This window comes from Vipera berus, assembly GCF_964194415.1.
Source record: "Vipera berus genome assembly, chromosome: 4".
Taxonomy (NCBI): Eukaryota; Metazoa; Chordata; class Lepidosauria; order Squamata; family Viperidae; genus Vipera; species Vipera berus.
Window position 1 is genome coordinate 22,713,811 of NC_138206.1, and position 288,358 is coordinate 23,002,168.

At 39.3% G+C, this 288,358-nt stretch overlaps 1 protein-coding gene across 1 annotated transcript; it reads right to left on the reverse strand.

The window, feature by feature from the left end:
• Window positions 1-16,479: 16,479 nt before the first annotated feature.
• Window positions 16,480-220,021, reverse strand: ATP8A2 (ATPase phospholipid transporting 8A2; the record flags this gene model as incomplete). Its single annotated transcript, XM_081327717.1, has 25 exons — window positions 219,906-220,021; window positions 213,992-214,103; window positions 212,128-212,293; window positions 207,463-207,590; window positions 206,320-206,397; window positions 205,069-205,157; window positions 203,752-203,796; window positions 203,103-203,178; window positions 200,984-201,089; window positions 199,477-199,559; window positions 198,418-198,467; window positions 196,514-196,583; window positions 194,784-194,868; window positions 192,092-192,231; window positions 186,700-186,838; window positions 182,123-182,187; window positions 150,660-150,832; window positions 97,591-97,774; window positions 42,736-42,810; window positions 37,460-37,582; window positions 32,521-32,599; window positions 27,648-27,709; window positions 25,749-25,805; window positions 17,528-17,635; window positions 16,480-16,629 (listed from the first exon to the last, which is right to left on the reverse strand). The coding sequence occupies exons 1-25, from the start codon at window positions 219,989-219,991 to the stop codon at window positions 16,480-16,482; spliced, it is 2,529 nt and encodes an 842-aa protein (XP_081183843.1). The 5' UTR covers window positions 219,992-220,021.
• Between the last annotated feature and the right edge of the window lie 68,337 nt (window positions 220,022-288,358).

Here is a 288,358-nt window from a genome sequence, read left to right on the forward strand (position 1 = left end):
TTGTTGTAGTTATATCAGATTATGGAATCTTGACCTGGATTTACAGCTCTACCTCAGCTGTTGGTAAGCTTGTGTACAAGTACATTTCTCATTGTCACTTATCCCCAAATTCATCTTTTTTATATATTAGATGCTCTAGCCTACCTATTCTCGTGCCTCTTTCTTGATCTCTTGCTGCCGATCTTCCAACTAAACACTCTCTTAATGGGTGTTTGGCTCCTAGCATCTCTGCATTACTTAGCCCTGATGATGTAACCTAGTTGGGTAATGAAATGTCTGCAAGAAAATAACAAAGCTCAGAGAGCACCAAGGACCCCACAGTTCAATCCTGAGCAAAAAATATTCTCTTTTATTCAGATTCTTATGACTGATTAAAATGTGCATGAAATAATGTGCATGAAATACACATTATTTCATATTCTGCTTCAACTCCGGATGAATTTAGATAAATTCATGGAGGATAAGAGAGTTACTAGTTATGATAGCCAAACACCTTCTCTGGAATTAGATTTCCAGGTAGATGAATATATTATTTGGAAGACAATTTGTTAGCTGCGAAGTCGTGTCCGACCCATCGCGACCCTATGGACAATGTTCCTCCAGGCCTTCCTGTCCTCTACCATCTTCTGGAGTCCATTTAAGCTCACGCCTACACCTTCAGTGACTCCATCCAGCCACCTCATTCTCTGTCGTCCCCTTCTTCTATTGCCCTCGATCTTTCCCAGCATTAGGCTCTTCTCCAGTGAGTCCTTCCTTCTCATTAGGTGGCCAAAGTATTTGAGTTTTAGCTTCAGGATCTGGCCTTCTAAAGAGCAGTCAGGGTTTATCTCCTCTAGGACTGACCGGTTTGATCGCCTTGCAGTCCAAGGGACTCGCAGGAGTCTTCTCCAGCACCATAGTTCAAAGGCCTCAATTCTTTGGCGCTCAGCCTTTCTTATGGTCCAACTTTCACTGCCATACATTGCAACTGGGAAGACCATAGCCTTGACTATACACACTTTTGTTGACAGGGTGATGTCTCTGCTTTTTAGTGTGCTGTCTAGATTTGCCATGGCTTTCCTCCCCAGGAGCAAGCGTCTTTTAATTTCTTGGCTACAGTCCCCATCTGCAGTGATCTTGGAGCCCAGGAAAATAAAATCTGTCACTACCTCCATTTCTTCCCCATCTATTTGCCAGGAATTGAGAGGGCCAGATGCCATGATCTTGGTTTTCTTAATGTTAAGTTTCAACCCAAGTTTTGCACTCTCCTTCTTCACCCGCAACAAGAGGCTCTTTAGTTCTTCTTCACTTTCTGCCATTAGAGTGGTATCATCTGCGTATCTTAGGTTGTTGATATTTCTTCCGGCAATCTTAATTCCAACTTTTGATTCATCTAGCCCTGCCTTTCTCATGATGTGCTCTGCATATAAGTTAAATAGGCAGGGTGACAGTATACAGCCTTGCCGGACTCCTTTCCCAATTTTGAACCAATCAGTGGTTCCGTGTCCAGTTCTCACTGTTGCTTCTTGACCCGCATATAGGTTTCTCAAGAGACAAATAAGATGGTCTGGTACTCCCATCTCTTTAAGAACTTGCCACAGTTTGTTATGATCCACACAATCAAAGGCTTTAGCATAGTCAATGAAGCAGAAGTAGATGTTTTTCTGGAACTCCCTAGCTTTCTCCATGATCCAGCGTATGTTGGCTATTTGATCTCTAGTTCCTCTGCCTCTTCGAAATCCTGCCTGTACTTCTGGTAGTTCTCGATCCACATACTGCTGAAGTCTAGCTTGTAGGATTTTAAGCATGACTTTACTAGCATGAGAAATGAGTGCAATGGTGCGATAGTTTGAACATTCTTTGGCACTGCCTTTCTTTGGAATTGGAATGTAAACTGATCTTTTCCAATCCTGTGGCCACTGTTGAGTTTTCCAAATTTGCTGGCAAATTGAGTGTAGCACTTTTACTGCACTGTCTTTTAAGATTTTGAATAGCTCAGCTGGAATACTGTCACCTCCACTAGCTTTGTTGTTGCTCAGCTTTTCTAAGGCCCACTTCACTTCACATTCTAGGATGTCTGGCTCGAGGTCAGTGACCAACTCATTGTGATTATCTGGGACGTTAAGCTCATTCTTGTATAGTTCCTCTGTGTAATTTTGCCACCTCTTCTTAATCTCTTCTGCCTCTGTTAGGTCCCTGCCATTTTGGTCCTTTATCATGCCCATTTTTGCATTAAACGTTCCCTTCATCTCTCCAATTTTCTTGAAAAGATCTCTGGTCCTCCCTATTCTATTGTTTTCTTCTATTTCTTTGCACTGTTCATTTAAGAAGGCATTCTTATCTCTTCTAGCTATTCTCTGGAATTCTGCATTCAATTGGGCATATCTATGTTTTTCTCCCTTGCCTTTTGCTTCCCTCCTTTCCTCAGCTATTTGCAAAGCTTCCTCAGACAGCCATTTTGCTTTCTTGCATTTCTTTTTCTTTGGGATGGTTTTGGTTGCTACCTGTTGTACAATGTCGCGAACCTCTGTCCATAGTTCTTCAGGCACTCTGTCTATCAGATCTAATTCCTTAAATCTATTTGTCACCTCTACTGTATATTCAACGGGGATATGATTTAATTCATACCTGACTGGCCTAGTGCTTTTCCCTACTTTCTTCAGTTTAAGCTTAAACTTTGCAAGGAGAAGCTCATGATCTGAGCCACAGTCAGCTCCTGGTCTTGTTTTTACTGACTGTATAGAGCTTCTCCATCTTTGGCTGCAGAGCATATAGTCAATCTGATTTCTGTGTTGACCGTCTGGTGATGTCCATGTGTAGAGCCGTCTCTTGGGTTGTTGGAAAAGAGTGTTTGCTATGACCATCGTATTCTCTTGACAAAATTCTATCAGCCTGTGCCCTGCTTCATTTTGTACTCCAAGGCCAAACTTGCCTGTTATTCCAGTTATCTTTTGGCTTCCTACTTTAGCATTCCAATCCCCCATGATGATAAGGACATCATTTTTTGGTGTTAGTTCTATAAGGTGCTGTAGGGCTTCATAGAACTGGTCAATTTCATCCTCTTCAGCACTGGTGGTTGGGGCATAGACTTGGACTACTGTGATATTGAATGGTTTGCCTTGGATTCGAACTGAGATCATTCTGTCATTTTGAGGATTGTATCCCAGTATTGCTTTTCCTACTCTTTTATTGACTATGAAAGCTACTCCATTTCTTCTGAGGGATTCTTGCCCGCAGTAGTATACCTGATGGTCATCTGAATTAAATTCACCCATTCCTGTCCATTTTAGTTCGCTGATACCTAAGATGTCGATGTTCAGTCTTGTCATCTCTTGTTTGACCACGTCCAGCTTTCCTTGATTCATGGATCTTACATTCCAGGTTCCTATGGAGAAAAAATCTTTACAGCATCGGACTTTCCTTTCACCACCAGACACATCCACAGCTGAGCGTCCTTTCGGCTTTGGCCCAGTCGCTTCATTCTTTCTGGCGCTACTAGTACTAGCCCTCTGCTCTTCCCCAGTAGCATATTGGACGCCTTCCGACCTGAGGGGCTCATCTTCCAGCGTCATATCGTTTTGCCTTTTGGTACTGTCCATAGGGTTTTCATGGCAAAGATACTGGAGTGGGTTGCCATTTCCTTCTCCAGTGGATCACGTTTTGTCAGAACTCTCGGCTATGACCTGTCCGTCTTGGGTGGCCCTGCACGGCATAGCTCATAGCTTCATTGAATTACGCAAGCCCCTTCGCCACGACAAGGCAGTAATCCATGAAGGGGGGAAGACAATTATATACAGATATAGGTATTTGTATCTTATAACTGTGGAAACTAACTGAACCATTTATTCAACCATTTATTCAATTCATTGTTAGGAGTTGAAGACTGTTTAGCCATTTAATAGTGTGAATGTCAGTCATGGATGACAAAAATGTACCAAGATCACCCCAAAAAAGAAAAGAAAAGAAAAGAAAACACTAACCCTCATTCTGAAACTTCAGCCATAGACATTAAAAAATATTTTGTAATGCCAAATCCAGTTAGGGTACCAATTACCCCAACAGGTGGCTGGCCTTTCATCATTAAATATCTTTAAATGGAGACTAGAAAACCATCTGTCTGGGAGGGTTCAAACTGAAATTCTTGTATTAAGCAGAAGATTTCGACTCCAGCATTCTATGATTTATTATTGTTTCCTGAATATTTAATAATTTCTATTCTTTATGGTTAAAATTAATAACAGATTTCAAAACTCAGAGAGAAATAGTAAACCAATATGAGTTAAACACAGTTCTGATTATGCACTGCCTGCAAGAATGGGAATGCATGATCCCAAGGTCAGAAGATCACAAAAAATGGTCATATGATCTGTGGATATGATTTTCAGGAGGGAACCACTTGTACTGCAATAAGGAATCTCTATATGGTTCTGTCAGAGCCACTTGCAATGTGTAACTTAGCAATGGCCCAGTGGCGTAGCGTGGGTTGTCAGCACCCGGGGCAAGACAAGTAATTTGCACCCCCCCTCCACAGTGGGCGGCGACCCGGCGGCTTGGATCGGATTCACACAGCCAGCACTGCAGTGAGAGAAAGTGAGTGAGCCAGGCAGGGGCAGAGAGCTGTGAGTGCGAGCGCCCCCCCCAGATGTTGCGCCTGGTGCGGCCGGCCCCCCCTTCACCCCCCACGCTATGCCACTGCAATGGCCAAAGAATAACCAAACAAGTATCCCTGTAGCTGCAAAGCATTAAAATAACATTAACATTTCTGAACAGGAAACCACAAATGCTTTTCTTTTTGATTCTGAAAATTCTAATTCTGCAATGATGCCCTATTCTAACTGTTTTCAGTTGCTCTTCACACAAACCATAAAATGCTTTTGGCAAAATGCAGTATTACATCACCACAGGACGACTTAGTTCAGCACTCAGACAGATAACTATAATCTTGACCACTGTATTTTGGTAGAAGCTCCAGATTAACACATTGTAAAGTTGTTTGAGGACAAATAGAGGATGCGGGGAAAGATAGATGATTTTTTTTTAAAAAAGCAAAATATCAAAAAAAATAGTCAACAATTTTGTTAGTCATAGAATTACTGATCTGGAAGAAATCAAGTTCAATCTTTTGCTTAATGCAGGAATTTTGCATCTATATTACTTTTGACAGATGGTCAGTCTCTAAGTAGAGGGGTCCCCAACTTCTGGACCGTGGCCCAATACTGGGGCGCAGCCTGTTTGAACTGGGCGGTCAAGTGAGTGCATGCACCTCCGCTCGCACAGAACCATCCCCTCTCCCCTCCTGCTGGTCTGCAAAGCCAGAAAGGATGGGGACCACTGTCTAAGTACATCCAGTTAAGGAAAGTCTGCTATCTCTTGATGCAGATTTATCCAATACTAAAATACAAAAAGATTAACTAAGCTCTGCTTTCCTGAAATTTTTACCCACTGGATCCAGGTCTGCTACAATATGAAAAAAAAGTTTGCTCCAGATATGCTAGAGATAGATTTTGGTCCTGAAAATAGAAATTCCTGAACTCCATCAACATATTTCCTCTTCATGTGTGGGCATAGGATGTCACATTGTAGATTTTCTTGGTCTCCTGTTCCCTATATTCCCATAACTACATGACAGCCATAGCACTTAGACTTATATACCACTTCACAGTGCTTTACAGCCCTCTCTAAGCGGTTTACAGAGTCAGCATATTGCCCCCCAAAATCTGGGTCCTCATTTTATCAACCCCGGAAAGATGGAAGGCTGAGTCAAACCTGAGCCACTCAGAATCAAACTCCTGAAATGAGCAGTGAGTTAGCCTGTAGTACTGCATTCTAACCACTGCGCCACCACAGCTCTATGATAGCGGCCATATAAATTAATTTTAATAAGGGATAACTCATCACTGGTTGATCTTTTCCAAGGAAGGCTGTCTTCATAATTGGTCATATGGAAGTCCAGCATCACCTTCTATGATCAGTATTACTATCAAGATTTATCAGCTCCTATGTACAATTTTAATTTAAATCACATGGTTTAGATTTGCCATCCCTCTCTTTTATTCAGTGATTGGTTTGAACTAATTCTTTTGGACTTTGTATGAGCACATGTGAATACCCTGCCACTGATTACCTATCAGCCAATATACAACTGTATGGCTTCATTTTATTGCCAATCCACTATCTCTGCAACCCTAGCTGCATCTGCCTATCTGTGATTTCTCAGCAAGAGCCAGGTTTTTGCATCCACTGGCTTTGCATTCCTGCCAAAGCCCTGCTGAAACCAGAGCTGCTACAGCTGCCAGGGTTTATTTACACACATTCCTCACTTAAATTGAATTAATGAGCATAATTGAACTCAGGCAATGTCCTCTGTAGTTCTTATTTCTCTTTGCTCCATGTGACATTTCTTTTCTGGGACACGGAACTGCTCTTGTTGTCTTAAAGGGGGAAAAAAGTACTGGTATGTCTCGTCTAACAAGGTATAATTGTTAAAGTGCTTCCCATTCAAGCTATATAGCCTCTGACCAATCAGTTCCATCCTTTACTGCTATTGCAGCTCTATTTATGTCTTGTGGATTTCTATTGGATGTACACCTAAGTAAATTGTTGTAGAAATACAGCTTAAAAGTTTCAACAAACAAAGAAAAGGCTAAGCTGTGATTTAGTTCCTCAATTTGAGCATTTATGATTTTTAAATTTAATTTAATCAGGCTGCTGAATTTGTTATTAGTGATCTCTCCTTATTATATCAAATGGCATATTTGCTCAGAATCAAGGATCCTGTATCATTCAGGGCAAAGCAAAGTTGTAGAGTCGCTAATAGATTCCAAAAGAATTTAAGCAACTTTGGTTTTCTCCACATAGCTTTTGCAGGCTCTTAAGTTGCATGTCTTCAAAACTAAACAAAATTCCTTCAAACAGAGAATTGTATAGCACTCAGCCAATGAGTAAAGATTTTTTTTGCATCTGCTGTCAATGAGTATGTTTGAACCCATTATTGCAGGGGTGTCAAACTGCCAGCCCGTGGGCTGGATGTGTCATCCAGAAGCCACGCCCACCCCATTGCCAGCAATGGCAAAACCATCCCAATACGTTGCGCGATGTCAGGTGACGTCGCGAGTTTGACATGTCTGCATTATTGGACCACCAGAACGCCTATGTTTTATATATTTTACACAGAATAGGTCAAACATTTACAACCTGGGCACATTATGAATGTAAGTAAGATTTACTTACATGTAAGTAAGATTTACTCCTCTCCATTCAATAAAATCAAGATTGGTTTACCAAACTGGTCCAGAATCTTAAGATCAGATTGTGGTAACATCATTATTTCTGAGAAAACTACATTCTTAGTTTAGAATTCAAACATTAGTCAGTCTAAAGTAGTTCTTGTTCTTTAACTGATCAAACTCAGAAGTCTTAATGCCTTGCTAATAAATTTGTAGAGATCCATGTTCTGTATCTGGTTACCTGCATGGGCCATGGATTCTTAACCTTTGTTTATATTTTGCTTTCTTTGTGGTTCTCTGCCAAACTTCACTGACTCACTTGAAAAATGATGTATTTTCCCTGACTCAACTTACTGCAGTAAATTTCAAGAATAATTTGACTAAGTCTATTAATAACCAGCTCTGTAAGTTTGCAAGATATTTATTACTCAATTAATATCTTTCCTTTTCACCAGAGCTATATAAGGCAGTGATATTGATGAATCAGTGCTAAGTCATGGTAATAGGGCCAAAAACTCAAGATCAATCTAGATAAATCAGAGCTATTATTAATACATCTGCCCAGAAGAGTGGTGTTCAATCTCTTTTGAATGGGGTTGAAACCACTTCTAAAAGATCAGGTTCATAGCTTCTTGGGGATTTTTCAGAAACGATGTTTGACACTAAAAGCACAAAAAATCTTGGGGGCAAGTTGCAGCTTTTGCCAGCATAGATTAGTGCATCACCTGGATAGATAGTTTCACTGCAGTAATCCATGCACAGTAATTCTTCTATAAAGGTAAAGGTTCCCTGCACATGCATGCTAGTCGTTTTCAACTCTAGGGGCCGGTGCTCATCTCTGTTTCAAAGCCGAAGAGCCAGCGCTTGTCCGAGGATGTCTCTGTGGTCATGTGGCCGGCATGACTAGATGCCAAAGGCGCACGGAACGCTGTTACCTTCCCACCATAGTGGTCCCTATTTTTCTACTTGCGTTTTTACATGCTTTCGAACTGCTAGGTTGGCAGAAGCTGGGACGAGTAATAGGCACTCACTCTGTTACGCAGCACTCGGGATTCGACCCGCCAAACTGCCAACCTTCTGATCGACAAGCTCGGCGTCCTAACCCACTGAGCCACCGCGTCCCTTAATTCTTCTGTGGATTACTGCAAAATGTTATATGAAGAAATACCTTTGAACATGATTAACACAAAATGCTGAGTCAAAAAGTATTGAACTGGATGAGATGAACACAGTTCATGTGGATCACAGTGAATCATAGCCCAACACGAGGTGCTTGTTTTATTATAGAAAATCCTTCAAGTTTTAGAATTGACTTGAACTTTCTTCAAAGATTCCAGGGGCCCTCTTAGGCTAATGCAGTGTTCTTCAATCTCAGCAACTTTAAGAAGTATGGACTTCACCTGCAGAATTCCTCATCCAGGCTGGGGAATTCTAGGAGTTGAAGTCCACACTTTTTAAATAGCTGAGATTGAGAAACACTGCGCTAAGGCATGCGAAACAGCTACCCAAAAGCTAGCCTTTTCAATAGTTAATCCAAATTCTGGAATGCTCTCCCAGGGAGATGTTTATCTATGTTTTTAATATCTTTTCATACCATGAAAAATATTTTTATCTGCCCAGGACTTTTGTAATGCTGCTGCTGTGCCTGTAAATTTAACTTCTGTGGCTCCTTTTTTCCTTTGTTATTCTTTTTTATTTTATTCTCTTCTTTTTTCTCTTTTCTGCTGAACCAGGATCAGGAAACCTCGGGCTTAAGTCCATCTTCTGTAATGGAAACTCACTGGGTGATTTTGGTCCCATCATTTGCTCTGAGTTCTACAAGGTGGTGGAGGAAATGCTATTGACATGGGGGAAAGGCAGACTATAGATATTAATAAACAAATAAATACATTATAGTGTGTTAAATATACATAATTTTAGTTAGTTTTTATTGAAAACCATTTTGAGATTTTTTTAGGGACACAAACATATTTGGGGTGGGGGTATTATTGTTTTTACTCTTTGTATATTGGGTTTTTACTTTTTTGTAAGCCTCCTGGAATCTCTGAAAGTGAGTGATCAGCCATATATATTCTCTAAATTAATAGAATGGAATGGAATGGAATGGAATGGAATGGAATGGAATGGAATGGAATGGAATGGAATGGAATGGAATAGAATAGAATAGAATAGAATAGAATAGAATAGAATAGAATAGAATAGAATAGAATAGAATAGAATAGAATAGAATAGAATAGAATAGAATAGAATTCTTTATTGGCCAAATGTAGTTGGACACACAAGGAATTTGCCTCTGGTGCATAAGCTCTCAGTGTACATACAAGCAAAGTCATAAATCATAATCTTAACATAAAAATACATTCATCATAAATCATAAGATGCTTATGATTTAAAATATTAAAAAATATGTTTGCATATTTATGACAAATTGTCTCTAAATACTGGAAAGGGATAACCTCAAAGAGGACAATTGCCCCCACTTCCAGCTTATGTGATTCCCATCAGCATCTGGTTTGTCAGTATGGGAAATGGGATGCTGGATTAGATAAGCCTTAGGTCTTCTTTGAGACTATTTAATCTTCAGACAGCTATGTGGTAGGCACCTGCTTTCTCATTATGAGACACATAAGCCACATGCCTATACAGGCTGTCTGGTGAAGACTGCCTGTTTCCTCAGCTTATCTGTGGCCTGCAAACATTTTGATCAGACCACACTCAGCAGAGCTGAAATGGACAAGTTGAGGATACTGAAGGCAGGAATTCAAACAAATGGAAGTGATAACACTGATGTTAGCCAGCCCTGTTCAAGACCATTCTTTCTTCCTGCCCTTTCTCATTTTGGGTAGGATGAGAGAAAAAGGAACAGCAGTCCAGAAAATGTACATCATCTAGTAAGATGGAATAGTTTTAGTTTAGAAGCAGTGGGTATCCCTCCAACTTAAAAATCCCTGGACTGCTTCACTTTTTCCAGGAAAATGTAACTGAGGATTAATCAAACCAATCTAAGACTACAAAATGAAAAAGCCATTAATGGTTCTCCCCTGCCCACTCCTTGGATTCCTAGAAAGGGAAGCATGGCGAATATTTCTTGACTAGGCTTTTTTTGTTTTTGTTTCTGCAATTTACTGCAGTAAGGTAAAGGTAAAGGTTCCCCCGCACATGCGTGCTAGTCGTTTCCGACTCTAGGGGCCGGTGCTCATCTCCGTTTCAAAGCCGAAGAGCCAGCGCTTGTCCGAGGACGTCTCCGTGGTCATGTGGCCGGCATGACTAGACGCCAAAGGCGCACGGAACGCTGTTACCTTCCCACCGTAGCGGTCCCTATTTTTCTACTTGCATTTTTACGTGCTTTCGAACTGCTAGGTGGGCAGAAGCTGGGACGAGTAACAGGCGCTCACTCTGTTACGCGGCACTCGGGATTCGACCCGCCAAACTGCCGACCTTCTGATCGACAAGCTCAGCGTCCTAACCCACTGAGCCACCGCGTCCCTTCCTTTACTGCAGTGCATTTGCTAAAAATATCACAGCCTTAACAAGTATAAGGTTTACCACCGCCCACAATGTTAGGTTCATTTTTTTAAACTGAGATCAACCATTTATCATAACAGCAAATTTCTTAAGATAAGAAAGGATTTAAAAATAACAATGTAATTAATAAAATCATGGTCTGCAAAATTGTTTTGGAATGGGCAAAGCAGGAGTTTCTGCCTTTTTTGAATCCTTGTTCCAGACAAAGCTGCTACTACTGCTCCATTTGGTTAAGTCCAGCTCACCGCTTGAAAAAAAACCCCACTGAATTCACTTCCATATCTCTGCAAAGGCATTTACTCTTCATTATGTTATGCCTTTCATCTGACTGGAGTGCAGTCCAAGAAACATCAGAAAGGCACATCGAACAGACCAATAACCAGTAACAATGAAAGTGAAAAAATTGGCACTGGAATACTTATGTCGGTAGACAGAAATCTGATTTCTGACTTAATATGTGAATGAAGAATTTTTAGCCAACCAAAACTGTATTTTTACATTTTGATTATTGAAAGCCCCCAAGAATGAAATGAGTACAGTGTTAAATAGCGGGTTCTTTGGCGCAGGAATAAAGACACGTAACTGAGTACAGGGTAACTCATAGTTTATTTTGTGCAGAAACTGTACTGGGGAAATGGCTGCAACTAGTTGCAATATATAGTCTAGCCCCTGGGCGGCAGCCAATAGGTTTGAATCAACCATTGCCGCCTGGAGATAGCCAATTGCAGCACAGGAGACTTGTAGTCTGGGTTGCTGGAGAGCCGTTAGCTGCTCCAGCAACCCACGTGGTATTCCTCAGGAGCCCAGTACATAACATACAGGAAGTTCTCAACTTATAAGTTTAGTTATAAAGTCCTTAGTTTAGTGACCATTCATAGCTACAACAACACTAAAAAAAGTGATTTACAATTGGTCCTTGCATTTATGACTATCACAACATCCTCATAATCAAAATTTGGGCAGCTGGCAACTGGCATGTATTCATGATGGTTGCAGCAACACGGGTCATGTGACTGCCATTTGCAATCTTCCCAAGAGGCTTCCAACAGGAAAGGCAATAGGTGAAGTTGGATTTGCTTAACAACTGTGTGATTCACTTAACAACTGCAGTAATTCCCTTAACCATTTCAAAACAGGTTGTAAAATTGGGTGCAACTCACTTAACAACCGCTTTGTTTAACAACATAAATTCTGGTTCCAATGGTGGTTGTAAACGGAGGACTAGCTATAAGTAAGCAAATAAGTCAGTCAATACCGTGGTGTAAAATGTGAGAGATCAGACACAAAGAAACGACAATTGGAGCAATCAGTTTTCCATATCCAAGCATATCCAAGGAAAAAATAAAAGTATGAGGAAATAAAAAGAAAAAAGAAACAAAAGCAAAAAAAAGGTACTGAGAAAAACATCCTGGCGTAGCCTAGTGATGTGCAGAATAGTAAAACACTAAGAGTAAGGTATTAAGGCCAACAAAATGGTTTTTGATTCAGTGAAGCTTTGATCAAATTGCCCCACTGAATCAGATTAGTGAATTGAAGCAGAAACCCTCTTTGAAGCAGCAAATTGAGTCAGGGGTCTTTGAAGCTTCTCAGAATTGATGGCTTCTCTATGCTCATGGGGTAGTTACTGTATACACAGAAGTTGCCTACCTCTGGTATGATTCTCACTGCACAATCTTGTTTCTGCTCCTCTGTTAATTAATTAATTAACTAATTAATATAGCATACTGAACTGACAACAAGTCTTGGCTGAAGTAAAGGAGTCCTTTCCAGGAAGGACCAAGTTTGCTAACCCTTCTGGTAGCCATCCCAAAACAGTACTCAGAATCAGCAAATAACACAACCTAAAAGATAGTCAGTAAAGTATGTCAGTGATGATTCCTCAGTATGAAGTCTGGCACTCCAGAAAAACAATCTTCCAATGCTTTTTTTCTCTCTCCTAAGGATAGATTTCAAGGCAAATGACACCTTGAGTATTAGTATCATAAACTTGTTGGAAGAGTAGTTATTGACTATCAGTGCTCTCATTCTTTGGGTACTGTGTTCCCACAAGAGTCCCCACTGAGGCTTTAATCTTTTTATAGTACATTTAGCCACCTAACCCTTTGGAACTATGCAGTTCAGGCAATGCATGAGTTCATATTGATGGTCTTACTGATTTCTTTTAGATATATAATGTAATCCCATCATCACCACTGAAGAGAGAAGTTAAAAAATAAGGCTGAAATTTGATGCTGATGGTTTCAATAGTAGGTTCCAAGTAGGAGTAATAAAATTGTACTGTTAAATTTCCAGTTGTCTGGAAGGCATAGAGTTGTGGGAAGCCATAGCTGGAGGTCTATCTGTTCTTGCTTCTCACAAAATCCATTTTTCTCTGATCGATGACTTCAATAACTCTCCCAAAAATTCTCTAAAGTGGAATCTTGGTAAAATATATTAAAGATTAGCCACATTTCAGGTTTGATACTATAATTGTCAGTTGACTCTGGGAGAGCAGCTGAAATAATATTGGATTTTCACAGAGTTGTCTTCTGGAAAATACAACCAGGATTGTCAATTAAACATGTAGGTTGAAAGCAATGTACAGGTACTCTTTGTTGTTGTTAGCTGCGAAGTCGTGTCCGACCCATCACGACCCTATGGACAATGTTCCTCCAGGCCTTCCTGTCCTCTACCATCTTCTGGAGTCCATTTAAGCTCACGCCTACAGCTTCAGTGACTCCATCCAGCCACCTCATTCTCTGTCGTCCCCTTCTTCTCTTGCCCTCGATCTTTCCCAGCATTAGGCTCTTCTCCAGTGAGTCCTTCCTTCTCATTAGGTGGCCAAAGTATTTGAGTTTTAGCTTCAGGATCTGGCCTTCTAAAGAGCAGTCAGGGTTTATCTCCTCTAGGACTGACCGGTTTGATCGCCTTGCAGTCCAAGGGACTCGCAGGAGTCTTCTCCAGCACCATAGTTCAAAGGCCTCAATTCTTTGGCGCTCAGCCTTTCTTATGGTCCAACTTTCACTGCCATACATTGCAACTGGGAAGACCATAGCCTTGACTATACGCACTTTTGTTGACAGGGTGATGTCTCTGCTTTTTAGTGTGCTGTCTAGATTTGCCATGGCTTTCCTCCCCAGGAGCAGGTACTCTTTGACTTATAGCCATTTGTTTAGTGGCCATTGACTTATGACCAGTTTTCACACTTACAACCATAGTAGCATCCCCATGATCAGGTGATCAAAATTCAGGCACTCGACAACTGGTGTGTACTTATGACAATTGCACTGTCTCAGGGCCACATGATCACCATTGGTAACCTTTCCAGCTGGCTTTAGACAAGAAAAATTAACGGGGGAAAACAGATTCACTCAACAACTTCAGGGGTTTAATGGTGGCAAATAAGGTCTTGAAAATGGGACACAACTCACCTAATAACTGTCTTGCCTAGCAACCAAAATTTTGGGCTCCATTGTGGTCATAAGTCAAGGACTATCTTTACCAGGGGTAGGCAACCTTGACTGTTTTATGACTTGTGGACCTCAACTCCCAGAATTCCTGAGCCAGCTGGGAGTTAAAGTCCACGACTCTTAAAAGAGTCAAGGTTGCCTACCCCTGGTCTTTACTATTTAAAATAATCCAGTTTCTATATATTGAATTTGAAATATCTAACCTTATATGCCACTTTTTTTAAAAAATAAGGCACATGAACACAGATAACTTGGCTCATCACAGTCTACATGATTGGCAGCAATTCCCAAGAATTTTAAGTATTGGATTGATCTGGGAGTTCTCTGCATACAAAGTGTAGGACCCTACCATGGAATAACAGATAATTTTCTGATTTATTTTTGACAATGCATTATGATTTCTGTCTTATGAAACCATATATAGTCCATAGGACCATTTAGACACAACACTAGTAAGTACCATAAGTAAAACAAGCATATTGGTGAACTTACATGTGGTCTGAAACAACATCATCCCTAAACGCCACCCTTTGAGAACATCTAGATGAAAGGACTCATCTTTACATGTGGAAGCAGTCTAAAAATTGCTTTTGGGAAAATGTGGAAGTTTAAATCCAAGTTCTCTTCATGAGTGTGATTTTGCTTCTGCTCTTCCCTTTTCTGTCTGGAAATGTAGAGGAAACTGGATACATAACAAAAATGCTTAAAAAATAGACCTTTGGCCACTTGCTTAGTGGTGGAAAATTTGAGTGATGTATGATCAAATGAATGATCAAATAAAAATAATCCTTTCTCAGACAAGACAAAGCAACAGGTCACTTGGGGAAAAAACTCTCAAAACCATCAAATACTTCATACTGCATTCTAACCACAGCAGAATATTTGAGATGTAAGCAAGGCTCTTCTTAATGGAAACATTTTTTTAAAAAAAGGAAGATGGTGAGATTACTATGCAATACAAATCACCTTTGGGCCTTGGAAGCCAAATACAACAAAACATGAGAACCTTATACTAAGATTAACAACTCCCCCCAACCCCCTACCCCCCCCAAACGGAAAGATACCAATAATCCATTTGTTTCCTATCTCCAAATATGACCTTTACCAAAGGCTTCAAAGTTTGCCCCTCCTGTGAGAAGCATCTTGTGTTGCTGAAGGGAAAAATTTCACCAACTGGAACAGAATAGATATTGAAAGAGCAAATCCAAAATCCCACCAACATTCTAAGAGTTAACTATAAGTGACATGCGGAGCTCCTTTCTGGTTATAATCCCCAATAATTTATTTTGCAGGTATATTTCCTTTCATTTCCACAAGTCAGAGAAAAAGAACACTCAAGATACTGAGGAGACATATAATATGCCTTGCAAAAACTTTTGTTTACAAATGGTGTTTTGTAAAAGAAACCACCAACTAGGAAACTTTCTAAGGAGAGTATTAATGTACAATCAAATTTGGGTCACAAAATGCATGCCAATGACTAGGAGTGGATGATCTGTCAAGATCAATCTTGCTCAGATTTCTCTTTTTCTAGCTTTTGATTACCTCCATCCCATTACATGTCATTTGGCAGTTTGTATGTAAAATGTCAACATAAAATTTCGCATATGTTTTCATAAACGTTTCTTCTAAGGACCCAGTTCTATGCAATTATCCCCCTAACATTATTATATGCTACCTTTACCATTAAACTATTAATTTGTCTATGGGTTTTTCCCTTACGTGAGCATTCATACAGTATTCAGCTATTGTTGCTGTTTACAATTCCTATTGCAAAATGTGGGAAAGTTGGTCAAATTGTGTTCAGTGCACATGTTAAGTTCAGGATGTTTGTAAATTCACAATAAAATGCAAAACATATGTTAAACGCATGTATCCAACTAACGATGTATACGGTACACAGGAATTACGGTACTTCTCCCTTGTTCTCTCCACTGATAGAAACTGAAACTGGGTTTTTGCAGCAGAAAATATATTATAATATAAAATATGTATTATACATAATAATGTTTTTAAATGTATATAGTAAGGATTATTCATAAGCACTTTGCTTTGGGACTTGTGTTTGTTTTTGTTTTGATTTCTTTCCAATTTATTGATGATTATTAAAGCAATATTTAAAATATTTACTCAAAAAAAATCTGTGACTGGATGCATAACAATTCTCAGTACTTATTAAAACAACAAATGGGAGACACCACTGCTGGAGAAGAAGTCTCATAAACAACACATTCTGAAAGTAAGTCTTCCCACTTGGATAACCTTTTTGTTGTTGTTGTTCTACCCAAATGTAGGCAGTTTTAATTCAGTTTTAATTCAACATTCCCAGAATGGGCAATTCTGTTCCAAAGGTCCCGAAATGGTCTTTTAGCATCATTTTGGTCTGCTCTGGCATCCCAGAGTAAGTGTGACATATAAAGGTTTAAAAAGTAAGGAAACTCCCAGCTAACCTAAAAGAAAGATACAATCATGGCAAAATCCCAGCTCAATCTATTACTCACTCCCATCAACGCTAGCCTTTTCCTCAATTGTTGAATGCAACTCCCTATCCACCAAAATATTCCTCACTGCAATTAAGGAAAACTAATTTAATAATTTACATATCATGCTAAACTCATTTGCTACGAATTCCTGGTTTTCTGTGACTGATTAACATGCTTGCATAGGTTGCTCAAACACTCTCTTCTTGCTAGGTGGCAAGGTCTATTGTTTATAACTGCTTTCCAACTCTGACTTGTTACAAGAAGAACAAGCCAGAGTTCCTAGCTTCCTTAATAATCAGCGAATGAATTTCTATGATTTATTTATCCAGTTCCCTTGGAGGAAGGATTGAGTTCATTCAAATGCAGACACAATCAATGATTAATATTTGTTTGACTGAGTAAGCTTTGTGGCAACTTCAGTAAATATATTATGTGAACAGTGGCTTTCTATCACTTATTGGCTGGAGTCACAAAACACTACACCACATGAAAATGAGAAACTTAGTAGTTTGTGGTTCACAGTGTTATAGAAACCACGCCATCATGTTGAATCATAATATGTGTTTTTATTCACCACTATTAAGTTTCTTATCTGAGCCCACAGAAAAGTTACATTCCCCCAACATTTAAATGGAAATAAACTTTGATTTGGATTGAAGTCTCATTGTTTACATTTTATGCAATTATCTATTTTTTATTAAAAAATGCAACGTTTTCCACTCTTGAGAATGTTTTAAATAAAATGAAAATAAGCTTTCAGTGGATTTTCTTCTTACAATCAACCAATCCATGGGTTTACTTAAATGCCACTTAGGATAGTTTTGGGTGACCAAATCTCCTTGATCTTTGATAGCAAATGACTCACCTGTCCAAGCATGTCTGGGGCTATAGGAATGAGAGGCCAGATAGTAGAGTAGACGCCAAAGAAGACAAGCCAGAGCAGCATGCTTCCCCAGACAGCCAAGTGACTGAACTGTAGGAGAAAAGAAACACACCGTCAAGATTGCACAGATCTTCCTTCTCCCTTGCTAGCCTCACTTGGCCCCTCAGCTATTATTTTACTTGGAGCCCCTTTTTTTCTCCACCAAAGCTTTGACCAATCTCACTCAAGACTGACACTTGATTTTATGCCAGCAGCAAGTTTTGGTTGAACCTCTGAGAAAACTCCCATGTTGAAACTTTTTTTTTCCCTTGGCCAGCATGTTGCTCTCTGCTGTCACCCACTCAGACTTAAAAAAATATGCAGATTCTTAGTGTGCATTCACACGTGAAGTTCTCCATGATGTTTCAAGTGCACTAAATTGAAGGAGAAAAACATTTTGGTCCTAACAGTGCTATAATATTTGCAAAAACCGTATGGATTCCCCAGAGGTGTGAAATGTCTGGTCAGTCAGAACATAATTCTAGGAAAATGAATGTAACATTGCAGCCTTTACATGACCAACAGGTTTTCTACAAGAGGTCCACCTGAAACATCTACTCTTTTACATTAAAAGGCATATTGTTTCTATGAGCTTTGAGTTTCTAATAGCCACCTAGACTTCTCTTGCACTGCTCCTCACATTCATTTGAGCGGAGAGACAGCCAAAGTGAGTGAGGCCACTCCAAGTCCTTACACTCCCCGCCCCCTCTTGTTCTAGCATTTCCTTCTTTGCACCTTGCCTTTCACCTGGCCCAGGAAGGAAAGATTGCATTTGGCAGAAGATTGGAGAAAGGTTGTCAATTTAAACCCTGTGATAAGAAAGAAAGAAAGAAAGAAAGAAAGAAAGAAAGAAAGAAAGAAAGAAAGAAAGAAAGAAAGAAAGAAAGGGGGGAAGGAATAGCTATAAATAAACTATGTATTCTTGTTTGTTTGTTTGTTTATATATATATAATTCTAAACCATAAAGTCACTGAATGGCTTGTAAAGTCCTTGCCAGGAAGAGGATTAAAAACAATACGTTAAAACACTATAGAAATTTTTTTTAAAAAAGAAGGAAAGCAAATAAACACATAACACACTTCAAATTGGGGAGGAGTCTTGCAAACAACAGTGGAGTCCTGGCACTGAGGCAACATAAAACCCACTGCTGATTGCATATCATCATCATCATCATCATCATCATCATCATCATCACCACCACCACCACCATCATCATGTTTGCAATCCATCCTAGTGCCAATGCTATTTTATAGTTGAATAAGGAAATGTAATTTCAGCTCAGGAAATAACAATAATAAATTATCAGAAATGTCAAGGTTTCACACCAGAAAGGACAAGAACTGATTGGCTGATAATTCTGCTATGGTCCACAACCAGACAGAATTATAGTTGTGGTTCCACATAGCACTTAACATAGCGTTGCATTTTCCCCTCAAATCCATTATATAGATTGAAGGGAATAAATCTATGCAGTGAAGAAAATTGGCTTGTTCAATACAAAGACAACTGCTGAGATGCAGCAGAAAGGAAACAGGAAAATGAAAGAATATGAATATGAGAATTAAAGCTGGGGACAGACTAAATGTAAAGACTAGCAAAGACTATACTGCAGATTAGACAAACAGTGTGAAAGTTAAGAAATGATAAATATAAAAAGTTGTGGATTTATAGATAGATTAAAAAAATTACTCTAAAATAACAAATCAAAATAGAGACTCTCTTTCTGTCCCCTAAGTGATTATGGCCAAAAAAATGTTTCATGTATTATGATTGCTAATTAATTTCATAATAAATTAGCTTTAATTTATAGGGATTTTTTTTAGTAATGCTGTCTCTTATAATTCCTGTAAGCCACTAGAAAATAGCTTCTATATAGTGCCTGATGTCTTGACTACACAAAGCAAATTAATTCCTAAGAATGTTTTTGAATTTTGAACCTTTTTCTGCAATCTTCCCTTCAAACTACGTAAATCTAATAATAGAAAAATGCTAAAACATAAACAAAGCTCATCATCAAACAAATGACATTTTCATAGACAACTTTTAATTCTTCAAATTCTTACAATGTGATTCAGAGACTGACAATTTAGGGTTCTCTAGGTGTTTTAAACAACTCCAACATTCTCTGGACATGCTAATGGAAACTTTTGGGAATTTTAGTCCAGCACCTATGAACAGTTCCAGATTAGCAATTATATTTGTGAAGATCTTTTGTTTTCCAATACTGGTCACACCATATTGTAAAGTATGGCTCAATTAGCCAGGTAGATGGAATGCTGGCATGGATGCTTGTGAGTAAATTGTGAGTAGGAAGGAAGGAAGGAATGAGTAAATGAGCCAACTCCTCTCAAGTTCCTAGGAATAATCAGGAGCTGTACTAAGCTTTTAGGAAATGGAGATGAGAAGCAATTCTGCTTAGCTGCAGCTGCTTTTCCCAAGTACAGGCAGCAATCCCAGTTTCACTTCCTCACAATATGAACCAGTGGTGATGATAGGCTTCCAGGGTATTAAGCTATGGTCTAATTAATTAAGGTTTTGCCAGGAATTGTGGGAGCCATCTTCAGAGTTTAACGTGGTCTACTTTGTAGCACATTTCTGGCAACCCACAAGCAACTTAGCAGGAACTAATGAGCTTTTATGTTTATAACAGAACAAATCTCTAATTGGAACAGATCATTGGAATTCTTGAACGTAATTTCTGATTGGTTTTTCATCCAAGTAAATTTCTAATTGGTAAGATTTGGAAAAGTTCCAAAGGAGCTAATGTTTTATTGGTCTCCCTTTGAAAGATGCTGCTGATTATTATTTTTCAGGTAAGATTGCTAAAAATTCTGTAGTGTTTGTTAATTCAATTAATTAATAGTTATGGCTAATTAGCCTGGAAGCTCAAAACGACTGGGTTTACAAATATATTTTAACATTTCATTTTACATATTATCCTTATTATATTAACAATGGTATTGTTGTATATAATATATATACATTTTTTTTATATTTCTACATTTATGAATATGAAGCCAAGACAGTAGTGTGAATATCCATGTATGGAAATATTTTGGACAGAGTAGATCACTTGTTTGAAAGAGGGGTCAAAAGGGGCATCTGTGTCAAAACTGAACAGCCTCTCTCAACAGAGGGGGGGGGAAATACGACATCATCTATTTCCAGTCTACAATACAGTCCTGGATGAAGCGGATTATCTGGACCCGTACCAATCGGGTTTCAGGCCCGGGTACAGCACGTAGACGGCATTGGTCGCTCTGGTGAATGATCTCTGGAGGGCCCGGGATAGGGGATATTCCTCTGTCCTAGTCCTATTAGACCTCTCGGCGGCTTTCGATACCATCGACCATGGTATCCTGCTGTGGCGTCTCAGGGGATTGGGAGTGGGAGGCACAGTTCTTCGGTGGTTCTCCTCCTATCTCCTGGGACGTTCGCAGTCGGTGTTGGCAGGGGGGCAGAGATCGGCCCCTAGGTCTCTCGTTTGTGGAGTTCCTCAGGGTTCGGTTCTCTCGCCTCTCCTGTTCAACATCTACATGAAACCGCTGGGTGAGATCATTCGTGGTTTTGGAGTTGGGTATCATCAATATGCTGATGATACCCAACTTTTCATTTCGACCCCAAACCACCCCAGTGATGCCCTCGCTGTGATGTCCCGTTGCCTGGAGGCGGTTCGGGTCTGGATGGGGAGGAACAGACTTCAACTCAACCCTGACAAGACTGAGTGGCTGTACATTCCGGCATCCCGGGACATTCAAAATGTTCCATCACTTTCTATGGGGGGGTGAGTCTTTACCCCCCGTAGATAGGGCTCGCAACTTGGGAGTCCTCCTAGATGCACGGCTTACCTTAGAAGATCATGTAGTGGCCGTGACTAGGGGGGCTTTCGCACAGGTTCGCCTGGTGCATCAGTTGCGGCCCTATCTAGACCGGGATGCCCTGTGTACGGTCACTCATGCGCTCGTGACCTCTCGTCTTGACTATTGCAATGCTCTCTACATGGGGCTTCCCTTGAAGACCACTCGGAGGCTCCAACTGGTACAGAATGCGGCCGCGAGAGTTGTCTTGGGAGTTTCCCGGTACTCCCATGTTACACCTTTGCTCCGCGAGCTGCATTGGTTACCAGTTGTCTTCTGGGTGAGGTTCAAGGTCTTAGTGATGGTTTTTAAGTCCTTACATGGCATGGGTCCGGAATACCTCGGGGACCACCTGCTGCCGGCATCGACTCCCCTCCGCCCTGTGCGTTCCCACAGAGAGGGCCTCCTCAGGGTGCCTCCAGTCAGAGAATGTCGGCTGGTGGCCCCCAGGGGGAGGGCCTTCTCTGTGGGCGCTCCGGCTTTGTGGAATCAGCTGCCGGTTGAGCTCCGGATGGCACCGGATCTCCGCTCCTTCCGGCGCGGGTTAAAGACCCATTTATTTGAACAAGCTGGCCTGGCCTGATGGGGAGTTACTTAGGGTTTTAATATTTATATATATTTTCTATTGTTTTTACTGTGGGCAATAATTTAATTCTTTTTTAATTTTTGTATTTTTGTAGTTTTATGATATGCCCTGTTCACCGCCCTGAGTCCTTCGGGAGAAGGGCGGTATAAAAATTTAATAAACCTTAAACCTTAAACCTTTCAGCAGTTCAGCAGTTCCAAGAAGGCTCCACACCCATTTGCACTATTCACAGAAAAACCTCACCAACTTTCTAAAGGAATGCAAATGACCAGCTGTCTGCAAGGAGTATAAATCCTGCCATTCCCCACCATCACGTCAGAGCTGAAGAAGCTTCTTGGATGAGAAGCAAAGTGTCTTCAAAGAAAAAACAAAAAAGTCCAGTTGTCTCATTTAAAAGCAGCTTTGGGACATTCCTTATACATTTTAAAGAATATTAAGCTATTATAACTGTTTCCATCAAGAGATCAGTAATTTACCATGACCTTCTTTTTTGGTCTCAATACTTTCCTTTAATAAGACTCAATGAGTATTCCATATTAAATTCAAATTCCAGTTTAACTGAAGCAACTGTATAGCTCAAGTGGGGCTTATCTTGTTTATGTTTTTAAATATTCATAAATATTATTTTCCAAATTTTCTTATTTAGATTTTTTATTATTCTTTCATTATTATTCTTTTCCTTACAACTACAAATACTGGTCATGTTTTAAATGATCCCCAAACATAGCAAATTTACAAAATGTCTATAGCACAAAATTTTTCAAAATCTGGTTTCATCCCTTTTATAAAAATGTAATGATGCATGTAAATATCATTGTGAAAAATTAAACAACTTCTAACTATAATAATTAATAAAACTTAAATGTGTCCCAGTATTGCAATAAGATTTATATTCTTATTATTCAATCATCTGTAGATTTAGATGAAGACTGAAAGGTTGGGAATGATATGAAAATGAAAAAGATATGTATGCTTGCAATGAAGGATTTAAGTTTCCACATAAGTACTGAATTCAGGTCTAGTATATTAACTTGTGATCTTTTATTTTTGTTTTTGTCAGTGATCTGTTTTCCATCCATAGATAATGATGAGCATTTGCTGCTTCCCAAAGGACTCCATAGTATAATATTAAAATCAGTAGAACAATCTTTCATGGGAATAGTTTGACAAGTGAACTACAATAAAATAAAACAAGACAGTAAAACATGTCAACTTGATCCCAAGTGCAGACAAACAACAGAGAGGACTTGGACGCTAAATGCTAAAAAGAATAGTTTAAAGAACTAGGTGTATTTAGCCTAAAAAGGGGATACTAAAGAGAGACCTGACAGTGGTCTTCCAATACCTGAAGGGCTGTCACAGGGCAGAGGGTGTAGAGTTATTCTCCAGAGCACCAAAGATAGGAGAAGAACCAATGGGTGGGAGCTTAACAGAGAGAAATGCAAATTTGAAATGAATTTCTTGACCATAACAACTATCAAACAATGAAACAGCTTGCCTCTTGGAATTTTTTGTGATATCTCACTGGAAGTCTTCAAACAAGATTAGACAGCAATTTATCCTGATTGGCCTAAGGATTTCTGCCCTGGGCAGAGAGTTGGACCAAAAGATCTGCAAGGTCTCTTCCAACCCTGTGATTTTATGATTCTATAAATTATTAAAATAAGTTTTTTTAAAAAAAGAAACCTTTCATAACAATTGTTATTCTGGCATGGTTTTTCCAGTCTTCCCAGGCTCGGTGCCTCATAAGACCAACAATCCCAATCTTGTTAACTCCAGATAGTATAGCCATTGGTTATGCTAGCTGGAGTTGGTTATGCTAGTTGCAGTTGGTAAGATAAATATATCATGCTGAAGATAAGATAAATATATTATGCTGAAGATAAGATAAATATATTATGCTGAAATTCAATATAACATAATCAAAAAACAGATCTGCAAACAATTAGAACCAAACAAAGTTATAACCAGTAGCCAGCATGGGTTTGTCAAAAACAGATCATGCCAAACCAATCTTATTTCATTATTTAATAAAGTGACTAAATTAATAGACCAGCAAAATGCTGTGGACATGGTGTTCTTAAACTTCAGTAAGGCTTTTGACTAAGTAGACCACAACCTACTGCTTAGTAAGCTAGAAAAAGGTGGAATAGATACCACCATCAGATGGATCTGTAGCTGGCTGACAAACCGTATTCAGCGAGTAGTCCTCAATGGTACTACATCCACATGTAGAGAAGTAAGCAGTGGGGTACCACAAGGCTCCGTCTTAGGCTTAGTACTCTTCAGCATCTTCATTAATGACTTAGATGATGGAATAGAAGGGTAACTCATCAAATTTGCAGATGACACCAAACTGCCAAGAATAGCCAACACCCCAGAAGACAAGCTCAGGATCCAAAAAGATCTTGACAAACTTGAACAATGGCCCCTATCCAATAAAATGAGTTTTAATATGGAGAAAAGCAAAGTTTTACATTTAGGCAAGAAAAATCAAAGGTTTAAGTACAGACTAGGTGAGACTTGGCTCAAAACAAGTAATTGTGAGAGGGACCGTGGAGTCCGAGTGGACGATCACTTGACTATGAGCCAGCAGTGTGCAGCAGCAACCAAAAAAAGCTAATACAATCCTGGTTGTACAAACAGAGGCATAGAATCAAGATCACACGAAGTATTAGTACTGGTTTATAAAACCCTAGTAAGACCACACCTGGAATACTGCAACCAATTCTAGTCACCATACTTCAAAAAAGATTTTGAGACCTTGGAAAAAGTTCAGAGAAGAGCAACTAAAATGATCAAAATCCTGGAGGCTAAAACAAAAGAAGAACGGCTGCAGGACTTGAGTTTGGCTAATTTAAAGAAAAGAAGAAACAGAGGCGACATGCTAGCAGTATTCCAGTATTTGAGGGGTTGCCACAAAGAAGAGGGCGTCAAACTATTCTCCAAAGCACCAGAGGGCAAGATAGGAAACAATGGTTGGAAACTGACCAAAGAGAGAAGCAACCTGGAATTAAGGAGAAAGTTCTTGACAGTGAGAACAATCAACCAGTGGAACAGCTTGCCTTCAGAAATCGTGGGCACTCCATCACTGGATATTTTTAAGAAGAGACTAGACAGTCACTTCTCTGAAATGGTATAGATTATGCTGCTTGACAGGGGGCTGGAATAGAAGATATCCTAGGTCCCTTCCAGCTCTATTCTATTCTATTCTATTCTATTCTATTCTATTCTATTCTATTCTATTCTATTCTATTCTATTCTATTCTATTCTATTCTATTCTATTCTATTCTATTCTATTCTATTCTATTCTATTCTAATATTGTATGTGGGAAGGGGGGAAATTATTGTGCATGAGCTGGAGGCCTCTTCTTTCAGTTACTTTCCAAGGAAGATCATTTCCAGGTAGAGCAATTCATCTTGTGACTTCTGTGATCTATCTCTTTCCCATTTTAATTGTCAAATACAAAAGATGGTAATGTTTATTAATGAACATGCTGTTTTTACTGAATCATACCTCCATGAAATTCTTCAAATGTCTATGAGCCCCCAGTGACTGTCTACATCCCTACGTAAAGGCTACATCATTGTCCTCATGTTATTTTAGGTGTGAATTCTGAAAATGAATTGATGAAGTTTTTTCTGGATAAAATTGCAATTCAATTTTAGATAGAAAAATGAATTTGAAATTCATTCTATTGACTTAATAGTTATACTCACCTTTGTCCATGCTGTGGTTTCTAAGCCAGCTTTCAAACACACTGTTACCACAACATACTGCAGTAAAAAAAAGTAGAAGAGAAATTTGAATTCCAGAATGTATTTCCCATTCATAGTTGTTCTCTTGTTTTTCTTTGGGTAAAGAATATACTACATTGCGAAAGCATGGTCTAAACCAGCAATCCCCAACTTTTACGGTTTGGCGGTCCAGCGGGGGAGGGGGAGAGGGGCCCATGGAAGTGGCATACATGTGCTGGCCCACCACTCATGCAACTCAAGCTGCATGTGTGTGCGCCAGTCCACCATTCATGTGACCCAGTTCTGAACAGACAACGGCCCGGTAGTGGGCCGCAGCCCAGGGATTGGGGACCCATCTAAATAGTAGAAATTAACTGTCATTTCCTTTTGCTAAATGTAATATTTAGCACGTTTCAGAAGTACAGAAATTCAGAAATGATAGGGGGAGATACACACACACACACACACACACACACACATACACACACAGGCCTCTGTCCTGATTGCAGGATCTAGTAATTATTAGCTAGCTATTATATAGTGCAGCTACATGCTTAATGACAAGGCTAATAGAAGCAGAATAAATTAATTCTATACATTCCTGAACTTCTATAGCCACATGACAGGGCATGTAGGTAGTTTCTACTAGGATGTGTGGGAATCCCAGGACTTGGTACATTGGAACTGTGATAAGAACTAGAATAATTCAATCATGAGTCAGAAATATCTGTATATAAATTCTTATATATTTCCAATAGACCTAAACCCACATCTCTTCCTCAATAACCCCAGTACCAATTACCTTCCAGTAGGTTGCCATAACTTCCTCTGGCAAAATTCTTTGTCTTTTAATAGCTGCCCAGTTTGAGAAATTCAATAGGCACAACTTTCTATGGCATAATAATGGCACCCCTAAACACACTGTACACTGTTTATTTTACTTTACTTTACTCACTTTTCTTTTCTTTTCTTTTCTTTTCTTTTCTTTTTTTCTTTTCTTTTCTTTTCTTTTCTTTTCTTTTCTTTTCTTTTCTTTTCTTTTCTTTTCTTATTTTGTCCAACCATAGGAAAATATCAGATCTAGCCCACGGATGTCTTAGAACAATCCAACCAAAGTTCAGTTCTCTATTGCTCATGGCAAATAGACACAATCTTACTCTCACCCTAACAGATGTACCCTAGGACAAAGGTCCCCAACCTTTTTGGGCGCCAGGGACCAGTCCCGTGGAGAGAGGTTTTTCCACAGACTGGAGATTGTGTGGTTTTGTGTGCTGCCTGCATCCCACGGATGGGGCTTTGCTTATTTGTGCGGCCCAGTTGCTGGCATGCCACAGACCGGTACTGGTCCATGGACCGGGGGTTGGGGGTTGGGGACCTCTGCCCTAGGGGATTCTAGGGAGTGGCTATCCTAAATCTCTGATCCAGCTCCAGGTTTTGTCTCCGCCAATCGGGGCCGTCCGGATTTGACAGCTCGGAGCTGTCATCGGTAGCGCGTGTTGAGCTGTCAATCGCTGGCGCTTGCGCAGTTCCGCCCGGCAGCTTTTGACAGCTGTCAAAAGCTGCCGCGGTTTTACCTCAGCCCTGTTAACTTCTATTTAACTCAATGTGTGAATACATAACAATCACAATAAGTAAATACACAACAGGGGACCTCTGCCCTAGGGGATTCTAGGGAGTGGCTATCCTAAATCTCTGATCCAGCTCCAGGTTTTGCTATCTCTTGTTTCACCGCTCTTCTTGGAATCTGTTTCCTCCTTCCTAGGAAATTGCTACTTCACACCATATCCCCCTTCGTAGAGACATTCATCACAGAAATACATCCATAATCAAAGTCAATCAGATCTAAGGATATATTGCTTCACTTTTTATGGATTAGCTTACCGTATAAACAATATTTCCAACAAACAGGTAGTCAACAGCCTGGCCACTTGTAAATACTGTATCTACAATAAATAGTTAAAAAAATAGATACCCTGTTCAGTAAAGGATTTTTTTTTCTCATGTAAAGGTTATTTAAAGTAAGATTTGCAAATAAATGAAATACAATAATGCATTCAATGAAAATGCAATGAAAATACAATCAATGAAAATGCAAATACAGTATAAGCAGTTACTCAAAAGTAAATCCCACCAAATTCAATGTAAACAAGATAGTATAGAATCCCACTTAACTTAAATTCAATGCTGAAATATCTTAAACCAAACAAGAGGCCCAGCATAAAAAGCAGAGGGATGTATCATTTAATTTGTGCAACTTAAATATCATTTTTTCCTGAAAATATAAAAGGTAACCCAACTGACTAGGAGACATTTAGAAAGAGTCCATAATGCGTGCATTTCTTCGCAAGCTTTAGACAGTTATCTGTTGTGAAATTTGCACAACAGGTTTCTCAGAACTCTTTAAATAAAACACATTGAAAACAAACAGTATAACAAGTAGCTTACACTGAACCACAAGTTAAAAATAATATACACACATCTGCAATCACATATTTCTCCTTCAAGAATTGAAAAGACCAAAAAATTCTGCCAAGAACTAATAATCAAGGTAAAGGGTCAATGATAATAATAATCAAACATCAGAGATGAAAACTTCTAGTAACCACATCATCTTGGTGCCTGCCTCTGTACTACATTCAGCTATTCCTGCTCTGTTTATTTTTGTTTGATTTCCCTTGATTTAAAAAGAATTCTGCATCCAAATGATACATTCAAAACTGCCTTGTTTAACACAGACAATAGATACATTATCTTAAAGAACCGAGTGAAGTTAATGACTAAACAACTTGTCATCCAACACTGACATCCAATCCCTCAATATAATTGTAAAAAATCCTACAGTATGTCGATTAAATATATGAAAATAACAAAGTTAGCAGTGCTTCTGTCAACACCATATTTACTTCTGCTGGATAAAGGAATAAGATAGTCTGAGAAAAAGAGAACACACTGCTGCAATTGATATCCCCAAATTCATTCATTTGGGTTACAATCCAGAAAAATCACCCAACCATAAAGATTCATCAGTTTCAGTATGGCAGCCCAAGAACTATACATCAATGTAGGTGAGAGAGTTCTAAAATAGAAACATTGGCTCAGGATTCACTAATCACTTGTTGCCTGAAATTGTAAGTTACATATCCAAATGGGGGATGGCAAGAAGGGACTATATCACTAATTTAATTTGAATATTTGCTTGATTCAAATCAGTAATGACATAACATACAATTTTTAATTATATAACATACAGAAATTTAGTAGACAAAAAAACCTCTGTAAACTAGAACAGAATTTTGATTATGATCACAGATCTGAATTACCAATAGCACATTAAAAAAATAAAAATAAAGTAAAAACAGTTAAGAAATATTACACATTCACAGTGGGCTCAAAAACTGCATGAGGTTTACCCTATAAATGAAGCTGAGAACAAGAAAGCCTTTGCATAAGAAACTAACTTTAGCAAAAGATTCTATATGTCTCTCTAACAGAGACTAGGTTAGACCTTGCTGACCATTCTTTTATGGACCTGATCTCATGACATTGTCTTCATTTCATTCCTGTAATTATTCAACCACCTATTTTCATATTTAGCTAATCCAAATATTAAAATGGCATTTTCCTCTCTCCTGCACAAGCTTTGCTCTATGCATGATTTCTGGTAGTTCATGATTTCTGGTAATGTATGTATGTAATGATGTAATTGGAGGCTGGAAAGAGCCCAGCATCTCTTGATTACTTTTGGCTGCAGCCCATCCATCCTCTACTTTCTGATTATTCCACACAAACTTTTGTGGCCATTTTGGCTTGGGATGCTGACAGATATGACACTTGGCTTCTGAAGGCATAATGCCTTAGCTGGTGCTGTCCAAACTAAAATCAGATCCCACACATGCTACTCATTAAAATGTGTTATCTCTCTGGGATGCTAGAGAAAGTACTAGGCCTTCCTTTAAAAGCAAATGGTTCTCTTTAAAACAGAAAGGCAGCAGCAGCAGCAGCAATTGATAAAAATAAGTGATAAAAATCACTTTGTATGCTAATCTTCTTTGAATGAAAAAGGAACATTGGTTTTCACAGCAAACCTGCTTTTGATCTTCATAGCAATATATCAAAAAACGCACCCGAGAAGAGGGTGAAGAACAGAGTCCAGCTTGCATGGTCTCAGCGTTTCCTCCTGCTTTCCAATTCCCCTTCCCTGTGCCAATTAATCTGGGACTGACACATGTCTATTACTCTCCCAAAATAAGATTAGAATTATTTTTATCTAGTCCACTGTTGCAGAGAATCTTCACACCAACAGCTAGTCACTGGGGCAACATAATAGGTGGCATAGGACAGTTTTATCACCTTGTTTACAAGTCAGTCTTGACTCCTGGTGACTGCCTGGACAAATCCCTGCAGTTTAGAAGTGATTTACCATTGCCTTCTTCTAGGGCTGAGAGAGTTTAATTGGCCCAAAGTCAGTCTGGCTTCATATCTAAAGTGGACTCGAACTCACAATCTCTGCATTTCTAGCCTAATTCCCTAACCACTACACCAAACTGGCTGTCCTCTGCCTATTAGTATCTACAGTGGGACAAACATGTCAGTTAAAAACCAGGATCCACGAATACCGGCTGGCAGTGAAACGCCAAAATCCCAAATCCTTAATCTCTACCCATACTGAGACCAAACAGCACCAGTTCAATTGGAACAACAGAAAAATCATCAGCCATGCTACCACCTGTCCCGCTTGTGTTTTCATCGAAGCCTGGCACTCCACCAGCAATTTCATCAATAGAAAGTTCGACCTACAACCAGCCTATGAACCCTTCAGAATCCAAATCAACTGCACAGCCAACCAGAGACAGCACCAACTCTCAACCAACCCATGCAAGCCTCCCTCCCACCAGCAGTTCAGCTCCCAACGACCTTGACCTGATGTATTTTCCCCATCACAAAATCCATCACCCATGATACACCAACACCTTGAGCCCTTAAAAATAGAAGAACACTGACACGGACATCTCCTAAACTCTGCTGAAGATGTTACCTAGCCTCGTAACGAAACTCACAAGTTTGGAGAATGAACCTTCACCCTCAGTATCTACAGTATTTAGAGTAAGATTAACCAAGATTGGTGACTCTTTCCATCCCTGGCATCTCTGTATCCTTCTGCAATTACTTTTCCAGGGGATATGGATTATGTCCTTCATCCACTGCTGGACTTCCTTCCAGCGCTCACATGGTAAAGACAGCAAGTCAATACTGACAAATTGCAAGACGTCCAAATGTCTGGTTGCTCAGAACATCTGGAACAAATTTTGTGGAACATACATTTCTTCTGTTCTGTCTTGTTTGAGTGAGGAAACTGACTGCCCATCTTGCTTCTTTTCTCTTGAAAGCTGCTGAAATGTTTTACAAACTTCAGCTTGAGGACAAAGCAGAGGTCAAAAGGGTTTTAGCCCTTTGAGGTAGTCCAGAATAGAAGCATCACTGAGTAATAACACTATCTTTAGGGTAAGATTACAATAAGAACATCTTGCAAGTGTAAAAATATATTTCACCTTCCTTAATTTAATTCTCCCTAAAACTAGTATTCCTACTCTCTCCTTTGGATTCAGATTTCATTATCAGAGTGCTGTATAGATTGCAGCCCTTCTTCCGGTCTCCCAAGGTCTTTTTCAGATACCATTACAATGGGTGAGGTTTACTGAGCAGTGAGGACATATTGCATTTAGGACATACTGGAAATTTCAGAGCTTGAGAGCACATTGGGAAAGTACTGTGGAACAATCAATTATATTCTAATGCTTATATATTGATAGTTATATCAATGTCATTGCTTTGTTTATATATTTTACCCTGACATATGGTCCTGTGTCTAGTATCTCATGATTTTGCAAAGATTCCTTTTGAACCAATTCCTAACAATTGACAGAGATGATAAAGACATATTGCAAGCATGCATTTCTAAGGCTGATGAAGTCTCTATTAATTGCAGAGATGTTTAAAGGACATACCCTTATATATAGGTGAAAGACAATTTTCATTTCAACAGTTAAAAGATTTCTTCAAACACAGATAGAAATTTTCTGATCCCTTCTGCTTAAGTAACAACAGGAATTTAGCATTTTCATGTGAAAATAATTTATAAAAATCTTTAACAGTTCCAGTTTAAATCTTCTGAAGTGCTTCTGAAGATGGCATTTTAAAGTCAGTAAGTTTTGATCTAATATAAATTTAATGATCAGTATTATAAAACCTGCTTCTATCTAGCAGTTATCTGGATTTTTGCAGCCTGAATCTGACACGCCTAATGCAGCAGAACCAGCAGAACTTTTGAAAAACAAAGTTGGGCAGGATCCATCTCACAAAAATTATTCTCTTTAAATTATCAGGTCATGTAAGTAAATATTTGACCAAATTCCTGTTTTCATTAGTCTAAACCAAATGATAAGACTTACAGTAAGGGAAGCTGCATAACACCAATGTACCTGGTTCTTTTTAATGTGTAAATCAATTTTAAATAAACATAGCTTCACCAATGGACATTGTGATTTATAATGGATGTGAATTGCTATCGATTAAAGATGACATACAGAAAGGGAGGATTTGGAAGGTCATTGCTGATAAATGTTAGAAAGCTGTTGGTCTGTCTGCAATGATTAATTTCCAAGCAACATGTTTTGACCCTAATATAAAAGTCCTGGCTTAGAAAGATTGAAGATTACTTAGTTAACATATGGGAAAGAACAACACATTTATTTACCATGTTCTAGTGCTTTCAGGGGAAGCCAGAAAAGAATGACCGAGTGGATCAAGGCATTGATGCAATGACCCCAGAACACCTAAAGGAAAAACAAGCAAGAAAGTCAGGAGAGTGATTGAACTCTCCAACACTGTTAAAGTTCCATCAAACGATTCATTAAGTCCCATGAAATAAGTGAACAATTTTTAGTAGAAAGTGTTTTCTTTCATTGCAAAAGTTGGCGTGCTGCCACACACAGAGAGACAAAGGCAAATAAAAAACAAAAAAGAAAGAAAATTCAATGTTACTAAATTCCCCATGAAGACATCCCTATTCTTGTTAAGTTTTGAAAAAAATATGCAGCAAAGCCATCTAATTGTACTTTCCATGTTTTTGGTTTTTTTATAAAAATGTTTTTATATTTATCAGTCCAAACACTATGATGAAGCATGCCTTTGTGTTTCCTGGAATTGAATTTTAGGTGGAGGAAAAGCATGCCTCAAGTATCCATTTTCTATTCTTTATTGTGTTTGGTTGTTTGTTCATATAAATCAGCCAAGGAAACCATGAAAATTTGACACCGAGTAAATTTAGCTTTAAATATATGAATACAATTAATAGCGGGGTGGGTGGGTGAGTGAAGGGTTAGTTATATAATTAACACAGGGAACTCTAGGCAGTTCCCAAAATGCCTCAGAAAATCTAAATATATATCTGAGTAGCACCAGTCTAGAGTTTGGGAATCTTTTTGGACTAGAAATCATTCTTTTTAAAACAATTAACTTCTTGTGGAGTCAAAGGATGCAGAAACCTTTGCAGAGTTATTATATTATTAGAAAGAAGTAGGGTTGGATTTTCAATTTTCCCCTGACATATTCAAATATTTTACTCATTCATGAACTTTTTGTGTGAGCTGGTAATTGTAGGATGGGTATTTTTCCTTTCCCTATTCTTATTGGAGAGGGCATTTCTTAATATAATACTGTAATAATAGCAGAAAACATTTGCCCTTGTTTCATCTCCATTCTCTCTCTCTTGTGTTACATTTAATTCTTTTATTTTATCCCCACATTTTGACAATCATTTCTTCTCAGAAACTGCCATCTGCTTTATAATTCAAGCAAATGTTCCCTTGAAATCTAGTGAGAGAAACAAAGTTTTTACCTTGTTGCAGTGATGAAAATTTTATTTCCTAAATTTGCTGAGTTTTGAAAGTCATTTACCACATTCAGAAATATTTTTAATCACATTGATCACTGTCATCTAATTTTTGAATATGTACTAAAACACACGTTGCTATGTAAAAATACAGTGAGCAGGCAACTAATTCAGATGTTCAGCAAGACTCAAAACAATCCTGTTTACTCTTTATTTCTGTAATAATAGGATGACAGAAAGATACATGCAAAACAACAAAATCCAGTCCTCATAGTTTCTTATGCTATTTTTAAGTTCATTAAGAACCCACATAAAAATGCAATCTTTTGAAATCTTAAACCACCATAAGCAGCACCATCTTAGACCTTTTCTGTCTCTTAAGCTCTGAACTGCTAAATTTTTATTAGATAGAGTAGGTTAATAAAAAGTGAAAACTGAGAGTGGAGGAAATTCTGAAAAATATGAAAAGAAAATATTAAGTGTAACTTTACCTGCATATCTCCCTGAAACATCTTTTTAAACCTATAACCTGAAGGGAACAATAAAGTCATCTCAATATTTTTCCTAGAATCTCTTGAGAGGAAGTGGTGAAAAGGCAACAGGTAAAAGTGTGAGAACATTTCATTGCCAAATACCAAATCAGTTGGAACTTGTTGCAAAGAACACACAGTGATATTAATTCATATGTAAGCATAGAGGCTCTTATAAATGTATATGGCTAATATTCCAGTTTGGAACCCTATGCCTGACCTTTTCAACTTTTAGCAGGGAAGAGGGGATTTCACCCAGTGAGAGTCATCATGCTTTGGAAGGAATTAGCAAGCGTAACTCCTGCCAATTTAACATGCTAAATGAAGCAGACATTTTTGGGTACCCTGTTGCAGCTGGATGCCAAAATACTGCCAATGTTGTAGACAGTCTAGTTGCCGTGGCTCAAAAGATAATGAGAACCAGCTCTTAGAAGTTAATATTCAAAGCTTAAATTATTCTAAACGTTACCATAAATTTTGTACCTATTCCTAGGGCTGAGCTGCCTTTCAGAATAAGAAAGATATAAGCATGAATGTATAAACTGCATTTCCTCAGTACAAGGAAGCTCAACCTATTCTTAAGTATAGGTGTCTACATGGATTTGAGCATTTCTTATTTCAAGAACCCAAACACTGACAACACTGACCAGGGAGCAACATACTGGAGTTCCACATGAGTTATCTGTTAACATGGTCTTGCTCAACCTAATGCTTGATGACATCCATTATCTTTTAACATGGGCTTGTTGGTAATGTGAGATCATTTGGAATTTCCAGATAGAAATGTCAGTATATAATGTTGCAGTTGTACTGTTTCTGACATTTGATTGTCTTTCATGGCTAATGATATGAAACATGGATTGTTAACTTGTATCCATTAAGATTTTAAGCCTTTTTTCTTTTTTTGCAACTAACCCCCTCTGCAAAATATAGATATTTATGAGGAAAAGGCCTTTTTTGTGAGGTCTAGGACAACATGTCACAGCCAACTTGCTGTGGCTCACTTGCAACAACCCACTAGCCATGGCCAACTCACCGTGGGACAATTCAATGCTGTATTAATAATTTCATTCATTTACTTTTATTATTGGTGACCACATTTTCATCGCAATTATTCTAACTCTTGTATCTTCATAAATGACTTAGATGAGGGAATTGAAGGGGAACTCATCAAATTTGCAGATGACACCAAATTCACAGGAGTAGCCAACACTCCAGAAGACAAACTCAGGATCCAAAAAGAGCTAGACAAACTTGAACAATGGGCCCTATCCAACAAAATGAGTTTCAATGCGGAGAAAAGCAAAGTTTTACATTTAGGCAGGAAAAATCAAAGGTTTAAGTACAGACTGGGCGAGACTTGGCTTAAAAACATTAACTGTGAGAGGGACCTTGGAGTGCTAGTCTAGTGGATGATCACTTAACCATGAGCCATCAATGTGCAGCAGCCGCCAAAAAAGCCAAAACAATCCTGGGTTGGATAAACAGAGGCATAGAATCAAGTTTACATGAGGTATTAGTACCGCTTTATAAAACTCTAGTAAGACCACATCTGGAATACTGCAGCCATTTTTGGTCACCATATCAGAGAAAAGATGTTGAGAGTTTGGAAAAAAATCACAGAAGAGCAACTAAGATGACCAAAGGCCTGGAGACTAATAAATACAAAGAACAGCTGCAGGACTTGGGTTTCACTAGTCTAAAGAAAAGAAGAAACAGGGGAGACATGATAGCAGTATTCTGGTATTTGAGGGGCTGCCTCAAAGAAGAGGGGTTCACGTTATTCAACAAACCACCAGAGGGCAGGATGAGAAACAATGGTTGCAAACTGATCAAAGAGAGAAACAACCTGGAATTAAGAAGAAACTTTCTGACAGTGAGGACAATCAACCAGTGGAACAGCTTGCCTCCAGAAATCATGGGCTCTCCATCACTGGAGATTTTTAAGAAGAGACTAGACTGTCACTTGTCTGAGATGGTATAGGTTCTCCTGCTTGAGTAGGGGGCTGGACAGAAGACCCTTAAGGTCCCTTCCAGCTCTATTCTATTCTATTCTGAAGAAAATATTTATTTAGCATTAGCATAGGGTTTGCTTGTAAAAACAAAAATAAAATAAAGGGGCAATATTCATTTTAATAACATTAACTTTGGCCTACAAAGAGAATGGAATTTCAGTCCACCTATTTATATCCTCTTAAAACTTTTGAAACAGTTTCAGCATACCAATTTCCACATATATTTTTAAAACTATAAAGTCCCAATTATTTGGGAGTAGACAGTGACTTGTTTGAGATGGTATAGGTTCTCCTGCTTGAGCAAGGGGCTGGACTAGAAGACCTCCAGCTCCTATTCTATTCTATTCTATTCTATTCTATTCTATTCTATTCTATTCTATTCTATTCTATTCTATTCTATTCTATTCTATTCTATTCTATTCTATTCTATTCTATTCTATTCTATTATTATTACCATTCTCTATTCTATTCTATTCTATTCTATTCTATTCTATTCTATTCTATTCTATTCTATTCTATTCTATTCTATTCTATTCTATTCTATTCTATTCTATTCTATTCTATTCTATTCTTCTATTCTATTCTATTTCTGGACTGACTTCTTTATTTTATTATTATTGGCCACAGTTCCACTGAAATTAATTTAACTTTTATATTTGTTGAATTGTCCTGTGGCAAGTTGTCCTGCAGTGAATTGTGAGTTGGATATGGTGAGTTGTCCCAATCCATTTTCAGTGATGGTGTAGCATTATTCTTCCCCAAGAGGTCTTACTAACATCTCCTCAATTAATCTTTTGGGGCCAAAAACAGTTAGCTATAATGATGCCTTTTTGTCTATTTCTTAATATTTCACAACCTTTTAATTCTTACTTTTTATTAGGTATATAATTATATTAGTATTTTCTGATAGGGTTGTTTTGCATGTAATCTTCCCCCGTAGTCTGAATTCACATAAACCAAAGAGTAGTCAGCATTGCTTTTCTTTCCCCCAAGCAGACCTTCTTTTCTGTTAGGGCTATGAGGAGATCATAAATATTTACTTTCATTTTAGACAAACCACAATTGAGTGTGCCATGATTATTATTCACAGTTGGAAACTGATTTACTACCCCTACCAGACCTAGCATTTATTAAGGATGAACATTAAGGATTAATCATTTCAATCTGAAATAGCAGCTGTAAATTAAAATTTCAGCTTTAAGCTAATATAGCCCTGTTGTTTTTAATCCTTCCCTCTAGGTAAACATTGCCTCTTACCCTGCTATTGAACCCATCAGCATTTTGAGTAATTTTGTAGAGCTCGGGAAACCTAAGCATGTTGTCTTGGGAGCACGATCGTTCAAAGATTCCCAAGGTGAAGGGAGGTAATGCTGTAAAAATCTAGAAAAAACAAAGGCAGTAATTAAAAATAACAGACCATTAACTTTATAAACAAGTTGAAAAGTATACGTCATACCTGGAAAGAATCCTGACATTGTTAAAATCCACATCAACAGCTTTACTAGATTCGGTTGGATGCCTGAAGTAGGCAAGCTTTTATTATATGGTACTGGACAGCAAAGCAGAAGGCTGCAGCTGACTGAAGGAAAGTGTCCCATGACTTCCATTCAGTAAAAATAAATAAATAAATAAGAGGCCTCTGAATCAACAGCTTATAAAATGAAGGCAATTCAAGCCAGTGGTCCCCAACCTTTCTGGCACCAGGGACTAGTTTTGAGGAAGACAATTTTTCCATGGGCTGGTGGGGAGGAGGGAGGGATTGTTCTGCACACAATTTAGATCCTGTGCATGTACTGATGAAGCTTCCTCATTTGCCCACTGCTTGCGTGGCCTTGTTCCTAACAGGCCATGGAGCGGTACCAGTCCCCAGTCTGGGAGTTGGGAATCCTTACTTTAAGCTACCTTTAGCAGCCTAGATTGATTACTGCTATCGTGTATTTTGAAATAATATAAATGTTCAAGGCTAACCTATAGCAACTGAGTGAAGATTGTCTCTTCAGTTCCCTTCATGACAGGTAATCCTCATTTAATAAGAGTTGCTTAGCAACCATTTGAAGTTAAAGCAGACCTCCTCAGAGCTGTTTTCAAAGTTCTAACATTTGCCTTCCCCTTTGCACTTTGGGCTCTTGGCAACTACCTTGTGTTTATGGCCATTTGCAGCATCCCATGGTCATAAGACTGTGATTTTTGGCAGTGTTTGCTGGTTTCTGGCATTTACTTCGAGTTTCTGGCAAAAAACGCCCATTGAAGAAAATTGACTTCTTTAACAACCACTGCGTATACCTAACAACTGCTGCAATAAAGGTTGTAAAATTGGGTGCGGTCATGTGGTAACCCATTTACTGTACGTACGACCATTATTCTGGGTTCAATTACAGTCATAAATTGAGGACTACTTGGGAAATGGTTTTCTAAACCATTTAACCATTAATGTTAAATTAATTCATTTACTGCCTGCCTGTTAATTATTTCCAGACAAGTGGACAAATAGTTTTGGTCCATAGCAAGCAAAAGCAAAAAAAAAACAAACAACTAATAAAGACTAATAAAGTTTATGAGATGAATTACAAAAAAATAATATATTTTCAGAATGCCTCTGTGAGGGAGAAGAGTGATTTTGAAAATATGATAAATATACATGCATACATGTGTGCTTGAATTTTATAGTAACATTTAATCTATTAGTTAGAATGAGTGAGTGTGAGTGTTCTTGTGTTTAGTAGCAGTCTCAGCTTTAAGTTATCTTCAGATTGAATATAGAAATATTTTTATGGCTCAACAGTTATCCTGGCATTTGGAGAGATTACAGTTAGAATTAGGTTTCTTTGTAACTTATGTTAAAATTTAATATATACATTACACCCAGAGTGAGTTTTTTTATGCATAGTGTACTCTACGTTTTAAATTAGAGTTTTTCTGCTGTTATTCTAAGTAGGTTAGGCCAGGATTTGGCTTTTCCAAGATTTATGATCACTTAATAGTTGCATAGTAGTTCCCAAGATATAGTTTAACTTATCTTTGAAACCAAGGAATCTTCTTATATGATTTAGAATCAGTATAGAATGATCTTAAGATTGAATTTTTCTATTGGTATTCTGTACAAGTCAGTGTTAGGGTTCAGCTTCCTTGAGGAATATTTAATATGTGCTATTCTGATCTAGAACAGGTTTTGTTTTATAGTTAATTGTAGCCTTACAGTATATTTACATGGGATTAGGGCTGAGTTTGGAGAGAGTATTATGTTAAATATTTAAAATGGCATTTCTGAGAGGTTAGGATAAAGGTTCTGTTTCCTTGACATTAGTGGAAAAATTTAATATGTGCTTTTAGAATTGTGCATACAGGATCTTTTAGGTTGAATATTTATACTGGCACTTATCTAAGGATAGGAGTACATTAATGCTTCCTTGATGCTGATAGTAAAATCCAGTATACATATTCTGTGCATATGGTGCATCTTTGGATAAGGGATATGGAGACTAGTTACAGTGAATGAATGAATGAATCAATGAATGAATGATGATTCACTTGAAATTTTATGTTTAGTAAGAAACAAGTAAAAGGACCAGTAGACAAATCAACCCAGATTTTTCATTTGAGGTGCAAATTATGAGGTTCAAATACAGTATAATTCAGACACATTATACTGTATTGTACATTGCACCTAGGTCTCTAGAGAAGCCTATAATACTGGGAAAGAGGGAAGGAAATAGAAGAAGAGAATGACCAGAAGCAAAGTGGATAGACTCACTTACTTGCTTAGCCCCTACCTGTACTCTTTATACACTTATGATTGTGTATCATCTGACCCATCCACTGCGATAATCAAGTTCGCAGATGATACAACTGTGGTGGGTCTTATTACAGGTGGGGATGAGACAGCATATAGGGCGGAGGTACAAAAACTATCCATATGGTGTAGTAACAACAACTTGCACCTAAACATCGGCAAGACGAAAGAGATGGTGTTAGACTTCCGGAGAAAAAAGGAGGAACCTGCCCCACTTTACATCGGGGAGGACTGTGTAGAGAGAGTTTCCTCCTTTAAATTTCTGGGAGTCTACCTCTGTGAAGATCTGACCTGGAAAGTTAACACAACCCAGGTGGCTGGAAAGGCCCAACAGAGGCTTCACTTTCTTAGGATCTTGTGGAAGAACAGGGTAGAACAACAGCTAATGACCCTCTTTTACCGGTCTACCACAGAGAGCGTCCTCTCGTATGGTATTGTGGTTTGGTATGCTGGTCTGACAGCCGCGGACAGGAAAGTATTACAGAGGGTAGTGAGCACAGCACAAGACATTGTGGGCTGTTCCCTGACACCACTGGATGACATCGCCAGGGCTCGTTGCCTTGGAAGAGTGAGGAAGATTCTCAGGGATGACTCTGGACGGTATCTCTTTACTCTACTACCATCCGGTAGGAGATACAGGAATATAGCCAGCCGTACCAACAGGCTGAAAAATAGCTTTTATCCGTGGGCTGTTAGGCTTTTAAATGGGACATAATCTTATGCAGAATTGACTTGGGAGACCGGTGTGTGGTGTAGTTGGTTCACATGGTGTGGTAGGATGGAGGGTTTGTTGTCACTGTGTGTTGGGGGGAGAGAGCACGGGGGGAGGCTCAGTTAATCTCAATGTACACATGTACTTTGACAATAAAGGTTTATTTTATTTATTTATTTATTTACAGTAGTTATGAGTGCACCATTGGTGAAGATCTGAAATACTAGCTTACAGACTGATTGTCATGGAGCAAATCTATCTATGTTGACACCAACTAGATGGCACATATTCAATCAAAACAATGTTAAGTTTAAATTAAGGCTTCTATAGAGTGTTGAGTGATTCTTAGCTTAAAAATTTGTATTGTCACTTTGTAGGAGGAAGAATTAGGCTTTCTTGAACTTGGTAATAAAATTGAGAATTACATCAGATTCAGGATTAACTTTTAACATTAAAGATAACCTTATGTTTCAAGGTTTTGATTGAGGATAAAGGTAAAGGTAAAGGTTGCCCCGCACGTGCGTGCTAGTCGTTTCCAACTCTATGGGCCGGTGCTCATCTCCGTTTCAAAGCCGAAGAACCAGCACTTGTCCGAGGACATCTCTGTGGTCATGTGGCCGGCATGACTAGATGCCAAAGGTGCACGGAACGCTGTTACTTTCCCACCGTAGTGGTTCCTATTTTTCTACTTGCATTTGTTACGTGCTTTCAAACTGCTAGATTGGCAGAAGCTGGGACAAGTAACAGGCGCTCACTCTGTTACGCAGCACTCGGGATTCGACCCGCCAAACTGCCAACCTTCTGATCGACAAGCTCAGCGTCCTAACCCACCGAGCCACCGTGTCCCTTAGATTGAGGATAGGATTGAATATTTATTCTAACATATAGGTCAGTTAGAGTTACGTAGGCTTCCTTGAGGTTAATGGTAATATTTACTATTCAGACTTGACCACTTTTTTATGTTTTGTGGTAGACAAATTTATACTGAGTATAGCAGGATACCAAATATTTGGAGTGTCATTTGGGAGAGCTTAGTGTTAGTGTTAGGTTTCCTTTGTTTTAGAAAAATTGCATGAGTATCTTAGAATAATACAATATTTTTGGGAATATTGTATTTTTATTAGTGTTGAGCTGAAATATATTTATGATGGTAAATATTTATACAAAAAATTTGGTAGATTATGCTTGGGTTAGGCTTATTTGAAATTGATAATAACATTTAGTGGTTGGTTTTCCTTGTCTATTCATGAATTAATCAAGCATGACAAAATGTCGTGTCTCCAGTGTCTTCTCCACTGAGTGGGGTCATATCAACTAAATTAGATTTCCTATTAAATATTAAAATATTATTATTAAAACATTAGGATAACTATGTGATATTATGTGACAACAGCTGACTCAACTAGTAAAAATGAGCCATCAGCATGTATAGTGACATATCAGAGAAAATGACTGCATATCCTCTATTAGAATGCTCTCAAGAGCCAGTCCTCTATCTAAGAAGTAGGAAAACCTTGGTTTGCTACTTCCATTCCAAATCTTGAAATGCATCCATCTGCCCAATTAGTATTGTCAATTTCTGTGACAATTCCACTCTCTGGTGACCTCAACTGTGGCTGTTCAATGCAATCTCTGAGCCTTGGAAATGAGCCTATCCTTCTGTATCTGAACTGTTGCCTACTTTAGAGTTAACATAGAATTCTATTCAAAAGACAATTGAACCATATCCTCTTGTCCCCTGCTTGATTGTCAAGTCAGTTGAAAGTTTACGGGGCCACTTGGACTTGATTGGCCATAAATTGTGGAGGCATTTGCTAGGTTTGAAAGAATTATTTACATTTTTAAAGAATTATTTCAGATTAGGAATAAAAGCAAAAGCTTTCTATTTTTGTTCAGACTTACTGGCCAGCAAGCCTAAGTGAAATAGCCCAATAGAGAGGATCAGATGAAATACACTGCACAGACATGAACAGCCCTGGAATGCCATCCCCTGTTTGGCCTGTTATCGAATGGAGGGGGGAGAACACTTACCACATTGTAGAGTCCAATGCACCAGCGCTCAAATAAAATCTGTCCAGAGAACCCATTAACAAATGCAAACCAAAGCTGAAACAGAGAAAGGTTGCACAAAGCTTTAGATCAGTGTGACACAACATATTTCTACACATTGGAAAAGCACATGGAATGTGGACTTCTTTAGAAGCAGCTGCTGAGCAAATTCTAAAAATAAGCACTCACAGTTGTTCTTTCTTAAATAGAGAATACTACAGGAGTGGTGGAACAATCTGTAGAATTTGCATCAATACACTAAAATAACAAACTTGTAAGCATATACAATGATTCGTCAGGGCTAGCAAATTCTTAGCGAGTATTCTTTAGCACCAGAAGCTAATCTGGTTTCAGCCACATAGCATGTAAAGCCTAAACCGCATGCCAAGAAAAATAATCCTATAAATACATGATACTATTCTAGTGGCCTATGTTTTACTCAAGTTCTCTCCCACCCTTAGCATTTGAAATGGATGAAGTAGTAGAAAAGAATATTTTAAACAACTATTGAAAATAATAATAACAACAAAAATCTGCTTCCAAACAGTGGTCTGGGTGGCAAAAGCTGATGCTTCAAAGACTCCCTAGAGTTTCAATATTGCTATGGAATATGAGGAATTAGAAATTAGAAGAAATCAAGCTCTAAAGCTATATATTTGGCAATAAGCCAGTAGCACTGAGTTCTGAGATACTGAGTAGAAGGAAAATCCCTTGTGTTTGGACAATTCATTTCACAGTTCTGTAGATATGACTATAGGGTTACTTAAATACATATAAAACAAATACAATCCAATGTTGCACAAATAGAGATAAGCTTCCAGTCCAGTTCTGGAGAGTTGTAACCTTCTGGAGCAGTACTAGGTGAGGTTGGGGGGGGGACACAATTGTGGTGTAGGAGTAGGAAGAATCTCATCCAAAGATGTCTGTTCTGCTTTCAAATAGGTTTAGTTAAACATAGATAGGGACTAACAGGTAGATTAAGAACTACTTTGAAATGATATCTAACTTCAATATTATGGATTCTGAATTGTCTATTTTAAGTCTAAACTTTATATATAAAAGGTAAAGGTAAAGGTTCCCCCACACATGCGTGCTAGTCGTTTCCGACTCTAGGGGCTGGTGCTCATCTCTGTTTCAAAGCCGAAGAGCCAGCACTTGTCCGAGGACATTTCCGTGGTCATGTGGCCGGCATGACTAGACGCCAAAGGTGCACGGAACGCTGTTACCTTCCCACCGTAGCAGTCCCTATTTTTCTACTTGCATTTTTACGTGCTTTTGAACTGCTAGGTTGGCAGAAGCTGGGACGAGTAACAGGCGCTGCTCACTCTGTTATGCGGCACTCGGGACTCGACCCGCCAAACTGCCGACCTTCTGATCGACAAGCTCAGCATCCTAACCCACTGAGCCACCGCATCCCTTAAACTTTATATATATATATATATATACATATACATATATATACATAATTTTCCCAGAATGTTGGGAAAACTCCCACATGCCCAAACCAGTCATCCCTCTTCTTCTCAAGGTCTTGACTTTAGCAAGAATTGCTAAAACTATGCAGGCCAGCAACTGACCATGGTTGACTCAGACTTGGTGAGTCTATAGGAAAGCCTGCCAAGCATAGCTTTGTGTGCCAAGCCCCTGGGGGCTGCAAGCCACAGCTATGAAATTACTATGAGCAAAAGCATCCAGAGTTATTAAAAGGCTTTTCTTATCTTAGAAAAAAATCCTTCTTAAATTTTATTCTGTTCTGTTAACTATTTATTGCCTGCCGGCCAGCCTGCCTATCAAAATGGCCAACCTCATTAAATATAAAATAATTGCAGAAAAGAAAACACTGAAAATTCCTTGAAAAGACATTCAAATGCGAGTACAGTCAAATTTAAAGCTGGAAATCCTGGCTTTCATTAGTAGTACCAGGCAGGGGGAAATATGAAGAAGACAGGGACAGGCCACTCCTAGGGAAGGTGGTTCTGATTTCCATGTTCAGTCCCAAATCTGAAGCTTTAACAGCCCTGTACTGCAGCTGTTTTTTGTTTATTTATTTATTTAATATATAGATTTTATTAGTTTTTATAGGATTAGAGATAAGGTGGGGACAGGATTAGGATTGGGGTTTGGGTTAGGGTTAGAGGTTGGGGTTTTCCCAAATAACATTTTCAATATTTAGCAAGCAGCATAGTGTCTAGGTACATGTATTTAACTAACAGTAATAGATATAATTATCATAAACAATGTTAATTACTCACTCAATAGCCTTTCTTACTAATATATATATTCAAAATTACATATCACGTTCCTTTGTCTCTGACTCATTTTTCTAGCCATTGATAGAAATTATTCCATGTTCTAAAGTACATCGAGTCTTCTTTATTTATTTTTTTATTTATCACATTTATATAGCTGCCAATTTCACGAATGGTGACTCTGGGCAGTCCACAATGATAGTGTGTGGATGTGGGTATGTGTAGAAAAAAGCAGTAAATTCAAATATAAAAAAGCAGAGTAATAAATTTTCCCCAAATCTCAAAAATACAATCCAAGTGAATAATTTTTTTTAATTTATTTTTATTTATTTTAATCCCATTTATATCCCGCCCTTCTCCGAAGACTCAGGGCGGCTTACAGTCTAAGCACAAATCAATGTGCTTAGCAATAGCCTTCATTCTATGTATATGCCTGCTTATTAGGGCTTTCGCCCCCCCAAGCGGCATTATTACAAAGTCAGCTTATTGCCCCCAACAATCTGGGTCCTCATTTTACCTACCTTGGAAGGATGGAAGGCTGAGTCAACCTTGAGCCTAGTGGGATGCGAACCTGCACTAATTGCAGGCAGCTGGTGTTACTTAAGGAGGCATTAGCCCACTGCTCCACCAAGGCTCTTAATGCTCCCCTCAACAGTGGAGCCATCTAGCAAAATCTCTGGTTCCAGATCTGATCACATAACTGGGTCTTAAAACCCTTTCAGAATATCCAAAGGGATGGGTTTATGCTACTTAATGCCAGGTTGGCCTGCAATAAAGCTGTAAGTGGATTGTAACTGAGTCCATCTACCTTCTCTTTACCTTATACTTTTTCCAGCATTCTTCACATTTACAGCCTTCTTCATATAATTTGTCTAAGTAGGATAATTTCAGCCTCATCATTTGTGCTTTGAGTGAAAACTCTGGCTTGAATTGTCCCCTGGCCCATTTGCTTGTTGTTGTTGTTTATTCGTGGTATTCTCAGGAATACCACTATCAATATCATATTTCAAACACATCAATAATCTTTCTACTTCTTCAAAGTCTACCTTTCACTTTCATAGAGTGTCACAAAGAATAACATTGCCTCCACTAGTCTGATCTCCTGGCATCTGAATATCTTTTCCAAGGCCTTCCTGGTTGTTCTACTAAATGCTAGTGGGCTGCATATTTCTTGACTACTTGTGCCTTTACTATTGATGGTTTCTTTTAAAAAGCAGAAGCTATCTACTATTTTGGTATCTTCATTGTTAAAGATGGATAGATAGTTGAAAATGAATCTACCCGAACAAGATTCTGAGCAATTTCATCTTCAACTAATGGCATACACATAATTAATATGGAATATTTAAAGCTTGAAACAGTTAAGAACTAATTTATTTAAATGCTAATTTATTTAAATATGTCAAGATGTTGAGATAACAAGCCACCTTTTCTAAATACAGTCATTTATGCAAAATAGATAGCTTAACAATGGGTAGAACTATCCCTCTCCCCACTCCTGCTAAAGGATATGGGTGCTGAGACAACTGTGGTACCAACAATTACCACAGGCTGCTGTTATAGCTATAGAATATATGAAGAACATATTAAAATCTCAAAATAACAGTTCTTTCCACTGATATTCACTTAATTTGCATGACTTTTCCAAATATATTTACCTAACAAAGCAGGTTATTTTTATCTTATGGTATTCATTTATAATATATCATTTTAAAATCTTTATGATGAATACATTTCAGGAGTGTATATATAATCGTTAATATCTTTGTAATGGAAGTATAGTACCCACTTTATTCTTATCATCTGAATACAAGTAAAGGACTTCCCCCTTAACCTAACCTAATCAGAAAGATCCTATGTGGAATAGTTAAGGGATATAAATTGGCAAATACTGAGCTTTATTTGCATATCAGACCAAGTCTTACAAACTAGCAGTTCTGTTTGCGCAACGTATTAATCTTGATTAGATTTTTATGGCTTCTTAGAACATTGTGCAAACAAGACAATGCTTGGTTACTTTAACAATCCATGCAATGTCTTGTGTTAATTAATTATCAGACCAGATCCTTACAATCTAGCAGTTGTGTTTGCACAATGTATTAACCTTGATTAGGTTTATGGCTTAGCACATTAATCCACATTAATGGAATAATTCAGCAACAAATGTGTTGTGTGAATCTAGTCTGAATAGAACAAAGAACATTGCAGAATTTTATATTCATTACAGAAAGCTGCATGTAAATAAAACCAATTCTTCTTTCTCAAGAAAATATTCCATGGATTAGGTGAAATGGTCTGAGACCTACTAAAGCTTATGAGATAATATATTTGTTTGTGAATGGGGGTCTAAACTGGCAAAGGATGGGATGAGCTTTCCCAAAAGGCAATTGGACTTTCTTGCTTATGTTTTCCTTGAAAACATTCAGCTTCTCATCCAAGTAGTTTCTTCAGTTCTGAGGGAACTGAACTGGTGGGCTGAGCTATAAATAATACGAAAGGCCAAGTAGTGTTTTCAGACTCACATATTTTGTCTGAACAACAAGTGAGGAATTTTATATAAATCCATTTATGCATGTCCAAAAATACTCTGTGCCTGTTGTCAGTATAAAAAAAACTTGGCAAGTCACAATCTTTTACTTTCTTCAGCAAAATATTTTAATTTTCTATAAAAGTTTATCCAAAGCCTATATCTGGATGCCAGGACCAGTGTATCAGGAATGAATTTCCCTTATGTGATAAATAGACAAATTTGTAGCTGCTTAATCCAAGCACATTGGTTTAATATTGACTTTCAACAGAGCAGAGCTGTTTTACAACTGCTTAACTGTGTTGTTCAGTAGACTTTAAGACTCAAATAAAGAACTGGATTGCTTTCTGTGAACTGTGGGTAGTTTTTCCCCCCCTAAGAAGTCTAGGAAATGGCTGACCTCTAGAGACAGAGAGGTTTGCATCACAGTCAGACTAGCCATCAAGAGGCCCTTCTGTCTCATTGCAACTTCTAAGCAGATCTGGAGACTATCAACTGTAATGTGTCATCCACTGGAATCTGCCATCATAGATCTCCAAATTGTAAGGCTTAAGAGAATCTGAACAGAGACTTTTTAAATAATCTGCAAAAACATGAAGATGGTAAATGCATTAGGCCTCCTTCAACTTGGGTTAATTCATTAGCCTTCTCTTTCTTTCTTTCACACATTCACAAACAAATACACTTGCTTTTAGCTGATCAGCAGTTCAGGGTAACTAATATAGGCATCTAACTGATATCTACCTGCATAGCAATGCTTGATTCAACATCAATAAATACAGCACGTTCAAAACACAACTGAACAATTGAAAAGTAAAATTTTGTGCTGATTTTTACAAAAGTGGGGAAAGAGAAAAAAAAAGAGTTATTTGAATAAGTACATGTAGACCTATCGGTACAGAACGAACTAAACAGATTTGTCTGTCTCAGGTTGCTTTCTTATGATTTTAACTGGGCATGAATAGAGCCCTCCTGTATTCAAACCATATAAGATAAGATAACCTTTATTGTCATTTTTTTTTTACTGTGGGCACAACGGCACACATCAAAAATGAAATTTAGTTGCCCGCTCTCAAAGTGGAACACATACATGACACACATCTAACCATACTATACACACATATGTATAGACCCACATCCCTACATATACATAACAAATAAATATGAAATACTGTCCTTCTTGAATATATAACGGAAGGAGGACGCCTGAGAGTTCACAAGGTTAATGCTGTATGGAATGAAACTATGCCTGAATCTGGATGTTCTGCTACGGATACCACGAAGCCTCCTCCCAGAAGGTAACGAGGAAAACACGTTGTGAAGAGGATGAGTAGTGTCCCAGATAATCTTGTGGACCCTGCTCAAGCAACGCTTCTGTGCTATGTCCTGGATGGAAGGGAGGGAACTGCCAATGGTCTTTTCGGCCATCCTCACCACTCTCTGCACCGCCTTCCTTCTGAAGCAGTGATGCTTCCAAACCAGACTATGATGCTGTATGACAGGATGCTCTCAATCGTCCCTCTGTAGAAAGTGGTCAGGACAGGGGAAGGAAGATGAGCTTTTCTCATGCAACGCAGAAAATACTTTACTTCCCCAATGTTTTTCCATTGGTATTTAATACCGTATCAAGGGGTGTTTCCTTATCAGCCCAGATTGGTCAACAAATATTCTGTCCTTAATATTAAATGGTTTTAAAACTTTTTCATACTGAATTGCTTTCTTCAACTCATTTTTGTACAATACAATAACTGTGCCCCTTAGTTTATTCTTCAGACATTTAACAAGGTTGTTTCCAAATAAGAGTTTAATATCAGTTCTTTTGAAACTTGCAATAATTATAAATCATGGATTCTACACATTCCTAATTGACTAGCAACTTGCCTTAAGAGAAAGATATACTTCTAATGTGCTGTACACAATCTGTTACCTCTTTCATCAACAGTGCAGCATTTCAGTTGCTATTTAAAGCCACATGATTGATAGATGGAGATGTTTCAACTGATGTAGGAAAGGATTATAGCAAGGGCTTGCCTTTAAGAATTGGTTTTCTAAAAATCTGGATGTTTTTTACCATGTTATCTTGGTCTTATTACCCAACCGTTGAACTTTGTATCTGAAAATATTTTAGTGATTGCAGTAGATTTCACGCAGCTTCTCAAATGTAGAATAACTACAGTAGTAAGAAAGAAGAGACAACTCCAAAGCACTGAATGGGCTGGCAAAAGATAATCCTATGATTACAAACTGAATGTTTCAAGAGTCTCCAGTATAGTGCATTGGGGGAAGAGATATTAAAGCAATGATGAGCACATGTGCTATAAGCAATCTACTGGCAAGTGATCATATAATTTTCTGGTTACTATTCAAAGATGCTTTTCAGCCTCTGCAATCTAATAGGAAGCTGCTTCATACTCTGAGTCAGATTATTGATTTATATAGTTCATCACTGTCTACAGTAAGCTTCCCTCAACTTAATTTCAGAAGGGCTCTACAAACCAACCTTTGTCAAGAGATATTACTATAAGCCTTCAGTCAAAGGGTGGAGAGATAAGAGAGAATACTTCAAAGAGAGAAAAGTTAGAAAATGATCATTTGGGGCTATGTCCCTTATTTTGGCTTAAGCCACATCTACAATTAGTATGTATCTCCAAGTTATTACCAATAGGACTGAACAAGTCATAATTTCTTCTAGTCAACCAACTGATTTCCATATGCCAACAATTCAAGATCATGTATGACTGGTTTAGTCACATTTAAGTACTTTATCAGATCTCAGGGCTAATGTAAATGAAACTAAGAAGTTGTCATTTCTATTACAATCATTTCCACAGTGGTGCATATATATTGGGTGCCCTGAGGATAGATCAATCATCTTTGAGCTCTCCGGTCCAGGCTGAGAATTTTTAACTGGGGTTTTTATTTTCAGGGATAATTTAATCTTTTTAATTGTTTTTTAACTTTTGTATTTTGTATTGGTGTGATTTTAAAATACCCTGTAAACCGCCCTGAGTCCTTCGGGAAAGGGCGGTATATAAATCTAATAAAATTAAAATTAAATTAAATTAAATTGTGTGGCAGGGACTGCAGCACCTAACCAACCACAAGGGCAATACGAGGAACATGGTTAATACCGATGCCTCATTGGCAGAGGAGCTGAATATCTTCTTCACTTGCTATGAGGTGAAAAGACCAGACCCCGTAGCCTCTGCTGGCCGGCCTTCTGATTCCCAGCCACTCACCCTGTGTGAACACCAAGTGAGAGCTGTACTGAAGGCTGTGAATCCCAGCAAAGGTGCAGGCCCAGTTGGGGTGCTGGGGATAGTGGTTAAGAACTGTGCCGACCAATTAGCAGGGGTCCTGACAAGGATCTTTAACATCTCCTTGCAAACGGCATGTGTACCATCATGCTTGAAAGTAGCTACCATTGTCCCAGTCCCAAAGAAAACAGCAGTTGAGTGCCTGAATGACTACAGACCTGTCTGTAGTGATGAAATGCTTCGAAAGACTGGTTCTCCAACATCTTAGGACATGCCTCCCACCGGACTTTGATAAACATCAATTTGCCTACAGGGGGAACAGGTTGACAGACAATGCCATAGCTACTGCTCTACACTCTGTAGCAAGCCATCTAGAGAAACCTGGAAGCTATGTCAGGATGCTTTTTGTTGATTACAGCTCGGCTTTCAACACCATTTTGCCGAGCACTCTCATTGAAAAGCTGACAGACTTGAATTTTTCCCCCTCCATCTGCGATTGGACTAAAGACTTTCTCAGGGACTGGCTACAAACAGTGAGGGTCAGTTCTGTTTTATCCATCCCCCTGAAGCTTTGCACTGGCTCGCCACAGGGCTGCGTGCTTAGCCCCTACCTGTACTCATTGTACACATATGATTGTGTATCGTCCAACCCATCTACTGCGATAATTACATTTGCAAATGATACCACCGTAGTGGGTCTTATTACAGGTGGAGATGAAACAGCATACAGGGGGGAGGTACAAAAACTATCCATATGGTGTTCCAAGAACAACTTGCACCTGAACATTGGCAAGATGAAAGAGATGGTACTAGACTTCCAGAGGAAAAAAGAGGAACTTGTCCCACTTTACATCGGGGGGGGGGGCTGTGTGGAGAGAGTTTCCTCCTTTACATTTCTGGGAGTCTACCTCTGTGAAGATCTTACCTGGAAAGTTAATACAACCCAGGTGGCCAGAAAGACCCAGCAGAGACTCCACTTTTTCAGGGTCTTGCAGAAGAACAGGGTAGAACAATGGCTAATGACCCTCTTTTACCAGTCTACTATAGAGAGCATCCTCTCACACTGTATTGTGGTTTGGTATGCTGGCCTGACAGCCACGGATAGGAAAGTATTACAGAGGGTGGTGAGCACAGCACAAAACATCGTGGGCTGTCCCCTGACACCACTGGATAACATCGCCAGGGCTCGCTGCCTTGGAAGAGTGAGGAAAATTCTTAGGGACGACTCACACCCTGGTCGGTATCTCTTTACTCTCCTCCCATCAGGTAGGAGATATGGGAGTATAACCAGCCGTACCAACAGGCTGAAGAACAGCTTTTATCCATGGGCTGTTAGGCTCTTGAACGGGAAATAATTTTATAATTTTATGTGTGACTGACTTGCGAGGCTGGTGTGTTGTGCAATTAGCTCACATGGTGTAACAAGATGGAGGGTTTGTTGTCACTGTGAGTTGTGGGGGAAGGGGGCACGAAGGGAGGCTCAGCCAATGTCAATGTATACATGGTTGTACTTTGACAATAAAGGTTCATTCATATTAACCTTTCCCCTTTTAGAAGCTTTGTAGTTATGTCTTCCTTTTTTCCTGTATGCTCTCCTTAGTAGACATATTTTGTGATTTTTATTGGTCTTGTGCTTAAGATGAGTATGTCCATATAGCTTATAGATGTCATAAAATTACGACACTTAACAATCGACACTTAACAATTGCCTTGCTTAGCAATCGAATTTCTGGTCTCAAATTATAGTCGTAATTTAAGGACTACCTATATATGACAACTGAGATCAACCAGCATGACCAATAGTCAGGAGTTTTAGTTCAGCAAAATTGGAAGGGCTGCTGATACCACAGCCTCACTAAGATCTATTGATCTACCTGTACAATTCTAGATACTTCTCCCTTGGTTTCTTCACTAGTGGAAGCCAATTATATGAAAACTAACTAGATAGTTTTCTCTGTGGGAACACTTCTGCCTCTAAAATGACCTTCCTCTGAAACTCACCAGAAAACCACTGTTATTTTGGGGTGGTAGTAAAGGCATATTTCCTCAAGCGTTATGCTGGCTTGCTCTGCTGCTTTCATGTTTTTGATTTGTTTTTATTGTGATGGTGTTTTAGAATAATATTGTGTTACATTTTACTTATTTTGGACTCTGAGTCTTTGAAGCTTAACCCTTCATATTCTGAGATGAATACTATTTAGACTAAGTGTAGAAAAGGTAAATTGAATTCACTTGGCCAAATGCTAGAAAGTTTTAAAAAAAGCCATTGTTTTTAAAACATGAGTTACTTTGTGGCAAAGCAAAATTAAAAGGTCTCAGAGAATCTTTTGGATGCTACCCTGAGGGATCTGCCCAACTCCACTGAAAGAAATAATCCCATTGGCATCAAGAGGAGAATTCCTCTAATGAAGATAAAAATGTCAGAGATATAAATACAAGATGATGACACTCACCATCAGGTTCAAGTTTGCCCCTATATTATAGTAAGATATATTTCCCTTCTATGCTTTCATGAACAAGCGTTGAAGACTATCTGCATGAATATTTTTGAAAGTTATTACCTTTTCCCTCCTCTATTAAACATAAAAAATAGAATAACAGAACAACAAAGTTGGAAGGGACTTTGGAGGTCTTCTAGTCCCACTTCCTGCTCAGGCAGGAAACCCTATACTATTTCAAAGAAATGGTTGTCCAATCTTTTCATAAAAACCTCCAGTGTTGGAACACCCACAACTTCTGGAAGCAAGTAATTCCACTGATTAAATATTTTAAACCTTTTCATTGATTGAATACTATGTGAATGCCATATTCTGAGGAACTGGCAACTGGACAATTTGTATCCACAGAGTTTCCATTCAAAAACCCATTCATTTGTGGCAAGAAGTTGCATTTCTGTCTTTATCCGAACGATCAATGGGGCTTTAAGGAAAAATTCATAGTGCATGGAAGTTCCAAAAGTAGTATCTCAGCATCTTGTCCCCTCCTCCCCAATCCATTATTCTTTTCAATGTTGATATATGATTTGCATGCTTAAGGTTCCAAGTTCCAAGAGCCTTGGTGGAGCAGTGGGCTAATGCCTCCTTAAGTAACACCAGCTGCCTGCAATTAGTGCAGGTTCGCATCCCACCAGGCTCAAGGTTGACTCAGCCTTCTATCCTTCCGAGGTAGGTAAAATGAGGACCCAGATTGTTGGGGGCAATAAGCTGACTTTGTAATAACGCCGCTTGGGGTGTGTGTGAAAGCCCTAATAAGCAGGCATATACATAGAATGAAGGCTACTGCTAAGCTTGTAAGCCGCCCTGAGTCTTCGGAGAAGGGCGGGATATAAATGGGATTTTAAAAAATATTCCTGCCTAAAAAATGCTCAATAACTGTGGTTTATCAGTATAATCCTCCTCAATCTGATGTTCACCAGATGTACAGGCCACAATTCCCATAATTCCCATTCAGCCTAGCTTGGTTGGGTATTAGTGATGTTGTGGTTTAACTATACTGTAAACTATACTGAACAAAGCTGAGCAATGACTTAACTCAATATAAGATTTCTTTGGTATGTTTTGACAATTTGAAAGAGTATTGAAACAAAGAATTTCAGAGTGTAATAATATTTAATGTATTATAATCAAATCAATTTTTCATTTAATTGGTGAGTATAGAGCATTACAGCTCTTTTTTATTCGATGCAGCTGAAATATGCTAAATTGCAATTCCCCCCCCCCCAGCTTTTTTACCTTCAGGATAGAAAAACTGAGAGTCTCTTGTGAGGAGGGAAAAAAGCTCTGACAATTAATGACCAGCAGAATGCCTTAGGACTTAAGGTCATGAATATGCCCTCTGGCCTTGTGGCTTTTCACTCAATTTTGTAGAAACACATTAGCTGACATAATTATTCAGGTAGAAATTGGGAGTGACATCTGGAAACAGAATGGAAAATGGAAGCAAGGCTTGAAGTGGAAAATGGGGAGAGAGAAAAGGTAAAATTGCTGTAAGTCAGGCAAATAACTCTGAGAATAAAATAAACAGCCTGGTGCCTGCAGTTTTTCTGCATATAAATCACTCATCATTGGAAGCAGATATTTGCTTCGTAAGCCAGTACAAGATGCAAAATAAGCTCATGAATGATTGGGAGTGACCCAGAGAATATATTAATTAATCTAAGAACCCATTCATTTCTGGCAAGAAGTTGCATATCTGCCTGCTTGAGCATTACACATTGAACAGATGGCATTCTTCTTCCCAGAAGCGACTTATTTTAAGTGACAATATATAGGCAATCTTAGTTAATCTCAAGAAAGCTAAGCAATCAGACTTGGATGGGAGACGATCAGGATATTTTGGAGCTGTAGGCAAAACTGAGAATAAACCAAAAAGTATCCCAGAAGAAGTTAATCCTAAATCACTTCTGTATGTTGGCCAAGAAAGCTTCATATGTTCATATACTCACTAGGAGTCATGCTTAACTGAGGGATTCTTCACTTTTTATTATTTATATTGTGTACATTTAGGCAGGAAAAACCAAATGTACAGGTATAGGGGGTACCTTGCTCAATAGTAGTAACTGTGAGAGGGATCTCGGAGTCCTAGTAGACAATCACTTCAATATGAACCAGCAGTGTGCTGCAGCTGCCAAAAAAGCCAACACAGTACTAGGCTGCATTAACAGAGGGATAGAATCAAGATCACATGAAGTATTAGTACCACTTTACAATGCCTTGGTATACTGTATCCACTTTTGGTCACCACGATGTAAAAAAGATGTTGAGACTCTTGAAAGGGTACAGAGAAGAGCAACAAAGATGATTAGAGGTCTGGAGGCTAAAACATATAAGGAACAGCTGCTGGAATTGGGTATGTCTAGTTTAATGAAGAGAAGGATGAGGGGGGACATGATAGCAGTGTTCCAATATCTCAGGGGCTGCCACAAAGAAGAGGGAGTCAAGCTATTCTCCAAAGTGCCCGAAGGCAGGACAAGAAGCAATGGATGGAAACTAATCAAGGAGAGAAGCAACCTAGAACTAAGGAGAAACTTCCTGACAATTAGAACAATTAACCAGTGGAACAACCTGCCTCAAGAAGCTGTGAATGCTCCAACACTGGAAGTTTTTAAGAAGAGACTGGCCAGCCATTTGTCTGAAATGGTATAGGGTTTCCTGCCTGAGAAAGGGGTTGGACTAGACCTCCAAGGTCCCTTCCAACTTTACTATTATGATTATGATTACATATACATGCATATTCTGATGGTAACCATATGTTTTTCATTAACTTAAAGCAACTCTTATGTTAATTTTCTATTTTTTAAAAAGAGCCACACAAGAAGAATTTGATGCGGGTCAAACCAAAGGTTCTTCTTTCTAACATATTCTTTCCAATATTTCAGATCCTTCCAAGAAACTCAACTTTACAGCATAACAATTATTTTATGATGTTCTTTGCTTCAAAAAAACAACTATTAAGAGGGCATTTTTCAATATGGGAGAATGATATAGTTTCATCACTGTTTGGCTTCTAGGTGACCAAACAAAGAACAGGAGATTCTTCTTTACTTTTTCTAATTAGTCATAGCATAAATCTTGACAACTTTGAAAAGTGTATAATAAACTCTGTACTGTAGCTTTCTAGTATGGCTTTAAAGCAAATTTAGAGGTAAACTGCCTCTGTTATTTTCATGTGGTTTCCCTCAAGCTTCATAGTTTCCATTTCAAAATGTTTATGTTCCTATTGACAACCTTCTAAATTTAAGAGAACTGTTTTTACTATATTAAATACTCTGTTAATTAAAAAAACATTTTAAGTATAATTTTGAATTAGTCATGTCACACATGCGTCATTTCTCTGGTTTTGAAGCTAATATGTGTATTATAATTAATCTCTCAATTCGTGTTGGTCAACATGATTCTTTCTAAACAATGCTTCATATTTTGCAGAATTAAAAGAATTATAGTAGAACACATATGGAGGTTACTAGATTGGGGAATGAATTTTTGAAAGTTTGTAATTCTTATGGTTTAGTTCAGGGGTGTCAAACTGCCAGCCCGCAGGACGATTGCATCATCCAGAGGCCATGCCCACCGCACCTCTGGCAATGTGAAAAAAGTCACGATATGTTGCGACATGTCATGTGATGCGGCGAGTTTGACACCTGTGGTTTAGTTCATAAAGAACATTCAATTTATTTCTCCATGTTTGCCTTGTAACCATAGCAAGACTGCACAGATGTAACATAGCTTTAATTAGGATCATTTAAAAATAGGGAAGGTGATGTCCACAGTCCCTATTAGACATTTTAATTTTCCACTTTTACAGTATCAGGCAGCAAAGAAACGGTCTTAACTTCTGACTATAGGTACAGATATAAAACACAAAGTAGAAACTGCCATGAAGGTTAAATACCACCAAGGCATTCATTTTTTGATTTGGTCTAATAATAATATAAATTTTCAGTAAAAAAATGCCATTCCTTAAAGCTTTTTGAAGCAAGCTGTTGCTAAATATATGATTATTTGTTGATGTATCTTTTTTCAACATATACTTTTACATGTTGGAAAAAAAAATGCCAATGTCTGAAACCTATTTAAATTTCTTTGGAAAACCTTATACCACTAGCAGGGGAATTATTCATCTTCCTTCAAAATTTGATGACTCCCAAGAGCCCCTGCAGCCCCTTCTCTTGTCAATGAACATCTTTGAGCAACAGCCCTACTAACCTTTGTTTATTGCTCCTTGTCCATGCAATGGCAGCTTGCTTTGGTAAGTCATGTCACTTTGCTCCCATGGTCTGCATCCTTGGTCTGAGGAGGCCATTTGTCTATTTCTCCTTCATAAGGACCATTTATTTACTCTATATTCCAGCTGAATACAAGTAATCTTCGACTTACGACCACAACTGAGCCCAAAATTTCTGTGGCTATGTGGGACATTTGTTAAGTGAATTTTTGCCCCATTTTGCAATCTTTCTTTCCACAGTTGTTAAGTGAATCACTGTAGCTGTTAAATTAGTAACATGTTTGTTAAGTGAATCTGGCTTCCCCATTGACTTTGCTTGTCAGAAGGTGGCAAAAGGTGATCACATGATCCTGGGTTGCTGCAACTGTCATAAATATGAGTTAGTTGCCAAGTGTCTGAACTTGATCACATGAACGGGGGGGGACTACCCACATGACAATGGGGATGCTGCAATTGTAAGTGTGAAAAACAGTAATAAGCCATTTTTTTCAGTGCTCTTGTAATTTTGAACTGTTGTAAGTCAAGTACTTCCTGTATTATGTTCCCAGGCACTGATTTTTTCCAATCATCTGCTACCTGTTCTCTTTAACTGGTCTACTTGGATCACAATATATTTTCAGCTACAGCTCATCTCTACCTACACATACTTTCTCTCTCTTCTTTTCCTTCTTCCTCCAATATTTCCAATACCTTTGAACCCATTAAACATAAGTCATACATGGAAACAGTACCATAGGCAATTAAAGAAAAACTGAATATGAATATTACCAATATTATAAACAGGACTTTTCTCTCTGTGTGCAAAGCTTGGCTGAAATAATTCATATTTGTCGGGAATTTAAAACCAACAATGTGTCAATAGGAGAGAAGTTGCTGCAAGCCATTTTTAAGCAAGCGAAAAAGGGTCTTCTTAGGATTTAATGCCAGCAGCAAAAACATTATTCCTGCAATTGTCTCTCACTGCATGCATTCACCTTGCTGAAGCTACATATATTATAATCAAAGAGACTCTCTTTGGCTGCATTGCCAAAATGGAAGGCAGGGAAAGCAATATGTGTGGATGAAATGTCTTTAATTTCTCTTGAAAATGTTACAACTAAAGATCAGAGTTTTCAAAGTCTGAGTGGATTAATAACTCAACTTAGCAACTTTTGTCTTCTCCAGACAACAATAGACAAATGAATCTTTTGTTATATTTCTGACAGCATTGTGAAAAAATGTACCAATGTCTGAAACATACTATATTTAATTTCTTTGGAAAACCTTATACCACTAGTAGGGGAATTATTCATCTCCCTTCAGAATTTGATGTCCACAAGAACTCCTGCAGCCCCTCCTCCTGTCATTGAACACAATGAACATAGACCTCCCTGAGGACCAACAGAGTGCTTTAGAGGAGCCCGCAATGACCACGAATGAGAATTGTGGGATTCCTTCCATGAATTCTACTTGCACTCTGGGAGTTGGGTGGGGGAGAGCTTCCAATAAAGTGAACAGAAGATGATTTCTTCTTCCAATGCAAAAAGAACCAGGAACTGATTAAATCCCCCCTTATCCTTACACTAAGTTCTCAGACGGTACTGAGGATCCTCTGTGATGTTCTTTAAAAAACAGCCACACAGTTATAATTGATTGAATGAATGGGGTTTTGGTCTTATTTGGCCTGCTAGCTCCATTCAAAATATATCCCAAGCTGCGAAATCTAGAAATTGCCTTGCAACTGTTCTGAGGTAATATCTGATTTAAAGCAAGGTACTATATTTTTGCTTTACACAGCCCTCTTCAACTGCAGTTATTTGTGGATGATGATCCTGACTGTCTGAGACCACGGCATTTGAAAGACTGCACATTCTAAAGCAGGGGAGACTGATGCAATGTTCACGAGCACCAACATGCCTGGAAACACCTCCTCGATTTCTACAAGGTCCCCTCTTTTAATTGCCTTTTAAAAGCTATGCTTTTAATAAAAATAAAAATTAACTAGGAAGCACCATCCTCTACCTTTATATTGGTATTTACGTGTAGCAATGCCTTTGAGCCCCACAAAAATTTCAATTGGATTCTAAAATAGAAGAGCAATTTGTCTTCTGGAAATATGTATTTTGCTACTTATCATATTGTGGAATACTTTCTATTAAAACAGTCTCCCATGAAAGGACACCTTCATGGTCTTAAAATTCCAGAAAAAGTTATTATCCTGTACTCTAAAGTATTATAAGAATCCTAAACATTGTTATTGCTTTGCTGTCAATAGACCAAAAGAGCAAGGTGGAATATTTACTTATAAAATTTATTGGCCACGCATCTTACCATAGGGTAACTCTGAGTAGTTTACATCTAAGTTAAAACATAAAAAGTTAAAATCAAACATTCAGACCAAAGACACATGGGGAAAGCGGGGCGGAATGGGGTAGAGGTGGGATCTATTATTATTCAATCCATTGAGGCGTTCACTCACTAGGCCCCCAAGCCGACTGGCAAAGCCAGGTCTTTAGGCCCTTATGAAAAGATATTTGGATTGGGGCCAACCTCACATGGGGGGGGCAAGATGTTTCAAAGGGCAGGAACAACAGCAAAGAAGGCTCTCCTCCTGGGATCCTGCCAGCCGGAATAATTGGGCTGACAGGAACCACAGCATGCCTCCTCTGCTGGCACAAGTGGTATGGGCCAATCCCAGTGAGGTGAGACAATCCCTCAAGTAACCTGGACCCATGCCATGAAGGGCTTTAAGGTGATCACCAACACCCTGAACTGCACCCAGAAGCAGACTGGTAAACAATTTTCCTATTACCACTTTACTGATTTACTATATCATCCATGTCTCTGAAGTCTCTCTGGAGACTACAGATCACAATACCATCTTCATTACACAGATTTTCACTACTCATATTAGTTAGGATAACGCAGGAATAGGCCCAACGGCTAAATCTGTCAATAACTGTCCCTGTAGCCTCCTTTGCTACTTCCTATGTCAAAGCATCCTGAGGCTGTTTACAATGCAACATTAACAAGCTTTACATTATCAAATGTAAAACAATATTCAGCATAAGGGTAACAAAAAGTATGCACCCTTATCTGGAGCAAAGATGGCAAGAAATAACTTGCAACATTTATTTATTTTTATAATAATTTAAAATACATGTCCTAATAAGTGATCTTGATTTCATATAGGTCTTTCAAATTCTGTCATGTTTCTCAAGGTTCCACCTCCTTTCTTGAAATCCCTTTTTTATTTTATTTTTAAAGAGGTCTCTTGCTCTTTACGGTTTGCACAGAATGCCTTACTTAATGTTAAGAGCTGAAAGTGGGAAAGCAAAAACCAGCAGGAGGCCAAATTAGAGAAAACTTTTATGCAAGCATCCTTCAGCTGCCTCCAAAAGCCTTTGAGAAATTGGTTGAATAGCAGTTAACTCAGAACTGTGGGTGGAAAAGCCTAGAGTTTTTATTTTGGACTCTAGAGATACGTAAAATATAATTATTTTATACTGAAGTGGGCTATCAACAGTTGTGTTTCGAGATTGATTTTTGTCTACAATAAAGATTCTAAACTAGTCAAGTCATGTCTTGGAGTCTAGCCAAGAGCTAATTAAGGATTAAGCATCTGGAGATCTGTGATTTACTGCCAAGCCAGCTGTAAAGTCTCACACTTATAGTATCACAGCTTGTTGATTCCTGATGATGCACCCACATTATATAGAGTGGCCACCCCATTAAAATTAAGAGGGCTTCCATCATGGACAGCTTCTGCTACCAATTAAAAACATACTTGCTTGTTTTGAGATTTCCATAAATATCCTGTTGTCACCTAGTAACCAGTGTTACTGTCTACATGTTTGTATACATATATCTATATTCATCTTTGATATTTCTTATTAATTTATTTAATATTGTTAAATATTAATAACAATAATTAATAATATTTATTTACCATTTCTTATACATACATGCATGCATGATATAGATAAGATACCAGCATACATACAGGGAGGTTTTGTAAATATGATCATATTGAAATGTATAGGAGTTATATAATTGTTATTATTAACAGCCTCTAAAGTACTTAAGTAAAATTATAATAAATTCTATTAGACTTTTCATCTGGCTTACTATTAAATCTGTTTCTTGCCAGAATAGAACAACAAATACATAAAACAAACAATAGCAATAGACTAAATCAACATGGCAAAAAAAGCATGGGAGCCAGATATCATGTACGTCACTTCTGTTTATCTACAGCATGGGTGTCAAACTCACCACGTCATGTGATGTGTTATGATGTATCACAACTCTTTTTGCATTGCCGGCAATGGGGTGGGCAATGATGAAACTGGCCCACGGGCCAGCAGTTTGACACCCCTGATCTACAGTATCTCTCTCTCTCCCCCTCCCTCCCTTCCTCCATCCAGATGTGATTCTGGGTGGCATTCAATACCATTAGCTGTTTATGGAGCAAAACATATAAAACCATTTCTCAAATGTACAGATAGTCCTCAACTTACAACCATTCATTTAGTGACTGTTCGAAGTTACAACAGCAGTGAAAAAAGTGACTTATGACTGTTTTTCACATTTATGACTGTTGCAGCATCCCCATGGTCATGTGATCAAAATTCTGATGCTTGGCAATTGGCTCCCATTTGTGATCGTTGCAATGTCCTGGGGCCATGTGATCATCTTTTGTGACCTTCTGACAAGCAGTGGGGAAGCCAGATTCACTTAACAACTGTGTTAATAACAATTGCAATGATTCACTAAACAATTGTGGCAAGGAAGGTCATAAAATGGGGCAAAACTCACTTAACTGTCTTGCTTAGCAACAGAAATTTTGAGCTCAATTGTGGTTGTAAGTCGAGGATTACCTGTATATATTTCAAGGACATCATTTTTCTAATGCAATAACAACTTATTGTAAAAGTAATTCATTTACTTCGGGACTTTTTCTAGAGTTTCACTCCTCCTTTCCACTTCTTGTTACCTGTTGTGATTCAGGGTCAGCCTGTGGGTTCGGCAGTTGGGTCGGACGATTCAGAGGAGGAGGAGGGGGGTGTTGGAGAGCCTGCAGAGGACAGCCCTGAGGCTTCTCAGAGCCCTCAGCCAGGCCCCTCTCATCTGGTCACTACGCAGACCCAGCTGTGTGAGCCTGACAGCGTGGATGAAGATGACCCACAGCTGGCCCTGTTCAAGGACGCCCAACGCAGGAGGCAGTCAATCAGGAGTAAACAGAGGAAGGCAATGGGGCACCTCGGCAGGAGGCAGAGAGAAGCCACACCTTGAACTGTTTAAAAGGGGAATGTGTGGGAGGGCTGGTTTGCTGAAGGCAACCGTTTGAATAGCTCCTGTTTCATGGTTCGTGTTTTGGTTTTGCTCTGTTTGCTCTGTTTTGTGTCAATAAATTTGGCAGGCTTAGTTCCAGCCTCTTGCCTTTTTGTAAAGGGGTTGTCCCTGCCTTTTCTGCAGGGCCAGTAGTAGGCTGGTACAGAACATTACCTATGGGGGGGTGGTGTTTTTTTTGTCAGCAACAGACTTAGGTCTGGGTTTAGTCTTCTCTTAGAAATTTAGGAGGAACTTGCCTCAGGTTGAACAACTGCTTTCTTAGTTTTCGTTCATAATTCTATTTGGCTACGTCAGCAGAACTGGTGAAGAAGAGGCTATTTTTTCACCTCCTATTGGACAAATAGAGCCTGTTCTTACCTACAGGAATGTTTTGGAATGTCAGCTTCCCTATCTTTGGAAAAAATCTGAAATCAGATTAAAGTTATTTTCTTTCCTCTCAGATGAGCCTTCAAGAAGGACTATTTAGAACCTGTTACTTCAAGTTCTACAATAGCAGTAACTAAATTCTCCAAAGATACTACAGAATTAAGAGTATAATAATACAAACATATAGTCATGTTGCATCTAATGCAACAAGAATAATGTACAGATGGATTTTAATCTAACTTATACATAAATAAATGTATCAGAACTTTAGTCAGAAGTTCAGGGTAGCACATTCACTCTGGACTATGTACTACAATAAACGTGATGATCTGAACCATGAATGTATAGATTTTAATCTGGATTTCTTTGCTTTGAGATGTATTTATTTATTTATGTGTCAGATTTTTAATCCAGGAGTTCAAGGCAGCACATTCGTTCTGGACTATCCATGCTGAAAAACTACAACAAATGCGATGATCTGAGGCAGGAATGCCAGATGATAAAACAACATATGCTTAGATAACTGCTCATCCTTTATACAAAATATATTCATTGTAGAACCACTAAAACAGATGAACAACAGAGAAAAAGGCCGCAAATTACCCTTAGAATTAGAATTATATATTATTTGTTTTCTGAGATGCACTTATTCCCTGTAGTCATCCAGTTTAACTCAAGATGTACTTTATGGATTTATACTGGAGGATATTGCTTGTAAAAAGGCATATATTGGGAAGCATAGACAAAACATATTAGCAGAAATGTACATAAAGCACAACCAACTTGAACTTTTTTAAAAATTGCAAGCTGATGCAGAAATGTTATGGAATAAATTTAAAACTGGGAACAAGGAGAAAATGATGGTTAAACTAAGCATTAGATTATTTATATAGCAAGCAGCTGATTCTGACGATTTAAGTTACTATACAGCAGACATGTCAAACACAAGGCCCGGGGGCCGGATCCGGCCCGCGAAGTGGTTTCATGTGGCCCGCGAAGCCATCCTGGAAAGAGTGAGGGAACGGCCCCCACTGCCTTGGCCCTGGCCCAGAGACCCTCCTTCTGCCAGAGACCCTCAGATCTGTCCCACTCCTGCCCAGGCCCCCATAGGCACCCTTGATGCGAACGATGTAGAGCTGGCCATGCCCACCCAGTAGGCCATACACACTCTAGCCACGCCCACCCATTAGGCCATGCCCACCCAGGCCACACCCACCCAGACCCTTGAGGGCAACCGCAATGCTGATGCGGCCCTCAATGAAATTGAGTTTGACACCTCTGCTATACAGGAAACAAACCTGGTCCCAATCTGGATTCTTTTTAGATTTGAAGTACTGTACATTAGTCTTTGCTTAGCTTCACACTGAATTTATTTTCCATGAAAATTGAAGGAAAGATTTTAGGGGGCACGAGCCCGGACAAGCTGGTCAGAGGCATTAATGAGTCTATCCCTACTCCCTATAAAGAGGCTCAGCTGCATACTAAATAAATAAGGTGAAAAATAATTAATTCTGAAAGATGGTGAACTTGACAAATTTGCCCCCATCCATCCAAACATGTGTTGTGTTGGAAATTATGTTTTGATGCTTTAAAAATGTACTTAGAGACTGCCATTACCCCATTTCTTACTACCCAGTTTATGAGACACAAAGGGGCAGATACTAAATTACATATACATTGAAATGGCTGTCTAAGTTTAAGTTCTAATAAACCCTAATTTTTGCCACTCCGAGAATCTTCTCTGTATGAAGGTGAAAAAATATTTTAAATGTTTCAAAGTAGGATACCTACAGGAATCTCTTATACCAGTGATGGCAAACCTTTTAGAGACCGAGTTCCCACACTGCAACCCAAAACCCACTTATGTATCGTTGGGTGCTCGGTGGGCATGGCCCATTGGGTGGGTGTGCCCCATTGGGTGGGTGTGGCTGCAGTGGTAATGGCAGACTGGGTGGGACTAAAAAGTTCAATCAATCAATTCCAACTTTGCATGATTTTTTTCCCCCGCGAGAAGTTGAAATTGATTGATTGATTGAACCTTTTTTTTTGCACATGGCGGCAGAGGCCTAAAGTGAAAAGGTTTTATAAAACCCAGCTGAAGGCCTAGGACTAGGGCGACAGTGTGCGTGCCCAGAGAGAGGGGTCTGCGTGCCATCTGTGGCACACGTGCCATAGGTTTACCACCACGGTCTTATACCTTCCCACTGGAGGCAATCGGCTGAATTACTATCAGCTTTGCAAAGGCACCAGAGACACCTTTCTGACATTTCTTAAGATGCCTCACTCAAAAGGAGCGCTCACTCATTCCTTCCTAACTGAAAATATACACGTGATATACATTCCAAGTCATCCTCAAGGCATCCCCCAGCTGTCAGGGGGAGAGAGAAGCTAGTTGAAGTATCTCAGTACAGGCGCCCACATAGCAACCTAGCAAGAACACAATCTTCCCAGGCTCAACCATACTGGGATGGTGTATGTCCTCATACTTGGTATATTTTGCTGCTCAAATTTCTTTTACAGTGGTGCTTAAAAGTTTGTGACTCTTTTGAATTCTCATGTGATATTTTGCATAAATATCATCTAAATGTGATCACTTCTCCAGACACAGCCTAAAACTAGACAAAGATGATCCAGTTAAACAAATGAGCCTAAAACATATTGATTGATAAGATAGATATATAATGAGAGAGAGAGAGAGAGAGAGAGAGAGAGAGAGAGAGAGGGAGAGAGAGGGAGGGAGAGAGAGGGGGAGGGGGAGGGGGAGGGTGAGGGGGAGGGAGAGGGAGAGGGAGAGGGAGAGAGAGAGAGAGAGAGAGAGAGAGAGAGAGAGAGAGAGAGAGAGAGAGAGAGAGAGAGAGAGAGAGAGAGAGAGAATCATGTTTATTTGAATGGATGCCTGTGTGTACATTACACACTGGATGTCCATGGCGTCCTATGGCAGGGAAGGAACTTTGTGTATGTGGTGGCAGAGAAAGAAAAGGAGGGAGACAGGAGTTTTCTAAGTGTTAAGCGAAGGAAAGCATGTATAAGCATAAGCCAAGTGTTCTTGTCTCATTTCTTCTCACTAACAGCTACAGAATTACTCACTAGATAAAAGGAGTGTCAATCCTGTCTATTTATAAGGAACTGATTCTCTAGTTTGAATGCTCCAATAGCCAAAATGGCATTATTCATCAAGAAAATGGAAGTACCAACTACTACCAGCTTCCATGTGGGTTTCTTTATTTATTTCATTCTGAGGCCACATGATTTCTCAATGAACCTAGAAACTTACAATTAAAAGGAAACAATACAGAGACATAAATATAAATATAACTGACTAGAAGACCAAGTCCGTAACATTAGTACCCCTCACCACCAAAAAAATCCCACCATCCCAGCCTGGGAGAACAACCATTTTTTAAAAGGATTGCAGAAAATCAGTAAAACAGAACCTTTTTGAGACTGGGGGGTAACCATAAGCCATGGGTGTCAAACTCGCTGCGTCACGTGACGTGTCACAACATATTGCAACTTTTTTCACATTGCCGGAGCTGGGTTGGGTGCCGCATCCATATGATGCAACCAGCCTGCGGGCCAGCAGTTTGGCACCCCTGCTAAGCTATGTAAAACATAAAAATAATTTGGGGGAGGAGCGGGTAATATTGATGAAAGAACTCCAAAGAAGCCAACAAGAATTTAATAAGGTCAGGGAGCACAGAATGTTGCCTAAAAGTTTGGGATGGGGGAGGGTGGGAAATTGGACAGGGAAGAAGAGGGAGCTGAATGGAGTATCCTAAAAAACAGTTCTCTGTGAGGTTGGCTTGATCACAAGTGTCATTTTATTAGAAGTCCAATAAATAATCCCTAACAAAATTAACTTGTAATAAATAGTTTATTATTTATTAACTCATTTCTATAAAATATTTAAGAAATGTTATAGGTACTATAATATATGCCCATCCCTTAATTATAATTGACTCATATATTATTTCTTTCAAGGTTTTGATTAATTAGGAATACAAGTGTTTATCTCTATCGTAACTTGTTTGAAGAACTGAGCATAAAGTTGTGTAGAACTCTAGAGCTATAGTTCTAATCAGTCTAAATTGACTAAAAATCAGTAAGAGGCAATTCCTTGTATCGCTTGGAAAACATTATGAAAAATGATCCATCCATGGCCTACAGCATTGAAATATAAGGCAATTAACTTAATCTACATTAGCTAAGGGTCAGCAACTTGGCAATAGCCTTAAATGCTATGCAATCTCATTACAGAAAACCAAAATCTTCACGTTTTCATGCAAGAATACTAAAAGTTTAGAATTTGGCAGTTTTGTGAGACGTGGCTATACATGCAACAGCAATAGTGATACTAATTCCATCTCACTTTTCATATTAAATATTTCACAATGCCCCAATGTTTTTTAAGTCATACTAAAGCAACAGAAAAAAAATGATACGTTCTATGATTAAAAAAAACAAAAGGTGACTGAAAGAAACAAGAAATATTCCCTCCCGGCAAGCTTGGCTCCTGATGACTACTAAGTTACGTCTGTATTGTTTTCTAGGCAGCCATATGGAAGTGGCTTGACATTGGATTTACCAATAAACTATTAGTTAAAAATACTGTTATCTCCACTCCAAGCCTTCTCATGTGAGTTTTAGGTTAGACCCTTAAGAACGCTCCTGAATGTCTGGATCTTGCTTAACAATTGAAGTTCTGTCAAATGGGTTTTAGAAGACCTGCTTCAGGCATCCTCCATATCTTCTGGCACTGCTCTTTACAGATGGTTGGCAAAAAAGTATTGCCAGAATCATCAAGGCACATCATTTTGTGAGTCTGACGTTGGAACTCAAAGAAGATTAGCGTTAAAAAAAATCCACAAACCCAAAGCTTTTGCAATTCAATAATAGGAATAAGATTGCAACACTTTTATGTAGTTATTGGCAGCTTTGGTGTTATATATTGCTATCTCATTAGCTGTAAACAATGAATAAATTTATAGGCTTAAATTCAGTTTGAGGACAGTAGATAGTAAATTGTCACTGTTTTTTTCAGAATACAGTTGTTAGTGTTTCTTATCCCAGCCTCTTCCAGATATGCCAAATTGCAATTTCCATTATCCCCTCCCAGCATTATTGAGTTAGCCCGCATAGATGTGCTTCTGTTGATTTTGCAAAATTTATAGAGGCACAGGTCACCCTATAGCTGTCCAAATGTTACTAAACTCCAATACATCCATCACCACTGGCCATGCTTTGTGGGGATGGTGACAAGTGTAGGCTTGCAACATCTGAACTATCCAGTTTACTTTGTCCTGGTTTACCTTATCCACTGCCAGTGAAATGAAAACTGTACTCCAGCAGTTTGAGTCCTAGCACCACATGACGGAGTGAGTTCCCGTCACTTACCTCAGTTTCTGCCAGTCTAACAGTTTGAAAGCATGTTAAATGCCAGTAGATAAGTAGGTCCCATTCTGGTGGGAAACTAATAACATTTCATGAGGTAGCATGAAACCAACCAGTGCTGGACCTGCCTGAATGCAAGGCAAAATTGATGGAGAAAAGTCCTGGATGAGGCTGGCACTCCTGCCCAGAATGTTATTAGCTACTTTGGGTATGGAGCTAGTTCACCCCCTGCAGTGCACCCTGGATAGTGCAAGTGTAAACTAAGCAATAAGGGACACGGTGGCTCAGTGGGTTAGGACGCTGAGCTTGTCGATCAGAAGGTCGGCAGTTTGGCGGGTCGAATCCCGAGTGCCGCGTAACAGAGTGAGCGCCTGTTACTCGTCCCAGTTTCTGCCAACCTAGCAGTTCGAAAGCACGTAAAAATGCAAGTAGAAAAATAGGGACCACTATGGTGGGAAGGTAACAGCGTTCCGTGCGCCTTTGGCGTCTAGTCATGCCGGCCACATGACCACGGAGACGTCCTCGGACAAGCGCTGGCTCTTTGGCTTTGAAACGGAGATGAGCACCGGCCCCTAGAGTCGGAAACGACTAGCACACATGTGCGGGGGAACCTTTACCTTTACCTTAAACTAAGCAAACTAGCAATCTTAGGCAGCCAATCTACTCTGCAATAACATTGTAAATTTCTTGGCTCTTAATGTACAAATGCCATGTGCCAAACAAACAAACAAACAACTGCAGGAATATGATTTCTGACTTTTCTCTGGAAATAAGCTTATTATGATATAGGAATAACAAGTACAAAAATAAAGCCTACTTCAACTTGAATTCAACTCTAGTTCAACTCCAGGTGACTTAATGATCAAGTACAAGCAGGGGTGGGGTTGTTGGTTTTTTTGGGGGGCAAAGATATGGAAAGGGTTTACTATTATCTTCTTCAAAGGTATTTTTGGATACTGCAATCTAGCTTACAGCCCTGTGATGCTACTTCCAGAGTCAACTGGACAAGATGGCTGATTATCAGCAGACAGCCAGAACATGCAAAGATGAAGTCAGGAAAGCAAAGGCTCAGAATGAACGAAGACTTGCAACAGAAATCAAGGACAATAAAAAAAGTTCCTTTCAACATATTAATAACAAAAAAAGTCAAGGAAACTGTAGGTCCACTAAACAGAGAAGATGGCAGGCAATAGGGAGAAAGCAGAACTGCTTGACTCATTCTTTGCATCAGTATTCACACAAAAAGAAATTATAACCCAACATACCAAAAAAAAACTACTGCAAGAGACAAATTAGAAACAAAAATTAAAATAAGCAAGAAAATGGTAAGAGAACACCTATCTGACCTTGAGTAATATAAATCACCGGGACCTGACAGATTACATCCCGGAGTTCTGAAGGAGCTGGCAGATGTTACCTCAGAACCACTGTACCATATCTTTCAAAAATCCTGGAGCCCCGGGGAAAAGGGCTGATGTGTTTCCCATATTAAAAAGGGGGGGGGGGGAAACAGACCCAGGAAACTACAGACCAATCAGTTTAACATCAATACCTGGGAAGATCTTGGAAAAGATGATCAAAAAACAGATCTGCGAACAACTAGAAGCAAACAAAGTTATAACCAGTAGCTAGCACAGTTTTGTCAAAAACAGATCATCCCAAGCCAATCTTATTTCATTCTTTGATAAAGTGACTAAATTAGTAGACCAGCAAAACACTGTGGACATAGTATACTTAAACTTCAGTAAGGCATTTGACTAAGTAGACCACAACCTACTGCTTAGTAAGCTAGAAAAAAGTGGGATAGACAACAACATCATCAGATCGATATGTAGCTGGCTGATAAACCATACTCAACAGTACTACATCCAAATGGAGAGAAGTAAGCAGTGGGGTACCACAAGGCTCCATCTTAGGCTCAGTACTCTTTAATATCTTCATTAATGATTTAGATGAGGGAACAGAAGGGGAATTCATCAAATTTGTAGATGACACCAAACTGGCAGGAATAGCCAACACCCCAGAAGACAAGCTCGGGATTCAAAAAGATCTTGACAAACTGGAACAATGGGTCCTATCCAACAAAATGAGTTTTAATGTGGAGAAAAGCAAAGTTTTACATTTAGGCAGGAAAAATCAAAGGTTTAAGTACAGACTAGGTGAGACCTGGCTCAAAAACAGTAACTGTGAGAGGGACCTTCAAGTCCTAGTGGACGATCACTTGACTATGAGCCAGCAGTGTGCAGCAGCAACCAAAAAAGCTAATACAATCCTGGGTTGTATAAACAGAAGTATAGAATCGAGATCACGCGAAGTATTAGTACTGCTTTATAAAACCCTAGTAAGACCACACCTGGAATACTGCAACCAATCTTGGTCACCATACTACAAAAAAGATTTTGAGACCTTGGAAAAAGTTCAGAGAAGAGCAACTAAAATGATCAAAGGCCTGGAGACTAAAACATATAAACAATGGCTACAGGACTTGGGTTTCACTAGTCTAAAGAAAAGAAGAAACAGGGGTGACATAATAGCAGTATTCCAGTATTTGAGGGGCTGCCACAAAGAAGAGGGGGTCAAACTATTTTCCAAAGCACCAGAGGGCAAGACAAGAAACAATGGTTGGAAACTGATCAAAGAGAGAAGCAACCTGGAATTAAGGAGAAACTTCCTAACAGTAAGCACAATTAACCAGTGGAACAGCTTGCCTTCAGATGTTGTGAGTGCTTCATCACTGGAGGTTTTTAAGAAGAGACTGGACAGCCACTTGTCTGAAATGGTATAGGTTCTCCTGCTTGAGCAGCGGGCTGGATTAGAAGACCTCCAAGGTCCCTTCCAGCTTCTAATCTATTCTATTCTATTCTATTCTATTCTATTCTATTCTATTCTATTCTATTCTATTCTATTCTATTCTATTCTATTCTATTCTATTCTATTCTATTCTATTCTATTCTATTCTATTCTATTCTATTCTATTCTATTCTATTCTATTCTATTCTATTCTATTCTATTCTATTCTTATAGAATGGGCTCCAAATGGAGCCTACCATGTGAATAAAACTTTCTGGCTATATGATATATTTTGCAAAGTGATTTCAAATCTGTATTTTTGAAAGTCACTGCGGTAGTCCTGATATTGACATATATGATAAACATCCTGCTTTTGTAGACCTGAATAAGGTATAAATAGAAGAGGCTTGTTAAGTTCCTCTTTGGTCATCAGATATATTTCAGCTTTGTGGTTACAAAAATTGTTCAGAAAACTGACCTCCAGCATATTTGATTTAATGTCATATCATCAGCACTGTGAATTGTTACTAGAAACTAACTAGACTAACAACTAGTAATGTTATTTTCCTTTGTGTTTCTTATAACTAGTTCCAGTTATGGTGCGGCTGCAGCATTCTGGACCAGATGAACTTTCTGAACAAATTTTAAATTATATCAAAAAGTGTGATACAATGGTCCAAAACAGGATATGATCAGAGCATCTGTCATTGTGGTTAAATTTCAAGAAAGGTGCAGTAACCCTGACTGGACAACTGATTTCTGACTTGTCTAGTTACTGATACAGTTTTCAATGAGTGTGTATCATTCAACGTTCATTTTTAACTAAGCATTTTGGTTCATAACAGTAACAGAAGCAAATAAACCCTAACCATTTGTGTCTAAAAAGGGTGTCTCAAAAGGGTGTCCAAAAAACCCTAACCATTTGTGTCTATTTTAGACAAAGATTAATCCATTTTGGTACTACGATAACTGCAGCTTCTAGAAACGAGTCCAACTAAAATCTCCCAAAACCATGTAAGGAAAATAAATTGAAATCATGCTTTCATTTAGAGAGCTGCTTTTCTTTAAAACTGTGTTAAGTCACAGCACGGTCATATTATACTCTGTGGTTTTCCATCTTGCTGAAATGGCTTCAAGCTCTCTTCTCTGAATGCTCACGCATAATCATTTTTGAAACTTAACATCTCACTTCATTATTTTTAATGTGACAGGTATAGGTGGCAGGATGAAAATGTATTTATATTATGAAAGCTGTAGCAAAGCAAGTTTAGTAGAAAAGAAAAGGCCAATTAAATAAGATATTCTTATTCTTTTCCTTCACTGAATCTTAAAACACTTTTTAAAACCTATTAGACATATTAATAAATATTATATTTATTAAATGTTTTGGTTTCTTTGATGCCAAGACCTTACTTTAAATTCAGCAATCTTGGGCCTGAAATCTGAGATTATTCAATAATTTCACCTAGTATATATGTTATTGCAAGAGCTGCAGTGAGATATAATCACATCAGCTAAATTTCCCCTCTCTGGGTTTCTCTTAAATCCTTCCCATGCTATGCAGTAGCTAAGGGTGTGTGTGTGTGTGTGTGCGTGCGCGCGCGAATGTACGTGCATTTGTGCCTGTGTGCTTTAAATGTATGTTTTCAAATTGGGCTTGCATGAGGTATCTTTGGCCACAGAATTTTTAAGAAAGTGGGACATTATTTATTCTGCATTCTGTATTCACAAATTAAAAAGATCAAATGAAGTTAATCTGATGGTCTCTATATTTATTAACCATTTGATTTATTGATTTGATTAAGATGCAGCTGAATCAGAGATCTTAATCAAATCAAAAATTAAAAATTTTCCACAGATACTCCCCAATACAGTGAGATTAGCTGCAATTCCATTCCAGGGAATTCAATGGAACTGAAGTGTGCAATTGGCCATGTTTATTGAGAAGGATTAGAAATCAGCAAACCTCATTTGAGTATAGAAGATTTGTTCAATAGCAGGGTAAATAGAATAAAGATTTCACATGTTTTGTTCTTATTCTTTTGTCAAAGATACCAGTTTGAAGAAAACCTCCATTCAGTCAGTCCTTCTCTTTCATAGTTTGAGCATTCTAAGGCAGACTAATAATTGGTTATTCTTTTCAAATAATTCAAAATATTGAATACTTTATGTTGTTCTCACCTGCTGTGGCTACAGTTTCAGGATTTTTTTTTCTTAGCAATATAAATTTTTAAGTTTATTTTTCTGTAAGAAACATTTTAGCTGAACTCTATTTTCCCAAAGTAGAAAGGCTTGAGTTCAAATGCCCATAAATTTCATTGACAAAAGTCCTGCAGCTTTTGATGAAATGTATTTACAGAAGGAAAAAAATCAGAGTAGGATCTGTTAATGTTCAGTACTACCCCTCTCCACCCCCCCCCCCACAAAGCGCAGGCTATTTTTGTAATCTTGGAAGGAAAGGTTGCAGACAGAGGATTCATTCTGTGTTTTGTTTTTTTATATAAGAAGTTCAAGATAACCCATACGATCTGCACTTACAGTTTTACAACTAGGTTTCTATAGTTCTACACACTCAGCCAAAATTCACCTAACCATTGTTTACAATTTTACAATTGGGTTGTATAGCCATATTGAATGGGCACTGGAGAAAAACAAAGGTGATTTCAGAGGTTTTGCTTTGTTTTCAGACATCAACAGTTTTATTTACTGCTGCTGATGGGGAAAAATAGAGATCTAAGTGAAGATCGGGAGAAGGGCTATAGATTTTACTTTCTTGATGTCCTTCACTCTACCCTCCTGTAAAAAAAAGTCTTCCTGGATTTACTCTACTCAGTGAACTGGCAAACACAGCTATCAATGCAGATATCTTTCAAGGCAGAGAAAATAGAGCTGAAAGTGCAAATCTGCGAGGACCAGCAAAATTCATGCACATACGCATGGTAATCCAGAATAATGCATACTTGAAGAAAACATTTCCAACAGAGACCAAGTAGAAGATATTTTACTTCAGTGTACAGCAGATGGAGAGAATGCAGAGAACAGCAACAATGATGATTAGGGGACTGGAGGCTAAAACATATGAAGAATGGTTACAGGAACTGGACATGGCTAGTCTAGTGAAGAGAAAGACCAGGGGAGACATGATAGCAGTGTTCGAATATTTGAGGGGCTGTCACAGAGAAGAAGGGGGTCAACCTATTTTCCAAAATACCTTAAGACCAGACAAGGAATAATGGATGGAAACTGATCAAGGAAATATTCAACCTGGAAATAAGGAGAAATTTCCTGACAGTGAAAACAATCAACCATTGGAACAGACTGCCTTCATATGTTGTTGGTGTTTCATCACTGGAGGCTTTCAAGAAATGTTAGAAATGGTGTAGGGACTCCTGCTTGGGCAGGGGATTGAACTAGATGACCTACAAGGTCCCTTCCAACCTTGTTATTCTATTCTATTCTATTCTATTCTATTCTATTCTATTCTATTCTATTCTATTCTATTCTATTCTATTCTATTCTATTCTATTCTATTCTATTCTATTCTATTCTATTCTATTCTATTCTATTCTATGGGTCAATGGAGATATGAATCTACCAGAGACTCCTATTATCAACATCAAAGGTAAGAGACCATTTGTTAATAAGAACTTGCCAATGTAGACAGATTAGTCAGAGCAATTCTTTGACCAATGATGATGACATGGCATCTTCAAATACACAGGGATTGGAAGGAGGGGAGGGAGGAAAGAAGAAAGACAAATATACATTTCAAAAAATGTATTGGTCCCCTATGGATTCTGAAGGAGATTGAAGCAAACTGATGGTCCCATTCTTCTCACAGAAAATTTTACAAGCACAGTGAGAACAAATGCACACCAATGCCAGAAAAAATAGATGCTAGCCAATGAAAATATATGGAAAAATGCCGACACCTTTGCTCACACTTGTTTCTTTCATGTTTTATTTTAAATGTATCCTAGGCTGTTCAAACCCTTTGGGACTGAATAGAGTTCAAAGAAAAATAACTAAAAATGAAATTTTACAAAATGGGAACACCATTAACAAAACAATAAGACATCAAGAGCCTTTGTGTATGAGTCTCTCTCTCTCTCTCTCTCTCTCTCTCTCTCTCTCTCTCTCTCTCTCTCTCTCTCTCTCTCTCTGTGTGTGTGTGTGTGTGTGTGTGTGTGTGTGTGTGTATGAGTGCATTCAGATTTCTTTTCCCAGCATTCTAATAAATAACAATTATTCCTATAACAAAGAAATAATTTGAGATTTCTTCCAAATATTTCTTCAAACAATTTATCTGCCATTTAGTATTATCTCAAGTATTTTTTAAAATTTATTCTTACGTTAAGATTTGCCACAGGTGAAATGTTCTTTTGAGACCCAGCATCACACATAACTACTGCTGTCTCCCGAGAAATGAAATAGTTTTAAAAGTACTTGGAAGGTTTCTGTAAAAAGAGTTTGCTAAGAAATCTCTTTACATAATGAACACATTCATGAACATCAGTTGATATTTCTTTAGATTTTTTTAAAAAAACTTTAAAAATTAAAATCTCACATTAATCCCAGGACAATAATCTTTTTCCTCTATTCCTGTATGTTGTTACTTGGATATAAGCCAACTAACTTATTTTTTTTTTGAAAATCCAATTTTTTATATATAAGGACTCTTACAGGATTGCAAGTTTTGTTGTGTCCTATAAAACTAAAAGCTGTCTCATGATGCTCTATGTACTCTGTGCACACAGATTTATATAACATACAGTCAAATGCTATGTACTCAGAAATCATAATGGGTTCCATAAACTTTATTTCTATATGTTATGTATAGGACAGCAGTCTTATTCTAGTACCATTGAAATGAGTGTTACTGATCTGCTTGAATCCTGGCAGTTGTGGTGCATGGAAGGAGTAGTAGAATCCTAAAACTGGAATCAAACCATCTTGTGGCTAACTTAAATTTTAGTTAAGAAAGTTCTCCATCACTCTGAAACTACCACGTTCTCTTGTATCACCTGGTCTAAGCAGTGAGTCTATGTGCCATCTTGACCCTAAACAAATAGGGTTATGTTTTGCATGTGGCTTAAATAGCCATTTGCCTTTCAGAAAAATGAGGTAAAGCCTCAGGTCACCCAGTCCAGTCCCCTATGCCTTTCATCATAACCCAGAGGCATGCAAAGAAAGGGGGAAAGATCAGCCCTCCTTAAGTTAAGTCCACTAAGAAGGAACTGACTCCACAGAAGCCAGCAAGGGAAACCAAGAATGCTCAATCCACCAGGTTTGTCTGCAAACGTGGGTGAGCATCCTTGCCAAGTAACTTCTTTGACTGTATTGCATATATACCAAATCTTTCTGTATGTACTCTGTGGTTGAAAATGAATTCCTTAAGGAAACTGTTAAGCTGAATGAGGGATGTACTGAATAAACTTTCTTTGCAAGATTCCAACTGAGTTCAATGGTTATTGTTGCAAAAAATGTAGATCTGGTTATAGATCAGACAGTTTTATTTCTATATTTAGAACATTCAAGAAGTAAAATAGAACTGGTCTCAAGTTTTGCTTCTGAATGCAATCAACTGCTCATATTTCAAGACTCATACTAGTCGTGAATCTTATTTGATCTGTATAAGGTGCTTTAGAGCATGCTGCTCGTTGGAGAGTTAGCAGCAGGCTTGGTTGGATAGGAATTAAATAAAACATTGGCAGGGACCACATGGATGAAAGTTTTCTGTGGGGAAATGTCTTCTCAAAAGTAGCACTAGCCATTGTGAAAAATACACTACTAAGAAGAGTTGTATGTAGAAGCACAAGGCTCTATCTATCTATCTATCTATCTATCTATCTATCTATCTATCTATCTATCTATCATCTACCTACCTACCTACCTACCTACCTACCTAAAGCTTTCTCCTCCTATTTCTGTAACACACGAACAACTCTGTGAAAGGACGAACAGAGAGAAAGGGATTGGGTGAGAGTTTCCCAATGAACATGTGTGATTGAGGGTGGAGAAGAGGATGGAGTAGATGGTGCCAGTGCTTTGTCATCTATCCTATGTTGACTGCCATGAAAAACGGGCGTATGTATATGCCACTGACTTTCCTCTTATTAAGCAAAGAACCTAATGCCATTTGTGGAGCACAAACCATTGAACAGGCAGGTCTGGTAAGAACAGAAAATATAGATGAGTTCATGTGACAAAGAGGAGAGAAATGAGAAAGACTGAACAAAGCCATCTTGATTTTAGGGCTTTGCTCCCTTTCCTTTTATGGTTTGAAAAGTTAAGTGAAAAATCAGAGGTTGAAGACTTTTAATAGGTTTCCTCGAGGGAGGGGGGCATCTGTTATTTGTTCAGGTTCAGATCCATCTCTCTAGTTGCATTTTATCTGGGGAAAGTTATTTGACTCTTTCAGCCTCTACTGTTTTCCTTATGTAATACTTGCATTAGAACTGGATGTGCCTACTGCAGCAGTTACTTAGTAATGATGTCCAACATACTGTCCAAACTGCATATGTATCCAAATCCCTCAAAATATTAGAAGCGCACCCCCCATATGCCTACACAACATATTATAATGTTAAAAATCACTGAAAAAATTATATTCCCAGTGCATGTACAGTTACATGCATTTCTGGAAGGAGAGGAGTCCACCTCTCCTTCCAGAAACTGCTATGCTGGCATATTCTATCACAGCCAGAGTTTTATTACAAACAGAAGCCTTCCTGTGTTGGCCAGAAGACCATGATACATGGGGGCAGGAACAGGGTAGAAGAGCCAATTAAGAAAAACCAGATAGCAAAACAGCTACTATAATAAACAGAAATTTCTATAGAAACACAGTCAGTCACAGAAACTGGCTGGAAATTCAGATAACAGAAACATACGTTTTGGATTACTAGATATTATGAAAGAGAGAAGACTTAATGTGAAGCAACCTGCCCCTTGCAGCTTTCTTTCGTGAGTATTGAACAAAGGATATTCTTCTGCCACCCTAAGAGAATATATCACTTCCTCATTTTGCTCTAATTTCTAAACTTGCATTTCAAAACTGGGTTAAGATATGCTTTTATAAAATCCCAAAATAAAATAACATCTCTGGTGGTTAATTAGCAAAGTTGGATCAAGGTGCTTGATTATTAGCCAGCATTTGATTGAATTAGTTTTTCACTGTGGTACAAGGAATAAAAATAATTTTTAAAAAGAAATCTAGGTCTGCAATGTTTAGAAAAGAATAATTTGCTGATTTTTATCATGCATGTTTCATCAACTGGTCTTTTTTTTTAGTCTAGTAACAAATTGAAGACAATTGAAACTTTTATTATGGCTCCAGTTCTGATGATATTAAAAACATGCCCCAATTCCAAAGGATTTTTTTAAATGAAAAACATTATACTATCAAAAGTAGTTAAATATAAAGAATAGAGATACAAAGAAAATTATCAGCTCCTTATCATGTGTTAGTCATTTAAGTAACTCCATTAAGAGGTGTTATGTAAAGCAGTTTTGTAATTCTTGACAAAAGAGATGACAAAAGTCAGAACTGAAGAAGCTTCTTGGATGGGAAGTGAAATGTCTTTAAGGAAAAACAAAGAGAGTCCAGTTGTCTCTTGAAAAAGTACCTTTGGGACAACCATGGCCTGGATGACTGAGGATCTCCATAGACATCTTGACAATTTACTCACTGGAGATATACAGTAAATACCCAGAGCTGTTATAGGGCCAAATTTAGGCTGGCCATTGAGAAACAGTGTTCTTCTCAGATATTTCCTCCTTTTCCTGAACTTTCTGATTCCTTGGAACTAGGATAATGGCTAAGGTTTCCCAAAGGGTGATATCTGGTAGTTTTTATGTTATGATGATCAGAACTGGGATAAGCAGTAAGATAACCAGGTGTGTTGATTATATCAAGTTATGGACTGCCTATGGAAGAGCGCACTGTTCCTTGGCTAGATTGTAACAAAGCTTGTTGACTGCAAATATCTTGTTGAGAAGAAAGATCTCATTCCTAGATGAATCTTGAAGTCTCTCTGAAATAGCACAGACGCAAGCAGAAAGTAAACTGTCTTTAAGTAGTGCATGACCTATCCTTAGAATTAATGGAATCTGATGTCAGTAATTGTCATTGCAGGTATTTTTTGGTGCTAACTGAGACCAGCTGAGCTGGATAGCCAGGATGCTATTATTTCCTAGCATGTGAATTGTGAGAAAAATTGAAAAATATCAATTCCAAATGTGCAATGAGAAGTATAAAAGGAGCATGGACTTGGTGCTGCTTGTTAATGTCACACTGTATCCTGTTTTATAGCCACCAGAGATATAAATCTCTTCAGGAAGATATTTTAGGCAGAGATGACAAAAGCTAAGAAAAACAACAAGGAGAGACAGAAGCAAAGCAATTGAATAGCAGGATAGTCCAGATTCTCATCCAGGTTATGTCAGGATTCTTAGGGTAGCAGTACAAGTGAAATAGGCGGTTTAAGACAATATCTTCATAGATCATAGTTCTGGAGTTATATGGTGAAGACTCAAAATATATTGGGCAATTTCCAATTGCCCTGAACAATGAGAGTCATAGACAGCTTACTTGAAATTTGCCAAGGAAGTCACCTCCACCTAGATGTCTACCTCTACATGTTATCAGATGCTCAATGCTTCTTTGCCTCTGCAATGAGAGTTATGTTACCGCTTTAGAAGGAGGAGTTGGGGGTAGCTCTTTCCACATTTGGAGAAAACCTCATTTCCAGCTCTTCCATGAGATATGGCTGATGCTCTCCTAAGACCTGATCCAGAAAAGATACCAACATTTCCTCCTAATCAGAACTTATTTGAAGGCAATATGTTGTAGAGGGAAATCCATGTATATGAATCCAAGAGACCATTATGAGGTCACCCACTGAATTAAATATGGGAAGACATAGGACTGATTAACGGAAGTACATGCTTATTTGTTTATCTATTAGATTTTTATTAGATTTTTTTAATATGATGTATAAATTACACTATGGAGTTCCCTGCTCTCAGATTGGTGATGGACACTAATTTAGAAAATTTTTAAAGGAGGTTGGAAAAATTGTTGCTATGCTATACTGTCCACAGTTATAGTTTTGATATAGTTTATGCTTTTTAAATCACAGCACACTTAAATACCAATTGCTAGGATGCAACAATGGAAAAGGATACTTGTTTGTGAAAATGCTGAATGTAGTCTGGTTCCACAAGACAGCACAAATTGCTGGATTAGATGAATCATTTGGCTCATTTCCACAGAATCCTTCTTCTGTTTGTATGCTCTTATTGCAGAGAAAAATTAAACAGGACAAAGGACAATTCCTTTTCATAATACAATGTACTTTTGTGTATTTCTAAGAGCCTTCATCAACTAAATGGCCCTCTGGTGTTTCTGTCTACAAATCTCAACATTCTCAGCCAGAAGGGTAATGAAATTCTTATCAAAAGGTTGCTTTTTCATAATTTTGACATATAATACAATTTGAAACACTAAGACAGTTATAAATGACAGTAAAATAAGTTCCCAAGGGATAAGACTACAGTAACTTTCCGTAGTTGGCTCTGAAATTTCTGAAAATTTTAAATCTCATAAATATTCATCAACGCCCTATAAGTTTGCCAGTGAACACATTTGAGGGTCTCAGCTAGCAAATGCTGTTCCTCTCACAGACCAATACGTCTGCTTTATAAGAAGTTTGCTCTTTCAAACTGATCCATCTGTTTTCGTAGCAGTTCCATTTAATCCATCAAAATAATACTTGGCATGAAATGAATGTTATTTTTTTCCTCCTTGGTCTCAATAAAAACTGTCCAATTGACTAAACTTGTCTAAGCTTTGCTACTGAGACAGCACATTTTAAAACAAAATTGCAATGGCGAAAGCTTGTGAACTTAAATTATAGAATTACAGCCTAATTAGTCAAATATCCCAGAGAGTCGTTTTTGGATGAGTCTGTCACTTAATTCTTTTTGTCAGATTGCAAATTCATTTGTATGGTTTATATTTATATGATTTACATTCAAGGAGAAATACCTTATACCGTTATTTTACCTTATACCTTTATTTTACCTTATTTTATACCTTATACCTTTATTTTATACCTTTATTTTACCTTATTTTAAGCTGACTTTGTAATAATGCCGCTTGGGGGTGTGTGTGAAAGCCCTAACAAGCAGGCATATACATAGAATGAAGGCTACTGCTAAGCTTGTAAGCCGCCCTGAGTCTTCGGAGAAGGGCGGGATATAAATGGAATTAAAATAAATAAATAAATAAATAAATGTGGTGTTACAAGCATATCTTAACTGATATTTAAGAACTCCGAAGTCTCTGATATTAAGTTCCTGTCTTTCAAATAACACTTCATATTAGATTAATATTTTTCTGAAGGTACAATTTTATAACTCTTAAAATGAAAGTGATCTTAATCCTGGACTTAAAATCCTTCTGAATGGAATGAGCCTGTTATGGAATTCATAACAGCTGGGTGCTAGATGCCAAATATTATCAGGAAATATAAGTGTCTAAATTCCCAAGCAGGCTGTATTCTTTTTGAGGAGAATAAATAAAAGATGAACTACTCCGATCATTTATTTTACTATCATACATGGTGTGAAGATGTAGGCTTTGGTGACGTAGCATATTATATTCCTTAAAATTCACAAATTTCACTATAGCACTATAATTGAATTTTCTCTGATCTTGTTTTAATTGAAAGTGAAACTCCCAGAATAGCCAGCAGCATAGATCCTAGAGCAGGCTGGGAATTTTGGGAGTTATAGGACCTAGAACATCTGGAGTGTGTCAGATTGTGGAAGACTGCTATAATCTTTTGCTTTACTGAGATAGAGGAGCCATATGTCCAGTTTCACGGCAGCTAAGGAACAATAATCCATCTGAAAATGCTGCTTATTTGTATCAATCTGATTTTAAAATAAATAATCCTGGAAAGGGACAGCAGAAATCTTAAAATTGTCCATCAACAGACAATAGCTAGACAGATTAAGGGCCAGAATGCAAGCTGTCTGATCAGTTTCTCCAACTATAGTGAGATGTTTTTTAAATTATGCCAATGATTTCTTAAGTTATAAATATCTTTGCCTATATATTAACAGAGATAATTTTTTATTGCAATTTAGGTCAGTGATTTGGTCCATGTCTCTGTAATCACTCTGTTCTTGAGTTAAGGATATGACCAGATTTTGCAATTCATAGTATTTATTCACTAACCCCTTAAATATTTCACGTTCTGTCACATGACATATACTCTACAGAAAATATAGCCAAATAAAGCTTTTTCTTTTTTTTTTACAATTTTCAGTTTAAGAAACTTTATGGTCTCTATCCACTCTATCCAATATCCACTATGCAGAATATAATATTATAAGGCATAAAGAAACTAACAAAAATTTATCTTTGGGGCCAATTTCTTGGTAACTCTTGGGACTAATATATTAAATTAGGAATCTAAAAACAAAAAGTCAGGTATGGACTAAAGTTTTAAAAAGAGCAAACACATATGTAATTCAAACTACATATTCTTTTGCAACAAGGGATTGAGTCTATTCTTCTAGAAATAGGTTATATCTAATTGTGCACCTATACATGTATAGACTTAATCATAGTTTCAACTGGGAAACTGTGAGCATCCTAGACTCAAAAGTACAAAAACACTAGAGAATTCCTGGAAGTCTGGCATTCAGACAAACCAGCTACCAACAAGCACATAGAGATAAACAACATTTACATGCCATTCAAAACAATAAAAACAAAACAAAAAGAAAACAAAAAGATGAAACAACCAGGCTCAGAGAGCACCAGGGACCCCACAACAGCCTAATCAAGGCACTTCCAAGAAGAAACAACTCTCCCATTAACACTAACAGGGCAAGCCACTGTATATAAACAAAGAACAAATCCCACTTTTTTATAGCACAGAAGATGTTACCTAGTTGGGTAATGAAATGTATGCAAGAAAACAGCCAAGCTCAGAATGCACCAAGAACTCCATAGTACTATCCAAGCACCAATTTGTTATTTGGGGTTTTCAATCTATCATATTATCAATGTTATAATTTTTTTAAAAAAAATTCTATCAATGTACAGTTAAATAAGATTAGGATTAAATTGCACTGGGTAAAAACTAAGCAGCACTTTCCTAAAACCCAGTGATTAGGTGAGTTACTGTGCTCGCACTTCTCCTTAACATTTTTGAATTCAAGGAAAGTCTGCATATTACTAAGCATTTAAGAACAGAGTTAAAATTAATTACATGTAAATATTATAAACATGCTTGGTGAACATGAAGGAGTGCCTTATACTTTTAAAGCAGTCATTCCAAGGTACGCTTTTCCTGACCGTGTGGTGCTATCAGCAATATCCACCGTGTGTTTGGTAGTGGATTAGCTGTCTGAAAGGAAGGAAGAATGAGCAACAATAGCAGGATTCCATGCCACAGGCAATTGCAGATACCCATTAAGATTACTGGATATGGAGAGAGACAGAGTGGGAAGAAAGAAGATCCTACAGAAATAATTGGTTTGGCCACTTGCATACAAATATCCTGAGGTGGACTCAAGGATAAGGGTGTGAAGGCAGAAGGAAATCATAACACTATTGCTGAAAAAGTATACTTTTCTAAGTGTAGAAAAGTAGAAGTCCAGCAGGGGCCCCTAACAGACATCAGAGAACTCATTTTCATAGCCCCCCCAGCCTCTGACTCTCAGTGCTGCTTCCAATGTTTCGCCATGGCAACAGAGCTGTTTCAAAGGCCTCTGTCCTAGTGATGAGATGGGATGGATCTCTACCTCTTTTTGCTCCTGTCAAAGCTATGTTACCCATCCCACCAGTCTTGCCCGATGATTTAGTAGGTACTGATGCAGTCACTATCTTGACTTTTATTATTATATTCTTCAGCACCCCTGCTAGTTATTATAATGGACTGGTCTGATCTCGGCCCTTACTACTCAGCTTGTTTGATTTAGTCGTTGCATCCTGCAACCAAATCAGGATCCAATGCTGGGTAGCAAGTGTTAACATTTATTTTGTAGGGCTAGATCAAATTCTTAAAAGCTTTTGACAGTTTCCCCAAGGCTGCTTGGAACTTTCCCTTAGACTAGTTGGAGACAGAAGTGTAAAAAGCTAACTTAACTGGTAAAGTAGACTATATCCCATCTATCACAGACTATAGTTGAAGCAAGCATATGTTGAGATAAAACTACATTAAAACCAAAGCTTATTTAGATTCTTGGCTTCTTACCTTTCTGTTTTAGATATTTAGATAGATCAACCTTCACTATAAAAAAGGGTACAATTATAGTATAAAACTCACTGCATATTCAAAAAGATGTGCTGATATGCACAAAAATTCAGTTCCTGTAAATGATTTTAGGAGCTGCCATCAGTTGCCACTCTTGAGTAAACATTTACATGTTTTAATGGCTTGAGAAATAAGTTGAAATATGACCCCATTGATTTCAGAGGGCATAGATTTCTCCCCTTTCTCTCAGACATTTCTCATTGTTTATCTAACCCTGGTTTGTTCTTTTTTTAAAATCAACTTTCTATAATTTCTGGCTATCCTCAAACTTCATCAGTTAGAACAATGTCCCCTTTTATAAGAACAATCAAAAAGACATGAATCACCTTAGAATGGTATTCTTTTGTGGTTCAGTTACCCACAGCACTCATTCCAATTTATCTTGGTCAAGAAGAAGCCTCCAGCATAGTTAAGTAGAAAAACATGGCTAGCTAAGTGAGTTATTTTCATGGTGTTAGTAACCCAAAGCTAAAACTCAGTGGTAGAGACTTGCGGTTTGTGTCGTGGTGGAATGGAACACAGGAAGGCAGAGCTCTGCCTTCCGCACTCGATTTTGCCCTGCTCGGGGCCCTGAAAAGGGCCTAAAATCGCCCCAAATGGGTGATGAAGAGGAGAGGTGCCTTGTCAATCATGGAGACAGTGGTATTTCTGTTTGATCCAAGGAAAGCCCTCCAAACCAGCAGGGGAAAGACCAGCTACATTCCTGTGGCCAGCCATTAGCTTCTGACAACAGAAGGAGGGGGAAAAGGCACTACTTAAGACATCGTAATGTTTGGAACTGGGTGAGAATATTCATCCTTTCTTTACTATTTTAGAACGGAATTTCTTGGGAGAGTCTCCCAAGAAGCTAAAAACCTCCAAATGTAAACAGAAGTGGCATTTTAATTTTATGGGGGACAGAAACACACAATATTGAAGTGAAAGCAATACAAAGCTACAGTTTCCATAAATTTGAAAACTGAGATAACTGTTAAGATTTTCTCTTTGGAAAAAAAAAACATTGAGGTGAAATATAAGAAATCAATCCTTTGTTTCAAGAATGGAAAATGGACTTTGAATGAAATCTAGTGGTGGATTTGTGTATAGCCCCCATAATTTGCTTTGCTTGGTGATTGCTACCTTGGGAGAACAGCTGGCAATAAAGGAAAATATTTTGCCATACTTATCATCCTGACCTTCTTGGATTATAAATAGCTACTGAGCTTGGATTTTTAACTGCAAGAGCTAGTGGGAGAAAAAGAAAAAATTGGCCTTGGACTACACTAGGCTGGGAGAGACTTTTGAGTTGTTTTCAGAGAGGTTGAACATTTTGAACATTTCGTACATTGTGGATTACAACCTTGCCTGATTGACAATTTTTGGGATACTTGAGATAAGGGATTACTATAAAATATTGCTTTCAGAACTGAAACTATACTTTGGAAACTATTGGATTATAAAGGATACATTTAAAGACTAGAAAACTAATCTCCAAGAATGATGCCTCAATAAAAAAACAAACACCTTTCAGATAGAAATATATTCTATGCTACAACTAATTCACCAAATAATTGTTGAATGCAAAGAGGACATAAAAAGAAATCATAATGAGACTAAAAACAATTTAGACAATATAAACAAGCATATCTCCAAATTAAATCTACAAGTAGAAAGCTCCCAGATAAACAACTACAAAATATGAACAAACAATCCAGAAATCAGAAGTCGAAACAGAGGAAATGGATTTAGAGATGGAAGAGAAAGGAAGAAGGGAAATACAAACAACTATATACAAGCAAAATACTGCAAGACTTAGCTATAACAATGAAAACGCAAAATATCTTTTACCCCTCAGGTCTGCAAAATATATCTGATGGCAAGGAAAAAGATTTTTAAAAAGGAAATATAGAGCTGTTAAGGGAAATGTCACTGCTTGGGAGAGAATGGAGGGAGAAAGGGACTGGGAGTTGTTTAAGGAATATAAATGGGCGGAATTCCCCCCCCCCCCCCCCAAAAAAAAAATATCCTACCTAAATTGTTTTCCTCATGCCAAGCAATTTTTACAAAAATAGAAAGAAAATTCTTGGGCGATCTAATTGCCCTGGCTTGGAAAGCGACTTGGCAAAGAAAGAAAGCAAGAGTCAGATTTAAAAAACAGAAGACTTGACCTTTTAGAGGGGGCATTATATGTTTAAATACTTCTTTGAATAAGATTAAAAGAATAGAAAACCTTAGATATAATTAGACCTTTATAATGCAAGATATGATTTAGAATTACGATAGCATTTTTCTCTTTTTTGATATGGGAAATATGAAGATCAGAGGAGAATTGATTCAAATAAAACTTTCAGCTATATAAATGTAATTAATATTGATAAAATCATAACTGATAAAGACATTTCAAATACTGATGGGAAATCAAACTTTAACAAGAACACGAAAAACAGGATATTGATTAATGAGTTTACATTATTGATTTATGAATTGATATTATTATTTGTATGATATTAGTAAAATATGGTGAAGATGCTTATATCTAATGCTGTATACATTAACAGTACCAAAAATTATAATGGTGTAATGAAGAGAAAATGGAAAAAATATGGAGAAGAAAGGAGGATCAGGGGAAAAATACTGGATTGTGTAGTATTGAACAGATTTATACTGAAGAGGTTAATGTTAAATATCTGAACCCAGACAACATGTTGTTTACTAAGCACTAAAGTCTGTAATTTTTAAAAATTCATAAAACTTTTATAAAAAAAATAAAACTCAGTGGTATGCTAAAAACTCTCCATTCAGTCCCCTGTCATGGTGGAACAAGACACCTGCTAAGTCGCTTCACTTTAATGCTGTTTTAATGAAATCAGTAAACAGCAGCCCTAATAAGATATGGGATACCTGCATGGTAATGTCTGAACAAGCACCTGTCCTCAGCTTCCAGGTTTCCATTGTTAAATATAAATGCAGTACGGAAAAAAGGCATTTTCAATTTTCCCGTTAATTATATGGCTTGCGTAAACATATTCATGTATAAGCACATGAGTCAGCAGAAATTCTACATCTTTAAACTTCAGTCCAATGGCTGTTATGCATTTTTAGGCTCTAGTAAATCCCACCGGGGTTTAATGAGGAGGTTTGTGTGGAGGAAAGAGCACAGTAAACTGTTGTCTGTCCATCAGTCTGTTCGTTTATCCTGTCAAGCCTTATACAACTTGGTGCTCTTGACTGCAACTTGACCACAATTCCTACCATCATCAGGCAATACGACCATTAGGGGGAAGCTAACCAAGATGGATATTTTTTGCATGGATTGACAAAACCCAGTTGAAAATGTGGATGAATTTAGCTGATTTTATTTTAACTTCCATGTAGTAAGAATTAGAAATCTGGGACCAAAGCATAAGCAGGAACCTCAGAAAAGCTAAAGGTAACGTACAAGAACTAAAATCATCTGGAAAAGAACCATAACAGACCAAGTCAGCATTTCCCCTCCATAGACGTAAGAATATTTGGAAACAGCATCTTTTATCAATTCCTATGGTCATTCTAACTTGGAAACTGCATTTGGAATCATGACATGCAAGACTACACATTATTCAAAACGTATTTAGTCAAAAAGAAACCTGAAGCATAACTCTGGAAATTAGAGTTATTTTCTATATGCACATAGAAGCTACGATCAGATCATCTCCCGATACCATATCTCACCCCAATTGTACAGCAGTATATCCAGCTTTCATATTTTAGAAAATTGATTAAACATAAAAGCTTTAAGGCAAAGATTATTCCAAAACACTTCCAAACAATGGAGGTAAAGGGGACCGAAATGTATAACTGATGGTGCCATTAGAAGGCTACTCCCTTCACTGTTTTTAACTATGGAGTGGCCATGATTTAGCTGAAATTAAGAAAAATCAATCTGCAAATTTCATTAAGGTCTCATCTACCTTCCTCATCCCCCAAAGCAGATCATAAGCATAGTCACAGTTTTACTTAGTGATTACTTTGCTTAACAAACAAGCTGTCAATCCATTTGTAATCACTTGGTTAATAAATAACTGTTCTGTTCTGTTCTGTACTGTACTGTATTGTACTGTACTACACTATACTAGGGCTATCTATATTTAACAACAGGGATTTGTTTTGTCCCCACAAGGGACAAAAGCCTCTTCTGATATTTCCTTAAGCCCAGATGCCCTTTGGTCATATCTCACAGCAAAATAACTGATATGACAGAGAAGTATCCTCGCTTCAGAGCTGTGCCAAAATTATTATGGGGAAGAACAGAGCCATATTCTGCTTCAGATAACCTGAACCTCCTGAACTTACAGAGGGTCAAGAGAAACATGCATGGTGCCAATATCTCCATATTGCCAAAATCAGGTTGAACAAATTCAGAAGTACTTTGCAATTCATCATGAATGGATAGAGTTCTAGACTTTAATCTGTTTGTGGCTGAGATAGAATTTAACCTTGTTTAACATAATTGCTGATCAATATACCTTACAACAGACATGTCAAACTCGCAACGTCATGTGACATCATGTGACATATTGCGACTTTTTCCCCGTTGCCGACAATGGAGTGGGCACGGTTTCGGCATGACACATCTGGCCCACGGGTCAGGAGTTTGACATGCCTGCCTTACAACATACCTTACCCAACATGATCAACATATCTTCTTAAGAACTGCTCACATGCTACTATGTGGAATTCCACTCATGTAAGCAACCCAGCATGGAGTGTCGAATACCTGAACCAGGCTGTTGCCCAGCATTTAATATGGTACACACCGTGACCCCTTGGGCCGCCTATTTTTCTTTATATAATACAGGCAGGATATATATTGTAATACATAATATAGTATTCTACTCCTCTCATGCCCCACAGCAGAGCTCCAGCGAAGCCTCCTGTTCCTCCTCCTCCTCAGCTGATCTGTGGAACTGCCTGCCACTTTGCTGAGGGGTAGGGGGGTCAAAGGAAAATGTGGCCTGCAAGGAAAACTGCACCCCGTCCTGCCCAACCCAGCTTGTCCCCAAGGGCCTCCTCCCTCCAGGGAGGGAAGGGTATCAGCTGCTGGCACCTCCCAGCCACCCATCTCTCCAGCAGGCACCTGAGTTACTCCCTTGCCCTTCCCTTGCTACCCATTGCCTTGGTGGAGCAGTGGGCTAATGCCTCCTTAAGTAACACCAGCTGCCTGCAATTAGTGCAGGTTCGAGTCCCACCAGGCTCAAGGTTGACTCAGCCTTCCATCCTTCTGAGGTAGGTAAAATGAGGACCCAGATTGTTGGGGGCAATAAGCTGACTTTGTAATAATGCTGCTTGTGGGGGGGGAAAGCCCTAATAAGCAGGCATATACATAGAATGAAGGCTATTGCTAAGCACATTTGATTTGTGCTTAGATTGTAAGCCGCCCTGAGTCTTCGGAGAAGGGAGGGATATAAATGGGATTAAAATAAATAAATAAATAAATAAAATTGCCATCAAGACATTTCAGTTCTTGGCCTTGGTTCTAAAACAGCCAATTGCTGGTAGGTCATTGAACCTTGCCACCAGCCAATTATGTGTAGGGGGCTAAAGAGAGGCAGGAAAGAAGGTGGGGATATTTCTCTCCCATCTTCCCTTGCACCATACAACCTATGGGTTTCTAGAAAGTGTAGATGGTAATCATGATCACATGACTGCGGCAGCCACAACTTTGTAAATCAACTGTATGAAGATTCTAGAAGATTCCACAGAAATCATAGGTCCTGAATTTTGGATGCATTCTTTAATTTAGCTCATTTGAGGTACCTTCGTTCAAAAACTGTTGCCCTATAATGCAGCATTTTGCAAACAGAAAAACAGACAGGAGAATTTCAATAGTATATACATTTCCTATGGCTATAATCAATGAAGGAAGAGAAACAAACAAGGCTAATATTACCTACCTCAATAATATAAAGAACCACATTCTTATAAAAACAATACAGTATGCATTTTGTCACTCGATTGTAACTCCAGGCTCCATGGACAAGTAACAGCTTCTCCAAGTAGGAAAACTAGGGGGAAAAAAATCAATTGTGTGCCATCAAATTATTGTCAACTCTTAAATTATGTTTAAATTCTAGACCATTCATTGCTTGGTGACAATAACTTAGTATAAATTACTCTAAAGTTTTATATCTACCATAGTGGACATGCCTGAAACATTCAATATGGGGCATGCGATCGGTTTTCAATTCTGAGTGAAGCACATGTCCCCATTTAAGTAGCTACTGTAAGTAACATGATGCTATTGAATTCCTGCTTGTGGGTTTCCCATAAAGAGATGATTGGCTAATGCAGGATACTAAACTAGATGCATCTTTGTTGTGGTTCAATGTAACTTTTCTTAGGCATTTAGATATTCAGAACGTTATACCATGATCTTGTGACAAGATTTAATTCCATACCATATGTAATTGGAAAAATACATTGCAGCAGGAGATACATAATGCAACCCTGCCCTCATAAAAATTCATAAAACTAGTCTTTATCTTCTTATGTTTCTAGTTCCTCACAATGCCTCTTCTTTGTTTATACTGGCTTAAAGCTACCTTAAATTTGTGAGCTTTCTGGGAAAAGAGTCAGTCTGGTATAGTGGGGAAGGTGCTGGCCTAGAAAACAGGAGATGGTGAGTTCTAGATCTTCCTTAGGCAGGAAAACCAGTTTGGTGACTTTGGGTCACTCACTCTGCCTCAGCCACTTCACAAGATTGATTTTGAGGGGAAAATAGGAGGCAGGTGCATTAGGTGTGCTTGAGATAGAGACAGACAGACAGATAGATATGGATAGATGAACAGATAGATAGTTATTTAAAAATCGATAGTTAGAGCAGTGGCATATGGCAGTGATTAAAGATATTTAAAAGACACAGCTCTAGAGGGTTTTATGTGCTGACATGATTATCCAACAATCAATGTGTAGTGGGAAAGAACTGGATAGCATCCCTTTCAATTGAAAACAGTAGTCAGATATTAAATGCATATGTGACATGTGGGATTTATTCTCAAGTAAACATTGACAAAATCACAGGCAAATGTGTAGAATTCTGGATATTGGTTAGACTGCTTTTACAATATAATTTTTGATCTAGTAAATCACTATATTACTATTCTATATGTTTTAATTGGTATTGTAGTAGCCCCATAAGGTGGCATTTACTCCTCAGCCTTACTTGTATCTAGAAACAAGTTAAAGCAGTCTTTTGCTCAAACTGATTGTGGGGTCTATCACAGGAAACTGACTGCTTTAGTTTTAATTGGTTATGTTGAGCTTATTCTTTTTTCTACTGTTCACAGCCCGGAGTCTGACAGGGCTTGGGCGGGCTACAAATTTGGGTTGACTGATAGACAGAGGCAGATAACCAACCCTACTATGGATGTTTTAATTATCATCTTGGGACTGTAAACTTTCAGGAATTCCTTGCAGATTCAGCAATTCACACTTACTTAGGTAATATTGAAATAACAGAATTATCTGGTCTCTGTATAAATTGAAGAACAACAGTTCCCACCAATTTCAACTTAAATAGGTGATGATGATTTGTGTTCTGTAAGCTGCCCAAAGTCACTGGAGATGGACAGCATATAAATATAAAAGTGGAGAACTGAAGTACAGCAGCAGAAGAAGAATTTGGCCAGACACAAGTTCTTTCTCCTATTCCAGTCACAGGTTCAAATATAAGAGATAGAAGCAAAGAGCCAAGGCTCAAATTGGCATTGAAAAATGTATAGAACTATAATGAAAAAATAATGGACTTCTTGGGACAATCTCTAACTATCGAAATGGTCAACGTTCCTTGAGCCAGGAGGAGAAATTTGCTCTCTCAGCCCACTGGTGATATCCTTGAAGGAGTGATAATGTCCCTGATCATTCAGTCCACTTTTGTTTTGTGTAGGCATTTAAGGAGAATAACAAAAGTTCTCTGACAGTCCAACTACACCTTTTCCTATTAGAACACTCCAATTTTTATTTTATTTTATTTTTATTTTAATCCCATTTATATCCCGCCCTTCTCCGAAGACTCAGGGCGGCTTACAATTTAAGCACAAACCAATGTGCTTAGCAATAGCCTTCATTCTATGTATATGCCTGCTTATTAGGGCTTTTGGGGGCCCCCAAGCGGCATTATTACAAAGTCAGCTTATTGCCCCCAACAATCTGGGTCCTCATTTTACGTACCTCGGAAGGATGGAAGGCTGAGTCAACCTTGAGCCTGGTGGGATGCGAACCTGCACTAATTGCAGGCAGCTGGTGTTACTTAAGGAGGCATTAGCCCACTGCGCCACCAAGGCAATGACCCCTCATCCCACAAATTGCTTAAAGGTAAAGGTAAAGGTTCCCCCGCACATGCGTGCTAGTTGTTTCCAACTTTAGGGGCCGGTGCTCATCTCCGTTTCAAAGCCAAAGAGCCAGCGCTTGTCCGAGGACGTCTCCGTGGTCATGTGGCTGGCATGACTAGACGCCAAAGGCACACGGAACGCTGTTACCTTCCCACTACACCTTTTCCTATTAGAACACTCCAATGACCCCTCATTGCTTAAAGCTATGCTAAAAGTTTAGGTGGCAAAATGATGAGAGCCAGTTTGGTCTAGTGGTTAAGGCACCAACTAGAAAGCAGGAGATTGTGAGTTCAAGTCCCACCTTAGCCACGAAAACCTGCTGGCTGATTTTGAGCCACCTACTCTGTCTCAGCCTAACTCACCTCACAGGGTTGCTGTTGTGGGGAAAATAGGAGGAAGAAGGTGTGTTGGATTATGTTCACTTCCTTGAGTTATTTGTTAAAATAATAAATGCAGAAACAAACAAACAAATTTACAAATAAACAAATATAGTCCAGTTGGACATGGTTGTTGTGTTTGAACCTGTAAAATGGCATTTGTTGATCTGAAAAGTAGACCCTGTACCTGTGGGAGAAATGCTAGGTGAATAAAGAAAATTTGGTTATTTCAAAAACCAGAAAATATTCCTTGTGTTAAGAGCCATGGTGGCACAGTGGCTAGAATGCAGTATTGTAGGCTGACTCTGCTCATAGTCTGGAGTTCGATCCTGACCGGCACAAGGTTGACTTAGCCTTCCATCCTTCCAGGGTTGGTAAAATGAGGACCCAGATTGTTGGGGACAATATGCTGACATTGTAAATTGTCCAGAGAGTACTATAAAGCACTATGGGGTGGTATACAAGTCTAAGTGCTATTGCTAAAAGAGATTTTGATAGTGTTTAGAACATTTGGAAGAGTGGAAATCAGAAAATTATTCATTTATTTAATATTTATTTATTAGATTTAGATATGTCCCATTTCATTTAGAGGACATTTTAGAATTACAGAATTGAAAGGAGTGACTAAATCCATCTTCTGCTTTGTATTTATAATAGATGACTAGCTAGCTTCTTCCATCATTTGCAGGCAACTGCTTCAAACTGCTGTTCATCTTTGGAAGTTGTTTTTCCCCACACTAACATTCCTAACAATCAGTAACAATCTGCCCAAAGAAAGGAGTTTACTTCCAAAGATCCAGAGATTTCCCACTCTCCTGTCTGTTTTAGAAGAAAAATAAAATAAGAAAAGTCCTGCCCCCAATTATTCAATCTGCTGCTGAATTTCTGCAGCACAGTCCCAGGGTGCTAGTGATTGGCACAAATTGGGTCCCAGGGGTTGGGGTGATGTTATATACCCCCTATGGGATTCTATTTATTCACTCCTGCCTTGTTGGCAATAACTCAGCAAAAATAATTTTAAAAGATTACATAAAAATGACCATTCATTTAATATTTCCTACATTTTAATACCATTCAGAGGCTTGCTTTACTTCCAAGGAATCCTGGTTCATATAGAAGTGTTTTATCTCCCACCTTTTCACCTTTACTATATTCCTGCACTGAGGATTAGATTTAATGACAGTGATTTTGCTAAGACAATTCAGCAGACTTTATACTGGGCAGGAATATGAATACAGATTACCCAATACTAATTAGCTTTTAATTTCCTATATCTCAAGGCACTGTGCCTCATTCAGAAGGAAACTTTGGAACGGAAAAACACTCCCCAAAATTTCCAAGGATTATAACACACCAACTAATTTAACATCAACCAAGAGACCATGAGATTCTAGTCCCACCGCTGGCATGAAAACTCAGCTGGCTTTTTCACTCTCTCTCTCAGCCTCACCCACCTCAGAGTTATTGTTGTGAAGAAAGTAGCAGGAGAAAGGACTGTTAGGTACGTTCGCCACTTAGAGTTATTTATAACTAATAATAATAAAGGCAGGATAAAAAATTAATATTGGCAGAGCTTAAGAGGAAGTAAGATCCAAAAAGAAGAATATAATGTAAAGAAATTCCTGCATGCATTTTCTGAGAGGAAGACAAATAAATCCCATTAAAACAGTGTTTCATTTTTATATACTATTTAAATAGGTATACATCCCACATATTTCCATACAGAAATACAGATTTTTGTGGTTCTGTATCTAGAAAGGGACCAGTGAGATTCATGCTGAATCAGAAACAATGGTGCTTGACACCTTGCAGGATCATTCAACATCTGGTCAGACCGAAAAGTGGCGGTCAGCCAGGGTTTGCCTCAGGCATCCCAAAGACTGCCAACACTTATTACATCAGTGAAATGCAGGATGTGAGAAGCAGGAGAAAGCAAATAGTCTAGTCTCTTCTTCAGAAAACTAGATTGATACTCACTCATTTAGAATTTCTGCCAGCAGTTCAACAATAAAGGTGATCTTTGAACATAATTATTTCCTTCTTTTAAAAACAATAAAATCTACATTCAAGATCTGAAATGCCTCAAAAATGTCTCTATTTGGTTTTGGGAGTCTGAAAAAAAGTCATTGGGTTGCATTATAATGAAGATGAGAGATATATTCAGAAGGGGGTTGTCTCTGCATCATACACTTTAAACTTTCTTAAAAAAATAATAACTTTTAAATATTTTGTATCATAACAATAGTTCTGTATATGAGATAACATTTGTTTAAAAGAAATAAATATTCCTAAATACATTAGTATTCAGATTTGGAATCTGTCGTCCTCTTATTGGAGAACTAGGTCACAACTCATCAAAACCAGATGAGAATCCTACTATCTCCTCAAAGAAGAACAGGAGAATGGTAACATTGGCAGTCACTTTGAAGAGCCTTTGCATCTGTAGGGACAGACCAGACAATAGGACAATAGAAAAAGAGCTTCAAGATGTTGTCAAAAATGTCTGATTAGACATGTACAGTATCTGTTCTGGAGGAATAGGAAAAAGGAGGAAGTTAATCCTGACACCTAAATTCAAACAATACTGAAGAATTGAGAACTTGAGAACTCCAAGCTTAAGACCTAGCTTTTCTTGAGACAGAAGGCTAACTCCTGCACTAAAATAAGCTTTGTCTTCCACAATGAATACATTTGCTTCACACTACTGGATAAGTCTTTAAGAAAGAAATAATGTGCTCCTTTGAAGGTTATCTTGGAAATGTTTCAGTTATCATTCTAATTCAACTTTCCCCAGTTTGGTGCCCTTAAAACAACTAGGATTACAGCTCCCAAAGTTCACAGCTGGACTCTGGCTGAAATCCTGGGAAGGCTGCTCTAATTAATATTGAGGCATCTTGTTTCTTGTTTTAAAACCAAATTCCCTTCACGATGATGCATCAATCAAGAAAAAGGATATACCAAAAAGAGATTCCTATTTACCTCACTGTTGTTGGGTTTGGATACTAAAAAAATTGCATTCCATCAGTTTTAGCCGGGCCTGCTAACAGAAAGAAATTATGGGAGTGGGAGTTCCTATGAGACCACACACTGCAGCAGTATAAACTGATCTTGATTGACTTCTAACAGCCGTTCCTTCAATCCCAGAGATTTAAAAAAAGGTGACGGCGAGGTTCTTCACTGATAACCTCTGGATAAATGCCACGGGATTGATAAAAGATCCCATATAACTATATTTCCCTTATCACATTCTCCTTGTTGGAACCCTAAAATCCAGAACTATAGTAAGTATTAATAGAGACTGAATTAGGGCTTGGATAATGCCCACCACTGCTGCTTAATTGTTAAAAACAGAAGGCTGTATGTTTTGCTTCAGAAGGCAAGGATGGCACTGCCAGGGCTAATGTAATTAATTAATATTAAATAATAAACATTACAGTGAATAATGGATGTTAAACACTACAGCTCAGGGCGTTTGAACATATAGTTATTATAGTTATCCTCATTAAGGTATCTCTATAGCATAAGTTAAAAGTGCCGCTGCATCAGAAAATCTTATACACCATCGAATAATTTCAGAATCAGGAAAACTGAAAAGAAGTCAGTGATTCTTGCTCACCCTCTGAAAGCTATCACTGATCACTCCTGACCAGAAGTAGGAAGCTAAAGAATATTAAACGTCTTTCGTAGTATCGTTGAAATAAAATAGAGTGGCAGTCTCTATTGTAGAACAGGAACAGATTATCAACAACTGTCTACTGCAAGAATAAAAGTAAGAGGGAGGAGGAGGAGGAGGAGGAGGAGGAGGAGGAGGAGGAGGAGGAGGAGGAGGAACTATTATTTTGACAGCTGCAATGTCTGAGTAATCTTCCAGACTACTGGAAATATGATGGAAACACATTGATGAGTTAAAAAGAAACCGCAGCATTTAGGATGAAATGGCTCCTGGCCCAGTACAATGGAAGGTATTGCACATATTTACAAGTTCTCTTCATTAAGTCAGCATCCTCAAAGGAAAGCGGGGGAGGGGGGGGAAGGACATTTGCTTGGCTTCTAGATCAGCAGTGAAGTATTTATGCTGTCTATGCAGTCAATACCCTTTCAACAAGATATGGCAGCTGTTTCTTTGTAGGCATCTAACCTGTGCTATTGCATAATCAGAAGAGTTGGTTGCCTGCATGCCTTCATTGCCACTGATCCCCACTCCAACATGAGCCGTCTTGATCATTCCAACATCGTTGGCACCATCCCCAATGGCCAGAGTGATGGCATTCACATGTTTCTTTACCATGTCTACTATTTCTGACTTCTGCAGAGGAGACACCCTAGGAAGAAGAAAAAAAAAGTCTGTCAGTTTCCACACATGCCAAAGTATGTGTGACTTTTAAAAGGAGAGCTACAGCTGCAAAAGAAAGAAAGAAAGAAAGAAAGAAAGAAAGAAAGAAAGAAAGAAAGAAAGAAAGAAAGAAAGAAAGAAGGAAGGAAGGAAGGAAGGAAGGAAGGAAGGAAGGAAGGAAGGAAGGAAGGAAGGAAGGAAGGAAGGCAGGCAGGCAGGCAGGAAGGAAGGAAGGAAGGAAGGAAGGAAGGAAGGAAGGAAGGAAGGAAGGAAGGAAGGAAGGAAGGCTCACTGGAAAATTTCCTGCTCCAATACTTTAGATTTTAGAGCATAATGCCAAATTCCTTCAAATCTACTATGGATGTAAGATTCATCAAGAACAGTAAGCTAAAAACATTTTGAGTACTAAAAAACATTTTTCCAATTCTTATACCATATGATAGCCCTCTCCAGATGTGTTGGGCTTTCAACTTTCATAATTCCATCTTTTGCTAGCTGGCAGATTTCAGGAATTGAAGGTCAACCCAATTAGAGGGCATTAGTTTGGGGAAAGATATAAGACTATTATTGAAACTTGCTATATTGAAAGAATTTTGTCATTCACAAGCATAGTTCATACATATTCCTCTCCGCACAGCTTCTGGAACTACTGCCAACTATCATGTTGTCTGGAGGGGATGGTGCACAGATCTGTCTGAAGTAATTAGGTTTCCTGTTTTAAGCTTCTTATCTTTGTGTTTTCCGTACAATGCAACCGGACTCAAGAAGTCAGAATATAGGAAACTGTTTAAGACATTTTCATTTGCTTAGTTCAATATTGTCTACTGTATCAGTGTCTCCCCAGAGACTCTGTCAAAGGTATTTGCCATCATTTGCTATGACAGCCTCCCCAAAACAAAACAAAAACCAGAAATATCAGACTGGGGAATATAGAAAAAAACCCATACAATTGGTTTCAAAAGAAAAGGAGATACTCTTTTACCTAGTGCATAACTGTTTAACCAACACCCACAAGATTCAGTGATGTCTGCTAAGTTGAATAGCTTTTAAAAGGAATAGTTTAAACAGTAATATCAGCTTTGAGCAAATTTAGCGGGATGGTATTGCACATTTGTGTCCTGCGTGTGAGCTTCTCTTGGCAATTCACTGACCACTATGAGACTAGTGAGGGACTTTGATCAGATCCAGAATAAGAAGAAAAGATCTTATTTTTTTAAACCACTTTCAACGCATGAAATATAGGTGCTCCCACTAAGCAACAAAGTATATGTGTCAACTCAGCAGGATAGACCGGACCAAACCCATGCTATATAGGTCAGAACAACTTTTATTGTAACAACCATAGTAACAGAATAGTGCAAATCTGAATGTGCTTCCCTCTCCCTCCCTTTATCTTCATGTGAACTAGAGAGAAACTTATCTGAGATGTTTTGTCAAGTTATTTTCTTGGCCCAGGCTCAGTCCCACTTACAGTATTTGACTATCACTGTGGCAGCAGTTCATCCTCCTGTCTGCCAAGGCCATTCCTTATTTCTTTAATAATAAAAAGGTAAAGGTTCCCCCGCACACGCGTGCTAGTTGTTTCCAACTCTAGGGGCCGGTGCTCATCTCCGTTTCAAAGCCGAAGAGCCAGCGCTTGTCCGAGGACATCTCCGTGGTCATGTGGCCGGCATGACTAGACGCCAAAGGCGCACGGAATGCTGTTACCTTCCCACCGTAGTGGTCCCTATTTTTCTACTTGTATTTTTACGTGCTTTTGAACTGCTAGGTTGGCAGAAGCTGGGATGAGTAACAGGCGCTCACTCTTAATAATAGGTTCTACTAATAAGCTACATTGACCAAGCATGTGATACCTGATAATCAGAAGACAGACTACTGAAAGGAGCAGTTGAATCCTTTCTATCAACCAATACACTGGCATGCAAAAAAATTGGAGACTATAATTTGATCATTTGGATTAATAATGCAATTTAGGCCTACTTGTAATCTGCCAACTATTCAAAGCTGCTAATATTAGTCTGTAGCAGTAGTTTGCTTTATTTTTCCTCCTCCATATCCTTTTAGAACACATACCTGCAAAGATAATTATGTAGAGATAAAGAAATCAATTTATATTGCCCTGAGTTGTACAACATAAAGGGAAAATATGAATCAAATAAATGTAGACATAATAAATCTAGTTATAGATATATGCAAGGTGACAACACTGACCAACCTCTTTACAAATTAGAAGAGTTTCCTCTTATCTAGGGCACATTGCTGAATTACTCCAGAGTTTTAAATCCCCATTTGGCTGAGACCGTGTCTAAACTTTTTATTTTATGAGTTGCAATCAGGAATGAAAACAGACTATAGTTTTGGCAGTATTTTACATTATCAGAAAAACATTAGTCTTAGAATTTAACGTAGATGAAACTCAACATCACCTATGTTTCAAAGAGAATATTCACAGGTAAACAATTTATTTTAGTACTGTAGTAAAGTAAATCAATGTTGTAATCTTTCAAGTAAAAAGATTTAACAAACTACTCTATGAGAATCTTTTGTCCAACGATACTTAGACTAAATTAGTTAATTTTCTAGTTTAGTCAAACTTTCCTAATGCTTAGTCTTTTGAATAAAAGCTTTCCCAAAGATAAAAGTTAGCACATGAAGACTAATGATAGAACTTCCCAAGTAATTAAATCTACAAACAAAGCACTGTGGGAAACTATTCTTTGATAACATGAAAATTCAACAGATTTACGAGTTTAAGCCAACTTTCCCCACTGTGATGATCACAATAATTGAGAAAACATGGCCTTTCCTTATCTGGTTCTCTCCAGGGACTGGACAACTGCCATTAAGTACTGTGGAGTTTTAAAAGAACTCTGCCATTGACTTGTTCAGAAAGAAATTGAGAATTTCAAATGAAGATGGTCATGTAATGTTATGTCATCTTCCTTGGGGATAAGAATGATAATTAAGGAACTAAAATGAAGAATTAGAATATATGAATAGTTTTTTATAATGAAGGCATGAAAATAGGGTTTTCCAACTAATATTCTTGGCCCTCACATTTTTAATGTGTTGATAAAATACAGTGTCTAGAGTTCAGTGTCAGCAGGATTTATGATTTCACCAAATACCTTAGCAAGATAAAAAGGAATAAGGTTAATCAAAGAGATTCCAAAGAATTTCCCCTTATGAGAAGAAAGAGTAATTAAATATTTTATTTATTATTTTATTATTTATTTTATTTTAATTCCATTTATATCCCGCCCTTCTCCGAAGACTCAGGGAATGGTGCACCTCAGAACCCAAAGTGGTATAGGCTGCAGATGACTAATTAGGAAAAGAAACTTAGGTTATGATGTTTAAACAGGCTTAGCATGCTATGGGCAAGGAGCAGAGCAGGGGGCTCAAATTCCATGTCTAGAAGAATTTGGAAGAAATTATAACATAATTCTCTATCTCATCACTTTAAGATTTTATACATATAGACACTTCTAGAAAGCTTACAGGTAACTTCCTAGAAGTAAAAAAAAAACCAAGGGGGATTTAAGAATTGGCTTTTTAAGTTGTAGCTGGAAGCTTCAGAAATAAAGGTGGGCTTCTTGGAAATAAGGCAGAGTGCATCTATTTTGTGTGGGATATCTTAATGGAGACCAAGTGGTTAATTATTCAGGACTTTTTTATTCGAAATTCAGCAAGGACATGGTTGTTTTGCCTGTTAGCTTGCTTTTGGTAGAAAGGAGGTGGATGACATAAAAGTTAGAATTTTTATTCTATAACCTATGTGTTCATGTTGTGAGTTTTACCTTTTAGCTAATGGAAGAATTGAGCTGTTTAAGAACATGGTTATTACTGCATTTGTTCTGGTTCTTTATATTAAAAAAGGTAAAGGTTCCCCCGCACATGCGTGCTAGTCATTTCCGACTCTAGGGACCGGTGCTGGAAGGTAAAAGGGAGGTTTATAGTCACTACTGTGCTTCTTGGGAAGTGATAGATAAAAGAATACCCAGCATCCATCCGTTTGCTTGCTTGCTTTTAAGATAACATATGTGCCTCTGTCACCAAAAAGACATGTTAGGGTAAACACAATATTACATCTGGACTATGTATAAGGAGATGGGAGGGGAGCATCTTCCAGGGGAGAATAAGAGAAGAGAGGCTTGATTTCTCCTCTAACTCAAAAGGATAAGTGTTGTATTTCCAAGAACAGAAGGATACTTATCAATAAAGGAGAATATTTGTAGCTCAGGATTGAAATGAGGGTTCCTTAGTCCTTTCTGAGCTTGGTTGTTTTCTTGCACATGTTTCATTACCCAAACGAGGTCATCATCAGTGCTAGACAAGCTCAAAGAGCACCAAGGGCCCCTCAAAGGGATACTTACGCTAGAATATTCTTGACATGGTTCAACTTAACATTATCTGGCAGATATCTGAAATTCAAACAATGATTGTAAAACATCTCTTGTAAAAACGGTATTGATTGTGATAAGCCCTCCCCAACACACTTCAAACATTATTCAGACTCCATAAAAATTAGCCCTTAAGGTCTTCTCCACCTCAAGTGAAGAAAACAATTGCCTGAATCTAGTTCCTCCTGTTATTTATGTACCAGTATCTCCTTTGGTAAAAACATATTATGATGTCCTTCTCTCCTGCCCACGAGTCCATTAAATAGAAAATGGAATATATGATAGGAAATGGTGCTTTAAATAGATGCTCCTATTATATTCATTTTTATGTTGCAACAGGAATTAAAATTATATATTTAAATAACTTAATGTCTTTAGAACAAAACGTGTTAATTTGATACCTTGCTGCCTTGCAAGCTTTTGTTAAGGCACACAAAGTCCCCTGTGGGCCTTCCTTTCCTTATTTATTACAGTTTACCATTACTAATTTTTAAAGCAATATATCTATGTTAAAAAAAATAACTCCCATTCCCCCAAAGGCAAGACAAATGGTTAAATTTGTAATGTTCAGGAGAAAAGGGCAAAGAGTGATGGTATACTTTCCTGTCAAGTCAAACACTTTAATTTCAGGACCCGGTTTTTAAAAAATAATTGCACAAATTTGTCCAATGACAAGGTAGGAAAATCAAACTTTACATTTATTTCATGTCTATGGGCTGTCTTTAATGGTTGCAGAAGAATTCCATTTCTCACAAAAGCCTCAAATTGTGACACAAATGGAAGCTAGCAGAATAAATAACATAGCTGTATCTTTTTTGCATTTCTAATGACCTCAATCAACATGACAACCATATCGAGATGCTTAATTGCAGTGGCTTTCCTTTTGATCAGACCATCGTATATCATTTTTTAAATTAAATTGTATCTAATGTAAACATTTTTAAGGACAAGAATTGCCTTGCAAAATTCAGAGAGGCATGTGAAAAGAAAAGGATAATGACTTGCTGGTTCAAGTATTTGTTTGTGAAATATAAATTAGTTCAGGTCTGCTTTATTTATTATTAAATTCCAACTCATGTCTTAATACATTGCAGGTATTCAACTGCCTGAGAAAGAACATTCTCAGAAGCTAAAAATTCATTCCTTTCTGAACAACTGCAAGAGTTGGTTGTTTTGAAAAGCCATATCTCCTAGACATAATGTAATTATTAACAGAAGAAAAATATGCCAAAAATATAGAAGTCTCCTCTAAAATATAAACTACAGAATTTTGACCTTCCAATTGCACAGATCAATTATACTGTTAAGATCATAATATTTTCCAAGAACTAAACTAAATTTGACAGTGAGGAACTCACCAATTAGGATTCCTAGCAGTGCTTTAAAATAAAAGTTGATGTAGTGAAAATATATAACATTTTTTCTTCAAAAAGAGAAATACAATTTTCTCCATATCATCCCCAATTTTATCATTACATTTGGCTGAGAGAGAGTATCCGAGTGAAGATCTTAACACTGAACTTCAAAGTTGGGTGGGAATTTAAACTTGGCCTCTGATTTATAATAATAATTTTGCCCTCACAAACTAAGGTAAAAGATCAAGAGTGCAAGAAAAGCAAAAACTTTATCTAGGATAGCCCTTATATCTTATGGCAGATAACTAGATGCATCTTAGAAGGTTACAAGCATCCACAACAACAACTATCCTATTCTACTATGTTTTTCAACAACTGGCATTAGAAGAACCACCATCGATTCTGGAATAGTCAGCAGGGTTCATACTGTAACTCATGTTGACTTCATTGACCATGATTTTTTAAAAAGGCAAACTATATGTTATTACCATCTGAAATTCTAACTACATTTTATTTATTTATTTATTTATTTTATTACATTTATATACCGCCCTTTCCCGGAGGACTCAGGGCGGTTTACAGGGTAATTAAAAACCAAAAATACAAAAGTTAAAAAACCAAGTTTAAAAAAGATTAAATTTATCCCTGTATAAGTAAAACCCCAATTAAAATAAATTAATCCTCAGCCTGGGCCAGAGAGCTCGAAGAGCCAGATCTTCAGGCCCCGGCAGAATGAACGGAGGTCGGGGGCAGTCCTCAGCTCCACTGGCAGCTGGTTCCAAAGGGCAGGCGCCCCCACTGAGAAGGCCCTATCCCTGGGTGTCATCCGCCGGCAATCTCTTACCGGTGGCACCCTGAGAAGACCCTCCCTGTGGGAGCGCACTGGACGAAGGGAACTTGATGCCGGCAGCAGGTGTTCCCTCAGATATCCCGGATCCAAGCCATGTAGGGCTTTATAGGTCATCACCAGCACCTTGAATTTCACCCGGAGGGCAACCGGAAGCCAATGCAGCTCGCGGAGTAGAGGTGTTACATGGGAGTATCGGGAGACCCCCATCACAACTCGCACGGCCGCATTCTGCACCAGCTGAAGCCTCTGAGTGGTCCTCAAGGGCAGCCCCATGTAGAGAGCGTTGCAGTAGTCCAAACGGGAGGTCACGAGCGCATGAGTGACTGTGCGTAGAGCATCTCGGTCCAGATAGGGTCGCAACTGGCGCACCAGGCAAACCTGGGCAAAAGCCCCCCTGGTCACGGCTCCTATATGGTCTTCAAAATTGAGTCGTGAATCCAGGAGGACGCCCAAGTTGCGAGCCCTATCAACGGGGGGTAACACCTCACCCCCCATCGTTAGAGATGGAATAATCTGGTTGACCCGAGATGCCGATATGCACAGCCACTCAGTCTTGGCGGGATTGAGACGAAGCCTGTTTCTCCCCATCCAGACCTGGACCGCCTCCAGGCACCGGGACATCACAGCGAGGGCATCGCTGGGTTGGTTCGGGGTGGAAAGAAAAAGTTGGGTATCATCAGCGTACTGATGATACCCCACCCCGAAACCACGAATGATCTCACCCAGCGGCTTCATATAGATGTTGAACAGGAGGGGCGAGAGAACCGACCCCTGAGGAACTCCACAAATGAGAGGCCTCGGGGCGGATCTCTGCCCTCCCATCAACACCGACTGCGAGCGGCCCAGGAGATAGGAGGAGAACCACCGTAAAACGGTGCCTCCCACTCCCAACCCCCTGAGACGCCGCAGCAGGATACCATGGTCGATGGTATCAAAAGCCGCTGAGAGATCTAATAGGACCAGGACAGAGGAGCAACCCCTGTCCCTAGCCCTCCAGAGATCATTCACCAGCGCGACCAATGCCGTCTCCGTGCTGTATCCGGGCCTGAAACCCAATTGGTACGGGTCCAGATAATCAGTTTCCTCCAGGAACAGAGGAAGCTGGTGCTCCACCACACTCTCGACAACCTTCGCCAAAAAGCGAAGGTTGGAGAGTGGACGATAGTTATTTAAAACAGCCGGGTCCAAGGCAGGCTTCTTGAGGAGGGGTCTCACCACCGCCTCCTTCAAGGTGGCAGGGAAGACACCCTCCTTCAGAGAAGCAGTTATTACTGCATGGAACCAGCCTCGTGTCCCCTCCCGGGCCGCATAAGCTAGCCAGGAGGGGCACGGATCCAACAAACAGGTGGTGGTGCTCAGCCTCCCCATGATCCTGTCCACATCATCAGGGGAAACAGGGTCGAACTCAGTCCAGATAACATGCTCAAGACCGTCCGATTCCTCCACATCAGACTCTGCCCAGTCAGAGTCCAGACCGGTCCGGATCTGAGCGATTTTGTCCGCCAGATGATGACTAAACTCCTCGGCTCGTCCCCGCAAGGGATCCTCCCTCACCTCCTGATTAAGGAGGGAGCGAGTTACCCTAAACAGGGTGGCCGGGCGATTATCTGCGGACGCGATAAGGGCAGCAAAGTAGTTAGACTTCGCCGTCCTTATCGCCGCAAGATAAGACCTTATAAAGGTTCTTAACTGCAATCGGTCAGATTCGGATTGGCTGGACCTCCAACCGCTCTCTAGACCTCGTCTCCGACGCTTCATCTCCCGGAGCTCCGCAGAGAACCATGGAGCCCAACGGGATCTGCGCCGGGTCAGAGGTCGCAAGGGTACAACGCAGTCAAGTGCCCCGGCGGCCGCCCTTTCCCAGGCATCCACCAGAGCATCGACTGGGCTGTGGGTAAGGGTGATGGGTATAGGCCCAAGCGCCCTCTGGAACCGTTCCGGGTCCATTAGGCGCCTGGGGCGGAACCACCTGGTCGGTTCCACAGCCCAGCGGCGGGGGGTGGCATAACGGAAAACCAGCCGCAGGAGGTAATGATCTGACCATGACAGGGGGGCGATGGTTGGTGAACCCCCTCCGAGATCATCCAACCACTGTCCAGATAGGAACACCAGGTCGAGAGTATGATCCCCCACATGAGTTGGGCCCTCAATAACTTGGGTCAGGCCCATGGCCGTCATGGAGGCCATGAACTCCCGAGCTAACTCAGACGACCCTCCCAGTGACGGCAGGTTGAAGTCACCCAGGACTATAAGCCTGGGGAACTCCACCGCCAGCCCTGAGAGAGTGTCGAGCAGCTCGGGCAGGGCTGTTGCCACACAGCTGGGCACCAGGTATGTGAGCAACAAGCCAAACTGAGCCTGAGGACCACATCTCAAGAGGAGGGATTCACTCCCGGCCATCTGGACAATGGTGGCCTCCCGCGGGCACAGAGTCTCCCGAACAACCACTGCCACCCCACCACCCCTGCCCTGAGCCCGTGGCTGGTGTAGCACCCGGAAACCTGGAGGGCATAACTCGGTCAGAGGCACCCCTCCCTCCGAGCCTAACCAAGTCTCCGTAATGCACACCAGATCCGCACATTCCTCCTCGATCAAATCATGAATGAGGGGAGCTTTGTTAATGACGGATCTGGCGTTAAAATAGACCAGCCTGAGCTCAGGGACCTGATCACCCTCATCCCCGGGTAAGAGGGTGCTAACCGGAGGGTCGGAGCGCGCCACCGCTTGAAGATAGCGGGGGCGCGATCCCGGGTGTTGATATGGCCCTCCGTGCAACCACCTGCTGCCATTCCCTATCGTCGTGGGGATTTGAAGCCCCACCCCAACATTCACAGAACCAGCAGCCACCTCCCCCAACCCCGTCCCGTCAGGACCCCTAACAGGCCCAGACTGAGTGCCGGTTAAAGATTCCCTCCCCACCCTCCTACCCCTCCCCCTCCCTAACCTTTTAAAATAACCGGCTAAAAATTTTATCAGGGGCCTCTTAGCGCGTCTCAACTCGAGGCCCCTATCTAGGCCCAGCCACCTCTCGGAGTCCCAACATTTGGGCTCGTCATTAAGGGGAGTGTGGAAACAGGCGGTAGGTCGCGCCCAGGAGGGAGAAACCCCCCTGAGGGCATACAGATCAGCTTCGGAATAATGGAAGCAAACCATGCAGCACTAGAATGTTCACATAGGGCAGATGTTACAGATATGTCCAAAGGGTAGTTCGGTGGTATTGTTATAGATGAAAAAGTAAGTCCAGTAGGCATGTCTCTCAATCCACTAGACCATCTCAGCTCTCACCTGAGATGGCAATCAAAAGGGAAGTCTCAGCCGTCCTCTCACTCCGGCTGAGGAGTCCAATCTGGAGTGGAGAGAAAAGGGAGTCCTGGGCCAAACCCACCCCAACTGGTCTCTCACACCAGTGAGGTGGTCAATGACCAGTCCAAGACCGTCCTCCCACCATGGTCAAGACCCAGCCAAACTGGACTGTCAATGGGGAGGTCTTGATTCCAGCCGGGCATGGAGATAGCCATAATACCTGCCTGCCAGCACAGAAAGCAAGAAAGCAGGCAAGCCAGGCCTCTGCCGATCTTCGAGTCGCCGGCCAATGCCGCCAGTCTGGGGGGGGGGAGGGCAAAAACATTCTCTCCCCCAAGTGCCCGCCCGCCAATCCAAACGGTATTCCAGCGGCGGAGAAAGGCATTCCCGGCAGCTGTCTAGAGTCCGGGCATTCACCAGCACGTCCGCCGAGGCCGATGTCCAGGCCCACAATCCACTTCCACCATCTGGGAGGAGAGGGAGGCTCCGCGCCGCCGAGGACGGCGCCTGCCAGCTGATAGCCCTGATCGAATCTCCAGCCGGTGGGATCGTTGCCGCTGCCCCTCCGAACGAGCAGAGGGTATCCACGACGAACGGACAGGAAAGGAAAGGCAAGCAAGGACGCCCACAGCCTTTGCAGCATTCCAGCATTGCTCAGCAGGCCGGCGATATCCAAAGCGCCGCTATTCGGAGGGGGGGGGCTCAGCGCCGCCGAAAACAGCGCCCAGCAGCCGTTTCTGCATCCCCCAGCCCCCGGAGTTGCCCCATCATGCCGTGCCGCGGCTGGGCCTCCCTAAACTGACCCATTTAGAGCCCTTGCGGAGCGCCCGAAGCTCAAACTGCGGCCGCCGCCATCTTGGGCAGAAAAAAACAAAAAAAAACATTTTGCCTATGATATGTAACATGTACTATAGTTATAGTTATAGAACTAAATTACAGTTATAGAACTAAGGAGAAACTTCCTGACAGAACAATTAACCAGTGGAACAATCTCCCTCCAGAAGCTGTGAATGCTCCAACACTGGAAGTTTTTAAGAAGAGACTGGACAGTCATTTGTCTGAAATGGTATAGGGTTTCCTGCCTGAGCAGGGGGTTGGACTAGATGACCTCCAAGGTCCCTTCCAACTTTACTATAATGATTATGATTATGACTGCTTTATTCTTACTGATATAAAGGCATAGGAACTTGACATGGACAGCATGTCTAGGCAAGAGGATAAAGGGACTGGAACATTTTTTCTCCTTTCTGGTTTTAGAAGCAAAATACAATCCTGCAATTTTCACAGGGGAAAATATAAGTGAGAGATGCCCTACTTGCTGAATTATAACCCCAATCAGAATCCCCTGAGCTTTATGTATTTTTAGCATTAAAATGGATCTTTAATATATATATATATATATATATAGGTTTGTGGCCATTGCTATAATTTGTGGAAACAAATTGCAGAGTTTCACTATGCACTGCTGAGTGAATTTTAAGAAAAACTTTGTTTTACTGTGTTGAATTTCTTACCATATGCTCAGTCTATTATTACATGACTGAGAAAGACAAGAAAAAAATCTCCTTGGCTGAGATTCTGAGAGTTCTGACACATGTGGCAGGCACAAGATTTGGGAAGGATAATATTATTTGTGTATACTCTATACTGTATATGATGTATACAGCAGTAGACAAACATAACGGATTAAGACAATTAAAATGCAAGAAAACAAGTTTGTAGAATGTCAACAGCTCTTCTGATTCCTCCAAGCAACTTTCAAATATGAGAAATATGGTTAAAAGAAAGTAATTTAAGTCAGAAATTGGCATTAGCACCCCTCTCTTCCTTAACTTATAAATAATAGCACATCCTCAAAAATGTTGAAGCAAAGGAAGAACAACACAAAATGCTAGATGTGGAATTCCAATTGGCTGTTACCAATTCTTAGTTATTAAGTAGTCTTTCCCAACCACTAACAGTTTACTCATTTTGCTCTGACACCATGTTCTAACTCAACCTTCTCTAACTTGATTTCTGTATGTTCTGTACAGCAGCTCTCTAGAAACTGAAGGATTATGACCACAAACAACTCTAGCTATATAAATAAATGGAGCCTAGCTTGGAAATTTGGACCATATCTCTGGTGATTTTGGAAAGATGTCCTGTGTGGTCCAATAAAGAAATCAGAATTTAGAGCTAGTTAATAATATAAAGTAATGCTAGATCAAGAGCCGATTTTTATTCTTCTGAAAGGTTCTGGAACAAAGGGAAATTGTTTAGTCTAACTGTTGCTTTCTTGCTTTTTGTAATCGGATTTTGCACCAGGGAAATCTCATGCAAGCGTGGGAAAGATGGGATGTACTGAAGGAGGGAATAAGGGACTGTACAGGAATGATTGATGTCTTCCTTATGATGTAATGGCTCTCTTGTCTGATTTTCATTCGCTAACAAAGTTTATAAAGCAATGCTACTAACTTTCCAAGGTGTGGCACTTCTGAACGTAACTCTCCCAGCATTCCAGACTGTTTGCCACCCAACCATCTTATTTGATTAAATACAGAGCTGTCTAAGAAGCCTCCACTTGGGTTATCTGATTACATTGATATGGTATCTCAAGTTTAAGTAAGTAGTGGGACCTTACACTTCTGAACAGAACATTGCAAAAATGTTATGTAAAAGGGCTCAGGAATTTATCTATTTATCTCTCTCTGAATGATATTCTCCCTCCCTGCCCCCCCCCCAAAAACACAACAAAAGCAAATGTGGTGTGATGAGAACTCTCAGCCCCAAATAAGATCAGGTTCAAAAGTGGACAAGAGGTTGGGCCAGAGAGAAAAACGTTCTGGAAAAAAAAATCCATTGCAACTCTATGGAAGAATTGGGCAGTGACTCAGAATATTGACAAGGGATCCTTTCTAAGACTTACCTACCCAGCATGCCTAGGCAACAGCACATATACATAAATATACATAAAAGAACCATGATTATAGAGCAGAAACATGCACCCACACACTGCCAACATATATGCAAAGAAGGTGTATATTTACAGAGATGACTGTACCATAGCTAGTTTATATGTAGTAGATGGATACTATACGTAACCATCTAAAGACATAAATATTTGCTAGGTACATTTGCAAATCAGCAAATTAGATAAATAAACATTTATCAGAAAAATGTTAAGCCATCTGGAGTTAAAGTGTCTGAAAGTAAATATTTTACTGGCGACTACTACAGAAATGCTAAAAGGCGGAGCTCTTTCATAAGGTTTTAACTATATATCATTGCTATTTCCTATTATTAGCAATGGGTGGTTGAATTTATCATTATATTTGTTGTGTTTATATACTGATTTTATTGATATTTATGGAAGTCTTATAAGGTGCATAAGAACTTGCTAGGGGCAGTCTCAAAAACTGTAAATAAATAGCACAAGATGTACCTGCCCTATTTAAATGTTTGAAAAATCATTTATACACACAGACACCAAAGGCAACACGTGTGCACACATGATGATTGGTCCTTGAGAAAAAAATCCAGATGATTTCATTACACAGAAAAAAATATATAAATCTGATATAGCCATCAGTAGTAAGGAGGCTAGGAAAAATTCCAAAAGTCATATTCCACATGCTTTCCTTAATTTGTTATTCCCAACAGAATGTTGGAAAGAAATTATGCAAGGGAGTTAGTATCCTATTTGTCTGTCTTCAGGATCTTTACAAACAGGACAGAACTGGATCAAATCTGAAGTGAGAGGAAAGAAAAGCTGACAGAGGGAAAAGTCAACCCTGAAAATGGGCTGGATCTGAACAGTGGATGTAGAGAGAAAAAAATTGAGAACATTTTCCCCAATGCATCTCCTATGAGAAGTCAACTGGACAGTGGCACAGAATGTTGCTGACCTCTCCTAATGAAGTCTGCTGTTTTTTTCTTGCCTACCTTCCTCCTGCCACATGACCCAGAGTAGGCTTACTTATGAAAAGGCTTGGAAAAAATTTTGTGCATGATTCCCTACCTCGTTAATGGTGGCACATGGAGAAGTGGCAAATTGCCGAATCCCATGCCCTACTGTGCTACTTTCATTAGTCACAATCATTGTTTTCCAATGTTGTTTTCTTAGTCTGAGTTGACAAGACTCTGAAGCTCTTTCGACAATTTTTGTGGCAGTCCAATTAAGTCCCATTGGTGCTGTTAAAGGGGAAAGGGGATTGTCAGGATACAATTTTAAGGAATTAATCTTTTCCTGCAGGCAGAGAGGCGGACATAGCCTGGAGGACCCTGTTCTCCAATGAGAACCAGGCTTTGAAAAGTTTTGACAGCCAGCATGGTAATAAGTCAATTTCTACTGATGCATTCTCTTCAAAGATGAACTCAAGGTGGGCAGTAAGAAGGCAGCATTTCAGTACCAGTTTCTACCGAAAGGAACTGTTAGCCATTCAGTGCCAGGAAACAGTTTATATGCTACACTCATGCTTCAAAAACTAGTATTCCATGTAAACTAAAATATCATCAATGTACTTCACAAAACCAACATCTCAACCATAATAAATGACACTAATTCAAAAGAATCGAGGCCTTTGAACTATGGTGCTGGAGAAGACTCCTGCGAGTCCCTTGGACTGCAAGGCGATCAAACCGGTCAGTCCTAGAGGAGATCAACCCTGACTGCTCTTTAGAAGGCCAGATCCTGAAGCTAAAACTCAAATACTTTGGCCACCTAATGAGAAGGAAGGACTCACTGGAGAAGAGCCTAATGCTGGGAAAGGTTGAGGGCAAGAGAAGAAGGGGACGACAGAGAATGAGGTGGCTGGATGGAGTCACTGAAGCAGTAGGCGTGAGCTTAAATGGACTCCAGAAGATGGTAGAGGACAGGAAGGCCTGGAGGAACGTTGTCCATGGGGTTGCTATGGATCGGACATGACTTCGCAACTAACAACAACAATTCAAAAGAAGAACAAAAGGAAATGGAGGGAGCTCAGCCATATGAACCAGCTACTTATATACAGATAAAGGACAGTGGAAATTTCATTAACTAAATTACACCAAGCCAAAAAGAATGCTTGCAATTTGAACTTCCTTTTTTCCCTTTTTCTTTCCCACTCCAACCATGCCTGAGTCTGAATGTCTTATAGATTTCCCCAAGATATTAGACTAATAAAACTAAAGCAAAAAATTAATAGAATAAGCAAAACACCCTGTAATAAATTAACAAACATATTATCTTTATAGTTACTTTACAGTAACTGACAATTTGGCTACTGGGCTGCCTGAAAGCTCAGCGCTTACAGATTTTATTTGATTTCATTTATTCACTAGCTCACCCAACTTCACCACAATTTTGCCGAACAGCTGATTAGATTGATAAATGGTAGGGCCCAAGTGCAACTAAGCACCTACGAGGCAATGTGTGAGATTTCCAGTTTGTCAAGAGTGTTAAAATATCAATCCTAAATCTTGAAACAATTTCAAGATTGCATTCAAAGACTATTATATTCCCCCCCCAACCAGGGCATTTTACATTTATATTCCCAAGAAGTTGAAAATTGGAGACAAACTTATATTGACCTAGGATTGACCCTGAGCCTTTCAGTGCTTTATCCTATATACAATTTTACAGCTTGAGACTCAGATAACTGGATGATAATTCTATAACTTAGCTGAATTTTTACATCTCAGTAGAAGATGTAATCTCATATGCTATGAGATCAAAGTATTAATTCAAGTAGTGATGTCAGATAAAGTCTTCTCTGTGATTCTGTATTGACTTTGGAATGCCCCCCTGGTGGCTAATTTCCTTGACTTCACCACTTGTTTAAGGTCATCTGTTTACACAGGCATTTTGGAATTTGTCAGTTTGTTCACTTCAGTCTCTTCATTGGTTTTATAGCTGGCTATTTTATTATTGATATACTTACAATGGAAGGATGGGCATAAATATAAACAAACAAATACCTCAGTATATGAGCCCTGGTGGCTTAGTGGTTAGAATGCAGTTCTGCAGGCTACTTCTGCTGACTCCTGGCTGCCAGCAGTTCAAGTCTCACCAGCTCAAGGTTGACTCAACCTTCCATCCATTCCAAGATCGGTAAAATTAGGACCCAGATTGTTGGGGGCAATATGCCGACTCTGTAAATCACTTAGAGAGGGCTGTAAAGCACTATGAAGCAATACAAAAGTCTAAGTACTATGTTGGGCTGATATTTTACAGTTTTTTTATGTTGTGGATTTTAAAGTTGTAAGCCAGGGGTGTCAAACTCAATTTCATTGAGGGCCGCATCAGCATTGCGGTTGCCCTAAGGGGGCCGGGTGGGTATGGCCAGGGTGGGCGTGGCCTACTGGGTGGGTGTGGCTAGAGTGTGTATGGCCTACTGGGTGGGCGTGACCAGCTCTACATCGTTCGCATCAAGGGTGCCTATGGGGGCCTGGGCAGGAGTGGGACAGATCTGAGGGTCTCTGGCAGAAGGAGGGTCTCTGGGCCAGGGCCAAGGCAGTGGGGGCCGTTCCCTCATTTTTTCCAGGATGGCTTTGCGGGCCACATGAAACCACTTCGCGGGCCGGATCTGGCCCCCAGGCCTTGTGTTTGACATGTCTGTTGTAAGCCAACTGTGGTCAATTTCATTTTTCAAATGCTACACATCACCGTTTTTGATTTTACTAAAGAAGTTTCAGACATGCTTACTTTACACTTTCTGGTGATCTCAGTTTAGTTGGCTGGCATCATAACTCAGCTGAAGAGTGCAGGCTTTGAGTTCAGACAGCCTTGACCCTTACAGTTAATAGAAGAAAACAGCAAGTAATGGAAGGAAGTTTCCTTGAGAATCTAGAAAACATCTACCAGTCAAAAGTGATTGGAGGATGATCAAACTAGAAGACAGACAATTCAGTTTTGTGACCATGGCATAAAAATCACAGATGAACAAAATGGGAAAGTTGGCAGGGGAAAAGCATGGCAATGTGGGTGGAAAATACAAGTTTTAATAAATTAAATACATTGATACATCAATAATTCATTCTGCTGCTGGAAATAATGGGGAAAAAATCAAAAGCTTAGCACATTATCGTAAAGGGATGCCCAAATATTTTTCAGATACAGGATTTCTTGCCTTTGAGAGGCATACCTGGAGACCATGTTTCAAAAACTATTGGGTAAAGTGAACCAAAATCAAAATTTGATTTCCTTTATTTGTTAATTGTAACAAATACAATTAACAAGCTTCCATTCCTGCTATGTTTGACCATTTTCTTCTGTCACATTCCAATTTGTTAATGACGTTTGGAGCTCTGCAATGGCTACTTTCAGTTCTTCTGAGGGCTGCATGGAACTGTGGCATGTATTTCTATGTATTGGGTTATTCCTTCCCCGACACACATTAAGCAAAATCAAACCAATTTGTTATCCAGTGAGACATTTGGAAATAAGCAGTTTAGTGGCAAGTGAAAAAGGCTCTGGACTGCTAAGAACTTGTGCTAAGGAGGCACCATGGACTTGCAGGCCCTGGATAGACAAACCATCCTGGGTAGACAAACCATCAGACCCATTACCAATAAACCTCCTATGCTCCTACTGGAGATGGATCCAAGAGCATTCTGAATAAAATAAATTATATGCATTTTGCCTGGCATTGTTCTCTGGTGCCGGGGCTTTGAGAATTTACTCCAGCCCATGTTGATTAGGTAATTGGCACTGAAATTATTTCTATAGCTTGCCATTCTCTCCTTAACGTCAACTTATACTTTAGCACTTTCTCTCAGGGGAGCTTTAATCAGAATTACATTTGGCAGACGTACATAGCTATTGTGACAGGATAATTAAACATTTGTCATAGTTTCAATTTTTATCTTAACAGCTGTTTGTAAAAACAAATGTACTATTATTGTTGTAATCACTCATCTCCTGAGCCAAAAGCAACTGTGAAAAAAAAAAGAAAAGAGCAGATATACAGGCTCCCAGACATGCCTACGGGTTGGATCCTGCAACAAGTATTGCCACATTTTGTACCTGTCTCTTGAAAAGAATTGAAGAGGGACCCTCTAAGGATCAAGGCATCCATATTTCTTATATGGAGTTGTTTGCATAGGCCCTTAAACAATTACACAATCCCTGTTTTCACAACCTCCCACTGAAGAACAGTGCTCCCACCTCAATTGCAGATAAATGTTCCGTGCCAGTGATATCAGCCATCCTTACAATTAACAGGTTCCTTCCTTGCAATGTTTCTGTCAACTGAGCAATTAAATGTTTAGAAGGGAAGAGCTACAATTGAGCAGGGAAGGGAAAAATCTCAAAAACTGCTCTTTCGTTGAAACGGTTCTCATGTGTTTAAAATTGTTTAGAAAATACAACTCTTTAGCTGAGATAGATTATCAAAGAAAGAAATATGCACGTACAAAATAAAGTCTTACAATCCCCACGCCATCCCATGTCCTGCTATTCTGCCTATTTTGGTGTGATGTTCCTAGGAGGGATGAGAGAAGGATGCTGGGAGTGTATGCCAAGAGTAGGCCCACCTAAGGCATGGAGGCCATCAGACTGCCCTGCAAAACCAAGCAGGCACTAGCAATGTAGGGAGATTTTGGAGGCAGATTTCAGTGACAATGGAAAAAGAATAATTTCTTAGGATTTCTTGACTTATGGACCGTCAACTAGAAAAGGCTCAAGAATGATTAATTACAAGTAGTCCTCGGCTTACAACAGTTCATTTAGTGACCATTTGAAGCTACAATGGCACTGAAAAAAGTGATTTATGATCATTTTTCGCACTTTATGACTATTGCAGCATCCCTATCATTATGTGATTTACATTTGGATGCTTGACAACTAACAACAACTAACTCACATTTATGACGCTTGCAGTGTCCCGGAGTCATGTAATCCCCCTTTGCCATCTTCTGACAAGCAAAGTCAATGGGGACCCCAGATTCACTTTACAACTATGTTACTAATTTAAGAACTGCAGTCATTCGCTTAACAAACCTGGTGAAAAAAGTTGTAAAATGGGGCAAAACTCACTTAACAAATTTCTCACATAGCAACAGAAATTTTGAGGTGAATTGTGGTCTTACGTTGAGGACTACCTGTATATAGGGCAACTGCAGTGAGGCTATTATAGATTCAAAGATGGAAGAATACAGAAATACCTGTGTAATGGAAGAATACAATTTGAAGATAGCTTGCAGAAATGTCTTGTTTAATTAAGGAGGGAACAACAATTCCTTTTATAACAGATGGGAAACACTTTATGGATTTTTCCCCCTAAATATGGATAAAACAGAATTGGTGATTTTGGAATGTAAAAAGGTTTGTTTATGGGAAGAAGGGAAACATATGTAATTTGGGAAGGTGGAAATGGTAATTACTATGTTTGCAACTGCTGCAAAGATAGAAAATTGCTTCTTTATATACTTTTCTTCTAGTTATCATTCATTTTTTTATTCATGTTTTTTTTTACTTTTTTTTTAATCCCATTTATATCCCGCCCTTCTCCGAAGACTCAGGGCGGCTTACAATTTAAGCACAAATCAATGTGCTTAGCAATAGCCTTCATTCTATGTATATGCCTGCTTATTAGGGCTTTCGCCCCCCCCAAGCAGCATTATTACAAAGTCAGCTTATTGCCCCCAACAATCTGGGTCCTCATTTTACCTACCTCGGAAGGATGGAAGGCTGAGTCAACCTTGAGCCTGGTGGGACTCGAACCTGCACTAATTGCAGGCAGCTGGTGTTACTTAAGGAGGCATTAGCCCACTGCAGAACCTAGTAGGGACACATCTTAGGAGCCAAAATTTCATTCCTGCTGTAGAAGCATCCATCCATTTTACGGTGCATGCTCTAATCATTAAATGGTCAATCTGATGGCTGATTTGTGGTCTAAAAATGCCTTAAAGATTATTCCAAGTTTTTTCTGCAACAAGAAGCAGGACTTGTGAGCCATGAGGTGAGTTTCTCATAAGAGTGAGCCATTATCCATGGAACTATGAAACTTTGCAGCCTGAATGAATACTGTACTGGGAAGATACTGAGAAGTAGGACATAATCTTCAAACATTTCCTCAGAGAAATCACATAGGAAATTAATTTAAATTAATTCAAATAATCAACCTAGTCTTTCTTCAGGATTTTAAAAAGATAGTTTTTAATTAATTTCTATAAATGGAGAACATTTTGTTAACTTTCAGAAGGCAGTTTCAAAAGAAAGGCACTGACCATTTTTAAGCCGGTCATCCCATTAAAAATATCCAAATGACTATTCCATTCTTCAAAAGTAAATGGAGCAGAAATCCATTTTCTTTTTGATTAACTATGGCAGTAGAGGATTAATGATAATTCTTTTAAAAACTAACATCTATCTTCAGTTTAGTTTTTTTTCATGTGCTCAACATGAAAGGCTGTGGAACATTTTCTTTTACTTTTGTTTATTTCAGAGAGTAATGGCAAAAGCTTAAAATAAAAATAAGAGGAAGAGAGTTTTTATTATTATTTATTCTAATTTATTAACCACCCAATTTCAAATGGATTCTGGGCAGTTGTAGAAGTAACCTTGGGAGACTGGGCCCAGAGATCTTGCCTAGTAATGGTCAGATAAGAGCCAACATAGTCCGCAGCTGATCAGTGAATGGGGCAAGAGGCTTAGAAAGGACCGGCTATGTAGATTCTCAGTCATCCAGGTCATGGTTGTCCCAAAGGTGCTTTTTCAGGAGGCAACTGGACTTTCTTGTTTTTCTTTGAAGATATTTTGCTTCTCATCCAAGAAGCTTCTTCAGCTCTGACAGGACGGTGGGGAATGGAAGGATTTACATTCTTTTCAGCCAGCCATTTGCCATTTGCATTCTTTTAGAAAGTTGTTGAGGCCACTTGGAGGTGAGTCTGTGTACTCAGGGTCACCTGAGTAGTGCAAATGGATGTGGAGCTTCCTTGGAACTGCTGAAAGGACTGTATTGTGGAGCTGTGCTTTCTGCAGGATGTTTCCACCCTATGTCCCTTCACTGTTGAACACTGGCACAGGCTGTGGAGATGAGTCTGTGTTGTCTGCATCTCAGACTGAAGCGCAAATGGCCTGTGGTCTGCAATAATTTCATGAATTCCATTCATACTCCTGCACCATTTGAAGGGTGTTCATCCCAAAGTAAATAGCTAAATGTCTATGGAAATTCTCAGTCATCCAGGTAATGGTTGTCCCAAAGGTGATTTTTCAGGAGGCAACTGTACTTTCTTGTTTTTCTTTGAAGACATTTTGCATCTCATCCAAGAAGCTTGTTCAGCTCTTCTTCAAAGGAACTCTTCATGGTACTTTTAGACTTGCAAGATTCTGTTGATGTAGCATTACTATAAAGTAGAATCATCTAGTCATCTTGTCGTGTTTGATGTCTGGTCCACCTAGAGAGGCTGACAGTAGCCTTTCAACAAGATGACAACATTCAATAGAGGGGACCTGGAGCCAGCCCACTTTACCAGAATACACCAGGTAGACAGAAATACTTGGAGACAAGTGGTCCCTCTCTTTTCCTGTGATCAAAACTGGACAAAGTGTTAATCAAAACAAGCTCATTTCCAAGTGTAGTCTGCTAGGATGGGAGTCAAAAGTACTGACTTTCTTCAAAGCAACATCTAATTTACTTTTTTTCATTTTAAAAATATTTGACCCAGAGATGTATGCTGCTATTTATCAATAGAATTTAACAGATTAAAAAAAGAACTCGGTTTTCTACTACTTTATATTCTTTCTTTTCCTTTTCTCCTAACCTTATTATGTATTACTTTATCTTATGCTGAAAAGGTTCAATAAAAGTTACTTAAAAAACACACTTCAATAGAATTGAATGGATAAAAAAGAATTAAAACTTAAGTTTTAAATAAGCCGTTACAACACAGACAACAATGAAACTAACCTAAAGGCTAGGATGCTTTATAACTATATAACTATTCCATAAAAATTGATATTACAAGATTGAATAATTAAATGAAAACATCTTAAACAGTGTAGAAACTGAGATTTTCCCTTACATTCTCTCTCTCTCCCTCCCTCCCTCCCACTCTCTCTCTCTCTCTCTCTCTCTCTCTCTCTCTCTCTCACACACACACACACACACACACACACACACACAATGCACCAAGCAGCACACTAAGTAGCACATTTTTTAAAGTTCCAATTTAATTTAGAGGTTTTATTCCTATTTCTGTAAGTTAAATGTTATGATCGAAGTTTCAATATGACTTTTTTTTTAAAAAAAAAGTCTTAAGATCTCTTGTGATATAAACATAATTACTGGGTGTGTTTAAAAGAAAAAGTAAGTACAAAATTTACCGAGCAAACTAAAGGGAATGCACACAAGCAAAAAGCATTTGGGCACTAAGCTTTGATCCATTAAATTGAATGAGAAAATGATTACTCTGTTATTTCATATATAGGTTTCTGTTTGACCAGAGATATGCATTCCTTAGGCCATTAACTTTGGCAATATATACATTCAAAGGCTTAAAGCTTGTATATTATTAAAATAATGCTATGTAACTGGAATCACTTAGGGCTGCAATCATACTTTGTAATGGGTCAGTGAAAAAAAACAACCTGAAGACATTCTTACACCAGGATGGTGGAATCTTAAAACTGCAGGGTTCGTTGAGAATGACCTAGACTGCAAGCACGTTTACACACAGCTTACTTCCTTCTCAGCATCCTGTCAATGCCATAGGGGACTGGTCTTATTTCATTTACACAGGCCATGAAATTCTTCCCAACAGAAGAATATTGTATTACTATATACAGATTTTCCAACCAGGGCACCAGATTTTCAACACACTGGAGAATCAAGCTCTTAAGAAAAACAGATTGTGTAGGCAAGCCTAATGAAACAGGGGGACTACCCTGGTGCTGATTTCTTCTGCAGGATTCAAGCCATTTTGATCGAAAACTACCACTCCAATATTTGTATGGGAAATCAGGGCACTGAAACTCAATTAAAACTAGCTCCAACTTCTTTCTGTTTCATTCACTGAACAAGCACAATTGTGGCTAAAGTTTTCTTATGACTCATGGTCACATTATGCCCTGCTGGTGTTCGCAGCTGCATTAAGAGGTGAAAATTAATTCTGATACCCTAGCTAGCTGGTTTTGAGGCCCTTCTCAAAAGACACTGCCAATTATACCTAACCTGGCTAAATTATATGCAATGCTCTTTTGATAGGTCTCCATTCAGCTAAGATCAACAACTCTCTTTCCTTCTGATTTGTCAGGATTCAGTATATGTAAGAAACACTGAAAGAAAGCTTCTAAATATCCTGTTATCCCCACTGGAATTAATTTAAGGACAAGTAAATGATTGACCAGAACACTTTTAAGAAGCAAAATGTGTTTCCCATTCTGAATGTGTAATTCCAAAAGGAGATGTTTGGACAGCAGGTTAAGTCTCCCATATCCAGCTTTAGCCATCTCTTGGAACAAATGATTTATATAACAAGTGTCAGGAAGTTCACTATCTTAAAAAGATAAAGCAGAAGCAGCTTAAAAGTGCCTAAAGCAGTCTTTAAAAAGGTAGAGTAGGAAAGACAAAAAGGTAAAAATATAAATGAAAGGCACACAAAGGAAAAGAGGGGAAAGGCCAATAAAGATACACAAGGCAGCAATGAAGACTGAGAATATTTTCTTTCTTAAATACATGAATCAGAGTTGCATTATTCTATTATTCTCACATTTGAAATCAAGCCCCAGTGTATGTCTGCATGGGGATAGAAAGGAAGATTTGCCAGAAAAATAAACTTATTGTTCAGCAGAGATATTCATTTAGAATCAACATGTTGACTGTTGTCTCTCTCTAGTAACTATGACGTTCCTCTTTTCTGCAGCTTTGCTTTCTCTTCTATTTCATTGTCACTTTCCCCCCTCCTTAAACTCCTTTCTTTGTTTTTCTCCTCTGGATCATTCTCTCATCCACAGGAAATCTTATCGCTTTTTTTTTTTGCAAGAGCGCATACTTTGAAAATGATTTGAAAGAAAGTGCTTTTAACCTTGTCATTCAGCTAATTTTTTTTCAAGCTTCCACTCAACTTGGAAAAAGGCACTTTTCAGGGTCACAAACTTTATTATTGAATTATATTGTCTGAATCTTATGGAAGGCATTAATTAGAATTAAATAACCAAAGTTATTTAATTGCTTCTCTCTAGTGGTGGTTTAAACAGAAGGGGCCTATGTAACAAAGATCAGAAATTCTCAAAACAGGTGGACATATTATAGTGTTCAGACAAGGATTAACCTTACTGGCAATCTAGCAATAATTCTTTTAGGGGAATTTCCTTCTTATCCATCATGCCATCTAAAAATTCTATCCATAATAAGGATCACCTTCAATGATCTCCTCTTTGTCTTCACCTCCCACTTTGAAGTAAGATATATGTTGACCAGTGAGCTCTTTTTTATTTTGGAATCAATCAATGTAGAGAACTGTTTTCATCAGAATGAATATCATTTTATTTATATCTTTCTTTTCTTGTATAATAGGGCCTCAAAGCTGCACAAATGCAAATATGCTATCAAAATAGAAAGTTTTTGGCTATGACCAAAAATAGTGACATGATAATACATGTCAGTAGAGACTTAAATTTAGGTCCCCCTAGAATTGTTCCATATTATAATCACTCTCACCAATAAAAAAGCTACCAAAAGTAGGGTTTTGCCCCTTGATCTCTTAGATACAGGTCACTTTCTCACTATCTATTGTTAGTCAGAATAATCAAGAAAATGATGACTTCTTGGATTACCTAGACTGAGGGTGAAGGTTTGATCTCCAAGCTTATGGTTTGGTTTCCAAATGTTTTGTTACCAGGCTAGGTAACATCTTCAGTGGAGTCCCCTAAACTCCATTGAAGATGTTACCTAGCCTGGTAATGAAACATTTGGAAACCAACCCACAAGCTTGGGAAATGAACCTTCACCCTCATCCTACACCCAAGCTACAGATATTCGCCACAATTGCATTACCTAGAGTATTTAAACTGAGTTTAGTGAAGGCTACAGGGCTGAGACTATTTTGGACAGTCTAATCACTAGACTCTAATGGATGATCTTTCTTTGAAGACAGATATAAGGCTTGATCATATTAAATTTTTTAATTGATTGTGATTGACCGATGTCATTAACTGGAAATTGGGGAATTGGGAGGAGTGCAGTACAGTACAGTAGTTCAAGCCTTTCTCTAAAAAAAGTTCCAGATGGCATCACTCATCATCAAGGCATTCAAAGTGGGCAAAGTCAGGAAACAGGAATCACTTGGATTTCTGGAATGAACTTGATTGACAGTGGGATATTACATCAGAATCTTGAAAATGTGCCAAAGGTACTATCTACATTAACATATACCTGTCACAACTGGAATTGGAAGCCAGTTGCACAGGTCCTTGGGGTTGCCTGAGGCAAAAACTGGCCCAGTTATCTGGGAAAAGTTTCAGCTTAGTCAGTCTTAGTGAAGTGGGCAGGGTCCTCAGTACTGTGAATTCAGCTACCTCTGTTTTAGATTGCTGTCCCTCTTGGCTGATTAAGGTCTCCTGGAAGATGATAGTTGGTTGAGTGCAGGTGGTGGTGAACAAGAGAGGATGATTCCATCTGCCTTAAAGTTGACTGCCCCTTTCTTAAGAGACCCTCACTGGATACAATAGATTTTTATCCAATCTCTAACTTTCCCTTGCTGCAAAAGATTTTTGAGAAGGTGGTTGGCTTCAGCTCCAGAGGGCCCTACAAAAGTGGATTATCTGGATCTTTTAAAATCAGGATTCAAACTTTGTTATATGACTGAGATGGCATTGATCATGTTTGTGGATGACATCTGGTGGGCTGGGGATGAAGGTAGTGCAAACATCCTGGTCCTCTTTGATCATCAGTCTTTGATACCATCAATATCCTTCTGGCCAGGCTTAGGTGACTGGTAGTGCGGAGCACTGAGTTTCTACTTACAATATTCCCACCTCAGGAGATTTGCCTGCTTACAAGCATGTCTCATTATTATTTGGTGCTTGGTTTCCTCCATGGTTGTTCCACCTCTGTGGAACTCGCTTCCTAATCCAGTATGGCAACTGTCAGCCACATTGCCTTTAAAGCCACACCTATTTCAATTGGTTTAAAATACTTAACCTTCCCATCAGAATAATAACTTAACTCATTTTTATTACAATATTTTATAATGTGCATATGTATGGAAGACAAATAAAATTCATGAGTAGGTGGTGCAGGATGGGAAGGGTCTAAAAATCAATAAAAAATATTGATGCATATGAAAAATATGCCATGTACGCTTGACTTGCACTTTAGTTTGAAACCGCACATCAGTTTGGATGCTACGTTAAAAGTGAAATGGCAGTCTTATAAACAAATAACATACTGTATCTTGTGTTCTTTCATTGTCTTTTTTTAAAAGAACATGAGAATAACATTGGAAAATGTGCCTTTCTACTCCTGACAATTATAAATCCCAGGGGGCAGAATTTCTACATTTTATTCTCCCGTTGAGACAATTTCTGTCTCTTCCGCTGTCTTTACAGGACACTCTTGTTTCCTTTTCTGACACTTTACTAGAATGTCAGAAGCAGCCCTAAATGGGGATATCCTGGCGGCTGTTCATCATTTTGAGATACATCCTTTGCACTATTATCCCCACACAGCTGGTGTGCATCAATCAGCAAAGGCTGAAAGAAAGCTGTGTTCTGGCTATTATTGCTAAAGTTATCTTTGCACCCGGAAAGGATGACAAATTTTTGCTCTGTGAACACTTAGATCCAGGAGAAAGAAACTAAAGTAATCTGTTTGCCCTAATTATTTTTATTTTATTTATTTATTTTAATTCCATTTATATCCCGCCCTTCTCCGAAGACTCAGGGCGGCTTACAAGCTTAGCAGTTACACAAGACGGTCCTACCTTTGTAGAACAGAAAGCATCAGTGTCTCCAGTTGTACCGTAAATTTTTAAAATTCCTTTTTGGTTTTAAAAACATTTTTAAGTCTAGGGTTTTTTTTTCTTCTTATTGCTTGTTTCAGTAAAACAAGATAACATATTCTCTGCAATTGAAGGGGTTGTTTTTTCCCCCCATGCTTGAAGACCCTGGAAAATGGATATTTAAAGTACTTGTTCTTTATTATAATATAGACTTTGTCTATAATTTGTTTATATTATAGACAAAATCTATAATATAGACAATAATATAGATTTTGTCTATAATATAAACAAATTATTTTAAAAGAATTAATACAGTCTCAAATGCTGTATGAAAACAGAATATAGAAAACAATATTTCACATGGCATTCTAAAAGATATTATTTAATGGCTAATGTTCATGTCCTGCACTTTAGAGTGCAGACAAATAGATGCTTCTTTGTTCTCTCTGCCAGGACAATTTTGCACAATTATTCCAGCCCTGCTGAAAATCAAGGGCAAGAAAACTACTATGGAACAACATGCAGAGACGGGGCTTTTTCCCCTCTTTCATCTGGTGGTTTAAGCCTAGTGGGGACATTAAATAATTGGAGAGCATATTATGAGAGCTCACAGAAAAGAGCTTTCATAAGGTTTACAAAAAACAACAACACCCTGCCATATTTTCTAGCTCCCTAAAATTCTCCTTACTTCTTTGAGGTACACAACACTGGAGTACAGCTGTCAACCAATTTTATTTTATTTGAAATCTATGGGACCTATATGGAATCCACAAGTATCTACAACTTGGTGTTTTGCAGTATATCAGCTTGATTTTTGTTTTAGATAAAATAACATGTTAACATTTCAAAAGTAGAAGGGATAGGAAGGCTAATGATGCCAAGGAGGCATCTGCAGGAACATTGGTGTTTAAAGACGGCATGTTAGGTAGGGACCTAAGACATAAATATTAAAAGAACTAGTTAGCCAACCAATGGACACTTACACGTTGCAGGATTATAGTGGGAATATTGCAAAGAAGTATAAAATGGTGTGGATTACAAAACAGTACATTTAAAGAATGTTCTTCCTTGGCTCAATAGCTGGTTCCTATAACTCTCTTCCTGCTCTACTAACATTCATCAATAACAACAGACTGGAAGAAGCTACAGAACAGCAGAAGATACATCTGTTTATGCAAAAATATGACACCTCTATAGCTGAAATGGCTCTGTTATACAGGTACTGTAGTCCTCGACTCACAATCACAGTTGGGACCAGAATCTTCCTGGCTAAGCAAGGCAGTTGTTAAGTGACTCATGCCTGATTTTATGACCTTTTTTGCCATAGTTAAGTGCAAAAACTGATTTTCTCAATGCTTGTGTAACTTGCCAAAGGTAATGTAGCACAATCTCTACAATTCAACAATGGCCATTATAATTAGATTTGATTTCTGTGATTTCTGTAGTGATTAAAAAAAGCTTACATTTTCTTTCAACTCTCTCCTGACAGAACACAAGCTATTTTTTTTTTGTGCCTTTCTAATTCATTAGCTGTGCCAACCCAAGTGCATGATTAGGGAATAGGATGGCAATGAAACTGGATAAGATTTCTACTCTGATGTATATTTGATATATTTATTTATTTATTTTATTTAATTCCATTTATATCCTGCCCTTCTCCGAAGACTCAGGGCGGCTTACAAGCATCAGTTGTTCTTACTTTTTAAGGTATCACTTTGCCTTTAATTCACTGGTACAATCACATCTGGAACAGACTTCAACATGGAATTCAGAAACTTTCCCCCAATAGAATATAAGCTTGCTTTGTAACTAACAGAAATGCCAATTGCTAACTGGAAGATTACTGAGGCCACTGTAAGCTCTTATCTTTCTAACCAACTGAATAGTGGGATAGAATATATTTCTTCTCACATCCACCCATCTATTCTTGGGGAAAAATAAAAAAAAAACTTCTAGGCAAGATGCAAACATCATGATACGTCATGTGATGCAATGGACTAGGAGAAGAAATGATATTACCTTCTCCTGGTTACGTTCCTGTTCCATTTATGTTGGAGGTACGATTTAAAGTGCTTCCAGGTTGAAAGGATTAGCCAGGGATATCACCATAGCTAGAGGGATGACTGAGGTGTGTGTGTGTCTCCTTTCATGTTCCCGTCAAGGAGCTCACCCCAGCACACAGTAGCACTTAGGTCTCTAACATGGGTTTACTAACTCCAACCCAGCATCATAACCACAAGAGCCACTGCACTCCCCTGGCTAAGTTGATACATCTGGATACCAGATTGCCTATTCCGAAATAGGCCTGTGCAAAACATTTAAAGAGGAGCTTTATGAAGTCAGTGGCTCTAAGTGCCCTTTCTTAAAGCATTGAGGCAGCCACATCATTTGGCAGGTCCAGCACAGCTGCTTTGAAGATTTTTCTGGTTTGAGTATATAAGCATCATCTCTTCGAAGCAGCTACGCTAAGCCTTCTGGAGGATAGGCCTGCCTCAATGTTTCAAGGAAGGGTATTTTGCTCGTGCCAGCAGTGCACTTGATGAATGGGTTGTACAGTCTATTCTGAAGGCCATCTTTTGAATGTTAGCTTTATTTTCAGCAAGAGGTCACAGCCTAGGGTCTTTTAGTGCAACTGGCACCAAAGATTAGTTTCCCGTTCAGTAGGAAGTAAATTCATCGTGCTGAAGAGAAACTGAATGTTTAGCCTCCAGCCTGAATTATAAATAATCCTGATGCCTTAAAAGGACCACTGTCAATAGCTCATCTTCTTCCACCCTAGAAACTATAGCAATCACGCTTCTGACTTGTCTTCCAACCTTGGAGATTTGATATTTTATTCTTCCTTACGGGTCCAGTGAAACCTGGAGCTCCTAATGTCTACTGTAACAATTCTGTAATATCTTTTCTACAAGCTAAGACCTGATTGCCACCAATAAATTGCTTTATAAATTCCTTCACAGACTCTGACCAACTGGTCTGCATAACTTCAGTACTGTGAAACAGCAATATACACTAGACGTGGAGCTGCCTTTCCAAAGCTTGAAAACAGACCCACATATTTATTTCTTGCAAACTAGAACTACCCAATTCCAGCAAATAATAATAATAATAATAATAATAATAATAATAATAATAATAATAATAATAATAATAATAATAATAATAATAATAAGAAGAAGAAGAAGAAGAAGAAGAAGAAGAAGAAGAAGAAGAAGAAGAAGAAGAAGAAGAAGAAGAAGAAGAAGAAGTTGGAAGGGACCTTGGAGGTCATCTAGTCCAACCCCCTGCTAAGGCAGGAAACCCTATACCATTTCAGACAAATGGCTGTCCAGTCTCTTCTTAAAAACTTCCAGTGTTGGAGCATTCACCACTTCTGGAGGCAGGTTGTTCCACTGGTTAGTTGTTCTAACTGTCAGGAAGTTTCTCCTTAGTTCTAGGTTGTTCTTTAAATGTTTTAGCTTCCGGTCCCCTAATCCCCTGCCCTCTGGAACCAGCTGCCCGTGGAGTTGAGGACTGCCCCCGACCTCCGTTCATTCCACCGGGACCTGAAGACCTGGCTCTTCGAGCTCTCTGGCCCAGGCTGAGAATTTTAATTTTAATTTTAATTGGGGTTTTTATTCTCTCAGGGACTATTATAATCTTTTTAATTGTTTTTAATTTTTGTATTTCTTGTTTTAATTCCCTGTAAACCGCCCTGAGTCCTTCGGGAAAGGGTGGTATACAAATCCAATTAAATAAATAAATAAATAAATAAATAAATAAATAAATAAATAATCATCTTTGTTGCTCTTCTCTGCACTCTTTCTAAAATCTCAACATCTTTTTTACATCGTGGTAATCAAAACTGGATGCAGTATTCCAAGTGTGGTCTTACCAAGGCATTGTAAAGTGGTATTAACACTTCACGTGATCTTGATTCTATCCCTCTGTTAATGCAGCCTAGCACTGTGTTGGCTTTTTTGGCAGCTGCAGCACACTGCTGGCTCATATTTAAGTGATTGTCCACTAGGACTCCGAGATCCCTCTCACAGTTACTACTATCGAGCAAGGTACCACCTATACTGTACCTGTGCATTTGGTTTTTCTTGCCTAAATGTAGAACCTTACTTTTTTCACCAATGAAATTCATTCTGTCAGATAGCACTCAATGATCAAGTCTGTCCAGATCCTTCTGTATCTTAAGCCTATCTTCTGGAGTGTTGGTTATTCCTGCCAGCTGGGTGTTGCTTGCAAATTTGATGAGTTCCCCACCTATCCCCTCATCCAAATCACTGATGAACATATTGAAGAGGCTAAAACAGAGCTTTGGGGTACCCACTGCATACTTCCCTCCATGTAGATGCAATTCCATTGATGACTACACGTTGAGTATGGTTGGTCAGCCAGTTATGAATCCATCTGGTGGTAATGCTGTCTAACCTACTCCTTTCTATCTTATATCTTATTCTATCTGTTGAGAGAATTTCTTTCCCAAATACAATTCTCATAGAATTCTATGTAGAACAATTCATTGAGAAGATTGAAATGGATTACAGGAAGCCTAGTAACAACACTATTTTCTATTTATAACCAAACACAACCTTATATACATTAGTGTAGCAATTTCTTTAAAAAAAACCCTTCTAAGCTCTTCTATGACCCAATGGGGCAGGAGGTCCTTCATGAACATGGAGAAGCTTCCAATTGGCTGCACCAATAATGGTAGTTACCTCTTTATCATTCTGGGAACTAATTGCTATAATTTCCATGGATAAGGTTGGACTTAAATCTGGATTTTCCCCTGTCCTAGTTCAACACTTTTGTGCTGGAGCGCAAGAGAGGAAACATGAAGTCAGCCTGTCCAACAAGAAATCAATGCACATTTTATCAGGCACGATCCCAGAGAGTACAAGTGAAAAGCATCACAACCTATTAAGATATATGCTGACAGAGGTAAGAGTCAATCTGGAACAACATTGGGGGGGGGAAAAAAACCTCGTTGACAATAGCAAATTGGAAAACCAAGACTGGAGAATATACAGTAATGGAAAAAATGATTGTATATATTCATAACTGAAGTTTACCTAAATTCAGAGGGACATGTTTCTCTTATATACATCCTCTCAATAGCAAGGCAAGTTGAAACATTTAGAACATGGTTTTTGATGAACATGAGAAACTGTTTAAAATAATTGAAATGATTTAAACAGAAATGAATATAATTGTAAATGTTTCAAACGTAATATAAAGATACCTAAGCAGCATTTAGAAGGAAAGGAAGGGAAAGGGGAAAGTAAAGTAAAAAGGAAAGGGAAGCTTTAATGTTTCTTTGTATAGATATTTTTTCATTTTTTCTTAATCATATTAAATCTCAACAGAAATGGTTTTTAAAGAACAATAACAACATACCTGAGTTAGTTATTATACTAGTACTTTTGTCGTTGTTTTTAACTTAATTAATAAAAATAAAAATGTATGGAAAAAAGAAAGGCAATGCCCAGATAAACATACTGACATGTGAGTTTCATCCATAGCTGAACCAGGAACTGCTGAGTTTTCAAAAGGTAGCAAGAGAGATTTTGAAACTTTGGGCTGTTTGCTGAGCATTGGGTGCCCTTGGCAGCATAGACAAAGGAAAATAATTGGCAGGGCTCATTATCACCATAAGATGCAAAGTGAGAGAAAGGTGTAACCACAACTTTCCACCTCCAGTTTTAACATTCACAAAGCTAAAATCGAACCGCAGAAACTACCACACTGTTAAAGCACTTCGTTTCAAAAGTTCAAAAGATCTCTCTGCTTTTGCAGGTCTGAGGTAGTTTTAAATCTCATTACTCAGATCCAAGTGAATATGAATTCTCTCTTATGCGGCAAGATTGGATGTCATCCTTTTCCTTGCTTAGAGCCGTCTTAATTACAATTAATCTGTAGCAGTTGCTAGTTAAGGATTAGCAATAGGGTTTGTATGGTCATCATAAAGCATAATTCAAAACTATATCAATATTATATGCATTTCAGATATATTTCCTTCTTATTTCACAGCATTTGTTAAATAATATGTCAATAGTTGACTCTTTCTTTTCAGTTTCCCCTTAGTCTAGTAGTTGCTTTCTGAGCACTGAATTTGGCTCTGTTAAATTGGTTTTGCTGTCAATGTTCCTGCTCTCTACCAACAATTATAATATTGATTTTCACTGCACACACACACACACACACACACACACACACACACACACACACAAAAATCAATATTCTCCCAGGACAGAGTTGATTGACAACAACATAATAGAGATTAGCTTGTCAGCCTAATCTATAAAACTAGTCTGTAAAACTGGCATCCATTAAAAAAAGGTAAAAGGAAAGAAATTAAGGTATGTAAGAAAAATGCACACTGCACTATTGTAAGGATTTTACTCTGGGAAAATAATTGTAAATACAGTTAAGAGAGGAAAAAAACAAAATGGTTTTAAACAGGAATTAGGCAATTAATTTAAAATGTATGCAGTTATTTAAAATGTTAATGCCAATTTTAGTGTGTGTGTGTGTGTGTGTGTGTGTTGATTTAATTACACCAGACATGTCAACCACAAGGCCCGGGGGCCAGATCCGGCCAGTGAAGTGGTTTCATGCGGCCCGCGAAGCCATCCTGGAAACAGTGAGGGAACGGCCCCCACTGCCTTGGCCCTGGCCCAGAGACCCTCCTCCTGCCAGAGACCCTCAGATCTGTCCCACTCTTGCCCAGGCCCCCATAGGCACCCTTGATGCGAACGATGTAGAGCTGGCCACGCCCACCCAGCAGGCCATACGTGCTTTAGCCACGCCCACCCAGTAGGCCATGCCCACCCAGGCCACACCCACATGGCCCCCTGAGGGCAACCGCAATGCTGATGCGGCCCTCAATGAAATTTAATTTAATTTAATTTAATTTAATAACATTTATATACCGCCCTTCTCCCTGAGGACTCAGGGCGGTTCACAGGGCAGAATAAAATAGCGAATACAAACATTAAAATAAGATTAAACAAATTGCCCTAGTTAAAAACAATATAAATACAACACTAAAAACCCCCAGAAAAGTTAAAAAACGAAAAATAAAATAACCCCAACACTCCCCCTCAGGCTAGGCCGGCTTGTACAAACAGAAATGTCTTGAGATCGCGACGAAAGGAGCGAAGATCGGGCGCCATCCGGAGCTCAACCGGTAGCTGATTCCACAGCTCCGGAGCGCCCACAGAGAAGGATCTCCCCCTGGGGGCCACCAATCGGCATTCTCTGATCGGTGGCACCCTGAGGAGGCCCTCTCTGTGGGAACGCACAGGGCGCAGGGAGCTTGATGCCGGCAGCAGATGTTCCCTGAGGTACTCCGGCCCCATGCCATGGAGTGCTTTAAATACCGTTACCAGTACCTTGAATCTCACCCGGAAGACAACTGGCAACCAATGCAGCTCACGGAGCAGAGGCGTAACGTGGGAGTATCGGGAGGCTCCCAACACCACTCTCGCGGCTGCATTCTGTACCAGTTGGAGCTTCCGAGTAGTCCTCAAGGGCAGCCCCATGTAGAGAGCGTTGCAGTAGTCCAGACGAGAGGACACGAGCGCATGAGTGACCGTGCATAAATCGTCCCGGCTAAGATAGGGCCGCAACTGACGCACCAGGCGAACCTGTGCGAAGGCCCCCCTAGTCACGGCTCCTATATGGTCTTCCAAAGTGAGCCGTGAATCTAGGAGGACCCCCAAGTTGCGAGCCCTATCTACGGGGGGTAATAGTTCACCCCCCATAACTAGAGGTGGAATGTCCGAATAAACCCGGGACGAAGGTATGCAAAGCCACTCAGTCTTGTCGGGGTTGAGTTGGAGTCTGTTCCTCCCCATCCAGACCCGAACCGCCTCCAGGCAACGGGACATCACGTTGAGGGCATCACTGGGGTGGTTTGGGGTCGAAAAGAAAAGTTGGGTATCATCAGCGTACTGATGATACCCAACTCCAAAGCCACGAATGATCTCACCCAGCGGCTTCATGTAGATGTTGAACAGGAGAGGCGAGAGGACCGACCCCTGAGGAACTCCACAAATGAGAGACCTCGCGGTCGACCTCTGCCCCCCTGCCAACACCGACTGCGAACGTCCCAAGAGATAGGAGGAGAACCACTGTAAAACTGTGCCTCCCACTCCCAATCCCCTGAGACGCCGCAGCAAGATACCATGGTCGATGGTATCGAAAGCCGCCGAGAGGTCTAATAGGACTAGGACAGAGGAATGCCCCCTGTCCCGAGCCCTCCAGAGATCATTCACCAGCGCGACCAATGCCGTCTCCGTGCTGTACCCGGGCCTGAAACCCGATTGGTACGGGTCTAGATAATCCGCTTCATCCAGGACCAAAGGGAGCTGATGCGCCACCACACTCTCAACAACCTTCGCAAGAAAGCGAAGGTTGGAGACAGGACGAAAGTTGTTCAATACAGCCGGGTCCAGGACAGGCTTCTTGAGGAGAGGCCTCACCACCGCCACCGCCTTGAGTTTGAAACCCCTGAATTCACTGTTAATTCACTTTTTCATTTTTTGTTTTATTTGGTGCACTTTCCCACCTAATTTCAGCTTTAGGTTAGGCAAGAAATACTGTTTAATAAGCCAGTTAAGAAATAATAGTTTTTTATATTTTGACAGAAGCCATTCAAATAAATGTGCATCATTGCAGCAAAACAGATTTGCCTGAAATTATTGGGGCTGGCTGTACGTTTTTGGAATGGTTTAAACAGTTTAAAGAGCCATTTGGTGACTCTACTTTCCAGGTCTTAATTTTAACTAAAATTCAATAGAAACTTTGCCACAGCAGGGGTTCCCAAACTGGGGAACATGAATAGATCTCAATGGGACAATGTGGATAATTTTTTTTCTTATTTCTTGCTTTCCATGCACCTTGGTGTATAGTCATGCTGACCACATGACCATGCAAATGTCTTTGGACAATGCTGGCTCCATCATCTCAGAAATGGAGATGAGCACTGGAGAAATGGAAATGACTGGACAGGAGAAACCTTTACCTTTTTTGACATGCAAATAAACATGTTTGAAAATACAATACATTAAATATAGTGAAAAAGTATGTTGAATATGTTTAGCTTGTTTGTGAATATTCAGGATTGTCAAGATTCTTCTGATTTTGCCAGTGACAGATAAACAGCAGTACATGTAAACTGATTTGCAGCAGTCAAATTTATTCAAAAAAATTCTTTATTGACCAAGCTATGTATGCTATTAACTTGTTTACATTTGTATATAATTTTAAAAATTAAAATATGGCTATGATTAGGGAAAGAAAATACAATGAAATGTTTATTAAGTACAGTTTCACTGTCTGAAACCACCCGCCTATCCTCACTAAAGGTTAAATTGTTAACAATGATGCATAAGGCCCAATCATCTTGGGGGACACCTTATAACCAATAATAGACAAGCCAGAAGAATCGGCTTCAAAAATGAAAATTATAGCTTTCCATCAGACATTGTCCAAAAACATAGAAGTATCTTATGACTGATCAGTGTCAAACCCAAGAAAACTCTCAAAACAACAGAAATTCTTCTAAATTCTTGCTTGCTGCCTAATATTAATAGCCTGCAACTTTTGAAGTGAGGTGGTTTTTAAAACAAACAAACCAAGATGCCAAATAAAGGAGAATATTTGTAGCTCAAGGTTGACATGATGATGTTGTTATCTAGTCTGGGTAATGAAATATATGCAAAAAAACAAGCACGCTTGGAAAGCACCAAGGACCAAGGATGCCAAATACAAGAAGAAAAATTACTGGGTAAATTCTATGAAATGTTACACTGATCTGGTGGAAGATCTTCAATGCCAAATTATGGAAGTAGTGAAAGCTTCTTCTTTTTCACAATTCAGTGTGTTGACAATAGTGATACAGCACCCATTTGCCATATGCGCATTCATATAAGGATGACAGAACTCTGAAAGTACTACTTTTTACAAATAAATTGATGATCATCTGAAAAGCTTCAGATGTATGAACACTTTTTGGGGGAAAAAGTGATTTTTATGGAAAAAGTAAATGGTCTTTCATGAGAAAGTATGGTCTTACTGGTGGATGCACATCTGTAGTGACAAATTATTGCATCATACACAGACAAGTCCAAAGTTGCTAGGAGTTGGGTGGAATATAAATAAATAAAAGTAATTTATGTATTATTCATTCTGTTTGTATAAATGCCCATCTCAAATCAGTGACTCTGGGTGGTGAGTTATTTTTTATTAATAATATAATTATTATATAACTGCTAAAACTGCTAGCAGCATATCTGTGTCATTAGATTGCAAATTTAATGAAGAACAGCACATTAAACAGAAGACTTTTCAAGTTCTTTGCATGGTCTTGGGAACAGATCATAAAGCACATCTGTTTCATTGAAAGGATTATGGCTTTCCTAAGGGAACACAGTTTTATGATTATTTTAGCTGAAAGACAAAGTGGAATTTTCCCTCAGATTACAGAAGAAAGAACTTCTTATGGTCCGAACATTTTGACTTTCACTGGCATTGCGGTGAATATTTTTGAATTCCTCAAATCAATTTAATTTAAAACTGTAGGGAAAATCTGCAAGACTGCTATATTAGACACTGTAATGCCATAGAAATGTTTACAAGGAGGGAAAAGCTGGCTTCTCATCTTTTCTATTGTTATCACCAATGAAAAATGAAGGTTACCATGACATTTATAAAACCATGTAAAAGGAAAAATATGTGTTTAACCTGGACTGCTAAGAGTCTTCCTATTGATTTGGCAAAATACAAATGTAATAAACACAGAAAGAGTGGATTAAGATTTTATACTGGCTCCTTGTTTAGTAAACTTATATCGTCAGAAATGTTTATCTATAAAAAAGCAGAAATTGGAATTAAAATTGTTGAGAAAAACATCAACAATTGTAAACATGCTAATGATACTACTTTGTTGGCTGGGTATAAAAAGTTGTTATTGTTTATTTATTTGTAAAATTTATTAGCTGAAGATATTTCATTTTGAAGGTAAAAAAGAAAGTGCAAAATCTGGTTTGCTGCTCAATGTATTTTTAAAAAAAATAAAATAAAATTATTTCAATAGGAAATCTCTACATAATGCAACAAGGAGAATTTGTAACAGATTATCTTTGTAGGGTCAAATGTTCTTAGAGATTCTAACTGTACCTATGGAAGAGAGAGATCTGCTACTTGGGAGGAAGAGTTTTGTCAAAACTAGATAAAATACTCAACTGCAGAGGTATCACAAGTTGTAAAACATAACTATGATAGCTGGATCATCTGAATGATAAAGAAAAAATTAGGCTGGCCAAAAAACAGTTGAGAATATCTTGAACTTGTTCACAAGCTTCTTCTCTAAACCAACCCATTTTTCCCACCAAAGATTAGTTCAATACAGGTGATGACTGTATCTTCATTCCATCCCAAGAAAATGTCATCCAGTCCTTGGGAGGACCGATTAGGAAAATGGAAATTTTGTGGAACTCCCACTAGGGCAGTAACTGGAACGTGAAAATTTCTGTATTGCTTTTTGCTGATTTGGGAATATAATATTTTAACATGTGAGTCATTTGGAAAACGTCTCAAAGTGTACTTCTATAATAGGGTTACTACTAGGGTAGCCTTCAATGTCAATACTTCTATTTGAAAAAATATTTAAAAAAGAGCTATGCTGGTCTATGACTGTAATAAAGATTTGATTGAAAGAACATACAGGAGTTCATGGGCCTCCTTGCATGCCTTTATTAAGTACTAGAAAACTGGCTACTTTCTCCCTTTTTAGCAGGTATTTTTTAATAAGCAGGTACTCCAAATAATATGTGTATAAAATGGTCCAGGATGTTATGGCATTTTGCATTTGGGAGAAGGGCAGCTATATAAATATGATAAATTATATAGTAGAAAATATTGAGAAATAGAAGCTTCTCACCATGAATTCCTATTTCTTGAAAATCTTATTGGAAAACATAAAATCCAACCTGTATTTCAGTTTGACCACAAAGGGGTTGGTTAGGATCGAAGAGATTGAAGGATTCATTGAATAGGAAACTAATAAATGGAAATAGAAAATAAATAAATTAAAAAGCAATAACCGTCAGAGGGATCTAGGAGTCCTAGTGGACAATCACTTAAATATGAGCCAGTAGGATGCTGCAGTTGAAGAAAAACTACATAATCGAGGAATACAATCTAGATCACTTACAGTCTTAGTACCACCTTATAATTCCTTGGTAAGATCACATTATATAAAAAAGATGTTGAGATTCTAGAAAGAGTGCAGAGAAGAGCAACAAAGATGATTAGGTGGCTGGAGGCCAAAATGTATGAAGAATAGTTGCAGGAATTGGATATGTTTAGTCTAATAAAAAGAAGAAAATGGGGTGCCATGATAGCAGTGTTGCAATATCTAAAGGGCTGCCACAAATTAGTCTAATCTCCAAAGTACCAAAGACAGAACAAGAAGCAACAGATGAAAACTTATCATAGAGAGATCCAACCAAAACTAAGGAGAATTTTTCTGATAATGAGTACGATGTGGAACAGCTTGCTTCCAGAAGTTGTAGGTTCTCCATCACTAGAGGTTTTTAAGAAGAGACTGGACAGCCATTGGTCTGAAATGTTATAGGGTCTCCTGTGTGAGCAGGGGTTGGAGGTCCCTTCCAACTCTGTTATTCTGTTGAAGAGTTCGAGAAAAAGTTCACTGAATTCAATGTTTCAGCTTGACTCCTGTGCACACTTACATGAATATAAGATCCTTGGGGCTTACTTTGCATAAGAACAGGCCACGGTTCACAGTAAATTCATAACAAATGTTCCAAGCTACCTACAGGACTTTAGCTGGAATTAACTTGCCTGTAACATTCATTCTGGAAAGCAGACTCTTAGTGACTTCCCATTTTTGTGAAATGAAGGGATCAAAGATAGGCTGGTATTATGGGATTATGGCATCATCTTCCATGTGAAACCAGACTTGCCCCATTTTTACCACTTTATAAGTGATGACAAAGCTTTTTAGAGACCTTGCTAGGATGATGACCTGGCATTTGCATGTATGTCTTTATTTTGGTTGCTTTTGTTGTTGTTGTAAATTTTCATTCAATTTGACAATTTATTATTTATTATGTATCCACGGACTTTTAGCTGTATGTGTGGTGATAGGAGATAGTGTGGAAACAGGAGATAAGAATGAATGAATGCATGAACGAATGAATGAATGAATGAATGAATGAATGAATGAATGAATGAATGAATGAAGCATCCTGAGAAAAGTTAAGACAAGCAGAATCCTCTTTCTCAGGGAGAAAAAATGTTTTAAGAACTCACAAGCATTATTTCTACTGTTTTTCAGAGAAGACTCAAAACCAAAGAACAAAGTGTGATCTTGGTATAGAAAATGTCTGGTTTTGGACTCTTAATATCTCAAATGACTGGCAAAGGCTTTTCTACATAGAATTGTTACCCATCAGAATACCCTACACTGAGCAAATGATCTGAGTCTATTTAGCACATCCTGCGAGTCCCTTGGACTGCAAGGCGATCAAACCGGTCAGTCCTAGAGGAGATCAACCCTGACTGCTCTTTAGAAGGCCAGATCCTGAAGCTAAAACTCAAATACTTTGGCCACCTAATGAGGAGGAAGGACTCACTGGAGAAGAGCCTAATGATGGGAAAGATTGAGGGCAATAGAAGAAGGGGACGACAGAGAATGAGGTGGTTGGATGGAGTCACTGAAGCAGTAGGCGTGAGCTTAAATGGACTCCAGAAGATGGTAGAGGACAGGAAAGCCTGGAGGAACATTGTCCATAGGGTCGCGATGGGTCGGACACGACTTCGCAACTAACAACAACAACAACAACTATGTTGGGTTTTATTTATAATATGCCTTGTATGTAATTTTTATTTTAAATAGTAAGAAATTAATAAACAATAAAATTAAGACGAACGCTGATAGAAGTGCATAAAAAGAGGAGGCAAGTAACTTTCCAGACAAGTTAAAATGGAAAGAATCTCAGCCAATTCTGCCTGCTAAATGCAGTTGTTGCCAATATATAAATTTTTACTGCTTTACTATAGCTGATTTTAAAGTTAAGCTGCCTGTAGCTGAAATATAGTTCAATATCGCAGAATATATTATATTGTTCATCGCCCCAATCCTTATCTGCATCTTCCATGAAAGCATTTAGGCAATATTTGTCTGATTGTCAGGGCTCACAAAACAGAAGAGAATGCTTCTTAAGAAGGAGGGGAAAAAAGGCATGGAAATATCTCCACCAAAAATGTGGGAAAAAAAGAGAAATGCCAATAACAGAAATAATAACTGAGAGGAAACATTGATTGCAATTTTGGTGTCATTTTAATCTTACCCGCGATTAGGCTGCTCAAATACCATAGGTATTTCTAGGATTATAGGTGAAGTTACAATGATACTGTACAATTAAGTTGTACTTTTGATATAAGATAAGAGATAACTAATACTACAGAAAAGGAATTACTGCTATTCCAGCAGATAAATGCAGGATTTTAAAAGATTTGCAAAAAAGAGAAGACTTTTAGATGATTGACTTGTCTTAAATAATAAATTATAATTTCCTTTAAAAGCTATTAGCATAACTGGAGGTAATATGAACCAAAAATTTACCAGTTCACTCAGTTATATTTCTTTCCCCCCCAATAATCCTATGATAAAAATTAAACCAAAATTTGTGTGACTGATCTAGAGGAAAGAAGCCATTGTCTCTCAATCCTGCCTTATTTTATATTCTGGAGAATATAAATATAACAGCTGACAGTTGTTTTTCCTACTGATAGGTGACAATAGAGGGGAAAAGAGCCCACCTATCACTGTCCTGAAATTGAGATGCAATCTTAAATTAACTAGGTTTTACTGATTCTCATCTTCGGAGAGGGTTGATTTAATATCACTGTTTTTAAAATACGTAAAATTTTATTTCCATTGCTACCTTTGTAACTTTACCTTCTTTTAAACTACCTTGAGTCTTTTGAGTTGGATGGACAATAAAAACTGCAAAACAGACAAACAGACAGAAAAAAGGATAAATCTATAAGAGCAGCAATACAGGCCAGCCTCAGGGCTTGGGCACAGTAAAATTTGCAGTTTATAGGGGCAACACAAATTATATCAACCTTTTTTCCCCCCTTCTTCTTATTCCAGGACAGAAGCATGCGTCTTAATACTGCCATAAGGAGATATTCTGCTGTAAAATATTTTTGCTAAGCTATTTTTTTCTCCAAGTGTTCTCCTTATTGGAAATGTACTATGCCAGGGGTGTCAAACTCAATTTCATTGAGGGCCGCATCAGCATTGCGATTGCCCTCAGGGGGCCGGGTGGGTATGGCCAGGGTGGGCGTGGCCTACTGGGTGGGCGTGGCTAGAGTGCGTATGGCCTACTGGGTGGGCGTGGCCAGCTCTACATCGTTCACATCAAGGGTGCCTATGTGGGCCTGGGCAGGAGTGGGACAGATCTGAGGGTCTCTGGCAGAAGGAGGGTCTCTGGGCCAGGGCCAAGGCAATGGGGGCCATTCCCTCACTGTTTCCAGGATGGCTTCGCGGGCCACATGAAACCACTTCGTGGGCCACATCCAGCCCCCCGGCCTTGTGTTTGACATGTCTGTACTATGCAATAGCAGAACTTGAGAGTTGTGGTGTCAGATGTGGACTATACTTCTTAAACAGATGAGTCAACCCTTTTTACTAGTTTTATATAAACCAAGATACTTTTTAAGAAATAAAAATAATGTAAGACAAAGTTTGTAATCTATAGAATTTAATTTGCAAATGTAAGGGTTTTATGTATTTGTTTTTATTGCTTTGCTCTGGAAATGATTTGGTGAAGATCAGGAGATAAATTTTTTTAAGTAAAAGTAGCTCCAAAACTATGTTCAGCTGTCTTGTGTAGATGTTTCCATTACAGAAGCAATTATGTCAATTTTCCTCTCTTTTCTTACATACTTAAATGATGTTTATTTAATTTCAAGTAGAACAAAGTTCAGTAAAAGTCTTTTGTCTTCGAACAAAGACTTTGTGTTCAAAGCATTATCCCTCCCTCCATCCACCCACCTACCCACCCATCAAGCCACCCACCGTGGACAATATTTCTGCATTACCAAGAAAAATGAAAACTTTTCCATTAAGTGTAGCATCCAGAGAAGGAAAAAAATAAAACTCAATGGTCACATCTGGATATGAAGAGATAGGATTTGGCTACATTTGATGCTGAATGATTATATAATGCAAGGACTGGATATGAATTAAAAAAAATCATAACCGGTCATAGCCCTCAAATGTATGTACATTGCAGGCCTATACAATGAAACAGAATAACAGAGTTGGAAGGAACCTTGGAGATCCTCTAGTCCAACCCCCTGCTCAGGCAGGAAAGCCTATATCATTTCAGACAAATGGTTGTCCAGTCTCTTCTTAAAAACTACCAGTGTTGGAGCATTCACAACTTTGGGAGGCAGGTTGTTCCAGAAGTTCTGGGTGCTCCCACACTGGAAGTTTTTAACACTGGAAACCAGCATCAACCTGGCAGTTTTATTATCTCTGGAAGAACCGAAAGTGCAACTGATGGAGCTTTTGGAGTTATCTCATTCAAAGATGGAAAACTAATACCCTCTCTGTCCATTTTCTAACTAAGAAAAAGGAGTTACAGATGCATGTACTAAATTGTTGAATAATTCAAAAGTAAAAATAAACTCTAGAAAATTAGAAGCAGATTTGTTAATATAAGAAGCTAAATCATCCTACAATTTAGGTAGTATGTGTTATTATCCTAAGCCTATACCAATGAGGTGGAAGATGACTGCATGAATAAACTTACAATTAGAATAATAGGATGAGGTTATGAAAGGGGATCTGCACTCTAAAATCTGGGCAAAAACTACTTTTAAGTATGGTTAGTGCCCTGTAAGACAATCCCCCAAGAGAAGAAGTTGAGATATGCTTACTTCAGCTATTTTAAAATTGAACTGGCATGCAAATATCAAGAAATTAATTACATTTCCTTGAAAGGTAAGACTCTGTTTTCCCATGTTCTAATACACTGAGTGCTTATTTTATAAGTAATCTGCATTTTTTTAAAAAAAATTGACAGTTTTTTTTAAAGTGGCCTGAATATGGTCTGTCTCAGTTAATGGGTTTTACTTAAATTGCCTATTCCATGGGTAACCTATTAAAAAAAGAAATTATTGGTAGGAAACACTTTCTTTTTGGGGGTTTTCAAAGATATCTTCCTTAACCTGGATTAACTAAAATGGGGTGGAGCAATCTGAGACAGGATGACTGATTCTATTACTGTACACATTTTAAGGTGCTGGCTTCTACACAATAGATTCTAAAAGTCTTATTTACAGATAGACAGGTGACACTATATGAAACTCTAGTGTGCTGATATTAAAAACTGGCTTAAAAATGGCATAGTCAATCATAGATTAGCAAAGAGGAACAATTCTAGTTTATTCTGAAACACATATTTCTTGCTCATTTTTTTAAACTTTTCCTATATAGCAGGATAATGTAATGTACCATTTTCCTCAGTCTTGCCTTACCATGCAAAGTTGTCATGTCATTTCATGAAACAATTAGAATTAATTTCCAACAGCCCAACTACAAACTGTTATTTTAGAAGCTGTTTTTTCCCCTTTAACCTATTACAACTATTGATTACCACTGTTCCTGATCTGGACAATACTGAAAGTCCTAATTAATACAAGTCATGATGAAAACTCCTCTCAGACATGCAGGACTTAGAAAAGGAAAAGAAAATGTACAATCCTAAGAAAAGACTAGAATTAATGTGAATGCTCTAACACTGGAAGTTTTTAAGAAAATGGTATAGAGCAGACATGTCAAACACAAGGCCCGGGGGCCGGATGCGGCCCGCGAAGTGGTTTTATGCGGCCCGTGAAGCCATCCTGGAAACAGTGAGGGAATGGCCCCCACTGCCTCGGCCCTGGCCCAGAGACCCTCCTTCTGCCAGAGACCCTCAGATCTGTCCCACTCCTGCCCAGGCCCACATAGGCACTCTTGATGTGAACGATGTAGAGCTGGCCACGCCCACCCAGTAGGCCATACGCACTCTAGCCACGCCCACCCAGTAGGCCACACCCACCCTGGCCATACCCACCCGGCCCCTTGAGGGTAACCGCAATGCTGATGCGGCCCTCAATGAAATTGAGTTTGACACCCCTGCTATAGAGTTTCTTGCTGAGCAGGGGGCTGAACTAGAAGACCTCCAAGGTCCCTTCCAACTGTTATTCTGTTCTGTTCTGTTATTCACATATTAATCTATCCTGAAAAGTGATTTTAAACTGTGTACAGTTGATGTTGGTGGTTCATGATTCAACCCGCATGGCAATAGCTTAATATTTGATTTGTATCCATCGATTATTCCCTGCAAATAAAAATGTATTTATTAGAAAGCAACTGCCAGTTTGATATCACTGTCATCATGTAAAGTTCTATTATCAGATAATTGACTGGGATGACTTTTTCCCCCTCAGCAAAAAAGGGGAATAGTTTCTGATCTGTGTCCTATGAAACCACTTGCCAACCCTCCTCAATTTGCTCCTGCGTGGCAATGCTCAGTGCTACAAAAGAGGAAATTATTTAACACATGGGGACTACTCAAAGTACATATATTGAAAGATTTAGTATAAATTAGTCATATTACTTTTAATTTTACCCTTTTTATTGACTTTTGCCCTGGTTGCACAATATCTTTGCCTTGACTGTTCTTACCTGTCAAGTCACGGAATCAGGACCATTCATAAGGTTGCAGCACAGAAGATTTATTCACAAAAATCTAGTCAACTAATAGCACTAAACTGGTGCTAGATAAAGATTAAGGGAATTCAAGGGAGGCTGGACTTGGATCTCTTGTGGACTTTAATGACATGGTTAATTAGAGCCATGGTGGTGCAGTGGTTAGAATGCAATATTGCAGGCTAATTCTGCCGACTGCCAGCAGTTTGATTCTTACTAGCTCAAGGTTGACTCAGCTTTTCATCCTTCTCAGGTGAAATGAAGAGCCAGATTGTTGGGGGCAATATGCTGATCCTGTAAACCACTTGGAGAGGGCTGTAAAGCACTGCATATATAAGTCTAAGTGCTAAGTGCTATTGCTATTAATTCTGTTGTCTTTGTCTATCTGTTCTTCTTCTACATCACACATTTTGTATGGTGGCCCCTAATAAAATGCTGTTCTTAATCTGAGAAGAGTTGTCCATCTCCGCTTCAAATACATTAGCTTTCGTGTTCTGATATGCTAAAGATATCTGTTATAGTTCAGGGAGCTGATTGACAAAGATGAACAGAAACCAGGCCATCCTGTGGTAACTAACTTGGCTTTCCTGCTGATTCTGCAAAGTGTTGCAGATGACAAGGATAATAAAACTCAGAAATCGCTAACCTTAAACCTCCAAATGAAAAGTCCTATGTGATTTGAGGGGAGGGGGGAGGAGGAAGAAAGGAGAGAAATTTGCCACCTCAAAGATAGTAAATTAGGGTTGCAACATGTTTTACATGCGTCCCCAAGGAGGAACTTGTATAAGGAATCTGTGGAAAAAAAATCAATTACATTCAGTTTAAAGGGGGCACTTCTCAGTGGTCAGCAGGAAAAACTTTTGGGATGCGGCAGACCTGACTGCTTTCCCCCTATTTCCTCCACCTTCAATTGCATGCACAGATGAAAGCTGTCAGAATCATCTCTCCCTTACGGTTTTCAAAGTCAGGAGATGAGCATCGGGCTGTCATAAATTGTCAGCGGTAGCACTAGATCATAAGCATTGATAATTCAATAGCTGATACAGTAGATTGGAGCAGGGAGGGAAAGTCAAAGGACTATATATGGGAAATTAGAACACATACATAATTTTCTTTGGGACCAATTAATGTTATTCAAGTTTGCATATTCTTAATCAGAAATATGATTTAATTTAAGTTGCAGTAATTTAAGTCACAGGCCAGAAGGGGAGCATCTTTTATAATAAAAATCAACAAGTCACCATGTCGATGGTGGGGTTCTCAGCATTTACTGATCTAATTTAGAAATGAAAAGACCATCTAAATGAAATTACAATAACCAGCTTGGAGCTGGCCACTGCAGGAACGAATTAGGTCTGAGCATAAACATTTTAGGATAAAATTGCAGAGACATTTATTTATTTTGTGAGCTAGATTAGAGAAATTTCTTCTAGGTGATGGCAGGAAGAAAGAGAGAAGAAAGAATCCTTCCTCTCTTGTTTGCATTGTTACCGGTGATTTTATATATATTTGTTGTTGTTGTTAGCTGCGAAGTCGTGTCCGACCCATCGCGACCCTATGGACAACATTCCTCCAGGCCTTCTTGTCCTCTACCATCTTCTGGAGTCCATTTAAGCTCGCGCCTACTGCTTCAGTGACTCCATCCAGCCACCTCATTCTCTGTCGTCCCCTTCTTCTATTGCCCTCGATCTTTCCCAGCATTAGGCTCTTCTCCAGTGAGTCCTTCCTTCTCATTAGGTGGCCAAAGTACTTGAGTTTTAGCTTCAGAATCTGGCCTTCTAAAGAGCAGTCAGGATTGATCTCCTCTAGGACTGACCGGTTTGATCGCCTTGCAGTCCAAGGGACTCGCAGGAGTCTTCTCCAGCACCACAGTTCAAAGGCCTCAATTCTTTGGCGCTCAGCCTTTCTTATGGTCCAACTTTCACTGCCATACATTGCAACTGGGAAGACCATAGCCTTGACTATACGCACTTTTGTTGACAGGGTGATGTCTCTGCTTTTTAGTGTGCTGTCTAGATTTGCCATGGCTTTCCTCCCCAGGAGCAAGCGTCTTTTAATTTCTTGGCTACAGTCCCCGTCTGCAGTGATCTTGGAGCCCAGGAAAATAAAATCTGTCACTACCTCCATTTCTTCCCCATCTATTTGCCAGGAATTGAGAGGGCCAGATGCCATGATCTTGGTTTTCTTAATGTTAAGTTTCAACCCAAGTTTTGCACTCTCCTTCTTCACCTGCAACAAGAGGCTCTTTAGTTCTTCTTCACTTTCTGCCATTAGAGTGGTATCATCTGCGTATCTTAGGTTGTTGATATTTCTTCCGGCAATCTTAATTCCAACTTTTGATTCATCTAGCCCTGCCTTTCTCATGATGTGCTCTGCATATAAGTTAAATAGGCAGGGCGACAGTATACAGCCTTGCCGGACTCCTTTCCCAATTTTGAACCAATCAGTGGTTCCGTGTCCAGTTCTCACTGTTGCTTCTTGACCCGCATATAGGTTTCTCAAGAGACAAATAAGATGGTCTGGTATGGTCTGGTACTCCCATCTCTTTAAGAACTTGCCACAGTTTGTTGTGATCCACACAATCAAAGGCTTTAGCATAGTCAATGAAGCAGAAGTAGATGTTTTTCTGGAACTCCCTAGCTTTCTCCATGATCCAGCGTATATTGGCAATTTGATCTCTAGTTCCTCTGCCTCTTCGAAATCCTGCCTGTACTTCTGGTAGTTCTCGATCCACATACTGCTGAAGTCTAGCTTGTAGGATTTTAAGCATAACTTAAAACTTAACTCAGGGACGTTAAGCTCATTCTTGTATAGTTCTTCTGTGTAATTTTGCCACCTCTTCTTAATCTCTTCTGCCTCTGTTATGTCCCTGCCATTTTGGTCCTTTATCATGCCCATTTTTGCATTAAACGTGCCCTTCATTTCTCCAATTTTCTTGAAAAGATCTCTGGTCCTCCCTATTCTATTGTTTTCTTCTATTTCTTTGCACTGTTCATTTAAGAAGGCATTCTTATCTCTTCTAGCTATTCTCTGGAATTCTGCATTCAATTGGGCGTATCTTTCTTTTTCTCCCTTGCCTTTCGCTTCCCTCCTTTCCTCAGCTATTTGCAAAGCTTCCTCAGACAGCCATTTTGCTTTCTTGCATTTCTTTTTCTTTGGGACGGTTTTGGTTGCTACCTCTTGTACAATGTCGCGAACCTCTGTCCATAGTTCTTCAGGCACTCTGTCTATCAGATCTAATTCCTTAAATCTATTTGTCACCTCTACTGTATATTCAACAGGGATATGATTTAATTCATACCTGAGTGGCCTAGTGCTTTTCCCTACTTTCTTCAGTTTAAGCCTAAACTTTGCAAGGAGAAGCTCATGGTCTGAGCCACAGTCAGCTCCTGGTCTTGTTTTTACTGACTGTATAGAGCTTCTCCATCTTTGGCTGCAGAGCATATAGTCAATCTGATTTCTGTGTTGACCATCTGGTGATGTCCATGTGTAGAGCCGTCTCTTGGGTTGTTGGAAAAGAGTGTTTGCTATGACCATTGTATTCTCTTGACAGAATTCTATCAGCCTGTGCCCTGCTTCATTTTGCACTCCAAGGCCAAACTTGCCTGTTATTCCAGTTATCTTTTGGCTTCCTACTTTAGCATTCCAATCCCCCATGATGATAAGAACATCATTTTTTGGTGTTAGTTCTATAAGGTGCTGTAGTGCTTCATAGAACTGGTCAATTTCATCCTCTTCAGCACTGGAGGTTGGGGCATAGACTTGGACTACTGTGATATTGAATGGTTTGCCTTGGATTCGAACTGAGATCATTCTGTCATTTTGAGGATTGTATCCCAGTATTGCTTTTCCTACTCTTTTATTGACTATGAAGGCTACTCCATTTCTTCTGAAGGATTCTTGCCCACAGTAGTATACCTGATGGTCATCTGAATTAAATTCACCCATTCCTGTCCATTTTAGTTCGCTGATACCTAAGATGTCAATGTTCAGTCTTGTCATCTCTTGTTTGACCACGTCCAGCTTTCCTTGATTCATGGATCTTACATTCCAGGTTCCTATGGAGAAAAAATCTTTACAGCATTGGACTTTCCTTTCACCACCAGACACATCCACAGCTGAGCGTCCTTTCGGCTTTGGCCCAGTCGCTTCATTCTTTCTGGCGCTACTAGTACTAGCCCTCTGCTCTTCCCCAGTAGCATATTGGACGCCTTCCGACCTGAGGGGCTCATCTTCCAGCGTCATATATCATTTTGCCTTTTGGTACTGTCCATAGGGTTTTCATGGCAAAGATACTGGAGTGGGTTGCCATTTCCTTCTCCAGTGGATCACGTTTTGTCAGAACTCTCTGCTATGACCTGTCCGTCTTGGGTGGCCCTGCACGGCATAGCTCATAGCTTCATTGAATTACGCAAGCCCCTTCGCCACGACAAGGCAGTAATCCATGAAGGGGTATATATATATATATATATATATATATATATATATATATATATATATATATATATATATATATATATATATATATATATATATATATATATATATATATATATATATATATATATATATATATATATATATATATATATATATATATATATATATATATATATATATATATATATATATATATATATATATATATATATATCACAAAACAAATTATAGTTTAGTGTTCAGTTGCAATATCCCTCAAAACCACTATAGGAACGCTTGAGGCTACAAACGGCCTCAAGCAGCCTCCTCTTTTGTATGCAAGAGATCACAGATTCAACCTATGGAGTTCAGAGGCATCTGTGGGATTCATCCTTTTTATCAAAATGACAAGAGCAGCGCTGAACTCTCATACTACAAACTCTGACCTTTTCACAGATGTGATGCACATACAAAAAGGAGTAAAGCTTACACAAGACTGCTTTCCTCTTATTTCCATACAGTGGTCCCTACATACAAAACAACACCTCTGGCAAAATTACTTAAGTGCAAAATTAAGATCATTTGAAAGCAGAACAAACAACAAGAGAAAAGATTGGCTAAGGAAACAGAGATACAGTTCCCATTTCCACTGGCATTGGCAGTTTATATAAAAGTCCTTTTCACATCATGTCTGAAAGGACACATAAACTGGTAACATTCTCACAAATTCATGAAATCCTCTATCTCCAACTTTGTTCCTTGATTGCCATAATTTCCAGTCACAGGCATGCTGACTGTTTAAATAAGTATACCCCAAAACATTAATGTCTTACAGTACTTTCTTCCATATCAAATATACACGTCACCGCCATTATTGGTTCAGTGTATTTCTTGTAACATTGAAGAAGGGAAATCTTAGAAGTTCTGTGTGGCTTCTTTCTTTACATATAGTCAGTCTTTGTAAGAGCAGCCTATAGAGTCAAACTAATTCCCATCTCCAAAGTCTTAGTGTGAGTTACTTGACTGACGGCATGGCTGATTGATTATAATTCCCTTCTATTGCCAAGAATTTGCCAACATTAGTCATCCTCTTTCCATATGGTGGTGGCCAGTTTTAATTATCAGAGCGTCTTAAGATGAACATTTAAAAGTAAAAACAAGCAAAAACCCTTCAAAGGCACCCAACATCCCACAGAACAATGTTTAAAAGGGCAATAAAATATTGATACTGTAAAATGATTCAAAGGAGAAATAAAAAGACATGATGTAATTTCAGAGGTTGAAGAAGGGAAAATAAAAGAGAGTGGAGCGGAGTGGATGGGGTTTCCTCCAGGGAGAGTGAGGAATGCCTTTAACAGCCTGTATGGCTTTACAGGAATATTCCTTTCACTGGCCAGGTGCTTGTGGAGAAAAGAAAACATTTTTTATCCCACTCTGGGCTGCTTTAATCATACTCCTGCATGTCAAATAAGACACTGCACTTTAAAGCCACGGAGGAAGAAAGCTGGAACAGAATTGCCACAGGGAAGAGGAAATTTCAAATTAAATAGTGGAGCTATTCAAATTAAATAGTGGGGGAAAAGGGTAAAATTAGGGTCCATCTTTATTTCTTAACCCAATGCTACAATATTTTTTCAAATCTAGACGGACTACGATTCGCAACTGTCAATATAAAATAGCATGCATTCAAAGGATTTAATGGAGCATATATTAGGAGTTAGCTTTTCATTTCCACAGGGGAACAGTACTTCAGATGCATTTGCCATTCAACATAACTTTAAATATACTTAAGATATATGGTGTATTTATTTTTGGGGCTTTAGGCATAAAGTACTGTTGATGCTGGTTCTCAAGAGAAATCTTTAAAAATGAGAAAGCAATAAATCTGGGCTTGGTTCGCAGGAAAATGGAGGTACATCACCAGATGGGTTGACCTCCTTTCCATTGTCTGTATCAATAAGGTTAGTTAAAAATAAACAAGTAGTTGGGGTTAACAATACAGAATATAGAAGAACTCTCACCAACAATACTACGGTATTTTATATCAGCTTTAAGATCTAACCAATATTCATAACTTTTTCAAATATTTGCTAAGCTCTCGGTGCAATCATAAAGCAACCATATGTCAGGAACATTAGCTGAGCAAATAATAACTGAATGCAAATAAGCAAGACTATTACTTCAAAGGCCAATAGCATTCAGAAAATGATACACAAAACCAAACAAAAATCCAATATGTCCCATATGTGACAATCTACCTTGATATATTGGCTTGAGTTCAAGTGTTACATAGCAAAAGCATGACTGTTGTATTTTATTAAACAATCTAATATTGTCCTTAAGTTTGTAATACATCTAAATATACTTTTTACAGCACAGAAAGAAGACAGCTGCCATGTTTGAATTAAATATTGAATTTGGCCGTACTAAAAGAATCTTACAGTACCATTTATGCTAACAACTCTCAGTATATAAAAATAAGGGAGTCCCTGTGGATTTTAGTCTGCTAATCATTGCCAACCATAAGGGGTGGTGCTCATCTCTGTTTCAAGGCAATTGAGCCAGTACTATCCAAAGATATTTCCACGGTCATGTGGCCAGCATGACATAAACAGGGCACTGTTACCTTCCCACCAAAGTGGTACCTATTTATCTTGCATGTTTTAAACCTGTAGGTTGATGGGAGGTGAAGCAAGGATGGGAGCTCATCCCGTCACATGGCACTCAGGTCTCAAATCTTTCCAGCCAACAAACCCAGTGTCTTAACTGCTGAGCCTTTTATTTGAGTATCCAGTATATTCTTAAAGGTAAATCCATTGAGTGCAGTCGACTTAAGTTGTATTTCTTACCTGCAACAAATGACAGCCTTGCAGGACAATGCTAGGTCCAAGAAGGACTGCCTCACTTCAAAGGACAGGGCATACTTCAAAGTCTGGCCATCTATAATCAAAGCAATATCATTTTCTTTCCCTAGTGAGTCTCCCAGATTTTCACAGTGGTGTGTTAATGCAGCTCTTGTCGCCTAAATGAAAAAAGAGGGCAGGGGAGAAGAAAACAACATTTTATTACCATTTCTGTTAAACAGAACGGCTCAAATTGAGAAACCTGAAGAATTTATTCAAGGATGAATTCTGATAGATTCCACATTTGTTATTGCATGTATACTACAAAAAGATGAAAATGCATGAGAAAGAAAGGCAATATGACTTTCAGATTACAGAGACGATCTATTCTGATGGAAATCTTTTGAATGCCTCTAGTTACTGGATCAGTCATTAGCTGCTGCTAGGTGATATTGGTATAACTTGTGATATTTTCCTCCAGTCCAGAATGCAATGGGTGAGTTTTGTACCAATCTTCCACATAAAGACCTAACAGAATGAACATACAGCTCTTTCCCGTAAAATGCAAAAGCTGTAAAATGCAAAAGTTTATACCCTAAATTACACAAACTAAATTGGGGTGTGTATTCTATGTTAAGGGACGTGGTGGCTCAGTGGCTTAGGACACTGAGCTTGTCGATCAGAAGGTCGGCAGTTTGGTGGGTCGAATCCCAAGTGCCGCGTAACAGAGTGAGTGCCTGTTACTCGTCCCAGCTTCTGCCAACCTAGCAGTTCTAAAGCACATAAAAATGCAAGTAGAAAAATAGGGACCACTACGGTGGGAAGGTAACAGAGTTCCATGCACCTTTGGCGTCTAGTCATGCCGGCCACATGACCACAGAGACGTCCTCGGACAAGCGCTGGCTCTTTGGCTTTGAAACGGAGATGAGCACCAGCCCCTAGAGTTGGAAACGACTAGCACGCATGTGCGGGGGAACCTTTACCTTTTTATTCTATGTTAATTTCCATCACTGCAGGTTCTTAAACAGGACTTTAGTATGAGCTGCTTCTCATTAAGACCTTAATTTTTAAAAGTTTTATTTTGTTTCTGGCCTTAATCCATTCAAATTAATATAACTGGCTTCTGAAATGTTTCAATTTCTATTTTTAACATATGAAATAAAAAAATGCTAGCCCATTAGCCATATAATTCCAGACTATTTTCTTTTATTTCTAACCCCAGTGTACTGGGCACTTTCCGGGCCTTCCTCACAATGAGCATAAACAAATTTAGTGACTACCCCACCCCCTATAAAATTATAAACAATTATCTCTCCATCCCATATCCCATCTCTTATCTACAAACAAATCCATAAAACATCATCTTTTCAATCCTGGTGTCCACAAAAAGTCCATAAGGGGTTGCCAGAAGTAACAATGTATCTTGTTTTAACCTTGATCAAATAAAAGTAAAAGAAAGAAATATAAAGTTGGTTTAACAATCTTAATCTTTAGTTCATTCAAATATTGCTGTAGGATTTGATTTCTCTTCATTTTTCCTTTGTTCCTTCATACTGAATTCATCAAGGTCTTAACAAGCATTCCTTAAATAAATCCAAAGGAAAAAAAATGTCCAGGTTGTTCTTTTGAGTTATCATTTGTGTTTCCCTTTTGAATTTTAAAATATCAGCCAATTTCTTTTATAGATCCAGTGAAACATCCTTTTTCAAGTCATTCTCTTGGCTTGTTAGTTGTAAATGCACTTTTGTTACTACGTATCTTTATATTGTCAATAAAATATATTCTACATCTGTTATTTCTTCAATAACATATTATGGACATTGTCCATAGAAGCAGATATCTTTATTAACATTGTTGATATTCTGCTATTAATTTCTGATTCCATTCTTGAAAAATCTATTTCAGTATTTTCATTGCTATAATGCTTCGCCTCATTTTGCAGGCTTGTGCCTAAAATCTTTAGTTTCCTCTAGCATCCAGTTTTTAAAATCATGAAATTATTTATCTGTGTTATGTCAACCACTAATTTAAATGAAGGATGGAGAATTCTAATTAATTAAAGTCTTCCAACCTGAAATGCTTTAGAGGAGTGAACCATTGTGTTACCTTCCTATTCCACATTTATTTTTTAATTTATTTTATTTAATTGATTTGATATACCGCCCTATTCCCGAAGGACTCAGGGCGGTTTACAGGGCGAATTAAAACAATACAAATAAATACAATTAAAACAGAATTAAATTAAGACTAGCCCACAATTAAAACAAATTAAAATTTAAAATTTAAAGTTAAATTAAAACCCGCTCAGTCCAGGCCAGAAAGATCAAATAACCAAGTTTTCAGGTCACAGCGAAACGAGCGAAGGTCTGGGGCAGAGGGCCTCTTACAATAGTGTACTTTGTTTAGTGTTGGCAAATAGATAAGGACATCAGATTATGATCTTACAGATTTGAGAGGTATAAGGCTCTAGTGAAGAAAGAAAAGCATACTTCCCATAGAAGAGAAACCCAGAACATTTGTATCACCATTCTAAATATGTTCTTTTCTAATTCTGATTATCAAATAAGAAGTTCTGGGCTTCCCTTCTGTGGAAAGTATGCAAATGGGGCCAAAGATCGTTTTCTACTTAGAGCTTTAAGTTTGTGGCAGGTCTGACAAATAGATAGCTCAAAACTGACCTGGATCCAATCCAATATCTATAATTAGTATCTCTGAATTAATGCAACCTTAACTAAAGATCTTTAATTATATGCTTAATATGCATAAAGGAAATCAACCCTAACTATTCTTTAGAAGGAGAGCTACTGAAGCTGAAGCTCAAATACTTTGGCTACCAAATGAGAACAGAGGAGTCATTGGAAAAGACCCTGGTGTTGGGAAAGATTGAAAGCAAAAGGAGAAGGGGATGGCAGAGAGTGAAATGGTTAGATAGTGTCATCGATGCAATGAACATGAATTTGAACCAACTCTGGGAGACAGTGGAGGGCAGGTGGGCCTGGCATTCTATAGTCCATGGGGTCACAAAGAGTCAGACATAAGTTAGCAACTGAACAACATATCAGAGTTTAGGTTATTTCCTTTTATAATGCTCTAAATTGCAGACACAGCTGCAGAAAATAAAAGTGGGTATCACAAGTAAAATTAATATATTATGCATCACTGTAATCTTTTGCATGTTTTTTATTTAGTTTCATCCTGTGGTGAACTTATACAGGTTGGTGTTATGTATTGGGCTTAATTGTAACACCACGTGGTAAGCTGGAGCTAGCTAACAGCTCCCAGCAACTCAGACACCCCGTCTCCAGTGCTGCTATTGGCTGCCCCTAGGCGGCAATGGGTTGCTTTAAACCTATTGGCTGCCACCTAGGGGCCAGGCTATAAATTGCTGCAGGCTGCAGCTCAGTTTCTCAGTTCAGATCCTGCAAGCAAATAAACATGACCATTGCTGAACTCACTCGTCTTGTCTTTATTCCTGCGCAATGAACTCACTACACAACAGTTAACTTAAACGCTGAACATACTGTATATCATTGCTTTCCAGACCAATCTATTCATATGGATGCTGTTCTGCTGGGAAATGAAAGTTGAAAACATTCACTATTTTAAAGTAATTGGGGAAAAACCCGGGATAGAAACTTAACACATACATAAAGATTAATTTCCATCATTTTGAGAGGTAAATTTAAGAATGAATACATATAAAACTCACATAGTATTATTCTTAGCTGTAAAATTAAAATTTCCAGATTAACTATATTTTAGGAAGCATTTTTCCAAAGCATTCTGAGAAATTTAAACCAGCAGTATCTGCTGAAATGTGAATGACTTTTCCCTAAATTGTGAAAATCACCCCATCTCAAAACTACAAAAGAAAGGCAGCTTCACTCCCATCCACATTCAACACAGAGTAAACATTCTGCTGAAAGTTCAATAAAGCTTGAATGTGAATCATTTAAAGAATAGACAGAATGTTCCATCTATAGAATTAGAAATCATAATATCCAGCATGAGATTGAATAATCCTATAAATACACAAGTTTTTGAGGGGAAAAATGAGAAAGATCTAATTAGAAAGATCTAATTTAGCTTCAACAGTGCAAGAAAAACAATGAATGAATCAACATTTCTCCTATTCTTTACGAAATTAAATGTAAAAGGTATTTTCAATGTTAACTGACAATATCCTGCATAATTATTAGTGGATTTCTGACAAAGGCATATCTGCAATATATTTTCTAAAACACAAGCTATTTAATATGTTTCCAACATGTTTAACATTATTCTGCAAAGCTTCTAGGATTCAGCTGTGTTAATCACAGCGTTTTGTCCAAAGCGTTTACCTGATGCCATTGAAAATGTTTCCTTAAATAAAGGAAAAAAAGTTGAAAATGTTTTTCATTTATTTTAGGCACAACAAAACCTAAATATGTTTTTCTCAATGAACCTAATTTTCTGAGTTAACATGACACACTAAATTATATACTGAGAGACCTACCAGGTGGGCAGGCAAGGACAGCTCAGCTTTCAGACCTGTTAATGGGTCATAAGTGGCTATCTGCTGAGGAGAGCAGAAAGGTTCAGGGTGAAAAACCTCAGCTTATTTTGTTTTTCAGTTTGGGGAAAAAGAGTCGAGGAGTGGGAACTGCAGCATCTGTCTTCTATTATTTTTGAAGCAAAAAATGCACACCAAATTTTGACTACAGCTAATTCTCGATTTACAATCACAACTGGACCAGAATTTCTGCTGCTAATCAAGGCAGTTAAGTGAGTCATACCCATTTTATGACTGTGTTTGCCATGACTGTTAAGCAAATCACCAGTCATTATGCAAATCCAGCTTCCTCCATTGACTTTGCTTGGGAAGTTCATGAGCAGTGATCACATGACCACCCCCTCCCAGATTCTGCAACCCTTTTGAATGTGTGGCCAAGTTCCCAGACTGTGATCACGTGACTGAAGGATGCTGTGACAGTTGTAAATGCAAAAACCATCGTAAGACACTTTTTTCAATGCTGTTATAAATTCAGATGGTTGCTAGACAAATGGTCATAAGTTAAGGACCAACTGTATTTTGCTGTCTGATCACACACATCTTACATATTACTTATTCCTGGCTTAATGAGGTATGTGAAAAATCCATTTTTTAATCATGTAAACGTATAATTTTATTATCATAAGATACAAATCTAGCTACTTATAGCTTACTTAACAAATGCTGACAACATGTGGCTTGATTGTGATACATGAACCCAGCTTAAATAAGAGGAAAAAGCCAATGTTCATATTAAGATACAGCAACCCTCCCATACAGAATAAGCTGATGAACTACATACATTACTGATTGAAATTAAACCCACTGAAGGCTAATTTAATCAACTGGAAACATCCCATGTTATCTTTTAACCCATGCTGTGAAAATATTTAAGGATATGCATTATTATCTTCCTTTCTGCTAATGCTCAACAAAAAAGAAAATCCCTATTTAACAGCAAGGAATTAGCCACACTTTAGATACCATTTGCTGATTAATCACTAACCAAATCTCGGAGGGAACTGGCACAGTTTGTACACTGATCGTAACCCCCCAAAATGAGAATATCCAGGGAAGACTTAGTTGTTTTTCCTTTTCCCAAATTATAAACAGGCAATTGCAAAAGAATATATAGCAATTCCATAAGGTTTCTGGATGTAGCCAGAAAATTTCAGGATGGCCTCAAAGCATTCAGTGACTTCATGCCTGAAGCAGATCCAGAGGAACAGTTTGCTTCTTCAAATGATTTGCACAGGCATACAAATACACCAGTGCCAATAAGAATTAGAATTAGTTAACTAAGTCAGAAATAGGAAGATTCACACATGGAATTATATTAAAATCAGTCAAATCACATTGTGACCTAATGCCATATGACAATCCAGTCAATGTAAATTATGGGTAAGTTCACATAACATGCCTATTGTGTGGCTCAAAGTTCATGGGGATTAATGTGAAATGCATATTTGGATTTGGCCATTGACTTATTTGTCATAGCAGGTGGCATCTCCTATTGACCTTGACTGATCATAAAAAGTAAAATTGAACTGGACGTGCGTCTACAGTACCAGGAAATCCCAGGACAGTCATCTAGGTAGGGATGTGAGCGTATCTATAAATATCCTGGAAAAGGACAGTGGCAATCTACTTTTGCACTGTTGACAAAAGAGCTACATGGAACTATGTAATAACGAAAGAAAGAAAGAAAGAAAGAAAGAAAGAAAGAAAGAAAGAAAGAAAGAAAGAAAGAAAGAAAGAAAGAAAGAAAGAAAGAAAGAAGGAAGGAAGGAAGGAAGGAAGGAAGGAAGGAAGGAAGGAAGGAAGGAAGGAAGGAAGGAAGGAAGGAAGGAAGGCAGGCAGGCAAGCAAGCAAGAAAGCAAGCAAGCAAGAAAGAAAGAAAGAAAGAAAGAAAGAAAGAAAGAAAGAAAGAAAGAAAGAAAGAAAGAAAGAAAGAAAGAAAGAAAGAAAGAAAGAAAAAGCAACATCTTCTTTCCCTTTTTGGAAATCTAATCCAATTCTCTTATGATTCCTCTAACCTGGAAGTCAGGTGCCAATGAACAGACATATTATATATGTAATTAGTATATATGTAATTAGCTTCTCATCCTGAACTTCTCCTACCACATGCACAAGATACATTTGGCTATGGCAGAATCATACCTATTCAGGCACATGTTTAGCAAGATTGTTCTATAACTAGACCATATTTATACAGCACATGATGAGATTGTTAGCTTATCCATAGGTTCACACAACACAAAAATCCTTGCAAATCCCTTAGTCTTAGGTGTAGTAATGTGTGAACTCATTCCAAAACAAAACAGAGCATGGCTTCAGCTAAAACTGCAGGACTGACTTGGAGAGAAAATGAAGGAAAACGTTAATGTAAAATCCTGCTTCTTGTACCAAGAGAAACTGAAGAGGGAATGCAGCATTTTAACTGAAGATAATTAATAGTGTACCTGGGTCATGTTGCTAGCTTTAACTGCATCCTAAAAGCCTTGAAAAATTAAACACTTCGATATTTTTCATTTACATTTTAAAAAACTACCAAGCAAACTGAAAAGCGCCTGGCAGTCATTATACCTTTGTTCATGTACAATTCACACAAACTTGTGTTTACAAAAAAACAAACTTTGACTCTTCTGACCTGAATAAATTGAATTCCATTCTCCAGAGCCTTTCACGTTGATGAACAGTAGGGCACTGTTGCAAATCTTGGCAAACAGAGCATAATTTGTTGACAGGCAGGGAATTACAATAACCTAAAGCAGAGCTCATGTGTGGTCCACACTTGGGACCTCATCCTGTGGTTCGGGGGAAAAACCTTGTGATGGTTTGTTTGAATTTCCTAACTTTCTAAATCCTTTCAGAAAATATTCCATCTAATCAGTACTACTCAGCAAGTGAACAAACAAACAAAAAAATCCTGACAGGTTGACATTCCATGGGACCACATTCAAACCATTAAAGAAACTATGTGGAATTTAGCATAAAAGAGAACAAACAGCCCAATTTTTAGGATTGTGAAATAGTGACGGTGACCCTTGGATCTACAAAATTGGCCACAGCAATAAATTAAGCATAGATGCTTGTCTGGACAATCCCTAAAGCCACATCCACAAGAACTGCCCCAAAAGGCTATCAGCCATATTGATGAGTGAGCATTGTAATCAATTTAATCAGATAAGCTGAAAAAGTACAGGTCTTTTGTTCCTTGGAATTTTACTTCTCCAAACATGCAACAACAGATTTTGTCTTCCCATTGTAGCTCCCAAAGCAACTCATCAATGTACATGAAGATTACTTTTCATGAGTGAATTATGAAAGCTAGGAACTTTATTCTGTATATATAAATGCATTTTCCCCTTATATACATGGGCTTCCCTCAATCTTATCTTGGGGCTTTTAGGGGTGCATGGTTGAAAGAAAATCACATGATATAATTTATATCATTGTTCCATCTGTGTTCAGAGACTGAGCACTCTTTTAATGTCTTCCTGTCATACTTCTTAAAGACACTGGTTTTGATCTGAGTCACACAACACAGAATGTCATAATATGGTTTATTTGGGTTTCAGATACTGTATCACATTGTGCAAACTCAATACATTCAGAATTAGCTTGCCTGACAGAAATTATTAACAAGAACTTACAGAAAATGCTTATCTGCCCCCTTCAATTTTTTGTCATAAAAAAGATAAACCTACAGGTAGGTAATCTATGATTACCAGATTTTGAACTCACTAATCATATGGAGAGCTGCTTTCTTCTCATTTCTGAACTATTAGAATCATGCAGATGACTTTTTTTTGAAACTGCACCTCAGAAGGCTTGACAATGTGATAAACATGAAAGAGAAGCACAAATATTTAATTATCCAAGATTGCCACTAAGAAAAATTTGAATATGCTGTCACGGCATGTTGTCTTAGGCCCAGTACTCTTCATATCTTCATCAATGACTTAGATGAGGGAGTAGAAGGGGAAGTCATCAAAACTGCAGATGATACTAAACTGGCAGGAATAACCAACACCTCAGAAGACAAGTTCAGGATTCAGAAAGATCTTGACAAACTGGAACAATGGGTCCTATCCAACAAAATGAGTTTTAATGTAGAGAAAAGCAAAGTCTTACATTTAGGCAGGAAAAATCACAGTACTCTGAACTTTTTCCAAGGACTCAACATCTTTTTTGTAATATGGTGGCCAAAATTGGTTGCAGTATTCCAGGTGTGGTCTTACTAGGGTTTTGTAAAGCGGTACTAAGCGTGATCTTGATTCTATGCCTCTGTTTATACAACCCAGGATTGTATTAACTTTTTGGGCTGCTGCTGCACACTGCTGGCTCATAGTCAAGTGATCGTCCACTAAATCTCCAAGGTCCCTCTCACAGTTCCTGTTTTTGAGCCAGTATTTGAGAGGCTGCCACAAAGAAGAGAGAGTCAAATTATTCTCCAAAGCACCCAGAGGGAACAATGGTTGGAAACTGACCAAAGAGAGAAGCAACCTGGAATTAAGAAGAAAGTTCCTAACAATGAGGACAATTAACCAGTAGAACAGCTTGCTTTCAGAAATCGTGGGCACTGCATCACTGGAGGTTTTTAAGAAAATACTGGACTGAGATGTCTGAGATGGTATACGTTCTCCTGCTTGAGTGGGGGGCTGCACTAAGAGACCTCCAAGGTCACTTCCAGCTCTATTCCCTTCTATTCCCTTGGTCTTTCAAAGATTTATGAATCATATTTTCAAGAATGTTCTGGATAAATAGTGCTTTTGAATCATTTAATTTATCCTGAGAATCCTGCCCTTGACAATGATCAAGTTCAAGCAATTTTTCAGTGTACTCATGACTACCCTAAGCTAGAGAAATATGCCTTTGAGCCTGCTTATATTTTGTTATTTGGACAACTGCATTTTCTCAAAAGTAATTCAGATGAACCATGTAAGGTAAAATTCATTCTATCTTGAAACCCTCCCAAATTATTGAGTGTTTTTTGTCAAATTTTCATGTGACTTTTTTTAAAAAAAATTGCTGTAATTGATTCAACTTACAAAATCAAGAGCCCATTAAATAGGATTCTAAGGTTCAACAACCTACCTTCAATTTAAAGGGGCATTTCCTTTTTAACCCATTTTCAGACAGCTAAATTCCATTCATACCTCAATTGCATAGCTGTGATGCTTCATGTATGTCCGGGAAGTTGACAATTCCTTTAAGAGCTTATAAGCAGCTTTCTTCCTGATATCTCCTAAATTATACCCAGTAGGCAATTAGCAACCATGAAAATATATAGGCTTAATGTGATTTTGATACTTTGAACTGGGTTTTGGTGTCATAAAAGCCACTCTGATCATTTACTACTTTAAAGGCTAGAATATAGGGGATGAGCCAACTGTGAAGCATCCCAAAAACTGAACTGGAAGGCTTCAATTCCTAAATTAGAAGGATACATTTTAGGGACTACACTCAGTTTGGAAGTATTGTCCCTAATACTTGCCATGTTTGAGAGGACAGACTAAATGGAGAGAAAACAATATGCAGAGAAAACAGCAATGAAATGTGGAACACCTGCCATTTGTGAAAGATTTGTGGCTAATAATACAAAATTGTGTAATTTGCATGATGTGAAGAGAAAAATAACCTGATTTAATTAAGTTTAGGCATCCTAATTTTAGACAGAATGATAAGAAATGTAGCCATCCATTACTACTGCTGGCACAATTATCCTTCTTCCTTCTGCATAGTTTGAACATTTATCTACACTAAAACTGAAAATATTGGAAGGATTTATTTTGTTTCTTAGGTTGGATTTCCCTGAAGCTGCAAGCCCAGAATTGGTGTATTGCATAAAATTATTTAAACAAGTCATTCAGCCACAAGCAAGTTTCTCAGAAGGCTTTAACCACAAGGTAGGAGAAAAGAGTGCTGATAGGTTTCAGAATCAGTTTACAGAATACTATTTCAATCAAAGTTAATTCATGTACTCCAGGGCCCATTGAGGAAATCTGGCCTCAAGTAATTTGCAGTGAAGCTGGAAATAACAAAACTGCGAGTGTGTGGGTGTGTGAGGAAATATTTGTGTATGTATATCTGAGTATCTTTTTCTAAACTAGCAAGAGCAGAATGTAAGCAGTGGTGGTTTATAGCAGCAACTCCAACAGGGACAATGAAAAGAGAAAAACTTAGAGGAGACTAATCCAATTCACAGTCCTATGATTATAGTTGAAGACCTTCCATCATCTATCATTATGGAAGATTGATTTAATCAACAATAGACATATTTCAACAGACAATATTGCTCAGTAGATTTATTTCAGTGGATAAGTTAGCTTTGTGAAAGAGCAATAAAAGAAACTAGCTTTTATTTGACTTCTGGTGGGAAAAATTGTGGCTTAAGCAGCTCTTTTGGAATGGGAGTTTACACCACAGCTGATTTAGAGCTCAGGCAGGATCTCTGTAGCCCAAAAAAGTCTCTAGACCCAAGACAAATCCCAGAAATTAATCCATTTGTCCCTTTGGATATTTTCAGTACTTTGGAGACTATTATTTTTTAAAAAGGGATGAGAATAACAGGGCTTATCTATCAAGAAGACAAAGGTTTGGATTATTGTTGGTCTCTTAAGAAACAACAGATTTTTTTTCTTTTTGTACAATTAATGTTTACCTTTAGCAAGATTGACTCCCAAAATTCTTTTGTTACTTGTCACCCCAGGAAGCCTTTTTAAGAAGAGAAACTTGATTGACTTGTGCTGATTTATTGACTTTTTTGTAGAAGAACTTAAATTGAAACAAAGAGAAGAATTGGAAATGAAAGATGCTTAGTTGATAGATAGGCTTAAATTGGAGAAGAAGAAATGATTTTACAAATGACAAAATGAGGAAATGCATGTTACCATCTTTAGTGGACATGTCACAAAGCTAAGAACTATTGGGATGAGATGTGTATCTTAATCCAGGGAATTTTTAAGACAAACACACAATTGAAATCAGAGGTTGATAAACAGATTGAAAGGAAATATGGGACTTTGTTTCTATATATGATAATAGCAGTGAGACTATTGTATGCACAGAGATGGAAGGACTTACAAATTCTTACAATGGAAGAATGGATGGTTAAGCTAATGTAATTGCCTGAAATGGCAAAACTGACAGCTTTGATTAAAGAAAAGATTTTGTCTAATCTTTAGACCTTTAGATGGAAATGACTTGGACTTCTTACTAGAAACTGAAAGAAATAAAAATTTAATTTTTGGATTTGACAATTAGAATTATTTAAGATTATAAAAAAGTTGTGCATCATTGTTCATTTTAGAATACGTAGTCTTTTGTATCTGTAAATAAGAAGAAATAAGAGGTATTTTGTATCTGTGCTGAAGAAATAAGAAGTGATTCGTTTTCCCTTTTCCCTCTTTTTCTTGTCTTTTCCTCTATATTCCTTTCATATTTTGTTGAAACTTAATATTTTTTAAAAAAACACAGTTAAATTGTATAATATTGTCCAACTTGGCTGACAATGGGTCTCCAGAGTCCCAAGCAGAAAGTCCTTAAGACTATTTGCTTAGTAATCACTTTAGCTAATACAAATTGAACTTTAAAACTTCTGCTTGGAAAGTCAGCATTCTGCCACTGAATTAGAGTACCTGCCCATTTTCTCCATGGCTATATGCCTTTAGAATAAACACTTAATTCTACCAAGCACAGAATTTAACTGTGGGATGGCACAGGAGCCCATCAAGAAAGACATTTCTGAGATCAAGAACAACACTAGATGCCCCATCAGGTTATTTTAACCAATTAAATAGGTCATACTGACCAAGAAAAAAGTGTTTAACCCTCTGAGTTTCTGAATTATTCCCTCCAACACTACTATTTACTCCCCCAAGCACACCAAGCTGCTATTAGTTCTGCAGAAAGGAGCATACAATGATGAAAAACAGATATTCTAAACTAAAGCAATTCAGGTTTGAGAGAAAAACAGTAGGAGAGTTATCAAAATGGAGAGGCTTTTTAAAAATGCTTTATGATGATTTTCCCCACTTTATGGCATATATATGAATAAAATATTCTTGCCTATTCCTACATTCCATATATGACTGTAACAAAATGCAGATATAGCTTGAACTAGTTTATTTTATTCATCAAAAGTTTTTGTTAATGCCTTCAAAAGAGCATCTTCAACACTTTTTATAACTATAAAGGGTTGTTTCATAAATGTCTCTTACTCATCAACAGTATCTAAGAAAGGTAATTGCCCCAGGCAATCAATTAGGAATGGGATATTCTGTATGATTACACTAATAAATTGTATTTGAATTTGAATCTGAATATTTTACTGTTTATTCCCTCCCAATGTACCTGAACTCTATTTAACTTATTTAAAAAACACAAAATGATGTGATGAATTACTTTGATGAAATAACATAATCATAAACATTCTATATTATTATTCTTATTAAATGCTTAGTAATGCAATGTTACATATAATCTGTCAGAAATAAATATTATTAGATTCATAGAGGAGATGCCCACACATTACTGAGTAAAAAAGACAGGGAATTAATTATTATTTCTTAATTGTATGTCAGAAAATTGCATTTGAGTATCTGTAAATAAACATTTGTTTTTATAACCTCCATATAATTAGCTGTGTTGAAATCTTGAATTGTTGATATATCATGCTAAGCCGTAAAACCAAGGTCAAGAAGGCAACAGCTGGACTTGCAAGTTGAACAAGATTCCAGCTGCATTAAAATATACAACAGTCTCAGCAATCCCTTCAGTTTATGGGCACCATCATACAATTTCATGTTACATTGCTGGAGCCAAAATAATTAAAATGTAAAAAAACATGCTAATTACAGAAATAAAATAGCTCAAATCGGATCCAAGTTCATATGATAACACAACATTGTGAGTTGATGAAGATTCTCAGTCAGTTGTCTGGAAGTTGAGTCATAGCAACTGGACTTCTTTCTTGTTGGTTCAAAGCATTTCACTGCTTATCCAAGTAGCTTCTTTAGTCTGAGCAAGTTGGTTGGGGGACCTCATATATGTCCTCCCGGATGGTTTCAATTCTCACCTAATCTGGGTAGGCTTGTTAGGTGAGTAGGCAGAGAGTTATTGGGATGTAAATGTTCTTACTCCTAAATCCTTTGCCCTAGTGGATTGTTAAGTGTGAACCTGTAAAGTGTCCTTAATCTTCCTGGGGACTGAAAGAGCAGCATAAAAAATGGAGGACAGGTTGTGTCTGAGGTTGTGTATCACTTCTGTTGAGGGAAGGATTTTCCACTTTGGCACAAATAGTTTCCTTCACTTCTCTCTCAAATCATCTATCTTCCCTGCCCAAAATGTGAACATTATTGTCCTCAGAAAAGTGTCATTTTTCTTCTAGATGAAGGTATACTGCTGATTCAGGTCCTATGGTGTTGCATCTCCTATGCTGGGTTAGGGTTAGGGTTAGGCTGCTTAGTTTCTCCAGTGTAGAGCTCTGAGCAGTCCTCACTACACTGGACTGCATACACTATATTGCTCTTCTTATGTTTTGGTGTCCGATCTTTAGGGTGGACAAGCCTCTGTCTCAGTGTGTTGCTGGGTTTGAAGAACACAGGTATGTGAGGTTGTCCAAATATCCATGACTTCCATGTGGAGAAGAAAGCACTTAGCTCCTTCCAGGGGATGGCACCAACCCTCTGGTTCATTTATGTGGATGATACATAACTGTATCAAAACAGCTAATTATATGGAGGTTACAAAAATCAAGTCCAAGAAGTCCAGTCCGTCACAGACAATATAAACATTATGGACTCAAACATCACGTTCTCCAGGGATCTCCTAGAATGTGAGGTTCTAATTGGGACCTGTGGCAACCTGGAAATAGAGATCTGCAGGATCTTTGGACAGGTAAGATAGATGGCTTGAAAGAGAAGTGAAGGAATTTATTTATTCCAAAGTGGAAAGTCCTTTGTTCACTAGAGATAGAGGTCCCAGACACAACCTATCCCCCATTTTTATGCAGCTCTTTCAACAGTCCCCATGAAGATTAAGACCACTTCACAAGTTCACCCAGGAGACAACATTTAACGGCCCACCTAGGGCAAAGGATTAGGAGTTGGAACATTTACATCCCAATGTCTCTCTGCCTACTCACCTAACAAGCATATCCAGAAAACTCTCTGGAGGACATACAGTACACGGGGTCCCCCTAATCAACTTGCTCAGACTGAAGAAGCTACTTGGATAAGCAGCAAAATGTTTCAGTCCAACAAGAAAAGAAGTCCAGTTGCCATGACTCAACTTTCAGACAATATTGCAAGGTTTTGTCTTTTTTTCATAATTGCAAAAAGTATTCAGCTTTCTATATAGAACTGAACTGATTTTAGTTACATGGAAAATTGCTGGGCCTCCATATCCATCCACAAGGAGCTGACTGAGGGCTAAAAACAGTACTTCATTTCATCTCTTTCTAGCCTGTGCATTCTGCAGGAGGCTCACTGTATATAGGTCCCCATTGTGAACTTGGCAGTGAATTGTTCACATTTCAATTATTCAGGCTCTGCCTGTTCCAACTTACAAGACTGAAATGCTCCTAGTTGGGAGTTAGAGATTCATTTGTGCATTGTACATGCAAATTTATCTGTTGCAGAGAGATTTGAAAGATCAGTGTGTCTGGTGTGGGTAAGGAATAGTTCTCTTGGTCTTACATTTCATTTAAGTTATACACTCAAGAAAATTGACCGGCAGACCTTATTCCTACAGTTCCTGCATCTGTATTTTTCTGCCCCAGGCTTTCTTCAGGCCCTAATTAACCTTTGCTCATAAAGCGAGTTTGTATTCCAAAATGGCTTAATAGCAATCATGTACAAACTCACAAAGGAAAGAAGACAGAGTGAGGGCACCAATGAAAAACTTAGAAAATCTAATCTGGTGTATGGGCATATGTCTGAAACTTCATTTATTATGGAATAAAACAAAAATGAAATCTATGCTTCTAAATTCAGCCACCTTAATAGGAGATGGTATCTCAATAGGTACAGCTTCTCAAGTTATAGCAGGCACCCTTTAGCTCTATATAACATATAAGATCTTTGGAGAAATTGGCTGGACTCACTGGGATACAAGCATGGACAAATCAGTTTCTAATCCCTGTTCTGCATGTGTTCATAAATCTGTTCCAGCCTCTTCATTAATCCGCATTTTTTTCTTTTTTTAAAAAAAATCTCAATGCATTTAATATCTTTAATATTTATTTCTAAATATGTTCTTTCAAAAGGCAAACTGTTAAAACACAGTTTGTCTTTTGAAAGAACATATATTTACAAATAAATATATGTTAAAACAAGCAATTAGGAATGTAAACTATATGTAGGCTGTTGGTTCATTTTCCTATTTTCTTCTTTGTATCTGTGTTTTAACCATATTAATATATTAAAAATATTAATTGTTGTATTACAATGTTTTATATTATTTGATTTTTTAAAAAATTGTACATTGCCTAGAGTCACATATGTGAGATGGATGGCTATATAAATTGAATAAGTAAATAAATACTATATTTTCCGGCGTATAAGACGACTGGGCGTATAAGACGACCCCCCAACTTTTGAGATGATTTTCATGGGTTAAAAAGTCATCTTATATGCTGGAAAATACGGTAAATGCAGGTATGTGTAATTTCCTCAATGTGCTGAGACTTGCAATATACACAAAGGGAAATTATGCTATCCGTAATGACGGTACTAAGGGGAGAGATCGCACTGATGATGGCAAGTACTTTTATCACAACTACACTCTTAGTTAACAATAGCTCAGTTTACCTTGGCCGTGGCCTTTGTGTCTTCTACATTGAAGTAAGAGTAAGAAGTAAGAGCCTTGGTGGAGCAGTGGGCTAATGCCTCCTTAAGTAACACCAGCTGCCTGCAATTAGTGCAGGTTCGCATCCCACCAGGCTCAAGGTTGACTCAGCCTTCCATCCTTCCGAGGTAGGTAAAATGAGGACCCAGATTGTTGGGGGCAATTAAGCTGACTTTGTAATAATGCCGCTTGGGGGGGTGTGTGAAAGCCCTAATAAGCAGGCATATACATAGAATGAAGGCTACTGCTAAGCTTGTAAGCCGCCCTGAGTCTTCGGAGAAGGGCGGGATATAAATGGAATTAAAATAAATAAATAAATAACACTATCCATTTTCAATAATACTTTGCCTACACAGACGTTTGCCTTGCCCAAGTAAGCCTGTGTATTTACTTTATTTATAACATAAATATGACATTAACAAATATTAAATAACTAATTTTTTTAACATTTATTATACTATATTAGCATATTATTTATCTTATTTGTATCTCATCTTTATTATTTTTACAAATAACTCAAGGCAGTAAACATATCCTTTATTCTCCTCCTATTTTGCCCACAACAACCACCATGTGAGGTGGGCTGGCCTGAGGGAAAGTGGCCAGCCCAAAGTCATTCAGCTGGCTTTTATGGCTAAGGTGTGACTTGAACTCACAGTTTCCTGCTTTCTGGTGGCTTAACTACTAGACCAGGGATCAGCAACCTGAAACAGTGAAAAATCCACTCGGAACCGGTTCCCTCACAAAAGGAAAAACTGGGAGCCGCAAAAAATGTGTGCACATGCGCGTACATGTACGGATGCGCAGAACAGGGTTTGACTGAAGAGTGGAGCCAAGGCGAGATATGCACCTACCCTGCATATTTGAATTAATTGGTTGAAATTTTTTAGTCCCACTTTTTTTTTTGGACTGCACATGGCAGAGGACTGGGAGCCGCAGGAGACGGCTGAAAGAGCCGCATGCGGCTCTAGAGCCGCGGGTTGCAGACCTGTGTACTAGACCAAACTGGCTTTTTAATAACATATAAATTATATTATTTACATGATTATAGATAATTATGTATGGTTTTATATATTATGAAATGTTATATATTAATATTCTGTCAGAGGTATTAGCTTCACCAAAGTGCTTTGGTGAAAATGATTTATTTTTTTATTCAAACAGAATAAAAACACAATATAATTATTTAATGAAGAATAGCGACAACAATAAAGTTTTTATTTTTAGTTTATCAAATATGTATTCCTGAAATACTTTCATTAACTAAAAATAATCAATTATGGAAAAAATAATGTTAACATGGAAAAAATACAAACCAACCAAATCAAACAGAAGTCTTGAAACTTAAGAAATTCCCCTATAAGCCATAATAAATAAGATTAATATTTTCTTTTAATAGTAATATTTTTATTAATGTTAATATTGATCGATTAATATTATCAATTAACACTCCTCACTGAACCAATATATTGTATACTATAAATAGGAACAAATAGTATTATTAGCTATATTATTTCTTTATTACATTTATATCCTGCCGCAATCCAAATTATTATTAGTAACCAAGTATCACATGGAGCCATCAAAAGTTGCAAATTAAATAAGTTGCTTTCAGCTGGTGTCCTTTCCAATGAGATGACGATTTGATACGTTTGTCAGCTGTTCCCAAGTGGCACATGGGCTTCAACACTTTTTTCAAGTACACAACTCTGAAAATGAAATATTCCATCTGTCTTATACTTCCCGCTACTCCACTCCCAAGAATTTTCATACAATGTTAAATGTGTTAGATCTCCATCTTTCATAGATATGCCCACAACACTAGCTTCCCAGGCATAATAAAATTAGCCCATGCAAAAGATAGAATTAATCTAATTCAGGCTTCATGACTATCAGGTCCACATGTACTTCTGCTCAAAAAAAGATCAGTGTTTGTTTCTTATATATTATTTTTTTCACAGTAGTCTGGGCTTTTAGACGTCTACTGGAATTTACAGAATGCCATCATTTTCATGAGCGCTTTAGCCATTTGGTTCCCAGTGAATGCTGGAGCAAGGATCTCTCCTCGTTTGGTTTTATTCCCAGATTAAAAAAATCTATGGCATTGGATACAGCTAGTGGGCAAGCATTCCCCTCCAACCATTTTTGGTCTGCTATATTGTTCACTAATGTCCTATCTAAAGTAAATCAACCATAGTATGTCACTGTCTCTTTCATTTATTTAGCTAACATGAAGATATAGGTTTCAGAGGATATAATATCAGTAAAAAGCCATTATCTCATGCATGTTTTTTCTCCTTTGTTTTGCAATAAGTTGAATTTCTGTGGGACAACCAATTCTGTGGTGAGTTTTAAACTATAAGGAGCTGGCTGTCATCCTAGTTCTTATCCCCTTTATTGACATAAATTGAATCAACAGTCTGCTGGTGTTGAAGGTTATACTATTATCTCTTAATGCAGCGATGGAAGAAGAGAGTATACAAAATATATCCTTTCACTCCTAGAAAAAGTTGTCCAGCCTATCCACAGCTCAACTCAAACTTATTTTGCACGGTGAAATAAACTGAAACTCAATAATGCTCAAATTACCCAGTTCACTGTGTACTTAAACTGGAAGCTGAATTCAATCACCCTGCTTTCACTTGTAATTGCAGACAATGACTTGGAAGTATGGAAAAGAGGTGGGGGTTTTTTTCCTTTAAAAATATGGATAGCTATGTCTTTGATTTCACATTTGTATTGCTGACTCATTGCAAACATTATTGACAAACTAATTAACACTCTGTTGCTCCAAGTCAGGGAAAAGGCCTTCTCTCCATTTAACCACTTTTTTTTGTTTTATTAGATACAGTTCCTTGTGCAGTTCTTTATTAAAGCTGACATCTTTGAATCTCTGTATGATTAAGGGGGGGAAATTAAAAGCTTCAAGCAAAAAAAAATTGACAGCAAAGTTGACCCCCCAATGAATTCTCTCTCCCAATTTTCCTAATTAGCTCCTTCTGCTAAGTCCCACTACTGCTGGCAGTCGTGGATCTCCACATAGCCTGGCTGGTGATTAAGATAACTATGCTGTGCCACAGATGTTAGAAGAGCCTCTAGTGTCTCCCTCAGGATAACAACCCTTGGTTTTCAAAAATGGCAAGCCTTAAACCTCATTTTTTCCCCTTGGTATTTATTCTGCCATTTTTCAATCCACTGTCTTCGCATATTAAAATTATTGTCAGCTTACAGAGATGGGAGGAGGGAAAATCCCCTTATTTGCCTCTGCTGCTGAAAACATACGATATCTACATTAACTGTATGATTTGCAACATATGGAGCTATTAAGCTGGTAAGTAGCTCACAGCAAAAGAAAATTGGAAGAGGGGCTTGGTGAAAGAGAATCCTAGAAGGGGACTAATGTTGCAAATTTCAGAAATAAAAACAACAACAACTGGAACTCCCTCTTTCTGAAAAAATCATTCTGCAAGAAAGAGTGGCCTATACCAGGGGTAGGCAACCATGGCTCTTTTATGACTCATGGACTTCAACTCCCAGAATTCCTGAGTCAGCATAGCTGACTCAGGAATTCTGGGAGTTGAAGTCCATGAGTCATAAAAGAGCCGAGGTTGCCTACCCCTGGCCTATACGCAAGCAAATCAACATGATGGTTACAGGATGTCCAGTCTTGTAGTAGATTTTACAAATAACCTAACTGAGAAATTAAATGAGATATGAGCAATGTGCAGCCCATCTGCCCAATGTATTCAGTCAGTTCAGTCTTTTGCCAAGAGGCCTTCCTCAACAGCTTGCTCCCTGAGGGAGGAAAGAGAGAAAGAAAGGTTGCTAGAAAAGAAGGGGATGCGAGAAAATTATTGCTACCTTTGGCCAGACACTGGCATGCGACGTAGCCCCAAAAGATTACTTCAGCTGGAATACAGGCAGTAGAAGAATATTACTCACCCTGGACTAACTAAATGGACTAGCATGCTTCTTCCCATACATGTCAGTAATGTTAAAAATAAACAGATACATCCTTTCATTTTTCTCTGCATCATTCCCTTTCATTCAAATGTCTGGATTTATTTTTTTTTGCGTCTTGAAATGCTTCAAGTTTAGATGAGCTCTACTAAGCAACCAGGCCTGCTTTGTGGTTATACCGTTTACCCTTAGAAAAGAAAAGAAAAATAAGATTAAGTCCCTTATCAGTGGTTGATGAGGATGGATGGATATGCTCTTCATGGATTTGATGTGATTTTATACAGTAATATCATTTCTGTGCAAAACTGTACACAAAAAGGACAGGCCAAAACAGAAGGTCTGCATTTTGCAGCACATGAGTTTCAAGAAGAGAATGGAATCAAGTGGCCAGGGATGTGTTGATGTTTCTATCACTTAAGGTCTTCAAATAATCATCTTTGCAAGACACCCCTCCTCTGGACTTATGTTAAATAGGATGTTGACCAAAATGGCCTACGAAACTGATTCCAGTTCTACAGGATTTTCTGCGCTACTGGATAAAACCCATCTACCTGATTACCTAGGAATGACCCTTGAGCAGGACACTTGATGTATTTGTGCAAATGCATTGAAAAAAATGAAATAGTTGTGGTATAGACTTAAGGGGGTAGGATAGGACTATAAGAAACCATGAAAATGGGACAAAGAAAGTTATATACACTACTGGAGTTCTTTAGAGGGAAGAAGGCGTATACATTTAAGAAAATAAAAATATAATTTTGAATTCTACAAGACTTTAATAAATCTACCAGGATCTGGTAACCAGGGAATCATTTTAAGACACACAAGAAAATTTTAGTGGACATTAATATTGAAAATCTAGGCTGTCCAATTTTTCCTAGAATGACTTAATTCAGAAAAGACAAAGCTTGTCTAACATTAGTCTTTCCCAGATGGATTTCAGCAGGGCTTTTTTTCTCATAGAACACTCAGAACGGAGTTCTGGCACCTTTTTTGGATGGAACCTTGTAGGGTAGGCAAGGCGGGTTGTATGACATGTGTGAGTTCCGGCACCTTTTTCTTTTAGAAAAAAAGCACTGGATTTCAGCATAGACTTTCTGAGAATTTTGGGAATTTAGCTCCAACTATTTGGAGGGTCATCCAATCTATTTATGCATAGGTTAGCATAAATCAGAATATTTATGATTGAGTAGAGGATCAGTGTTGGCCCAAGAACCAAGATGACCCAAAGCAACAAAGTACCAGCATTTAATAACATTTATATCTAAATTGAAACTGGTCACAATAGATCAGACCAGTGTTTCTCAACCTTGGTAGCTTTGAGGTGGGTGGAATTCTTCAATTCCACCCATTTGAAAGCTACCATGGCTGAGAAACACTGGATCAGACTATCCCTCCTCTCATTAATAGATGCAGCTTCTTTCTTCATGAATAGATTTTGAATCCAAAGAGCAAGATGAGTTACTGTACATCACAGACCACACAAATTGGTGACATCCATGAACTGGAGGAATAAAGACACAAACACTAAAATAAAGTCAGTAAATGATACTTCATTGAAATCCTATATATATCATCCTGTTTTTATTAGCAGGGCATAACTGTGATACCAATTCTGTGGGGAAATTGGCATCTATAAATTTCTATTATTATCAGTATGGCAATAGAATATACTATGCTAATTAAATGATATTTGTGGCTTAAAAGCATTCAAATATTCGTATTTGTCTGTAAAATCAGCATCCCAAAAATATGAATCCAAAACATAGTTTCAAGGAATCAGACAAGTCTTTAAATCCTAGTTTTACTTTCAAGTACTGAATAGATTTTCTTTCCAGAGTCCATTCTCTGAATGTTGCCATTTTCAAAACACAAGTAGGTGGCTACCAGAGATAGGAGATGGGTGCTTTCTTTGTGGTGGTGCCCAAACTTTCTGCTCTTCCTTTCCTCCCTATACCAAGGGCATGCCTTGGATTCAGGCAAAGGAATATCAAGAAGCACGTTATGGTGACTTCCAGTCTTGCATCATAGTGACACGGCTGACACAGCTGGTTTTGCCCTGCCAGAGGACCCTAAATGGGTCTAAAGTCACCCCGGAGAGGTGACAAAGAAGGAGGGCTCCCCCCCCATGACCGTGGAATGATGGCGATCGATCTCCAACCCGACAGGAGAAAGGCTAGCTACACCTTCATGACTAGCCCCAGCTACTGGCAGCTGAAGTCCGAAAGCACTAATCAGAACAATGGTGAACAGCATGCTTGAAACTGGGTAAGAATATCGACCTTCTCTCTCCTATTTTGTAACTGATTTCCTGGAAAAGATCCCCAAGAAGCAAAAAATCCTCTGAAAGTGAGAAGGGAGGGGATCGCACCCCCATCCTTCCATAGATGGAAGCGGCAAATTAATCTTGATGGGGGACAGAAATATTGAAATGAAGTTAATAATACTATAGTCTGGATAAATTTGAAAATTATGCAACTTGCTAATATTTTACATCTGAAAAAGTATTGATTAAATTATAAGAAAATAATTCTTTGTTTTAAAAGTTTGAAAATGAATAGTTACTGACACCTAGTGGAAGATTAGAGCATAAAACTACAGCTGCATTGACTCAGAATTTGGCAAAATGCCCAGAAATAGAGAACAACTTGTTCCTTTGAACCTCAGTGACTTCTAGCCAAATAGAGAACAGCTGAACAAAGGAAAGAAAATACACTGGGCTATTTACTACAGAGTGAGAACTACATTTGTTTTAAAGACTGTTGATCTTCTGAGATTATAAATACTTACTGAGCTGTGATTTCTAAGCTCAAGAATTGTTTGGAGAGAAAGAAAAAACTTGACTTTTGGCTAATCTTCTAGGGGGAATTTACTGGAAAGCTCTTAGATGGTTAAACATTCTGGACTACAATTTTGGCTGGCTGATAATTGTAAGACCCCTGAACAAAAGAACTGCTACAACATACTGCTTTTAATGGTGCTTTGACAATTGGAAATGCAGTGGATTATAAAAACCATATATAAAGATAAGAACTATATAAGACTTGGTTGTTTGGATTTTAAGATTGGCTGGTTTGACAGGGCTAACCACAGAGACTATAGTGCCAATGAAAGACTATCTGGATGGGAGAGACAAAATGGATGTTGCATACTTATCTATACCAAACCACACCAAATATTCCCCTCTGAAGGCCCTAGCCTGTAACATCAGAGATCTGTAGAAGTAACACTTCAAGACAAGGCAAATATATTCCAGGGGGAAATGTGTACAATGCTGTGACAGATTCAAATGATAATTGTTTCAAATCATGATGAGATTAAAAACAACTCTGATGACATAAATGAGCACACCTTTAATCTAAACTTACAATTGAAAAACCCTCAGAAAAAACAATAAAGAATGACCAAACAAATCAGATAACAGAATACAAACCAGAGGAAAGTAACCCAAATAGGGAAGCTACAAACAAAGAGAACTACAACTTAATACAAATAAAAGAAAATCTGCAAGAGTTTGCTACAACAATGGAATTGGAAAAGATATTTTATCTCCCAGGACTTCAAAATAAACTTGAGGATAAGAGAGAAGATCTAACAAAATGGATTATAGAACTGCCAGGAGAATCATTAGAGCTTGGGACACAAAAATCACACATCATACCTAATCTGTCTTTCTTATTCCCAACAATATTTACAAAAATACAGGAAGAATCTCCTGGCAAATGGAACATACTGATTTGGAAAGTTACTTGGCTAAAGAAGAAGGGTAGAGTTAGATTCAAGGGATTTGATTCGACTTACCAGATGGAATACTATGTGATTAAACACTTGTTTGAATATGGTTAAAAGAACAGATAAATTGTGGATATAAAGGGGCTCTATTTATTTATTTATTAATTTAATTTATATACCGCCCTTCTCTCAAGAGACTCAGGGCGGTGAACAGGGCAATACATAAAAATTAGATACAAAAATTAAAATTAAATTATTAAAACATAATTAAACAATGCCCAAAGATAATACAAATTTAAAATTGAAGTCATTAATAAAAATCCCACCCCGTCCCATCAGGCCAGGCCAGCTTGTTTAAAGAGATAGGTTTTAAGGTCGCGCCGGAAGGAGCGGAGATCGGGCGCCATCCGGAGCTCAACCGGAAGATGGTTCCATAAATCCGGTGCACCCACAGAGAACGCTCTCCCCCTGGGGGCCACCAGTCGGCATTCTTTGACCGGCGGCACCCTGAGGAGGCCCTCTCTGTGGGAGCGTACTGGGCGGAGGGAAGTTGACGCCGGCTGCAGGTGCTCCCCAAGGTATTCTGGACCCATGCCATGGAGGGCTTTGTAAGTCATTACCAACACCTTGAACCTCACCCGGAAGACAACTGGTAACCAATGCAGCTCGCGGAGCAAAGGTGTAACACGGGAGTATCGGGAGACTCCCAATACAACTCTCGCGGCTGCATTCTGTACCAGTTGGAGCCTCCGAGTGGTCTTCAAGGGTAGCCCCATGTAGAGAGCGTTGCAGTAATCAAGACGAGAGGTCACGAGAGCATGAGTGACCGTGCGCAAGGCATCCCGGTCTAGATAGGGCCGCAACTGGCGCACCAGGCGAACCTGGGCGAACGCCCCCCTAGTCACAGCTACAATATGATCTTCTAAGGAGAGTTGTGAGTCTAGGAGGACTCCCAAGTTGCGAGCCCTATCTACAGGAGGTAAAGACTCACCCCCCATAATGAGGGGTGGGATATCCTGAATATCCCGAGATGCCGGTACGCACAGCCACTCCGTCTTGTCAGGGTTGAGACGAAGCCTGTTCCTCCCCATCCAGACCCGGACCGCCTCCAGGCACCGGGACATCACGTCGAGGGCATCACTGGGGTGGTTTGGGGTCGAAATGAAAAGTTGGGTATCATCAGCATACTGATGATACCCAACTCCAAAACCACGAATGATCTCACCCAGCGGTTTCATGTAGATGTTGAACAGAAGGGGCGAGAGGACCGACCCCTGAGGGACTCCACAAGAGAGAGGCCTCGCGGTCGACCTCTGCCCCCCTGCCAACACCGACTGCGAGCGTCCCAGGAGATAGGAGGAGAACCACTGAAAAACCGTGCCTCCCACTCCCAATCCCCTGAGACGCCGCAGCAAGATACCATGGTCGATGGTATCGAAAGCCGCTGAGAGGTCTAATAGGACTAGAACAGAGGAGTATCCTCTGTCCCGAGCCCTCCAGAGATCATTCACCAGCGCGACCAATGCCGTCTCCGTGCTGTACCCGGGTCTGAAGCCCGATTGGTACGGGTCTAGATAATCCACTTCATCTAGGACCAGAGGGAGCTGATGCGCCACCACACTCTCAACAACCTTCGCAAGAAAGCGAAGGTTGGAGACCGGACGAAAGTTATTCAAAACAGCCGGGTCCAAGGCAGGCTTCTTGAGGAGAGGTCTCACCACCGCCTCTTTCAAGGCGGCGGGAAAACTACCCTCACTCAAAGAAGCAGATATAACCGCCTGGAACCAGCCTCGTGTCCCCTCCCGGGCTGCATAAACCAGCCAGGAAGGGCACGGGTCCAATAAACATGTGGTGGAGCTCAGCCTCCCCATGATCCTGTCCACTTCCTCCGGAGTCACAGGATCAAACTCCTCCCAGGTGACATTGACAAGACCGCTCGTGTCCTGATCGTCCGATACTGCCCAGTCGGAGTCCAAACCGGTCCGAATCCGAGCGATTTTGTCCGACAGATGTTGACTAAATTCCTCGGCCCGCCCCTGCAAGGGTTCCCCACTAACCTCCTGATTAAGGAGGGAGCGGGTCACCCTAAACAGGGCGGCCGGGCGATTATCTGCGGACGCGATGAGGGCAGCGAAGTAGTTAGATCTCGCTACCCTCATCGCTGCGAGATAAGACCTAATATGGGTTCTTAGTCGCAATCGGTCAGATTCAGATCGGGTGGACCTCCAAACGCTCTCTAGGCCCCGTCTCCGACGCTTCATCTCCCGGAGCTCCGCGGAGAACCATGGAGCCCATTGGGATCTGCGCCGGGTCAGGGGCCGCAAGGGTACAACTCGGTCAAGTGCCTCCGTGGCCGTCCTTTCCCAGGCTTCCACTAAGGCATCTGCCGAGCTGTGAGCTGAGGAGGCAGGTGGGGACCCCAGCGCTGCCTGAAACCTCTCAGGGTCCATTAAGCGTCTGGGGCGGAACCAACTATAGTAAGAGGGATAAGATATACAAGTAGTATAGTACTTTTTATAACATATGAAATATAATAAACATTGGGATGGTGTATGTGAATGAAAAGTTTGGATATTTAAAGGTAATTAACACTGAGAAAATTATGACTGATAAGAATGGTTTGAATATGCAGGGGAAATTAAGCTTAAATAAGAATTTTGAAAACAGGACACATAGTGACTTAATAAGATGACCTTTACAAATACAATTGAAACATAAGCTGATTAGAAAAGATGATATATGTTGGTGCTATTGTTATTTGTACAAATATTAGAAAAATATTTATATTTAACCTTGTATGCATTGAAAATATTTAAAATTATATTTGTTTAATGTTGACAAAAGGAAATCAGTGGAAGAAGAGAAGATCAAAGAAATATATTATTAACTAATAGATTGATTATGGAATTATAGAAAATAATTATTACTGATTGTTTTTAAATATATGAATCCAGACAACATGCTGTTTACTAAGCACGAAAGATTGTTATTGTAAAAAATCAATAAAATATATATTTTTTAAAAAGAACCACGTTGTGGTTCAGAGTGGATTTTTATTCTCTGAGAATCAGTGAACAAAGCATGGATCTGATCTGTGGTTGTGAAGAACTAATAAAATGCAATCCTGCAAAAATTATACACTCTTCATGTAAACTTATGGAAGGGTAGTGGTGGAGGTGGATGGAGAGATTTAAAAAATTCCTAGCAAGTTGACTCTATCTACAGAACCCTGACATCCTGGAGCTAAACTGATTCAACTCCTCCCCTTGGGATGCCGCTACAGGGATTGCATGCCAAAACAACTGAACACCTGATTACCACAGTACTGTCTTTTGTATAAATATATTTACCCATGAATTATTACTATTACTATTGTTATTACTATTACTATTGTCCTTCTCATCTTTTCTATTACCTTCTCTTATGGGTATCATTATTGTAATTTTTATTACTCTGTTGTTTTGCCTGTACACTGAGAGTTTCTGCACTGGAGACAAATTCCTTGTGTGTCTAATCACACTTGGGCAAATAAAGTATCTTATCCTATCCTATCCTATCCTATCCTATCCTATCCTATCCTATCCTATCCTATCCTATCCTATCCTATCCTATCCTATCCTATCTCCACAAGGATTTTTGTTTTTAAAAAATGATGCAGTATAAATAAAGACAATAAAAAAGCACAGTCTCCTTCTGGTCAAGTTCAACTCCTGGACTACATGTCCAAATAGTTTTCTTGACAATCATATGGAAATTGTTTGCCATTACCAACTTCTGATTTGTTTTAGAGTAGAGACTTAGAATAGTCTGGTGGTTTCTCACCCCAGTATTTCAGGTATGACCAGGCTTAGTTTTTGAGATCATGAAGGTTACCTAGGTACAGCTTCTGTCACAATTCATAAGGCAACACCTGCAATTCAAATATGTGTCCAGAGGCATATTAGATTAATCTGCATGGAACCTTATTCACTTTTTATAGTCAAGGCTAATTTGATACCGGAATCTCTTTAACTGGAGCCTATCATATCAAACAAACAAACAAACAAATAAATAAATCAGCTACAAATAAAGCAACTTATCAAAACCAACTTCTTGATTATTTACAAGCAGTCTAAAACTCTAAGAGATGTTATTGCATATTAGTTGAGAATTTCAGATTTTCTCATTCTATGTTATTCTACCCCTTAAGTGGGGGGGGGGAAGAAACTCTACAGACCAATTTTAAACCTGAAGTAATTTATTTTGGGTCACATAATCTGGCTTTTGCTATTTGGCAACCTCCCCAAAACCAAATTATTCTGATTAAAGTGCATATGCTTTGGATTGCATATGTGAATTATTATGTTCAATCATTATGGCTCAAATCCAAATGAGCTGCTTAGGCACACATAAGTACTTGACAGTGTGTGCCCTTATAATTCCCCTGGACTAAATCAACAGATTTATGCATGCTTAAGCCATTGAAATCAATGGGTTTATGTATTCTTAGCTCTGTGCTCCAGTAAAGCACCTGGTTTTAATTTGCAACTGCAACTGCTTTCTTCTGGGTTCCTTTGACTTTCAGGCATAGTTTATTGGCTGGGTTGAATGCAGCATCAGGAAAGGACAGATCAGAATTCCTGTTTAAGATAGCTGTCCTCTGTATGAAACTCTGACTTCAGGTGCAGGAAGAACAGATTTTGATTTAGTTTGATTTGGGGTTATGTTTAACTATCCCACAGACAAGGCTGAGTTTCTCAACTGCAATGAAGTGGGAGAGAAAAGCAGAATTGTAACAGTTGGAAGAAATTATTTCAGCCACTGAAAATTCCACCTTAGTGTAGGGACCAAATTAAAGCATTTACAAAACCTGTCTATCCAATTTACTATCAATTGTCTGAAGATATCCAACAGACGAGAACTCACTACCTCATTCATTATTTCCCATATAGAACTGGCCTGACACTTCCCAACTAGAATTTATCTTCCATAACTTAAAGTACTGGTTATTTCACATCCTACACCACAACATTTGAAGAGAGATCATGGTTGCTTGCTGTGTGATACCATTTTTTTTAATTCCATTTATATCCCGCCCTTCTCCGAAGACTCAGGGCGGCTTACAAGCTTAGCAGTAGCCTTCATTCTATGTATATGCCTGCTTATTAGGGCTTTCACACACACCCCAAGCGGCATTATTACAAAGTCAGCTTAATTGCCCCCAACAATCTGGGTCCTCATTTTACCTACCTCGGAAGGATGGAAGGCTGAGTCAACCTTGAGCCTGGTGAGATGCGAACCTGCACTAATTGCAGGCAGCTGGTGTTACTTAAGGAGGCATTAGCCCACTGCTCCACCAAGAAGAAGAGTCCTATCATATTTCTCAAGACCAAATATCCAGACATCTCAATCATCATTGTTGCCTTCTCTGCACTGTTTCAGTTTACTTTTCTTAAGATGTTTAATTAAACGCTAAGTCCTTCTAAAAATGTATTTGAGTGCCTGTTCCCTGCAATATGAGCAGATCTTCTTGAAGATTCCTTGGATATGGTCTATATCACCTCAAAACAGGAAACATTGGGGGGGTAGAGAGAATATTTTATTTTAATTTTACAGGATCATTTTTCTATGTACTCAAACATGACCTTTTCACAGACTTTCCCCCCTCAGTTGTCAAACTCCGGGTGATCCTTTATTTCCATTTGTAGCTGCATGTAAAATTGTGTTTTTAAAAACTGCTGAAATTGTCAAGAAACCTATTTTTTTCCCCTCAGGGCTCAGGTCAAAAAGTTATTTTTAAGCTTCCAGCCAAGTACTATTACTGAGAAAGAAAAGTTTTGAATTTAAACCATCTTCAACCTGGTATTTTTCAGATGGGTTGGATTTCCATACCCATAATCTAGATCCAGTAAGATCAAAGACTATGATTATATGAGTTAAATGCCAATACATCTGATAAGAACAATGTTTGGAAAAACTGTCAAAGAACAGGAAGAGAATCAAAATGGAATTGTGTTTAGTATTTTAGATTAAGCCCAAGATGAACTACTTTATAACTAAATAAGCTTAAAAGGTGACTTTGGCCCAGACAAAGTCATAATCTCTTAATCAGGTTGGAATTCCTATTTGCTTCCTTAGGTCCTGCTCTGAAAGTGTTGGGAGTGCAACTGCCTATTTTTGAAATTATAATGAAAAGAGGACCCTAGTCCATGTGATGCCTGCTCAGGGTGCCTGCTTGAATTCCTCAACCTTGTTGCTAGCAATTTCCCCAACTATTGAGATGGGAGGAGTTGTTTTCTCCTCAACACTTGGCAGATGGTATAAGGACACTGCAAGACAACCATGGACTTGTCCCAAATAATTTCTGGCCTAATTTTCATCTCTAAGCAGTTGGCTTGTGATCTGAAAATGGAAGATTGCTTTAATGATTCTTTGCTGTAGTCAAATCACTACCTGAGCCAGATGAGGCACATCATACCCTATGACCCTAGGGAGGGATTGGGTGAGTTTTGAAAGTCTGTCTCAGACACCTTATGGATCTGAAAGAAATCCAGAGGGTCCTTGGGAATTTCCAGTAATTGGGTAGGATTTATTGCCTCAAAATAGCCTTTCATTTATCAAAAATGAGCCATTTCTATATTTGCACTGTTGATGTAATCTAAAATCTGAGAGTGGGATAAATGGTACCTAAATTTGACAAATAAATAAAATCAGGATAAATCAAAATGAATTTTGCCAACAAATTTATCATCGAACATGGTGTGTGATGATTGATTAAGCCCCCCTTTTATGTGGCATGATAGTAGGTACTGGATTTTTCAGATCGAAGTCTATCATTCTCAGTATATTAAACAACAGAATGCAAAATTTCCCTATTTTTCTTACCCAACCACATTTATTACAATGTTTGTTTATTACTCTGTTCTAAAGGTTTAAATGGAGAGAAGGTAGAAGCTTTCTACACTCAAATTATCCAGAAAAAAATGTAAGTAGAATAATGTTACTTTCTCTCTATTGGACCTTTGAGATCCTTTAGCTATTACTCAGGTTTATTTCCCATCCCAATGATCTTCATGGTTCACAGTTGCTATTAAATGGGGAAACTTGTGGCATAGTAGACTGAGGGTGAAAGAGAGGGTTCTCCCCAAATCTAGTAAAAAACTAAAAGCACCACTTCAAAGCAATTTCAGCCCCATACCCCAACCCAATTTAGTATAATCCTTTCATTTTAAGAAGTCATTTGGAGGAACGGGTATGCTCCAATAAGAGTGGGATGTGGTTTGAAGGCCCATGTGTTTCAGTTTCCTTTTGTACACATTTGTCTGGATTGATTTCTGGTTGTGTATTGGTAAGTTTAGATCAAATACTGTAATGACAATATTTAAATCAAACAGAATGGTAGAATTCCACTTACATCCAAAGAATCTTCATTCACGAGGATGAGAGTCATACTCTGGGAAACGAGTCTGCAGGAGTACCCTAGAGAAATAATCAACATTCAATGGGTGGTATCAGAAAATATAATCAAGGGGCTCATAAATAACTATCCTGCAACTTCTTCAGTCATCCTATCATCATGAATGAAAGAACAGAGTTGGGCTAGAAAGCCCAAATTCGCAATCAATTTCCTTTCCTTCACTGGCAAATTTTCCTGAGTTGGGAGGCCAGCCACTGAGCTTTCCTTTGTGCAAGTTTAATATATAACTATGAATCCTAATGAACATTTCTAAATTGTGTAGGAACTTGCAGAGAATCTGAGAACAACAGAATGTACAAGAGCTTCCCAGCATGACCCTCACGACACTTTTAATTGTGTGCAAGAAAAAACATGCCCAGTGCAATATGAAATCAAAATCTATTTAAAAAGAGCTGTGTTGAATCACATTATAGCCTTCCCTATATTAGCATCCACCAGCTAACATAAAAGTCTGGAAATTGTTCAGTCCCAAAGCACCTGAAGAGTACTGGGTTGAGGAAGCCTGGACTATGTAATACATCACTTGATTTCCACAATGGCTAGTTAGATGCTTCTATGATGGTGCCTCTGCAATAAAGTTTAAGGATGGCAAAATTAAAATATGTGGTGACATCAGCATACAAAGCATTTTTCATCATTTCCCCGGTCTTTACTGAACCTAAGGAAAATAACAAGACCTGCCTTGCCCATCAAGCTGACACAGGTTGCAAGTTATTTGCTTACTGTATTTGTGTTTGGCTTAAAGCGTTATGTAAACTAAGGCACTTTGATTGGTAAGCTACAGTTTATGGCTTAGCCTGTTAAGCAAACTCAGCCAGCTATGTTTTATTAAATAAATCATGGTTTTATTTACTTATGTAATTTAGGGGCTGTCCATCTCCTATTGTGTACTGTATTGCACTGCAATGCACTGTATTGCATTGTATTTATATAAAATTTAGTGACTCTCCATCTTCCTCACAGAGTGACTCCAGCCTCCAGATTAATTTAAAAAGTAAGAAAAATTAAGAAAAGGGAAAGAAAGAAAACAAGAGCGATTTGAAGATAAATATTGGAACAAACAAACCAACAACAACAACAAAATCCAACTGGGGCTTAAAACACCATCCTATCCCAAAGCTCAATAACCAGGTCTTTAATAGTTTCCACCATGTCATCAGGGTGAGAGCCATCTGGATAACTTGGAGATCTAATTCCAGAGGGCAGGTGCCATGACAAAGAAGACATACTTCCTTGCTTAACCATCCACTTTGTCCAATTCCAGTAGTTGGATAGAGACAGATGTAAAAAGACTTTAGTTCCCAAGGTGTAGTAAGAGCCCGGCATAAAGAGAATATAGCAATGAAGTCAAGATACTAATAAGCAATTAATTCAACTCTTTGTGGGAGAACTAGACAACTGTGACCCATTGGCTCATCGTCTCAACAGGTATTTCTTTACCTAAACAGAGAAACAGAATGGCCAAGGCAAAAATGCAATGGAAGTGTCTTCTGACTTCCTGCTGGCTTGTCTGTGCCTGACCACCCTTGTGGGATTGGTCTACCTGGCCTCCAGAGGTCTAGGCAGGACCAGTCTAATGAACCTCTGGGCAGTGTGGCAGCACTGAAACAACTATAAATTTGACAAATTTCAATCCCATGAAATGCAGGGTCCAGGAGAGTTTTAGTTGTACATAGATAGTCTATATTGCAACAGAGGAGCTCTTTGTTCTATGTGCATACTGATGTCTAAGAAAGTCCAAATCACGAGGTAATTTGTAAAACCAGTCACTATAGTTTTTAAAAGATGTGTAACTGCTTATATTGTTGGCAAATCAGGTCCCCGGGATTTGTTTGTTCATTTATTAAATATATTTGTTGATTTCTTCAACAAGAAAAAGTACAAAAAAGTATACAATACTCACAATGAAGAATAACAACATAAACAAATATAAATTATTAGATTAAATCTGAATAAAACTGAATAAAATTTGGGGGAGGATTAAAGTTTATCATCAAGAATAAAAACCAACTATAGAAAAATGCAGGGAGTTTCTATAAGGTCTCTCTAAAGACCTGTACGCTGAACAATTTCATAATGCTGGAATGAGGTCTGGCACGCCAAATTATGTTTTAAAAAATTCTTTGAGAAATAACAGCTTTAAGGATTATTCATCAAGTGAGACCTGGTTTTTCCCCTGGGAATGACTATGGACCTAAACTGTTACAAATTTGGTATAACTAATTGAAAGGGATTTTCTGGTAGTTTTTGATTGGAACAACAGCTGCAGCAGCGAACAGTAATTTCTAAGCTTCTTCTTGCTGTTTTATTTTACATCTTTTACATCATGCAAGACGCCATTTGACAAGTGGAACTGGAGAATAGCAATGCACATTCTACTGAATTCCTCAGTAATCAGCAAGAGCTCATATTAAATTATGCAAGGAGATTTGCATCAAGACTGATTTCTTACTCAAACACATACATGCACTTCCCTTGGAAATGAAAAGGGAAAAGGACCTGTGATAATATTAAACTATTTACAGGAAAAGGCAGAAATGTCTGTCTGTCTATCTGTCTATCTGTCTGTCTATCTATCTATCTATCTATCTATCTATCTATCTATCTATCTATCTATCTATCTATCTATCGGCATTAGGCAATAGTTTATATGAGAGAAAGGTACATTCACAATCAAACAGAAATCTATCTCAAGCAGACAAAATGTGATATTTCTCCTTCCCATAGTATAATTGGGCCTTAAGCCTAGGAGTAAATCCTCAGGCTTTGCCATCTTAAGAACAGCACTGAACATCTTTCTTGATTTGTTTTAGCTTCTGAATGTATTTTTATATTTTTCACTACTGTGGGAAGCAAGAAAACCCATATGATTTACTGACATTTCGTTTAAAATGTTATTTCTAAGGAGGCTATTCCAGTTTTAAGTGTAAATAATAGGACCTACAGGCTATTTAAACTCTACTTAATGCAAGTGAAGTCATAGAATACCAGGGCTTTGTCATTAAAAGCCTTCATTAAATTATACTTGAGCTCCTGGTCTTAGCATATATTGTCTTTGGGATCACAAAAGTTAAAAGCACTTGGTGCAAAAGCACCTGAAATTGAACAGAACAGTGAAAATTAAACTCCAGAAAGAGTACACAGTAATATTGTTAATAAGAAGGGGTGTTACTAAATACAGTAATAGGTTAGGGAATGGACAATTGGAGCTATGCAATTGCAGCTTAAATTAACTTTGCAATAAGCTCCCCCTGAAACTTTTGAAAGAAGTTAAGGCTACCCGTACCCTTTAATAATAAAACCCATTAGGAATAAATATCAGAGGGATTCTATGAAAGAATGAACTTAAATAAACAGGTCTGGAGATGTCCCAATCTTTTAACAAGACTTTCTTTGAATATTTTGGATAAAGCACTGATGACTGTGTTAAGGGCTCCATTTTCTGCCTGTATTACTAACTGGCCAAGTATCCTGGCTGCTATATATACTATATACTATTTATTCTGGATGTTTTTATTGTTTTAAAATGTTCTTAGTGTTTTAATTGTAATACAGTTTTTGAATTGTAAGCCACCCAGAGTCATTGACTAAGATGGGCAGCTGTAGAAATGAATCAACTAATCATTCAAATAAAGAAATAAATAGAGCCTGAGCAGAGGAGCTGCAATTGCAAAATCATAGATTGTTGATATAACACTGGAATAAAAAATATTAATTAATATGAAAATAGTAGGAAGGGGATATTAAGCACAATTTAAACATTTAGAAATTAGCTAGTATCCTGTTTGAATTTCATGTACAACTGTCATCGGGGATTATTGATTTTTAAAATTAGATTCAGGATGCCTTATAATTGTTGGGTTTTAGTTATTATTTAGTCTATATGTCAAAATGAAAGTGGCTACATTTTATTGAGGAAAAGTGATTTAACCACAGAAACTTTAAGGTTTTTAATGATTTTGTGATATTATCCTTTTGGGTTTATACACTATTTACAGAACATTGAATCATAGCCCATTTATTATTTTTATATACATGATATTGCTCACAATTGCTCCTTCCATCCTATTTTGACTGATTCTCTCTGCCCCATTTACTACAGCTCCACTAAAAGAAAAACTTTTGATTCATACAGTACATTTGGCAATTTGCATTGATGCTATTGCAATAATTATTTCATTGGTTAGATTTTTTTTCAAAAAAGCATGTTATTTATTGTTATGTATACCCTTATTATTCACTAAGTAACATAATGTAACATAATTAATACATATATATAAAAAGAAGCTAGAATCAATCAAATTGATTGCACTAATAACATTTCTTGGAATTATGGATACAATTATTTGACTTAAGTAATTCCAGGAATTGACCATCTCCTATAGAGTTCCAGTCAGTCATATAACTTGCCAAAGCGGTAATATTTCATTTGTACCATAACCGCAAGATCTACAATTTATATCTGGTGGCATTTGCAAAGGACAACTTCACTGGGAAAATTGAAGAGTTGTTACCTATATTGAGAGCAGTTTCTTGTTTGTCCCCCGTTAGTACCCAAATCTTGATCTCTGCTTTTATTAGAGTAGATATCGTTTCTGGGACCCCAGCTTGAAGGCGATCCTCAATTGCTGTTGCACCCAGAAGCAGCAATTCCTGCAGAAGAAAGAAATGGGTGATGCTCAAAAGTAAAAATAATGACAGCAAGTTGTGTCTTACTTTGTTGCTGGCAAACCAATGTGGTTGATGTACATATAGCAGTGATGGCGAACCTTTTACAGACCGAGTGTCCAAACTGCAACCCAAAACCCACTTATGTATCGTCAGTTGCCGGGGTGGTGGTGGCCCATTGGGTGGGTGTGGCCAATTGGATGGGCATGGCTGTGGTAGTACTGGCAGACTGGGTGGGACTAAGAAGTTCAATCAATCAATTCCAACTTTGTGAGATCTTTTTTTTTCCCCTGCAAGAAGTTGAAATTGATTGATTGAACCTTTTTTTTTTTGCACATGGCGGCAGAGGCCTAAAGCGAAAAGGTTTTATAAAACCCAGCTGAAGGCCTAGGACTGGGGCAACGGCTCGCGTGCCCACAGAGAGGGCTCTGCATGCCACCTGTGGCATGCGTGCCATAGGTTCGCCACCATGGACATATAGCATAAAACTAGTCATTTCAGAAATCATCAAAATAGCACATGCTTTGGCTAGAAGAAATAATAGTAATCACAACTTTTAAAAAATCGGCAGTGGAGGAAAGCCTGCAGAATTACCATGTCACGTGAGATTTAAATGAAATGGTTATCTGACACTTCCCCCCAATCTTGCCTTTAATCACTTTAATACACATACATACCACACATACCTATTCCACACAAAGACACACAGACACACATACACATACACATACATACATATAAATATTAATCACTGCCATTTTGAATACATAGTGGAAAGTGGAAACTTGAGAGTTTATGGAGGGGCTACATTAGGCATCATAACATCCTTAGGAGGATCAAGGAGGGCAAATGATATAATGAGTGTCACAGTGTCAATAGATTTAAGCCCTAGATTTAAATCCTATGCAATGCTGTACAGTTGCTATATTCTGTAGCTATATTGGTCATCATTAGGGTTTCTTATATCTGCAACAAAAGCAAGTTATCTATCCAATCATGGCCTAGTTCTTGCACTGTTAGCTCCTTTACTATTGAGTTGTAGATAGAAATTCATTCCCATCCCCTGGCTAAAATTCTGACACTGAAAGGTGTCCCAAAATCAGAAATTCATAGCCTCTGAAGGAGTCTCTTGGAGGCTGGCAAAGAAGTGGGGGGGGGGGGCTGAACTAAACTTCAGACTCCCTTCTTGACAGACATCATCTTCCTGTTTCAGAAAGGAAAATCTGACTCCATATATTTCCTGGCTCTGTTCCAAGGGCTGTAGGACTGGGGCCTAAAATGACTAGTTTTCATCCGTTTTCTAGAAGCTTGATTTTTAAAAAGGTTTAGAAGGAAGGCACTCTTTTTATAGCAAGTTCTGGTGGCTTTCTAAATCAGCACAGTAGAACTGTACTATTGATATGACCCTACAGGCAGCCACGCAGGAGTTAACGGGTTGAGCTTCTTCACTGAGTTTGCCCTTATTAAGTTAAATGTGCTCTCATGCACATATAGACATTTGTGTATTGTTAGCTTACACCCAATGAATGATATTATTTATTTATCTATTGCAATACATGTGCATTCATGAGTTACAAATGAGCTCCAATTTGAACCTTGCTCCATGTTTAGGGTGGAGGCCATAGCTGTCTATAAATATCATTTGCCAAAAGCTGTTAAAAATAGCTGAAAATTTGAAAAATAAAGAACAGAACATGATGTTTTCATAAAGAAAAAATTTATATATTCAGTCATTACACAATGTTTTCTAGAAGAGGAATGGTTAAGATACAAACCAAGCATACTAGCCAAATATTCATTTAAGAGTTGTTTGGTGCATTTTGAACGTTATGCTGTAAAAAAAAAGACTTTTAAACATACGTTCCAGGAGAACTATCTATTGATTTAATATTTTAAGGCCTAAATTAAACCAAATGTTAAGCCATAGGAATGGAAAACTTTTGAGCAGTTGATCTAAGTGTGAAAAACTGGTTAACTTTAGAAAACATGGTTTTAGAAAAAATCGTAAGGGAATCCAATTTTTTTATCCATTTGTTTATCTTATAAAAAATACACTTACCCATGTTGGTCACACCCTTTACTAGACAAATTCTAATACTATAGGAAAGGACAGAGATGGCTTACTGTCATATCACAATCACTTAAATATGAGCCAGCAGTGTGCTGCAGCTGCCAAAAAAGCCAACACAGTGCTAGGCTGCATTAACAGAGGGATAGAATCAAGATCACGTGAAGTACTAATACCACTTTACAATGCCTTGGTAAGGCCACACTTGGAATACTGCATCCAGTTTTGATTACCACGATGTAAAAAAGATGTCGAGACTCTAGAAAGAGTAGAAAGACTGGAGGCTAAAACATATAGGGAACGGTTGCTGGAATTGGGTATGTGTAGTTTAATGAAGAGAAGGGTGAGGGGTGACATGATAGCAGTGTTCCAATATCTCAGGGGCTACCACAAAGAAGAGGGAGTCAAGCTATTCTCCAAAGCACCTGAAAGCAGGACAAGAAGCAACAGATGGAAACTAGTCAAGGAGAGAAGCAACCTAGAACTAAGGAGAAACTTCCTGACAGTTAGAACAATTAAGCAGTGGAACAACCTGCCTTCAGAGGTGGTGAGTGCTCCAACACTGGAGGTTTTTAAGAAGAGACTGGACAGCCATTTTTCTGAAATGGTATAGGGTTTCCTGCCTGAGCAGGGGGTTGGACTAGATGACCTCCAAGATCCCTTCCAACTTCTTCTTCTTCTTCTTCTTCTTCTTCTTCTTCTTCTTCTTCTTCTTCTTCTTATTATTATTATTATTATTATTATTATTATTATTATTATTATTATTATTATTATTATTATTATTATTATTATTATTATTATATTTTAGTTCATTTTTAGGACACTATTGTGGACCAGATTGTCACTTTCATCCCAGTCTACAAAGTCTGAGACGAAAAGGTCCTGAATAATGAAACCTCAAAGAACATGAAATTGATCTTGTTGCTTCCCTCCAAGCTATGCTCCTTTTTCCAAAACATAGCAAGTTCCTTCCAGGATTTCTAACAGTGCAATTTTATATGGAAGCTGAAAATCATCAAAACTTCCCAAATTGTCTTATTCGAACTGACTTATTTATTTAAGAAATTTATAATTTATGACTCTTGACAGTGTGCATCAATAAAAATCCTGAATAAGCCAAGCCAAAGAAAAATGATAGAAAAGACCATTTAAAAACCACATATGTATACAAGCGCATAATCAAGGCTGAGTAACATTCACACTCCCAGCAGGAAGGCACAGTTACTATCCTGGACCAATTCATAGGAGAAAAAACAGATCTTCATAGCTCTACAAAAGAGGCTCTGCAAAAAGAAAAAAACCTAATAAAATCAGGCCTGTCTAGGAATGGGGAGGAGGGGGCCCATCCCAAAGGGTGATTACCAACTAAATGCTTTTCTCCTAGATCCAAGTAGATGATATGGGGTCAAAGAGGGGACCAGGAACATGCTTATTCTTCACAAAATAGTAGGGTAGACAATTAGTGCAGGTTCGAGTCCCACCAGGCTCAAGGTTGACTCAGCCTTCCATACCTCTGAGGTAGGTAAAATGAGGACCCAGATTGTTGGGGGCAATTAAGCTGACTTTGTAAAATGCTGCTTGGGGGGGGCGAAAGCCCTAATAAGCAGGCATATACATAGAATGAAGGCTATTGCTAAGCACATTGATTTGTGCTTCTTAGATTGTAAGCCGCCCTGAGTCTTCGGAGAAGGGCAGGATATAAATGGGATTAAAAAAAAATAACTATAGTAGAGTCTCACAATGTAAAGCTATGAATTGCACAAGGTGGTTACTAGGAATCAGTACAGCTTATGTTATATATGGGGGTACCAAAGTGCATCCTTTAAGCACTCATATTGTTGCATTCCGGATGATTGCTGATGCAATAAGAGTGCAGCAATAATCACACACTCTTTAAAAAAAATCTTTTAATCTTGCTTGGTCAGATTTTGTTCATCTTCTGTTAATGGCACGTTTGCCATTTCATCTCCCAAAACACCTCCAAAATGCAAGTGATTCTCCAGGATTCAAAGCAGCAAGATTTAAAACCTGTATGATTTAATCCAACTAATTAATTTAATCCAACCAACTAATTTCAAACAACAACTAAGATCTCAATCAAACCATACATGATAGTCCCTAGACAACCCAAGCTCCTTCTGTGTCCATTACTTGTCTGTGGTGAACCAACTTAATATGTCCTGTGATGAAGGGCAGTCCTAAAGAACTCCAACCAGGAGTAGCTGTCCATGAGAGGGAAATGATGATAACAACCCCTCCCCAATTCCAGATAGCATCACCATTGCCTGAGATTTTAAAAAAAACAAACAGCTGCAGTATGTGCTCTTCTCCCTTGTCAGTTGGACATTCAATAGCCAGCATCAGGTCCATGGTTGCCATGATAGCCTTGAACTCCTGGGTAATTTATGACTCTGCTCACACCCAGGGAGGGCAGACTAAAGCCACCCAAGACCACCATCAACCCAGCCACAGCATCTGGCAATTCATGTAGAGAAATAGCTGCTCAGCAGAAATAGCAATAGTTGATCCAAAGTCTAACTTCACAAACACTTGTATATTTTACATATGCAGAGGAGCTTCCAGATGACCAAAGGTACTCCCTCTCTCTTTTCCAAAACCTGAAGGAATCATTTCCAAGATGGGCCTCTCCTGGCCCCAGTAATATATGATTAAATCATAAATGAGGCAGATCTGAGACTAACCCAGCAATGAATAGCAGCTGGAGATTGGGGCCTCATAAAGCAGGGGTGTCAAAACTGCCGGCCCGCGGGCCAGATGCATCATCCGGAAGCCGTGCCCACCCCATTGCCGGCACAATGGCAAAACTCTCCCAATATGTTGCGTGACATCACGTGACATCGCAAGTTTGACATGTCTGTCCTAAAGCATGGCTCCTATGACACAAGCAAAGTCCAAATTCCATTCAGCTGTATGCAGTGACTAGCAACTGATTGAATAACTTGGATAATACTCAAGTAGCTCCTAGATTTAAGTAACAAACAGCATTTTGGAGATACTCTTTTTCCAAGCAAATATAATAAACTTAGCTGTGTAAAACCTGGATTGGAATAGTACCCCATTTTTAACACTTTCTCTCCCAGACACAATTGTGTAACATCTGAGTAAAGGAGGGAGTATAAATTAAAATAAGCAAAATTATGTTTATTAACCTTCTCAATGATCTCATAACACTCTTCCAACTTTTGAGTTCTGTCTTTCAAATTTGTGCTGGCTTCGTTAAATACATCCAGCCATTCCTGGTAAGAGTTTTCTGATAGATCTGCATAGGCAATGCACAAAGTCCTCAAACCTAGAAAAGGAAATACAGAAATTCAACCCAAACATCTAGAGAGGTTAGGAATTTGGCTTAAACTTGAGATAGAAAAAAAATTATTAAGTAAATGAGCAAACTCAATGTACTCCAAAAACCCAAACTTCCTTCCCACAGAGAAGCTGATTTTCAAAATTATTAGAGTAATACATTTGAGATCATAAATTATACTCTCAGATGTATGTGGTGCAAAAAACAAACAAACAAGGAATACAGGTAGTCCTTGTTTAGCAACCACAATTGGGGCTGACAACTCAGTTGTTAAGTTTCATTAAGTGAAACCACAACTGTGCTTATGATCTTACTTTGACTTTCCTTTGCTTTACAGACCTGCTAGGATTATAAAACCAAGGGCAGGTCATAAAATTGTTTTTTTCATCCCCTGTGTAACTGAATGGTCAATAATGAGGTAGTTGCTAAATAAGGACTACCTGTATGGCTTTCCTAAGGAAAGAACATACAAAGCAGATTTGGGTGCATTATAACATTTGGTACTGCACCATGAAATTTTACTTTTTGAAATGTGAATGCCACAGTTGTTAAGCAAACCCATTGTTTGGTAGGGGCTGGTTTTGGGAAATAAATGCTGGAAACTGGAAATAAATGCCAGTTTCTGGCAAAACCATTATAAATTGTGGTCATGTCACCGTGGGGCACTGCAAAAAGCCATAAATGCAGGCTAGTTGCCAAGCACTCAAAATTTGGTCACATGACTGTGGGAAGGTGGCCATTGTAACTTCAAAACTGGGTTCTAAGTAGCTGTTGGGGAATCCGTTGTAACTTCAAACAGTTGCTAAGTGAATAGTTGTACGTCAAGGACTACCTATTTTGTAAAATGAAACTGTAAGACAGAATATCCTCATGTGAGATAAAAATATAGTTTCCCAATTTCACTAACTAGTTAGCATTAACCCTCAATTTCTTTTTTTTAATCATCACTTGCTATTTGCCTTGATCTCAGAGTAAATGACTAGCCACAATAATCTGGAGAACAGCCCCTTCCTTTTGGAATATGGGCAACATGATTTTTACATGATCAATGTCTGTATTCACAAACATTGGTGTAATTATTTGTCTTCTTTTGCCCATCAGTATTAAAAATTGGGAAAGTTGCCATGTTAAACAGAAAGGCTATATTACGAGTAAGTGTTCCTAAAACAAAGAAAAAATAAAATTTTCAGGCACAAGGAGAGACAAGGCTCTTCCTGCGGTGCAGCACCATTAAACATTTACTACATAAGAGAGCACTCAGATCAATAAGAGATTGATATAAAAGATAACAGATAACAAAACTCATTGCTGTAGCCACAGAGGTTGACTCTTAAAGAAATCTACGAAAAATATGGCCTGAATTGATGTAGTTTGTTCTAAAAAAAAGCGTTTAAACATTTATAAAATGAGTATTACATGGACCATTTCTTCATTCATCAGCCTCATTATCAATTTCAGCCTTTCTGGCCCCCAAAGTTTAAGAGACTTAACATCTGCTGAGACCTAGTGGCTTGAGACGTATCATGTCTATTGCATTGCTTCCCTCCAATAATCCATTCTTTTTCACATTTTAAATGAAGTCTCAATCCAGACAAAGTCCATTTTCAACAAGGTTTATTTCACCACTGGCTTGAATAATATATGTAGGAATGAGCTAAGCTGAATTTCAAGATATATTTTGCCTAGAGACAAACACTAGATTTAAAGGGCTGCAGATGTAATGAGTGACTATAACTTTCTTCAGCATTTTGTTTCTTTTATCTCCCTATTATATTTTTGTCACACTAATTTTGCAACTTTATGAAATCTGGAATAGCAAAGACAATAGATGAGTTCAAGGCTATGGCCTTAAGGATGGAAAGAGAGCTTGTCTCTATCCATTCCTTGTTTTGTACTTTCTGGATCAATGTGCCAACTGATAGGCAATCATATTTTGATATTTACAATTGGAAGAATTTTAAAATGTACTTCTCTAGTTAAATATGGACATATCAGGGAAAGGGTTCACATCAATATATGTATTTTGTGAATATAAAATGAACATCACATTTATATAAGCCAGATTAAAATACATAAATGCGCATAATATTAGGAAAAATGCACACAAAAGTATGCATATTGAGAAAACCTGCATAGAAATGTGTATAAATTTAGGGTGTGTTTAATATGTCAAATTGATTCAAAAGCTGAATGAATGAATGAATGAATGTGAGTAAGTGAGTGAGTGAATGAATGAATGAATGAATGAATGAATGAATGAATGAATGAATGAAAGATGGAGAAAGCTAAGCTTGACAAATGTGTGCTTCTAACAAGGATGTGTCAGTTATATCATATTCAGTTTTAGAGAAGCATGACTGGACAAAATATGTTTATTCTTAACTCTGAAATTTCCCAAGCTTTCCCATTTCATATATATTGAAACAGAATTTGTTTAGCTACAGAACAACACATTTTGAGACTTAAGAAGAGCAATAATAAATCAATAAACAAATATTTAGAGCGCTACCAAGTAAATAATTAAATAAACAAGCTTTTACCTTCTGTGGCAAAATATTCAAGATGACATAGAGTTTGCTCCATGTATTGTGAGTCTTTGGATAATCTCTCAAAAATGACGTTATCCTGTCAACAAAAAAGTATATAAATAATTGCCATAATGATGCCTGCATTCCTTTTTTAGACATATGTTCTGTCCATCTATAAGGGGTAAAACCAGTGGTGGGATTCAGCCAGTCCGCACCAGTTCAGCAGCTTATTTTTTGTTGTCCAGGCCCAGAACAGACTTCCAGAAGCGGTATCCACACAGAGAACCAGTTGTTCACATATTTGAATCCCACCACTGGATAAAACTAATCAGGCACAGATCAGAATATTTAACCTAATACAATCTTTGCCTAAATATGAATTTAAATTCTCTAATTCTTAAGATCAGGAAAAGAACATCCAAGAACCTATTAATTCAAAGGGTAGGAAGAAAAAGGCCTAAGGTTGAAAACCTGAGCTGACATATTAATATAAGATTTGAGACCTCTGCTATGAAGCAGGCTATGAGGTTGTTTTTTTTTCTTATATGCAACAAAACAATTTATCTAGCCATGATGAAGCTGTGAAGCTTGTTCTGCTGGTTAATAACTAGCTGCAAAGTTGAGGTTTCTGGAGAGTCACAATTTACCACCAGGTCCAATGAAAGTCTGACATTATCCATGATAGCAAAGGTGGTTTGGATTTTTAAAATGTCAAACAATATGAAAATTATTCTTCATTGTAAAGAAGTAATTCTTTACGGATAATGATAAACTATGAATGCATTGTCCAGTCTATAGGAGTGGAGATATAATACAGGTAGTCCTTGACTTATGACCACAATTGAGCCCAAAATTTCTGTTGTTAAGTGAGACATTTGTTAAGTGAGTTTTGCCCCATTTTATGACCTTTCTTGCCACAGTTCTTAAGTGACTCACTGCAGGCGTTAAGTTAGTAACATGGTTGTTAAGTGAATCTGCTTCCCCATTGACTTTGCTTGTCGGAAGATCCCAAAAGAAGATCACATGATCCCAGGATACTGCAACTGTCATAAATATGAGTCAATTGCCAAGCGTCTGAATTTTGATCTCGTGACCATGGGGATGTGGCAACGGTTGTAAGTGTGAAAAACAGATAAGTCACTTTTTCTAGTGCCGTCATAACTTCAAACAGTCACTAGACTGGACAACCATTTGTCTGAAATGATATAGGGTTTCCTCCCTGAGCAGGGGGTTGGACTAGAAGACCTCCAAGGTCCCTTCCAACTCTATTATTGGTGTTGTTGTTGTTACAGTTGTAAGTTGAGGATTGCTTGTGCAGTGTTTTTCCAAATCATTAACTGACACTACTTAAGCCAGGGGTTCTCAACCTGTGGTCCGCGGACCGCTGGGGGCTGCGATGTTATCAGAGGGGGTCTGCAAAGCCTTCAAGAAAGGATTTATGATTTAAATCCTGAATTAAATCTTGGTGGTCCATGGTCACAAAAGGTATTTAAAGAGAGTCCGTGGTGAAGAAAAGGTCGAGAACCATTGACTTAAGCCATTTTTCCCAGTTACTTAATTCCAGATACTTTGGAATGAACATCCCAAACTTCCACACTATATGGCTACTGAAATTTTTGAAACATGAAGAACGCACAATTATCAATACTGGTACAAGTACTGTTGTCATTAATATTTACACATGCCAAAGAATATGGGTTACCATCACACTATTGTTTTGTGAATAGGCAGGAGATACTTACAGCTCCTTTACAATACAAACGTAGTTGACCTTCTGGAGTCCGAACGATCACAGACATTCTCTTTCGATTACTGAGAATAGGAAAAACATTCATTGTAATTTTTAGAAGTCGTTGCTGTTGCTGCTAATATTTATTAAAGTAGCCACTAAGCTACTTAGTGGAAGTTATTTCTAGAATAATTTTGCCTCTATTTCATAAACACAAATTGACAGTAATTTAGTTAAGTAGGTCTGAGATTTGAGTAAGGATTAGTTAATAATGTCACCAAGAAGCAGTAAAGTAGGTTAGGAATTTCCAAAGTTGTAATAGTCCCAATGTATCTAGAATATGTTGGGGAAGGTTGGCCTAGTGACTAGCTTCACATAGTGTACCAAATTATGATTTACTTTGTTTAATAATGGTTTAGGCCAGGAGTAGGCAACCTCAGCTTTTTTATGACTCATGGACTTCAACTCCCAGAATTCCTGAGTCAAAATATCTCTATTTTTATACAGTAAAAACTGTATCAAGAATCAGAAGGAAAGAAAACCCATATTTTTGAATGGTATAACAATGGGATGTTATATAATAATTGTATAACAATGGGATGTGTGAACCATGTTTAGCATCTCATGTACAACTAACCAATTATGACTGAGTAAATAACCATTTACCATATGATTAACATTTTAGTACATAAAAAGGGATTTTCATTGTTCCTATAATCTTCAAAAGATATTGTCATTTCAGCTCAGTTGTATGCCATATTTTCAGCAGCTGCCCTGTCACAGTATTTTTACAATGTTATTCCTTTTGTGGACCATTTAATTTCAAAATCATGTAGCTCAAGTTGCAATGCAGCTAGTCAGTTTTGACAGCGATGAACTATAGAGCTAAATTGCCAGTGATGCTGAAGTTTATGATTTACAGTATTGGATATTTCTGCCCTGCTTCCCAAGACTGATACAGTGAAAAGCAAAAGAGAAATGTTTTCAAGGGTTTGTGATACTGCCTCAATTACATTATCAACCCTTTTCCAGTTGTCCATCCTCCTTTTTCTTTTCCCTCTTTTGGGAAAGAAAGAAGTGGAAAGATTAGTCACAGAATTTCCAACGTGAAATGTAGATCAATATTTAGTTTTACCCAACTGGCATGAGGAACAGAACAAGATTTTTGCCTTGTATGGAACATCTGTCTCCAATTCCTGTAAAAATCAGAATTACTAAAAAAAAACACATCAGGAATAGCCTAGAACTATATTTCCAGCCACTGTATTTATCATTTATAGCTATTCTAAAAAAGTGAGTAATATTGGAAGAAGGGAGAGAGAAAATTGTTTCTGCGCTATTAATTTGTTCTGAAATTGTCCAAGTGAGGTTCAGTAAGACTGACAGACCGGTTATTTGCAGTAAGAAAATACCATATATACTTGCATATAAGTCAACCCTCAAATTTTTAACCAAAATACCATGGAAAAACAAGCCACCTGTGGATAAGCCAACCTGCATTTTTCATGATATTTTTTGCTTATCCACGGAAGGGCTTATATGCAAGTATTATTTATTTGTTTGTTTGTTTATACATGAAATATGGATATTATATTTTTTTAAAAGTATTGCTAAATATGCTCACAGATAAGTCAATCTGCACATAAGAAAAAGATCATCTATTTGTTCTCAGTTCTGCCTATGAAAGGTAAATAGCCCATTTATGGAGGTCAAGTAGGATCCAATCCCCTGAAACCTCTCCAAGTCAGATCAGCTTATATTGCAGCCCTTAAAAGATTTCAGACCAACGAGAATTCCAGTGAAACATAAAGTCAATAAATGAAAGAAATGAAACAAAGAAAATTTATTTTAATTACAGGACATTCCTAACTGTTTCCCTCCTTGTATTTCTTGTAATTGCCATTAAAAACCAGTTACCTTGAAAATTCCAACACATTAAGGATCTCAAATGTCTCTTCTTTTCCTAGCTGGGATCATAACAGAACAAGATACACTTTAGTAAAAGAAAAACTAAAAATACACAAAGAACTGCAGTGAAAGCACAGTTTTCAAACATCCATATAAAAAAATGTGAAAATAGGTCCCTCTGCTGGTCGTAACCATGTACATATATTCTTAAGAACATGCCAAAAGGAATATTTTCTGTAACTCAACATGTTGCCATGCCAGAATTAAAAATGCTGTATTGAAAATTCCTTAAAAGTTTTGTTCCTACATAAATAAGGTAATGATTGTCTAGCTTTTTCTCAGGGCATCTAAAAGCTTCTTCCCCTTTTCTCTTGGTTGTGTTTTTGAGTTGTCTTTATTGTCAATGGCGGCTCAGGATGGTCCTGGTTGGCACTGTTTTATGTTTAATCCTCTCTGGCTGCCCAAAAGCCAAAGAGAAAACAGAATTCCCTCAAGATATCTTTCTTTTGGATTTTAGGAAAACCTGAGAGGCTACTATCGGAGAGATTACAATACAATCCAAGGCAGGATATTCATGTATGCACTTGGCCTTTTCAAAATTACTCAATATGACATTTGAAAGAAACGCTCAAGAAACATGGACATGAATTCTTCAAGGGCACTCTTTTAGCTGAGCATGCCAGAAGCACAATTTGGTAAGATTTCATTATTTCAGCTTCTCACCCTACAACTGTCAGCGTTAAAAAGAGTTTCCCATTCTGACTAAGAGCAGGATTTCTTTGCTAATTAATCACTTAGATCAGTGTTTTTCAACTCTGGCAACTTTAGGATGTGTGGACTCCAGCTCCCAGAATTCCCCCAGAATTCCCCAGCCAGCTGAGGAATTCTGGGAGTTGAAGTCCAAGTCCACACATTTTAAAGTTGCCACTGTTGAAAAACACCGAAATAAACGCATTTTGTCAGGTATATTTTGCCCTGTTTGCCCTATTTCTGTGCAGTATTTCCAGGATAGTCTTATAGAAGAATTTGGAAATAATCTCACAATGCTTCCTTCCCACACACTCTTACCGCATCAATGATAACAGAACGTGGTGTCCTCGCGGTGAAAACATAGCCAAGTTTTTTTGCTCCTTTGACTAAAGCTCCTTCATCTGAGGAGAAAAAAAGTTTGCCATTACAAATTCAGGAATGGAGTTGGATTTTTTTTTTAAAAAAAACAACAATAAAAAGACAATGCAGATGTGCCTTTACGAAAACATCCCCCAATTCCCCAAACAGTTGCAGAAGATCTCCAAACTTCTCAGGAGCCCACTCAGATCAGAGGTTCTTCAACAGAAATTGGTCAGTAATGTTGGGAACCGTCTTTGAAAGGCAGCATGCTGTCATCACGTCTGCTATAGGTAGTCCTTACATTTTTTTCATCAAGTGACAGGAGACTTGGGAAACCTTCAGGAAATCCCAGTCAGGATGTTTGCAGGCAGAGGATACAGCGCCGACACAATCTAAAGCTCAGACAATGAGCCCCAGAAGAGCCTCTACCTTCACAGTTTGGCAGAAATCTGAGATTGCAAAATCAAACTAGGTAATACTGCTACGTGCTTTATTTCAGAAATGGTGTAAATACTCCAATATAGAGTCTACTTGATTTATTTATTTTTTTAAAAAACATTTCTGTACTGCTCCAATCATCACTCTTAGCAACTCTGAGCAAAACAGACAATACATTAAAATAGCTCGACACTATCAAATAAAAAATGAATTCTTTCAACATCAGTTAAATACAATCCTAATATCATATTGCTTTAGAATATTTTAGAGGTAATATTAGGACAAAGAGGTAAATCTAAGAGGAAGAAGAAAACTAAGGTGACCCTTCTCAGTCAATTCCAAACATAAAGATAATCATCATCATCATCATCACCATCATCATCATCTACCTCTTTCCAGCAAATGTGAAATCTCTCCAGACAAAAATTACTGTAGTTTCTTTTAGGGGGTGGAGGACCAAGTTCAATAGAGGGATTCACTTGAAACTATCTGTTTCTCAGTTCTATTTTTCAGTGTACTTGTCTTGCCTCCTGTGTAATCCTCATGTTGCCACAGAACTAGACAGGAAAGCAAACATAGGCCTGCAGCTTTAGCTACAAAGAATATTGTGTTAATCTCTACCTGCATTGACCACAATGTTCTTATTCCTAATATTAGACTGCAGGAAGTTCCTGGTCTCCATTCTAATAATTCTAAATCATAACTCTTGGCAACTTTAAGACTTGTGGATGGCAGCTCCCAGAATTGCCTGCCCATCCTGGCTGGGGAATTTTGAGAATTGAAGTCCACAAATCTTAAAGTTGCCAAGGTTGGATACTCCTGCTCTAGAGAATATATTTTTTATTTATTTTATTTTAATTCCATTTATATCCCGCCCTTCTCCGAAGACTCAGGGCGGCTTACAAGCTTGCACGAATGTGGGTACAGTAAATATAAATTCAACACAATCTGTCTTGTACCCTAGATTCCCTCAGTCCCTTGTCCTTTTCAATGGCTCTTTGTTTCAACAAAAGAGTCAGCAACTTACCTGGAGAGGAGGCCTGATAGATGATTGTGTTTTCATGTCTTTCTGGAACAACAGTGTGACACACAGCCAACAAAGTGAGGAATTCTTTGATGTGCATAGCTGTGGGCTGAAATGCAAGGGCCATGTTAGTCCAATGAATGTGACCTGTGACACTGTGAAAAAACTTCAATTTTCTGTTAGAGACAGAGAGCAAATAAAGTGGCTGGATGCTATTTCAACCTCTGTTATTTTTCAAAATGATAATTATGTTATATAGTTTATTGGATTTCAGCCAAGTAAAAACCAATAAGCTGTATAATGTAATTATCTAAGGTAAGAAGAGCTTTGCCAGGTGAGATCAATCGTCCTCTTTGTTTCTTGCCTTGTCTTGCCTTCATTGTTCATATGACAAGAATATCACCTATCCTCCTGATACATGCCCTCAGCACAAGCTTGGTCTGCTAACACAAAGCAATCTACTTTTCCCAGCAAACCCGGGCCTGGAGAGACATCCCATAATTTTCCTGCATTACAGTTAAATCAATTATTTAGTTTGTTTTTGTCTATGTTCACAATTTACAATAGATTCCATCATCCAATTTTCTGAGAACAATGAGGACAATTTTATCACATCGGCTCTTCTACAAAGCTGCTATTCACCCTTCGATGGACAATCAGCAGTGATGCTCTATTTATTTTACTGCTGAATATAAAACCAAATGGTTTAAGCCATTATCTCAGAGTTATCTGTAAATACCAGCCATGGAAAGAGGGATGGATGGAAGATTCACTCATATGGAAATAATCCCCCAAAAGGAGTGGGTCACATGGTTTCTCTCTAAGCTACCCAATAAGCACATTTAGTACAAGACACTAAGCCTGGCTTAAGGCAAATCATAGCTACAGTACTTACACTCAGAGAGGGCATCAGGTTATATAGCAAATCACTTTCTGGTCACCATATCTATCAGCCAGAATCCCCGTCATATTTGCATCTGAACTTTTCCCCACTCTCTTGATTTTTTTAATTTCATTTCCCTACACACTTAGGAAAGTGAAAACAAAGGAGCATGGAAAAATACCATTACTGCAGCAGAGAAGCACCATTTGTAGCCATTCTGACTCTTGTTTCTAAGTCTGCAGACCAGAAGGAGAAGCTAATAGCATTACTTTTATTTTTTATTTTTATTTATTTTAATTGTATTTATATCCCGCGCTTCTCCAAAGACTCAGGGCGGCTTACAAGCTTAGCAGTAGCCTTCATTCTATGTATATGCCTGCTTATTAGGGCTTTCACACACACACCCAAGCGGCATTATTACAAAGTCAGCTTAATTGCCCCCAACAATCTGGGTCCTCATTTTACCTACCTCGGATGGAAGGCTGAGTCAACCTTGAGCCTGGTGGGATGCGAACCTGCACTAATTGCAGGCAGCTGGTGTTACTTAAGGAGGCATTAGCCCACTGCTCCACCAAGGCTCTTACTTCTTACTCTTACTTCAATGTAGAAGACACAAAGGCCACGGCCAAGGTAAACTGAGCTATTGTTAACTAAGAGTGTAGTTGTGATAAAAGTACTTTTGATTAATCACAAGTTCCAGTTAGCATATATCACAGTAGGGCAGGGGTGTCAAACTCAATTTCATTGAGGGCTGCATCAGCATTGTGGTTGCCCTCAAGGGGCCGGGTGGGTATGGCCAGGGTGGGTGTGGCCTACTGGGTGGGCATGGCTAGAGTGCGTATGGCCTACTGGGTGGGCATGGCCAGCTCTACATCATTCGCATCAAGGGTGCCTATGGGGCCTGGGCAGGAGTGGGACAGATCTGAGGGTCTCTGGCAGAAGGTGGGTCTCTGAGCCAGGGCCAAGGCAGTGGGGGCCGTTCCCTCACTGTTTCCAAGATGGCTTCGCGGGCCACATGAAACCACTTCGCGGGCTGGATCCGGCCCCCGGGCCTTGTGTTTGACATGTCTGCACTAGGGGGAACTATGCGATATGATGTGCGATGTGATCTAGATCATAAAGGAAGAATACTGAGGCCAGAAATGAATAATTCATATCCAAATGTTTTATGAGCGGGTCAATGACTGCAATAAAGATTCTAGCAATAATTCATGGGAAAATTCTGAAGAAAGGCCTTACATGATCAGTCTCTATGTTCTGCAGTAGCCTTGGATCATCAAATTCACAAGATTCACTAGTAGGAGGTGGAAGCTGGCTAAGAATATAATAAAAAGAGCGATAAGATTCCTGAACAAGTGCATTTCTATTAAATACATATATTATGGCATTGTAAATGATCAGTCTAATAATCAAATACCAGATACATTTATTTGCTTTTTATCAGAAGAGTATTTCCAATGACAATCAAGCTAATGACAGTGTCTTTTGTTTGCAGAGTTATATCCTATTTCACTCCATGGCATGTTTCATTGCGTATATCTCTTTATTTATCTACTGCTTTCCAGTTAGGTTGAACTCAAACCTCTATTTTTATTTTATTCATTTTATTAAGAAAATTTATACGGCCACCCAACTCACTCTCTTAGCCAGCATGGGGGATTCTGAGAATTGAAATTTAACACATCAGAAGTCCTTAAGCCAGGGGAGGATGTCATAAAAGAATACAAGTCCTCTTTTTCCCCCAAGGCTCCTCCTGTATGTGCGGTATGTTTTCCTATTGTTCAACCTCCAAAAGCCCCCAAGAGTAGTGCATCTCCCCAAAGTGCCTAATCCTGAGCCATCCTACGGGCCAACAATTACACTTTACTAGTACCAAATATTTATTTACCTGAAATCTTCTGATGAACATTCTCTTGCCAGTTCTGGGAAGTGACTAAACAGAAAAAAAGAAAGAAATACAACTGATGGTATGTCTATCCTGATTATAAGACAATTATAATCACTCTCCAAATGCAAATGCAAGTGAATCAATTGTGGGGACTGCATACAATATTCTATAGAAACAAATCTTTGCTGCTGCCTAGAAATTGAACTAACGTTACAATTCTGTGTTTACTGTGTTTACTGGCTACACTTAATGGGACTTCTTTCCCAAAATGTCTGCTCAGAATTGCATTCACAACATAGATAGTCCTTGCCTTATGACCACAATAAAGACTGGGAAATTTATCATTAAGCAATGTGGTCATTAAATTAGGCATCACACCTGATTGGTCATTAAGTGAATCATGGTGGTCATTAAGTAAGATATCATGTAACCATGACTTGTGACTTCCATTAATTTTGCTTGTCGGAAGCTGGCTAGGGCATTGCAAATGGTAATCATGTGACCATGGGATACTGCAACCATCACACATGAGTGATGGTTACCAAGTGCCAAAATCATCATTACATGTCCCCGGGGAATACTGTGATGGTCAAAAGTGCAAGGACCAGTTGGAAGTCACTTTTTTCCAGCACCCTTGTAATTTTGAATGTTCACTAAACATTTGCTGTAGTTTGAGGACTACTTATAATACACCCAGGAGAATTGAGGGGAGTTAAGATTCTGAAAATGCATCAATTCTCTACCTGGTGCACAATACATTAGCTAAAAACATGACCCTATGACTATGCAGTGTTACAGTATGCATACAAACCTAGTGGTACATTTCAGTTTTGCGTATCATGTGGACTCAAATTGATTAATTTAGAAAACCATGAAAGCAGGTGTTAACCTATTGTATTAGCATGATCAAAATAGCCTTTGTTGCTTATCTTTGCACATCTAACAAAAGAAAAGCAATCCTGTGCCATCAAATTTTGTATACATTATATTGCTTTAAACTGTATTCTATGTTTGTATCTCCACCTAACAATACATCCAGGTTGACATTTTTGGAACCTCTGAGGCAATTAGACATCTTAATTTTAGCAAATGGTGAGCTACCCCAGTTTGCGTCCATCTTATTATTCTTTGCTGGGGGTGGGTAGATTTTGCTACTTTAAACTATGAAATTGTTGGTCTTTTATTTCCAAAATTAACAATGCTACAAGTAAAATTAAAACCACTAGAAAATTACAGAGTTACACAAGCAATGTAAGATAATATCAATGTAATGAAAATGACTCTTTAAGATTATACAGCAAATAAAATGGTACATACCCATATGTTACTCCAGCAATACTACATTTCTTAAAATTCATAATATTGCATGTTAAGGTGCCTGTTTTATCAGAGAACAGATATTTAACCTGGGAGAGAAATGATATATACTATTATGAATAAAACAAAATAGAGAATCTTTGAAAATACTGGAAATTAAAACAGTTCTAAACTGTATTCTCAAAGTGTTCAATGGAGCCCTGAGATAAACGGACAAACATACAATGAGGCCTGATTGATTTAAGTACTGTTTAACACACTCTTTCCCAAACAGGTGTTTCTGATCTGTCAAGTATCCAAATTCCATAATTCCCTGCCAATGTGACCAGATTGGCCGATCCTGGGAAATGTCTCTCAATACATATCAATACATTCCAAATACACATTGGGAAACGCTTAGTGACTAGTTCTTCAACTAAATGTGCACTTAAGCAATCTATTGCAAAATGTACAGCAATTTATCTTAGCCAAGAGCTCAGTATACAACTGTACAGAAGTGAGTCAGAATCTTGACTGATAGCACCAGAGGCAGGATGATACACAGATTTTGAACTAAATATATGGTCTAACGGATAAGAACAAGACTCTCTTGTTAGCTTAGTGAATGAGAATCAAGAAAGACCCAGGTTTTAAAATGAACCCCCAGAAGTATTTGTCTCACAGGAATTCTGTGAGAATTAAAGCAGAATCAATTATTCAGTCTGTTTTTGTCTTTCTATGTTCACAAACTTGAATTTTGAAGAAAAAATAAAACATAAATACATTATTTTTGTGAAATGAATTAAAATAACTGGTACAAGAAATCATATAAAATAGATTCCCTAAAAATGCCACATGAATGAGTAGGTCTTATTCAAATTAGTAGTAAGCTTCCTGTATAAAGAATCTTAAGTAGACTTAAATCCAATTAATATTCTTATAGTCAGTAATTTCACTAATTTACTAAGCTACCTGAAAACAAACCCAGTTCTCATTAGCTGAGTGCCTACCAAAATATGTGATGAGGGGTACTACAGCTTAACCACATAACTGGCATGTCCCAACAAAATGGATTAATGAAAAATTTAGTCCAATGGGAACGGGAGAAACACAGATTTTCCCACTCTTGATTATACTGTAGGTTGTGGCTGGATCATCTTACAGATTGCCATTAAAAATCAGATGCCTGCAAATTCATCTCAAACTGATTCATGGATTTAATGTATGGAATGAACAGTCTCTTTTTGTTATGGTGCCATCCCATATCCTTACCTGGCCAAGTTCCTCATTAAGATTTGAAGTTCTGGCCATTGCAGGTGTATCAGTTTCAGTATAATACATATCTATGTCCTAAAAACAAGCAAAAAAAAACCTTTATTCATTGTATGCTAGTTTTATTGTTCTGTTTATATGTACCAGTTTTTATTATTTTTAAACTTAGTCAATTTAAAAGAAAAAAGAGTGAACAAAGAAGCAAAAGAGAATAATTGGTACAAAAATACAGTAAGCCAGGGGTGTCAAACTCAATTTCATTGAGGGCCGCATCAGCATTGTGGTTGCCCTCAGGGGGCCAGGTGGGTATAGCCAGTGTGGGCATGGCCTACTAGTTGGGCGTGGCTAGAGTGTGTATGGCCTACTGGGTGGGCATGGCCAGCTCTACATCGTTCGCATCAAGGGTGCCTATGGGGGCCCGGGCAGGAGTGGGACAGATCTGAGGGTCTCTGGCAGAAGGAGATGGGACCGGGGCAAGTGCCAAGGCAGTGGGGGCCGTTCCCTCACTGTTTCCAGGATGGCTTCGCAGGCCACATGAAACCACTTCGCGGGCCGCATCTGGCCCCCGGGCCTTGTGTTTGACATGTCTGCAGTAAGCGAACAAAGGGAATACCAAGTTGGTACAGCTGGTACTCAGCGTATGTTTGATTAGAAAGTAGAAAAGACTGAAATCTCTTTCAATCAAGATCCCTGAAACCAAGACATTACTTCCCAACACCAAACTGAACTACAAAGTGTGATGGGTCAAATGACACATTTGATTCTTACACAACATGTAAATGACTATCATTGCTTGGTTATTTCAACCAATATTGGAACCGCTTATGTGTAATTTCTGCGTATTTTAACCAGTTGCAACCTGGTCCAGTAAATTATAATTATCAGGAGAGACAGAAGGTTGCCTGCCCCAGAAATCTGTATTTATTTTGCATATGAGGACCTTCATTATTAACCCAGAAAACTGTACTTATTTTTACATTAAAAAAAATCCTACTTCAGGCTCTCCTTGCAATTGAAGAATTACAATGGATAGGGAGATATAAGTGCCCCATTTTTACAAGTTTTAATATTATTAAAAGCCTAATAACTTAATATTCATCTCTTGTTGTGCTGTTAAATTAAATTGCATTTAATTGTACATACCCAATTTATAAAAAGAGCCTGAGTAAACTTCACAACTTCCAGAGTCACCAGTAGACTGATGGGAATGAGGTTGTTGTACAAGATTATAAAGGTGAGCAGATTATATCCAAAATTGGTGGATAGGACTTCTGTGGGCCAAAACAGCACAGGCAGAGGAAAGAGTTAGAGAAAGAGAAGATATATTGACTACACACTTGATCAAGTTCAACATATGATTGTGTAATTCCCAAAGAAGTGGAACACACAGATTGGGAAACTGTACTATCAGTTCATGTAAAAAACATAACATTAAGAACAAGATTTCTGAAATGACAAAGCTTTCACTATTGACCTTGCATTATGAATATGATTTAACAATTTCATGTTAAGCTTTTTAATACATTGCTGCTAAGATCCAAAAACAGTAAAATACTTGTGTCTAATATTTGCATATTGCAGTCAGGGCTGTACTGAATATCCTGTCAATTACTTGAAATACCAGATAAACCAAGATGACAACTAAAATGGGACAATTTGGAGTGTATATCTCATTTCTAATTTATCCTGAGATTCCATTGTGTTCATGTTGACACAATATAAGGCAGTGCACTTCTGAAATACTTTGAAAACAGGTCCAAATGTATTTGGGGGAGGGGAGCTCAAAGAGAACAGTGGCACTGTAAAAAAAAATAGCATTTGTACCAACATTAGGAAGTTGTATTAACCAACAAACACTACTGTGTGTAGAGATTTGAAAGGGGAAGAATGATGAGAGTGTTTTGAAATGCTAATCCATTCTTTTAAGATGGCCAATTACACACCCAAAGGGACATAATATGCTTGGGTGCTTTTATATGTAAGTTGATGCTTTGGGTGCTTTTAAGCAGAAAAGTAAAATAAAATATACTGCTCAAAAAATTTAAGGGAACAGAAAATAAGACATCCTACTATTAAATACAGTACATTGTGTTGTTTAAGTGTTCCCTTGATTTTTTTGAGCAGTATATTATCAATGCATACTGTATCTGGAAAGAATTACTGTAATCTGAATAGTAAGGAAATCCTCTACTCAGTCAGTTGCCCAGGTACTGATGGAGAATTATAAAATTTGTGTTCTTTTCCCATTTTGAACCAAAGGATGTCTTGAAACAATTCTCTTTGTTTTAAAAAAAGGTACCCACCCTTATAACCATTTTTCACTCAAAAGATAAACCAATATCACTCCAATCAAGATTATTCAGTGAATATATCAGAGAAGAACCTTCACCAATACCAATGGCACTCAAACAATACCAGTTTCTACAAATATTTTCAGCATTCAGCACAGATGCTTGCAGCTTCAAAAGCTTCAAAAAAACATTTGTGTGAAATGGTATAAGGTCTGCTGCTTGAGCAGGGGGGGTGGACTAGAACACCTCCAAGGTCCCTTCCAACTGTTATTCTGTTATTCTGCTCCATGCAAAAGGTTGCAAAATTACATGCAGGCCACTAGTCTCTTTTATTGGCCACCTATGGTTATCTGCAGATGATGACACAACCTGAGGAATTTCGTGAGTTGTTTAGTCTTTTCCAACTCAGAAAATGCCTTTTTAAGGTGGTTTAATTTTACTATCCAGACTTGGTGAGAAAATGTAGGACATGGAACAAGGAGAGAAGCTGGGGAGGATAATTCCAAATTTGTCTAATTCCAAATAAAAAAGAGGTGCATAGGTTTATGGAAAGATGCAGAGACTTTAGCTGTAGCCCAAGAACTGTGAAGTACGCTTGTAGTTCAATGTTCTTAGCACAAAAAATGATGGTGTCTACAGGTTTATAACTGGCACAAAGCAAATAGGCAAAGCTTTTTCCCCATTCCATACCCCACATATACCCAGAAGGGGTGAGAGAATTGCGGCAAATGAAATAACTTTTTCACACAACACAGAGTTACATTGCGGAATCCACAATGGGATGCCAATTTAAAAGGAGTTTAAACCAATACACTGAGGCTCAGATTACTGTGAGCCACGGTGGCCTAAGTTTCATTCACAATCAGAAGTAACCAATATCAGATGTTGAGAAGCTGTGGTGGGAGAGAGTGAATTTCAGTTAAAGGACGTACTATACAGTAGGTTCTTTCATTAAGCACAACATTAGACTAGCTGGCTTTTGGTTAGATAAGCTGCAGGTGGGAACTGCAGATGTTACCAGATCTATCACTTTGGTCATACATGTATAGTTGCAAAGCAAATATGGCAGTTTGATTTCCTTTGAACTCTTTTCATGAACTTGCTTGTTTGCCTCCTTTAAATCCATCTACCTTCTATATTTAAGAAATGTATTATCCTTATCTCCCCTCTCCTTCCCCCCCCCTGCCCCCCTTTGGTGTAATTTTGGCAGATGTTTTCTTACCCAGAAGGGGGAAAAAGAGCAGCTAGGCCCTGTTATGATGTTATGTTATAAACATTACACCTATTAAAGCTAGCCCCGCTAGCAGCAGCTCTATAGCTCATGAGACCCACTGTCTTTTTTCCCAAAGTGATTGCATCCAGACAAAGAGTGACTGACCTGAAACAAGAGATGACACAGCAGAGCATACAATGAACAGAACCTATCACAACCAGTAAGACATTTTGTCTCATTACAGAAAAGGTATTCATTTATTGCTATTGTCTGCATCACAAAAGCTTACCATACGCTATTCAGTCTCACCATGAAATATAATCCGGAAGAGCTGCAAATCATTTTGTGTGGATTTTTTGTCCACATATTGGCATTTAAGACCCTGCTAACTGCTTTGTGTTAAATCTGAGGGAAGCTGGCCAAGGACCAGGATAGAAAGCCAATAAATCATTGAGGGAAAAGAGAGAAGACACACCGCCCCTTTGTCAATAGCAAGAGATAGACAAGGGTGGAGGTACTGTGAAAGTCCATAGACTACTCTGAATAACTTATTTAAACTGGGTTTGTATCCACTTCTTTCCCTTGAAAAGGTAGTCAATGGCTCCAACATTTCAGCAAAACATTCAAGCAGAGAATAAAATCATGGAAAAAAATGTAAACAATAAAAAAGGAAAATGAGTGTTAAAACAATTCAGAAAGCCAACTAAAACTCAGCTGCTTGTTATCATCCTGACTAAAGACAGACAAATGCTTTTCCTGTGCTTTACATAAGGGGCTGCAGAAAAAAATAATCCTCCCCCCCCCCTCCAGATCCAACAGGCAAGAGCATCTTGAAAGGGGCCTCTCTTGCTATTCTTCATGACCATGGAGTGGAAATGGTGGATGCTCAAATGGTAGGCTAAAGCCGCTGTGGCTTTAACACTTAAGATTAATACCTTAAATTAAGCCTTAAAAACAAGGGGCAGTCATTTTTCCCCAGCTGTGATATAATCATTAGACAGCAGATCTGCACATTTTGCCTTGATCAGAATTCACAGACAGTTTTCATGGGCAGCTGTCTCAGCAATGTTGCTGAGTGGCTAATAGTAACTGATGGGGCTAGATCCCTTTCTCACAGAAGCAAATTTCAATAATGGCAAAAGGGAAGGTATTCCTCTCAGTCTGCTGCTGCTAATTCTGGGTTCCTATGTGATCTAAAGTAAATAAACACAATACGTTTTTGAACAAAAGCTAAATTTGAAAGGCTGACTTGCATAACCATCAACTATGTTTTTTTGTGGATGGAATCTTGCTTATTCTTATTATGTGTTATTATATTCACATTGTTTTGTTTTTTATGCTGTGAGTCACTCAGAGGTGACTATGCCTACATAGGTCCAGTCAACATTCTTATAAAAAAGATGAATGAGTGCAGTCACACATTTGGGGAGCATGTGTAAGTAAGTTCCTCCTATCAAGGAAAAGGAAACAAGTTTTCTGGGAGTTGGCAATCAGTGAGGAGGAGAAAACACGAATGTGTGGCAGGGTACAACTTCATTATAGTCTGCCTGTTTTGGAAACTGTTTTATGACAAGTTTGTATCCACTGATAGCCAGCTATTTCTGAATCCTTCCAAGAAAACTATAGGGACTTGTCCAGACACACTGACAGCCATTTTGAAAATAGGATAGTTGCTCCCCACATGGTAGACATTTTCTGAAAGCTTTAAAAATACCAAGCGGAGCCTTTGTTTTATTTTGTTAGTGAGATTCTCTCTCCTTTTTTCCAACTAATTGAAAACTGGAAAACTGCTTCTATGCTGGCTGAAGCTATGTCTGCTCTGAAGCACTCATTCTTTTCTATTTTTTCTTAAATCAAGTAAGGGCTATCATGTTTCAGGACTCTTCTATGCAATATCCCTACTACATTTCATATGAGAAGATAAACCAGTATTATGCCAAAAGGAAATCAAACTCAACTCTGCTCTGACTGCACATGTAACTTTACACTCTGATCAAATTAGACAACCAACACAATGAGTGCAAGTGTTTTTCTTTGGCACAAATCCATAGCTAGTTCTTTCGGGCTAAAACACAGAACAATAAGAGGGATGCAATACACCAAATTGTAAATGAATAGGGTTTTGGAGATCCAGATCGTGTTTACCATTCACATGTTTGGGAAAGCAAGGCAGCTGGTTTGCACTAAACTTCACGTGCTTTTTGTAGGTGCATCAGTTTGAAGAATCTTCACTTTCTTAAGTTGAAAATGATGTTTTTGGTTTCAAGATAAGAGCATATTTATGTGCATCCAGTTTTTGCTCACCATTGGAATCAAAATACCAAATGACTTCTCCATGTGTTCTGTTCCACAGTAAGGCACCCACAGAACTCACTAAAGCCATGACGAGAAGGATGCAAAACAAAATGAGAATCTGCATATTGGTAACTTTTTCTACATTTGTTCTCTTCAGTGGAGCTTTGGTTGAATTCTGGAAAGGATCAGCCACAGGATTGCAATGATTAATTGTGCTCACAAAAGGAATAATAAAAACAAGATGAAATTACAGCCAGACATTATGAAAGTCTCACATCCATTATTAAAAACCAAAGCGGTGTTTCTCTTTATCCTTTCTTTCTATAATAGCTATCAGTTTAAAACACAGAATGCCACCTGCTTTGCACTAGTAGCCCAGCCTTCTCCAATCCAGTGAGACTTCCAAGTGTGTTGTACCAGATAGTTCAACACATCTGGATAGCATCAAACTGGGGAAAGTTGAAACAGACATACCAAGAGAGAGAAGATTAGCTGTGTTTATACAACACACTTAACCAGACCTTCTGGTGGCATTTCCACAGCTGCCAATCTAGGTTTGTTTTTTATTGCTTAGCTTGTACTGCAAAGTCAACCTGTTTGTGGTTCGCTATGTATTGTGCCAATGTGGACAGCAGATTTACCAATTAAGCTTCTTCTGGAATACAGTTCATGAGATGAGGGTGATTACGCAACCCTGATGAATAGCAGTCTGTACGGAGTAGCTGAATGGGCAGAATCTCCCTTAAAGATGCCTAAGGACCTTGCTGTAATTGGAGACCAGTCCCTAATTATTTTAACATTTTAACTATAGCTTGCCTTTTACTAACCAATCTATTAAGACTACCTTTCTATAGCTCTGTGTGCACATACATACATGCACTCTGTGCAAATATGGTTGCATTTTCTCCAAAAAGTTAAACACTGCAATCTTCTAATTTCTACAAACGTCTGCACTATTATAATCACAACTACTACAGCTCAGTCTAAAAGACAAACAAACATGCAAGATTTACAATAAATCTGCCAACTGATGCAGAATGCCAGAAATTATTATGCCTAATCTTACCCTTTTTCAAGGCATAATTTCAAATGTTGGTTTTAACTTAGAAAATCCTACATGACTGAGAACTTCATTCTCTCGCTGTCTTGGTATAAATTTATGCATACATTAGCATAGGTAGGCAATGGCCTGTTAGAAATGATGTCACATTTTGACATCAATGTTCCTTCAAAACTCTGGAGTGCATTCCCTCAAGGTTTATTCACATGTTTTCTGCTTTAGAAAAAGAAGGCAAGCTATTTCTCTTAAGCCAGACCTGATCAGTTTGAATTGGTTTTAACACTGATATTTATTGTTTCTATGACATTTTATTTTTTATTTATTTTTTTTTATTTTAATTCCATTTATATCCCGCCCTTCTCCGAAGACTCAGGGCGGCTTACAAGCTTAGCAATAGCCTTCATTCTATGTATATGCCTGCTTATTAGGGCTTTCTCCCCCCCCCCAAGCGGCATTTTACAAAGTCAGCTTATTGCCCCCAACAATCTGGGTCCTCATTTTACCTACCTCGGAAGGATGGAAGGCTGAGTCAACCTTGAGCCTGGTGGGATGCGAACCTGCACTAATTGCAGGCAGCTGGTGTTACTTAAGGAGGCATTAGCCCACTGCTCCACCAAGGCTCTTCTATTTTAATTGTTTATGGTATGTTTTATTTTTTTACTTTCCTTAGCCTTAGATGCTACGTAGGCAAAAAAGTAGGATCTAAGTCTTAAAATACCCAAATAATTAAACAACAGAAATATACTTGAATTCATTGCTAGACTTCCCAACAGAAACATGTTAAGACTTACAAACAGATCAAGAGATACTTACCTGCATAAGTTTTGTGTCATGTCCTGTATAGACAACTATTCCTAAAACCCACTGAGTGTTCCTTAGTTGTGCACCTCTTAGTAAAATCTGATCAGGTCCAATTGGAACTGGACTGATGATAAAGAAGAGAAAAAATAAGCTAGAAGTTTACAGTATAAAGGTAAAGGTAAAGGTTCCCCCGCACATGCGTGCTAGTCGTTTCCGACTCTAGGGCCCGGTGCTCATCTCTGTTTCAAAGCCGAAGAGCCAGCGCTTGTCCGAGGACGTCTCCGTGGTCATGTGGCCGGCATGACTGGAACGCTGTTACCTTCCCACCGGAATGGTCCCTATTTTTCTACTTGCATTTTTACGTGCTTTCGAACTGCTAGGTTGACAGAAGCTGGGATGAGTAACAGGCGGTCACTCTGTTATGCGGCACTTGGGATTCGACCCGCCAAACTGCCGACCTTCTGATCGACAAGCTCAGCGTCCTAACCCACTATATATTATATATATATATATATATATATATATATATATATATATATATATATATATATATATATATATAGAGAGAGAGAGAGAGAGAGAGAGAGAGAGAAGGGACGCGGTGGCTCAGTGGGTTAGGATGCTGAGCTTGTCGATCAGAAGGTCGGCAGTTTGGTGGGTCGAATCCCGAGTGCCGTGTAGCAGAGTGAGCGCCTGTTACTCGTCCCAGCTTCTGCCAACCTAGCAGTTCGAAAGCACGTAAAAATGCAAGTAGAAAAATAGGGACCACTACAGTGGGAAGGTAACAGCATTCCGTGCGCCTTTGGCGTCTAGTCATGCCGGCCACATGACCACGGAGACGTCCTCGGACAAACGCTGGCTCTTTCGGCTTTGAAACGGAGATGAGCACCGGCCCCTAGAGTTGGAAACGACTAGCACGCATGTGCGGGGGAACCTTTACCTTTACCTTTATATATATATATATATATATATATATATATGCAAATTATTCAAATTGCTAATAAAGAATTTATTAGCAATTTGAATAATTTGCACAAATAATGAGCTGTCATAAGTTGACTAGTTCCTGTGGATAAGCCCTGAGCCGGGCCAAAACAGGAATGAAAGAGTTAATTAGCAAGGTCCATTCAAAAAACCTTGACAAATACTTAAACATATATATATATATATATATATATATATATATATATATATATATATATATATATATATATATATATATATATATATATATATATATATATATATATATATATATATATATATATATATATATATATATATATATATATATATATATATATATATATATATATATATATTCTCAATGTACTCATTAGACCAAGCAGTAAATGAAGTTGTAGCTATTTATTTTATTCATTATACAAATTTATATAGCCACCCAAGTGGCTATACAAATATAGGTGACTCTATATAGGTGGCGCCGGACAGCTTACAAATGTTAAAAACCCACCATATAATAAAAATCCATTTTTTAAAAACCATCTCACCCACCCCCAATGGCAGCAACAGACAATCAAATCTGTTCCTGTCATTACTGCTAAAATATTGTCATTTCAAAAATTTCTTTATGGCCTATTAAAAAAAAACCCTCTCATGGTGACATGCAATTAAAATGCCAATAAAATCAACAAAATAAAATTAAATCAAAATCAAAAATTAAAACCAGTATACTAAAAATGCCACAGAAATAAAATGCCATCAGTACATCGGTCCTGGGTACCAGCCACGGTGGGAGAGTGGCTGACTCTTACATCTGCAGCCCCATAGAGGTGGGAGCTCTATGGGGCAGGCCTACCCAGAGTATATCTTTGACCACCCCCAGGAACAGAGTTGCAACCTGCCGTGAGAAGGCGGGGGTGGCCTGTTTACTGGGGCACCCAACTGAGTGGCAGTGCAGTTGGGTGTGGATCCAGATATTTTCTTTTCCGGCCTTCGACCCTCCTATGGACATGATCATCCTTGGGACTGCCTATCCTGGACTTGCTGGACCAACATGCTACAATACACTAGCACGGACTTGTTCGCCCTCAGGGGTGCCCCCCTCGCCTGGGTGCGACCCGCCTTTTTAAATCCTCCTAACCTCGATGAAGGGCCCGAGTGTTGGGACCCTGAGAGATGGCTGGGCAGGGGCAGGGGCCGTCAACACAAATTTAATAAGAGGCCCCTGATTATTTTTCTATCAAAATTTTTTATGGGGTTGGGGAGAGGGGTGGGAGAGGGGGGTTGTCTGGCTATGGGGGGTGGCCAATCAACCATAGTTCAGGCCAGACTTGGGTCTAACCGCGCGGAAGGAGAACGGGGTGTCGTTGACTCCGGGGCTCATGAGCGGGTCGTGGGACTATTAATTCCCACGACGGGGAATGGCAGCAGGCGGATAGACAGGGGGCCGTATCGCTACCGGGAGGGCCGTCTCCGCTACTTGCAAGCGGTGAGGCGCTCCGACCCTCTGCTTCTTCCCCGGGGTCCTGGGAGCGAGGATGTGCAGCCTCCTGAGCTCCGGCTGGTGTACCTGAATGCCAGGTCCGTGGTTAACAAAGCTCCCCTTGTCAGGGATTTAGTTGAGGGTGAGCATGCGGACCTGGCTTGCATCACGGAGACTTGGTTGGGCCCAGAAGGTGGGGTCCCTTTGGTTGACCTCTGCCCACCAGGCTTCCGGGTGCTACACCGGCCACGAGCTCACGGTAGGGGTGGGGGAGTGGCGGTCACTATTAGGGAGACCTTATGTCCGCGGGAGACCACCGTTTCCCAGATAGTCGGGTGTGAGTCTCTCTTTGTGAGATTTGGTTCTGGGGCGCAGTTGGGCTTGCTGCTGGTGTACATTTCGCCTAGTCGCGCAGCGGCAGCCCTGCCCGAGCTGCTCGATATCCTCTCGGGGTTGGTGGTTGAGTTTCCCAAACTTATAGTTTTGGGAGACTTCAATCTACCATCCCTGGGAGGTTCATCTGAGCTAGCTCGGGAGTTCATGGCTTCCATGACGGCCATGGACCTGACGCAAGTAATTTCTGAACCAACTCATGAGGGAGGCCACACCCTTGACCTGATTTTTTTATCTAGACGGTGGTTGGATGATCTTGGTGGGGGCTCTCCATTTATTATGCCCCTGTCATGGACCGATCATCATCTCCTGCGGCTGGTCTTCCGCTTTGCCACCCCCCGCCGTGGGGGTACGGAGCCGATTAGATGGTACCGCCCCAGACGCCTAATGGATCCTGATAGATTCCAAGCGGCGCTGGGGTCCCCACCTGCCTCCATTGCTCACAGCTCGGCGGATGCCTTAGTGGAAGCCTGGGAAAGGGCAGCCACTGAGGCACTTGACCGGGTTGTACCCTTGCGGCCCCTGACCCGGTGCAGATCCCAGCGAGCTCCATGGTTCTCCACGGAGCTCCGGGAGATGAAGCGTCGGAAACGGGGCCTAGAGAGTCGTTGGAGGTCTAGCCGATCCGAACCCGACCGGTTGCGGTTAAGAACCTATATTAGGTCTTATCTCGCAGCGATGAGGGTGGCGAGGTGTAATTACTTCTCCACCCTCATCGCGTCCGCAGATAATCGCCCGGCCGCCCTGTTTAGGGTGACTCGCTCACTTCTTAATCAGGAGGTGAGGGAGGATCCCTTGCAGGGTCGTGCCGAGGAATTTGGTCAACATCTGTCGGATAAAATCGCTCGGATTCGGACCGGTTTGGACTCCAACTGGGCAGAGTCAGGCGATCAGGACACGGGCGGTCTTGTCAATGTTACCTGGGAAGAGTTTGATTCTGTGACCCCTGATGAAGTGGACAGGATTATGGGGAGGCTGAGCTCCTCCACATGTTTGTTGGACCCGTGCCCTTCCTGGCTGGTTTATGCAGCCAGGGAGAGGACACGAGGCTGGCTCCAGGCGGTTATATCTGCTTCCTTGAGTGAGGGTTATTTCCCCACCGTCTTGAAGGAGGCGGTGGTGAGACCCCTCCTCAAGAAGCCTGCCTTGGACCCAGCTGTATTGAACAACTTTCGTCCAGTCTCCAACCTTCGCTTTCTTGCGAAGGTTGTTGAGAGTGTGGTGGCGCATCAGCTCCCTCTGGTCCTGGATGAAGCGGATTTTCTGGACCCCTACCAATCGGGTTTCAGGCCCGGGTACAGCACGGAGACGGCATTGGTCGCTCTGGTGAATGATCTCTGGAGGGCGCGGGACAGGGGATATTCCTCTGTCCTAGTCCTATTAGACCTCTCGGCGGCTTTCGATACCATCGACCATGGTATCTTGCTGCGGCGTCTCAGGGGATTGGGAGTGGGAGGCACGGTTCTTCAGTGGTTCTCCTCCTATCTCCTGGGACGCTCGCAGTCGGTGTTGGCAGGGGGGCAGAGATCGGCCCCTAGGTCTCTCGTTTGTGGAGTTCCTCAGGGGTCGGTTCTCTCGCCTCTCCTGTTCAACATCTACATGAAACCGCTGGGTGAGATCATTCGTGGTTTTGGAGTTGGGTATCATCAATATGCCGATGATACCCAACTTTTCTTTTCGACCCCAAACCACCCCAGTGATGCCCTCGCTGTGATGTCCCGTTGCCTGGAGGCGGTTCGGGTCTGGATGGGGAGGAACAGACTTCAACTCAACCCTGACAAGACTGAGTGGCTGTGCATTCCGGCATCCCGGGACATTCAAAATGTTCCATCTCTTTCTATGGGGGGTGAACTCTTACCCCCCGTGGATAGGGCTCGCAACTTGGGAGTCCTCCTAGATTCACGGCTTACCCTGGAAGACCATATAGTGGCCGTGACTAGGGGGGCTTTCGCCCAGGTTCGCCTGGTGCGCCAGCTGCGGCCCTATCTGAACCGGGATGCCCTGTGCACAGTCACTCATGCGCTCGTGACCTCTCGTCTTGACTACTGTAATGCTCTCTACATGGGGCTTCCCTTGAAGACCACTCGGAGGCTCCAACTGGTACAGAATGCGGCTGCGAGAGTTGTCTTGGGAGTTTCCCGGTACTCCCATGTTACACCTTTGCTCCGCGAGCTGCATTGGTTACCAGTTGTCTTCCGGGTGAGGTTCAAGGTCTTGGTTATGATCTTTAAGTCCTTACATGGCATGGGTCCGGGTTACCTCAGGGACCACCTGCTGCCGGCGTCAACTCCCCTCCGCCCTGTGCGTTCCCACAGAGAGGGCCTCCTCAGGGTGCCTCCGGTAAGGGAATGCCGACTGGTGGCCCCCAGGGGGAGAGCCTTCTCTGTGGGCGCTCCGGCACTATGGAATCAACTGCCGGTGGAGCTCCGGATGACATCAGACCTCCGAACCTTCCGTCGCGGCCTGAAGACCCACTTATTCGAATTAGCTGGTCTGGCCTGAAGGGGGAATATGGGCTTTTAAAATTGTTTTATTATTGTATTATTGTTTTATTTGGGCTTTGGTTTAATCTTATTTTAACTTTTGTATCGTAATTTATATATGCCCTGTGAACCGCCCTGAGTCCCTAGGGAGAAGGGCGGTATATAAATTAAATAAAACTAAACTAAACTAAACAGCAGAAAGCAGTTAAAGTACAAGGCAAAAGGCCTAAGAGGATCTATCATATTTAACCCATCATATTTCATACTACTTGAAGTTTCTAGACTGTCTTAAAATGTTATCATCAATATTTATTATTGACTCAATCAATTCATTTGGCATCATTCTGTCAAACACTAGGGATATATGTAGCACTTAGGATTCAAAGACATAACTTTCACTGGGTTTTATCTTACGTTTTTCTAATAGAAAATAGCTTCCATTTAATAAAGAATTCAATTAACGGTCTTCTTGTTCACACTGTTTGCCACACCCCATCACCAGATTTCATGCACAGGGGAATATAGCTACATTTGAGAGAGGTCTGGTCATGCAAATGTTTCGGGGGTGGGGGAAAATCAGTTGCTTTTCCTAACAACTGAATACCTTTGATTTTCAAGGCGAAGATTTCCAGTGAAATCATAGAGGTGACGATTAGGTCCTTCACACTCTATCTTCCCAGATATTTTCATCAAGTCTTCTTTTGATTGGAGGTTAGCAGTCTGAATCAATCCCTGTATAGAACCAAGCCATAGATATATCTGGCAAAATATCTATTCACTTTCACAAATTAGGAACATATCTTCCTAGTGGAACCTATAGCCTACAACTTCGTTTTTCTCGGCATGAACCACCTAGGATGATAAAAGGAAGTTTTCCAACTCCCACAGAACTTCAGAATCCTCACCAGTATACTCTGACTTCTATGAAGTCATTCCATCCTGATTCTATTCTGGCTAATGATATTTTTGCTCATGCTGGACCTTCCTGGCATTTACTTGGCAAGAAACAGATGAAACCAGATGAAAGTTCCTCCTGTAAAAATGTAAGAATGTTTCTGCTTTTCAGTGAGAGCTAGAGTTAAACTCTCTGAAAGCTCCTAAAAATGCCTCTACATACCGTGTCCCAAGCCACAAATGGTCCTATGAAAAGAGGGAGAATATGTAGACTGATTCTGATTTCCCTCACTGCCAAGAAAGATTCTCAGTCTAAGCCAGGGGTGGGGAACCTTGGCTCTTTTATGACTTGTGGACTTCAACTCCCAGAATTCCATGCTGGCTCAAGAATTCTGGGAGTTGAAGTCCGCAGGTCATAAAAGAGCCAAGGTTCCCCACCCCTGGTCTAAGCTATAGTTTAATAAAAGCCAGTGCTCAATGAACAAAGTTTTTAGAAAATCCAAAGGTCCCAGACAAGATACATAATTCTGAATAATGTGAATCTAGAACAAAAGCAGCTCTGTAACTACAATCCTGCAAAGATCTTCTAGAATGACTCCCCAATATGTCCCATGCTCTGTCGTTTTAAAATGAACAAGTACCTCTAGATCAGCGTTTCTCAATCTTAGCAACTTGAAGACGTGTGGAATGCAACTCCCAGAATACTACAGGCCGGCTGGAGAATTCTGTGAGTTGAAATCCATACAACTACAAGTCACCAAGAGTAAGAAACACTGGTCTAGATGCCCCTTTAAGAAAAGACAAAAAGAGCCATGTTCAGATCTCTACAATCACATCATGCAGCCAATATTGCAAGAGAGCCCTAGCTATTTTCCAAGTTATCACTTCATCACTTTAAAACACCAAAACAAAATTTAATTTTACCTGTCGTATTTTAAGGTTCGTCTCTCCATCAAGATTAGATGTTTCAATATAGCACATTGCCTGAGGTTCACTGTAAAAAAGTAACAAAACAGTCATCTTTAAAGACAACCTTGAAAAAGAAAGGTGACTGGCTTTCGAGAATCATTATTTTACACTTGCTTTCCAGAATCCTTATTTTATTCAACTACTAATTCCCCACCACCACCAATTATTATTTTTTACCAAAAGTATTTAAATAATCAGACATTTTCTTTTTTTTTTTTGTAGACACATATTTTTTAAAAATGTAGTATATCAGAAAAAGCACTACCTCAACCGCATGCAAACTCTGGTGAACTGAGGCCTTTTATAAAGAAACATACTAAGTAAAATATACCTGACACTTTTAACACAAGGCTGTGTGGAGGGGGCAAGAGGAGGGGTCTACTCTAGCCCCTTATTTTTAAAAATAGTTTTATCAAATTTAACAGATTACTTTTTGGTTGTTTGGTCATTTCAACAACTCAGCCCTAACCAGCAAAATTACAGAATAATTGCATTTTCTTAAAAGGGGACACTTGGTTATCAGTTCACAATGCAAAAATATGGATTTCTATTTTTAATTTATTAGGCAGATCAATATGAACATTTTGTTGTCTTTCAAACGTCTATAGCTCACATCCGGCACTAACGATGACCAGACGTTTTTGGTATAAATATTATTCTCCTGAGGAAATTTCTATATCTTCCCATATTATATTACCATCAAGATACACTTGATAAGTAAGAAAGGGTGTAGCTTTCTCTTACAAAGAAAAGTCTTTGTGTACAAAGAAAGGTCAAAATTTGACTAGGGAGGAACACTGAACTATAATGAAATCTATATTCCTGAATGAATAATAGATGATGAGAATTGTTGGAGATCCAGCCTGGTGTAGCAGTTAAGGCACCAGGTAGAAACCACGAGACTGTGAGCTCTAGTTTGGCATTAGGTACAAAGTCAGCTAGGTGACCTTGGGCCAATCAGACTCTCTCAACCCTAGGAAAGTGGCAATGGTACCTTATACTTTTTATGCATAATTTAATTATTGTTATTTATTTGTTATCTTGAAAGGTTTAAGTAAATGTATATTGGCAGAGTGAGCACCTGTTACTCGTCCCAGCTTCTGCCAACCTAGCAGTTCGAAAGCACGTAAAAATGCAAATAGAAAAATAGGGACCACTACGGTGGGAAGCTAACAGCGCTCCGTGCACCTTTGGTGTCTAGTCATGCCGGCCACATGACCACGGAGACATCCTCAGACAAGCGCTGGCTCTTCGGCTTTGAAACGGAGATGAGCACCGGCCCCTAGATTCGGAAATGACTAGCACGCATGTGCGGGGGAACATTTACCTTTACCTTTTTATATTGGTAGTCAACGCTTTTTGCCTTGATATTAAGTGTACAAAGTGTGTGTGTGTGTGTGTGTGTGTGTGTGTGTGTGTGTGTGTGTGTGCCTAGTTCAGAAACTTTTGAATCTTAAGAAGAGCAAGCATTTAAAATTTAAAGTAGAACAGTTTATTCCCATGAAGAAATCTGTGAGCACAATCCCTTGCATACCTCATGGCTGGACTATTTGGAGTAGGCAAACAGCTGTATTTTCTGATTAAGGACAGACCTAAAAAGGTCATGGAACAATAACATTCCCCACTAAAATGCACCCACCAAGAGAAAAGAAATTCAGAGAAAATGGTAGAGAAGCAAATGTTTTCCTTAGAGCAGGGGTCCCCAACCCCCCAGTCCATGGACCAGTACCAGGCCGTGGCATGCCAGCAACCGGGTAGCACAAACAAGCAAAACCCCATCCACGAGATGCAGGCAGCACAAAAACACCACACATCCTCCAGTCCACAAAAACAATCTGTCTCCACAGAACTGGTCCCTGGTATCCAAAAGGTTGGGGACCTTTGCCTTAGAGGAAGAAAAGTTTTAAAGTGACACAAGGCAAACAGGAAGACAGTTTTAAAGGAAGCTAGTTATTCTTTCAATCAGGGAGACTTTTCAATTTTGATACTATTTAGAAGTGTGGCATTAGCTAGTAAGGTCAGGAAATATTTGTTTTCTTTGCATGCTACCCATTTCTGAAAGAACCTATCCATTTGGGCAAAAAATAATGTAGAAATTATCTTTTGTTGGAAATGTTAGCTTTGTAAACATTCATATGTACTGGATCTCAATTAACAGAAGAAAATAATGTGGAAATAATGTGGAAAATTTGCAATTCTATGTTTTCACTATTGTAATATGTGTTGGAATATGTCAATGTTTTAAATTGCTACTATTAATGTTATGTATGTCTATATTCAATAGGCTGGTTAGCAAGAGGTTAAAATCAAATTAATAAACATTATCATTATTATTGAATGGTCCAAGAGAAGAGGTCATAGAACTAGGCTTTGCCAATGCCTGAATGGGAAATTGTTCAGAAATCTGCAGAATTTCACCCTAAAAATGGAGGGAAAAACAATTAAAATGCAAATGCTAATCTTCCTTCTCATTTGGCTAATACTTATTGAAATTAGCGTAGTATACATCAACCTTTTGGGCCTTGTGTTGTAAATAAAATAAAATGAAGTGAGGGAAGAGGAAGTAAAGTTTCATCCTGTGCTTTACTGGATTTTTTTTAAATTACAAACAATGTGCTTTAAAACCTCAGTTCAACAGAAGCCCAAGTTCCCATACGTTCCGGAGAGCTGACCTGGTCGATAAAATGATCATGTCTGCTGGGAGATGCTGCCCGTTGGTGACCTTCGCAAAGTCTGCCACTGCCACCTGGTGAGCAGCAGCAAGAGTGCAGCAAAAATAGGAAAAAGAGAAAGACAGAGAAAGCCCATCCTATGATTAGTTAGCTAATTACCAACCAAGGAAGAAAAGAACAGGTTGCTTACCTGAAACCGACGTTCTCTGAGTAGAATTCAAAGCGTGAATTCAAACTGATGAAGATCTGAGCCGGCACAGAACTGGTGTGTGACAAATCCTATTGTTTTTTTTTTCATATGGCACAATACTACTGCCCTTAATGCATCTGTTAATTTGTGCCCCCGTTGAGACAAAAAATCACCTTTGCACCCCAAACTTCCCCGTATTGTTCATCTGATAAAATGGCACAACTGCATTATAGAGTTTTAATTCAGAGGCTGATCTGGTGGAATTTCAGCCTGTAGCTGGGTTGTGTCACTGGCAGATTCAGGCAGATTCAGCGCAGGTCGCTTCTGACTTAGATACCAAGGACTCAGGGGTTGACCTAGGAGAGTGCCCTAAATTACACCCACAAATAAAGAGGACTGAACAGCAGAGAGCTGCATGATTCCTTGAAAGTCGAGACAAATTCAGGAACACCCCTACTTTTTGACCTCCATTCCTCACTTTACACTCCTCCTTTCACTGTTTCTTGCCTATTATGATAGAATGACGGTTTGGCTCAGAGCAGGGGCAAATTAGCCATTATAGAAAAAAATAAGCTGGGAAAATAGTAAGTGTGAGGGTTAACAACTCTGCCTTGTTTGGGTTAAATATAAGTTTTGTGGTTTTTTTAATCCCATTTATATCCCGCCCTTCTCCGAAGACTCAGGGCGGCTTACAATTTAAAGCACAAATCAATGTGCTTAGCAATAGCCTTCATTCTATGTATATGCCTGCTTATTAGGGCTTTCAGGCCCCCCCAAGCGGCATTATTACAAAGTCAGCTTATTGTCCCCAACAATCTGGGTCCTCATTTTACCTACCTCGGAGGGATGGAAGGCTGAGTCAACCTTAAGCCTGGTGGGACTCGAACCTGCGCTAATTGCAGGCAGCTGGTGTTACTTAAGGAGGCATTAGCCCACTGCTCCACCAGTTGAAGTAGAGAAAAGGTTTCACAAGTTTTTAAGAATGATATCAGCCTTTCAAGATAGGTAAGGTCAAAAAACAGGAACTGCCATTATTTTTTAGAATGTACTTTTATGCAGTTAAAATATTGTTATGACAGAATACTGAAGAGAGTTGCTATTATAAGTCGCAGACAAGAACACAACCTTTCGTTGAATACAGACTTCTATCTAATTTATGTTTCTCAGTTTAAGTGTTATCTTGTACTCTGCTTCTATAAAGGACTGATTTATGACAACCATTAAAGGTTTGAAACTTGCAAATATCCTTTATCTGTATGTTTGCAGCCTAAAGAACAGGATAAACTGGCAAAAACTAATGCCGTGTTTCTTTGGAAAACAGATTGGCCAGCCGGCAATTTTCTTGCTTGCTGACTATAATCAGTATATCATGGATGGAGCTTGACTAAGCAGACAACAGTCAATTTTCCAAATACTACAGAGTGCTCAATAAAAGAGGGGGGGGGGAAAGCTTGCATGACACAACCCAAACACAATGTCCAAATGATGTCCTTCAAGCTACCACCTTTATCACAAGTTTAAAAACAAAAGGGTTTATTTCAGCAAGTAATATATGCCTAGAGCAGTGATGGCGAACCTTTTAGAGACCGAGTGCCCAAACTGCAACCCAAAACCCACTTATTTATCGCTGGGTGCCAGGTGGGTGTGGCCTACTGGGTGTGTGTGGCTGTAGTGGTCATAGAAGATTGGATAGGTGTGGCCAAGGTGGGTGTGATCACCTCAATGTCGGTCATGGGGAGGGACACCTGTGGGGGGCGGCTGGTTAAAGAGGAACAGTTGCCACCTCCGAGGCATGGTGCGGGTGCCCACAAGGAGGGCTCTGAGTGCCGCCTCTGGCACCCATGCCATAGGTTCGCCACCACTGGCCTAGAGTTTTCAAGTACGCTCATTCTCATAGCTACAGTTGCAGTTTCATAAGTTCCAAAAGGGGATTTCTCATTAAAATCTTTCTTATTTGTAAGACCAAATCCTTCTACAGTTACTATGATGTTTTCAGGATGTTTGTAAGATTTTATTAAAGATGTGCATTTTTTGTGCTTCGGATATAAAGTTTCAAGGCTTTTTTTTCCTGTTTTCCCTTACCTGAATGGGGGAATCCTTACTGGAAAGTCATATTAGAAGCTTAGCTTGACTAGTTACAGCAAACTACAATTCTCTTTTACTGAACAGAATTTCAAAGACATCCATCAGAGACATTTAAATTATATCCTCTCCTACTTTTTAGCACTTTGCCAGAAACTTCTAGAGATGAACATTATGTGGAAGCCCCATTGCCAAACCTCGTCTCAGCAGGACTACTGGCTGCCCCTCCTCTTTCTGAAACCAACCCAGTAATAGGAGACAAAAGGCAATGAACAACAATAAAGGAAGGGTCACATTCACAAAAGACTTTTTGAACAAATCTCAGCTACATGTAAATAGTCAAATTCATCTTTGTTAGGATTTCTGGGATTAAATCTGATGGGAGAATTAAAAGATATGCCTGGAAATGGATTGGTGACAAGAGATGGATGTTGTTCCTAAGGTTCAACAGGCAGGTAATTGTTCTGAATGAAGTTGAATATGAAGACTACTGGTAGTTGTTTTTTTAGAAAAACAATAAATGGCACGGAGAGGAAGTTATGCTATCATCACCATTTGTGTGATCACTATTATTTTTGTGTTTTGCTCGTTTATATTTTTGATATTAATTAAAAAGCAATAAAAAGCAATAAAGCATATAGCTTGCTAGAACTCTGAGGAAAACTAAAGAAGCAGTTTCCCATGGTATTACATAAAAGCTCACATTTCCAGTGACTGAAGAGGTCTGCTCATTAACATAGACAAAACAAAAGAAAAACTCCAGGCAGAGACTGGTGTCATTTTCAGGATATGCGAGTTATGCATGCCTTTGAGAAAACATTTAATCTTCATGTGCAGAGAGAAAGAGCGAGAAAAATACCTGGATAAGATCTTGTGACCTGGAGATAACTGACAAATCCATAACAAGTCCACAGAAGTGCAATACAAACAGATTTTAATTCAGTTAAAAAAGATAACACATGAGTAAGGGAAGATCGAATTTCCAATGTTCAGCAAACTTTAAAATGTTTAGATTTTAATGCAGATCATTTGCACACTTAAGGCTTTTGGGATGCATCTAAAGTGCCTTTTCTGTCTTCTGGTTTTTGGAATTCACACCCTCCAAGGAGAAGGTTAAGATGTAACCGTTAGATAGAAAAGAGGGATAAACCATACTTAGTTTAACCCCTACCACTACGGAATAGTGAGGATGGGAAGTGAGTTTAATGTCAAAAAGAAAATAATGAGTGAGAATGAATTAAGTGATGATCCCTTTCATGATAACAAAGTTACCTTGCAAAGATTCATGGCTAAAATCAGTTCTAATGAAAAACAGTGCACATTCAGCATTGGGTATGGACATTAACTAATAGATCAAAACATTTTCCTGCTCTTTGAACAGACAGAATCACTCCCCAAAACTCTGTGAAAAAGAAAAGGTATGACTCTGGTCTTCCCTTCTGTTGATACGCCATATCCACTGAAGGCTTAAGGAACATCTTGAATACTTGGGAGTACTTTTAGAAACATACAAAGTTCTAGAACATTTATTTGTGGATTTTCTGCAGTCAGGATTCCCAATTACAGGCATACTGGAAATAATCTCAGCATCTTTTTTAAAGGAATTATTTATGTAACCTAAGAACTCAGTTCCAGCATAGCAAAAGGCACATCCACAAAAAATATGTAATCACCCTTGGAGAGTGACAAAGCATTTTGGAAAGGACTACAAAGAAGTTGAACAGATACCCTTGTTAGTGAATATAATGAAGATATCACAAGTAAAGTCAACACAGGCCCAAATGAGTATAATAAGAATGGTTGTGTTAGTTGCTGATATGGGCAATTTGAAGATGTATGAGATGTTACGCTTGTCACATTGACAATCAAGGGTAGACAGTTAACGCGTCCCAGTTCAAACTAGAAAGTCTATGCTTCTGTCAGAATCTACTTGATAAATTGGATCACTAGCTTAGTTCTTCTGACTGGGTTGTAATCTTATGTCAGAAAGCAAAAAAGAAATAACCAAGTGAATTCAGAGTTCAAGGTGTGTTGTGATTCAGGGTCAGCCTGTGGGTTCGGCAGTTGGGTCGGATGACTCAGAGGAGGAGGGGGGTGTTGAAGAGCTTGCTGAGGGGGTTGGAGAGCTTGCTGATGAGAGCCCTCAGCCAGGCCCCTCCCACCTGGTCACGACGCAGACCCAGCTGTGTGAGCCTGACAGCGTGGATGAAGATGACCCACAGCTGGCCCTGTTCAAGGACGCCCGACGCAGGAGGCAGTCAATCAGGAGTAAACAGAGGAAGGCAATGGGGCACCTCGGAAGGAGGCAGAGAGAAGCCACGCCCTGAACTGTATAAAAGGGGAATGCGTGGGAAGGCTGGTTTGCTGAAGGCAACCGCTTGAATAGCTCCTGTTTCATGGTTCGTGTCTTGTTTGCTTTTGTATCCATAAATTTGGTAGGCTTAGTTCCAGCCTCTTGCCTTCTTGTAAAAGGGGTTGTCCCTGCCTTTTCTGCAGGGCCGGTAGCAGGCTGGTACAGAACAAGGTGCAACAAGGTACTATGTTTGAATAAAGGCCCATAATGATCCCTTGAAGATACAACTGCCTGACCACTGTAGCTGTACAGTCTGTCAAAGTCATGGAGTACTGTAGCTAAATCAAAATGCCTCAAAGCTGGAAACATGGTTCCTGAGGAACCAATTAAAGGACTAAAGGAAATCAACTAAAGGAAACCAACAATTTTCTTGAGCAACTGAAATATGAGTAATAGACATTAGTGATGTCCATCAACTGCCAACAAAACTTTCTTTCATCAGAATAAAAAAGGGTAATATTCAAGATGGTATTTTGGTTATGAATATGGACTGCAGCTCTTCAGGGATGTAAAACATTCTGAGAAGAAACCAGCTGTGCCTTCACCACACTGGACTGGTATTTTTCTTCATAAAATAATGATCTGTCAATAAATAGGCATAGTAGCCTTGTTCTTCCAAAACAGCTGAAGAAGTTTGATATGAAATCCTATGTACTATATACACACTGTGAAGTATTCAATTCAATATGGAGAGCTGTATTGCAAACTTTTGGTGCTCTGTCAATCTGTAAACTGAAAGATTGTCCTTTTTAAATAACAATAACCCCAACCCTAGCTCTACATTCTGAGAAAGAGCCCAGGAACCTAATCATATATGATATGCAAAGCAGAGGCAGTCATCACTTTAGATTATAAGCCATCAATATGGGTTGATATATTTCATCTACTAAGCCAAGTTCTAAATTGCTTTAATATACTTTAATTCGGCAGTAAGTATTTAAAAAGAAAGCAGTCTTACTCTTGAGCCTCATAAAGGTTATCTATATGTTTAGATGTATGTGGTGTAGACAGCTTACATCAGACATGTCAAACACAAGGCCCGGGGGCCGGATCCAGCCTGCGAAGTGGTTTCATGTGGCCCATGAAGCCATCCTGGAAACAGTGAGGGAACGGCCCCCACTGCCTTGGCCCAGAGACCCTCCTTCTGCCAGAGACCCTCAGATCTGTCCCACTCCTGCCCAGGCCCCCATAGGCACCCTTGATGCAAACGATGTAGAGCTGGCCATGCCCACCCAGTAGGCCATACGCACTCTTGCCACGCCCACCCAGTAGGCCACGCCCACCCAGGCCATACCCACCTGGCCCCTTGAGGGCAACCGCAATGCTGATGCGGCCCTCAATGAAATTGAGTTTGACACCCCTGGCTTACATCATAAATCCTCATAGGTCATTAGTAAGGCCGGCAAATTGCATTTCCACAGAAAGTATTTAAAAAGTGAACGTAGTAAGGCAGGACACAGTACTGCTCAATCACACAGAACTGCTATGTAAATATAGAGCCAGTGCACTCCAATCTCAAGCCTGGAAAAAAACAATAGCCAGGTGTCCATTGACCAGAAAGAGCAAGGGAAAAGATTTAAATCCTGGGGTTGATAAGACAGAGGTTTATTTATGCAATCTACATTAAGCAGATCTGCGTGCATTTATACCTTATCTTTTGTCTGCAACAAACTACTTATCTTTGAGAATCAAATCTGTTAAGCATCAGACATTAATTTAATTTAATTTAATAACATTTATATACCGCCCTTCTCCCTGAGGACTCAGGGCGGTTCACAGGGCAGAATAAAATAGCAAATACAAACATTAAAAAGATTAAACAATTGCCCTAGTTAAAAACAATATAGATACAACGCTAAAAACCACCAGAAAAATTAAAAAGCGAAAGATAAAACAACCCCAGCACACCCCCCTCAGGCTAGGCCGGCTTGTACAAACAAAAATGTCTTGAGATCGCGACGAAAGGAGCGAAGATCGGGCGCCGTCCGGAGCTCTACCGGTAGCTGATTCCACAGCTCCGGAGCGCCCACAGAGAAGGATCTCCCCCTGGGGGCCACCAATCGACATTCTCTGATCGGTGGCACCCTGAGGAGGCCCTCTCTGTGGGAACGCACAGGGCGCAGGGAGCTTGATGCCGGCAGCAGATGTTCCCTGAGGTACTCCGGCCCCATGCCATGGAGTGCTTTGAATACCGTTACCAGTACCTTGAATCTCACCCGGAAGACAACTGGCAACCAATGCAGCTCACGGAGCAGAGGTGTAACGTGGGAGTATCGGGAGACTCCCAACACCACTCTCGCGGCTGCATTCTGTACCAGTTGGAGCTTCCGAGTGGTCCTCAAGGGCAGCCCCATGTAGAGAGCGTTGCAGTAGTCCAGACGAGAGGACACGAGCGCATGAGTGACCGTGCATAGATCATCCCGGCTAAGATAGGGCCGCAACTGACGCACCAGGCGAACCTGTGCGAAGGCCCCCCTAGTCACGGCTCCTATATGATCTTCCAAGGTGAGCCGTGAATCTAGGAGGACCCCCAAGTTGCGAGCCCTATCTACGGGGGGTAATAATTCACCCCCCATAGCTAGAGGTGGAATGTCCGAATAAACCCGGGATGAAGATATGCAAAGCCACTCAGTCTTGTCGGGGTTGAGCTGGAGTCTGTTCCTCCCCATCCAGACCCGAACCGCCTCCAGGCAACGGGACATCACGTTGAGGGCATCACTGGGGTGGTTTGGGGTCGAAAAGAAAAGTTGGGTATCATCAGCGTACTGATGATACCCAACTCCAAAGCCACGAATGATCTCACCCAGCGGCTTCATGTAGATGTTGAACAGGAGAGGCGAGAGGACCGACCCCTGAGGAACTCCACAAATGAGAGACCTCGCGGTCGACCTCTGCCCCCCTGCCAACACCGACTGCGAACGTCCCAAGAGATAGGAGGAGAACCACTGTAAAACTGTGCCTCCCACTCCCAATCCCCTGAGACGCCGCAGCAAGATACCATGGTCGATGGTATCGAAAGCCGCCGAGAGGTCTAATAGGACTAGGACAGAGGAATGCCCCCTGTCCCGAGCCCTCCAGAGATCATTCACCAGCGCGACCAATGCCGTCTCCGTGCTGTGCCCGGGCCTGAAACCCGATTGGTACGGGTCTAGATAATCCGCTTCATCCAGGACCAGAGGGAGCTGATGCGCCACCACACTCTCAACAACCTTCGCAAGAAAGCGAAGGTTGGAGACAGGACGAAAGTTGTTCAATACAGCCGGGTCCAGAGCAGGCTTCTTGAGGAGAGGCCTCACCACCGCCTCCTTCAAGACGGTGGGGAAGATACCCTCACTCAGAGAAGCCGATATAACTGCCTGGAACCAGCTGCGTGTCCTCTCCCGGGCTGCATAAACCAGCCAGGAAGGGCACGGGTCCAGTAAACATGTGGTAAACATTACTCAGTTCTTGAATGGAAACATTACTCAGTTCTTGAATGGAACAAGAGTCACTGTCCACATGGAAGCCCTTGAAAATCACCAGAAAGCTTCAGTTTGCTCAGAGTGTAGCAGCTCTTTTATTGGCTGCATAGGCAATCATAAAAATACTACACCAATGCCTGTCCTCACTTTTGAGTGTAAGGCCCTTATCATTATCTCTAAAGCCCTATATGACTTGGTGCCAAAATATCACCAAAATGTTCTCCAACCTGTCTGACTTATTTGTCCTGGGAAAAAACATACCAGTAGATAGTTGACCATTTCCCTTAAGTAGATGGCATAGTACCTACAGTTTTGAACAGCTTCCTGCTTAAAGAAATCTATGCTCAGTATGGTCTTCTGGAAACTATTAAAACAGGAGTTGACCTGGAGATCCAAGAGTGGTGTATCTCACCCAAGGGGATTGTAATTATGGATTTATGATTTAAATGAGTTTTCATTTTCACCATGGACATTTTATTTCTATGTCTTCATTACTGCAAACTGCCAAGTGTTTCAAGACTAGAGCAGGTAAGAAATCCAATAAATAATAAATAAGTATTCAAGGAAACTATTGTGAGGAACTGCCAGGATAGCAGAACAAAGGAAAAGATACAGGCAATGGGTTCCTGCCAGAGGTTTAGCTCAAGAATGATCCAACAGAGGTACAGTGTGCAACTGCAGATTCCTATTAATGTGAATCAGGTAGAACCCACTAAAAAGAATGATGGCTTGTGTACCTGACACCCAATGTAATGTAATGTAATGGACATCTGCAGAAGAAGCGGGGAAGAGCTTTGGCAACACAGAGCTTTCCAAGAGAGAGGCCCAGCTTAAGAGACTCCACAGTCCTGAGTTGGAGGGAGGGAGGAAGTAGTTTAGAGTTGCCATACCCTAGAACAGGGGTGGGGAACCTTGGCTCTTTTATGACTTGTGGACTTCAACTCCCAGAATTCCTGAGCCAGCCAGCCAACTCGCAGCTGCATAAATGGCAGAGGAAAAAAAAATCTCAGAACAGATCCTCCCTAACTTACCAGGCTATAAAAAAAGACAGCAGGGGGAAGGGGGATTTGCACTTTTAGACTTTTAAGATTCTGTTAATGTAACTTTACAGTAAATTAGAATTAGTTCATCCGGTAGTGTTTCCTGTTTGGGAAAGGCTGACAAACACTTACCCCCTTCACAGAAAAAACTGCCAGACTAAGAGTTGAGTAATTCTGCCTTTTCATTGTTAACAGTCACCATTTTCTCTGGTATCAGTAGAAGAGAATGTATGTAGCTCAGAGGTGTCCTGTTGGGTTCTTGAGCTATCTAAGCTTGGCTGTTTTCTTGAAGATGTTTCATTATCAAGCTAGATAACATCATCAATGCAATGGAGAATGGGATTTGTTGACTATTATATAGTGGCTTGCCCTGCCAGTCCTGATGGTGTTATGGCACTCTCCATGGTGACTCTCTTGAGTACTGTTTCTTCCATAATTGTTTGTATCAGGGACTGGTTCCATGGAGGGCAGTTTTCTGCAGACTGGGGGGCACATGGTTTGGCACACTGCCTGGATACTATATGTACATGGATGGGTCTTCACTCGCTTGCACAGCCCAGTTTCTGGCAGGCTGCAGACCAGAGGTTGGGGAGCCCTGGTTTATATGGTATATTGTTTCTCCCCCTCTCCTTTTATTAGAAGATAGATGAAGAAGCACTTTTTATTGTTCTTAGCATGTTTTGCTAAAGATGTTTTGAGCTTTAGTTTTTCTGGCAGCATCTATCCATTCTGGGTTACCTCTATCTAGCCTTTCTTGGTGATCTGACTCCTTCCATCTTCATGGTTGCATGTTTAGAAGAGCGTTATTGTGTTTCACACTTCCCAATTACAACAAGCCTCAGTCCATCAAGCTGCAATCCTGAATAGGTTTCGTTAGCATAAATCCAGGAGACATTATACTAATTTGAACAGCACAGCCGTATACAGATTTCACTTGGAAACAATCATCTCATTGAATTTATATATTTTTACTATAAAACTATAGAAGATAATTTTACACCTTCAGAATACAGTTTCTCAGAAGGTTTTGATATTTTTTCCTTAGTTATTTAAGGTACATCAAGTATTGTTTCTTGCTGAACTTTATTTATGGTAGTTTTTACAAATCTCTTTCTATAAGGGCAGCCACATGGCATGATTTTTCCAACTGAAATAAAATATGCCTTTTCTATGTGGCCTGTTTTAAACTGAACCCTTTCTGGATTCAAAAATTAGAATGGCCCAAGAGCTGAAAGGAAAGATCGTCTCATATCACCCTTCCTGCATTTCAGGAGGCATACTTTCTTGGTGTTACCTTATACAGTTAATTTCACGAATTGGTTTACTGGCTCTCTTCCTCAAAAGATTTAAGACATGCATTATTAATTGCTTACCAGAATGAAGATTTAAAGCTTATAAATCTGATCTGCATCAAAATGTACTTTGATGCACTCATATGTACAATTATAGCCAGACAATCATGGCCTATTCCAGGATCTGTAATTCCATTTCTCATTTTGTTTTCTTCCTCCCTGTGCCAATATGTTTTAGATATCTTCCTTTCCTTTCCTTTCCTTTCCTTTCCTTTCCTTTCCTTTCCTTTCCTTTCCTTTCCTTTCCTTTCCTTTCCTTTCCTTAATCCCATTTCTATTAATTTAATTCCAGCTAAGTGAATACAGATTTTGGGCAAGGGGACAAAGTGTTGTTCTAAAATTGTATGAGTTTCAAAAATCTCCTTTTGTTTATGGATAGTAGTATCTTCCCTACTCAGACAATAAAATCAATAATGGTACATGAGATTCTGAGGTAGTCAGAAAGAAATAATAATGTCATTTAGAAGTTTGATGTCATCTTCTCCATACTTCCACAGACAAGGAGCTATATGCTGTACGCCTACATTATTCAAAGGGTTATATGTTTATACACATAAGTTTTTTCTTGAGACTGACAATGGTAATGAATACACAATGGGTGAAAACATTCAAATAAGATTCACAGTGCCCAGCTGTAAATACCAAAGAAGGTCAAAATCACTCATCATCCCATCAAATATTTGCAAATTCCCAGAACAACTTAAAAATAGTTCTTACCTCTTTCCACATAATATCCTCCCACGTTCCATTTCTTAAAACTGAGGAAGGGAAAGACAAATGTAATTTTGTTCTTTTAAAATAATAGCTAACATATGACGACAACTCAGAAGGACCAAGGGAGAGAGAGAAGGTTAATTGAGCCCTAACTTGATTCTCTTCAAAATGCTCAATGGACCTGAAAACTATCTTGGTCCATCTAGCTAAGTGTTTTCTACATTATGAGCAATTCACAGATGCCTTCCTGATGTTTGAGACAGTTTAGATAAGTTTACGTGGATTGCTTATAATCAGAACTCCAGCTTACCCAACGTGAACTCAGGAACTTCACCATATTTATTTATTTATTTATTTTAATCCCATTTATATCCCGCCCTTCTCCAAAGACTCAGGGCGGCTTACACTCTAAGCACAAATCAATGTGCTTAGCAGACCCATTTCCAGGGCTATCTTTTCTTCATTGAACTGATGGTGAAGGACAAGGTAGCATTTGGAAGAGTACTTCTGAATAAATTTTTCATTGGCAATCCAAGCTCCTTCCTAAAATTTTATGAAGGATTTTCCTCTTGTGTTTTACCATAACTGTTTTCCTTTTATTTTCTTTCTTTCCACAAAACATGCATTAATGCAAGAAAATGCCATTGCTGCATATTGATTTCTGATTGGCAGAATCAAGAGCTGCCCATGGGTCAGAAAACAGTCAGGCCCCACCCTTCATTAGTTCATTATGAAGTGAAGTAGCGAATATAATGTGTCCTTTTCTCAGATTAATTTGAACTTTTAAAAAATGCTACTCAGTTTCACCCTACAAATTAAGACTGTAGTTCATGAGTGGACCAATTTTTGTATTTTTAAACGTTCACTGCTAATGTTGTGTATCTTAATTTAAAAAAATAGCAGCCTGCACTAATATTGTAATTATTACTGCTCTCTTAGACATGGATTGCCATGTTAAAAATCACTTAAGAGAATTGATCTGAATACTGAAATCACTTACAACATGGCATTCTATATCATTAAATTCAATACACAAATTTCCACAAATGAAGAGTGGATAGTGAAATTAATGGAACTAGCACAGATGGCAAAATTGACTACTTTGAAAAAAGACAGAAGTTTTACCTAGCTTTCTTACTATATGGAGACCGCTTTTGGACTTCTTGCTTGAGAAAGATAAAAATGAAGTTTTGGGTTTAGGATTTGATAATTAGATTTGTTATGACTGTAGAAATATTGTGTATTACAAGATCCATATATTGTATATTGTTAAGGTTTGTGTTTAGGATATGTGGTTATTTTGCTATATAGTTTTAGGATTATTTTTATTAAGTCTGTATATTGTTTATATGTTTTTGTTTCAATTTAAATATTATTTGTACCTGTACTGAAGAAAGTCAGAAGTCAATCCTCCTTTGTATTCTCTCTTCTATTTTTATTACTTTTTAACTTCTTCCTCCTTTGATCTCCTCCCCTCTTTATTTAACCTTTTCTGTTTTCATTACTTTGTATTTTATCTTTCTTTGAAACTTAATAAAGCTGGTCTGTGTCATTAAATTCAGTGATAATTTCCAGATAAGCACTGCGCCCTGTTGTCATTAAATCCTTTAACCCAATTGATGTTATTTCTACCCACATGAATTACACAGAAGAGTACAATATTAAATTATGCAACTAGTGGTATTACTCACTGACTAGCCATAAATTGTTTCTCATATTCATTTATTTAGAACTGAATTAGCTATTACCCTAAAAGGTACAACAAATAATTCAGAGCAACATAGCTACAGGGCAAAGGCAAAGCATTATTAAAACAAATCAAAGCATGATATGACAAATACTTACACAATTTATAATAAAAGTCAGTTAATCAAAATTAGCAGCTCTTATCATGGCTTAATGTTCACAGTAAGAAGGCAAGGGAGGATGCTGTCAGAGCAAGCTATTCCCATTTACAGAATTGGGAGCTTTCTCCTGATTCTTAACCTTGGGAATCACATTATTTCGCAGCTAGCTGTAATCCAAACATTAATAAAACCAAACCAATAAAACCATTCCTTTAAGGAGGCTATAACTCTTCCTACAGTATAATTTGTATGAGAGAAACTTAAAAGGCCTTACCTATTGCTTTCTTTTTGTTCACTGTGCTGTCAGCCTTGTGTCTTTTCTGTTGAGAAATCAAAAAACAAACAAACATTTAGGTATATTCAAGGGCAAACTGAATGAAAGATGAAAACTGTCCAGAAAGATTAAGACAAAACATAAAAGCTTCATTATTATTTCTAATGTGTGTTAATGGCTTAGGGAAGCCAGTTTGGTTAGTACTTAAGACACCAGGCTAAAAGCCAGGAGACGCCCCATCTTAGGCATGAAAAGCCAGCTAGGGTCAGTCAATCTCATTCAGTCCATCTCGCCTCATAGGATTGTTGTTGTGAGGAAAATAAGAGGAAGAAGGAGTATTGCGTGTGTAAGCAGGCTTGAGTTATTTATAAAAATAATAAAGGCAGATATAAACAAATAAATAAGCTTTTCTCTCCAATGCATTAGTATGAATCCTTCTACAGGTAGTCCTCGACTTACAACAGTTCATTTAGTGACTGTTCAAAATTATAACGTCACTGGAAAAAGTGGCTTATGACTGATTTTCATACTTATGACCATTGCAGCATCCCCATGGTCATGTGAAATTCAGAAGCTTAGCAACTGACTCATATCTATGACGGTTGCTGTGTCCCGAGGTCCCATGATCCCCTTCTGCCACCTTCTGACAAGCAAAGTCAATGGGGAAGCCAGATTCACTTAACAACTGTGTTATGAACTTAACAACTGCAGTGATTCACTTAACATCTGTGCCAAGAAAGGTTGTAAAATAGGGCAACATTCACTTAACAACTCTCTCACTTAGAAACAGAAATTTTAGGCTCAATTGTAGTCATAAGTCGAGGACTACTTGTAGTTCAAGATGGAGCATTTTTTTAATTCCTGTACGTAATGATTAGCAAAGATGTGCATTATGGAAGGGGGAGCAAAGGGAAGTAAGCAAAAGACTTACTTCCTTTTCCCTTCCCTTCTGCTACTTCCCTTTACTCTCCTTCCTACTTTGAATCATTTTCTGGGTCACACAATAGGGCAGGAGAAGGAAATCTAAAAACCTTCCAGATGTGGATGGGATTTTTATTTCAGTAATATTTGACATCCTGATATACTGAATATCTTCACAGCTTTTTGGCCAACCTAGCATTAAAGCAATTGGTATAAGTGATAGAAGAACTGTCCTTTCATTCCATGATGGGTCCATTTCTGCATAGCTGCACATGCAATTTCACACATAAAGTTCTAGAAAACTTTTCCTTATAGAATGTAAACCGTACCATATGTTGCCATATTATCCCCAGGGAGGTTCATCATAATTTTAAACAGTCGCTAAGTGACCAGCCTTAAGATCAGGACTACCTCCAATTATTTTCTAGTTGTCAAGATAGTACACATCTAGTTTATCTTGTGGTACTGTTATTTAATGTTAATGTTAATCTTCAGTATCCCATTGTCTCAAACAGGAGCTACTAGTAAAGTGACTTGAATAATCATGCAAGTTAAGTAGTTTTATACATCTGAATGCAAAGGAACAGACATTTCTTCCAAAATCTAAATTTATACTTACATAATCTTCTATGATTTCTTTGATGCCAGCAACTGTTAGAATAAATAGTAATGGCACCAAGGTAGTATATCTTCCAGTGGGAGAGACCTCTGGAATTTGCTGAAAAAGAAATGTATGTATTTAGAAAAATATTCAAAGAAAGGGGATAGCAAGGCTGAAGCAAAAGTATATATCACAAAAGAAAAATAGTGTTGTCTCTTAATTTCAGATGGGGGAATTAAGAGTGGCACAGATGACTAAGGAATTTATTTTTGTCTTATTTTGTTACAGTGCTTCAGCACTCAAAATAATCCCCCTTCTCTGCTGATTTATCTTGCCAGGGATCCATGGTTGGAAAAATATGACTTGACAGAATCACTTGGGCAGAAATTTATAAAATATTTAAGATATAAACCTCCTCTGCCAGCAGCTGTTCTAAGTGACCCTGTCCATACAAGAAGTGTCATTAGCCTATAATATTGGGGCCTAACTAAAGTAACTACACTGGATTATGCGTGATCAAGGTTCAAAGCTCTACTCAGACCAGATTTTTTTTCTACAGTTAGATTTCCTGATGTTGTTAAACTGCAGCACACATCATCCCAGTCTAGTCAGCAATCAGAAGTGATAAGTAACAACTGAGGCCCCAAAATCAGGAAATTCAGGCAGAAAAAAGTATTGACTGACTCCTATTATTTGTTAATTAATGAGTGCTTCTTGATTGACTGGGATTACTGTCAAATGACTGCTGTCTTCTTCTTTTCTCTGACCCATACGATTCTGAGCTTCAGTTTAAATTGTTGAACCTATACTGGAAAATCCAAATTCCAAGTCTGCTTTTAGATAAGATTGCTATTTCCAATATTTCTGGTTTTAATTAAGCTTGCTATTTCCTGCTTTGATACTGCTAGGTTGGCAAGAATTGGGGGGAACAACAGAAGCTTACCCCTTTCCATGGCGCTCAGGTCTCGAACCTGGGCTTTCCAGCTGACAAACCATTGTGTCTTAATTGCTGAGTCATTGAGCTGCCCCGTTGTGTATAACAATAAGCTAAAAGCATTATCAGTATATTTTCTAGCATTCAATTTACCAATACCATTATGATTTAGCATAAAATGGACAAATGATCCACATGCATTTCTTGGGCTACACTGAGCTCATCATGCAATGGTAAAGTCTAGGCACGCTGGCTGAGGAATTCTGGGAGTTGAAGTCCACAAGTCATAAAAGGGCCAAGTTTGAAGACCCCTGGTCTAGACTTATGCAACTTCATCACTGCTATAAGTGTTGATAGACACAGATTGTTCACCTGTCACTGTATTAAATTAACTTATGCATATAGTTGTTTTACTTCAATATAGACATACCTGCAGTAAGGCAATGAAGAGGAAGAAAGCATTTGCAGCTTTTCTAATCTGTTCATACAGGAATCGAGGTAGAAATGTCACCACACTGTATTTAGCTGTGCTGTTTTGAGAAGCAAAATAAGACTTTAAAAGGTGGGAGAAGGTGAGAACATTGAGCTAACTGATTTAGCTGTGAATTGAATCATGGCCAGATAATTAGATGATTGCTTCAGATTAATACAATCACTTTTATTTAATGTTTGCTGTATCTAGCATCTATATCTTCAGCTTTTACACATTCCCTCCTCAATTTTTCTGTAATAGTCTTTTCAGGGCTTGCCAAGTCCAAGATCAGGGATTTACAAAATATGTATCTCTAAACCTACTAAATAAACAAACTATGCCCAGGAAGAAAACAGAGCACATTGGATCTAAACTGAGAATCATTACAGCTAAACCAAAGAAACTACCGTATTTTCCGGCGTATAAGACGACTGGGCGTATAAGACGACCCCCTACTTTTCCTGTTAAATTATAGGGTTTGGGCTATACTCGCCGTATAAGACTACCCCACTGCATACAAAGTCTGCTTGGATTGGGTGGGTCAGCTCTCCCTCCCTGCCTGCCCAGCCCTCCCTGTCTCCAAGACGATCCGAGCGGTAGTACGCAATTTTTTTTAAAAAAAATCCCATTTATATCCTGCCCTTCTCCAAAGACTCAGGGCAGCTTACAATATAAAGCACAAATCAATGTGCTTAGCAATGTACAAAGTACACTTCCGGCATCCAGAGCCTGCCTGCGTTTCTTTAACCTCCACATGCTTCCGACTCTCGACAACTTCAGCGTTGTAAACCTTGCTGCTGTTAGTATCCTGGGTGACTCTTCTCCAAACCCCCTCTACCCCAACCTGGGTGAAAACGCTAACGTGCTCCCAGTGTGTGCCTATCCCTCTCCAACCAACTGCCCCCCCTCATCCGTATCTGGCTCCAGCGGGCTCGTCCACACGTCCCAGGGCCGCCCTCCAGCAGTCCCCGGCTCTGGTCCATCTGACACCGACGGAAAACAGCCGGCCCTTGCCTCCAGCACGCAGGCTATAGCATGCAGTCCCGGCACAGGTCCGTCGGCAGGCAAGGGAACAGCTAGCATGTTTTGTAGTGCCCAGGCTCCCTGTACGGTAAGGCAGACTGGGCTGTCCTCCTGAGTGCCTGCGGGGTCCTCAGCAAAGCCCTGCGATGCAGACGCGTGCAAACGCCGTGAAGCAGCTGGTCGTCGGGTTTGCAGAGCCAGGAACCGACGATCATCTGATAGTCGGGCTTACTGATTACGGGCGACCTCCTCCTTTGTTTGTCGGAGCGCCGGGTCATGGAGCGAGCCATGTGCAGTGGGGGGGGTGTGAGTAGGTGAAGCAGGGCTTGTTTTTGGAATGAGACCCCCTGCGTAGTGTCGGGCCCGCAGGGCTCGACAACGGGCAGCAATTTTGTGATTCCCTCCCCCTGCCTCCCCCCTATCAATGAGCTGCCGAGGTTGCCTGCATGTGTGTATGTTTGGAGGGGTGCTGCCTCTGGTTTTTCCTGTAACATCGGACAATAAAACTGCCCCTAACCCTAACACCCAGCGTATAAGACGACCCCCGACTTTTGAGAAGATTTTCATGGGTTAAAAAGTCATCTTATACGCCGGAAAATACGGTAAGTAACTTCCTTACTAGACAACCTCAACAATTCTGTGACACACAAAGAAGAGGTTTCATTACTATCACTTTCAAATCCTACAGATATTTACTATCAGCAAATCTCAGTGTTCTACTACATTAACATATACATAGTTCTGCATCCTTGGTAGAAAGATAGGATAGGATAGGATAGGATAGGATAGGATAGGATAGGATAGGATAGGATAGGATAGGATAGGATAGGATAGGATAGGATAGGATAGGATAGGATAGGATAGGATTGGATAGGATAGGATAGCATAGCATAGCATAGCATAGCATAGCATAGCATAGCATAGCATAGCATAGCATAGCATAGCATAAAAACTTTATTGTCACCTTAAATGTACACTAATCAGCATACATTAAAATGAAATTTTGTTGCATTCAGCTCTCAGAAAAATACCATTTTGCAAATACCCACATGCACACACATACATGACATAGTGTATTCAAACAGACTTTCTAATTTAGCTTTTCTAAATGAACACTGTTGTTTCAGGTTTGGTTTTGTTAGTATTTGTATATACACACGCGGTGGCTCAGTGGGTTAGGACGCTGAGCTTGTTGATCAGATGGTTGACAGTTTGGCAGGTCAAATCCCAAGTGCCACATAACAGAGTGAGCGCCTGTTACTCGTCCCAGCTTCTGCCAACCTAGCACTTCGAAAGCACATAAAAATGCAAGTAGAAAAATAGGGACCACTACGGTGGGAAGGTAACAGCGTTCTGTGAGCCTTTGGTGTCTAGTCATGCCGGCCACATGACCACGGAGTCGTCCTCGGACAGACGCTGGCTCTTTGGCTTTGAAACGGAGATGAGCACCGGCCCTTAGAGTTGGAAATGACTAGCACGCATGTGCGGGGGAACCTTTACCTTTAATATATATATATATATATATCGCATTCTTTCGATACCATCGACCATGGTATCCTGCTGCGGCGTCTCAGGGGGTTGGGAGTGGGAGGCACCGTTCTACGGTGGTTCTCCTCCTACCTTCAGGGCCGCTCACAGTCGGTGTTGACAGGAGGGCAGAGATCCGCCCCGAGGCCTCTCATTTGTGGAGTTCCTCAGGGGTCGGTTCTCTCGCCTCTCCTGTTCAACATCTATATGAAGCCGCTGGGTGAGCTCATTCGTGGTTTCGGGGTGGGGTATCACCAGTACGCTGATGATACCCAACTTTTTCTTTCCACCCCGAACCAACCCAGCGATGCCCTCTCCGTGATGTCCCGGTGCCTGGAGGCGGTTCAGGTCTGGATGGGGAGAAACAGGCTTCGTCTCAATCCCGCCAAGACTGAGTGGCTGTGCATATCGGCATCTCGGGTTAACCAAGTTATTCCACCTCTTACGATGGGGGTTGAGGTGTTACCCCCCGTTGATAGGGCTCGCAACTTGGGCATCCTCCTGGATTCACGGCTCAATTTTGAAGATCACATAGGAGCCGTGACCAGGGGGGCTTTTGCACAGGTTCGCCTGGTGCGCCAGTTGCGTCCCTATCTGGACCGAGACGCCCTACGCACAGTTACTCATGCGCTTGTGACCTCCCGTTTGGACTACTGTAACGCTCTCTACATGGGGCTGCCCTTGAAGACCACTCGGAGGCTTCAACTGGTGCAGAATGCTGCCGCGCGAGCTGTAATGGGGGTTTCCCGATACTCCCATGTAACACCTCTACTCCGCGAGCTGCATTGGCTTCCAGTTGCCCTCCGGGTGAAATTCAAGGTGCTGGTTATTACCTATAAAGCCCTACATGGCCTGGGTCCGGGGTACTTGAGGGAACACCTGCTGCCGGCTTCAAACGCCCTTCGCCCAGTGCGCTCCCACAGGGAGGGTCTGCTCAGGGTTCTGCCGGTAAGAGATTGCCGGCGGGTGACACCCAGGGATAGGGCCTTCTCAGTGGGAGCGCCTGCCCTCTGGAACCAGCTGCCGGTGGAGCTGAGGACTGCCCCCGACCTCCGATCATTCCGCCGGGGCCTGAAGACCTGGCTCTTTGAGCTCTCGGGCCCAGGCTGAGGAGAAAATTATTTTAATTGGGGTTTTTAATAGCACAGGGTTGATTTAATATTTTTAACTTGGCTTTTAACTTTTGTATGTTTGATTTTTAACTCCCTGTAAACCGCCCTGAGTCCTCAGGGAAAGGGCGGTATATAAATGCAATAAAATAAATAAATAAAATAAATAAATATATTAGAATTCTGCTTTGCTTCCATTATGGATGGATTATTAGAGCTAGCAGACTTTTATCTGATCGTGAACCACAACAATTAAAAAAAATCCATTGTAAATGTAGCAAGCAAACTTCAGCACAACGGACAGTTCTTTATGAGATTATATTTTTTACACATTCTGCATATGAAACAAGAGTTCACGTCAAATTCTCCTTTGTGGAAGAACAGGGTAGAACAACGGCTAATGACCCTCTTTTACCGGTCTATTATAGACAGCGTCCTCTCATACTGTATTGTGGTTTGATATGCTGGTCTGACAGCCGCGGATAGGAAAGCATTACAGAGGGTAGTGAGCACAGCACAAGACATTGTGGGCTGTCCCCTGACACCACTCGATGACATCGCCAGGGCTCACTGCCTTGGAAGAGTGAGAAAAATTCTCAGGGATGACTCACACCCTCCTACTCTCCTACCATCGGGTAGGAGATATAGGAGTATAGCCAGCCGTAACAGGCTGAAGAACAGCTTTTATCCATGGGCTGTCAGGCTTTTGAATGGGAAATAATTTTATGAACTTTATGCAGGATTGACTTGCGAGGCCGGTGTGTTGTGCAATTAGCTCACATGGTGTAATCAGATGGAGGGTTTGTGTCACTGTAAGTTGGGGGTGGGGGCACGAAGGGAGGCTCAGCCAATCTCAATGTATACATGGTTGTACTTTGACAATAAAGGTTCATTCATTCATTGCCTGTGCTGCCTGTAGGACCTGAACACTATATGACATGAACTGTTACCAAGTGACCGATTTATTTTTTGTCTGTTGAAAATAGAAAATCAGCTGTGATTGTTCCTGCAGGTTACCAAATGATAGAAAGAACTGGTTACACAGCATCCATAATGTTTATTGCTGCTTTGGGATCTTTTTCAACTTGAAAAAGAACAATCCTCCAATGACATTTTCAGCAAGCATTTTTAATAGAAAACACAAATTTCCTGCAATAAATCCCAGGTACCTATAAGCTGGGCCCTGGTCCAAGAGCTGGCATATTTCATCTTTCTACACTGTAACCATTGTCTTAACTATAATTTATATTTTGGGCATCTTAAAAATTGCCATTCCTGTTTTTCATTTTCAGATCTCTGCTCCAAAATTGTACTGACTCCGATAATATGCTCAAAACAAGAATAAAAAAAATAAGAGCAAAATCTAAAAAAAATCTATACTGGTCTTTTCTAAGAACATACTGTAGAATGAAAAACACAACACATGAATGAGAGATCATTTCTGTGTTATCAATACATATGGCACACCTATATTGCTCAGGAGAAATATAACAACAACAACAACATTGGGAGGGACCTTGGAAGTCATCTAGTCCAACCCCCTGCTCAGGCAGGAAACCCTATACCATTTCAGACAAGTGGCTGGCCAGTCTCTTCTTAAAAACTTCCAGTGTTGGAGCATTCACCACTTCTGGAGGCAGGTTGTTCCACTGGTTAGTTGTTCTAACTGTCAGGAAGTTTCTCCTTAGTTTTAGGTTGCTTCTCTCCTTGACTAGTTTCCATCCATTGCTTCTTGTCCTGCTTTCAGGTGCTTTGGAGAATAGCTTGGCTCCCTCTTCTTTGTGGCAGCCCCTGAGATATTGGAACACTGCTCTCATGTCCCCCCTCATCCTTCTCTTCATTAAACTAGACATATATTAATCTATATTTTGCAACACACACAAACATCAGTTTTTGACATGGTGTTTACCTGCATAAGCGTTGGCAAGATTTTTAGAAGTGCTTTGTCACTGCTTTCTTCTTTGGGCTGAGAGAGTAAATGGCTGAAAGTTACCCAGCTGACTTTGTGCCTATGGCAGAATTAAAACTCATGATCTCCTTGTTTATAGCCCTCAGTCACCATACCAAACTATCTCTATTATGTTTACCTAATATGAGTCACCAAAGACTGTCAGTTTTAAATAGCAATTACAGCTAGACACTGAAACAACTACATCCAGGGATACTATATGGCACTGAAACAATTCACATGTTTTATATTAATATTTTTAAAACCTCAAAATTAAGACTTTGCCAGGATTCACAAAACCAATACAAAATGAGATAGCTTGTTTGTACCAACAGGAATCAACTCTTTGCAAAAAAAAAAAGTAACACAGAATTTTTATTTTTCATCTTCCATTCTTTCTTTCATCATTTCAAATGTCTAATGCACATAAATCTATCCTCTCTGAAGCCGCTGACCCTACTTTTTTATTATTAGATTTTATTTTTATTTATTTTATTAGATTTATATACCGCCCTTTCCCGGAGGACTCAGGGCGGTTTACAGGGCATTTTAAAATCATACCAATATAAAATACAAGTTAAAAGACAAATAAAAGATTAAATTATCCCTGAAAATAAAACCCCATATAAAGTTCTCAGCCTGGGTCAGAGAGCTCAAAGAGCCAAGTCTTCAGGTCTCGGCGGAATGAGCGTAGGTCAGGGGCAGTTCTGAGCTCCACGGGCAGCTGGTTCCAGAGGGCCGGCGCACCCACAGAAAAGGCTCTCTCCCTGGGTGTTATCCGCCGGCAATCTTTTATCGGCGGCAACCTGAGAAGACCCTCCCTTTGCGAGCATACTGGACGAAGGGAACTTGATGTTGGCAGCAGGTGTTCCCTTAAATATCCCGGACCCATGTCATTTAGGGCTTTATAGGTCATCACCAGCACCTTGAATCTCACTCGGAGGGCAACCGGAAGCCAATGCAGCTCACGGAGTAGAGGTGTTACATGGGAGTATCGGGAAATCCCCATCACAACTCGCGCGGCTGCATTCTGCACCAGTTGAAGCCTTCGTGTGGTCCTCAAGGGCAGCCCCATGTAGAGAGCGTTGCAGTAGTCTAAACAGGAGGTCACGAGTGCATGAGTGACTGTGCGTAGGGCGTCTCGGTCCAAGTAGGGTCGCAACTGGCGCACCAGGCGAACCTGGGCAAAAGCTCCCCTGGTCACGGCTCCTATATGATCTTCAAAATTGAGCTGTGAGTCCAGGAGGACGCCCAAGTTGCGAGCTCTATCAACGGGGGGGTAACACCTCACCCCCCATCATTAAAGGTGGAATAGTTTGGTTAGCCCGAGATGCCGATACGTAAAGCCATTCAGTCTTGGCAGGATTGAGACGAAGCTTGTTTCTCCCCATCCAGACCCGGACCGCCTCCAGGCAACGGGACATCACGGCAAGGGCATCGCTGGGTTGGTTTGGGGTGGAGAGAAAAAGTTGGGTATCATCAGCATACTGATGATACCCCACCCCGAAACCACGAATGACCTCGCCCAGCGGCTTCATATAGATGTTGAACAGGAGGGGCGAGAGAACTGACCCCTGAGGGACTCCACAAGTGAGAGGCCTCGGGGTGGATCTCTGCCCTCCCGTCAACACCGATTGCGAGCGGCCCAGGAGGTAGGAGGAGAACCACCATAAGACGGTGCCTCCCACTCCCAGCCCCCTTAGACATCGCAGTAGGATACCATGGTCGATGGTATCGAAGGCCGCTGAGAGATCTAGTAGGACTAGGACAGAGGAGCAACCCCTGTCCCGAGCCCGCCAGAGATCATTCAACAGCTCGACCAGTGCCGTCTCCGTGCTGTGACCGGGCCTGAAGCCCAATTGGTACGGGTCCAGATAATCAGTTTCCTCCGGGAACAGAGGAAGTTGATGCGCCACCATGCTCTCAACAACCTTCAACAGAAAGCGAAGGTTGGAGACTGGACGATAGTTATTTAAAACAGCCGGATCCAGGGTAGGTTTTTTGTGGAGGGGTCTCACCACCGCCTCCTTCAAGGCGGTGGGAAAGACGCCTTCCTTCAAAGAAGCAGTTATTACTGCCTGGAACCAGCCTCGTGTCCCCTCCCGAGTCGCATAAACCAGCCAGGAGGGGCACGGATCCAACAAACAAGTGGTGGAGCTCAGCCTCCTCAAGGCTGCATCTTGCATTATGCTGCAAAGAAAGAAAGGCTAGCTTCCTTTTTTCCCATGAAGATTTAGGACACAGTATCTTCAAGCATTTTGAAGCACAAGTGCAGATAAGCTACCACCAGAACATTTTAAATAAGAAGCACATAAAAGAATAGTTTGTACCGGCAGATTTTAAGAAATAAAATCTTGTGCTCTAAAAGAAAAAATACACTTCCAATATAGGGGAAGAATTCTGTTTTTATAACTCAGAATGGAGTGTGAATATATAAACTAGAATAGCTAACTGATCAAATGCAGACAATAACATATGAGGACATTAGCAGAAATATAATACATTTTGTTCATACTGTGAGCCTTCCAGAATCAATTGGAATCGGGCAACATCTAAAATAAATCATTCTTACACTACTGTCAAGGTCAGGCTGAGACTGTAGTCAGAACTTGTCTGTTTGCTGGACTTAAACTCTGGTCTCCAGCAAATGACCAAAACTTCTGCTAGAAGGTGGTAGAGCTCTAACAGCAAAAGCCCAAAATGCAATAGACTGAACATGTTCCTCAATTTAGAGATGGGAAAAAATCTGCCATGGACTTTAATGGGAGTAACTTGATATCATCCACCAAATCAACCCCAATATGGAACATATGGACTTCTTTGTAACAGATGCATCCAAAATCATGAAATTAGGAAAGGTTGTACGCAAAAAATAATTAGAACTTATAATACACTATAAATATTAGAGGGAAGAAGATTTCAAAAAGTGAAAATCAGGAGAAATGAACAGAATAAAATATTTTTTATGAAAGCAAACATATAAAGGCTATGCAAGTAGGAAAAATGCAAAAAATAAATGATTTTTCTCCTGGCTATTCATCTGAAAATATGTGATGTTAACATGGGTCCAATTAATTCTTAGTCATACATCTCTGATTCAGGTGGATCAAAAAGCTACTTCCCAGGTTTTAACCAGAGGCATCTACATATTTCTCACAGCCTTCTGGGTAGCTCTATCTGCCTCTAAACCTCATTGTCTTCTATGAAGGAACCCTGAGGACACAGTTGCAATGAAATTATGACATGGTAGACATACAAGACTGATAATTAAGTCAGGTAAGGGGGAAAAGCTCCTATTCTGATACCAAGCCAACAACTCAAGAAATTTCTTACTGTTTGTCAATTATTTATTTATTTATTTATTTATTTATTGAGTTTATATACCGCCCTATTCCCGTAGGACTCAGGGTGGTTTACAAGGCAATTAAAACATAAAATACAAAAATTAAAATCAGTTAAAACAATTAATTAAATTTAAGCCCTAAAAATTAAAATCTAAAATCCAATTAAAAATTAAAAACCCCTCAGTCTGGGCCAGACAGCTCAAAGAGCCAGGTTTTCAGGTCCCGGCAAAATGAACGAAGGTCGGGGGCCATCCTAAGTTCCATGGGTAGTTGGTTCCATAAAGCCAGCGCAGCCACAGAGAACGCCCTTCCCCTGGGAATAACCTGCCGGCATTCCTTAACCGGCAGTACCCTGAGAAGGCCCTCCCTGTGGGAGCGCACAGGACGATGTGAGGTTGATGCCAGCAGCAGGTGTTCCCTTAGATCAGGGGTCTTCAAACTCGGCCCTTTTATGACTCATGGACTTCAACTCCCAGAATTCCTCAGCCAGCATGCCTGGCTGAGAAATTCTGGGAGTTGAAGTCCATGAGTCATAAAAGGGCCGAGTTTGAAGACCTCTGCCTTAGATAGTCTGGACCCAAGCCATTTAGGGCTTTATAGGTCATCACCAGCACCTTGAATCTCACCCGGAGGGCAACTGGAAGCCAGTGCAGCTCGCGGAGAAGAGGTGTTACACGGGAGTATCGGGAAGCTCCCATAATAACTCGTGCAGCTGCATTCTGCACCAGTTGAAGCCTCCGAATGGTCCTCAAGGGCAGCCCCGTGTAGAGAGCATTGCAGTAGTCTAACCGGGAGGTCACGAGCGCATGAGTGACTGTGCGTAGGAAATCTTGGTCCAGATAGGGCCGCAACAGGCGCACCAGGCGAACCTGGGCAAAAGCCCCCCTGGTCACGGCTCCTATATGATCTTCAAAACTGAGCCGTGAATCCAGGAGGACGCCCAAGTTGCGAGCCCTATCGATGAGGGGTAACACCTCACCCCCCATTGTTAACGATGGAAAAAGCTGGTCAGTCCAAGATGCCGGTATGCACAGCCACTCAGTCTCGGCAGGATTGAGACGAAGCCTGTTTCTCCCCATCCAAACCCGGACCACCTCCAGGCAACGGGACATCACGGCGAGGGCATCACTGGGTTGGTTTGGGGTGGAAAGAAAAATTTGGGTATCATCAGCGTACTGGTGATACCCCACCCCGAAGCCACGAATGAGCTCACCCAGCGGCTTCATGTAGATGTTGAACAGGAGGGGTGAGAGAACCGACCCCTGAGGGACTCCACAAACGAGAGATCTTGGGGAGGACCTCTGCCCTCCTATCAACACCGACTGCGAGCAGCCCAGGAGGTAGGAGAACCACTGTAAAATAGTGCCCCCCACTCCCAACCCCCTGAGACGCCGCAGTAGTATACCATGGTCGATGGTATCAAAAGCTGCTGAGAGATCTAATAGGACTAGGACAGAGGAACAACCCCTGTCCCAAGCCCACCAGAGATCATTCACCAGCGCAACCAATGCCATCTCTGTGCTGTACCTGGGCCTGAAACCCAATTGGTATGGGTCAAGATAATCAGTTTCCTCCAGGAACAGAGGGAGCTGATGCGCCACCACACTCTCGACAACCTTCGCTAAGAAGCGAAGGTTGGAGACAGGACGATAGTTATTCAAAATGGCCGGGTCCAGGGCAGTCTTCTTGAGGAGGGGCCTCACCACCGGCAGGGAAAACACCCTCTCTCAAAGAAGCAGCTATTACTGCCTGGAACCAGCCTCGTGTCTCCTCCTGGGCTGCATAAACCAGCCAGGAGGGGCACGAGTTCAATAAACAGGTGGTAGAGCTCAGCCTCCTCATGATCCTGTCCACCTCATCGGGGGTCACAGGATCGAACTCAGTCCAGCTAACACTCTCAAGACCGCTCGATTCCTCCACGTCAGACTCTGTCCAGTCAGAGTCCAAGCCGGGGGACATATGACCTCATTATTTCAACTGTCAATGCTACCAAACTATTTCCAGGTCAAAATGAAATTGCTGGTTACCACTCTGCAAATCTAACTTCTAACATTCAAGATGTACATACTCATTATTCCCAACCATGAAAACTCAATAGTACAAGACAATAGGAGCTGTAATTCAATAACAACCAGAGACACAATGATGCATAAAACTAATCTAATTTGGGGGTATCTGAAAATGCAGTTTGCTTATGGTTATTAATGTTCTTTCACAGGGGATTTTCTCCTTACTCTGCTTGCACCTGGATTGTTAAGGCTTGCATGTAAAAACAATTTCTTTATTTCTCTTTCTTTCTCTTTCTTTCTTTTTTCTTTCTTTTCTTTCTTTCTCTTTCTTTCTTTATCTTTTTTACTTTACTTTCCTTTCTTTTCTTTTTTCATTCTCAGTTGGACAACTGTAGTACAAAAAGCAACCAGTTTAACCGATTAAAAATAGGAAGTTTGGATATGCTGTATTACCAGCAATGAGAATCATTTTGTTCATTGATTCATTTAATTCAAATTTCATTCTTTTGTTTTTAGGTATCTGCAGTTGCTGTCAAAGAAACCATGCCAAGAAGAGAATTGTTTATGTCAAATTGTTTTTGAACACACCTTGCACAACCCTTCAGCAGGAAGAATTGTCTTGTATCTTGTTCATTAAGCTTTCTGACCTCTGGCATTCTTATAATTTTGCAGTTAACTCTGAGTAAGAAAATTGATTGCTGGCAAGCAATAAAAAATGACAATATTCTTCTCATTTATTTGCTTGTATTAATTAAACACCCTTACATTAGCCTACTTTTGTTGTTAATGCACCATTAGGACTCCAAAACAATGTTCCATTTGAAAAAGCATCAGTACTCAGTAAGGATGAGTTTCTATGTACACGAATGATTCTTACAATATATATAACATTCTTCATCACACCGTGCTGGAGACAATGCTATACTGTATAATTAGATCATCTGTGTCATATTCTATTAATAAAATAGAAAAGCCTGTGAAAGGAAAAGTGAAGCATAGGGTTTGCTGGTATGAGTGGTCCTAACAGTGATAATGTGTGTAGACACACTTGAGCTGAAACTGACTACTAAGATGCATCTATGAAGCTTTCTTGACATCAGTGTGGAATTGGGTTGCCTTTGCCTTATTCTGGGATGTTTCTCTAACTTAGTCTAGCCAACAGCCCTGATACTCCCTTGTGGCCTCCCATCAAGGTACTAACCAGGTCTGGTGATACTTAATTAAGTCCAAACAAAATTAGCCAGATGAAACATGAGAAAAATCAACAAATGTCTGTGGTGCATGGGCTTATTGCTTCTGAAAGAATCAGTCATTCCTATGTATTATCTGTTTCAAGTATCTCAGTATTCTAAAATATTATATTTTATTATTTATTATTAAATTTATATTCTGCCCATCTCATGGTCTGCAGTGACAATATTAAAATAACACATATCATAATCTCCTTTTTCATTTTTTCTTTGGGACCAAAAGATGGTATACATAATATTCCTACCCAATATAACAATCCTGTTCACCCACACTAACCCATAATTACCGTAGTTGTTAGATATTGGCTAAACATATTGTATCGAAACAGCCATGTTGGTTTCTAAATCATGGCTTGTGGCTTGGCATGTTATAATCCAACCAAATTGAGGTTACTTAATATGGGATTAAGACTGGTCTAATGTCACACATAGCTGAGTGAGGTTTCCCATTTTTTAAACACCCTAAGCTGGGTCTCAAATTCCAGATGCTAATAGCAAACTAATAATAATAATAATAATAATAATAATAATAATAATAATAATAATAATAATAATAATAATAATAATAATAAGAAGAAGAAGAAGAAGAAGAAGAAGAAGAAGAAGAAGAAGAAGAAGAAGAAGAAGAAGAAGAAGAAGAAGAAGAAGAAGAAGAAGAAGAAGAAGAAGAAGAAGAAGAAGAAGAAAAGTAGTAGTAGTAGTAGTAATAGTTGGAAGGGACCTTGGAGGTCATCTAGTCCAACCCCCTGCTCAGGGAGGAAACCTTATACCATTTCAGAAAAATGGCTGTCCAGTCTCTTCTTAAAAACTTCCAGTGTTGGAGCATTCTCCACTTCTGGAGGCAGGTTGTTCCACTTGTTAATTGTTCTAACTGTCAGGAAGTTTCTCCTTAGTTCCAGGTTGCTTCTCTCCTTGACTAGTTTCCATCCATTGCTTCTTGTCCTGCTTTCAGGTGCTTTGGAGAATAGCTTGACTCCCTCTTCTTTGTGGTAGCCCCTGAGATATTGGAACACTGCTATTATGTCACCCCTCACCCTTCTCTTCGTTAAACTACACATACCCAATTCCAGCAAACGTTCCCTATATGTTTTAGCCTCCAGTCCCCTAATCATCTTTGTTGCTCTTCTCTGTACCCTTTCTAGAGTCTCAACATCTTTTTTACATCGTGGTGACCAAAACTGGATGCAGTATTCCAGGTGTGGCCTTACCAAAGCATTGTAAAGTGGTATTAGTACTTCACTTGATCTTGATTCTATCCCTCTGTTAATGCAGCCTAGCACTGTGTTGGCTTTTTTGGCAGCTGCAGCACACTGCTGGTTCATATTTAAGTGATTGTTCACTAGGACTCCGAGATCCCTCTCACAGTTACTACTATTGAGCAAGGTACCACCTATACTATACCTGTGCATTTGATTTTTCCTGCCTAAATGTAGAACCTTTCTTTTTTCACCATTGAATTTCATTTTGTTAGATAGCGCCCAGTGTTCGAGTCTGTCCAGATCCTCCTGTATTTTAAGCCTATCTTCTGGAGTATTGGCTATTCCTGCCAGCTTGGTGTCATCTGCAAATTTGATGAGTTCCCCATCTATCCCCTCATCCAAATCGTTAATGAAGATGTTGAAGAGCACTGGACCCAGAACAGAGCCCTGGGGCACCCCACTACACACTTCCTTCCATGTAGATGCAGTTCCATTGAGGACCACACGGTGAGTACGGCCCGTCAGCCAGCTACGAATCCATCTGGTGGTGATGCTATCTAACCCACATTTTTCTATCTTATCAAGTAGTAGGTTATGATCTACTTTATCAAATGCCTTACTGAAGTCCAAGTAAATTATATCTACAGCATTCCTCTGGTCCACTAATTTTGTCACTCGGTCAAAGAATGCAATGAGATTTGTCTGGCATGATCTGTTTTTGACAAACCCATGTTGACTTTTAGTGATGACTTTGTTTGCATCAAGGTGTTCACTGATTTGTTGTTTGATTATCTTTTCCAGAATCTTTCCAGGTATTGAGGTCAGGCTGATAGGTCTATAGTTTCCTGGATCTATTTTTTCCCCTTTTTTGAAGATGGGAACTACATCAGCTCTCTTCCAGTCCTCTGGTAGTTGCCCAGTGCTCCAGGATCTTTGAAAAATATAGTTCAGTGGTTCTGAGATCACGTCTGCCAGTTCCTTGAGAACTTTGGGGTGTAATCCATCTGGTCCTGGTGATTTGAACTCATCTAGGCGGGACAGGTGTTCACTTACCATTTTCTTGCCTATCTTAACTTGTGTTTCTATTCTGTTTTTTATGGCACTGGTTTTGGTAGGTTGGACTGTTTTTTCCCTTTGTGCAAAAAACGAGTTAAATAGTTCTGCTTTCTCTCTGTTGCTTGTTACCTTCTTGCCATTTCCCCCCACTAATGGACCAATCATTTCCTTAACTTTTTTCTTGTTTTTTATATGTCAAAAGAAGCTTTTTTTGTTATTTTTTACTTTGGTCGCAAGCCTTAGTTCATTTTGAGCCTTAGCTTCCCTCACTTCATCTTTGCAGGCACGGGCTGTTTGCTGATATTCTGCCTTAGTTATGTGCCCCTCTTTCCACTTCTTATACTTGTCCTTTTTATCTTTCAATTTATCAGAGAGTTCTTTATGCAGCCATGCTGGTTTCTTTTGAGAGCTGTTATTTTTCTTCTTTGTTGGTATTGTACTAGACTGGGCCTTTATTATCTCACTTTTCAAAATTTCCCAAGCTTCTTGAGTTGTTTTCCCCTTTAGGATTCTCATCCATGGAATTCTTCCCAAGGTCTCTCTAAGTTTATTGAAATTAGCTCTTTTAAAGTCCAAGACTCTAGTTTGGCTGTGTTCTATTGCTTGTGCTTCCAGAATGTTGAATTCCAATATTGCATGATCACTTCCCCCCAAGGTTCCTGTGGCTTCGACATTTTCTATCATTTCATCTCTGTTTGTGAGAATTAAATCCAATATGGCTAATCCCCTAGTTCCCTTCTCTACTTTTTGGGAGAGAAAGTTGTCTGCTAGGTTTGTCAGGAATCTGTTTGATCTTCCACTTGGTGCAGAGTTTGTCTCCCAGTTGATATCAGGGTAATTAAAGTCCCCCATTAATATTGTGATGTGCTTCTTACATAGAAGCTCAACAGATAGTTATAACTTATAGATATTGATTAAATTTACAATTTTTTTATTATTATTTTTATTTTAATTCCATTTATATCCCGCCCTTCTCCGAAGACTCAGGGCGGCTTACAAGCTTAGCAGTAGCCTTCATTCTATGTATATGCCTGCTTATTAGGGCTTTCATACACCCCCCCCCAAGCGGCATTATTACAAAGTCAGCTTAATTGCCCCCAACAATCTGGGTCCTCATTTTACCTACCTCGGAAGGACAGAAGGCTGAGTCAACCTTGAGCCTGCGAACCTGCACTAATTGCAGGCAGCTGGTGTTACTTAAGGAGGCATTAGCCCACTGCTCCACCAAGGCTCGGGTAAATAATAAAGAGAGTGAACTATGAAGAAGTGGAATGAATAATGCAATTTAAGGACTACAAGTGAATAAAATACCTTTATATTCAATCTTTTAAAATGTATAAATTCCAATCTTTACCAAACAGATAAGAAATATTTAAAACTGACATCTTAATCCAGAATTTTGATTGGATGTAATTATTTGTTCCAACAGATGTATGTTTTTTAATCCAGTAGGTCAATATTTCTCAACCTCAGCAAGTTTAAGAGATGTGGACTTTAACTCCCAGAATTTCCCAGCCAGCTTAAATTTGCCAAGATTGAGAAACACTGCAGTGGATCATTTAAAATTAATGACATTAAAACATTTTATCACAAACAGCCTACAATGTGGCTTCTTAAGGATATAACACTACATTTGCCACACATATCAAAGATATAGAGCATTGATATGCAGTTGGTCAAATCTTATTCCATTTGTAGTCAAGGCCTAAATTTAACTTCCATCTGCATGTTGCACCTGGCCTTTTCTCCCTCCCTCCCCCACCAGTCTTTCAATTGTTGTCAAAAGCAGGGTGCAAGCAGGGTGAAATGACATTTTCTATAAAAGGGAGTAGGGTTTTGAAAAGTTAAGATGATTCACAGTTTATTTCTAAACATAAATAATCTTATCTAAGGCTTTCATATCATAACAGCTATTCTTAACTTGGAACAAAGGTAAAAGTTGCTTGACTCCCTCACCATTCAGCCTCGTCTTGGAACTACTTTACACAAATCTTAGCTCCTCCGTTTCCAGCAATAAATGCAGGAACAGTATCTGGATTAGTTATGGCACTGGCTCTTGGTTTTAATCAGCTTATTTTTTTTCCTTTGCAATCTCTAGAATTCACTTGGTTTTTTGTTTTTTTGCTGGTTCACTTTCTACCTTGTAGCCCTTGATGAATTAATTTCTGACCGCTTTTCTCACCACACCACAAGCTGCTTGAGAATTCAACAGCCTTTACACCTCTGAAGCAGAAACTCCCATCGGAAAAGAAGAGCATGGCCTAGAAAAGGAATAGAACATTTTTGCGGCAGGGGGATGCACTGAGCAGGAAAATGCTGAGGGTCTGTAGCTAAAAAAGGAAATGATACGGTTGCATCACGCATAAGGCAGGGATAGGATGGAAGGCATCTACGTTTGATGAGAGATCTGATGCTTTTCTTAGGCTTGTTTTATAGTTTTCTCTACGGTTTTTTTGTAGGATGAAATCATACCATAGTTATAATCAGACAGGGCTTTAGAGACTTCAAAAATAGGAATAACAGAATAACAGAGTTAGAAGGGACTTTGGAGGTCTTCTCATCCAAGCCCCTGTTCAAGCAGGAAACCCTATACTGTTTCAGACAAATGATTGTCCAATCTCTTCTTAAAAACCTCCACTGATGGAGCGCCCACAACTTCTGCAGGCAAGTTGTTCCACCGTGGAGTGGAACTGCAAGACATTCCCTGTGGGGCTCAAGGTCACTGTAATTTCAGGACTCAGGTTCCCCACCTTTGCATGATATATCTAGAGAGGCAACTTCATAGAAAGAATTAAATAAGCCCAGACAGGGAAGTTGGTATTGTTCTGTTCCAGCCTACGACCGGCCCTGTTTGTGTATCAGGGACAACCCCTTTTTCCTTTTTACAGTCAATAGGCTGGAAAAACCCAACCCAAATTTATTTACAGTTCAAACAAAAAAGCAATAGAATAAATGAATCAAAATATCAAACAAGAGATAAACAGAAGTAACAAGAACAGACCAGGACTCTCTCAGAATATCTTCAAACGGTTGCCTTCAGCAACCAGCCCCGCCCACACCTTCCCCTTTTATTATCAGTCCCAAGGCGTGGCTTCTCACTGCCTTCTCCTCCTCTCACCGAGTTGCCTCATTGATTTTCTCTGCTCTGCTCTGCTGGATTGCCTTCTGCTTCTCACGTCTCTGAACAGATTCAGCTGTGACTCATCTAAGTCCGACACCTCGTGCTCACACAGCTGGGCCTCATGAGGAACATGACTGGAGGGGCCAGGCTGAGAGTCCTGCAGTGCATCAGAACCTCCCTCTGACACCAAAGGCTCTCCAAACCCCTCCTCCTCCTCCTCAGATTCATCGGACTCAGCTGCTGGGAGCACAGGCTGACACTGAATCACAACAGGTATATGCCACAGGAAGATTACCTGGCATCTTAATTTGAACTAAAGATCTCAATGCATTTGCAAAAATCACCATGAATTATGATTCCCTTACTCCTTCAGGTGCAAGTTAGATCAACAGCAAATTCTTTCCATTCTTGCTGTTCAATAGAGGATTGTGGAAAGGGAGACAATCAAAATATTTTTGCCATATTTTCACCAATGATTCATTTATAACACAGCATACGTTTGGCTAAGGCATCAGGCTAGAAACTGGGAGACCATGAGTTCTAGGAGACTATGAGTACCAGTTGGGTGACCTTGGGCCAGTCATTCTCTCTCAGCCCTGGGAAGCAGGCAATGACATACCACTTCCAAAAAAATGTTTGCCAAGAAAACTTTTGGGACTTTCCAGGCAGCTGCTAAGAGTCAAAACTGTCTTGAAGACATACACACATGCATGGACGCATGCACACGCATGCACAAGCAATCGCACACACACACATATGAGAGATAATACATTACTGTAATGAACAGATGTCAAACTCGATTTCATTGAGGGCCGCATCAGCATTGTAGTTGACCTTGGGGGTGGGGGGGCGTGTCCGGGATGGGTGTGGTGGGTAGTTGCAGCCCACTGGGTGGGTGTGGCCAGCTCAGCATCACTTGTGCCAGGGGGGTGCCTGTGGGGGCCCAGGCAAGGGTGGGAGGGATCCAGGGTGGTGGCACTGACAGCTACCAGTTGGGCTGCCTCGCCGTGGCCCCGTCTGTCCCTGCCACAGCTGGTGCCCATCCAGCAGACCTGATGATGTGCCTCCTTCCTGTGCCTCTGCCTTCACCTGCTGGTTGGGGGGATAGCCTGGTGGTCACAGTGATCAGACCAACTTATGCTGTGCAGGCTGTGAAACCTTAAGAGTGCACTGGCCGAGGGGCTGGCAGGCTGTAGCTGTTGCTGGACACCCTCAGCCTCCGTGTGCTTGCTGCCTTCTATGCACATGCTGGGAGGGGTGCCTGGCCAGGCTGGGGTGGACCAGGTGGCAGAGGCCAGTCCTTGCCATTTCTGGGCCGCCCCCACAAGCCAGATCTGGGCCCATCACGAGCCGGATCTGGTCTGGGGGGTTGTGTTTGACATGTCTGCTGTAATGGATTTCCAAAGACTCATTCTATGATATATTCTCCGAACTGCTCAGACATCTATCTGGCTAGTCTACACCTTATAGTCAATACACTAAAGCTAGTACAAATTTCATGCAGTAGCTATTAGAATAAAGGAAAATTAAAATACATATATCTGGCATGAAAATTTTAGGCAACCTCTAGAGGAACTAGAGTTCCCATATATTTAGTTGACATTTAGTGGTCATGTATGCTTGGGAAATATCTAGCCATCTAATCTTAGGGTGATTTTCCTTGCACCACTGCAACCTGTCACAAACAAACAATGTGCTGTGAGCGCTATGAACCTTATTCAAACCACAGAGCTCACTATTAATACCAGTCATGATGATTAAAGATAGGCAAATTATCTTCAGTCTGCAATACTTTCATGGGGCAGCTCACCCATAATTGCATTTCTGTAAATATTTTTTAGAAATGGATACCCAACGTGCTGTCAACTTACAACATATGAGTGAATGTGCAACAGTGCAGAGATTGGAAAAGAGAGAACAGGTGCTGTTCTCTCAGTAGCTAGGAAACAGGTTTCTATTGTCTTTCTCCTGTCAACTGCAACTGCTACTAGGAGCAGTTGGTCTTTTGGTATTCTGCTGCTCATCTGGCAATATAGTTCTTTGGATTTAATTTGTCACATTTTGTGGATCACCTTTGTCAAGAAAACTTTTATTTGCCAGTGGCTGGTACTGTTTACTGTACGTCTCTTTAATCCTACAAAAGTGCAGTGCAACACGACGACATTTTGGTACTTTTTAAGGTGTCTTCAGGCAGAAGCCCACATTCCTTGCATTTATTAAAATGCTATATCACAGAAAGCAAAGCCAACCCTCTCCTCAATTCTGTCAGTTAAACAACATATGGTAATGTAAGAACAGCCCTGAGGGAAACATTTGAGGTTTCAACCTAAAGGTTATTATCAGACAAATAGCCAGAGGAAGCTAGCAAGTTTGTTTCCCCCACTCTAGAAAACTCATTTTTAAAAACTTTTTTTTTCTGGTCAGATGATCACACTTCAAAACAAAGCACTGAATTGCAGCTTCCACTATTAGTATTTTTTCCAACCAAAGGAATGTTGGGGGAAAAAAAACAAGTGAAATGACTTAAGACTTCATCTGTTCACCAGTAAGAATAGCATTCCCAAACTGGAATATCACGGCACCAAATTTGGTGCAGAAAACAACAAAAGCCACTAATCTCTATCTTCTCGATCACATGAGCAGAGGAGCAGATTCGATTCTCCTCTCCATTTGAAATCCTCTCCCTCCCATGTGACCGAGAAGGAAGTTATTACGAAGGGCCTGGAAAGAATTCCAGAACTAGGCTCTGTAATATAATGGTTCTGTTCACTGCTTACCAGAAGCAGGCACTATAGGACCATTTTCATTCTTATTGGACCTCATCAAGTGTGTTAGGTCTTTATGTGTTCTAGATTCAGTCTCTTACCAGGATTTGATTTCACAGATCTTGCACTTTCGTGACTATTGCAGTGCACTTAGCAGTTGGAGCTATCTTCTGACCTGGGTTCTCAGTGTCTTGTAGGAAGGGAAGTCTATACATGCGGTGAATGGTAGACCTCCCTTTCTTGTTCACTCGCAGGCTCAGACTAGAAAACATTTGGTGTTAATTTGTCTGGGCCTCATTCAGAAGCCTCAAAACCTTCTAGTATAAGGCCCAGATTAACACCTAGAGGTCTTGAGCCTGAAGACTGCAAGTGAACAACAAAGGAAGGCCTATCATTCATAGAATCCATAACTTTTAACCCCCTTTTTAGTAACAAAACAATGGCTATGGAGAGTTTGTATTCTTGGGAATAAGGGTTAGCTGGAGATTGGCGAATTGTTTTTCAGCTTGCTAGCTTCCCATTTATTTTTGCTTAAATTTAATTGCCTTTGCCCAGATCCAGCCTAGAATTATTCCATCTTAGTCCTTTTTTTTCATTTTGACAATATGTAAGAATTTCAGATCAGTGAACAAGTGAAAAAAACATTTGGATTTGAACCAGTGTTTAGTAAACAAAAGGGACGCGGTGGCTCAGTGGGTTAGGACGCTGAGCTTGTCGATCAGAAGGTCGGCAGTTTGGCGGGTCAAATCCTGAGTGCTGCATAACAGAGTGAGCGCCTGTTACTCATCCCAGCTTCTGCCAACCTAGCAGTTCAAAAGCACATAAAAATGCAAGTAAAAAAATAGGGACCACTACGGTGGGAAGGTAACAGCATTCCGTGCACCTTTGGCGTCTAGTCATGCCGGCCACATGAACACGGAGACGTCCTCAGACAAGCGCTGGCTCTTCGGCTTTGAAATGGAGATGAGCACTGGCCCCTAGAGTTGGAAACGACTAGCACGCATGTGCGGGGGAACCTTTACCTTTACCTTTTTTTTAGTAAACAAACTGCAACTAATTAGATTCACACAAAATGCTAAACTAAAACCTAATATTATCCCAGCTAATTTATTTGAGCTTGCCCTGCTGGCTGAAAAAAAGTTCCCATGACATCTCTTTGGGCATGTCAAACTGAAGAAAGCAAATAATATCAATTCCAAGAAAAATTATAGTGAAATAAGGTGGGGGGAGCAAATTTTGCAAAAGGTGGAGATAAAGAAGAATACTACATTCTCATATATTGCATGGAAAGGGGGGGGAATGGAAGATGTGTTTTTTTAAAAAAGCCAGCTCTACAGTCTAAGAACGTATTTTAGTAAGGATGGCAAATGCATTGAACAGTATGCAAAGCAATTTTGTGAAAAATCAATCTCTGAATTTCAATTTAAGAATGTTAATCTAAGACAATAAAAAGCATGGTTCTGTAATGGAATAAAAACCTAAGCAATAAAAATGTCATTTTAAAACTATTTTCCTATGCTGAACTTAATTACTTCTATCCAAGGGCAATACTTGGCAAAGCTTTTTTTAAAAAAAATTGGCATGCAGTGATACCAATTTAAAAATACTTCACAGGAAATTATATGAAAATTGACATGGCATCTATTTTCCCACAGAAAAAAAGCTGCAAGCAACAAAATAAGATTTCAGGATATAGCAATGTTATTGGACAAAGACTGGAGATGAACTAAAACAGATATTTAAGACAATTTTCTTTTAAATACAACAGAGCAAATCTAAGACAATTACTGGATTCACACAAAGAATTACACAACAATTATAGTTTGGCTTAGTATGTGTGAATCATCACTGTGCTTTTCCAAACTTTTGGCTTATAGGTACATCAGATTGTGGTTTGTTAAACCATAATCAAAGCAAACTAAAATGTTCAGTCTAGCTAATGCCAGTTTGCAAGTAATTTAGCATAGTTAAGATTATTACTCTTAGTTTGAGAAGCAAAGTGACATAGAAATTACATTATCACACTAGAACTATGGAGTCTCCCCCTTCAGCTAGAATTAGGCCAAGCAAATGGCCAAAGCTCAGAGTCTTGTTCCTCTCTGCTGAATGAATGATCAGAACTGGTGTTCTGGCTTGGTCTCTCTAAATTAGCAATGTGTGTCAGATGAGGAAGTGAATATTATTCAATCACCTATATGAAAATAAGATTCTACCAACTATCAAGTTAAATATCTATGGAGATTCTCAATCATAAAAGCACCAAAGGTGCTTTTCAAAAAGAAACTGGACTTTCTTGGGTTTTTTTCCACTTGAAAACGTTTCGCTTCTCATCCAAGAAGTTTCTTTAGTTCTCACTGAAAGTGCTTCTTGGATGAGAAGTGAAAAAACCCAGAAAGTCCATTTGCCTTTTGAAAAGCACCTTTGGGACTGTCAAGTTAGTTTCTTTACATGGACTTGGGAAGAAAGACTCTTATTACAGGGCAGTATTAAAATATCCTAAATACAATTTCAATCACAGCCTCGGGAAGCAAAAATCCTTGGACCAACATTTGGGTCCACTTCTTGTTTGTGGGCTTCTTGTAAGCATCTTATTGATCTTGTCCAGCTGTGGAACAACTGGACAAAATTGTAAAACAATCCAACACATAAACACAGCAATGTATTCAGTTATTTCTTACATTTCTATCTCACCTTTTGTTAAAATGAACTCAAAAGCAGAACGTAACAACCCCTCATTATTCTCCACCCCAAAACAGGAAAAAGTGCCTGGGTCGAAGTCATCTACTAGCTCTACAGACAACTGGGGACTTCAATTTGAGTCTCCCTGACAGAAATTCAACACTTAAACTATATAATAATAATAATAATAATAATAATAATAATAATAATAATAATAATAATAATAATAATAATAACAACAACAACAACAACAACAACAGCAACAACGATGATGATGATGATGTTGGAAGGGACATTGGAGGTCATTTACTTCCTGCTCAGGCAGGAAACCCTATACCAGGGGTAGGCAACCTCGGCTCTTTTATGACTCATGGACTTCAACTCCCAGAATTCCTGAGCCAGGAATTCCTGGCTGGCTCAGGAATTCTGGGAGTTGAAGTCCATGAGTCATAAAAGAGTCGAGGTTGCCTACCCCTGCCCTATACCATTTCAGACAAATGGCTGTCCAATCTCTTCTTAAAGACTTCCAGTATTGGAGCATTCACAGCTTCTGGAGGCAGGTTGTTCCACTGATTAATTGTTCTAACTGTCAAGAAGTTATTGGAATGCAGTATTCCAAGTGTAGCCTTACCAAGACATTGTAAAGTGGTATTAACACTTCACGTGATCTTTATTCTATCCCTCTATTAACGCAGCCTAGCACTGTGTTGGCTTTTCTGGCAGCTGCAGCACACTGCTGAATCATATTTAAGTAATTGTCCACTAGGACTATAAGATCCCTCTCACAGTTACTACCATTGAGCAAGGTACCACCTATACTATACCTGTGCATTTGGTTTTTCCTCAACTTATCACCATTCATTCAGTGATCATTCAGTTACAATACTGCTGAACAAATGTGGGTTCCAGCAGTCTCAGAACCCCTGTGGTCATGTGATTACAATCTGAATGCTTAGCAACCAATTTGCACTTGCAATGACATGATCACCATTTGCAACCATCCCTAAGTGTTCACTTCCCTAAATTTCACAGCACTAAGGAGGAAGCAAGGCTATTTAATCTACGGTATTTTTAATCATTTGCTAGATCACCTTTCCTTCATTTTCAGGACTCTACTTTAATTCTCTTAACAATGCTTCATATACACAGCACATCTTTTTAGAAGAACACTATGTTGACACTCCAGTGAGATTCTGAGGGATACAAAAGGAACCTGATATATCTACACTTTGATGTCATACTGACTTCTGAGGATTGAAGGCTATTGGGTGTAAGCATAGCAAGGGGACAAAACTGACAAAACAAGCACAGATTTCCCCACTTATTGTATGATGTCATATGAATGTACAAAAAGAGCTGAGCTTACATCACAATACGTGTTTCCTCATTTGAATGAAACCATCAGATTCTGCAGATGCCTTTGCCATGGGCAAATGATTAACAGTGCTAACACACCAGGACACCAGATCAGTTCTCAGGCCAATAACTACAAGAGCACAAAAGCTTTGGCCAAGAACGTACAATGAATTTGAAGTATTTTATAAGCTGAAAGGACTTACATTAAAAAAAAATAGCAACACATTTAAGTCTGGAGCCAAAAATCACAAATAGAAAAAAAAACTAAGGTTAGGTATTACAATGCAAACGTGCAAAATTTCACAGAATGATGCAACAGTGATTGTTAAACCTTCTCTTTTCTACAAATGGTTATACAGACGAGTGGATAAATGTACTGGATTTAGTTTCACATTTCTCATGCAACATTCATGTTTAAGATTCCATCAATAAGCCAATGACTTGATTCATTACTTCACTAAACCATGGCATAAATCTTGAAGTTTAACTTGCAAATAATGAGTTGTCATAGATTTATTCCTTAGCACAACCTGTAAACATTTTGCTTGTTTCAAATCAAAGTTAAAAATAATAAATTTGCAAATGGGTAAAGACAGCCAGATTCTTTTACTTACAAAAAAGCATTAAATCAAATAACTGAAATCAGCTCAGATGCTATTACAATTATTAAAAACAATGCTTAAAATGCAAATTCAGTTTTTTGACTGTTAAATAATATTTGCCCAACCTCAAAAAGCCAGATGCATTGAAGTTACAGCTCCCAGAAATCCTAGCCGCTGAAGCCAAATTTTCCCCAAAAGAAAAAGTACACTCCTTGGTTTTCTTTTGTTTCTTTCTGCATAATAAGATTAGTCACTTTGTTCCACTAATCCCTGTTTCATATGCCATATAAGAAAACTAGTTTTGTAACATCACGGGGTGCCCTGCATTCCAATAAAATACTTTTGGACTTGTAAGATAGATGTGATTTTGTTCAGCTTGCAAGAGCACTGAACTAGCACAGTTACATGTAAATACTAGCAGTGGTTTCATTTCAGAAGACTCTCACCTGCCCTTGTACATTCTTTTCTACTAGCACAGAAACAGTGAGCTATTTAGAGGGAGAATTGATGGGGCAAAAGTGTGTTCTTCCCTCAACAAAGCTGATATTTACAAGTGATGGTCTCCACTAGGCAACATCCTGGCCACAAAGCTCCAGCCTACCAAAGGAAAACCACTTGGGTGGGGATGACTAAGCATGGCTGCCATTGATCTGTCCCATCCAGGGTCAGAAATGAGTATCTTCAACATATACAGTGAAAGCATTCTGCATGGAAATCCAGAAAGCCCAAAATAACAAGTATGGATAAGAACATATCCAAACAGAAGGATAAGCAAAGTGTTTGGCTTCTCGTTTTACAACCTGCTTATAAGGAGAATTTGTCCAGGTGGTAGGAAGCCCACATGAAACATACCCCTAAAAGGCAATGAAAACATATTTACATAATTAAACATATGTAGTAAAGGGAGGGTGGTAATGTAGCAGGATTTATTGCAACAGTTCAAATAGAATTTCTAAATCAAAGGTTCCATATATCATTTTGCTAGATAATGAAACATACGCTTCTTGCTGAATTTATTTATCTACTTATTATTAGTATGATGAATAAGACTCACTAAATATGTGTGTCAGCTCCAACTTTTTGTTTCCATAATGGCCAATCAGACACGTATGAAAATAGGGTGAAAAAGAGTGAATTTGTTTGACTTCCCCATTTGCCTATCCAGACTGCTACTCAGGGTTGAGGCCAAATTGCCACATCAGTTGAAATTTACTCATCGCTACTTAGCAGAGCAGCTTATGAATACTTCAAAATGATTCAAAATGATCACACACATGAGCACAGTAATTCTCCCTTAGAACTTACATCTTTGTTTCTCAGACTTTGATGAGATTGCGTTAAGAGTTACAATAGATATGGTATTTTAAAGACTGAGATCATTAAAGCAACAGCATCTGCCAACATAATTGTGTATGAAAGACTTACTGTAACTTAGAGCTACAGTGGCAAATGCTCTAAACTGACCAACTAAATAACTCTAAGGAACAGAATGTTTGGGTCTTTTTAGCACAGAAAAGTAAGGAAGACAAATGCAATAAAAATAAAACTATGTATTTTTGGGTATGGAAGATATTAATTATAATAAATTCTAGATGGTTAGCAGATATTTTGTTTACTCGCGCTTTGATTTCAAACTATTTTTCTTTATTTCATAGAATTACCCAAACTATTTATTATATTCTAATAAACTCAGGGTGGTCTTAAGGCAATGACATTCTCAAGACCTTGTGAAGCTGGCTCCCCAAGAGATCATAACTGGGTTCAAGTTGCCCAGAATTAAGTTTACAGACTGCACTAAACAATAATGTTGTTTGCTTAATTTTGGCTCCACACATTGTACATACCCAGAAAAACCATGCTTTATTCAGTATCACATATTAAAATAAAGTCTTGTTTAGCATAAAGTATAAACCCATCTAAGTGCTGCAAAACCACTTTTAAAAGCCATTAGTATTCAAATACTTATATTTTTTAATTATTGTGCTATTGGGTTATTTACTCTGATTCTTTTAATGCTTTTCTATTTACTGCATGAAAGTAATGGTCCAATTCAAACTTACAATTTAGCATACACCAATTATCCATTTCTCTGTCTCACACACAGAGAGTATACCACTTTTTCATTTTTCAGATATAACATTGTTAGCATTCCTTTATTTATTTATTTATTTATTTATTTATTTATTTATTTATTTATTTACTTATTTACTTACTTATTTACTTACTTATTTACTTATTTACTTATTTATTTATTTATTTATTTATTTATTTATTTATTTATTTATTTATTTATTTATTTATTTATTTTATTAGATTTATATACCGCCCTTTCCTGGAGGACTCAGCGTGGTTTACAGGGCATTTTAAAATCATACCAATACAAAATACAAGTTAAAAGACAAATAAAAGATTAAATCATCCCTGAAAATAAAACCCCAGTTAAAATTCTCACCCTGGGTCAGAGAGCTCAAAGAGCCAAGTCTTTAGCCATTCCGATATTCCCAGGATACATCTGAATACATGTTCTCAGAGTCCTCAAGGCTAGTAAACCTCTTAAATACATAGTGCAAACAGCTTTTATTTTTACCTTGTAAAATCTGAAAGATACTTTTCAAAATTAGTGCCATTTCTTATATCAAACTATTCAGTTTATTTTCATGAAAATACTTTAAGTTTTAAGACAAACTTCAGAGAATTGGGGGGGAGCCTTCATGGGGCCAGCTTTTTGGATGCTGTCACATAACCTCTTATCTTTCCAGTCTTTTTGCTGGCTTTCACCCCAGGAATGTATGACTTGAAGGCCCCACTGGATGCAGTTCCAGGGCATCTCAAACATTGTCAGCAAACTGGCATTTTTTATGTGTTTGAATTAAGAGATGAATAAATTCATGGAAACGAACCTTTATTTTTGTTTCATTATTTTTAAGCACATATCTGGTTTAAAACATAAAGGTGGCCATACATTTGATCTACTTTTAACCCCAGAGCAAATGGCTTGTCATCTCAAGATGGAGGATATATTGGTCAATCACTCGTCATGATCAGATTGTTTGTTGGTCAGTTTGAAATTCACTGGCATCATTGACCTCTGCAAGAGGTCAGATTAAAATGGCCCATCCCAGATATCATATGCTGATTTCTCAGCAGCTAGTTGGAGATTTTTCTCAGCAATACATCAGGCTGTTCCACTGCATGCGCTGACCATTTGTGAAATGACAGCAGAAGTAGCCTGCGGTACTGCATTCTAACCACTGTATCACCACAGCTCTAAGAAACTAAGAGGTTTGGTTGGCAATGACTCCTAAACTGTCTCATAAAAGAAGAAAATTCCCCTGGATTTGTTGTTTTCACTTATTTAGCAGATTGCAAAGGGCATAGGCCAGGGGTAGGCAACCTTGGCTCTTTTATGACTCAGGGACTTCAACTCCCAGAATTCCTGAGCCAGCTTATGCTGGCTCAGGAATTCTGGGAGTTGAAGTCCTCGAGTCATAAAAGAGCCAAGGTTGCCTACCCCTGGCATAGGCAATGCACTTGAAGGACAAGAGGAAGAGCCGCTACCAAGGCAACGATCAGATAAAAGGGGCCTGAGCCCGGGCCAAAAAAGTAACATGAATTATGGCATCAGACAAGACCCTCCCAAGTTCACACAAAGGGAAGGAGTGGGGACACACACTGAGACTCTGCAAGATTCGGCTACTCTAGTTTTACAATAAAATAGCACTCACCTATGTGTCACTAGTTTCCTAGTTTGGTCTACCTTGAAGGGAAGACATAAGTGAAGAATGTGGACAGACTTTGCTCAGTTTTGATATTTTTTTGACAAGAGAGGCCCTAGGGTCAGTACATTATACTCTTTTTACTCTGAGATTAAATTTATTATTTATTTATTTATTATTTATTTTATTAAATTTATATACCGCCCTATTCTCGGAGGACTCAGGGCAGTGTACAGGGAAGATTAAAACAAACATACAAAAATTAAAATCAGATTACGTAAAATTAGCAATGTATTCTACCTGGAGGGTACCTCAAATATTGTTTGTGATTCCCTAGTTGCCAGTATGTTTCCAAATGCAATTCAAAGTGCTGAGATTGCTTTTTAAACTTCTGGGTAGTTTGGGTCCATGGGAGCGGTCTTCTTCAAACAGAGCCTGCTGCCCATATGCAATCAAGCTGAGAAGCATTGTTTCAGCTCTCTCCCTTAGAGACGCTAGAGAGATTTATCCTCTGAATGGATGCCTCCCAAATACCTATATCACTATTTCTTAATCTTGGCAATTTTAAATTCTGTGGCCTTCAACTTCCAGTACTTCAGTGGGAGTTGGTCCACATATCTTAAAGATGAAAAACACTGGCTTACATAATGCCAGTGGATCCATTCCAGCCTTGGTCAGGTAAACCACACTTTTTCCTAGCACACGGACACAGCGTGTAAAGCAGAACTGATGGTGCAACATAGCGAATATACTGCTTTCCCTACCAACTACAGATGAACCTATAGCTCTTGCTTTTTTTCAATCAGGAGTGAGTAGAAAGTGCAAATGGATGATTTAATATAAAGTGTTGCCACAAATGAACTTCAAGACCTTGGACTTCATAGTTTTCTGATACCGTCTCCACCACCTGTGCTTCCAACTCACTCAAGCTAGACAAGATTTCTGAAGCATGAACTTAAGAAACAATACCCTTCAGTTACCTAAATTAAAAGCTCTCATTCCTAAGCCACCGTGCCACTTTTTAAATGCAGTTAATTTACTATAATCAAACTAGGGGCTAGCATGCTGGGCTTGAACACTGGTGATTTAGGGTCAAATCAGTGAACAGTCTTTGCCTGGAAAAAGTTCTATTTTAAAATTCTTTACACACCTAAAGAGACCACACAGACTGCTGAAGCTACAAACATCAAAATGTATTTTCCAAACAGGCATCCTGCATTTTGACAGCACGAAATGCTGTGATGTTATGATACACCTAACTCCACAAACATCATTTTACTATTCAAAAACTGAAGAACATAAATAGATAGGAGAAAAATTGAAGCTCCCATAATAATCACCTTGCAAGGTATGATAAGCTGAGAGAGAGAGGGGGGGGGAGAAAAACAACTGGCCTCAAAGCACAGTAGTGCAGAGTGGACTCAAACCTGCATTTTTCAGATCTTAGCAGACTACTGTGCTATTGAAGTTCTCAATTTACATTTCTATTGATTGCAACAAAGAACAATTAAACAGCTGATGAACTTTTTCCAACCTCTGAAGCGTAGCCTACCTATATTTTTTTCAGAATAAATGAATACAATGACAGTGCAATCTTGCATAGGTTTCCTCAGAGGTCAGTTTTAATTCAACTGACGCATCGGACTGAAGTTTTGGTGGAGTCACATGTCATAGGATAAAAGTTTTAAAAAGTGAATTTGAGTTTGTTGAATTTGAGGGGTTTTATCTATTTTTCCCACGGTTCAACTGTCTGTGGCAGAACGAAAGTTATATCAAACATTGTATGAAAGCAGTAGACTTTTGCAGAACTTGCAACTGGATGGAAGGAAACAGCCAACACAGCAATTCTATTCTTATCTCTATCTGAAAGCAGGTCCCTTTTAATCTAGTAATGCTGACATCCAGATAACAATGCTACAGCAGCCTTCCCAACCTGATGTTCTCAAAGTGCTTGAGAAAAAATTCTGATCGGTCCAGCTCCCCTTCTCTTTCGAGGGCCAGCTACTGCCAGTCTTTTGTCTTCTTCAGAGTTACATTTGTTAGGCAAAGAGCCTCTCCTTTTTATTATTCTAGCAATCACTTTGGGATCCTTTCTGCTGAAGAACAAAGCAATACATTTCAAGGAAGTACACGACAAGGGCAGAGAGCAAATGTTCCACAGATATTTTTAGATAGAAGGAAATGGGCATGTGAAAACTGAGCATTTTCGGTGAATCTTGAGGAAAGAAAGCCTGTCTAATCTTGGCAGGGAGCGGGAATAGGGACTCCTGTTCAACAAAACCTAATCCACTGATCAAAAGGAGATCTTCTGAGTCCACAGAATGTTTAAATGGGGAGGGGGGGAATGGGACAATCAAGGAAAAGTACAAGGTAGTGAATAGCCAAAATTCCTGTTGCAACATTCCCTAGTAGGTTTTGCTCATCATTTTCTAGCCAATACTTCTTGAGACATATTATTAGACCGTATTATTTTAATGTGCTATCTGTTACTTAAGGTTCTTCCAGCCGATGCCAAAGAGCAGTCATCCTGCATTAAAGATGGCTTGCAGAACTGGATAAATTATTTCAGCCACTTTATCACTGTTTGTCTGTTTAAACAGATACTTAACAATCCTGACAAAACGCAATAACCTTCTTGACCAAACTCTTCTCCAAAGTTTAATAATATGAATCCTTTCAATTGACACGGCTTTGATGGGATTTTTAACATTTGTTATATCCAAAGTACAATTTATAATTTTGTCACACAGAGAATTATTAATTAAATACTGTATGGATCACTAAAAACAGTAATCGAGACAGAAAGCGTGATGGTTCCAATTCTAACCCTTTCAAAATTCCAATCACACAACTGGCTTCACTGGAGCAACTTATGAACTGACAACCGTCTGGGTTTCTCTCCTTGAATGGCAAAGTATAGGTAAAAAGAGGCAGTATGGACATGAAGTTGGATATGATGGCTTGAAACTCTGAAGAACTGCTGCTAATTAGTACCTCAATTCATGCATCATTACCAAACCATGATTTTAATAAAGATCTATTATATAAGCCATCATTGTTGGGTTCATACATTACAGGAAAATTTAGAAGTCACATATATTGACCAGTCTCCTAAAAAGCAATATTTCAGGTTTCTGTCTGACTTTCCACATCAGTGATGTATCAAAACACCTTCATCAATATTTGCCTAAATACACAAATTCAATCCTTGGCCATGTCAAAATAAAAAGGTCAGGTTTCAGGAAATGGAAAGAACTGGGAGAGTCACTGGCTGAGTTTACAAAAAGCACTGTGTTTTTCTTATTTGGTTTTCGCTTGCTACAAACCATACTGAACATGGCTTAGTCAACAAACTTGTTAAAACAGGCCATGGTTAAGCATAACATATAACCTAGCAACCACCAGTCAAACACACAATACTGTAGACAAGAACTGACAGAAACTCATTTACAATTCGCAGAAACATGGTGCCTTATGCATATTGAATTAGCATGCATGATTTTGTCTTTTTCCCATTTAGAGACCAAATAAAGGATGGTGAATTTGCAACTTCTTTTACACACATCCATATTTAGCCTGCTGCCTAACAATGCTGCCTGTTATTAGCTTATCTCTTCATCCTGAATAAACAGTCACTGTACATCAGGAGTAACTGATCTCTCATTATTGTGTCTCAGTGATGTTGTTAGCTAGTTTGGTAAAGAAACATCTGCAAGAAAACCAACAAACGTAGAGAGCCCCAAGGATTACACAGTTCAACCTTAAGCTAAAAATATTCTCTTCTATTGCCTTTGACCTTCACTCTCTTTCTTAGTCTGATCAGGAGATCATAGTTTCCTACTGCTTCATATCTACTTCCTTATATGACTATTTCACTGCTTAGAAGACTGGACCATTTTGAAAGAAACTTGAACATCATTCTTGCTAACAGCTACTAAAATAACAAACCATTCTGGTGTGGATACCAGAAGCTTCAACATCTCTCTTTGACCAAGGTACAAACATAAATCACTCCCTGTTTCTTGAAGATAACTGAATTTACTCTCTAGATCTTATAGATGTTCTTTCTCTCCTTAGAAATCTAGAAGAGTAGGACTCACTAAATCTGGTGCCTTACATTTGTGTTTCCAGCATTTGTTTAACCATAGTTTACTCTCTGAGTCCAACTTTCCAGGATTAAAAGGACACACCAGTTTAAATCAGCAAGGTTTGCACAATGCATGAGGGTAAATTATGTTCCGTTCTGTTGTAGTTTTATACCTGATATGAAACTAGTAAAAGCATGTGGCAATTTCCAGCCAGAGATGAAACAAGGCTGTCCAGTCAGACTCATGAACAAATCCACTTTTGACAATGAAGGGCTGGTCCTTCCACTGCTATCCCTGCAGCTAAGCAAGAGTTACCCTAACTTTTCTATTTGGGTATTTGGAAGTCTGATCAAGTTCACTCAACGGCTGGTGGTACTTTGGGCTCAGTCTGGACTTTCATCTAGCTTCCTCTCCTTCCCTCCCTCGACTGTGGATACTGACTCTTCTTACCTGACCCAGTTGTCGTGGAACTTGCTCTGCTGAGGTCCATTCAAGTAAATGGTGCGAGCTGCTGCCTCTCCCTGGTTTGCAGAGGACGTGGCCCCGGACATCTCATCATCCGCCTTCTTGTAGCCCGAATTAGAGCAAATGGGACCTGCCAGTAACAGCCAAGCAAGACAGAAAGCAACAGAAAGGAGGAAAGAGGCAATTAGTTACAAGGGGAAAGAGCCAGCAGAAGGTAAAGCGAGGAGCAGAGAGAGAGGGACAAGGGCCCAGAAGCCTGCAAAACGCGCAAATCTCGCCATGCATCAATCCAATTGCCGCCCGAAGAGCCTCCGTTGGTCCGCTTGTAACCACCTCCTTCGTAAACTAGCCCCGAGGAAAGGTGGATCCCAGCGTCGCCGCCTCCCCGTGGTTCCCAGCGCTGCCTTCGCTCCCCAAAGCCCTCCGGGTGCAAGCGCGCAGCATCCGAACCCGGCGTGCAGTTGCTTTGACTCCAACGGCTCTCGCGCGGTAGGAGAACAACGCACGGACCTTGCCTGCGCACTCCCGCCGAAGCAAAACAACAACAATCAAAGTCGTGGCAAATAAAAAAAAGGCGGGGCTTCCTCCAGTCCTGCCGCCGCCGCCGCCGCCGCCGCCAGCTGGAGAGACCGCCCACCCATCGATCGCCGGCGGCGCGGCGACAGCCCCGATTAGCGGAAAGACGCGGCAAGCAGCGTTTGTTTGGATGGATGTAAGAAAAGCGCGGACGGGATTGCGCGTGTCGGGTTCAGGTTTGGTGGCGGCAAGACGGTAAGGAAGGACCAAAGCAAACTAGGACGAAAAGTCCAGAGAAAGGAAAGAACGTTATAGATAGATGGATTGGTATATTTGCCCCGGAGCATCCTTCCTAATGTTCCTATTAAAGATTGACTGCTGAATAATGCAGGATGAATAATCCTGCATTTATCATTTGGAAAAGTATATAATAACTTCAAGAGTGGCCTGGCAGGCAGGCCACCCCAAGCCTTTTGATGCTGGAGGTAAGTAGCAAACCATGGCAGCCCTGTTCTGCCACTGAACGGCGGCGGCGTCTCTTATCCTAGTTGACTTAAGGCCACCGAGGATGAAGCTTCTGTTAAGTGGCTTTTCAATAGCCTGAAAATAAAAATAGGGTGGGGGAGAATTGGACATTCCTTTAGCTTTCAGGATACTACAACTCTAGCACAGTGGCTTCTTCATTCAGGAGTTGGTCCATCTTTGCTAACATTTTATTTGTTTTATTATGCACTTCAAGCAGTCAAGAGAGAATAGGGAATTTCTCTTCTCCTTTATACTTCAGTTAACGCTTCTGTTGGAAGGTAATTTTGAGTAAGTTTAGACAATTCAGGGAGAAGTTTGCTTTAGTTCAACAGCTACAAATTGTGGGCTTTTCCTGTCGCATTCGAGGGCCCTCTTCCACAGTTTGTTGAGTGTAAACTTGGATGTCTGCCATAAGGTCCTCTCTGTCTGGGCCCAGTGAAGCAGACATACAATAGTGAAACAGCTGTTACAGAGTCCAAGGGAAATAATGAATAGCACACCATCTGTTGTCTTTCCTAGCTGATTTTGCTGAAGTTTCTATCTAGGTTTGTGTTCTGCTTAAGGATGACTCTTGTAGTCATATCTGGCAATAAAACTCACTGAATTAATATGATTTGTTGCTAGTGATTCTGTGTGTATCCCACCTTTCTCTTTCAAGGGCAGAATATACATCAAAAGTATATCCAGACAGGCCAAATCAGAGGACTCCTTCACACTGGCTGAATTCTAGTGGCTCTAAACAAGCTATTAAAGCAATTATCTTTTCTTGGGCTCATGCAGCTGCCCTCTGAAGCTGGAAAAAGAGGAGTCTGATTTGAGATATTCCCAACAGGTGCTAGGTGCACAGGCATTATGGCAAGATACAAATGGTCTGAATAATTAAATATAAATTGTGCTCCATGTTTTGCCCTTAACATCCATATCTCTGCACAGCTCTATTTTTAAAATACTTTTTGGTAATAAAAATCTTCTATCGTCACCAGCAATTTAATATTAACCCCCACCAAAAAAAATGAACAAAAGCTGTTCTTTAGCCACTAAATCTAAATATAGAAAGGCAATTTATTTATTTTTTATTTAATTCCATTTATATCCCGCCCTTCTCCGAAGACTCAGGGCGGCTTACAAGCTTAGCAGTAGCCTTCATTCTATGTATATGCCTGCTTATTAGGGCTTTCACACACACACACCCAAGCGGCATTATTACAAAGTCAGCTTAATTGCCCCCAACAATCTGGGTCCTCATTTTACCTACCTGGGAAGGATGGAAGGCTGAGTCAACCTTGAGCCTGGTGGGACTCGAACCTGCACTAATTGCAGGCAGCTGGTGTTACTTAAGGAGGCGTTAGCCCACTGCTCCACCAAGGCTCTTCTATTTGGTATGGTTAAGGCATCAGGCTAGAAACTTGGAGAATGTGAATTCTAGTCCAGCCTTAGGCACAAAGCCAGCTGGGTGACTTTGAACTGGTCACTCATTCTCTGCCCTAGGAAGCAAGGCAATGGCAAGCCACGTCTCTGAAATCTCAAGTAAAAAACTGCAGGGACTTAAGATCAGTCCTTGCACTTACAGCCTTCACATCTCCATGGTCATGTGATTAAAATTTGGGTGCTTGGCAATTAACATGCATAGTAATTTTTATATGATTTTTGCTATTTCATAAAGATTTATATCTGTCTCTATTTCATAAAGATTGGTATCTACTAACTAAGGCAGACATGTCAAACACAAGGCCCGGGGGGGCGGATCCGGCCCGCGAAGTGGTTTCATGCGGCCCGCGAAGCCATCCTGGAAACAGTGAGGGAACGGCCCCCACTGCCTTGGCCCTGGCCCAGAGACCCTCCTCCTGCCAGAGACCCTCAGATCTGTCCCACTCCTGCCCAGGCCCCCATAGGCACCCTTGATGCGAACGATGTAGAGCTGGCCACGCCCACCCAGTAGGCCATACGCACTCTAGCCACGCCCACCCAGTAGGCCACGCCCACCCAGGCCATACCCACCCGGCCCCCTGAGGGCAACCGCAATGCTGATGCGGCCCTCAATGAAATTGAGTTTGACACCCCTGAACTAAGGCATAATGTGATTGATTTGGTTTTCAAGCCATTTATTGTGGGAACCACCCTTTTGTGTTTGTAGACAATAGCCTCTTGCATGAATGGGGGATTCAAGCAACCTTCAGTGCTTCTTCCCCCAAATCACCCGATGTCTGACAGGCTTGCTGAATCTCCCAAGAAATGGACATATTTTTAAACCAGTTCAACATAATTGGGGGAAGATATCCATAGGCAACTTTTTAGGAATTAGAGAAATCCTGGAGTCTGCAGGCAGCATATTATTAGGCGGCACATAATCCCACAAATTGCTGCTGAAATATAATTATTCAGGTGACAAAAGGGGAAAACACACATCTGGACTGCATTTCCTGCATTTCCCTGAATTCAATTCCAATTAATTTAAATTGGATTTAGCTTTTCTGTGACTTTGTCTATTTCTTTGTCTTTCTGCTTCCCATTTTCAGAATGTGAAGTGCAACCAGGTCAAGAAAGGCACCCCAGCCTTCAAAGATCTGTCAGGAAATTCATGTATGTTTTATTTATTAAATGACTACTGCTGATCACACTCCTTTACAGCGTCGAATCTGCCAGCTCTCTTAAACTTTCTGTTTTTAACTGAAGCAGATTCATGCCTCTCAGACAAGAATAATATTTGAACAGCTGAAGGGAATGACAGGCAACAAACTAGAATAAACAAAGTATCTGTTGTATTATCACATTCTGTTTTATTTTATTTTATAAAAAAAACCATCCACTTTAGCTAAAGCATTCTTTGGCACAGAATTGCAAAGCAATTAATTTCTTGAGTCTTCTGCTAGGTCAATAGGAGCCGTATTGGCCGTAGTGATGAAAAATAAAAGAATCAAGCCCACAGCAAAAAGATGTGTATAGTGGAGTACATTTGCTCTAAAGATATGGTGCTTTTTACCTTTAAGGTCAATGTTAAAAGTAAGTAAATCATCTTTACTTTAAAGATCAACTTTAGCAAAGCATCTCTCCCAATGGTAGATAATTAGTCAAAAGGTAATTCTTGACTGTAAATGTTTTGACAGCGTTTTCCTATGCCTAGTAGGAAAAGATAAAGGAGTCCCTGTGGATTTTTACTCTGCTTGTCGTTGTGACTGTAGCGGGCAGTACTCATCTCCATTTCAAGGCCATTGAGCCAGGGCTGTCCGAAGACATTTCTGCAATCGTATGGCCAGCATGATGTCAGGGAGCACTGCTACCTTTCCATTGAAATGGTACCTATTTATCTACTTGCATTTGCATGCTTTCAAACTGCTAGGTGGGCAGGAGCTGTGGCAAGGACGGGAGCTCACCCTGTTACTGGGCACATGAGTCTTGAACCTGGACAGCTGGCTTTCCGGCCAACAAGCCCAGCGTCTTAGCTGCTGAGCCACCGTGCCCCTTTCCTATGCATACAGAAGAAAAACAGTAGGGTCTGGCCACGTAAAACAGGGCTTTTCAACCAGTGGTATGGGTACCACCTGTGGTACATTGGCACCTGGCAGGTGGTACACGACCATTTTAGAAAAGTGGTAGCAGGGGAGGGGAATGAGTTGAACCAATGGTAGCACCGCACAAGCCTGAGTGAGAGACGGCTGGAGCTTCAGGGCTATCAGGGCTCAGTGGAAGCGCCAGGATCAGTGCCAGGCTCCAGCTGGAGCTCGGCGCTGATCCCGGTGCTTCTGCTGAGCCCAGAAGAAGCACCGATCAGCTGGAATGTTGCAGCATCTCCAGGGTCCTGTGATTTACATTCAGATGCTTGGCAACTGATTCATATTTACGATGGTCACAGTGTCCCAGGGTCATGTGAAGTAACCCAAACCTGCTGCAACCACCCAGCAGACGGGGGGGGGGGGAGGGAGAAGAATAAAAACCAAACACCCCCACCCCCGCTGCCAATCCTCAAAAGAAATGCTCACAAAATGAAAACCTCAGACAGGAAGAAGAGCAGTGCTGGGCGGGCAGGCAGTTGTCTTGCTTGGCTGTGGGTTGGGGGGCACTTTTTTCAGTGCCATTGTAACTTCGAACAGTCACTAAGTGAACTGTTGTAAGTCGAGGACTACCTGTACTTTATCACTTTTTTTCCTTTTTTTTTTTTGGTCATCAAGTATTTGACACCTTGCTAGGCGACTGGTGGTACTTGGATGTTGCCATATCCTAAAAGTGGTACAATGGGTGAAAAGGTTGAAAAGCCCTGACGTAGAAAACTAAGGCATTACAGAAACTATGATTAAAAAATAAAGTTTTTTCTTAATCGTTAATATATTGAACCATAAAAAATTAAGAGTTTAGCCATCCATTTTAAATAAATTCATAAAAGTTATAGTCTTTCAGCAGTCAGCAAAGGTTCAAAGAACTTTGCCCTTTTCTAAAACTTCCATTCTTTCTCTGGTCCTAAAGTACATGTGATTGGCTTAGAGATCATTTAAGCACAGAGGTTTCTTGCACCAGGTTGAATTAGTTTATAAGAACTGTGGTGGTACAGTGGTTAGAATGCAGTATTGCAGGCTTGCTCACTGCCAGGAGTTTGATCCTGTCTGGCTCAAGATTAACTCAGCCTTCCATCCTTCCAAAGTCAGTAAAATGAGGGCTCAGATGGTTGAGGGCAATATGCTGACTCTGCAAACTAGACATGTCAAACTCGCGACATCACATAATGTCGTGCGATGTATCACAGCTTTTTCACCATTGCCAGCAACGGGGTGGGCACGGTTTCTTCATGATGGGTCCAGCCCGCAGGCTGGCTGTTTGACACCCCTGCTGTAAACCGCTTAGAGAGTGTTGTAAAGCACTGTGAAGCAATATGTAAGTCTAATTGCTATTGCTATTTATGTGCCATCAGTAAACTATACAAGTAGTCCTCGACTTACGACCACAATTAAACCCAAAATGTCTGATGCTAAGTGACAGAGTTGTTAAGCAAACTTTGCCCATTTTACAACTTTCCTGCCACAGTTGTTAAGTGAATCACTGCCATTGTTAAGTTAGTAACACGGTTTTTAAGTCAATCTGGGTTCCCCATTGACTTTGCTCATCAAAAGATTGAAAAGGGGGGGGGGGGTCACATGATCCTGGGACACTGTAACTATCATAAATATGAACCAATTGCCAAGCATCTGAATTTTGATCATGTGACCAGAGGAATGCTATAATGGTTGTAAATGTGAAAAATGGTCATAAGTCACTTTTTCAGTGACATTGTAATTTCAAATGGCCACTAAGTAAATGATTGTAAGCTAAGGACTATCTGTATTTAAAATGCAGAGAGTTGTTATTGCAGTCATAAACGAGGGATTATTGCATGTAAACTATAAGGTGAGCATTCACTGATATGACCTCCCTGTAGATTCCACTTAGGTTGCTGAAATGCTCCAAAATCGTCTATGCCTAAAATTGCTGCAAACTTGATTGATTACAAAACATAATGGGCCATTATTATTCTATTGCATCATTTTTTAAATTCAAGATTTTCTTTGCACAACACTCTAACCCATAAATCTAGTTAACCAATATGTGCTGCTATCTTATCTACATTGTCTGGCAATCTGGCAGTGGATTTTTAGTCTCAGACAGCCTCCAAGCCCCAAATGTTGGTTAATGGACTCATGCAGGTAAAATAGTGCCACTTGAGTATTCATTAACTACTAGGCATTGTGGCTTAAGAATGCTGGAGAGACTGGATTCTCACGTTACACTGATATGTTAATGTGACCATAATTGACTAGGTTATACTGAAGCATAAAACACAATTTATCCTACAGTGTTGGCTTCACCCATGGTAGGTTTGCTTGCTTTTAGCTTAACGTGAGGTGTGCTCAGCAGAATTCTCCAGTTTTGGGCCTTTCAGATGTTCTGGAAATTTTTATTTTGAGGGTCTCTAGTCAATATAGACAAGAATGCTAGTGGCTGACAATTGCAACCAACATCTCGTTTCAGCCTTTAAAAGCATGGAAAGTTTCATGAATTGAAAACTAACCACGATGTGAAATAAACTTTTTACACAGAGTAACATCTATGAAGGGTTTTCCAGTGTTGCTACAGTAGTGCCTGAGATTGAACCTAAGACTTAAAGGATGAAAAGGATCTGCAGTACCTTGCCATCTGGAAAGAATCAATGGTTTGTACCTTAGGAGAAGGTATGCAGATCATACCTGGCTGTGCATCTATATCCCTTTAGGCCAAAAAGTCCTTTAATCACTGTGGTTTACATGGAATCCAGTAAGATGCATGGGCCAGAATGCAGCATTTTACAGACGTACCAGGACTGGCAAATGTTTTCTCCTATGGTTAGAGTTTCTTTGAATATTACTCCTAAAGAATCCAGGTTTTAGAATAAAAGGTAAAAGTAAAGGTTCCCCCGCACATGCGTGCTAGTTGTTTCCGACTCTAGAGGCCGGTGTTCATCTCCGTTTCAAAGCCGAAGAGCCAGCGCTTGTCCGAGGACGTCTCCGTGGTCATGTGGCCGGCATGACTAGACACCAAAGGCGCACGGAACGCTGTTTTAGAATAGGAGTCTTCAAACTTGACTCTTTTATGATTTGTGGATTTCAACTCCCAGAATTCCTCAGACAGGCACACTGGCTGAGGAATTCTGGGAGTTGAAGTCCACAAGTCATAAAAGGGCCACATTTGAAGACCCCTGTTTTAGAAGGTTTAAGGACCACTCTTAGAACAATAGCCAGAAAAAAATCAATTGATACAGAGTTCCCGTATAACCTAAAACTATCAGAGTTATCATAACAATTATTAAGAAATACGATCAACGTTTTATATGAAAATAAAAGTAGTAAGGCTGAAAGATCCACGTCTATGTCTCAAACTACACAAAGATGCAGTTCTGCTGTTTAAATTCAATAAGATTTCACACTTCATATGTACTTCAGGAAGGAAAAGTAAGGCCATTATGTAGATAAAACTATATAATATGGCAAAAATGTTTTTATTGCATCTTGGCATCTCTCAGCAATCTATTAATCTATTAGTCAGGTCTTGGAGGTTTCATAAATCATAGGTTATGTTTCATTTGCTTCAGCATGGTAAAAATAATTGGGAACATTCTGTTCCTTAAATGAATTAAAATGTCCTGAAATGTAAGTGGTCCAGTGATTCCATTCATGTTGCTAGGAGTAAATAATACAAAGTTACGCGATTAAACTATATTTTCTTATTCATAGTTAAATAGTTTATATAAGTAGGAAAGACAAATCTATCATGGACAATCTTCCCAGTTCATTCAGCAACATGGCTGAAAGTCTTTCCCCCTTTTTTAAATTCAGTTTCTTATGTTCTTCTTATGTTTTCCAGATTCTTCTACTGCATCCCATAGTCAAGTGCCAGGGAAATCAGAAGATCCAGGCAGTTCAAATGGGTATAAAGATTTACTGCAAGCTTAAGCTCTACACAAGAATCTGAACTACTAATGGTCCAAGCAAATTGGCGGTAGATAAGAGTCAAAGGAATTCAAGGTGGACTGGACTTTGATGGATGTGAAGGGACTCAAGACTGATGATGCTCTTGACCCCTGTCAGGGGCTAAGCCTGGTCATCTCCTACATCCAGCTTTAAACTTTTGTGATGTGTTCTCCTGATCCCTTAAGAAAGATTCTGTATTCTTTCTAATGTAACAACACAACTTTGGATGAATAATAATAGGACATTATGGGGACAGATCTCTGCCCTCGGAAATGGGAAACCACATTATTCTATAGCCTCTTGAACATACAGTGCAATTGCACTATGCACTCTCAAGGAGCTGAATTTGACTCAAGGGAGAGTGCATCTTACAGCTAAAATTTCAGGAGGTTTCAGCAATGTGATTTGAGGTTGTAAGACATTTTATTTGAACCTTAAAATCTTGCTAGATTTGGCAATTGTGTGAGATTTTAACCATATTAAAGAGCAAGGGAGTTATTTGGTCCCTATCTCTTAGGAGGAAGAATGCAGGTAGCCCAACTTAGAGAATCAAAATGAGAAGGCAGCTGAATTTCACGTATGCATTCCAAATTATCTAAATCTGCTTCCTTTAACTTACTTTAGAGATGACAAGTCTTTGTATTTCAACATATCCAGAATTTTTTTAATTTACCAGCTTCACCATATAAATTGTTTCATTGGATATACTTCATTTAAGTTTCTCAAAACAACATTTGTTTGGGGTTTTTTTTTTTACTTTTTTCTCATTTCCTCTCTTTTTGCTTCTCAGGCTAGCCTAGTACATGCTATCAACTGGAACAGGGAGGCAATACATTGGAAGACTCTTTATCAAACTTCTGCTTTTTCTCTGTTTACTCCCTTCTTGGAAATTTATTGCCTTATATCTTGAGACTCTAGAAAGAGTACAGAGAAGAGCAACAAAGATGATTAGAGGCCTAGAGGCTAAAACATATAAAGAACCGTTGCTGGAATTGGGTATGTGTAGCTTAACGGAAGAGAAGGGTGAGGGGTGACATGATAGCAGTGTTCCAATATCTCAGGGGCTGCCACAAAGAAGAGGGAGCCAAGCTATTCTCCAAAGCACCTGAAAGCAGGACAAGAAGCAACGGATGGAAAGTAGTCAAGGAGAGAAGCAACCTAGAAGTAAGGAGAAACTTCCTGACAGTTAGAACAATTAACCAGTGGAACAACCTGCCTCCAGAAGTGGTGAATGCTCCAACACTGGAGGTTTTTAAGAAGAGACTGGACAGCCATTTGTCTGAAATGGTATAGGGTTTCCTGCCTGAAATTCATCTATTCATTCAGCTATTCATCTCCACCCCGAACCAACCCAGTGATGCCCTCGATGTGATGTCCCGTTGTCTGGAAGCGGTACAGATTTGGATGGGAGAAAACAGGCTTCGACTCAACCCGGCCAAGACTGAGTGGCTGTACATACCGTCATCTCGTTTAGTCCAAGAGGTTCCATCTCTGACTATAGGAGGAGAGATGTTACCTCCCATTGATAGAGCACGCAATCTGGGCGTCCTCCTAGATTCACGACTCAGTTTTGAAGATCACATTGGAGCCGTGGCTAGGGGGGCATTTGCACAGATTCGTCTTATATACCAATTGTGCCCCTTTTTGGACCGAGATGCCCTACGTACAGTCACCCACGCACTCGTTACCTCCCGTATTGATTACTGTAATGCTCTCTACATGGGGCTGCCCTTGAAGACCACCCGGAGGCTTCAGCTGGTGCAGAATGCAGCTGCACGGGTTGTGATGGGAGCTCCCCGATACTCCCATATTACACCCCTCCTGCGTGAGCTGCATTGGCTACCAGTTGCCCTCCGGGTGAGATTTAAGGTGCTGGTACTTACCTTTAAAGCCCTACATGGCTTAGGTCCGGGATACTTGCAGTACCATCTGCGGCCGGGAACAAATTCCCATCGTCCAGTACGCTCACACAGAGAAGGCCTCCTCAGGGTACCGTCAGCTAGGCAATGTCGGCTGGCGACCCCCAGGGGGAGGGCCTTCTCTGTGGGAGCGCCAGCCCTATGGAATCAGCTCCCCCCTGAGTTTCGGATAGCCCAAAACCTCCAATCCTTTCGCCGCGGCCTCAAAACACACCTGTTCCACCAGGCTGACCTAGACTGACAGGCATTTTAATTAATTTATATTTAGTATTTTTAATTCATTTTTTAAATTCTCTAATTTTAATTTATTGCACTGATGTTCTCAATTTCATTTTTATCTTGATTTCTGTACTTATTATATGTTTTGTTGTTAGCCGCCCTGAGTCCTTCGGGAGATAGGGCGGGATATAAATCCCATCAATAAATAAATAAATATTATTATTATTATTATTATTATTATTATTATTATTATTATTATTATTATTATTATTATTATTATTATTATTATTATTATTATTATTATTATTATATTTGGTATCTGTTTTCTCTGCTTACTCAGCAGGAAGCCACCAACAATGGGCTTTCAGCTAAGAACAACCTTTGCAGCAATAGTGACTGAAGGGATTATTTTTATTCCTTTCTGCTGATCATTCAGTCTCTCAAAGCATTCGGCATTTCTTGTCGTCCTTTTCCTTCTACCGGCAAACTCCTGTTAGTTTTCTGTGTTTACTTTGTCGACATAGCAATGGCTTTACTCTCTAGCAAGTATGTTTGAAGTTATAATTGAAGTTTGAATTCATTTGGCAAATACCTAACACAGCCCACATTCAATAGGAGAAATTGGTTTTCATTAGCAACCAGCTCAAACAAAGTATGTTAAGGAAATGGGGGTCACTAATGCTTCAGATGTGTGCCATTTTAGCACATAAAGTCACCTGCAATGCACATAGATATTAGCTGATTCATGCTCATTTCTCAAGTCTAAGTGAAGCTTGAATGCCAGCAAAGGCAATAGTTTCATTAGGTGTGGGATTGAAAAAGATAGTGGAGTGCCGCATAAAGGTGTCTGCATCATTTGCACTATTCTCCAGTCTTCACATGCATTGGAAGACATTCTATATGAAAAAGAAATATATTAGAAGTACAAAGCGAACTTGGAAGAGGATAAAAAAAGAACTTCGAGAAAAGAGAAGAGGGTATGAGAAGACAGATCCTAGAACTTTATTTGAGGATTTTAAAGACTGCAGAAAGAAGACTTATGAAATTGATTTATTTGACCAAGGTTAAAATAATGAGTTGCTTTGATCGATCTTTAATGTTTTTTTTTATTAGGACTGGATACCAACTCATGGTTATTTCTGGTAATGTTTAATTGTTGTTTGAGTGGGATCGAATTTTGATTATTTGAAAAGAGGAAATGGGGAACTTTGTTTAAAGGTAAGGCAGGATTCAGGCTGAATTTAATAAATAATTTGGAATATTTATGTTGTTTCCGATAACTTTCACTGGATGTTGTTTAATAGGGAGAGAAAGATATGGGTTTATAAAAATGGGTCAGATATGGAATAAATGGGAGTTTGATTTTAATTTAAGAGTGAGTGGTAACTTCTTAATCTTGATTACACTTGCTTGGGATGAAGAAGTAAGGTTTTTTTCAATTTTTCTTTTTTTTTCTTTTTCTGTATTTTTTTCTTTTTTTAATATATTACTTTATTCTGTAGATGTATAAATTTTACTTGTATGATATAATCTTTAAATAATTGTTGGAAAAAAATAAGATGTTCTATCACCAGTATTGGAGAAAAGATTACATTAAAGTAGTAGGTACCTTTCTTGTTGTTTGTCTCATGCTGAGCTTGCCCTGGGCTACACCTTATGAAAACTATACATATGCTCTACAAAACATTCACCTCTGAAGAGAGAAAAAATGAAAGTCAATGAGATTGCTGGCACCTCTATTTGATAGATAGTCTCCAAATTACATTTTGTGGTAAGGTAACAGCAGCTTTTCCTAGCGTGCAGATGCTACAACCATCAATTGGTACAAGCCATAATGCGGGTATTTTAGGAAGAAGCTAAAAAGAATCTATTTATAAAGAAGGCATCATGCCATAGATAGCATAGGGCCATATTAGCAATAATAAAATAAGTAGTGGGCAATTACCATTTTCAATAAAAGAGCATATGTAGCTCGAGACTGAACTCTGGGATCTTTGGTACTCTCCGACTTTGGATATTTGTATGCAGACATTTCATTACCCAACTAGATAACATCATCAATGCTAATCAGTGTGGAGTTTGATCTCTATTTATATATAACAGCTTATCCTGACAGTGTTGGTGGGGAGGTATGGTTTTCTCTTTGGCAATTCCTTGATTAGAGTATTATCTTCTGCTTGATTGTTTGTCTGGTATTAATCCCTGCTTATCTGGGTATTGGCTGCTGCAGAAGATGTGTTCTAGTCTTTTTGTTTCCTTCTTAGCTATTTTATTTGTCTCTTTTGAATGGTGTACACATATGGTTTCTTTCTAGGTGTCCATTGATAATTGATTTGTCTGAATGCCAAACTTCCAGGAATTCCTTAGTATTTTTTTATTGAACTCAGAGTTTCCCTGTGAAAACTATGGGTGAGTCTGTCCATGTATTGTGAGCTTAAGGAATTTTCCTCCTGTCTCCCGATTGCTAGTTGGTGTTCATGGAGGCACTCTACTGGTCTTCTGCCTGTCTACCTTATATATTGGCTGATATAGGCCATACACTGTATGGTGCAGATGATATTTGTTTGTCCAGTGTTAATCCCAAATAAACAGGAATGAAAAAGTTTGATATAATGTCCTTCTACAAATGTGAATGCATACTTACTGTTTACTTTTTTATTCACAGATTCAATTTTATTGAATAGTGTAATGCACTCTCATACAAGACAGTAGAAGCATTTTTATACATTCCCAATTCATACTCTAACTTGCAGGCTGAACATAGCCTATGTATGTGCTATATTTGCCAATAGATCCAGTCAATTAGATTGCATTTGCCTAGAATGCCATTATGAGGACATACTGAGAAAGTTTTGCTATTAAGAAATAGCATTCATGGTTCAGATGTATGGCCACAATCTTTTGCTGAACCAATCAGAGTATATTTTACTTCTACCTATAAACAAAATAATGTAGGGTTATGCTATAAGTTAGGAGCAGCCAGCCTCAACACTTTCTTTCAAAGGCGGCTAACAGCAAAGAAAGCATATTTAAAAGATATAGCAAAACAGGAGGTCAGGAAAAATACAGACAACGATACAGGAAGTAGTACATAAATGAATTTAAAAAGTATCAAAAGAACCAAAGAAATTATTAAGTGTTTGCTGTTTTAAAAATGAAAATATGGTTTATTTTAGTGAATGTAGGTATATTCCCAAGAGTGGCTGGAATTTCAACTCTCAACATTACCCAATATATGATCTACAATACTGAAAAATGATATCCAGAGTTTCCCAATATCTTTGCATTGCTGAATTTCTTTTATATTAATCCAGTAAAAGAAGCAGGATATGTGATAGTAGATTCAGGGCTACATAAACCCCAAACAATGTAAGGCTACAAGCTGAGCAAAGGGAAAATAAAAATATTTCTCTGGAAATGCAGATCTTTCCAAGTGATAATCCTCTGTACTATTTAAGATGAAGCAATTTGCTTGACTTGAAGCCAAAAAGTGTTTTCAATGTCAGAGCTGAGATCATGAACATTTAAAAAAAAAACTTTCTGCAAATAAACAAGGTACATTTTTTGTATTCATAAACAGCCTTCTAAAGTTTCAGATAAGTTTCACGTGAAAGCAATATCTTGGCTATTTTCTCAAGAATTCTACAGCAAACGCAAACAACCTATTAAATTTCACTTGCAACTTTTTCCTGAGCATCAAGGCAAGACATAACAAGGTAGAGATGAGGGAGTCTTTTAAAGTTCATTTCACACTTTTCCCCAACTGATAAAACAACCTGAAATTAACGGGAAAGAATCTCAACACGTGAAAAAATAGGGAAAAAAAAATTTCCCCCATAACAGTAAAATTTACGTTGTAATTTAGAAAGAAATCATCTCTGCAACCAAGGATTTTAAAATCTATATACTGCTAGTCTAGAGACTGGAAAGAAACCGCTACTTCATTGTTTCTTCCCCTTTCTGGGGTCATTATAAATCAGGGAGTTGAATGGGCAGGGAAGAATGTGGGAGTGGATTATTGGGCTGTTCTAGGACCAGTCCATGCCCACCAGAAAACCTTACTTACTCACTGCCTCTCCACCTAACTATACCTATGAAGTTTGCTTGGAGAAAGAAATGTTATTTATAGAACTGGAGAAAAAGCAAAATAACAAACCTTTTTCCTTTTAGCACCAATACCTTTAGCTGATACACGACTACACAAACCTTCTGTCATAGAAGATGTGAAGATTAATAGATACGCACAATCTGCCTGGTTTCTCTCCCTCCATCTCCAGGCTTGAAGATGGGCATTTAATGACCAGTGCTGGTGTTGAAACTATGCCAATTTACCCATAAATGAAAAAGGGGAAAAAAGATGTTGAAGTAGCATTCTG